The sequence below is a fragment of the Tiliqua scincoides genome, chromosome 9, assembly GCF_035046505.1.
Source record: "Tiliqua scincoides isolate rTilSci1 chromosome 9, rTilSci1.hap2, whole genome shotgun sequence".
NCBI lineage: Eukaryota > Metazoa > Chordata > Lepidosauria > Squamata > Scincidae > Tiliqua > Tiliqua scincoides.
This window is the reverse complement of record NC_089829.1, coordinates 47,265,970-47,549,887: the sequence shown is the minus strand read 5'-3', so window position 1 is coordinate 47,549,887 and position 283,918 is coordinate 47,265,970. Positions and strand designations below refer to the sequence as shown.

At 46.4% G+C, this 283,918-nt stretch overlaps 3 protein-coding genes and 2 pseudogenes across 4 annotated transcripts; 4 read left to right on the top strand and 1 right to left on the bottom strand.

The window, feature by feature from the left end:
• The first annotated feature begins 216 nt into the window (after positions 1-216).
• MBTPS1 (membrane bound transcription factor peptidase, site 1) lies at positions 217-58,187 on the top strand. 2 transcript variants are annotated; one of them, XM_066636903.1, is made up of 23 exons: positions 217-391; positions 6,929-7,429; positions 9,284-9,541; positions 12,674-12,877; positions 14,167-14,277; positions 15,424-15,533; positions 16,330-16,446; positions 18,239-18,306; positions 19,478-19,580; positions 21,484-21,635; positions 24,721-24,882; positions 26,703-26,847; positions 27,329-27,517; positions 29,498-29,670; positions 30,510-30,625; positions 31,341-31,497; positions 32,538-32,662; positions 36,766-36,843; positions 41,270-41,410; positions 53,867-53,998; positions 54,963-55,089; positions 56,056-56,186; positions 57,345-58,187. In XM_066636903.1, exons 2-23 carry the CDS (start codon positions 7,225-7,227, stop codon positions 57,536-57,538), a joined length of 3,198 nt encoding a protein of 1,065 aa, XP_066493000.1. In that variant the 5' UTR covers positions 217-391; positions 6,929-7,224; the 3' UTR covers positions 57,539-58,187. The 2 variants fall into 2 exon arrangements, with proteins under 2 accessions (XP_066493000.1, XP_066493001.1); XM_066636904.1 differs by lacking the exon at positions 217-391 and adding an exon at positions 3,327-3,352.
• Positions 58,188-73,233: 15,046 nt separating this feature from the next.
• Positions 73,234-98,511, top strand: SLC38A8 (solute carrier family 38 member 8). The gene is made up of 10 exons (XM_066637655.1): positions 73,234-73,422; positions 80,488-80,686; positions 81,825-81,978; positions 85,797-85,901; positions 87,352-87,409; positions 89,430-89,544; positions 91,820-91,967; positions 94,215-94,414; positions 97,120-97,171; positions 98,409-98,511. The coding sequence occupies exons 1-10, from the start codon at positions 73,234-73,236 to the stop codon at positions 98,509-98,511; spliced, it is 1,323 nt and encodes a 440-aa protein (XP_066493752.1).
• A 3,225-nt stretch (positions 98,512-101,736) lies between these two features.
• On the bottom strand, positions 101,737-256,904 carry NECAB2 (N-terminal EF-hand calcium binding protein 2). Its single transcript, XM_066637400.1, has 13 exons — positions 256,698-256,904; positions 245,128-245,152; positions 202,398-202,506; positions 178,216-178,241; positions 173,335-173,432; positions 130,721-130,857; positions 119,958-120,076; positions 118,107-118,186; positions 111,418-111,474; positions 108,003-108,115; positions 106,293-106,370; positions 104,956-105,047; positions 101,737-103,550 (listed from the first exon to the last, which is right to left on the bottom strand). Exons 1-13 carry the CDS (start codon positions 256,902-256,904, stop codon positions 103,522-103,524), a joined length of 1,170 nt encoding a protein of 389 aa, XP_066493497.1. The 3' UTR covers positions 101,737-103,521.
• Positions 199,857-199,975, top strand: LOC136660899 (5S ribosomal RNA; annotated as a pseudogene).
• On the top strand, positions 231,511-238,084 carry LOC136660213 (HAUS augmin-like complex subunit 8; annotated as a pseudogene).
• Positions 256,905-283,918: the final 27,014 nt, after the last annotated feature.

Genomic DNA, 283,918 nt, shown 5'->3' with positions numbered 1-283,918 from the left:
CGTACTACAAATCCCGAAGTGCACTGCGGTGGGGCGGGGAGTATCCGAAAACTCGAGTTCTTGGCTGGAGCTAACGCGGCCACCGCACTTTGGGCCCTGAACGGTGCTGGCCGGCCCGAGGCATCTTGGGAAGTGTAGTTTTGTTGCCAGGCAGCTCTCGGTAAAGGAGGCGTGGCGAAGACTACGAGACCCAGAATGCCCTGCCCTGCCGTGGTTGTTGCTCAGGGATGGTGCCTTCGCCCCGGAGGCTCGGTCCAGGTGCTCGGCGCGGCTCCGGGAGCGGAGGGCCGGCGGTTCGCCTGAGGGCTGGGGCCTGGCGTGGCGGGTCGAGGGCTGGGGCGGCAGCGGTTCGCCCGCTCCGGGCCTCGCGTGGGCCGGACTTGGACTGCAGGTGGGAGCCGCGGCCGGCGGTCCCGGCCTCCCCTGCGCGGCCCCCTCTGCCTGTGGAGGGGTTCCGGCCCGCCTCGGCCTCACTGGCTACACGTGTTCACGTCTGAACGGCCGCACCCGCGTTCGCTCCTGGGGCAGAGTCGCGGCCCGCAGTCCTCGCGGCAGTGGCGCAGCTGGAGGGGGCAGCCCCTGCCTGGCTGAGCCGTGGCAGCTGGACAGGTGGGGAGGCAGGTGAGGCAGAGCCTCCAACAGCACTGCGGCCCATGTAGGTGAGGGCATGTGAGGTGAGGCAGAGCCTCCCCACCAGCAGCTGGGTGAGGTGAGACGAGGCAAGGCAGGTGAGGCAGAGCCTCCCCACTGGGGTCCTTCGAAAAGTGCCAAGCTGAGCGCGTGGGTTGAGTGTGCTTGAGCACCTTGCATGGCAGCACTTTTCAAAGGACCTGGGTGGGGAGGCTCTGCCTTACCTACCGCGTCTCACCTCACACAGCGGCTGGTGGGAAGGCCCTGCCTCACCTGCCTCACCTCACATGGGCAGCAGTGCTTTTCCAAAGACACTGGTGGGGAGGCTCTGCCTCACCTGCCTCCCCACCCACCGCAGGTCCCTGCTTGACAGACCCTGACAGGTCAATTTGTGTGCAGTGGGAGGGGCTGTTGCACCTTCACTAGCCAGCATGTCCGTGGTGGTTGGAGTGCAGGGCGAGGACTGGGTTCAGGCCCCACTCAGCTGTTTTCTGTATTTGTCTTCCACCTGTCCTTCCTCCCTCCAAGGAGCTCAGGGTGGTTCTGTTCATGGCTCCTTTTTTTTGTCCTCACAACAACCCTGTGAAGGGGGGGGTGAGGCTGAGACACAGTGTGTCTGGCCTAAGGTCACCCAGGAAGTTGCATGGCTGAGCAGGGGGTTTGAACTGGGATCTAACAGGTCTACGTCCAACTCCAGAACCACCACACCATCCTCATTGCAATGTGTACTATAGGGTATGGCCCTTAAGCAGTGGGGTAGCTAGAGGGGGTGCAAAGCACTAAATCTTGCCGGTGCCATACATTTGTTTTTGTTTAACTCCCACTGCCCAGAATGGCTCCGAAGAGGAGGGGCTGCTTGCATGGTATGTTGAGTCTCCCTGCAAAATGTAGCTCTTTGCACCCGCTCTAGCTACACTGCCCGTAATGAGCTGTTCCTTTTTCTTTAATAATGTTAAAAGCCAGCGTGATGTTAGTGGCTAGAGTTGGCCAGCTGTGGAACTCTTTGCCTGTGCAGTAGTGAGTTTCCCTTGTTGGAGGCTTTCAAGGAGAGTCTGGACAGTTGCCTGGGTTTGCTGTGAGTGAGGGACTTGGCTAACAACCACTAAGGCCCCTTCCAGTTCTAACATTCTATGATGTGATGTGTGTGTGGCAAGGCATCACACACTGTGTGTGTTAAGGAAAAAGTAACTGGTGATCTTGAGATGCTCCTTTGATAATCATGATTCCCTGGATTAGTACTTGGAAATGTGTGATTAGTAGAGTTGTTTGAAAATTTATTTTACTCAGCTCATGGGGTTCAGTAAGAGTTAGGCTGCAATCTTGCCTTACTCACCAGAAACAGACACCTCTAGTGATAGCCTTTGTCTTGTCTGTGAACAGGTATGCTGCTGCTTTCACTTGCAAGAAGCGACTGGTGTGTAACATTTGAGTTGTGAGGAGATTTTTTGTCTGATGTTCTCTCATACATGGTGCACTATGATGGGGATTTTAAAAATGTGGAGTTGGATGATAATTTAAAAATGTGTAGGGCTGAACCAGCAAACCAGTGACCCAAAACTGAACCCAAGCCTAAAATTTGCTTCTTGCCTAGAGCCTGAATTGAAACCAGCTCCTTGAAAAATGAATTTGGAAGTACCTGTACTTTGAAATGAAAACCAGCTGTCATTTACTGTCCTCAAAATCTCCTCATTTAATTTGATGGCAGATACAAACTGCATCTCTAAGATAAAGGGAAAAAAAACCTCATCTAACTAAATTATGTGGTTTGAAATTTCTAACGTCTTTCATATTTCAGAGAATGAGCGGATGGAGTCCCACCCCCACAGTCAGAAGTGTCTGGCTAGTTCATATTATAATTTTAAATTGCAGTATTCCTTGGAGTATCTAAAATGCAATGAACCAAGGAGGTTTTTGGTCAAAGCTCATCCATCTACTATGGAGGTGGCTCCCATCAAGTGGCTGTATCCTCCCTGGGGTTGAGGGCTGTGAAAGGAAGTCAGTGTCCAGCTAAGCAGGAAGGGCTCCAATCTGGCCTCATAGCCCTTCAGTGAGGAGCAGGGTTACTTTACCCTCCTGCCTTTTCCACCAGTCCTCTGGCTTCTTCCCTGGGCTTGGCCTGGTCCCAGCTACAGGGGAGCCACTTCTGGGCAACCCTCAGGTAACATGTCCAGAGACTGCCTTATTGGTCCTGGATGCCTTATTTAAATATGAACCCTCCATGGGGAATCCATTCCTTCCTCAGCTGTCTCTTCCATAGCCCCACACCCTGCTTCACCTTGCCCCATCCTGTGATTAAAGGGGCACCATAGTCTTTCGAGACTGAAGGTTGCCAACCAATTGCCTCAGGGTGAAGAGGCCCCTGCCTAGCACTGGGCAGCCAGGGAGGAAGTCCCTGCTTACTCCTTTTTGCACATCCAGGATGTGCTCAAGGCTGTTTCCCTTTGGCTGCTGCATCTGCCACTAGCAAGGTGGCTCTGGTGGTGCAGCCTCTTCTCTGAGATTCAGTGCCTTGTGGGAGGCTAGGGAGGGCAGGAGTTGTCCTTAGCATTGGTCCCTGATGGCCCGAGGAACGGTGACTGGACTGGGTGTGTGCTTGCGATGCAGCAGCATGGTGAGATCTGCTGCTTTCCAGCCAGGGGCTTAATGACACCTCTGGAGCTCCCAGGGCTCGACAGTGAGTCCAGAAGTGGACAAACCTCAGCATGATAAAAGTGAAAAGAACGTAAGAATTACCTTGCCTGGTAGACTTAAGGTCTGTCAGTACCAGCTTTCTGCTTCTATTCTAATCAGTTGCAAGGTAAATGTCTCTGGAAGTTGGGGAACGGAATGTGGCATGATACCCACTCCCTTTTGTTCCGTGCATCTGGATGCAGATATGACATTTACCTGTCATGGCTAACAGATTTTGATAGACCTATTCTTCTTACATTTATCTAAACCTCTTAACCCCTCTCCCACACCGTCTTATATAAAGTAGTGCCTCTCAGTGCACCATAGGGTCTCATAAGTTAATTGCACACTGTTTGAAGAAGTTCTGAATCTACTGCCAATTGAATTCAGTGGGTGCTGCAAGTTGTATTGTTATGAGAGAGGGAATAAAATTTGTACTGAACTCATTAATTTATAATTCTACAGATCTGTCTCCCTACCTTATATTGCAGTCCTGCACACACTTACTTGAGAGTTAGCCTATTGAGCTTAATGTGGCTTACTCTGAGTAGAAATACTTAGGATTGCACTATTAGTCCAATTTCCTTCCAAACTAAAAAGCTTCAAATGTGTTGGGTTTCCATGTTTATAAAGCTCTCTGAGCCATGAATCATTTTAGGCTGCATTCCTGTACTTGCTTACATGGAAGTAAATCCCACTCTAAGTAAACATGCTTAAGATCTGGGTTCTGTACTTTTCTGTATCTTTTTTAAAGTTTAAACTGCATAACAAGAACTGTTCATGTTCGAAATTTAATGCATAATAGGATGACATTGACTGCTGTTGGGTACCGGTACAGATAAAATTAGAAATACCTGATGTGATCTAACATAATGTTAGCTGTTTCTGCTGTGCTAGTTAATGTAGAAAGAATATTCAGAGACTGAAATTCACTATGTCCATTTAGTGGTCAGATTTTACTGATGTCTGAGGAATGTGGTATTGTGTGCAAATTGCATGTTGAAGAATACGTACTGTATTTACTCCAGTTTAAATATTTATTGTTCTTGAATTCGTTTTATAGGGATTACACTGCCATTGTAAAAGGGTGTCCAATAACCATGCTGCATTATATGTATCTAAACTGCTTCAAAGCTGCTGAACAAGTTATCAAACCAGTTTTTAAAAGTATGAACTAGAACCAAACTTCAAACTGTTTGCTATCCCTTTGCTATAATCCTTAATATCCTGTCTCTCCTTTGGAAGGGAAGGAAAAAAGGTTAGATTGAAATGAATAAATCCCCTCTGGTCCTTCAGGAGTTTAAAACCAGTTTCTTAGCTCTGAGCTGGATTTGCCCTGAAGGAACTTTAATATTTACTATTGTTTGTTCATCAATGACAAATACTGTATGATCCCACAAAATGGAATCTGATATGTATAACGAGACGGCCCAAGCTCTTTAACCCTCTCCTTATTGCCAAGTTCATATGTTGGTGCAGAATTTAAAACACACACCACACACACACAAAAAGAACCTACAAATGAATCTAAACTGAAATGGAACTTAATTTTTAAAATTTCACCTGTTAACAAATAGTGAGGAAGGAGAGCAGTTTTCATCATGATGAGGGAAAAGGTCAGGTCATCTCCTCCCCTCTGCCATGCTGTGATCTTTATCTGGATCAGTCTCCCCATCTGCTTTTTAAAAAAAAAGAAAGAAAAATTACAGAAGTGGTGGGAAAAAAAGAAAAGAAAAAGTGTACACCAGTGTTTATCAACCAGTGGTATGGGTACCACCAGTGGTACTTGAAGTGGTGTCTGGTGGTATTCACTGGACTGCTGGACACCTGCCATCCGACGGTGACCAGGAACGTGACACAACAAACAGTGGTAGGAGGCTTGGTTCAGCGGGCAGAGCTCCAGAGCATACTTTTCTGAGCTCGAAAAAGCCCCCCTGTCCACCCTGAGCCTCTTACTGGTGTTGATCGTGTTGCATCTGGCCTCCCAACCTAGAAGTAACTGCAGTGTTGTCATCCCCAGTTACTTCCGGTGGTACTTTGAATGGGTGGACCGTGCAAAGTGGTACAGCAGAGGACAAATGTTGAGAAACACTCGTGTGCACTTTTACCATCATACACAGTTTGGCCTTGGGATAGTCCCAAGTAAGTGTGCATAAGCCTGTAGCTTAAGTTGTATGTGATAATTTTGTATATTACTACAATTCTTTATTACTGAATATATTTAATTAATTAATTAATTAATTAGATTTGTATTCCGCCTTTCTCCCAGAAGGGCACCCAAGGCAGCTAACAATCAAAACATTAAGATACAGAATAAATGCAAATAAACATTAAAAATAAAAACAAGATAAAATAAATAGTCAGCAATAAAACACATAGTAAAAAACATTAATTTGTAAAAGCAGCCCTTACAAGGCCTTGAAGGCTTTTCTAAATAAAAAAAGTCTTTAGGCCCTGCCGGAAAGTTAATAGTGAGGAAGCTGTCCTCAATTCAAAGGGGAGGAAATTCCATAATGCAGGTGCCACCACCGAATATATACACATATCATACTGTAGTCTCAAATTTGCTTTCAAATTTGAAAATTTTAAAAAAATAGCCCCAGAAACATTTTGATATGTGTGCTTAGAAATGAAAAGAGCTCATGTTTCTTTTCCCCACCTTCAAAATAAGAGCCTGTACTTTCTCATTTTTAGATTCCATTTTATGCTGTCATATTTGCTGTTGATTTCTTGATCAATAAAGGCTCAAAAATACCTCTCTTTTCAAGGGCAAATTCTGCTCAGAGCTGAAGAAAATTATTTCGCACATCTGCAGTACCAGAAGGTATTATTCATTCCATTACAGCTCAGCCATTTTTCCTTCATTTCCAAATTATCGACAGGGTGTTCGAGATTGTAACAGCAAACAGCATGACATTTCCTTTAGTGACCCTGTCTTCTAATCCATCTGTACAGGATGTGAATGGTTTGATCCTGGCTGGTGTTCAAACTGAAATTCATGCAAACCATAGTGTTCTAGATTTGGATGAAGCAGCAAATTATGGTTTACCACAAACCAGGAACAGAAGTTTCTAAAATCCCCTTTCATCATGTATGAATGAAGGGGAGAAGGGAACCCACAAACTTGAGGCTGGTCATGCTCAGAACAGTAAACTGTGATTTGCTATTAAATCTGAGTTTAACCACAGCTGTACATTGATAGTGTATTCCAGGAAGAAAGGAACCTGATCACTTCCAGTTTATAGTAGCTGATTACCTATAAACAGTTGTTAGTCACCATAAGGTTCAGATGAGTAATGGTTTACAAATATGCAGTCCAATACCTGATACACCAATGGTACTAATTACATTTTAATAGAATTTGTACTGAAGAACAACAGAATTTGTATTGTTGAAAGTGAAGTGTGTAGGTTATATAGCATTACAGAACAAAGTTAGCAACGTGTCATATTTTCATTTCTAAGTGTGGTGGTGGAGTTTTGTTTTTGGTTTTATATGGATAAGTTCCATTTACTCCAATGTGGCTTACACATGGTAACTGGGAGCAGAGTTGCAACCCAGACTTTTATCGAGGATTAAATTAGAAAATGTTTGATTTATGTAATTTTTGTTTGCTTGTTTTTTACAGGTTGGATTTTTTTTTTTAAAGCTTGGCTAATTCTGTGTTGGCCTTACCTCATCTGTCCAAAATGGAGTACAGGACTCACTGTTATATCCTGAGTGATGGAATCCTTTAATCAAAAATGGAGAAAAAACGTAGAAAGAAATGAGCCTGTTTACTAGGCTTCCTCACAAAAGACAATGAAGTCAAGACTTTTGCTTATCTTGGACAAAACCTTAAGACTATCCACATAAAAAGCACTTAAGGCACCGTTTTCTCAACCCAAAAAGAACTGATTCATGGAGAAGCAGCATGTCAATTGAATGCATGGAATTCTGGGGATGAAACCTTATACTTCAATGATCATGAGGGCTGCAAACAGCTGGTTGTTCCTAACTGCAATCTTACTCTGCGGCAAACACCACCTGGGGTCTAGACTAGGGAATTCATCTCACGAGAACCACCTGTGCGCCGAGTGCTCTCGTCTTGCTCTGAAAGTGGAATTCTCTTCAACGGTTGTAGAACATGGTAATGAATCTGATTTTTTAAAAAATACAAATTATTTATTCATGACAGATGTTCTTGTATGCTTGCAAAGTGTCAGTGTATCTGGTTCTGTTTTTAAAAATACAATGTTGATAGTCATTGTGAAGGACTAGGTTCTTAGATCTGTCCTCTCCGGAAAGGCTTTCTGCATTGTTTTATTTACTGAGGAACGTCAAAGCATTTGCCACAACTTTTGTGTCATGCTCAGTGTTCTTGCACACCAGTTTTGGACACATTGTCCATGTGAGGTGCTGGTCAGACCTGTAGAACCTTTGCGCTGACCCATGCAAACCCAGAACACTGCCTAGAACAGTGTTTCTGAAACTGTGAGTTGGGACCGACGGCTCTGAACGAAGCCACTTTGAGCACCTGATCCCTAAAGCTAATGCTGTGTCAGATTGTTGCTACTTGGTTTTCACAAGTAGGTACCCTAGTTCAGAAACTTGCTTATGCTGTCCAGTTGGGATGAAAGAGTCAGAATCCAGCTTTCCCTAGAACCATATTTGCTGTTTTTCTTTAAAAATTAGTTTCATTTATTGATAATAATTCAGAGAAAGGAAAGGAAAAGCACAGTTGAAGACCAGGAAACAGAAAGTGGGTGTCAATGGGCAATTTTCCACAATGCAGAGAGGTGAAAAGCGTGTGCCCCAAGGATCTGTCTGGGACTGGTGCTTTTCAACCTCTTCATAAATGACCTGGAGACAGGGTTGAGCAGTGAGGTGGCTAAGTTTGCAGACGACACCAAACTTTTCCGAGTGGTAAAGACCAGAAGTGATTGTGAGAAGCTCCAGAAGGATCTCTCCAAACTGGCAGAATGGGTAACAAAATGGCAGATGCGCTTCAATGTAAGTAAGTGTAAAGTCATGTACATTGGGGCAAAAAATCAAAACTTCACATATAGGCTAATGGGTTCTGAGCTGTCTGTGATGACAGATCAGGAGAGAGATCTTGGGGTGGTGGTGGACAGGTCGATGAAAGTGTTGACCCAATGTGCGGCGGCAGTGAAGAAGGCCAATTCTATGCTTGGGATCATTAGAAAAGGTATTGAGAACAAAACACCTAATATTATAATGCCGTTGTACAAATCGATGGTAAGGCCACACCTGGAGTATTGTGTCCAGTTCTGGTCGCCACATCTCAAAAAGGACGTAGTGGAAATGGAAAAGGTGCAAAAGAAAGCGACTAAGATGGCTACTGGGCTGGGGCACCTTCCTTATGAGGAAAGGCGTTTGGGCCTCTTCAGCCTAGAAAAGAGACGCCTGAGGGGGGACATGATTGAGACATACAAAATTCTGCAGGGGATGGACAGAGTGGATAGAGAGATGCTCTTTACACTCTCACATAACACCAGAATCAGGGGACATCCACTAAAATTGAGTGTTGGGCGGGTTAGGACGGACAAAAGAAAATATTTCTTTACTCAGCGTGTGGTCACTCTGTGGAACTCCTTGCCGCAGGATGTGGTGATGGCATCTGGCCTGCATGCTTTTATAAAGGGGATTGGACAAGTTTCTGGAGGAAAAATCCATTACGGGTTACAAGCCATGATGCAAATGTGCCACCTCCTGATTTTAGTAATGGGCTATGTCAGAATGCCAGATGCAAGGGAGGGCACCAGGATGCAGATCCTTTGCTGTCTTGTGTGCTCCCTGGGGCATTTGGTGGGCTGCTGTGAGATACAGGATGCTGGACTAGATGGGCCTATGGCCTGATCCAGTGGGGCTGTTCTTATGTCCTTATGTTCACAGTAAGAGACAAAATTAAGAAAAAGCAAACAACATATTTGCTGTTTTCCACTTCAGATGTCCTCCCTCATGTGTGTTGGTCTCTTTGCAGAATATATCGTGGCTTTCAATGGCTACTTCTCAGCGCATGCAAGAAGCAAATTCATTGCAAGTGCACTGAAGAGCAGCAACATTGAGAATTGGAGGATTGTGCCCCGTAACAACCCAGCCAGCGAATACCCTAGTGATTTTGAGGTCATTCAAATAGGTGAAAACCAGAAAGATGGAGTTCAAACCCTGGAAGATCATCCTAACATCAAACAAGTTACTCCCCAAAGAAAAGTGTTTCGCTCTCTGAAGTATACAGAAAGTAAGTACACTAAGAGCCCAATCCTGAGTTTTTCAATGTTGGCAGTATGAGCGTACCGTTGATACTGGGCGTTGTAAACATGCTGTAAAGCACGTTTATGGCACTCTCCATGTAGGGACCACCAGTTTCGGCCCAATGCCAGTCAGTGCTGAACCCAGCACCAGACAAATGCCACCCTGAGCAAGGGAAGAGCTCCGGGGGCGGTAAAGTTATCGGGGGGGGGGAAGCTTTCCAGGGCATGGGAAGGGCAGGGCAGGGGGAGGAACTGGGGCTGGAGGGGGGTGGGACTGACAGAGCCCTGCTCTGCTGGATCCTGCGCTGGCAAAACAATGCAGATTGAAGGAGACCCATTGCGAGGCCTATGCCCTTACCCAAATATCCTCTTCCCTCAATGAGACTCCAGGGGCTGCTGTAGGTCCCATAGAATGCAGTAGTAGCCATTTTGGTGCAGCTGCTCCTCTGAGCACCGGGCAGCTTAGGATTGGGCTATCAACAGGTGAGGTTTCAGAGGTCTGCATGCAAGTTGGAATATACAGGTGACCCCTGTATCCACAGGGGATCAATTTCAGTGCCCCCCCCCCCATACAGAAACTGTGGATAGAAAGTATAACATAGGGCAGTGGTTCTCAAACTTTGAGGGAGCTTCACTCCCCCATTAAGTCTTTGTGGGGGAGGGGCTAGGGCTGTGACTCAATCCCCAGGATCGAGCTGCTAAGGGGGGGCAAGGGGGGTGCTTGTGACTTACTTTCAGAAGGCAGGGCTGCAGCAGGCTGCAGGAGGTACGGATAGCCCTGCACAGTGGTCCCCGAGGCTTGGGATGTTCAGAGAAAGTGGGTGCAAAGCATCTGTTTTGCAGGAGGCGCTTTGCACCCACTTTCAGTGAAAGTTCCAAGCCTTTCGTGATCCTGGGGATTGCTTCCCTGCCTCTCCCCTTCCCCTGCCCCTTAAAGGGACAGGGGAACCTTTCCACAAACTGGTGGGTCGTGACCCACCAGTTTGAGAACTGACACGGGGCATTTAGATGAATGAATTATATATATGATATAGTATGTATGATATGATATGAATGATAAATGAATTTTAAGAGGTTAAAGTAGAAGAAAAATCAGATTAGGAAATATGTAATGATTTAATAGTTATAGTGACGTATGATATCCTGCAACCCCAAATGTATGTTTGTAATGTCTATTGTATTATGTATGTATGTTGTGTTTTGTTTATGGGGAAAAAAACTGGATATGGGGAAACCCTATCTGCATGGCCCCCATGCAGCCCCCACACCCATTAGATGCTTACTGCTAGGAAATGTTTCTTCCTTTTCCAGGATGCTCCAAGCATGTTGGTGTGAAGGAAATTAACTGCTTTCTGTTAAAGTTCAGCCTAATCTCTTCAAGCATTGTGGCTGCCTTCAACCTGCTTGCATGTTGTGCTATAAATGTTTCCCGATGGTAAACATCTAAAGAACGTTAATGGGCAGGGTGTGTGTGTGTGTGTGGGGCCCTCATGGATAACTGAATCTGCAGATACTGGATATGGGGAGGGGGCGGGGCGGGGAGAGGAACCGGGGCTGGAGGAGGAATAGTTGGTTCTTTCTGGTCTAGCACTGTCATGCCTGTGCGAAAGCAGCAACACGGCCATCTGTCACTTGAGGCGCTGGCTTGTGCTGATTGATCCAGTGGACTGTCCGGGGTGAGGGTTGGCTGCCTGTTATATTACTGAAAACTTCTTACTTTGCGGTTTCTCCAATTACTCAGATTTTTTTAAAGTCATAATTGCAGTTTGGATTTATTGTCAGAGGCTATGTCAGAGGCTATGTTAATTATCTGAGCCAAACAAACAAAAGATCAGCAAGTTGTGTGTGTAAGATAGAGGACAGTGCATTGAACTCACTTCCCTTCCTACCTCAAAACTTTTGAGTAGGGGTGTGTGGTGTGGTGTCTCTTTGATGCTTTGCTTCCTTTCCCACCCAGGAACTAGTTTTGCTGGGGGATTGGGTGGGGGGAGCAATAAGAATCCTGGGTTGGGTGATGGACAAAGCCTTGCAAATATATTTCCTACCCTTTCAGGAGGTGCTTCAGTTCGAGGAGATAGCTGTGGAGGCAAGGACAGTGAGCTTCTAATAGTTACTCCTCCCCCCCCCCACAAGGAGTTGGTTGATGAACTTGTTCCATAACTGTGTTCCTGAAGACTGTGTTGTTACTTCATTGAGTTTGGGACAGGGCCAGCATGGCAGAAGCAGACCTGGCTCTTTACTGTCTTTGCTCCAGATGTAGCAGCATCCTCAATGATGAATGAGAGGGAGAGGTGGTTGGTGAACTCTGTTCACCATTGCAAGACCTTATACACTTTTCTAGCGTTTGATGAGAAGTGACTGGGGTGAGGAAAGGGGAGAGTCAGAAGCAGGATAATGCACAGGGGGGGGGGAATCCTGTGGCTCAAGGCTGAATGCTGGACTCCAGAAGTACAGGAAAGCTTCCCCAGGCTTCCCAATGCCAAATAAGGCATTAAAAATGTCACTTCTGGTTTCTCTGAATGGTTCTCTGAAACCAGAAGTCATGTATTTACAGCTCCTGAGCCAAGTCTGAGCTCAGCAGAGGCCGGGGATGTATGTCCTTGGTCTCTGCTGCGCTCAGAAGCCCCTCTGGAGGCAAGGGGATGCACGCTCTGTGAGGGCTCTGACTCAGTCTTCGGATAAGTGAATCCATGGATACGGGGGATTGAAACATGCCCTAATGGATTGTAAAATCCAGGGCATGATCTCACAACAATGCTGAAGCTAAACTGGTCAGTGTCTGGAAAGGGAAACTGCAAAGGGTTCCTATCACCATCTCCATCATGGAAGAAAGGCAAGATATAAGTGTAGTCAATACTGACAAATGCCATTGAACATGGATACTCCCTGGTAACTCTGGTGTCTGGGCATGGGACTGGTTCCAACTATGTTCCATTTTACTCTGTAATTCAGTGAGAGCATGTAGATCTGAGTCTGGTCCTAAGCTGCTTCCTTTTCTTGATCACACTGCAACGTGACTGAATGTTGAACTTGTATAGAGAAAGATGATACTTGGTGTATGAACAGCATGAATTTTAAAAAAATTCAGACAGACTTTTCTCCAACTCTCTAATATGTAGTTGAACCAGCATTTCCCTGCAATGAAACCAGATGGACGCAGAAATGGCAGTCATCTCGTCCCCTGAGAAGGGCAAGCTTGTCCTTGGGGTCTGGATTTTGGCACGCGGCTGGCAGGCACTCAAGCAGGCGTTTGCTGAGAGCTATCCCTCGACAAGTTGCTCAGACGCTTCAGGCTGATGTGCTCTGGCAAATGGGTTTTACAGGTACTCTTGGCATTCGTGGGCATTGTGAATAGCATCTGGGTGTGGCTGATCACAGTGCTACTGGGTGTAATTTGCTTTTTCAACATACTGACTTTGTTATGCTTGATATCTAGGATACGTAGTCTTAATGAGCAAAAATGTATTACTGACAATCTTCAAACCATTTTGAGAATGTTTTGTTGGAAGGCAGTATATAAATTGGCTAAATAAAATATATATAAATAATATAAAGAGAGTATCAAGACTGCATTATATTTTACTGTTTCTCCTTTTATAAAAATTAGCATTCTTTTCTAGAGTATTAGCACTTACAGGAGAATGCAGGATGTTTCATTGTGTCTTCCTCATAAAACAGTACAACCCCTCCTCAACAAATTAGAACTTAGTAACTGAGCTGAATAGTGTGGGTATGTTTTTTTTTAATAGTGAAATTACATGCCTTCATTTTGTTCTGTCAGAATCAGAATAACCTTTATTGCATACACCCCAATAATGACATCCCAGCAAGAAGTATAGCTGGTAGGGTAATGGTTTCTTACAATGTTATACAACTATATCAGGTTATAAGATTAAACAAAGCCTAAAAAAGTATCCTTAATAGCTACGGAGCATAAAATAAAATAAAAATAGAAAATTTGGTCTAAAACTGGAAATATCAATCTTGCATTAGCTAACGAATTTCCACACCATCAAGAGGCTTGAAGCACTATCTATATACCATAGTTTATCACCACCATCAAAAATTTTGAAACCTCTTTCAATTCTTCAGGTGAGCAATTGTTTAAAAGAAGCTTTATTTTTGCCTTAACTGAGAGACACTCCCTGTTGACCAGGATGGGCATCAAATAGGTAGAGTGGGCACTGTTATGCCTTGGATATGGAAGAGTAATAGAAGAGTATGTGTGAAAGAGATTCAGCCCATCATTACAAGGGCAAAGATGATCTTGGTAGGGAATCTTGTAGTATCTCCCAGCTGTCACCCTTGAGGGAATAACGTTGAACGCTTGCCAGAGTTATAGCGTGTCGCTCTCTGGGGTCAGTCAATGAGGAAAGGTAGGTTGCCATTTTCCCTAACTGGTATGGGATGGAATGATTTAAGAGAGAGAGTGATTATTTTCTTACATTAATAAGCGTTATGTGACTTATTAGACTGTTCGGAAGACAAAATGTTTTAGGAAAGCACATTGTGCCTTATGCACTTCCTGATGCTCGTGTGCAGAAATAATTCTATTCAACTACTGTAAGGAAATGGATCTCCTTGTATACCATTTCATCTTCTTTGTAAATAGGTGCAGGGGTGAGAGTGGCTGTCTTTGACACTGGGCTGAGCGAGAAGCATCCGCACTTCAAAAATGTAAAAGAGAGAACCAACTGGACGAATGAGAGAACCTTGGATGATGGTGATTTCCTAACTTAGTATTCTGAAAAGAAAGTTTGCTTATATATATTCCGTGTACTGTGGAATGTACTTGAACAAGATTGATAGCTGGTTCCAGTGGGTAACTGTACTTTGATTACATTTTAGTGTATGGTTCCATTGACATAGTGCCTAAAGGAACAAGTCTGAAGTAAGCCTCTGACGTGCTTGGTCTCCCTTCTCCTTGTTGCACTACTGTTCCTTTTTTCCTGGGTTGCATCAGGCCATACTTTGCCCTTCATTCTAGCCAGCAAACTATGGTTTGTGTTTGCTCTGTAATCTAGGGTTGTAAATCATGGTTTATTCTTTCTTTGCAGGGCAAATGCAAGCCATAGTTTGGGTGTAATTGCAGATTGATGTAGTGAAATAGCGCAAAAGGGGAGGAAAGGGTATGTAAGCCTAGGAATCCTTCGTGTAACACCGCATCATGGTTTGGCATTATGTCTTAACTGAGCCTCTGTACGTGTTCCATCTTTCTGTTAGCAAGAGTTTTTCTGTCCCAGTGCGGCAAGATTTATCTGAATAGTTAAAGGGCCCAATCCTAAACCAGAGCAGCGCTGGCACGCTACCCTGGCAACTGCCATCATGCAAGTGCCATAAGGCACTTTGCTGCTGGCGATGATGCCAGTGCAAGGTAGTGCTGGGCCTCAGCACCAAGAAGCTGTTTCCGAGGAACACAGAGTGGTAAGTGTCCTCGTGGGGCAGGGGAGGGGGATGGAACTGGGCAGAGCGGGCTGGAGGAAGGGTCAGGCCTGGAAGGGTGGCAGGGACAGTGGCAGATTCTGCTGCCGAATCCAATGCCCCCTACCAAACTACTCCACCCAACATGAGCCTCCTTGGTTCTGTACCTGCTAAATAGCAGGTGCAGATCCAAGGAGACTCATAGTTGCCAGTGAAGCTTAACATAGGGTAAGGGAACGCTTGTTCCCTACCCCAAGGAGGCTCCAGTGGCTGGTCCAGCCCTGCAGGATACGGTGGCAACAATTGCGCCGCCGCTGCTGTTCCTTGCGCTGCGAATCATCTTACAGTCACAAAGGCAGGGAAGGTTTCTTACTGAAAACACATAAGATATATGTGAAAATGATAACGTAATGTTTTGAACTTTATTTAATCTTTTTATGTTCAACAGGGTTGGGCCATGGAACCTTTGTAGCAGGGGTGATAGCTAGCATGAGAGAATGCCAGGGATTTGCTCCAGACTCAGAGCTGCATATATTTAGAGTCTTCACTAATAACCAGGTAGGTGGTCTAGATGTGAATGTAAACCTTATGGAATAATGCTATAACACACGTGCTGTTAGGGAAGGGGCTGTAGCTCAGTGGAAGAGCATCTGGCTTGCATGCAGAAGGTCTCGAGGTCAGTCTCTGGCATCTGCAGGCAGAGCTGGGAAAGAGCCCCGTCTGAAATGCTGGAGAGCTGCCACCAGATGATACTAAGCTAGATGGACCAAAAGACTGGCTCAGTGGTAGGGCCTATCCTGTCCAGTTTTCCAGCGTTGATACAGCTACACTAGCAGGGTGTGTGCTACATCCTGCAGTCTGACTTCCTCAAGGAAAGGGAATGATTTTTCCCTTACTTCAGGGCTGCATTGCGGCTGCATCAGTGCTGGAAAGTTGGACAGGTTCAAGCTCAAAGCTGCTTCCTGGGCGGTTTGACCAAAGTTGATGACTTTGATTCTAGAATGTCCAGATTATTATTATAAACGCTCACAGTTCACCAACTGCGTGGCATATTTTGGACTCTCACTAATTTGAATTCTAGCCAAGTTCCCAGGAATAACAGAGACATCACCATAGGTTTCTTGTTTATTTATTTATTTTTAGAGTTAAACTTCTACTAGCGACATGAAACCGTAACCAATTCTATTTTTAAAATTAAAGCTGTGACTTTAACATTCAGCACTTAGAAATGAAATTCAGTAGTTTTTTCTTATCTGAGCATTCTGCTGGGGGACAGAAGTGGGATTTGGGTAGATCTTTTAAAACATTTTACTTTTTTGTGTTTAGTGTTTACTTGTATTTTCATTCTCATTAGGTCTCGTATACATCATGGTTTCTGGATGCCTTTAACTATGCCATCTTAAAGAAAATTGATGTCCTGAACCTTAGCATTGGAGGCCCAGACTTCATGGATCATCCTTTTGTTGACAAGGTTTGTATGAGGTCGAAAAGAGGGTGACAAGAACAATCTTTTTTGCAGAGACAGATGTGCCTTGGCATCTACCAGAGTTCTGCTCCCAGAACCCCTGCAGATGCCAAAACTCGCAGATAATCAAATCGACAGATCAGGCCACTCTCTGGTCATGTCCAGTCATCCTCTCTCTGGTCTGAGGCCTCCAGAAAACCTTCTGAGCATCGGGAAGACCTCCCAAGCCTCAGAAGGCCCTCTAGTTGTGTTTGGAGGGTACTGTGTTGGCCTCCACCTGAACCCCACAGGTTTGGAACCCATGGTTAGTTAAAACTACAGGTCCCAAATCCATGGGTAAGGAGGCGGGATCTGTACACTTCAGTTTTGGAAGACTGCTTTTACAACTGTTTGCCTTTGAAATGCTCGGCTTAATGTAGCAAAGCCTCCATCTTTGCAGAATCAGAGTGTAAAGGACCAACATTTTTGTAGGCATTCTTTTCCTACGACCCAGTTCCTACTGAGATGGTGAGCCAATGTCTGGCATGCAAGTAGGGATCCAGAATGCGGGTGGGGGTTTCACATAATTGAATCCTCTTTCATACATAGAAAACTTTCATGTCAGACAGAAGAATTCTACCTGAGCCTTCTCTTTGACATGGTAACTTTTCTATGTGCAGTGGTATTTTTTTTTTTAATACTAAGGGAAATTCAATCATATGAGCCTCCACCTGTAGCTTAAAGTGACGTGGTCCCAACCAGGGTATACCGGGGTCACTGAGGAGTATATCTGACAGACTGTTTGTTTTGCAGACCAAAAGGCAAGATTTTCCAAGCATGGTGAAAGTTGAGTTTGTAACTTGACCCTTGTCCTTGCTTCCCACTGGGCATCTGTCTCATCATCCAGAAGTGACTGCAAGCCCTCCTGTAGGAGCTACTGTGACTATAAGAGGCTGACAATGAACTGTAAGCTCTCAGTTCAAATCCTGCCTCTGCCCTGGAGGTGGTTTTTAAGCATACTGCTTTCTCACAACTTCAGCCCCCTCCCATCTATCATTTGGGGTTAGCAACACTGAGCTAACTTACAAGGCTGGTGAGGGATTACTGAGACCACGTGTGAAGTGGGCTTTAAATTCCAATTTGTTACTTTTAATATGCTTAGTACTATGGATAAATTTACTGCAAAGGCTGAGAGAAAGATTGAAAACTGTATCAGTAAAACAGTCCTCGAAATGGGTATCACACAGGTAACAAGGGGTGGGCACTTGACTTGGGTTGACTTGAATCACACTAAGCGGCTGTTTTTTACTATTTAAGTTGACTCAAGTCGTGGATGTCACTGACCCTGACTCAACTTGCAGCTCGGGGACAGTGGCTTGAAAAAAGTGTCTGGACTCAAAATGACTTGAATTCCTAACTCTTTAGTGTGTGTTTGTGTCTGTGTTCTTGCTTCCTCACACACCCCACCACCACATTCCTTTTTTTCTGTGCATTTTTGCTCAAGGACTCTGTGGTCTGGGTAGAGGACTGCATTTTTGCAACTTTGGGCGCCGCTGCTCTAAATGAATCAGACCATGACTCAAAGAACTTGAAACTTGAAATTTTTTCAAGTCAAGTCGTGACAGGTGCATGCTATGACTTGTGAATCAAGTTGCGGGGTTGGTGACTTGTGCTTAGTGACTTGGGCACATCTCTGTAGGTAACATATTCTATAATGGCAAATTGAAGAGAGTGGACAAAATATATGTGGAGAACTCCTTTTCTCTGCTTAAGATTGCAGCTTGGTGCAATATTTTCAAAACTCTGAATTAATTTTTAGGTATGGGAGCTGACAGCTAACAATGTGATAATGGTCTCTGCTATTGGAAATGATGGCCCTTTATATGGGTAAGTAATTTCACGGCACTTGTGCCATGTGTTTAACAGGGGAAGGTGGGATAAACCACATTGAAGTTAATAAGTAAGCTTTTAACCAATTATGTGTTTTTTCCAAATAATCTGTAGGAGCTTACTTAAGCTTTTTTAATTTTTTGAAAGTTTTTTTAATGTGGCTTTTTATGGCTCAAAGCAGCTTACAACATAAAACGTAATTTAAAATAGCTAAAACAAAATAAAATAGTGAAAACATTAAAAATACAATATAATAATTGGTATTTTAAAACCTACTAAAACAATAGCATAGGAGCAGTTTATTAATAAAGAATGCTAAAAGCATTATTAATCAAAGGTTAATAACTAGTGGCTATAATTCTATAGTTATATAGAAAAAATATAGTTTTTCTTTTAGACATAAAGGTAATTTTCTTTTTTTCTCCCCTGAGAGAGGACTTGGCGAGGTTGCTCTGTCTGATTTTCTCCTCTCTCCAGGACATGAAAGTTAGAGCTCACATTATGGTATTCATGTGGAATGGGTACAGCTATAGTACTGTTTTGTTATAGCACTCTTTGTCAGGGTGTAATTTTTACACACTCATACAAAAGAAAAGGGCTAAAATCCATAAAACCATTTAAAGGTTAGTTGCAGAACAGAACAGCTGCCTGCATTGTGCTTTCAGCCAGCGGAAGTTGTGTATTCTGGCTAGTCTGGGGCCAATTACTTGTAACCAGGAGATGCTTTGGGAAGGGAAACGTTGATAGGGCAGATTATCCTAAAATGCCTTCTTCCGCAAGAAACCTCTAGTTCCCAAGGATGTGTCTCAGTCTGGCTCATCCTCCCAGGGAAAGCTCTTTCCATCATCTTCCACCTCTACCTTGTAGGGGGAGTGATGGCAGCAATGATCAGTTGTGCAGCAGGCTTAAACACAACACATTGGTGACTACAGTACTGTGAACAGATCTACAATAGAACAGTGTTATAATTACCTCCTATAGCACTGTTTCACGCAGCTCTCTGTTTTCCAGGAACATATCCTCCCTGTTACTGGAAATATTGGCATGGATGGAAATAATTTGGTTTTGTAGGATATGCAAACCAACTCTCTGTGTTTCATTTGTTTTGTAAGCCTGTTCCTTTTCAAATATTCTGTTTTGTTTTTCTGTTGTTAAATGCTTGTTTCAGCACCCTCAACAATCCTGCTGACCAAATGGATGTGATTGGAGTAGGTGGCATTGACTTTGAAGATAACATTGCTCGGTTCTCATCAAGGGGAATGACCACTTGGGTAAGCATCTTCACAAATATTTATTGGAATAATTTTAAAAGTATGTGTGTTTTAAATCATAACATAATTTTTTTTACTGATTTCTACGACTGCTAAATTAAGCCTCACTCAGCTAAATCGGTTACTTCTAAGTTCTAAGCCCAAACCTGAACTGTCTGATAGAAATATGAGTTCTTACCATTTGGTGCTGTGGAACTTGGGGTTCAACCAGCAAACAAGTTGGAATAACACAATTGATTTAGATTAAATTTTGTTCTGTTTTGCTGACTTCCCTGCTTTTGAATCTCCGGGATGGGTTATTGATAAATAAATGAATGCAGCATCAAATATGTTCTAAAAATTTGAATTAAAAGCATATCATAATCATTGTATGTGGTTAAGGTCTGTATTTATGTGTGACAAAGATCTATCATTATGGGGAAAAACATTGTTACTGCAAGGACTGCTCGGGGCCCTGTGTCTGTAGACCCTCTGTGCATATGTGTAAACCAGCTGTCATGTCAGTAATTGGAATATTCAATATTGGGGAAAGATTTTCCTTAGTTGTACTACAGTTCTCAGATGCAGTACTTACTTTTCCCCATAGAGGTGAATGGCAGCCATTTGGTTCATATGAGAAACTCTAGGGGTGCATTAAGGATACTACTGGGGTGTGGACAAAAGCCACTCCTTGCCTATGGCGTTCCCAGCTTGATGATCAGAATGGGACTGTGCAGCTCCCACTGTCCCAACTAGATTCTGTTGCAGTCAAAAGGTGATGAAAAGATGAAAAATGGCCTTTAAATTTGGTCTACTGCTGATTTTTGTCATTTGGTTTTACAATATGACTGTCTGCATTTACTGCAGTTTTCAGCTCTCATGCTTTTTCTTAGCTGTATATTAATGCATTTATTTGTAAATATTTATTTATTTAAACAATTTATATCCCCACCCTGTAAGCCAGGGCAGCTGGCAATACTGATTAAAAAAAATAAAAAGTAAAGGGTAAAAGCCAGCATACAATGTCATCAAACTACAGGAAATGCAGCAGCAAGCAATAATTAGAAAGCATCTAAAAAACCAACAGCATATGCACTCCAAATAAATGAAACAAAACAAGAGCCAGAATAAGGTGGAGAGGCCAACTGAAATGTTGCTGTCGTCCCAGCAGTAATAAACTGACTCTGAGCACAGTCCTAAACTCTGCAGCTACTGCACTGGTGGAAGGTGTTGCAAATGTGCCGTAAGGCACGCTGCAACTCTGTGCGAGTGAGCAGCGACGGTAGAGCGGCCTGCACCTGCAGCGCAGCCTACGCCACCCTGCCAGTGCTGCATTTGGAGCCCTGACAGGTACGGTGTTGTGGGGGCCTTTCAGGTGGGGAAGGGCAGAATGGGTTGGATCAAGCCTGGGGAGACCAGGCTCAATGGAGCAGTCCACCTCCGTATCCTAACTCCCTTCCCAGGCCAGGCTGGAACTTCTGCCAGCTAAATAGCTGATGGAGACCCGAGTAGTCCCATAGACTTCTTGGAGTAAGGGGAGCTTTACTTGGAGTAAGGGAAAAAATATCCCCTTATCCCAAGGAGAACTCCAGCCAGCTCCCAACTAGTGCAGTGTACAGCACAGGGAAGACAGCTTGGCTCCACCAATGCTAGTTAAAATTGGACTGCCTGTAGAATAATTCCAGTCTTTTGGTGCAAGGAAAACAAGCTTCTTGCTTTTTTCTCATAGATGCATGAGGACATTTTTGGCAGTGGTCTGTCTTGTTGCCAAGTGTGCAAGGATCCAGTGGGAAGCCTCAGCTGTGGTCAGAAATTGAAAGATTGTATCCAGTGTTGGGAGTGTAAAAGGGCAAGGAGATTGTGCCTTTTTTATTAGGGGTTATTTTGGTATACTATTATTTTAGTCTTTTGCTTTCTTCCCAAGGAACTACCTGGAGGTTATGGCAGAGTCAAGCCTGACATTGTTACGTATGGCTCTGGAGTGAGAGGCTCTGGAATGAAGGGTGGTTGCCGATCCCTCTCTGGGACCAGTGTGGCCTCCCCTGTAGTGGCAGGTGCTGTCACACTGCTAGTAAGGTAAGTGCTCAGTGTGAAAGCAACTACAGGTGCAGCCTATTTATCCACGGATTTTTTATCTGCAGATTTATCTCAACAAGAATGGGGTGAGGGAACTGAAAGTCACACATACCTTTGCCCTGCGCTGGCATCTCGCTCCATTTCCAGGCAGCCCAAAACACTGCAAATAGGCTCTGCCTTGCCCAGGCAGGGAAATAGCCCTGGAGCCCTGGAAGAGGTTCCCCTTGCAAGGAACATTAACATTCCTGGAGCCCCTCAGTCAGCAAAGAGGCTGAAGAGGGGAAGGGGGGCCCAAAAATCTCTGTAGCCAGAACATGTACAGCAAGATGGAGCTCGCTCTCTCACTCACTCACACTTACACAGGGGCAGGTGTGGTAGCAACAGAGGGGATTGCTTTAAAAAACCCAGGGAGTGTTTGCCAAATTCCCCCCCCCATTGAGATGGTGCAGGCAATCACCAACACAGGCACCCCCCCCCCCCATGGTGCAAGCTGTCACGCACACAAGCAAGCCTTCCCACCAAGCAAAGCATGAGATAAGCCTACAATCCTCTCCACACTTTCCTGGGAGTAAGCCCCATTGACTACAATGGGGCTTACTTCTGAGTAGAAACGCATAGGGCTGAACTCTTAAAAGATCAGCATCCCAACTGTGAAAGAAGCCAGGCAGCTGGCAATGGGGAGAGCTGAGTATGGAGTGGAGTGGAGGGGAGGGGAGGGGATTGATAACAGCTGCTTCAGTTTCCTTCCATCTGGAAGTGTCAGGCTGCAGTGTATTTGTGTAACTCTATGGAATTTAGCACAACACAATTTTTATTAATCGCGCTGAGTCACGGAACGGAACCAACGCGGATAAATCGGCTCCACCTGTACCAGGCATCTTTAATAATGGTCTAATGCAGTGATTTTCATCCACTGTGCTATGACACATTGGTGTGCCACAGGAGTTTGGGGGAGGGATTTTTATTAGTAGGGCTATTGGGGGATGTGAGCTCCCCACCAGCAGTGCTGCGCACCTGGTCAGTGGTCAAAAAACTGATGGTGTGCCTTGACAGTTTTAGCATCCTGTCAGTGTGCCATGAGATGAAAAATTGCTATTCTGTTGGTTTATGATCAATAAGTTTCAAGAAATGGTTATGTGTGCCTGGAGAAGTTGTTTTGGAACTAGAACATACTTCAGAATTTCAAAGGAAACTTGAGTTTTGAAAGCAATAAATTATACTTAGCCCTTCTTAAGTATTCAAACTACTTTACCTACATTACAACAACAAACCTTAAACATGCCTATGAAGTAGATCAGTGCCTGTCATACAGATCTAAGGCTGCTTGTGGCTTGTTTAACGCCATACAGAGAGTTAGGCTATACACATTTACCTAGAAGTAAACCCATTGAACAAGGTTGGGCTTACTTCTGAGTAGACATGCATCATATTTTGTGGCTGAGATGAGATTTGAGCTGGGGATATCCTGGCTCATAATCATAGTTATTATTATTAAGAATATTTATATACAGCTTTTCAACAAAATATAATTTACAAAGTGGTTTACTGAGCAAAATAAATGGTTCCCTGTCCCCAAAAGGCTCACAGTCTGAAAAACTTGTTCACACTCTGCTGGTTTCAAAATACAAAATGGTGTTAGCTTTGTCAGTTTCAAGGAATTGAAACCTAAGGTATAAGAGTGCTAGATTAGACCAATGAAATCTTGCTTGTTCTGTTTTGCAGTTTGAAGTTTACTGTCTGAATTAAGCCACTCTTTTCTGGTTTGTCCCATGAAAATATCCATGTTCGTATTCTTTACTTTTACTGTATTATAGTATTTATTGCACAATCCTATGCATAGCTATTCAGAAGTAAGTTACCATTGTTCATTAAGTTACCATTGTAGAACTTACTCACAGATAAGTGCATACTGCCTAGGTTTGCAGCCTTATTCCTTCTATGACTACGATTTTTTTACTAGAACAAACTAATAAAAACATCTATTCCCTTATGTGAAGATCTCAGTTTTATTCAGATAATGGGAGATTTCTCTGTTGTCCTGGATGGCAAAATATTTCTATGCAGTGGACTTGCATTACCTGTGGGTCTGACACCTGCAGATTTCACCATCTGCAGATGCAGCAAATGTGGGGGGAGGGGTCCCCTTTTAAAAGTGAAAATCAGTAAGAAAGTAGCCCTCCCTACCTTCATGCTACAAAACTGTGCCACCTGCAGGGCAGTCTTCTGCAATCCTGTAAGCTCTTCTGGGTCACGCAGTGCATTCGGGGGGGGGGGAGCCAGAGCTAAGGGAGGAGTTTGCACAACCTCCAGAAGTGGCTTCCAAGTCTGCTCTGCAGCCCTGCAAATAGCCCAGTTTTGTGGCATGAAGGTAGGGAAGGCTGTTTTCCTACTGATTTTTACTTTTTTGAAACGTTTCTAAAAGGGCCTCCAGTATCCATGGATGTTGGTATCCTGACAGGTGGGACTGAACCCCTGTGATACTGAGGGACCACTGCAGAGGTTCCCAAACTGGGGCATCGAAATGCCCCAGCCAGAGAAACTCTGTCCTTACCTGTTTAGGTATGTTTACACTTACCTAAGCTTGCACTGGTCTTCGGGGGGCCGGGAGCTTCTGCAGGGGTCCCCAAGCCTCGTAAAATCTAAAAGTAAAGATCGAGACCCAGTTTTTGATTGGGAAATGGGAAGTGGGTCGCAGTCTTTATTTTTAGATTCTACAAGGCTTGGGGAGCCTTGAATGCTGAACGTAGTGGTATTGACTTATGTGTAAAGAAACAGTATTGTGGTGCTAAAGCAGAAATTGTCTGCCCCTCCTGTGAAAGCTACGTACAACTAGGTAGATGGAGTCTCGTTGACATCAGTGAATCTTTTCTGGGGTACTAAAGGCAGAAACTTTGACATTTCCTTTGACTGAGAGAAGATACTTTATTATGCAAATGTCTACAGCGTTAAACTCAATAAAATAATGAATTTCTGGTTGTAAAATGAATGATTTAAATAAGTGTATGTTTGTTTAACACTTTAACAGCATTGTCTCACTACAGTGCCTGTTCAGTGATATAACATTACAACACTACAACTATTTTAGCACAGTTCCAAAGCGTGAAATGGTGAATCCAGCGAGCATGAAACAGGCTCTGATTGCATCGGCTCGACGGCTTCCAGGAGTCAACATGTTTGAGCAAGGGCATGGCAAGCTGGATCTCCTCAGAGCTTATCAGATTCTCAACAGCTATAAACCACAGGCCAGGTGAGCTTTTAGTATTTTCTACATGGCCCTCTGCAGTGTTTTCAAGGTGATAACTTAAAATGGTCTCCTGCTTGATCTAACTGAATGGCTATTATTATTTTAATTTATGTATCACTTTTCAGCAAAAGTTTCCAAAGCAGTTAGCAAAGCAAAATAAATGAAAAGATGCTTCCCTTTCCCAAAAAGGATGCATAATCTAAAAAGAAGCAAAAGACATTAGCAAATAGCTGCTAGAAAAGATGCTATAGGGCAAAGAAGGGGAGTTGTGGTTGAGAGGGGAAATTTTGCTACTCTTCATAAGGACTTTGATTTCAAAAAATACATGAAAAGGTTTGTTAATACTGTATGTTATGTTAGGCGTTAATATCTTTCTTCTCAATTACAAAAGTGATAGTCAAGGCAGCTTACAACAGTTAAAAAACAAACAAAACTTCAGTTTAAAATAATAGCCATCACAGTTAAAGCATGGAAACAGAATTATTGCAGGATAACATCAACAGCATCTAGAGACTGAAAGCTCACCATCTTTAATGAGGACTGAACTAAATGTGCTTCTCCAGAGGAGGAGTCTGGGGTTCAGAGCCTGGCTGTGACTGCAGAGAAGGCTCTCTCCCTGATTCCAGCCAAACACTGTCTGATGTTGAAGGCACACAGGAGGGCCTCTCTGCTGATTGTAGCAAGTGCGCAGGTTCATATGGTCAAAGATAGTAGGTCTCCTGTGATTTTCCATTAATAATATTTTACAGTGTTTCTTAGCTGCTCAATCCTGTACATATCTTCTCAGAAATAAGTCCCATTGAGTTCAGTGGGACTTACCTTCAGGTGAGTGTTTATAGGATTGCAATATTAGCCAGCTTGGCAAAATTCTGAAACAGAGGGATTAGGGCATTTTAATAGTTTTCCATTATGCTCTAGGTTCTGTATAACTTGCCTAGCTATTGTTCGGAACGACAATAGGTACAAAAAATTTTTTTACCCAGTGTGTGATTAGGAGTGTGGAACTGCTTGCCACTGGATTTGGTGATGGCATCTGGTCTAGATGCCTTTAAAAGGAGATTGGGCAGATTCATGGAGGACTAGTCCAACACAGGTTATAAGCCATAATGGGTATGTGCAACCTCTTGGTTTAGAAGTGGGCTACTTCAGAATGCCAGATGCAGTGGAGTTGTACCAGGATGCAGGTCTCTTGTTGTCTTGTGTGCTCCCTGGGGCATCTGGTGGGCCACTGTGAGAGACAGGAAGCTGGACTGGATGGGCCTTTGGCTTGATCCAGTGGGGCCCTTGTTATGTTCTTATGACTCCAGACTGTATTCTGGGGCCAAAAGTGTATTTTACTGCACAAGCTAACTGCCTGACAAAGGATCAGATTCTGGAATCACCTTGCTGCCTTTGAGAGATAGACTTCCCAGTTACAGAGCCCATAACTGCAGGCTGTGATCCAGGGCGCTGCATGTAACACTCCAAACGAGAATTTTAGTCTTAATGTGTAATGTTTGTTCTCTCCCCCCCCCCCCCATATGTACAACTTGGAGAGCGTTCTTTTCCAAATGAAACTCTTGGCACAGGGAGGGGGCAAGAAGACCCCCCCTATCAAGTACCTATTCCTGTTCAAAAGATCTCCTTTTTTTCTACCTGTGTTAATATTCTTTCCAAGACTTTTAAAATTCAAAGTGATAAGAGCATCTTTGAGTCTTCCTGGGGTGTGTGCCAAGCTTGCTTTTTATTTCTCGAACCAGAGGTTCACTGAAGAGGAACAAAGCAGCTGTGTATATCATTGCTGTTTTTGAATACCTTTCTATGTATTCTTTTCATGTGCTTAGCTTAAGTCCCAGCTACATTGACTTGACGGAATGCCCTTATATGTGGCCCTATTGCTCCCAACCCATCTATTATGGAGGAATGCCAACCATTGTGAATGTCACCATCCTGAATGGAATGGGGGTCACAGGAAGAATAGTAGACAAGGTAGGATTTGAAAGAGCTGAGACTGAAGAGTTCTTCTTATTTTCTTCACTAGGCTGGATGTTTGGGAAGACGTGCAGACTGGTCCTAACCATGTTTATTCAAATTAGAAATCATTCCTAACAATCCCACTGAATTTGATCCATTTGTCTCTTTTCAGTTGGAAACCCAATTACATAAAGTACTAAAAACGAAAGCTTTTGTCAAATTTTGTTTGAGAAGCTTGTCCATCTGCTGCCAGTAAAAACTGTAAGAGTATAAGAAAAGCCATTCCATTGCTTTCCACAAGAGCATATGTGTCAAAATATAGTTAAGAGTTCCTGACAGAGTGACTGCATTGCTCTCTGCCCCATATCTCAACCTCCAAGTTTCTATTAAAAAGGGCTTGGAACCACCCAGTTGCATGCATAGAGGGCTGTTTTGTAATGCTGTTAGAATCCCCAGTTGCTCCGTGTTTTAATGGTGTTTGTTTTCTGCTCTGCAGCCTGACTGGCAGCCCTATTTGCCACAGAATGGAGATTACATTGAGGTGGCCTTCTCATATTCCCCTGTCTTGTGGCCTTGGTCAGGGTATCTAGCAATTTCGATCTCTGTAGCAAAGAAAGCGGCCTCTTGGGAGGGCCTTGCTCAGGGACACGTCATGATCACCATTTCCTCCCCTGCAGAAAACGAAGTATGTCCTATTTTTTTTACTGCTGTTTTGTATATGCTTGCCTGGTGCTGTGTACTGTGGAAGTCATTTGACCCGATAAAACCTGCATCAGTTTGCCTTGGTTCAGGCAGTCATTGATACTGTGGAACAAAACTACTGCTGAGAGGGGAGCCTGCCCTGCTGATACTCATCTAGTATTCTTTATTGCTATTGCTCTCAGGGAGCAGAACATGACAATTGGATTGAGAAACTTTGCAATTAAAGATCAAAAGTTTTTCTCACCAGTTCTGAAGAATAAGATTGTACAATAACAATCTGAACATCTGATTGTTGCTTCACTGCCTGGGAATCTGCTTCTTCTGCAGATACAAGCTTTGGGAAATGCTATAAGAACATATGCTGAGTTTCCAGTGTGGTTGTTTTTAAAAAAAGTTGTTTTTAACCCAGGGCAAATTAGAATTGAAATCTGAATATTATGTTCTTGCTCACCCAGCATATTGGTGTAAACCATGAACAGTAATGCTTGTTCAACCAGCATCTCTGCTTCGGATAGAGATGCCAGTTAAATGCAGGGGTTTGCTTAACAAAAAGTCAGTTAAACAATCTACCTGCCTTCTTGCCTCCTTTCACGCTGAGCTCTTTTTCACACTTACCTACCTTACTGGCTCCCTCTGTGCTACCACTTCATCTTCTACCAAGGTGCTCTAGGAATGGAGATTTCTAGAATACCTCCACCCCTGAAGTACCCTGGGGGAGGACCAAGTGGCAGCACAGAGGGAACCCTGTAAGGTAGGTGAGTGTGAGAAGGGGCTTGGAAGGGGTGGGGAAAGTGAAACTTTCATTATACACCAGATAATTTGGTTTGTACTGTATTATTTGTTTATGAATCATATGTACTTGAAAAATTAGTACCAACAGAGTTTTAAAATCTAAGCCCACATTGTTCCTTAGGTTCTTTAATTGTTCTTCCTTCAGGGTCCTTTAGGAGTCATAGATTATTCTGTGCCTGTGAAATTGATGTGACCACTCTTGAGCTCTTGTGATATGATGGGCTGGTAACTAAAGCAGCAATCTTAAGAGGAAAGCAGTTTCTGATTAAAATGGCAGTAGACAAATGCTTACATAGCAGGCCTCTAGGTATTTCAGAATCAGTTTGTTACGTAAGTAGTCATGAGACATTCACAAGAGTAGCTCTTTGATAGCACTGAGACCCCTTGATTAGGACACTGTATAACATAATTCATTCTCCATTTCTAATTAGTATATTAATTTTATTTTATTTATATCCATATCACAAGTTTCCTAGGTGTAAATTAGAATAGTAAAATCTAAATTTTTACTTCCTTGCATAAATATAATAAATCATAGAATTAGGACAACTATTTCTAGAAATTGTGAACTTTTAGTTGAAAAGTGGTATATAAATACTGTTAATAATAATAATAATAATAGGACAGTAGCATCCATCTTACATCTTACTGGGATCCAAAGAACAACATTAGCAGACACAGCTACTTAGATCCCCCCATATCCAGATTGTTGTTCAAATGTTTTTTGTAAGTTCCCTGCGTTTCAAAAGTAGTAAGCTCTGCAGTGTTTGAGAAGAAACATGCCCCCCCCCCCGGGCATTCAGAACTGATGACATGGTTCTTTGGAATACCAGCTGTATTGTTTTCTGTAATATTTTTCCTTTTGCCCAAGGAGACTGGAGTAGTATCTTAGTTTTAAAACTATCTTGTAAGGTGGATCAGATTGAGAATTTCTTGGCCAGTAAACTTCATAGCTAAGAGCAGGCTTGAACCTGGCGTTTCTGATCTTCAAGTCATTGCATCATGGTGTAATATTGGAGACTCTGAAGGAAGGGGTTGAGCGGAATGCAATGTATTTGATTGGCTTTTGAAATCCAAGTACTGTGTCAATAGTGAAGTGTGCTTGTAGATTCTGTTTTGGAAAATAATTAATGATGCTTAGAGATTTTTGTTTTGTATCCATTTCTCTCAGTCAAAAGCTGGTGCTGGACAGACTTCAACTGTGAAACTCCCAGTGAAAGTGAAAGTTATACCGACCCCTCCTCGTAGTAAGCGAGTCCTGTGGGATCAGTATCACAATCTCCGCTATCCACCAGGATATTTCCCGAGGGATAATTTGAGGATGAAAAACGATCCTTTAGATTGGTGTGTACTTTTATTTTAATGTAACCTTGGATATTTTTGCACAGCTACTTTAATAACCCAGAAAGTACAATTCTGTCCACAACATAATGTGAGATTGTGACACATTTTCTATAACCCTAGGAGAAACTATAAACTATTTGATGATGCTCCTAAGTATGTGATTCCTTCAAAAATTAAAATGCTAACCTGGCTAAGAAAGAAAAAAAGTTCGTATGGTTAGGGATCAAATACATAAATACGTAAGTCCCAAAATTTGCTGAGTAGGTTAAAAAAACACCTTTTTAAAGGTTTAAATGGTTTTCAAATTTGCATTCAATTTCCAAAGTATACTAAACATCAAATCTATTCAGAATTTTGTTCATCTCCAGGATAGATCAGAATTTAGAGCATGTAGAAAACTCTGCATTTGTCTGGTTTAGAGCAAGCTAGTTTTATTTTGTGAACTTACAAAAATGTTATTTTTTCGTGCTGTTCTTTGGCATTCTGAGCTTGGCCTCATCCATTTTTAGCTGAAGACATTGCTGAATTTTCTGTTTTTGTTGCTGGCTACTCCAGTATAGGGATAGTTCCATATTGGAGTAATATGTATTAACAAATATTTATAATTAACATGAACAAATATTTGTAATTAATATTCCTTTTACAGAGGGATTTCAAACACTTCTCCAGATCCCCCTCTTGGCTTAGTAGCACTTTTATGCTAAAATGTGCCCAGACCTCTGTACAGCTTGTTGAGTATGAAAGACAGAATGTGCAGCCTTTGCAGGAGCAAGACAGAGAACACTCCATATAAAATGCGTTATAGTTCCCTGTTTGTAAAGCAAAAATTGTCGTTTTAGGAATGGTGACCACATCCACACAAACTTCAGGGATATGTACCAACATCTGAGAAGCATGGGGTATTTCGTTGAAGTTCTTGGGTCACCATTTACATGCTTTGATGCCAGTCAGTATGGTGAGTAACTGGGCTGATGAAACATAAGGGCTAACAGTGCACTTTGGTGCACATCTACTCAGAAGTAAGTCCCATTTGGTTCAGTGGGACTTACTTCCTGGTAAGTGTGCATAGGATTGCACCTAAAATGCTGAGCTGCCAGTTGTAACTTCCCTGCTTTTAATCTCAACTTGGTTATGAAATGGTGGCCTTAGGCAGGCCTCAGGCCCTCAGTCTCCTCCATCTGCAATATAGGAACAATAATCCTTCTAGGGTTTTTGTAAGGATAACCCTCACTTTGTACATTCAGAAAAACTGTACAGCTTATGACACAATACATGGGGTGGCCTTAAAGATGTCACAGGATTTGGGGGGGAGGCGTGGTTTGCTGTGTGTGTATAACCTGGTTACTCAGCTGTATTTAATATTTGTGAACATTGTGTGTTGGGGGATCAGCAGTTGGCAGCCCTCAAGGAATATCGTGATCCCCCATGTTGCCAATACAGAAGCAAAAGGATTTGTTTGAAGGGAGTGGCAGTTGTGGCTATGGGACTGGCTGTCAGTTTATGGGACAGAAGTGTGAGGAATACCCTTTGGCTGAGGCCAAAGCAAAGCTCAAGACTTCCTCTCCCCTCCTTCCATGCATTATGTAAATATCTGATCACTTTTGTAGAAGCAAGTAGTGTCAGAATGCTCTTGGCTCATGCTTCAAAACTCTGAATTGCCTTACTCTCAGGAACCTTATTGATGGTTGACAGTGAGGAAGAGTATTTCCCAGAAGAAATCACTAAACTGAGGAGGGACATTGATAATGGGCTCTCATTGGTAGTATTCAGTGACTGGTACAACACTTCAGTGATGAGGAAAGTCAAGTTTTATGATGAAAACACAAGGTATGTGAATTTGGGAAACTCTGCAAGCCATTGGCGTGTCTAAGGCCATTGACCTTCTGGCAGTTTCTGAATTAACTAGACAAGGGGACATTGTATGGGATAATGAAGATAAATTCCTGTAGTTGTATCATAACCACTTTTAAATAAAGGCTTCTGTTAGGGTAAGTCTTGCTTCACTAACCTTTTAGAATTCTATGAAAAGGTCAGTAGGCATGTGGATGTTGGCGAACCCGTGGATATTGTATATCTGAATAATCAGAAGGCGGCTGCTGAGAAAACTCCATAGTCAGGGAATAAGAGGGCAGGTCTTCTCATGGGTTAGGAACTTGTGGAAGATAAAGAAACAAAGAATGGGTCTCAATGGTCAATACTCACAATGGAGTGAATACTTGGAATCTCTTTGTCCCTTTGGCAAATAGCATACATTGAAGAGTCCTGTGGTGTGCATTCTATTGACTGTTTTGACTTTAAAAAGTGAGTGAAAGAATAGAAAACAAAGCTTTCTAAAACTAATTTAAGCTGGAATTTTTAAAAGTGCCAAAGGGAACTATCCTTAAAGTCCAGTGATTCTCAAAGTATAGTCCATGGAGTGATTGCCCATCTGTGAGCCATCACTGGCTGCCAGTCCATGGCATTCCTCCTTGCAATTCCTTCCTCCAGCTTCTCTGAGTCTCCCAAGGCTTGCTGAGCAACTTTGACACATGCCGAGCATCACAGGAGACTGAGAAGCTGGAAAAAGGAAGCAGGAAAGACCATGTGCCACGAACTGGTACTATATAGAGTGCCAGTCTGTGGCACTTTGGGAAAAAAATTGCTGGCCCACAAATAGAGTCAACCAGTAGTAAATGTGGCTAGGTTTTTGTTAGGCCTTTGTGCAAATCTGAGACTTTGGTCTGGAGAGGATTTTCCTTCAAGATAAACTTGAGCTCGCTGGATATCTCAGCATGGGCATTAGGCATGGAGGAATTGTACTGGCCACAGAAGAAATGGTAGGGTTTTCTGGCCTGTAGTAAACCTGTGTTATGCTGCTGTTTTTGTAGGCAGTGGTGGATGCCCGATACTGGAGGAGCTAATATTCCAGCTCTGAACGATCTTCTCTCGGTCTGGGGCATGGCTTTCAGTGATGGGCTGTATGAAGGGGATTTTACCATGGCAGGCCATGAAAGTAAGTAAATGAGACACATCAGTATCAGTACTTAACTGCTGAGGCCAGTTGTACACAAGCAGGCCTTATGTGTAAAACTGCTTCTGGGATGTACCGCTGCAGGTGGGGGTGGGGGGGCGGATTGCACAATTGGTTTTTGTATTTAGTAAGTTGATTCAAGTGTGTTGTAAGAAGAGCAAGGTTTAAATGATTAAATGCTCCTCCAAGTCAAAGATGCTCTGCATGGGCAACAGTTAGCTGTTGGGGAGACAGCATCTCAGTTTAGCATCTAGGTGCAGAAGGACCCTGACGAGGAGAAAAACTCCCCCACTTGCAAGCTGAAGCAGTGTAGTCCAGGAACAGCTTTACCATGTGATCCACTGTCTAGGCTGGGATTGGCCAACTCAGTATCCAGGGGGAAGTGATGGCTTTGGTGGTGTTGCTGTCATTGCATTTTATTCTAAAGCCCCTAAATGTACTAGGCATTGTGTAATTCCTTCATCAAATGCTGTTCCCATTCAAAAGGTGGGTTCATATGGCTGCCACTTTTCTTCTGTCACTATTGCTTTTTAGTTACTATGCATTGGCATTAAGCTGCATGTCAGGGTCTTAAGCAAAGTCCTTGTGGTTTGCTGAAAGCATGACATCAAAATCATTACATTTTGGAACATCTGACACTAACAACTTAATTCTCTGCAGATGTATTTCTGTGATGGGTGGGAGAATGAAAGCAGCAGGTGGTTGTCCCTCCCCCCATATTTTTCTAAACCTGGGTGAATGGTGGGTGATCCCTGCAATACCACTGAGCATACAGTGTCAGGTCAGCAGGGGAGGATAGCCCTTGCTTTCCCGATAGCAGAATGGCACGGGAGCATAGGGAGACAGCACAAGAAGCAGGCGATCCCAAATAATAATAATAATAATAATAATAATAATAAACTTTATTTGTATCCCGCCCTTCTCCCTAAAAGGGACCCAGGGCGGCTCACGACATATAAAAACAGTTTTAAAAGCATGAATTAACAAGATAAAAACATATTAAAAACACATTAACAGAGGCCATAAAAACAGTAGTCAGAATAAAGTCAGAATAAAAAGAGCATAAAACAGCAAGTCATGGAGGAATCCAGCCTGTAAAAAACTAAAAGATGTATAAAAAAGTTAAGAAGGCCATGGAATCAGAAGGCTTGTTTAAAGAACAGGGTCTTCAGGCCTCGCCGAAAAAACTCAAGAGAGGGAGCCATTCTCAAGTCAAGGGGAAGGGAGTTCCACAACGTTGGTGCCACTACTGAGAAGGCCCTATTTCTTGCCGCCGCCCCATGAACCTCCTTGGGCGGCGGCACTTGTAAAAAGGCCTTCTCTGATGACCTGAGAGGAGTAGGTGATCTCTAAGATAGCCTGGCCCAGAGCAGTATAGGGCTTTAAAGGTCAAAACCAGCACCTTGAATTGGGCCCGGAAACGATTGGGCAGCCAGTGTAGTCCCCGGAGAAGCGGACTGACCGAGTCAAACCGCCTAGCTCCAGTGACCACACGGGCCGCCGCATTCTGCACTAATTGCAGTTTCCGAACCGTCTTCAGGGGCAGCCCCACATAAAGCATGTTACAATAATCTAACCTCGATGTCACCGTAGCATGGATCACCCAAACAGAGCCAAAGGAGCAGACACAGGCTTGTTTGTTGCAGAAGCAGGTATTGGTAAAGGGGCAGGCAGAAGAGTAGTCAGTCATACGGTCCAGAAGTCAGGGATACAGCAGGTCACAGTCACAAGAAGGCAGTCCAAATCAATACACAAACCAGCAGCACGGCACGTAGAAACTCCACCACAACAACCCACATCAGGAGTCTGTGCTTGCCCCATATATACTGGGGCCAGCCAATCAGAGTAGGGCGACCTCATAGTCACAAGACAGTCTTGTGACCCAGCCTGATTGGCTGTCCAGTGGTGCATTGCACCATTCCTCCATAGCCTGCTCAGCACTCATCTCTCCCCAAGTCACGTGACTCCAACCTGCAGCAGGTGCAGTTGATTGCATCAGCTGTGCTGTTTTGCTGATTGCTTCACACCAGGCCCAGGTATCAGGGCCTCCTGCCACATCCTGGCTAATAACAATCTCAAGCCTGGGATGCCCAAACCTGACATACAGTGTGTCTAATTATGGTAGTTTGTGTTTGATCAGGAAAGGACTATTGGCAGGAATGAAGTGGGACAAGCAAAGGAACTAGAGCAGAGGTGTCAAACATAAGGCCCAGGGTCCTGGAAGCTTTTTATCCATCCCTCAAGCTCAAGCCCTCAGCTGCTGAAAGGGCAGTCCACATGAAAATTGGGCTCTCCCTTATCTTGAAATATGATCAAGATTTGCGTATTTTCATTTGCAGCTAATGAGTTCCCAAGTAAGAAAAAGTGCTTATTTTTGGTTATGGTCTGTTTAATGACATCACTTCCAACCCTCAGCAGGCATCATGAATGCTGTTCGGCCCACTGTATGGAATGAGTTTGACACCCTTGAGCTAGAGAATCTTAGGTAGGGGCACAGGATTTCCAAGGTCTGAGAGAATTCCTTTCAAAAGAAATAAAAAAGAATTACCAATAGCAATGCTACAAAAAAAGAAAAGAAAGTGCACACAACTATATTATAAAATATGTATAGAATCCTATTATTTGACCTTGTAGCATATTGTATAGCAATGAAAAGGGGAGCAAGCAAACCATCAGATTTGATGAAAAATAAAAATTACAAACTAAACAATATATATTTTGTAGTGTCTATTATAATAAACTAGCAGTGTACAAAATTTGTAGCAATGAGAAAACACACTTATATGTCCCCTTGGGGAATACTTTGCATTCCAAAACGCTAAACAGTTTTCCAGTTCCTTGAAATGTTAAACACCGCTTGAAGCCTGCCGGGTCATTCTGTAATTAATGCAGCTATTTTATACATCATCACAACTCATGAAATTTTTTTTGCACCATTCTTCAGTTTGAAGGGGTTCTGAACTTCTCTGTTTCTTTGCCAATGTCCTTTTGTCAGCTACCAGTGAATTGGTGACCAATTATCACTGTCTTTTCTTGCACAGCCACAAACTGTTAAATGAAGTACTTATGGGATAGGGAACAAATAAACTTCTGATAGAACACTACTTACCTACAAAACTTCTGTCTAGCATTTTACTTTCTTTCACAACTCTGCACTGCCTGGATGCTGTGCTAGTAGTGGTAAATTTTGCAAGAGCTTGTCACAAAACCCACATAAGTATGCTTCATTAAGACTATAACAACAAATCAACTTTAAATTTCATTATTAGAGAATATTCTTCTACCACTTATTCTTACTTGGAAATTTGTTGTCATTTGTTTAAAAGATCTACTCATTTCATCACAGACTCTTGGAATGGGTTGCAAATGTTCAGAACAAACATATAAGAATGGAAACATGGCTTTAAAAATATCTCAAATTTAAAAATATGTATTGGAGTACTAGCCTCTGCATATGTTCTCAAAAGTAAGTCCCACTCTGTCCAGTAGGACTCACTCCCAGGTAAATTGCATAGGAATTGCAGCCTTAATGTAACATCAGCTGTATACAGAGTTCCAGGTAGCCTTTGAGAAAGATGATGGCCTAGATGTTAACATATGCCCATGGGCAAACTTCTCAGTTTGCCTTCTGCTGAGCCTGATGCTTCTTCTTGGCTAAGGGTCCCCCTTTGGAAAGGTGCATCAAAAGGTGAGTGCACCTGTTGATAACATGGCTGCATCCGCTACAGAAATAGCCCCAGAGCTCTGTAGCCCGTATTGCCCTTCAAGAATAGTTCTGGTGTTCTTTTAGACCTGGTATTCTTTTATACTGAAGAAAGAATTCTGCTGGGTGCAAATTCTGTTATCACTGTGACACTTTGATAGGAAAAGTTGGATCTAGTAAAGATCTCCCTTGCCCATTGTTAAAAGTCCAGTATTGGAACTTTCTCAGCAGTGGGGATATAGCAATTTGGAGAAGGTAGTGAAGCCATATGTAGGTGGGGTGAGACAGCTGGTTTGAAAGTACCATGTGTATTTTGACTGCATGTTTATATCTAAAATCAGGACTGGTGAATTTATTTACATCATTTTCATTGTATTTTTAGTGAACTTTGCTTCAGGGTGTAGCATTGCCAAGTTTCCAGAAGATGGCGTTGTGATTGCACAGACTTTCAAGGATCAAGGTACAGACTGCATTTCATTTTATGTTGCTCTAGGAAGGCCAGCAGGCAAGCTGTAACTCCCAGCATCCTTCCTAGGAGAGCTCCACACATTCTGACTAGCCTGCGTAGCGAAGCCAAAGTTCTCAGGACCCTGTCCCTGCCTTTCAGCACAATCCTGAGTATGTTTGCTTGCAAGTCAGATTCACTTTGTTCAGTAGGGCTACTTACGATTGTCAAGGAAAGTCCCTCCTATGCAGATTTCCTCAATCATCTCAGCAGTTCTACTGTGCTCTGGAGGAACTTTGAAGTCCATAGCATCTTCAGGGATGATTCCCCCACCCCAAATAACTTTGTAGCCAAAGGAAAGGCTGTGCCTTCAAATCCTGCTGCTGACTACCACTGAAATTGCTGTCATTGCTTTCCTCTGCTGAGTGGAGTTTGAGTGGAGGGGTAGATCTTTCTCATTTTTGTACTGCATAGGGATCGTTCTTTTTTCCCTCTCTCTCAGTTTGAAGCTGGAGAGGAAGATGGGTGCTTTTTCCTTTCTAACTCCATTGATCGTTGCTGTAAGGTTTTGTAAGAACATCGCCCAGGTTGTCCTGCTTGGTTGAATCCTTCTATATATTTGTGAGAAGAACTTCATGCTTTCAAATAAATAACATGTTATTTAAGAACATCTCTACAGGTATAACCTAATTATCCACAAGTTTTTCACCTGAAGTTTTATCTCAGCACAATGAGGAGAACTCTTTCAATTAAAGGAAAAAATTTGTTTAACAGTAGCCTTGTTAGTGCTGGAGAGGGAAACTGACAGACAATCCATCAATCATTCTCTCTCTCAATCATTCGCTTAGAACAGCTTCACTCCAAGGCAGGCAACCCCTCCCTTCCGCCTGAGCACATGGAAGAATGCAAAGTGATTATCACCTCTTTACATTCTTTCCTGTGCTGCCTTCCCAGGGAAGGGAGGGGTCTCTGCCTCCAAGTGAAGTCTTTCTAAGCTAAGTTTCTGGAGAGAGACTGATTGATGGATTGTCTGCATGTTGCCTCTGTCCTGCATTACAAAGATTAAAAAGACTGTTTGTAAATAGCCTTTAACACAGATTTTTGGCATAGTTCTGAGAATAGAACCCTCATGGATAGTGAGACTCAGCCTGTATTTGTCACTCATTTTCTCTGCCCTCATCAGCATCAACCAGTGATGTCAAGCAGTGGTGAGCAACTGAGCCATGACGTGACATGATATCCCAATGTAGAGTAGGCATTGCCAAGCATTGCTAGGGATTGGGAAGAACTCAGCAATTCCAGAAATGTGCAGTTCTGGCCAGTTAGCTGTTGGCCAGAGGAGAATGTTACATTGATGAGCAGCCTAAAATGCTGAAACTTCATTAAACTTGCTGCCTCTTCAAATGAGATTTAGATATTTTTTTATCAGTGGCGTTTAGCAGAACCACCCTGAATATGTTGTCTCCTATCAGAAGTTACAGAAGCACATGTGTGGTAAGGTGCCCCCCTATTTTGAACTGCAGCCTCCAATCCTGCCTCAGAAGCTGCTGCAGAAACTTGCTGGAGTTCAAAAAACAACTTGCACTATGTCATAAGGGGAAAAGGGAGTGACTGTTGAGAAGACAGCTGGGTCTTCTCAACAGTCCGTTTCCCCCCCCCCCCACTCCTTTACATGTGGTTCTTTTCACATGCAACTCTGGAGCAAAGCCTTTATTAGACTTCTCTTCATAATGAAGAGCGGGCGATGCAAGTCTTTTGTGTGTTTAATCTTTCTGCACAAAATGAGCCTGCTAATCTCCTTTCATTTGTACAGCACTGTTAATAAGACTGCTGGCAAAACTAGAATGTTCTAGTCCCATTGAAAAGTTTGTCTTCTTTCACTCACTGCCAGTTGTTTGCCCTTATCGCCCATTGAAACAAAAGGAATAACACTGGCAATTGGGTCACAGTTTATTAGACTTTCCAGTATCATAGAAACCTATTTCAGTTGTGAGTAGCCATTTGCAAAGTTTCTACACTATTGTTGGCATCCTTCAGTCTCGGAAGACTATGGTGTCATGCTCTGAATGGTGGTTTTGGAACAGAGTGTCCTCTCCAGTGCATGAAGCCTGGGTAAAGTAGGTATGGAGGATAGGCTGTTACCCATGCAGCAAATCCCCCCTCTCCACGTCACTGAAATGGTCCAATGGAAAGGCAGAGGCCAATACGGTTGGTTCTAGCGACGTCGCAGGAGTTGCCAGAACGTGACTGTGTTCAGCCATGAACTGTCTCAGGGACTCCGGCTCTGGATTTTGCCTGGAGGTTGACTCCTGAAGCCTTTTCCATAACTGGATGTAGCCACAAGGCAGTGGAGGTTTAGGATCAGAGTTTTCCTTCTCTCAGATGAGCTGCCTTCCCAGGCTGACGAGTCCCATCTACCCAGTGGCTGCTTAGTTGCCTCTTATGACAAGTACAGCCAAACTGAGGGCCTATTCTTATCCCCAGCCCCCAGGGGATTGTAAAATTTGCTTTTACAATAAGGTATTTTATTGTATAAGGTATTTTATAGTACTAAATAAAAGGTAATTGATTGAAAATAATTTATATACCACTTTTTTATTAAAATATTAAAGGGGTTTACAGTAAGCATAACATAAATCACTCAATTAAAACAGTTTGTGCAGCAGGTATCAGCAAGAAGCAGATTTAAATTTTGATTCTATTGCAGTAACAAACTCCAGCTGGGGCTTCCCTTAAAAGATGGTTTGAAGGTGTCCAGATGTGGACTCACCTGTACCCTCTGAAGCAGTGGGGATGGTCTGCAGCAATGTGGACAGGCTGTGGTGATCCTTGCTTCGTTGGGGGCTGTTGAGCACTGTGAATGGCTCCCCCAAGCTGCAGCAGGAATGCTCATCATTGGATGAGACCGCACTATCTGGTATGGCTTTTGCACACATGCAAGAGCCCAAATGTCATGTTCCCACTCTGATGGCCACAATGTATCGAGATCTGGGTCTACCCTGGTCCAGCTCAGCCTGAGTATGAGTGTCATTGATCCTGATTTGGGGGGGGGGGGCAGAGCCTGCTGATGGCCTTCCCATCATCAAAGGTAGCACAGGGGTGCAGATCCAACTGGAACAGGGGTTGAACACAGGGAAGTAGCAGGAAGGGAAGGAAGTGGCAGAGACTTCCATCCCTTGAAAGCTATAAAGAGCTTTCCTGAGGCCAGAGATGAGGATGGTAAGGAGTGAGATGGCAGAGGGTCACGGCAACTGTGGTGAGAAACCCTGCTCTACTTGAAGAGGCTGTGAAGGCTCAGAACCACAAGGCTGTGGAGGAGGAAGGGTGCAGCAACCCTCTCCCAGTCCTGAACTCAGGGGCCTAGGTGGGATTCGGCCAGGCAACCCAAGTCTCCAAGACAGATGGGGACGCTCCCCCCCTCCAAGCAGTGGTGCCAGTCTCGTGCCTGGGCCAAGCAGTACGTCCCATGCCAAGGCATGGACAGGAAGCTTTAACTGGTACAAAATGCAGCAACCAGGGTCAGAAGGTGTTATATTCTTGTTTCATGTTCTGCTTTGGCTTCCAGTATGCTTCTGGTTTAGGGTGCTGTTTAGAGTTTTTAGGGTGCTGGTTATTCCCTATAAAGCTCTAGGATGATTTTCATACGAACCTGCTCATGTTCTGCATTTATCATTGGAGTCCTCTTGCCATAGGAGGTTTGTTTGGCAGGGACGTGGGACAGGACCTTCTCAGTGATAGCCCCTTAGCTTTGAAATGTTCTCCTTGTTGAGCCCTGATTGGCCCTGAAATAGAATCAGAAAATAACCCACTAAAAGCAACATCATGTTGGCAACCTTCAGTCTCGAAAGACTATGGTATCGCACTCTGAAAGCAACAGGTGCCCATGAAAAGCCTTGTAAGATTAAACAAAGCTTAACCTTCCTAGTAACCATCAAGGGTGTTGGGGGCTGCTACACATGCCTGGTGAAGGACATTCCGTAAGTGGGGTTCCATCCCTGTGGGTGCCCCCTCTCTTGTCACCACCCATTTTAATCACTGAAGGCAGGAGCTCCCAGAGGAGGACCTCCAACATGGGTCTTAGACTGAGGATAGGTTCATGAGTCTTCAGTCGTACTCGGGCCCCAGCTCTTAAGGCTTTTAAGGTCAAACTTGATTGGCATTTTTGTTTTGAATGTGAGCATATTGAAGTACACTACATCACAATTAAATGAAGAATTCCATACAGTAATGGTGACATCTCTCTGCTTGGGGAAGCATAGAGAAATGTGTATGGGATAGGATTTTTCAGTCTTATTTGAAAAATAAAATAAAACGCATCGCAAATCTCTTTCCAAGAGCCTGGCCATGTTTTTTGTCCCCTAATTTTTTAATCTGTGAGTTGGGAGAAATCCACATTGGGATGCTGACAATTGACAAATTTCCTTTCTGCCTTTTCCTCCAGGTCTTGAAGTTTTGAAGCAGGAGACAGCAGTAATAGAAAACGTCCCCATTTTGGGCCTCTACCAAGTTCCTTCGGAAGGGGGAGGCAGGATTGTTTTGTATGGCGACTCAAACTGCTTGGATGACAGCCACAGGCAAAAAGGTGCGTAAAGTGAGCTGAGCAAAATCCCGCTATTTCTGTAAGTTAGCATCGGTAAATTTCTACTTTCCAGGGATACAGCCCCACTTAACCCTGTTGAATTGTGTAGGCTGCCATACTTTTGTGCAGCTCCCCTGCATTTCGATCATTAACTGTAGAGCACCTTGTAATTTTATATGATTTAGAAATGAGAGTGGCCCCATCCTCAGGCGTACAATTAAAAGGTAAAAAAGTCTTAGAGGTGAAAGGAAAGTGGAATCATTTGAGGAAAGCCAGGGTGATTAGCTGTCAGAACCAACCAGAAGGAGGGTCTCTTTCTCCCTCAGTCCCATGCAGAAGGGTACCTGGAGGTACCTGGACTCCAAGAAGGTGGGTGCTGAGTGACATTTAGCCAGTCAGGCTAATACAGGTGGGGCTTGTGCAGAAAATGTGCTGATTGTTCCCCCAGGCTTCTAGCATTACTGTTAATCACAACTTAATAACTATTTGAAAAACAAAATGTTCCTAAAACGTTCTTGCCATGTTAGCACAGCAGTGGTTAATATTCAGGGGATTCCATTTTGTGATTGTATAACTGCTAAAGTAATTATTCAATATAGGAAAGTTGTTGCCTGCTAAAATGTGCTTCAGAAGAAGCGTAAATCGAATGCTAGTGACAGGGTCTGCTAGTGGCTACACTGTTGTTGCAAAGATACACTATCACTCTGTGGTGGCGGTGGGGAAAACAGCCCAAAATGCAGCTACTTTTAGGCTGACAGAAAGGATTCTCAACCTTCAAAGCTAAGAAATTTCCTGAAAGACGCACTCTGATTTGAAGTCATTCAGTATCAATAATTGTGGAACCCCCCTGCAATGCAATTCCCATTCTCTCACTGTAATGGAAGACATGAATTTCAGATCAGATTTCTCAAGATTTTAGGAGTAAATCCATCTCCTTTAGCAGTCGACCACCCTTCTCAGTTCTTCTGCCTCAAAATAGCTTTGGTCAACCATGGAAAAAATCATTCTTTGACAGTAATTGTGAGAAAAGGAGTTCACTGAACTGAACTAGGTATCAGGAGTGTGAAAAGCTTTTGGGATCATCTTCCCTTTGATACTTTTTCCGATAATTTTGTCGACTTTGGTTCTTTAAATTCCTGTTAATTTTTATTTTTAATAATTCAGTTCTTCTTTATCCATTTGTTTGAGTAAAACTCTTGGTGATTCTATAGGCAAGAGCTCTCCAGTCTGCCCTGTCGAATTCAGCTTCTTTCAATTTGATATTTGTCTTGTATCTGTTGTGATGTTGTCAAGCCAGCATGTTCTTTGCCTACTCCTTCTTAAGAACATAAGAACAGCCCCACTGGATCAGGCCATAGGCCCATCTAGTCCAGCTTCCTGTATCTCACAGCGGCCCACCAAATGCCTCAGGGAGCACACCAGATAACCTGCATCCTGGTACCCTCCCTTGCATCTGACGTAGACCATTTCTAAAATCAGGAGGTTTCACATACACATCATGGCTTGTAACCCGTAATGGATTTTTCCTCCAGAAATTTGTCCAATCCCCTTTTAAAGGCATCTAGGCCAGATGCCATCACCATATCCTATGGCAAGGAGTTCCACAGACCAACCACATGCTGAGTAAAGAAATACTTTCTTTTGTCTGTTCTAACTCTCCCAACACTCAATTTTAGTGGATGTTCCCTGGTTCTGGTGTTACGTAAGACTGTAAAGAGCATCTCTCTATCCTTCCCATGCATAATTTTGTATGTCTCAATCATGTCCCCCCAGCCGCCTCTTTTCTAGGCTGAAGAGGCCCAAACGCCGTAGCCTTTCCTCATAAGGAAGGTGCCCCAGCCCCGTAATCATCTTAGTCGCTCTCTTTTGCACCTTTTCCATTTCCACTATGTCTTTTTTGAGATGTGGCAACCAGAACTGGACACAATACTCCAGGTGTGGCCTTACCATCGATTTGTACAACGGCATTATAATACTAGCCGTTTTGTTCTCAATACCCTTCCTAATGATCCCAAGCATAGAATTGGCCTTCTTCACTGCCGCCGCACATTGGGTCGACACTTTCATCGACCTGTCCACCACCACCCCAAGATCTCTCTCCTGATCTGTCACAGACAGCTCAGAACCCATCAGCCTATATCTAAAGTTTTGATTTTTTGCCCCAATGTGCATGACTTTACACTTACTGACACTGAAGCGCATCTGCCATTTTGCTGCCCATTCTGCCAGTCTGGAGAGATCCTTCTGGAGCTCCCCACAATCACTCCTGGTCTTTACCACTTGGAAAAGTTTGGTGTTGTCTGCAAACTTAGCCACTTCACTGCTCAACCCTGTCTCCAGGTCATTTATGAAGAGGTTGAAAAGCACCGGTCCCAGGACAGATCCTTGGGGCACACCGCTTTTCACCTCTCTCCATTGTGAAAATTGCCCATTGACACCCACTCTCTGCTTCCTGGCCTCCAACCAGTTCTCAATCCACGAGAGGACCTGTCCTCTAATTCCCTGACTGTGGAGTTTTTTCAGTAGCCTTTGGTGAGGGACTGTGTCAAACGCCTTCTGAAAGTCCAGATATATAATGTCCACGGGTTCTCCCGCATCCACATGCCTGTTGACCTTTTCAAAGAGGTACGCAGGACCTGGTTAGAGATGTAAACGTTACTGAGCCATTGGGGAACAGTGATCATGCTGCGATCCGTTTTGACGTGCACGTTGGGGGAAGAATACCAGGCAAATCTCTAACAAACACCCTTGACTTCCGACGGGCGGACTTCCCTCAAATGAGGAGGCTGGTTAGAAGGAGGTTGAAAGGGAGGGTAAAAAGAGTCCAGTCTCTCCAGAGTGCATGGAGGCTGCTTAAAACAACAGTAATAGAGGCCCAGCAGAGGTGTATACCGCAAAGAAAGAAGGGTTCCACTAAATCCAGGAGAGTGCCCGCATGGCTAACCAGCCAAGTTAGAGAGGCTGTGAAGGGCAAGGAAGCTTCCTTCCGTAAATGGCAGTCTTGCCCTAATGAAGAGAATAAAAAGGAACATAAACTGTGGCAAAAGAAATGTAAGAAGGTGATAGGGGAGGCCAAGCGAGACTATGAGGAACGCATGGCCAGCAACATTAAGGGGAATAATAAAAGCTTCTTCAAATATGTTAGAAGCAGGAAACCCGCCAGAGAAGCGGTTGGCCCTCTGGATGGTGAGGGAGGGAAAGGGGAGATAAAAGGAGACTTAGAGATGGCAGAGAAATTGAATGAGTTCTTTGCATCTGTCTTCACGGCAGAAGACCTCGGGCAGATACCGCTGCCCGAACGACCCCTCCTGACCGAGGAGTTAAGTCAGATAGAGGTTAAAAGAGAAGATGTTTCAGACCTCATTGATAAATTAAAGATCAATAAGTCACCGGGCCCTGATGGCATCCACCCAAGGGTTATTAAGGAATTGAAGAATGAAGTTGCAGATCTCTTGACTAAGGTATGCAACTTGTCCCTCAAAACGGCCACGGTACCAGAAGATTGGAGGATAGCAAATGTCACGCCTATTCTTAAAAAGGGAAAGAGGGGGGACCCGGGAAACTATAGGCCGGTCAGCCTAACATCCATACCGGGTAAGATGGTGGAATGCCTCATCAAAGATAGGATCTCAAAACACATAGACGAACAGGCCTTGCTGAGGGAGAGTCAGCATGGCTTCTGTAAGGGTAAGTCTTGCCTCACAAACCTTATAGAATACTTTGAAAAGGTCAACAGGCATGTGGATGCGGGAGAACCCGTGGACATTATATATCTGGACTTTCAGAAGGCGTTTGACACGGTCCCTCACCAAAGGCTACTGAAAAAACTCCACAGTCAGGGAATTAGAGGACAGGTCCTCTCGTGGATTGAGAACTGGTTGGAGGCCAGGAAGCAGAGAGTGGGTGTCAATGGGCAATTTTCACAATGGAGGGAGGTGAAAAGCGGTGTGCCCCAAGGATCTGTCCTGGGACCGGTGCTTTTCAACCTCTTCATAAATGACCTGGAGACAGGGTTGAGCAGTGAAGTGGCTAAGTTTGCAGACGACACCAAACTTTTCCGAGTGGTAAAGACCAGAAGTGATTGTGAGGAACTCCAGAAGGATCTCTCCAGACTGGCAGATTGGGCAGCAAAATGGCAGATGCGCTTCAATGTCAGTAAGTGTAAAGTCATGCACATTGGGGCAAAAAATCAAAACTTTAGATATAGGCTGATGGGTTCTGAGCTGTCTGTGACAGATCAGGAGAAAGATCTTGGGGTGGTGGTGGACAGGTCGATGAAAGTGTCGACCCAATGTGCGGCGGCAGTGAAGAAGGCCAATTCTATGCTTGGGATCATTAGGAAGGGTATTGAGAACAAAACGGTTAGTATTATAATGCCGTTGTACAAATCGATGGTAAGGCCACACCTGGAGTATTGTGTCCAGTTCTGGTCGCCGCATCTCAAAAAAGACATAGTGGAAATGGAAAAGGTGCAAAAGAGAGCGACTAAGCTGATTACGGGGCTGGGGCACCTTCCTTATGAGGAAAGGCTACGGCGTTTGGGCCTCTTCAGCCTAGAAAAGAGACGCTTGAGGGGGGACATGATTGAGACATACAAAATTATGCAGGGGATGGACAGAGTGGATAGGGAGATGCTCTTTACCCTCTCACATAATACCAGAACCAGGGGACATCCACTAAAATTGAGTGTTGGGCGGGTTAGGACAGACAAAAGAAAATATTTCTTTACTCAGCGCGTGGTCGGTCTGTGGAACTCCTTGCCACAGGATGTGGTGCTGGCGTCTAGCCTAGACGCCTTTAAAAGGGGATTGGACGAGTTTCTGGAGGAAAAATCCATTATGGGGTACAAGCCATGATGTGTATGTGCAACCTCCTGATTTTAGGAATGGGTTAAGTCAGAATGCCAGATGTAGGGGAGAGCACCAGGATGAGGTCTCTTGTTATCTGGTGTGCTCCCTGGGACATTTGGTGGGCCGCTGTGAGATACAGGAAGCTGGACTAGATGGGCCTATGGCCTGATCCAGTGGGGCTGTTCTTATGTTCTTATGTTCTTAAGAATTCTATAAGGTTGGTGAGGCAAGACTTACCCTTACAGAAGCCATGCTGATTCTCCCTCAGCAAGGCTTGTTCATCTATGTGTTTTGAGATTCTATCTTTGATGAGGCATTCCACCATCTTACCCTTATCTTAGTCAAGAGATCAGCAACTTCATTCTTCAATTCCTTAATAACTCTTGGGTGGATGCCATCAGGGCCCAGTGACTTATTGATCTTTAATTTATCAGTGAGGTCTGAAACATCTCTGTTAACCTCTATCTGACTTAATTCCTCGGTCAGGAGGGGCCGTTCAGGCAGCTGTATCTGCCCGAGGTCTTCTGCCATGAAGACAGATGCAAAGAACTCATTCAATTTCTCTGCCATCTCTAAGTCTCCTTTTATTTCCCCTTTCCCTCCCTCACCATCCAGAGGGCCAACCGCTTCTCTGGCGGGTTTCCTGCTTCTAACGTATTTGAAGAAGCTTTTATTATTCCCCTTAATGCTGCTGGCCATGCGTTCCTCATAGTCTCTCTTGGCCTCCCGTATCACCTTCTTGTTCCACCAACGCTTCCTCTAGTGAATTTGCAGGTATGACATGGCCTAAGTAAGTCAGCCATAATCTCAGAATCTTGGCTTCTAATGAAGTGTCTGGTTTTGTGCCGTCCAGCACTTCTCTATTGATTACTCTGGCTGTCTGTGGTACACGTAACAATTTTCACCAGCACCACAATTCAAATGCGTCAATTCTTCTTCCATCAGCCATTCTTACTGTTCATCTGTCTCACCTGTACTTCATTATAGGGTAGACTCTTGCTGTAACTGGTCTGCCTTTTGCATTTAGGGCGATATCCTTGCTTTTCTAGATCTTGTTCATGTTGACCACTGCAGTGTGGCCTAAAGTTACCCCGCGTTTGACTGTGTGTGAAATTGGTTCTAATTCATCTGCATGTAGCTTTCACATTTCCAGACCATCCTGTTATAATTTGGCTTTGTAATATACATGTAGTTTTTCTTCCTTGTACTTACAATTTGCAGTACACATTTAGCATGTGTAGAATATTCCCCTTGCTCCAGTCAATTGATTTATTTATGTTAACAAGTTATAGTAGTTCAGCACTGATACCCACAGTGCCTCTGCACAGCCTCACATTTTAGAGACGCGCAAATTAGGGCCAGAAGCCTTGATTAGTTTAGTTCTCATCAGCCTTCTCAGCAGTGTTTTTATTTCTCCCTCCCTGAGAGCTCAGGAGCTCATAGTTCTCTCCTTGCCCATTTTCTTGTGATGACAAACCTGTGAGTTGTGCTGGGTGATGGTGCCTGGCCCAGGGAGTTGTTGGTGGCTGAGGGGGAATTTGAACTTGGATCCCTCCCAGTTCCCGTCAGGCAGTCTGGCTGCTATAGCACACTAGGACTCTGGTCCAGAACATACTGTTCTGGGATAAATGGCCCAGTCCTTCCAGGGTTGACTATTGTCAGAGTGCCTCTTCTGCTGCTGCATGGCAATCAGCAGCAGTCATAAAAGGCGCTCTGACAGCCCACAAAGTCGCACTCTGCTGGAGTGCCAATGGGAAGGCCGGAGTCTCCCAGCATGTTCCGGAGCAGCATGAAGATGCTGCTGATGGAGGTGAGGTGAGAGGGGTTGGGGAGCGTGGAAAGAGACGGGGTGGTGGGAGGGCAGATCAGGTCCAGGAAGGGGGTGGGTTCAGCAACAGTGGTAGCTACAAAATTCTAACCTCCTTCCCAGACCCGATCCCATAGCATGGTTCCGCTAGACCCCCCCACCCCCATGTCACCGAGGCTTACCCCTGGGTAAGGGAATAAATGTTAAAGAACATAAGAACATAAGAACAGCCCCACTGGATCAGGCCATAGGCCCATCTAGTCCAGCTTCCTGTATCTCACAGCGGCCCACCAAATGCCCCAGGGAGCACACCAGATAACAAGAGACCTCATCCTGGTGCTCTCCCCTACATCTGGCATTCTGACTTAACCCATTCCTAAAATCAGGAGGTTGCGCATACACATCATGGCTTGTACCCCATAATGGATTTTTCCTCCAGAAACTCGTCCAATCCCCTTTTAAAGGCGTCTAGGCTAGACGCCAGCACCACATCCTGTGGCAAGGAGTTCCACAGACTGACCACGCGCTGAGTAAAGAAATATTTTCTTTTGTCTGTCCTAACCCGCCCAACACTCAATTTTAGTGGATGTCCCCTGGTTCTGGTATTATGTGAGAGTGTAAAGAGCATCTCCCTATCCACTCTGTCCATCCCCTGCATAATTTTGTATGTCTCAATCATGTCCCCCCTCAAGCGTCTCTTTTCTAGGCTGAAGAGGCCCAAACGCCGTAGCCTTTCCTCATAAGGAAGGTGCCCCAGCCCCGTAATCAGCTTAGTCGCTCTCTTTTGCACCTTTTCCATTTCCACTATGTCTTTTTTGAGATGCGGCGACCAGAACTGGACACAATACTCCAGGTGTGGCCTTACCATCGATTTGTACAACGGCATTATAATATTAGCCGTTTTGTTCTCAATACCCTTCCTAATGATCCCAAGCATAGAATTGGCCTTCTTCACTGCCGCCGCACATTGTGTCGACACTTTCATCGACTTGTCCACCACCACCCCAAGATCTCTCTCCTGATCTGTCACAGACAGCTCAGAACCCATCAGCCTATATCTAAAGTTTTGATTTTTTGCCCCAATGTGCATGACTTTACACTTACTGACATTGAAGCGCATCTGCCATTTTGCTGCCCATTCTGCCAGTCTGGAGAGATCCTTCTGGAGCTCCTCACAATCACTTCTGGTCTTTACCACTCGGAAAAGTTTGGTGTCGTCTGCAAACTTAGCCACTTCACTGCTCAACCCTGTCTCCAGGTCATTTATGAAGAGGTTGAAAAGCACCGGTCCCAGGACAGATCCTTGGGGCACACCGCTTTTCACCTCTCTCCATTGTGAAAATTGCCCATTGACACCCACTCTCTGCTTCCTGGCCTCCAACCAGTTCTCAATCCACGAGAGGACCTGTCCTCTAATTCCCTGACTGTGGAGTTTTTTCAGTAGCCTTTGGTGAGGGACTGTGTCAAACGCCTTCTGAAAGTCCAGATATATAATGTCCACGGGTTCTCCCGCATCCACATGCCTGTTGACCTTTTCAAAGAATTCTATAAGGTTTGTGAGGCAAGACTTACCCTTACAGAAGCCATGCTGACTCTCCCTCAGCAAGGCCTGTTCGTCTATGTGTTTTGAGATCCTATCTTTGATGAGGCATTCCACCATCTTACCCGGTATGGATGTTAGGCTGACCGGCCTATAGTTTCCCGGGTCCCCCCTCTTTCCCTTTTTAAAAATAGGTGTGACATTTGCTATCCTCCAATCTTCTGGTACCGTGGCTGTTTTGAGGGGCAAGTTGCATACCTTAGTCAAGAGATCTGCAACTTCATTCTTCAATTCCTTAATAACCCTTGGGTGTATGCCATCAGGGCCCGGTGACTTATTGATCTTTAATTTATCAATGAGGTCTGTTCACAGGTATAACCTAATTATCCATGGATTTTTTCACCCGTAGATCCATGGATTTTTTCTATCTCAACATGATGAGAAGGGCCCTTTAAATGAAAGGAAAGTTGTTTAACAGTCTTATTAATGTGAGAGAGGGCAGCTGGCTGATAGTACACCAATCATTCTCTCTCCAGGCACTTCACTCCAAGACCCCTCCCTTCCCCCTGACCACATGAAAGAAAAATCATCACTTTGCTCCAGGTGAAGCGAGGGGTCACTGGCTCTGAGTGAAACTTTTCTAAGCACCTGGAGAGAGACTGTTTGATGGATTGTCTGCCTAATGACTCCGTCTTATATCACAAAGTTCAGCAAGGCTGTTTTTAAATCACTGAACAAAGGGATGTATTTTAAATGGATTTGCTTTCATGCAATTTTTACCATCCAGGTGAGTTCTGGGAACGCAAATAGTGACACTCAGCCTGTGTTTTGACTCCAATGTGCTACATTAATAGGGAATGGAAAAGAATGTTAAAGTTGGTTTTTGTTTCCAGCAAAGATCAGTAACTTACAATGTAATGATCAAAAAGTCATCTTACCCTACCCCAGCATATCTCAAAGTCAATCTATAAATTTAAATCAACCCAAAATCCCTTAGCCTGTTGATATTACTGCTAGGTAGAGACACACAAGCATCCCTTGCGTATGTCACTATGCATCTTATGCCAAGAGCAGGGGCTTCAGTTTGTCAAGAGCCGGAACCCATGTCAAACCCCAACCTACAACCATGGAACTCACTGTTAAGATTTAGGGTCTTAAAGGTGCTGCTGTTTGGCATTCACTGCTATTCTGCCGTTCCCTTTCCTGCCTTCCAGGCCAGTTGGAAGGAAAGGCAGGAAGTGGCAACAGCATGCACTCAGTTCTGAAAGAAAGAGGAAGGAAGGGAAAGCAGAACAAAGAACATAATGCCACTGCAGAGGCAAGTAAAGGGGTCTACTAAAGACTGAAAGTCCTGGCCAAACCCAAGGAAACTGGTAGGATATACCTACTCAGGGAATCTAAACCTGGCTGCTGTTCCAGCTGAGATCCCGGGCCTCAAAACGAAATGGCGGCAGCACTGCCACGAACTGCTTGAGCTCAGGTTGATCCACTTCTGGATCCTGAGCCACCTGTTGACGACCTCAACTCTAGAAGATACTGCTCGATTTTGTGCAGATTCTTTGAATAATGGGCCTGGACAGACTTTAATGTTACGAATTGGAAGCTGTGCCTCCTGGTGTGACATCAGTGAGCTTAGCTGTGTTTAAAATTCCTTACATATATGATTTGTAAATCCTAAAAGTGTGTGTGTGATCTCTGCGCTAAAAAGGAAAAATCAAAGGTGAGCATTGCAGTGACATCCGGATTAGGAAGATTAATTCCATTCTCATCAAACAGCCAGGCCTGGTGGGAATGGGAAGAAAGCGCCTTTGAACTGTTTAAATGGTCTGAGGAGACTAGATGTTTGCCTCTCAGCTCGAAGCAGAGTTCTGAAGTTCATGGCCAATGGCAGTGTACTCAGTTATTTATTTAACAAGCCTTATTTCTTTATTCTCTTGGTGCATGCCTCAAAATAACCTGTGGTCATCTGAAAAGCTGCAGACAATGATAAATTCTCTTCAAAGGCTTTTGCAGTTGACTGATGTGTCAATAAACCACAACTATTAAACACAAAGCTTTGTTTCTGAGTTGACTGGAAGTCCATCCAGCACAGCAATGACAGCAGCCATTCAGTTTGCTAGCGTGCTATAGATGAGGCTCTTTTGTTCATAGTGTTAAAGTAGTGGAGGCATAGGAACGTAGGAAGGTGCTGAGGCAGGCCTTGGTCCATCAGGTTCCGTAATGTCAACACTGACTGGCACCTGCTCTCCAGGGTTTCAGAGATGGAACTTTCCGAGGCCTACCAGGGAATGAGCTTGGGACCTTCTTCATGCAGAGCAGATTTTTTTGCCCCTCCTTAGTTCACACATCATCTTGCTTCATGGAGCCTCTATGATTTAGCCTGCTGTCTGAGTTGATGAGTCCTGGTTTGCGATTGGGTGGCAAATTCAAATTAGAAACCAGTTTTTCAGATGGGTTTGTAAACCAGGGTCATGTTAACAGTGGGTTGGCATGATGTCTACATTGGTGGTCATTACTCCACTTCTGAAGACCCTCCTGTACCGTGCAAACAGGAGTGCTGAATAGATTTGAAACAAAAGCAGTCTAGCAGCTGTAGATCACGATGTGCCTGTCCATTTGATAGCTTCAGTCATGATTTATTGCAAACAATGCTTTTGCTGCCATGTGTGAACTGAGTTGAGAAGCACTTGTAAGCTGAAGAGTGAGTAACAGTTCAGTGCCTTCTCCAGAGCTCTCTGGGACAAAGTAGTAAACAGGACTGGGACACAGCTGGGGAAAAGGGTGAGCAGGCTTCTTTCTCTAGACCAGCTGTTTTCAGCCACTGTGCTGTGGCACACTGGTGTGCCGCAAGTGGTCCTCAGGTGTTGTCACAGGAATTTGAGGGAAAGTCATTTATTAATAGAGCCAATGGGAGATGTGAGCCCGCACTGGCAGCATGGTGTCAATTGCCAAAAACCTGGTGGTGTGCCTTGACCATTTTAGTGCCTTGTCAGTGTGCTGTGAGATGAAAAAGGTTGAAAATCACTGCTCTAGGCTTTGGAGTTACCAGGTGGGCAGCCCAATCCTGAGCTGCCTGGGACGCGCAGCTGCAGCGGTGCCGAGAACGGCTCCTGCCACATCCTGCGTGCCTCAGCCTGCCGCGGGCGGTGCCTTATGGGCGGCACTGTAATGGGGCTACTCACTTTACCACCCACCTAAAGGTCAGCAGCAAGGTAAAGGCGTTCATGTAGGGCGCCGAGCCCCACATGAATGCCTTGGATCTGGTGGAGTGGAGCTCCACGGGACCCACCTCCCTCCCTCTTCCCGCCCGCCCTTTCTCCGCCTCCCGCCTCCCCGTCACGCCTCCTCTCCACCCTCTGCCTGCCTCCCCCCTCCCCGGAATGTATCTTCCCCTCCCCCCTCCCTGCCCCCGCTTACCATGCCACGGCTTAGCGGTCCATGAGACCGCCGAGCAGCGGAGGACGTGCGCCCACCTGGCGCTAATCCCGTGCCACCCAGTGCTGGGCTAACACAGGCATCCGCCTGGCGGTAAACCTCGCAGTCGTGCCTTACGGCACATTTGCAACAGTGCGTTCCGGTGGAAAGTCGGAGTGCCAAGTTCAGGATTGGGCTCTGAGTCCTAACTTCCCTGGCCTACCTGGATGGCATGTTTTTCCTTTCTCTCATATAAATGAATGGATGTCACTCATTCCTACGTGGAAGCACAAAGTCTCACAAATGGAGACACCTTTGCAGAGGATCACAGAGGTATTGTGATCAATACTGTGGCCAACCACCACTAGCAGTGGCAGTGGTCTAAGCAGGTAGGAAACAAAAGAGTAGGGGAGCAGCGTTGGGGAAGATGGCTGACACTTTCCATCCATACCTGCCCTTGGCCTTTGAACTTGGTGGACATCTAGCTAGTTTTAATGATCACGCTTGTGTATTTAAGGTCAGTTTGTACTGAGCAGCATAGTGCTTTGGTTCTCCAGTTCCCAATGAAATGTGGAAGTTCATCTTGGCTGCCTTAGTTGGTCCATGGGAGAAAAGACATGAGCACTCAGCATTTTCAGTTCTCCTTTCTCTTTGCACTGCTGCTGCCTCTCACTTCAGCGGCTGATGCTCAGATCAGAGTCCAGGAGATGATAGTGAGATTCCCTCCAAAAGGAGAATTACAGCACATAGCTGAAAGTTCACAGTTGGCTCGGTTTGGCCAGGGCACAAGACGGAAATATCCAAGCAGCCACATTGTTGATTGTTAAATATATATTCTTGAATCTCAGATTGCTTTTGGCTACTTGATTCTCTTCTTCAATACACATCTTACGGAGTGATGCCACCAAGCCTCAGCCATTCAGAAAATAGACAGCGGCCGCCTACAGGTGCAGGCTATCCTCTGCCGGAGCGAATGGAAGGTATTGCGTTTTGATTGGGACTAATCAAAGGGGGTGAGAAAACGACCCCCAGTGTTCTGCTGTTGAATGTCTTGATGTCTTTGGTTGGGGATTAAGATGGAAGGGTTAGGCCATTCTGAGGCAAATAGAAGTACATAAGAACATAAGAAGAGCCTTGCTAGATCAGGCCAAGACACCATCTATTCCAGCTTAACCCATTTCTGCCCAGCCCACAGGTGTACACAATTGATCCCTGTTGCGTATATGCAGTGTTGGCAGAAATGGCTGAATATATCTTACAGTGGACCCCCAGGTTTCTTTAGGAGCACATAAGACAACAAGATACCTGTGTCCTGATGCTACTGGAAATCAAAGAGACTATCTCTAAAAGTCAGAGATTGCATATAGTTATCACTGCTAGTAACTTGTGAAATAAGAACATAAAAAGAGCTCCGCTGGATCAGGCAAAAGGCCCATCTAATCCAGCTTCCTGTATCTCACAGTGGCCCACCAAATGCTTCAGGAACCACAAAAGACAAAAAGATGGATCCTTCCTCCTTAAATCTGTCCAGTCCCCTTCTAAAGGCTTCTAGGCCGGGTGCCATCACCATAACCAGTAGAATCTGGGATAAAAAAAGATAAAAGGAGAGGGGGAGGGGACATATTCCTGGATACCTGCTCCAATCGCCTCTATTAACCAACACTGTCTTTACATTGACCTCTTTTGTGGGAGGTGTTGTTGGAACATGCAGATCCATTTCTGAACTCTAGGCTGAGGATGAGAGAGAACTTCCTCAGGTCACTTGCTTCTGGCCTGAAGTTTAGTTCACACAACCCCTCCCCCCCCCCTCCTGTCCTCCTCCATCTGTGAAATTCTCAGGGCAGGGAAGAACTCCTGCCAGTTGGTCTTAGAAAGAGTGCAGGCAGTGGACAGGGAAACCTCTGTTAGAGACTGCAGTGTAATTGTCTCTCTCTGGAATTGCAGGTAACCACCTTCATCGGTATTCCAAAGTGCTTGAGGCTCACCTTGGTGACCCCAAGCCCCGCTCTCTGCCAGCCTGTCCTCACTTGTCTTGGGCCAAGCCACAGCCTGTGAACGAAACAGCACCCAGGTTGCAATTTTTGATTTTGCCTAACAACTCACAGCAATAAAGAATCTAAGCAGGGGGGCGGGGGGGTTGTAAAAACGCTACACCGGTCACCCCCAAAATGACCAGCAGAGGAAGGGGGCTATGGGAATTGTCAGAGGTTGTCACAGCAGTTCATTCAATTTGGTTTGAGGTTTCTGTTTGTATTCTTTTAAATATTGTGAATTGCGATCAATTTCATGGAAAAATCAGTGGGTGGTTGAACTCACCTAGACCAAAGGGACAGGAACAAATGTCTTCACATACTCTCATTGTGTCCTGTGGCAGGGATTCAGCTTTCTTCTTCTGCCCCAAGACTGCTTGGTTTTTTTCCCTTCTTTAAATCTGACTTTCACAACTATGTGATAAACTTTAAAAGGCAGCTGTTTCTGAGGCCCGTATCCTAGAAGCAAAACAATGCAGAGTGCCATATTCTTGGTTCTCTGAAGGCTACTCATGATATCTAACCATGTCTGGCATTGCTCTACTCCTCTCACGCCCTTCCCTTTTCTGGCAGTGCACTGGCACTGTGACTGCTCATCCTATTCCTCCCGCGTCCTGCTGTTTCAAAAGGCAGAGGGCAAGAAACAGAATAGAAGAAAGGGTGAAGGTTTCACTCCATTCCCCGTCCTCTGCTTTTTGAAATGTCAGGGAAGGGGATTAGGAGACAAGCAGTGGCAGCATTACTTCTGGGCAAAGGGGGTGGGCATGAGGGTGCCACCTGTACCAGCCCACGGCTTCGTCTTGCCTCGTTAGCAGGCTGGCTGCGGGTACTGCAGTGGCACAAAGCTGAATCCCTGCTTGAAATCACTCACATCTTGCCCTCACCAAGAACGTGGCTGTCTGTACTCCCAACCCACTCAGCACATTTGTTTTGATTTTGTGCATTCCGAGTATTTTACCCCAATCTTGACTGAGCGTGTTCTTTTGGAATGTCTGCATTTCCTCCAGTAATCTTTGGAAACATCAGAAATTATTATCGATTGACTTGGAGAAAGTGGCTTTACCAAATTTTCGCCAGAACAGACCCCAAGTCAGGCCTTTGTCACCTGGAGAAAGTGGAGCATGGGATATTCCAGGAGGTAGGTATTGGAGGGGTGGGACACCTGTGACCTGCACGTTAGCACTATGCCCTGAACAGGGGCGAGCACATGGAGCTGTGCACAGATGTCTGAAATCTGGAAAATTTAGTTTTTTTCATCAGCTGGATTTGTCAAAATTATAATCAGTAAACATGGCTAGATATGTGAATGTCCAAGGTATCCATGCCATTGACGTATCTGGCTTTAACTTATTACCAAACTGGAGCTCAGAGAAGTATCCCTTGTCTATCCCTGTGTATCTGCCATGGAAGCCTTTGTGCTTTGCAGAGGATTTGGAGAAGTGTGGTAGGAAGCGTATCTTAGAGTGCCACCTAGTCCTGTTTCTGCACATGAACCTTGGATAAGTGGTTTTTGATCTTTTTAGATATGGAACCCACCTTTAATCCCAAACAGGAACCCCTAGCAACTTAAAACAAACAAACCCCACATATACAGTGAACCATTGATTTCAAAGAACCTCAGTTCAATGAACTTCTCTCTCTTTCTCTTTAAAAGACTCACAGATAAAAACCACAGTAGTGATGCCACTGATGCGACTCTCCTTATTCAGAGTATAACTCATGGAATTCTGGGCCACCAGTTGGCTATCAGTATTCTAAAAGACAGCCAATGCTCTCCTGCAGTTTCATAGTTTAGGGGACGATTAGTTCTCCTGGATTAGCTCCTTTTTGAGGGCCCCCAACACAGCACAGGGGCACCCCTATATCCACGAATCCCATATATGCAGATTCATTTATCCGCAAATCGAGTCCGCCCCCCACACGTATGCCCCTAGTGTGTGTCCCTTCCAGAGGCAAGGAGAGCTCTGCCCACCTCCAGAGGGTCCTCTGAGCACGACAGTAAAAAAAAAAAAAAAGTTACTTCTAGTTTCACGGAGAAACCAGAAGTGGTGTTTTTAATGCCTTATAAGGCATTAGGAGGCTTGGGGAAGCCACCCACAATACAGCTTAGGACTCACGAGGCTTTCCTTGCTTTTGGTGATGAGGGTCAAGATCTTGAGCATTGTCTAGCAATGGCCACTTAATTGAACTTAGTGACTGTGTGTAAGGTTTTATAGATAAATGTAAACTTTTGCTTCTGCATGGTTAAAAATACACTGGCTGATTGTGTTCCTGCATTCCTCCTTTTCCCATACAGGAATAATGCCTGGACGCTACAACCAGGATGTGGGAGGGACAATACCAGTCTTTGCATTCCTGGGTGCCATGGTAGTGCTGGCATTCTTTGTGGTGCAGATCAAAGCCAAGAGCAGGCCAAAGAGACGGAAACCCCGAGTCAAACGGCCGCAAATTATACAACAGAGTCATCCACCAAAGACACCGTCTGTTTGACTACCATTGCCAAAGAAGACCTTTTCTTTGTTCACAGAATTGTGATTGTTATCAACGAGGATGGATTGCACTCAATGAATGACTGATGCACGCACTCTCCTCATGTTGTCTTTGGTTACTGTCAGAAACAATAACTCATTGGATCATCCTGAGATATTCTTTTAAATAGCTGAACTTGCCAAAGGCTTGAACACTATTTAAAAATAAACAGATCAGTTGCTGTGCACCCTACAAAGGGCAAAAGGACCTCTTTTTTTCTTTTAAAACTGACCAAATCTTTGCATTGGAGGCTGTTTTCTATATTTATTTTAGAATGGACAGGCAGAGGATTCTCTACAAAAGCCCTCACTTCTCTGATGGCAGAACTATTTTTTCTGAATGGAATGCAATTTTGTAATCTCTGCAAAGTGGAATGCAGCTTGTACCCATCCTCCTGAATGGATGAGAGAGAAACCGATACTTTGAAGGAACGGGGACAAATCATTGCAGCATAATCCTTCCATTTATTTTTATAAAGCAACTTACCATGAGGTTTTGTAACTTTTCGGCATGATTTCACCACTATTGGTGGAGAAAATTTTTCAATAAATACATTATCTATATTGAAGGTGAAACAAAAATACACAATTTTTTCCCTTCCCACACATTGGAAGTCTTGACTAGATTATTGTAGACCATCTAAATAGCACTTGTGCAATTCCTTCTTTGGGGCGGAGGGGCTTTGCACTCAAGTCCTTAATGTGCGACTGCTTTCGAACTTCTGTGCACAGTCTAGCAAAAGTTAGACATCGCTAAGTTCTGTCAAAATCAGTAAGATTTCAGTTTGATATTTAGAGAATGTCCTCTTGTCCATCATCACCAACCAAATGAGGAAGAGAAGCACAGGGCCCTCTCCGACTGATATTAGTGTGAATGGGCAGTCAGTCCTACAGGGGAATCCGGATTTTCTGGGCATGACTGAAGAGCCCCTTTATGTGGCTACCACTGCTTACGACCTTTGTTCCCTCTCCATCTGGCTGCATGTAAAAACTTCTTACCCACGTGGTGTGTCTTTGTTCACTTTACCTACTACGCAAGTGAATCATTTTCTTACCAGTTTTGTGTTAAGTAAACACACAAGCTAAAACCAACTTCAGAGTTGGAAGGTTTTACATGTTCCAAGAGCAATGTGGGAAGAATTACCTAAGTTCAGCGGCAACAGCTGTGTCCATAAAAGTAGACTTAAATGAGGTTTAAGATCAACAGTCATTTGGCATAGTGGTACATACAGTCCCAGTGGTACCCAGTGGTACATACAGTCCCAGTAAAATCTTCTGTGTGTACCAAGCAGTATTCAAACATGTGACATGTGTACCAACACAGCAGCTTTTCTTAGACTATACCACTTCAGATTGCAAGCAGGGTGGAGGGTGCTGCATAGTTTCACACTTTCATTTATTGGAAAGATTGTAGCTTTCTACAAAACGCTCATTTCCAGTGAACAGAATATTTTCTACACAGGTAGCATTCCCCATGTTCATATCCCCGTTACACTGGAATTAAGTTTGAGCCACCCAGTCGCGTTTGATGCACATGTGGGTTCTGGGTGCTTGGGCACCGCACGCAACAGTGGCACTTTTCAAAGGACTCTGGTGGGAGTGCTGCCTCCCAACCCACTGCGTGTCCCTGAAACAAACTGTTTCTCGTCTGTGTGGGCCTAGAATTGTCCAAGGAAGTTATGTGGGCTGGATCACTCGCACGGATTTCTGCTGCAAGACTGAGGCTACATCCTCTGGTTCGCTTCCATGCCTATCTCATCCTGGAACATGGCTCTGAAAGAGCTAATAGCAAATGCTTTTTGCTTGCACTTGTGGCTGGTGCAGATGCATATGTGGGCCTGGGTCTGAGTGGGAGTTCTACCATAAAGTACTGGAGTTGGGTAAGAAAGTGGGTAGAAACCACCACCCCCACCCCCACACACAAACAAACAGCTGTAAGGATGATCTCATTGCTTTGATTGCTCACCCTCTTCAATATAACCTGCAGTTGCTGGGGTCCCTGGTGGCTAAGAAGAGCTGTAATGGGGGGGGGGAGGGAAAGAGACATGGGACAACAGCACAACTCTTCCAACTAGGCATGTGGGATTTGTAAAGGTAGAGGGGAATGGAGCAGAAGAGGAGAGGGAGTGGTAGGCTAGAGTGTCTCCTGGTCCATCCTTCTGCTTCCTGTCTTTCTTTTCAAATGCAGTGAGTGTGGGAGACCTAGCTCTTACTGCTGTTGCTACACTGCGACGTAAGGGGAGGGAGTCCTGGTGTTTTGCTTTAGGAACTGCAGATTCTGAGCTGGTCCTGGCATGTCAAATAGCAACCTGTGGAAAAATATCTTAATCCTCCTCTTCTCCCCCCCCCCCCCGCTTCTGAAGGTGACAACCACCTGGTTCTTTAGGGAACCTGCATAGACAGTGCATTCTAAGCTTGCACTTAAAAGTGGGGCAATGCCATTAACTTCTCCCCCACCCCAAGTTCCAGATTTTCTTCCAACAAATGTCTCCCAAGTTGGGGTTGATATAAAGATTTCTGGCAACGAACCTCAAGGTTTAAACACTCGCACAATTTTAAAACCAGCCTAGAGGTTTAGAAAAGACTTCTATGCAATTGGCAAAATAGCAATTATCTGGATTAACTAGCACCGCTCTAAGGCTGTGATCTTGTGCCTACACTGGACCTTTCCAAAAGTTCCAAGGCAGGCTGAGCTTCTACAGGTGCTTAGCTGTGCTAATGAGAGAGGCCAGGCAGAGAGTGGATTTCACCTGCTCAATATTCCCCTAATTCCAGAGCTCATAACATGCCTGAAGGCATTTTTTTCTCTTTTGGGAAGAGGGATCACCATGTTGTGAAGTCTCCCACACTGTTTGGCTGAAAACCCAATCCCTACACCCTATCTTCAGTTGCCAGGTCTGCAAGGGATGGAGCCAAGCTAATCAAGGATTAGGCTGGCAAGCAGCTAATGCTGGAGGTTCTTAAACTATAACGATACCCCAGTGTCCACAAACAGCATGAGGACAGAAAAGAGGAGTGGTTAGGAAAATGAGAGACTTTGGGTGCACTGAGCAAGAGTGAATATTATTCCTTAGAGCCTGCCTAGAGAGGCCAACCTAGTGCCCACCCCACTCCCACCATACTGTTTCAAATACATGCTGGGATTAGTGTCAAAGTACCATTCTTCTCTGTGGAGGCTGTTTCAAGGGTGCTTCTTGGCAGATCTGGAGACATTAACATGGGTATAGTTGCCGCTTTCTGTATATTGTAATAGAACTATTTGATAACTTTGTTCCTATGTGCATTTTCTTCTGTGCTGCTATGTGTTGTCTGTACCTTTTGAATGGTCATTGTGCTGAGATGGGGATTACTTTATGGGTAGCTACTCTGGAAGTGAGTTTAGCACATAGAAAAATTTGGTTTGCAAGAAGAGAGAGAACCTTATTTTTAGGGCTCTGGTTTTGCCTTCAAGTACTGTGTTGCAGCTGAATGCAACAGTGGGCTCCTGTCAAAAGTATTACATGCTGGGAAATGTGAAATCTCTGATCTTTGTGTGCGTGAGTTATCGCTTGAAGTTGTAATGACTGACTGTCTCAATGTGCATGTGTGACCTTGTTGTAGCTACAAGTCATGATGTCCAGATGGAAACTCCATGTGCAGGAACAGTATAACTCTCAACACCAGTGTGGGGAAGCAATACCAGGAGAGAGACAGAGCTGTTGTCTTCACACTTTGCTGCTGAGCTGAGTTAGACACTGTGGGAAGTGGGATGCTTGACTTAAATCAGTCCAGTCTGATCCAGCAGAACTTTGCTTCTAAAATGTAGGATTTTTGAGTTTTCCTTGATTGCTCTTTTCAATGCTTCCATCTCAGTATTGGATAGATGTCCTCTGTCCTGTAGACACAGAGATGAATATGATTTTATATGGGTTTTCATGATGGGATGATAAAATGGCCATTTTTACAAAGGTCTGTAAAGAGAGAAGGCTTATATATACAGTTATGGGAGGGGGTGGACGGACAAACAGACTGTAGTGTAGCCTGTGTGCTGTGCAGAGAGACCTTTTGTAACCTCCTGCAGAGAGGTCTGTCAGTGAGGGCAAAGCAAACCAGTGTCAGGTTGGGTAGAGATTTCCTTCACATACATTGTTTCCTGCTGTGGCACTCTGCCTTTCTGTAAAGGAGCAATAGCAACTAGTTACTCATATGGGAGTTATACCTGGCTGACTGAGGGCCTTCCTGGCCAGGCTGACCCCTGAATCCTCACTGGTGGCAGTCATAGGATCCAATGTGCCATCCTGGGGCGGGGGGGTACAGCATAAGGGGGCTCAGTGATTTGTCCTAGTACCCCAACAAACTGATGTTGGCACTGTCTGGCTGTATCAGCTCTGGAGTGTTGCATTAGGACCGTCAACTCTGACTATAGCTATTCCTGGAGATTTTAATTTTCCCAACATAATATAATGCTGAAAATCCTTGGAAGCCCTCCAGAATTGCTTTCAGTGGTCACCTGGAGGTTGACATTGAGTCCTGGAGGCTCCAGGCCAATCCTGGAGGGCTGGCAACTCAATGTGTTATGTTTTTCTTATTGTGAAAGTGGCAAGATCTTTCATGTACACATGCAGTTATCAAGCCACCATGAAACTCCCATGGAGGGTAAGCCTAATAACTGTTCATGACTAAATGAAAATTCCCATATTGTACCCTGGAGTATCAAATGCCAGGGAAACACATGGGAAGGTTGTGCCTGTCTTCCAGGCTGCTTTGTCAGCTTCCCAGAACCATTGGCTAGCTACTATGAGACTGCTGACTTTAATGGATCCCATGCCTGAGCCAAGGTGGTACAAGTTCCCTAAGAAGAGCACTGCTGGATCAAGTCCAAAACCCCACTAGCTGCCAACCAAAAGTATTTGTGGAATATTCACAACCCGGAAATGCATTGCCTCTCTCCTGCTCTTGTTCCCTGCTCTTGAAGTTGTGCAGGAGATCTGTGACTGGAGATCTGTCCTTTTAGTGAATTGCTGCCGTGAGGTGGGTGGGTGATTCAGGACTGCCAAGATCAAACTGGCAGGCCCTGATGGCATTTCATTAAAACCCTTCGCAGAACAGCAGGTCAAATTGATGTGGAGAAGTACCCTCCCCCCCCAAATCAACCTTTGATTTCAGTCTTCTCCGATTCTGAACTCCATACATTCCTTAACCAAGAGCCCTGCAGTGTCTTCCTCCCACCTACATTTATTTTTGTATATTTCAGATTGCAAGGTATACTTTGTGTTGTTTACCCCAGTTGCATTGCAGATGAAATGGAAATTAATGTGCATCTGTTCATTTTTCTGCCGACCAGAAGTTTTGCTGTTGTCGACTCTGTTGTGTGTAGCCGCTGTGTTATACTCTACTGCTAGAGGGAAATACTTCATGAGTACTTTGGCCACAATGTCAGATTATCCCAGTCCAGACAATTTCCAATATATGCCCTGTACTAATTCTATGCCGGAGGTTTGTTCAGAAGTCAGAAAGTGCGTAAATCAAAACAGCTGGCTCTTGGTGGCCCAGCGCTCCTGTACCTGTGCAAAAGCACCATAGTGGAGGAGCCAGAGCATGTCTATAACTTGGCAGTTGGTAACATGGAGAAATCTTTCCCTGAATCTGGGTATTCCAATATTCGATAAACAAATGACACAATCCTATTCATGTTTACCAAAGTAAGACCCATTATGTTAAATGGGGCTTACACCTAGGTAACTGTGGGATTGCAGCCAAAATCGATTTATGCACAAATCTGTCTGGTTTAATAATTTTTGAATGGAGTTGAACTAAAAATACAAATTCTCAGGAGCAATTAAGCAAGCTAACCTTATTGGTGAATTAGGCATCTTTCAACCACATGCATCTTAGCAGTGGCAAAGAGAGAGAGGGAGTTGCTTTCAGACCATGATTTTTATGTAGCCAAACAAGACATTTGATCCAAGAATAGTAAGATTATTACCTGTCATTTTCTTTATTTACTAACAAACCATCTTTCCAAAAATCAATAGGTATAGTTGAAAAATAAGATGACAAAACATCTCAGAAACTTGACATCTGACTCCAACAACTGTTATGACAGGATGCAGGTCTCTTGTTATCTATTGTGCTCCCTGGGACATTTGGTGGGCCACTGTGAGATACAGGAAGCTGGACTAGATGGGCCTATGGCCTGATCCAGCAGGGCTATTCTTGAGTTTTTATGACTAATAGATGGTTTTAAGTGAGAAGGTATAAGGTGCTGTACTGCATATAGATTCTGACAGTGTTTTTAATATAATCTGTATCTTTGGGATTATCTTGTTACCTATTGGCTTATATATAGAATTGCCTCCTAAATTTCTCTTCTATGAATGGAAAAGCTATGAATGACTAATAATGCTGTTGTACAAATGGATGGTAAGGCCACACCCGTATTGTGTCCAGTCCTGGTGGCCACATCTCAAAAATGATATAGTGGAAATGGAAAAGGTGTAGAAGAGAGTGACTAAAATAACTACTGGGCTGGGGCACCTTCCTTATGAGGAAAGGCTATGGCGTTTGGGCCTCTTCAGCCTAGAAAAGAGACGCCTGAGGGGGAACATGACTGAGACATACAAAATTATGCAGGGGATGGACAGAGTGGATAGGGAGATGCTCTTTACACTGTCACATAACACCAGAACCAAGGGACATCCACTAAAATTGAGTGTTGGGAGAGTTAGGATAGACAAAAGAAAATATTTCTTTACCCAGCGTGTAATTAGTCTGTGGAACCCCCTGCCACAGGAAGTGGTGATGGCATCTCACCTAGGTGCATTTAAGAGGGAACTAGACAAATTTCTGGAGAAAAAGTCTATCACAGGTTAAAGTCATGGTAGGTATGTGCAGGCTCCTGATTTTAGAAGTAGGCTACTTCAGAGTGTCAGATGCAGGGGAGGACACCAGGACACAGGTTGTGTCTGGTTGTCTTGTGTGTTCCCTGAAGCACTTGGTAGGCCAATGTGAAATACAGGAAGCTGGACTAGATGGGCCTTTGGCCTGATCCAGCAGGGCTCTTATGTTGTTATGGAAGAAATTTTTGTTCTCTGTGCCCCATACAGTCCTATTCATGGTGGGGGGGGGAGGGGGAACCTCTTGGAACAGATTATTGACAGGCACAGAGGATCCTGTGACAAAGAAGTGGCAGAGAAATGTGCTTCTGCAAGTTTTCCTTCTGCATGTTATCTAATCTAGTGTGATGCTCCTCATTCCTTCTGTCTGGTGTCGGTGCATGTACCATTAACCTCTGTGCATATTCACATTCTGAAACCCATACCTGGAGCAAGGAATCTGAATTTTTGTCTACTTACTTGATGCAGATTCAACAGCCTTTTAGATAATGACTCAGTTTCTTCTATGGTTCACGAAAGAAACCAAACTAATTAATAGTATAGTTGGCAACCTTCAGTCTCGAAAGACTATGGTATCGCGCTCTGAAAGGTGGTTCTGGAACAGCGTCTAGTGTGGCTGAAAAGGCCGATTCGGGAGTGACAATCCCTTCCACACTGGGAGCAAGTGCAGTCTGTCCCTGGTCTGTCTCCCTGGCTATGGGCCTTCCTTCTTTGCCTCTTTGCCTCAGTCTGTTGGCCAAGTGTCTCTTCAAACTGGGAAAGGCCATGCTGCACCGCCTGCCTCCAAGCGGGCCGCTCAGAGGCCAGGGTTTCCCACTTGTTGAGGTCCACTCCTAAGGCCTTCATGCCTGGTGCATCTTTTGAAGGTCAACCTATGAACCTATAGTTTATATTCTCATCACTATGTAAATTCAGAAGACCCAAACCGAGGTACATTTTACTAACATAGTCAGGGGTTTTTTGGGGGAGAGGAGCTGTGGTGGTGGAATCTCTTCTTCCACCAACAAGTGACACTGGCACGTTAACCAATTTTCCAGATAGATTGACCAAGGATCAAAGGAAGGTCAAAGGACTTGCCAAAGGTTACTCAGCAAGTCGTTGGTTCAGTCAGGATTACAATAGAGGTTAAACAGCTTAGCAGAGGCAAAAGATACCTCAGGAAATAATTTCTAATCAGGCCGACATGCCACATACCAAGTTTCCCCTTGATGCAATTATAAATAACAGATAGGGAAAGCTCATTCTCAGAGAGTTGGGTTGGAAAGGTACAATTTTAGTCTTTTTCAATCTGTCGAAAGATTTGCCTGTACTTGGAAACACATCTTTAAAAAAAACCACTATGCAAAATGTGGTCGCACAACCAGACTTCAGTCAGCTCCTTCAGATCCATTCCAAAAACAGCACCACAATTATAGAACCAAAACTAGAAAATGCCTCCTAAGGCGACTTGCTGAATTAGGAAGTTGTAAAGTGGGTCTAGTAGGCAAAGAAAATGGGGAGCATGAGTGAGGAATGCAGAGAAGATGAGGCAATGACAGGCCTTATCCTGTCTGTGATGCTTATTCCAGTGGCGGACTGGCAGGGGCTCCTTCATCTGGCTGGTGCTCCTTCCCTGCAGTGGGAGAGGAGAGAGGTCCAGTTCTCTGTATGTTCCAGTGGCCCACTAGATGTTTTAGGGAACACTCAACAAGATACCCATGTTCTGTTGCCACTCTCTTGCATCTGGTATTCAGAGTGAGTCTGCCTCTAAAACCCAGAGGTTGCATTTACCCATCATGGCTCATAGCCTGTGATGCTTTATCTCCATAAATCTGTCCGATCTCCTTTTAGAGGAATCTAGGCCAGGTGCCATCACAATATCCTAAGCTAAGAGTTCCACAGATTCAAATGCTGCCCCCCCTCTTACCAGGTGTGGTGCCAGCCTCTATTCCTTCAGCACTAGCCTGCTATTCTTCTCTGCTTTGTGCCCTTTATTGATTAAAGTGAGCAATGAAAGGACTCCCCCCCCCTTTTTTAAGGCTCTGCTAATCGGGCAGCAGATGAATCTTCTCACTGTGTCCATAATGAAAGATTAGAGACCATTCCAGATCCTTTGAAAAACCAGAACAAAATTTTATCAAAGTGCGCCAGCCGGCACTAGGCCTTGCCCATTGGCTGAGCATCTCTTTCACAGCTCAGTGGCTAATTTCTAAATCACCCAAGTCAATTATGTCTGCATTCTTTTGCAGGCAGCTAATGATGATGGGGGCCTAAAAGGACACTTTAAATGGTTAGGAACACCTTCGGTTCCAAAGATATAATTGGGATGACAGACACAATTAGCCATTCATAATTCCTTATAGCAGCTGATTAAAGTCTCTTTATCCTGCTTACCAAGATCAAAAGGTCACATAGTTGGGCATGAATTAAGACAGTCAAGCTGTTTTGTTGAGAGATCCTTGAGTAGAAGGAGCCTTTCTTGTGCAAAATCATGCCCTTTTAGTCCAGATAAAATTAATCCCGGATCACCACTGTCTCCTGGCTCTTGGTTGACAGATAACATCTGAGGTTTTCTCATACTTAACATCTCCATTTTGTAACACCCTCCCCCTTGATTTACAAACTGGAAACTTTCCAGCAAGGCCTGAAGACATTTCTTTTTAGACAAGCCTTCTGAGTTCTCGGTCTTTTTAACATCTTTTCTTTAACATCTGGTTTTTTACAGGCTTGGGGCTTTTATAAAATTGCTGCTGTTTCTCCTTATATTGTATTAATGTCTGATGTATTAATGTTTTGTATTTTTATTCATAAGCAGCCTTGGGTCCCTTTGGAGAGAAGGCGGGACAGAAAGGCAGTACATAAGTAATAAAATAAAATCCCAAGTACACATGGACAAGCAGCACAATCCTATTCCTGGTGGCACTGGTGGGTGCAGCAGCCCCAAAATGGCTATGGCAGTATTCAGTGGCACCAACAGAAGTCTCCCTGGGGGAAGGGAGCTTCCATCCACTTCCCCTGAGGAAAGCCCCAAGCCCTGCAACGGAGCTTCTCAAGTCTGCACTGCCTATTCTGCTGGTGCAGACAAGAGAAGCTCCATGGCGGACTTTGCAGCCTGACAGGGAGGACAGGATACAGCGAGGCAGGGCTCTGCCAGTCCCACCCTGGTTCCTCCTCCCACCCTGAAATGGCTCCCTGTCCTTACCACCACCTGGAGCTCTTCCCTTGCTCTAGACAGGGTCCATCCAGTGCTTGACTCAGCACTGACTGGTGCTGGGCCAGCACTCCCTACACGGAGGGTGTCGTAAACATGCTTTATGGCATGTTTATAACACCCTGTGGCAGCACTGGAGCTCAGCGCCGGCAATCAGAGCTCTTAGGATTGGACTCCTAATCTGTATGTGGGCATCACCCATAGGTGACTTCCTATATGCACCAATCATTGCTGGAGATTCTCCTCTAGGTGCTTTGGCCTTATGAGGCGCGCTGAGCATCCCCTAGGAGTGGGACCTGCTCAGGCATGTGATGAGAGGCCACACCTATGCCTGGCAGTGCCCCCTTGTCCCCAGTGAAAGCCAGGCCTGTGGTCTCACCCAGTAAATAGCCCTGTGGTTTAGATTTCAGCTGGTGATGGTGGGGGATTTCTGCCTGATCCTTTGGCCTCTGGAGTCCCTCAGAAGTCTCTCTGTACTCTTTAATATATAAAACTGGAGGTTTCAAACTCCCGGTTTGGAGTTGAAGTCATCAATATGCAGATGACAGCCAGTTCTAGCTCTCTTTCTTCGTCTATTAGGGAGACTGGGAATATTCTGAATCGGTGTTCAGAGTACTTAATAGACTGGATGAAGGCAAACAAGCTGCAGTTCAGTCCAGGCAAGATAGAGGTGCTGTGGTCAGGAGAGCTGTCCACAGGAAGGGTGGAGTGAAGGCTGGTTCTGAATGTGCTCCCTGAAGAGAGCAGGACTGCAGCTTGGGGGTTCTCCTGGTTCACCGAACCCAGTGAAGGCAGCATGGCAGTTGCCCCATGTTAAGGTTTAAGGGGGGCTTGTATAAAATTAAAAGAGGATTGGTGTAGGTTCCCAGTCTTGATCCAATATGAGCAGGTTGCAAGAACAACACTTCAACTACAGCAGAGTATTTCAGCAGTTGTATTGGTCAAGGGATATCACATATAGAGTAGTCATTTAACAGTCCAAGAGTCAGCACGGAGAGCAATCAGTTCCAGTATAACAAATCCAAATCAGTTCCAATAATACACAGTCAAAGGTTCAGTCCATAAGTCAGTAATATCACATACACACAGTAGCCAGCCTCTTCAGTCACTGGCAGCAGTCTCACAGTTACTCCATCAACTCCCCTACTGCTGCACTTGAGGCTCCTCCTGACTATCTTCATATAGTCGGCTCAGCCAATCAGTATTTGGCTTGGTCACACCCAGGGTGTGCCTGTCCCAGGTGCTTGCTGATTCTGCTGAATCATTGCTCTGCACCTGCTCCCTGAACCAACATGGAAGCTTTGGTTCTGCATCACTCAGAACTCAAGCTGACACCCCAGACTGGATGTTCGGTGGAAAGGTGTCATTCATCAGTAGGAGAGATTTCAAAACATTCACAAGTGCCTTCAGTGCGTTGCGAAATTGTTGACCAGGACATCATTCACAAGTCTGACCCAGTCGGCCTGGTACTGACTGCACAGGCATAAGCGCACAAGCTGCTGTGTGCGTCTTGTCTCAGCCACGGTACTTGTGAGCCAGTCCCACTGAACACAAGGGAACGTATCCCAAGGGGATGTGCTCAAGGGGGCAAAGCTGCATCAAAGGGGCTGTTCTGTGACATCCTGACTCACAAGCCTGGCTCTTTAAGAAATGACAAGATGGAAAACTCCACAAGGAAGGGGATGTATTTACACGAAAACTGTGGTCCTACAAATCCAAGTTGTCTGTGCCCCAACACAATGCCTGTGCCACTTCCATAAGAACAGCCCCACTGGATCAGGCCATAGGCCCATCTAGTCCAGCTTCCTGTATATCACAGCGGCCCACCAAATGCCCCAGGGAGCACACCAGATAACAAGAGACCTGCAAGGCTTCCTGGGAATTGTAGTTAAGAACATAAGAACAGCCCCACTGGATCAGGCCATAGGCCCATCTAGTCCAGCTTCCTGGATCTCACAGTTGTTGGCAACCTCCAGTCTAGAAAGACTATGGTATCGCACTCTGAAAGGTGGTTCTGGAACAGCGTCTAGTGTGGCTGAAAAGGACAATTCGGGAGTGACAATCCCTTCCACACCAGGAGCAAGTGCAGTCTGTCCCTGGTCTGTCTCCCTGGCTATGGGCCTTCCTTCTTTGCCTCTTAGCCTCAGACTGTTGGCCAAGTGTCTCTTCAAACTGGGAAAGGCCATGCTGCACAGCCTGCCTCCAAGCGGGCCGCTCAGAGGCCAGGGTTTCCCACTTGTTGAGGTCCATCCCTAAGGCCTTCAGATCCCTCTTGCAGATGTCCTTGTATCACAGCTGTGGTCTACCTGTAGGGCACTTTCCTTGCACGAGTTCTCCATAGAGGAGATCCTTTGGGATCCAGCCATCATCCATTCTCACGACATGACTGAGACAACACAGGCATCTCTGTTTCAGCAGTGCATACATGCTAGGGATTCCAGCTTGTTCCAGGACTGTGTTGTTTGGAACTTTGTCCTGCCAGGTGATGCCGAGAATGCGTCAAAGGCAGCGCATGTGGAAAGCGTTCAGTTTCCTCTGCTGTTGTGAGCAAAGAGTCCATGACTCGCTGCAGTACAGAAGCGTACTCAGGACGCAAGCTCTGTAGACCTGGATCTTGGTATGTTCCGTCGGCTTCTTGTTGGACCAGACTCTCTTTGTGAGTCTGGAAAACGTGGTAGCTGCTTTACCAATGCGTTTGTTTAGCTCGGTATAGAGAGAGAGAGTGTCGGGGATCGTTGAGCCAAGGTACACAAAGTCATGGAAACCTCCAGTTCATGCTCAGAGATTGTAATGCAGGGAGGTGAGTCCACATCCTGAACCATGACCTGGTTCTGGCAGGTATCTCACAGCAGCCCTACAATTGTCTCCATCAGCTGTTGTACTTGGTACCTGCTTCGTAATTCCCACTGGGCTGCCTCTCCAGTTACATCCCACTCCACTATTCCAGGGCTGCGTAAGGGGGGGGCAGTCCTTAGTATAGCTGTGTCACCCCAAGGAGTTTCAGCTCTCCCTGTTGGCTCAAGGCTCTGCAGCTGCAGCAAGGACCACTGGTCCCAATCCAGCACATGCTCCTTTTCTGCCCCCCCTCCCTTCATCAACTTCTCTCACAGGGCCAAATCCTAGCCAATTTTCCAGTGCAGCTGTGCCAATGGGGCATGCACTGCATTCTGTGGTGGGGGGCAGTCACAGAGGCCTCCTCAAGGTAGGGCTACATTGTGGCTACACCAGTGCTGGAAAGTTGGATAGGATTGGGCCCACTGTGTCCTCCTCTTCTCTTCCCTCCCACATTTTCCAAATGTGTCTCTCTCTCAGAATCTCTCTGCTCCTCCTCTTCCTTCCAGCCACCCCCTTTCTTTCCTCTCCCTTTTATGCCCCCAGCCCTCTTTCCTCTGCTGCGATCCGGTGGCTGCTGTCTTTGGTCCCCACTTTGATTCTTTCAGACTGCGGGTTTTGAAGTCTCCCGAGACCACAGCACAGCACTGGAGGCCTCCAAACCAAACTGCTGTGTTCTTGCACCAACTTTGTTTGGGATTTTCTTCGCTGTCCTGCTGAAGCAGGCCTTTGGAACTGCAACAGAAGGCATCTGTCTCCGGACCAGCTCAGACGGAAAGCTCTTCATGATCCATCAGCTGCTGGAGATCTTTGGCAGAGTGGGTAGTGACAGCTGCATCGTTGGCAAAGAGGAAGTCACGCAGACATTTCAGCTGGACTTTGGACTTTGCTCTCAGTCTGGAGAGGTTGAAGAGCTTTCTGTCAGATCTGGTTCGGAGATGCGTCGGTAAAGCAGCTACTACGTTTTCCAGACTCACAATGAGAGTCTGGTCCAACAAGAAGCTGACGGAACATCCCAAGATCCAGGTCTACAGAGCTTTCGTCCTGAGTACACTTCTGTACTGCAGCGAGTCATGGACTCTCTGCTCACAACAGGAGAGGAAACTGAACGCTTTCCACATGCGCTGCCTCCGACGCATTCTCGGCATCACCTGGCAGGACAAAGTTCCTAACAACACAGTCCTGGAACAAGCTGGAATCCCTAGCATGTATGCACTGCTGAAACAGAGACGCCTGCGTTGGCTCGGTCATGTTGTGAGAATGGATGATGGCCGGATCCCAAAGGATCTCCTCTATGGAGAACTCGTGCAAGGAAAGCGCCCTACAGGTAGACCACAGCTGCGATACAAGGACATCTGCAAGAGGGATCTGAAGGCCTTAGGGATGGACCTCAACAAGTGGGAAACCCTGACCTCTGAGCGGCCCGCTTGGAGGCAGGCTGTGCAGCATGGCCTTTCCCAGTTTGAAGAGACACTTGGCCAACAGTCTGAGGCTAAGAGGCAAAGAAGGAAGGCCCACAGCCAGGGAGACAGACCAGGGACAGACTGCACTTGCTCCCGGTGTGGAAGGGATTGTCACTCCCGGATTGGCCTTTTCAGCCACACTAGACGCTGTGCCAGAACCACCTTTCAGAGCGTGATACCATAGTCTTTTGAGACTGAAGGTTGCCAATATAATATATACTCTTTTTGTATAGAAAAGGCATATCCAATTTATATACCATGCATCTGCCTCATCCATTGTTCAAGTTTATCTGTTTTGTAGTTGAAGTGTCTCACCACTGTGAGAGCAGTGGTGAGACAAACGGGATGCAGGGAGGAGGGGCAAGAGAGGGGTTCCTTGATAACACCAGAACAAAAAGTACTTTTCCTCGTTGAGGGAATCACTTTTGTTTTTTCATTTCCTGTAGTTTTGGTTTTTGTTTCTTTGGAGCTCCTTTAATCTTTTGATTTTTAATGCCTGCTGACTGGGCAAAGAGGCTCCTTTTCAGTGGTCTTCCTCTTGGACTGAGCAGGGGGAGGACCAGCCCCTCTTCGCCCCAGCACAGTATCTTTTCTGGTGGCTGCGGCTGGTGTTCTGAATCTTTTCAGAGGGCGAGCCCTTTTGGGACATGAAGACATTTAACTCTTTGCTTTTCTCTGTAAACTTCTTTGTGAACATTTTTGTGGAAAGGTGGTATAACAATATTCTTAAAAAAAAATAAATCTTATTTGTGGTCATGGCTGGGGGGTGGAGAGGAACACCTTATAAATGCCCCTGACCATTGGACAGTAGAACATTTTTAGCCAAGGACGGAATGCTGCTCTCTTGCAACACTGGAGTCCCTCTTTGCAAAACACCCTTTTGCAGAATCTCCAGCGCTGGTGCTACTTTCTTGCAACTTAATTTTAACCTCTGGAGTTGAACCACTAATTACATTAAGCGGCTGCTTGTGGCAGGGAATTGCCCCCTCAAACTGGGCTTATTTTCAGCCTTTGCATTTGGATGCTGGATGGATTTTTGCATTCTTCTGGCCCTGCTGGTGAGAAATCTACCTTACAATTTCCTTCCCTGCTGGGAAAGGCCTGTGATTGGGGAGGAAAGAAAGCTCTCCTTCCCAGGTGGAATGAATCAGCCCTTTGAACTGCCTTCAGCTGCAGAGAGAAAACTGAAGTGACCCCACTAAGGCTCACAGGAGGAATCAGTTAACCTTTGAGTGCCACTTTAGTCTGCTCAGTTTCAAGACAACAGTAAAGACTTTTTCCTCCTCTCCTTTCAGACATGGAGGAGTTGGCCAGGGAAAGCATCAGCTTGTTAGCCAAGCCTGCTCTGCAGTCCGACAGCCCCAACCTCTCCTCTGCTGGGGCCATCTTCATAATGTTGAAATCTGCCCTTGGAGCTGGTCTTCTTAATTTCCCCTGGGCCTTCAGTAAGGCGGGAGGAATCACCCCAGCTGTCCTCGTGGAGCTGGTAAGTGCCAAATGAAACAAAACTTCTTTCATGTCTTTGGTGGACCAGTTGGCTTGTGGGATAAACAGATGGTGGCCTCTTAAGCCAGGCTTAGTTGGAAGTTGTCCTGGTGACTTCCATTGTTTGCTGTGTAACATGTTTGTCTCGTGCATTTCTGCTGGGGCCAATTTTGCTTTCTAACAAAGTTTTTGCAAGTTTATCCCATTTTTCAAGCTCTGTAATAGTGAATTGTCAGCCTGCTTATTCTGTTTATACATAAGCTTGTTAGTACACTTGACAAGTTTTATTTTCTTTCCAGTAGACACCCTTGTTTTCAGTATTGTTGGTTTCTCCAAAACCATGTAGCCCATAAAGGTTTATGCTGAAGTATGTTCTTCCATAGGATCTGTGTGGCTGTTAAACTGTAGTTGGCCACCTAGATTGAAGGATGGACAGATACATCTGAGAAAGTTAGAAACTTGAGGTCAGAGAAGGTGGCTTTCTCTTGTAGCCAGAGACTTTTGAGGCCATTGTGGGGAAATCTGAGTAGAACCTATAAGAGTTTGGGTTTCCACTGTTCCAACTCCCTTTAAGCAAAGCTTATTTCTAGAAGAAGAGGGTGCTGATGTTCAGTACAGTATCAGCTTCTGCTTCCAGAGGACTGACTGTGTGTGGGTTTGCTGCAGCAGAGTTGAAAGTATTGTGGGTGGTTCAAAACTAGCTTCATCAGACACAGAAAGAGATTCTCTACAGACTGGTGTGTACATGGCTTTAAAGTTTGATTACTTTTTTGTCATGGTTTGTGCAATCTTGTGTGTGTGGGGAGCAACTTTAATATATTTCTACTTTCCATGGATAACACTTCACGCATCTAATGAAATTGCCAGTAGTCCCAGATGAAAGCTTGTGCTCTGGCAAATGTGCTGAAGTTGCCGCAAGACATGTTTTCCCTTCTGGTTTGGAACCTTTTTCCTCCAAGCCTTGAGGTGAAAGGATTCTCCTGCAGTTGCTCAGTAGTGAGGAAAATGCACTCTGCACCTGCTCAGGGGAACTTGCATATATTCATATGTTTCAGGGCTGGGGCCTGGTATTGTAAACATGCTGGATCGGAACCTTGCCACAGAGTCTGTCCTGAACTGCAGTAAGGTTGAAGGGTTTATGTTGTTGTTTTGAAAATCCAAATTTAATTATTTATTACATTTTTATGCTGCCTTCCTTCAAGGAGCTCCAGGGGTGCATATGGTTCATCCCCTCGCTGTCCTCTCAATGCCCCTGTGAGGTGGGCAAGGCTGAGAGAGAGTGACTGGCCCAGCATTGCCCAGGAATCTTCACGGCTGAGCAGGGATTTGAACCTGAATCTTCCAGGTCTGGGTCCAACAGTCGTACTACTTTCCAAAGGCCTCCCCTCCCTCTGCTCTCTGTTTTTCCCACACAGACTCAGGAGTCGCTTCTTAATTTCCCCTGCTTTCAGCCATGCAATTTATGTGCTGCTCCTCTTTTCAAAGTGGCAGTGAATGCTACATGCGTGGGTTCCCTTGTTACAAGATGAGACATCAGGGTTCGGAGAGGATGGCTGGCTAAGGAGTTCAGAGCTGAGGTGGCATTGATTGCAGGACTGGCTGGGACTCTGCCCACTTGATTTGGCTAGCATTAGTTACCTTTCAGATTCCTTTAATTGCTGTGTTCTAATTACTCCCCTGTCTCATGCATTGCAGAGCCACTCTAAGGGGGCTAAATGCATCAACCCTGGGGCCAGAGGTAGTTCTTTAAAGTGACAGCGACAGGGGGATAGTGTTGAAAAGGAATTGAGAGATGTGGTGTTTTCCAAGGGCTAGACACATGTCCGCCCCTTGGGCCCAGAGAGGCTTGGCATGGGCCAGCAGCCTGGGCTGTGGCTCACTCATGGGGGTCTCAGGGTGATTGACAAAGGTCCCTTAGGAGGCCTAAGGAGGATGTTCTCAGGCAGTGGTTCCCACACATTTAGCACTGGGACCTACTTTTTAGAATGAGAAACTGTCGGGACTCATCGGAAGTGATGTCATGACTGGAAGTGGTCGTGATCAAGCAGGAACATTTTTAACCATCCTAGGCTGCAATCCTACCCACACTTACCCAGGAGTAAGCCCCATTTGCTGTCTTTGTTAAAAGAATATACATAGTAGCTTGTGAAAAGTACAGGTCTGTAACATTTCTTCAAATGCGGTCATGTACTATGATAGCATCGAGTCTAATGTATTAAAAATAAAATATTGAAACGAATGGGGACCCACCTGAAATTGGTTTGCGACCCACCTAGTGGGTCCCGACCCACAGCCTGAGAAACACTGTTCTAAGGGCCTCAGACAGCCGGGGCGGGGTTTAGTGTACCTGGGTCATCCTCCTGGACCTTGGTTCTTCAACCAGGTCACTGGCAGCTGCCCAGCTTGGACCAGCATCTGTCCACTACTGAATCTCCTTGTCGGCCAGCATCAAGTGTTTAAATACATGTAGCCCTTTGGCCTGCCCCACCTGCCCTTCCCCCGTCCCCACAGTCGGTCTCCTGCTGTTCCTGTCCATAGTGCGAGTCCCCCGTGCTCCGTAGTCTCAGCTGGCCTGTTGGTGTGGTGAGGGGCGGGCGGACCTGCTTGTGGCCCACTTGGCTCCCTTTGTAGCAGGAAGGAGGAGATGCACCCCAGCAGGCCTTGCGCTGGCGGAGCCAGCATTTGATTCAGCTCACAGAGCCAGTGTTTGGTTCAGTGTGCTGTCGCTTGGTGCAGGAAGTCGGCCTGGCTCCTGGGAGAGGACCAGGAACAGAGTGAGGCAGTGCAAGATGGCCTTGTGGACTGATACGGGTGTTCCCAGGCAACACACTTTTTCTTTCATCCCACTGTTGTCTCTGGTTGCAAAGTTTGAGTCTGCAGAGTTTGAGTTTGCAGAGTCTCTTGCAAGTTTTTGAGAGGGTGCAAAAATATGCAACATCAGTTTCCCACAGATGACCCTGCGGCCACTGCACTCCACTCCTCTCTTTCACATCACCTTCAACTCTCTGATCTGACATACTTAAATCTGAAGTAGCTGGGCATCTTTCTTGTCTTCATCCCCCATTAAAATAAATGTAATATATATGAAATCTGTCTATGGAAAGAGAACTCAAGTTCAATTTTATTTACATATTGACCATAGGCTATAGCAGATATGCAAAATGAGGTATAGAAAATGGGAACCAAATTACATATTTTCAGAAAATGTGAACACGTGGTAGGTCAACTAATTTAGTTATCGTTAACATTAATCAAAGTAGGCATTTCCAACTTGGGAGAGATGTCCAGACTCCCATGTGCCATTTAACTGTGGTGTTGTGTGGCAACAAGCTGAAGTGTCCTTGTGTGTAGCAGGTCTGTGGTTTCTTCAATTTCTGTTTTATAATTGCTTCTGTGTCTAGTCTAGTGTTATTGAAGCCTTTATCTCTATCCTGTTTTTCTGCTGAAAATTCTCCTGCTGCCCCCACAGTTTTTTAACCTCAAAAGTGCCATTGTTGCAAATGCACTTATGGAGCTAACTAACTACCTGTGTGTGTGTGTGTGTGTGTGTGTGTGTGTGTGTGTTTTAAAGGAGTGTGCCTTTGTGTCCATATGTAGACTGACCACTTATGAAATCAACATGAGCTTTTAATAATGCTGAAGGGCAAGTTGTTGACCTGAGTGATCTTTTTGGTCATGTGTTGGCTTTTTGTTAGCCAACTTTCTGAAGATCTGACCCACTTTCTTCCTGACAGCAACTGGGCAAAAAGATTTATTCCTCCCAGGTATGCAAATTGGACACGTTTAAAAAGGGCAATAGCCAAGAAATAAGGGAGGATTTTTCTTCCCCATTGTACTCGAGAAGTGAGAGGACAACAGTGGAACTGAAGGATTAAAGCATAAATAAAATCCTGGCAATATGAATTCAGTGGTGTAAAATGTTGTGGGCGGAATCCAGAGTAAACAATTCTGAATTTTGGTTTAGAGGTTTGGCGTTATTTCAGAGGAAATGAGTGAAACTGAGTTTTCTGGAGCAATCCAGTTCCTTGTCTTTACCTGCAACATTCGTGTTTCCTGCGGCCATGAAATGGAGAGATTCTGTTTGCCTTGGTTAATGGCTCCTCTGTTATCTCCTGATGAAGGTGACTCTTGATCACATGTTGCTTGTATCTGTGGCCTTGATGCTCTCATTCCAAACTGTTTTGTGTTTCCCAAAAGCCATTCCATGGGCACCGTATCAGACACTTGGAAGGCCGTTTCCTTGGACTCCAGGATTAGATTGCAGCTCTGTGTGACTCTCTGCCTGCATGCAGTGCTGCTCTGCTATCTGATCTGTATGGAGCTCTTCTCATCTTTTAGTTGGCCCAATTTGTATGTTATCAGGTTGTCAAAGTGTTTCGTGCTGCAAATAAAATCCCTTTTCTCCCATTTAGGGCACAAGCCTAACCAGGTCTACTTAGAAGTAAGTCCTATTTTGTTCAGTGGGGCTTACTCTCAGGAAAGCGCGGTTAGGATTGCAGCTTGAACCTACTGGGAGACCAGATGGGCCAATCGCCATCTTTCAGTCTAAACTATCTTGTAGGGTTAGGATGGAAAGGATAACATTTTGGGGAAATGGAGAATAGGACTACCGTTCAGTGGCATAGCTAAGGGAGTGCGGGGGGAGCAACTGCACTGGGTAATATGCTTTAGGGGGGCAACTACCTGAACTTGACACTAGCGGCCAAAATTGTGAAAACCTTGGTATTTTTGAATAATACCATCAAGTTATATACCATTTGATACGGAATTTAATGCAGAATGCAATGAAACAAACCAAAATATCTCTATTCTGTTAAAAAATATCTCTAGTCTATCAAAAGTTATAGCCAAATAAAATAAAAACACAACCGCGTTATGTAAAAAAAACCTGGATTTTTTAAACTCAGAACTGACCAATGAGACTGATTGTTCCAAGAGCCAGTCAGGTGTTTTGATACAGCCTGGAACCAATAAGGTTGTAATATTAGTCGGCTCTCATTTCCATGTATCATAATACAGTTAAACCTGCTAACTGGGCTAAGAGGCACTTTTTCAAGTGGTGGTGCCCTTACCGATGCGCCTGTTTAGCTCGGCATCGAGAGAATGAGTGTCGGAGATCGTTGAGCCAAGGTACACAAAGTCATGGACAACCTCCAGTTCATGCTCAGAGATTGTAATGCAGGGAGGTGCATTACAGGCGCATCGGTAAAGCAGCTACCACGTTTTCCAGACTCACAAAGAGAGTCTGGTCCAACAAGAAGCTGACGGAACATACCAAGATCCAGGTCTACAGAGCTTGCGTCCTGAGTACACTTCTGTACTGCAGCGAGTCATGGACTCTTCGCCCACAACAGGAGAGGAAACTGAGCGCTTTCCACATGCGCTGCCTCCGACGCATCCTCGGCATCACCTGGCAGGACAAAGTTCCAAACAACACAGTCCTGGAACGTGCTGGAATCCCTAGCATGTATTCACTGCTGAAACAGAGACGCCTGCGTTGGCTTGGTCATGTCGTGAGAATGGATGATGGCCGGATCCCAAAGGATCTCCTCTATGGAGAACTCGTGCAAGGAAAGCGCCCTACAGGTAGACCACAGCTGCGATACAAGGACATCTGCAAGAGGGATCTGAAGGCCTTAGGGATGGACCTCAACAAGTGGGAAACCCTGGCCTCTGAGCGGCCCGCTTGGAGGCAGGCTGTGCAGCATGGCCTTTCCCAGTTTGAAGAGACACTTTGCCAACAGTCTGAGGCTAAGAGGCAAAGAAGGAAGGCCCATAGCCAGGGAGACAGACCAGGGACAGACTGCACTTGCTCCTGGTGTGGAAGGGATTGTCACTCCCGGATTGGCCTTTTCAGCCACACTAGACGCTGTGCCAGAACCACCTTTCAGAGCGCGATACCATAGTCTTTCGAGACTGAAGGTTGCCAATACTAATACTTGGTGCCCTTATATTTAGCAGGTGGAGAATAACCGTCCCTCTTCACCTCAGCACAGTGTCTCTCACCAATACGGGGCACACTTTTTATTTAGTTAGTTAATTTAAATTTGATTTCTTCATGGAGGGGGACTACAAATTCTTTTCTTTGACCCCAGGTAGCAGATAGCTACACCACTGCTGCTGCCTATGCTACTCAGAGCTTCTTAGAGGAAGAACAGTATAAGAAGTTAATAACAGGCATACACTAAATGCAATCCTAGGCATGCTTCCTTGGGAGAAAGTGCCATTGGATTTAATGTGGCTTACTTCTGAGTAGACATATACAAGATTGGGTTATTGGTGGGCTTCTGGGTGCAGTTCAAGGTGCTGATTTTAACCTTTAAGACTGTGAACAGCTTGGGACCTGGACCTGAGGAATCATCTCGCACCTTATGCTCTGCTGAGAGGGCCTTCTGCGTGGGATTCTGCTTTCTGAAGTTGTGGAAGGACATTCTCTGTCACAACACTCTTGGCCACGTGAGGAAAGTTTGGACCCTCCTTGTAGGTGTTCAGGCAAAAGCTGGAGAAATTTCTTGTTTCACTGAGCGTTTGTCCATGTCTTCAGGCTGGCCTTTCCTGATGTCAGTTGACTCATTTTTCAGTGCACCTTTGCAAATGCTGCTTCTTATCTTGTGCTGTGCATTTGAATTTGTTGTCTCCTGTAATTCTGAATGTTTGCAAATCTCCTCCCACCCTCCCCATCAGCAAATTGGAAGGAATAATATATTTGTTGGCAATGGCAGCTTTTCCTCCAAGGATAGCAGGTAAAGGAGCTCACATAATGTCTTGCTCACATTGGGAACATCATCTGGAGGCCCTGCGATGGTCCAGGGTCTTCTGTGTGTGTGTGTGGGGGGCACTTATTTGAAGATGGAGGTGTAGGTGCAGGTGCAATGGTACCCAAAGCCTGTTGATAGGCATGTGCCACAGATTCTATGGAGTTTAGAGGTCAGTTCAGCTTGCTGGACCTTCAGCCAGTGACCAGCCAGATTGACCCCTGTTGCCGTCCCTTCTGCTGGAGCATTCACTATGCATCCTTATGGATTTCCTCCTTTGTGGCTTGACCTCTCTCTCTCTCTCTTTGCAGGCTTCCTTGATATTCCTGATTAGTGGCTTAGTGATTCTGGGTTATGCCGCCTCCATCAGCACCCAGACAACGTACCAGGGAGTGGTGAGAAAGATCTGTGGGGCAGCCATTGGGAAGCTCTGTGAAGTCTGCTTCATTCTGAACCTCTTCATGATCTCCGTGGCCTTTCTCAGAGTTGTGGGAGACCAGCTAGAAAAATGTGAGCCCTTGGGGGTGGGAATCTCTCTAGTTTTCTAACAATTCATAAATAACTCTTAGGTCTATAGCTGGTTCCATACTGACAGGTAACAAAAGGAGGGGAAAAAACCTTGCAAAACAGAATAAACTTATTTCAATTAAATTTAATTGAGCTTTCCTGTAGGTTTCTCCAAGCAGGGCCAATAGAAGCCCAGAGCATGCAGTAGAGTTTTGGGAACAGGCACAAAGGGAAGGAAGTTCAGCACTCCCTCCCTCCCTCTGCATTGTGGCCCTGGACTAACCGACCACTTTAGAGAATGATGGGAGTTGTTGGGTGATCTGTCTCAACTAGTTTGACCGTAAGGCACCTAAATGCACAAGTGGGGAGCCGAGGGGGGACAGTTTGGGTTCAGAAGTAATGCAAAACTATGGTTTGTTTAGCCAAGTCATGGTTTTATGATACATCTGAACCAGCCACACATTATGGTCTTGTTTGGGGCTATTAATCCAGGTTTTGAAACCATGGTTTGAAGCTGGTTTGCACACCATAGTTTGTGTTATCTGAATCCACAGAGTGATAAGACACCATTAGGATCTGCAAGTAACTTTTGCAACATGGAGACAGGAATGAAACAGAATCTTCTGAGCAGCTGGGATGCAAAAGCAGACGTTCTTCTATGAACTGGGGTTTTCTTGTTGTATGTCTGGAAGCTCAAAGCATAGTGTGGATTCTTCTGGTTAGCCCCAACCATGGTTTTGTGTTGCTGGCTTGCCTAAGGTCAAAGATCTTGTGGCAATGGTGAGGCTGAGCCAAAGATTACCTGATAACCCTACATATGCTATCCTGATCTCCTTGGGATGGTGCAGTACCAATGCTAGGTAAGATCTACCCAACCACCATGGCTTGTTCTGTGTAATGCAACAATTTTCAGCCTTTTCCATCTCACAGCACACTGTCAAAGTGCTAAAATTGTCATGGCACACCATCCATTTTTTTGAAAAGGTACAATGCACTGCCTCCCCCAAACTCCTGTGGCACACCTGAGGACCATTGGCAGCACACTAACGTGCCCTGGCACTGTGGTTGAAATTTGCTGGTGTAAAGACAACCAGTGAGAACAAGCTTCTTCATTGCTTCCCGCGACATGTTTCTCTCCCAGTGTGTGATTCATTCTACCCAAATGAAACCTTGAGCGGAGGGCTCTCTCGCCAGCACTGGTTCACCGACCACCGCTTCACCTTGTCTGCGCTGTGCATCTTGGTGATCTTCCCTCTCTCCATTCCAAGGGCAATTGAGTTCCAGAAATATACAAGGTGAGAGTTCCCTTGTTCCTGTGCTTGCTGGTTCTGGGATTGGGCTGAATGGTGACTGACCATGTGATACTGGCCTCCATCAAGGTTGGTATTGTCTGCACTGGCTGGAGACTGTTCTGTAGGGTTTCAGGCTGGTTTCTTTCTCCCTGTCGCCAATGCAGCCCAGCACTCTCCTTCCCTGCGCTCCACACTTCTGCGCCATTGTATTCATTTAAATTACTTCTATCTTGCCTTTCTCGTTGGGTGCATGGTGGCTTGCAACAATAATTAAGAACTTGCTACAAAAATTTTTTAAAGTAGTAAAAACAGCCAAGCGAGAGCAAGACAGAGGAACAAAAATAAGTTGACTGGCCTTCCCTGAGCCTCTTTGAAACAAAGGTCTCTGAAAAATGGAGAGGGATGGAGAGAGGCATGCTTCACTAGGGAGGGGATTCCAGAGGGAGGAGGTCGCCACTGAGAGGGCTATCTTGCATGTCCCTGCAAGCTGCACCGCCAGCAACAATGGGACTCACAAGTGAATTCCTCCAGAGATGGGTAGACTCCTATGAGGGAAGGCAGTCCTTCAAGTCCCTTGGCCCCAAGCCACTTAGGACTTTAAAGGTCATAACTTGCACCTTGAATTATGTCCAGAAGTGAGTTGGTAGCTATTGTAGCTGGAGAAACAAGTGTCGCATGCTCTTAATAGTTGGCATCTATCAGCATGTGCTTGGCTGCGTTTATTCCCAGTTAAAGCTTCCAGAGAGTCTTCAAGGGCAGCCCCACATAAGTCTGTTGCAATCATTCAAAGGAGAGGTAACGAAGGGCACAATCCTAACCAACTTTCCAGCACCGACATAGCTGTGCCAGTGTGGCCTGCACTGCATCCTCCAGTGGGAAGGCAAACAAGGAGGCCTCCCCAAGGTAAGGGTACATTTGTTACCTTACCTCGGGTTGCATTGCGGCTAGGCCAGTGCTGGCAAGTTGGTTAGGATTGTACCCGAAGGCATGTGTAACTGGATCTACATCTGACTGAGTCAGAAATAGGAGCAAGTGGCACACCAGATGAAGCTGGAGAATTATACTCCGAGCCATGGCCATTACCTGGAAATCCAGGAGCAGGACTGGATCCAGACTGAGAATTTGGCCTTCAAGGGGTGTGCAGCCCTGTCTAGAACAAGCTGTTGTGCTGTTGTCAATTCAGCAGATCACCTGAGCAGGAAGCTTCTATCTTCTATGAGTTTAATTTCAGCTTGTTCGCCCTCATCCAGCCCTTCAGCAGTTCAAGGCATCTGGGCAGCTTCTCTAGCTGTGGACAGCAGAATAGAACGGAGCGCCACAAGCCAAAGACTGGCGTTGAGCAGGAGCTCCTCAGCACTGCCTTCCCAAGAAGGACTGGAGCCACTGCAAAGCAGTGTCATTGTTGCCCATTCCAGGCAGGCAGTGCAGAAGGCTGCTATTGCTGATGGTATTGTGTACTCCTCAGAGGTCCAGCAGAGCTCCTGTCAAGTTCTGCTGTAGAGGGAACGAAGCTGTTTCCATTTCAAAACCCTATTGAAAACTGGACTGTAATGGTCAAGATAAAGCGGGTCATCTGTCTCCTCTCTGAAGCCAAGTTGACTCCAACCATTTGCACAGCTTGTCTGAAAAGGGTAGATTAAAGAATGGCCGGTAGTTACATACATAAGACCTTTATTGGCATAGATAATGGAAATACGAAACAACAACCAAACATTAAACATTCAGAACACACAATAAAATAAAGCACTCATAATCATCCAATACCCCCTCCATCCAATACCCCCCATTCACCATAGTATAGCGGAAGACCCAGAATTCCGTCCTGCCAGAATCCCAGAAACAAAGTTGGCAACCTTGTCAAGAGAGTCAGTTTCCTCTATGGAAAGAAGAGTCTGTAATTTAAATGAATCCTCCCAGCCCTGCATTTTGTTCAGCAGTGGAGCCAGATAGATCTTACGAAGGGTATCATGGAGTGGGCAGTAAAAAAATATATGATGTAATGTCTCCACACAATTCCTGTCACAGGTACATCCTCTTTCTGAGTAGGGAATGCCACTAAACCTGCCCGCTAGCAGAGCTGATGGAAAGGCATTGCATCTCGCAAGGGAGAATGCTCTGCGAGCCTGTGGGCACTGCAGATGATAAAGGAAAGAAGCTGACTGGGATGTGGAGATGGAGAGGGGAGCAAATGGTGTTAGCTGCACAGAGTAGCTCTTGACGCTCAATATCGAGCAGTCTTTCCTTGATAGTCCTGTAGGCTTCGCTTAAACCAATCATACCCAGGCTTGCTGTGTCTAGTCCTATCGATTTAAGCTTGGTGAGTAAATCCGCAACCTCCACAGGCAGTACTGGATCAGCCAGAAGCTGGTACATTAGCCCATATGGGGCAGCACTGAAGAGGATTGCAAGCCAAAATTTTACTGATCTCAACCAAGCCAATGTTTTAAGTCTAATAAAACCCACTTCAAGACACATCACAGAGTATGGGACACATCTGGGAAAACCCAAGATCCTCCGCAGGAAGGATGCCTGTATGCTCTCAGTTGAATGATTCAAGGCCTTATGCCAGATTGGACAGCCATAAAGAACTTGCGAAAGTACCTTAGCCTTGAATACCTCTAAAGCAGCCGGGACATATCTGTTACCTTGGCTAAAAAAAACCCGGGAAATTGCAAGGGATGAGATTTTTGATGCATTTAGGACTGCATTACGGTGAGAAACCCACGAATGCTTATAGTGGAAATTAATGCCTAAATATCTGAATGTCTTTACCTGTTCCATTTTGTTGCCCATAAATGACCATTTAAATGGTTTCCAATTGTTGGCAAACACCATGATTTTAGATTTAGAGTAGTTAATCTGTAACTTGTTGGATGTAAAATACTCTATAGATTGATTAAGTAGACGTTTTAAGCCAATTCTTGTTCGAGAAATAAGAGCTGCATCATCCGCATACAGTAATAGCGGCACTGGATGGGACCCAAGTATCGGGCAGTGACTATCCACTGTCTTCAAGGCTGGGGCTAAATCATTCAGGAACAGGTTAAATAGCATGGGAGCCAAAATGCATCCCTGCTTAACCCCTTTGTTTATAGCAATGGTATAATGGCCGGTAGTTATGCAGTGCAGTGGGGTCTAGGGAGGATTCTTCAACGGGGTGCCCAGCTTAAGGCAGGGTGGCACTGCACACGATGTAAGGAATGTATTCACCACCCTCCTGGCCTGCTTGGGCAGCTCCCGGCCCCAGCAGTTTTTATTAGCCAGACTGAGCGAGGATTGAGGGCATGAGGGTCAAGCTTCCATAGATCCTGTCCACATCATGGAGCTGAAGAGAATGCAAAGGACGGGACAAGCTGCTGGTACCTCCACTGAAGCTTCCAGTGCTTTATCCCAAGTGGTGTCAGATGCAAACAGTTTCCTCTGCAAAGGGCTTTGTGAACTGGTCGCACTGGGCCACCAAAGTATCCTCTGTCTCAGCAGGCAGGCCCAGATACAGCAAATGCTGCTCCACTCAGCTCTTCCTTTTCCAACCCAGAGAGGGTGGGGGGAGGAGATGTGTTAGCTCTTTGGTAGTTCTGCTGGGTAAGGGGGGTGGTATTTTGTACCATGCCCCACCAGGTAAAGATGTGGTGGCATTTTTTCTCATGTATCTGAAGATTTTGATAGTACGTCAACACAGCCTGCAAAGCTATGAATAGGGAGAGAGTCTGGGAATGCAGCTCCCCCCCCCAGTTGCAAAATGTGGCTGTTTGAAATGCAAGGATTTGTTGAACTTTAATGCTGCAGAAATCTTAAGCCCTCCGTGTGTGTGTGTGTTTCAGTATCCTTGGAACCTTGGCAGCTTGCTATCTGATGCTTGTCATTATAATAAAATATTACCTCCAAACGGATCATCTTGTCAAGCTAGAACGTCATGGTTCCTCTGGGTAAGGACTGGCATGCGACATTCTCTTTCCAGCAGATAATGCGATTCTCAAGTATTTCCTTGACGTGACTCTGAAACCCCAGAGGCACGGAGGAAGGAAGGTCCATGGAGACACCCCTGAGGTGCTTTTGTGTCTAACTGGCCACAGTTCCATTTGCTTACTGTTAAATGGAATTTAATGGTGGAATTTGATTTCTTCAATGCCTCTGGCTTCTCTGAGAAGAGAGGCTGCTGTCAGCTGGCAATATCTTGTAGTACAGCATTTGCTGTTGACAAATGTTCAGGCTAAGCTTTCGTTGGAGGGAGAGGGCGGAGCGCTCCTTTCAAATAATGGGTTAGATTCGTTTCCCACCTGTTTCTGCGCCCCTTCTGCTGCCTTCCAGCTCCTCCTCTTTCCGTTCTGGGATGCCTGTCTTTTTGCAGAAGAGTTTAATCCCAGGTGCATTGGAAAGGCGTTACCCACAGGCAGCCAAGCCCATTCACATGATGAAGTTCAACTGGATATCAGGACAAAATTCCTGATTGTCAGGGGGGTTCATCAGTGGATGAGACTGAGAGGGAGGTAGTGGACTCTCCTTCACTGGACACCTTCAAGCAGAGGCTTGACGAGCACCTTCTGGAGATGCTCTAGGACAATTTCCTGCTGCAGGCAGTGGGTTGGACTAGATGACCTATTGGGCCCCTTCCAGTTCTTTGAATCTTGGAGCACTGAGAAGTAGTAGGAATGGGATTTTGATACACCCTCAGAGCTGCAGTTCCTGGGATTTGGTCGTTATGGCAGAATTGGCAGGGGTAGGCTATAATCCAGTGTGCGTGTGGGAATAAATCTAATTTAAGCCCTGTTGCTATCCACGATAATAATGTGGCAAAATGTGTGAGAGAGACAGACGTGTCGGGTTGCCATGCCCCACATGCTTACTGATCGTGCCCCCAGATCTCCATGTGATTGCTGTGTGGGGTGGAATCCTTTCTGTATTCAGCAGTGCCTTTTATAAATAAGGCTGGATTTGCAGAGACCTGGGAGGAGGGGTGGTAGTAGTGGGTGCAATTCTGCTTCTCCTTACATTAATTGACTGTGTAGTAATTATGTCTAAAGAGAGCTTTAATGGTTCTTACTTCTGAGTAATCTTATATAGAAGTGCACAAAGACTGATTTTTTTTAAAAAAAAAGCAACTGAGGGGGTTTCTTTCTAACTGTATCTCCTATTGGACCGTTCAAGCTCTTGCACACTTCGGAATCAAAGAAGGTTTTCCTTAAAAGTATCTACAACACACAGTTGGAACTGTAAGGTCCCTGGCTTGAGCCAGCTGTCTTTCAAACATGTTCCATACCTGCGCCTGGCGCTTGGCTTCCCTGGCTTGTGTGGCCCACACAGTCCTGCTTGCTCTTTTACATCAGAATTTCCAGGCTGCAACACTGTCTCACATGGATCCTTTTTCAAATCTTACAGGGCTTCCTCCTGGGCTTCTGTGTTCAGCGTTATTCCAACAATCTGCTTTGGATTTCAGGTAATGAAATGAAACCTGGGATGCAGTCTTGATGAGAGGAACTGCTTAGATTAACTGATACTTTTTGCCAAACACTTTTGAGCCACTAAATAATAATAATAATAATACTACAGGTATTTATTTACTGCCTTTCTTGTTCTTTATTCAAGACTTTATTCAAGGAGGTTTACATAGGCAGGCTTATTTAAATCCCCATAGGGATTTTTACAATTTTGAAAGAATGTTCTATCTTACAAGAACCACAACATTCAGATTTTACTTTCTTGATCTGGCTTCACATTCTGGCCTCCATCCTCCCACGCTCAGAGCAGTTGAATAGCTCGGCTTCAGCTTGTCAGCCGCTTCAAGGTCTCACCATTCACGGTGCCGGTGGCCTCGAACTGGCGACCTTCGGATGTTATCTTCAGGCAGACGGAGGCTCTACCCTCTAGGCCAGACCTCCTGCCCTAAATTAACTGGGCAGCAAATTTAAAAAACAAAACAAACCCAAACCCTGAAAAGTATAATTTTAAAAATGAACTTATAAGAACTGCAAATGGCAAACACCATCTGAGAAGCTTTTCCACCCTCACCCCTTCTCTTGCACTCAGGAGGGGGAACCTCTCTGAAACGGTGTTTGCTGCGGCAGGCACTGGGAGGTCTGAGACAGATCCATTCCCTCCTCCAGGCTTTCATTTCAGAGCACCTGGGGAATCGTGGGCCAGACCGTGCCAGGCCTTGGACTAGATGGAAAGGACTGCAGTCAGCCTGCCTGCGGTATGCAGAGAAGGGCTTTGCAGTCTGCTGCACATGAAGCGCTGGATCTGTCTGCATCCTCACTCTCATTCCCGGGTCCTTGAGCCTCAGATGTGCTTAAGTGTTTTTTGTTTTTTAAATGAGAGAATTTTTTGCTTCAGAAATGTGGTTTTCACTTGCATACAAGGCAATCAATTAATTGACTAAACATCATGATTAATTAACTTGAAGTCTCCTTGTTAAATAGGAGAAATTTGGCAGGATGCAAGCCTTGTTTCTCTTTTCCCCCCATATCATCGAAAGATGCTTTAAGATATATTTCTCCACTTGAGATGGTGTGGCGCCCTACAGTTAATTGAATTACTCTGATTACAATGGAAGAATATGCAAAAACTTGTAAAGTTGGAAGGAAGCGAGACCCAAAGGCCAAGTAGTCTGACCCCATTCCATCCATGTGCCTAATGGAACTTTTGCCTGGCCAAACTATGACATTGAACTTCTTCTAGTTAGTGTTGTGGCAGATTCTCATGCCTTAGGAGAGGTTGGGGATGCTCAAGAGCTCATGCAGAATGGAGGAAAGGATGTTCCACCCAGAGAGTTGTGTTGGGGTAATCAGTTCACTGGATGAAGGACAATGGCTAGAAAGAGGGGGGCGATTGTGCTACTTCGGTCCACTTTGATCGCAGGAAAACCTGCATCTCTTGGAGGAGCTGTTAAAGGGAATGCATGGCAGCTGACAGGTTCACAGAACATGTGGCATGTTTTTCTGAAACTGGCTGGGCTGGCAGCCTGTACACAAGTCTTTCCAGTAGTGAGAACCTTGACTTTCAGTGGCATTCATTCTTTGCTGGCCCTACTCTAGTTTCCAGAGGAGGAACAGGACATTGTTTGGAAGGTTGCCCCAGGGAGGAGGAAGGACAGGTGAGGGACTCTCAGCCTTGAGAGAGAATTATTATGTATTTTAAATATTTACGCCCTCCTTTGCTATTCTTGAAGGGGACTATCTATCAAGGCAGGTGATGACTATTTTTAAAATAAACTGAAGTAATTAAAATAAATGGGAAACAGAGAGAATGCACCTGAGCTAGAAACAGTGAGCAAAAATCTATGAGATAATATGAATTTGGGTCAGAAAAAAGTTCTTCAGTACCCATTTGAAAGCTAGCAAGGACTGGGCCAGTTGTGTTTCCACGGGGAGTTCCAGAGTCTGGCTGCTGCACCGAAAAGACTCTCTTGCTGTCTGTCTAGTTCTTTTCCCCCTCCCAATGTCTGTTCTGTGTTTCAGTGCCACGAAGCCGGTGTTGCCATCTACAGCAGCATGAGCAACAAGAAGTTCTCCCACTGGGTGCTGGTGTCTGTGCTGTCGATGCTCTTCTGTTTGCTGATTTATTCCCTGACTGGTGAGCTTCTCACAGAGGAAGCCCATTGGGGCGGCCAGGAAACTCTCCCATTTCTCAGCCAGTAATTTCACCATCTTTAGCTGGGATAGGAGTTGGAGGGGTATGTTTTTTGTTCACTGGAATTACTCTTGCCAAATAGTCAGGTCTTAGCCTCCAACTGAACATAAACTTTGCTCAGGAAAGACAATAGCACTTGTGTGTATCATTCCTGTACAACTCCCAGCAAACAAAGTTGGACACTCCTGGCTTTAGGTCACACTGCATTTGCACACCTCTGTTTGTTAACTGCAACAATATGGTAAAGGAATATAATATTTATACACAGCACTATGTAATATATAGTATAGAATACTATAGTAAAGGTCAACAGGCATGTGGATGCGGGAGAACCCGTGGACATTATATATCTGGACTTTCAGAAGGCGTTTGACACGGTCCCTCACCAAAGGCTACTGAAAAAACGCCACAGTCAGGGAATTAGAGGACAGGTCCTCTCGTGGATTGAGAACTGGTTGGAGGCCAGGAAGCAGAGAGTGGGTGTCAATGGGCAATTTTCACAATGGAGAGAGGTGAAAAGCGGTGTGCCCCAAGGATCTGTCCTGGGACCGCTGCTTTTCAACCTCTTCATAAATGACCTGGAGACAAGGTTGAGCAGTGAAGTGGCTAAGTTTGCAGACGACACCAAACTTTTCCGAGTGGTGAAGACCAGAAGTGATTGTGAGGAGCTCCAGAAGGATCTCTCCAGACTGGCAGAATGGGCAGCAAAATGGCAGATGCGCTTCAATGTCAGTAAGTGTAAAGTCATGCACATTAGGGCAAAAAATCAAAACTTCACATATAGGCTGATGGGTTCTGAGCTGTCTGTGACAGATCAGGAGAGAGATCTTGGGGTGGTGGTGGACAGGTCGATGAAAGTGTCGACCCAATGTGCGGCGACAGTGAAGAAGGCCAATTCTATGCTTGGGATCATTAGGAAGGGTATTGAGAACAAAACGGCTAGTATTATAATGCCGTTGTACAAATCTATGGTAAGGCCACACCTGGAGTATTGTGTCCAGTTCTGGTTGCCGCATCTCAAAAAAAACATAGTGGAAATGGAAAAGGTGCAAAAGAGAGCGACTAAGATGATTACGGGGCTGGGGCACCTTCCTTATGAGGAAAGGCTACGGCGTTTGGGCCTCTTCAGCCTAGAAAAGAGACGCCTGAGGGGGGACATGATTGAGACATACAAAATTATGCAGGGGATGGACAGAGTGGATAGGGAGATGCTCTTTACGCTCTCACATAATACCAGAACCAGGGGACATCCACTAAAATTGAGTGTTGGGCGGGTTAGGACAGACAAAAGAAAATATTTCTTTACTCAGCATGTGGTCGGTCTGTGGAACTCCTTGCCACAGCATGTGGTGATGGCGTCTAGCCTGGACGCCTTTAAAAGGGGATTGGACAAGTTTCTGGAGGAAAAATCCATTATGGGGTACAAGCCATGATGTGTATGCGCAACCTCCTGATTTTAGAAATGGGTTATGTCAGAATGCCAGTTGCAAGGGAGGGCACCAGGATGAGGTCTCTTGTTATCTGGTGTGCTCCCTGGGGCATTTGGTGGGCCGCTGTGAGATACAGGAAGCTGGACTAGATGGGCCTATGGCCTGATCCAGTGGGGCTGTTCTTATGTAATATTTATATAAATATTTATATTATATAGCTTTTCAACAGCAAGTTCATAAAGTGGTTTCCATAGCAAAATAAATAAAAGAAGGTTTTCTCCAAAAGGAGCTTGTAACCTTTAAAAAAGGCACACCTGCAACCAGCCCCTGGAAAGACAGACTCCTGAGCTGAGAAAGGAGAGTTGCTCCTCCCCCTGCTGAATCACAATTTACAAGGTGCCTCTAAGACTAGCTTGTGGGGGCCCCTTGTGCTCTTAGCCCAGCCCTAAATTTAATAATTACTGCTTTTTTAAAAACGTTTATATATCCTTGCATTTGTGTCTAGTGCTTTGAGTGCAAAGGGCTTCACAAGTATTCCCTTAAAGTAGTCATTCCAACAACCCTATAATGTAAATCTCCATATTGCAGGTAGGACGGACTGAGGCGAGAGACAGTGACTTGCCTAAGGCCAACTAGTGAGTTGGTGGCAGAGGAGAGATTCAAACTGGGAAATTCTTTTCATCTTAGCTCAATGTTGAAAGGCTTGTAGTGCATGTTTTCCACGGTCTCTCTGCGTACAGCGTATTCCACTGTATCTCACGGGTGCAATGATCTGTCCCCCTGCATAGGGCTTTATGGCTATCTGACATTTGGTGCTGATGTTGCTGCTGACATCCTGATGTCCTACCCTGGCAATGACGTGGTGGTGATTGTAGCTCGGCTGCTGTTTGGCATCTCCATTATCACCATCTACCCGATTGTCCTTCTTCTGGGAAGGTAAGGGACAGAAGTGGTAGTTTTGCTGTGTTTTAACTCTAAGGAAAATCCATCATTTACTGAGCTGTGAATCAGAACTGCTGTGGTTGAGATCTTGCCTCTGCCATGAAATGACCAGGTGGCCTTGGGTCCTCTCGGCCTGCTTGATCTGCAATACGGGAATAATAAGACTTGCCTTACAGGGTTGTTGTAAAGATAAGAAGAAGTTAACATTTGAAGTGCTTTGAATGTTGTGAAGTGATATATGAATGCTAGGTATAAATTATTAAATAAAACTGTTGGTAAAAGCACAGCCTGATTTTCTGACTAGGGAGAACAACCTGTTTTGCTCCCAAATATTTGTCGTAAATGGAAGGGAAAAAGGGTAAGCGCTCATTTTTTAAAAGGTAGCACCTCTGCTTTGAGATCAATGTAGCATAGCATTTTGCAACTTGGAAGATTTATTAAATGTACATCCTAACTTTCAGTCATAATTGGATCCCAGAATAGTTTGTAGGGATGTGTGAGTCCAGTGCCGCGTGACTTGAGTAGAGTCATAAGTCTCCGCTCCCTGTGGCTCAACTTGAAAACGAGTCCTAATGGGGGACTTTCCAAGTTGCTCACAGCAGTTTGGTGATTTGAAAAGACTTGAGTCACGGGTTTTTCTCCTTTAAAAAGCCACCTGTGTGTCCTGGGGGGGGGGGGGACGGAGCTGCTGCTGGGGTGTGTTGGAATTCTCCTTTAAAACTCCCTTGGTGTCCCATCCCATGTGTAAACAAGGCGGGAGGGATGGGATGGACTTCATGAGAACAGGGACAGCAGCAGCAAGAGGGAGGAGGGACATGTGCAGCATCTGGGAGGCTTATAGTACGACACAATCCTTTGCAGCTCTACTCAGAAGTAGTCTCATTTGCGCCTGTCATTCAGTGAGGCTTCCTCCTCCCAAATAACAGTGGAGCCACAAGGAGCCATGTGGGTGGAAAGCATGATTGCTGAGCCGCTTCCTCCCCCTCCGTGCTTTTCCAGCCAGTCTGAAGGCGAGAACCCACTTGGCTCTTCCTTCTGCCTGCCTCATCCAAAGAAAGAAGTCCTGTGTTCAGTGATGGTCAGTTCCTCAGAGATGAACAAGAGAGCCCACTCTCACCTCCGCCCCTCCTGCTTGCTGCAAAAAGCAAAACGTTAACCCTTCCCTGCCTCCCTTTCCCTGCTGCTTGCCAGGTCTGAGTGATGGCCTCACGAGGTCTTTCTTTTTCAATTTTTAATTTTTTAAATTTTAAAGCAACAACATCAAAAACAAATACGAACTCTGAAAATTAGAAATAACAATAAGAATAGAAATAAGAGTAAAAGCAGATATTGAAAGTTGTGTGGCAAGTGTGGAGTTCTCAGTCTACATTTCTTTGTTCTTCTAGGAATCATTTAACATACTGGATATCAAATCTTAAAGAATCTATTGATTATTTCTAAGACATATTTTTCAACAAAAACCAGACAAAAAAATTTATCTTTCTATTCTTTGAATCCCTAATTCAGTGGTTTTCAAACTGGGGTGTCGCAATGCCCCAGCCTGAAGGCCCTGGCCTCTTTCCCCTTAAGGGGCGGGGGCAGGCAGGGAGGAGGCAGCGATGCAGCCCCCAGGATCACACTGCTCAGGAGGGCTGCAGGGACTGGGATGCACTCACCAGTCCCTGCAGCAGCCGTCCTGAAGTGCGGGGAGCCCCGCTCAAGTGCCTGCAGCTCATTAGAAGTGGAAGTGGGGCATGCATGGGGACCGAGTATTGAGTCAGAGGTCTCAGATTGAAGTCTGTGTCTGAGTCATTGATGCAGGTGACCTGAGTCTGCACAGAGTCAGTGGAAAACAGTGTTTTTGCAACTCTGACAAGTTCCCATCCCTGGAAGTTCATGGTGTCAGGCTGACTCTTCAGCAGACTCCTGAAGTGGTGGATTGATGGAGTGGTGGGTGCCCACCTTCTCGGCTCCTCTTCCTCCTGCTCTCTAGATTCAAATAGAGCAAAAGAGCAAAAGAGGACATGTCTCTGACATTCTAGTCCAGCCCACTGTTCTTTCTTTTGAATTCAAGGAGGAAGAGGGGAAGCGTGGAGGTGGTGGCTGCTCCAGGTTGGGGGCTGTTTGGCGCTGGTTGGAGATCTTACAGATAAAAATCGATCAGAAAATGCCGTATAAATATCTGCACGGTTGTGGGGAGAAGAGATGGGGAAGTCTTTTTTCCAGCTTCCTTGTCTTCTTGTGTTTGTGGGTGAACATTAGATCAGTCCTCCAGGACATCTGCCTGAGTTCCAAGCACAGCTACGTCCTGACAAGAGAGCCCTATGAGAAGTGGACACGAGCGATACTGACGACTGCCTGGGTCGTGGCGACGCTGGTTATTGCCCTTTGTGTGCCAGACATCAGCAAAGTCATCAGCGTCATTGGGGGCATCAGTGCTTTCTTCATCTTCATTTTTCCAGGTATGACCAGATTACAGTTTTTCTCTTGGGGTGATGGATTAGTGCCTGCCTGTTTTTATGCGTTCAAACTCTGGTTGCCAATTGCACCCTCTCCTTCTTACAGGATGTGGAGATTTTGTGTGATTCCCGTTGTGACCTTTTTTGTGGAAAAACGGAATAGAAATATAACTTTGTGCCCATATTATTATTGTTAACAGAATTTATATACCGCTTTTCAACGGAAAGTTCAAAAAGCGATTTAACTTGCAACCCGCTTCGGGGCATACCATCCTTTTGTTTTGCTATTCTTTCTCCCCCCCTTCTCTTCCTCAACTACTAAACCTGGAAAAAACTGCTTAGGTTGATCAAGGAATCTCTTTGTATTTGCCTCCACCAGACAATGTTGTCAGGAGGGAACTGATGTGTCCAATGAAAATGTCATTTTCCACTTGGAAGATGGTCTTTCATTGGTGCCTTGGTGACAACTGCAGTAGGTTATGACCAGAACTCTGCATACTATGCACTAAAAAAATGCTAACCTGAGTGTTACATCAAGGTAATGCCGATTTTGCATTCCATAAAGCAAAGGTCTCCTTCTTATACTAGATGTTTCAAATGTTGGTGTATATTTGTGCTTTGTTTGTTTCTTTGAGGAACTTTCTGGTAGTCGTGGGGACACAAAGCGTATGCAGTGATGCTCCCCTGTGCCCCCATGAAGATTGCCCCCCAGGTTTGAAGAGGCTGTTAGTAAAGCTCTCTCCTGTGTGGTGACGGGTTCCGCTAAGGTTTTTTTGTGGGGAGAAGCACCTTGGTGCGCAGGGCCTTCAGAGCTTTTTGGCAGCTATCATCTCTGTTTACCCATAATGCAATGCTAATGGTTTGTTGGGCCAGGCCACTGAATTGTGGATTTAAATAAATGGTGGGCAGTGCTGCTGCTGCTGAGAGCTCTACAACAGGTGTGCCCAAACCTCGACCTGGGGGCCACTTGCGTCCCTCAGGGACCCCCAATCCAGCCCGCAGGGAGCCCCCAGTCCCCAATGAGACTCTGGCCCTCCGGAGTCTTGCTGGGGCGCGTGCTGGCCCGATGCGATTATTCTAAGCACGAGGGCCAACTGCTTGACCTCTTGCACAAGCTGTGGGCCAAGGGCTCCCTCCACCCCTTGCTGTTTTGCATCTGTGCAGCAGCAGCAGCAAAGGAAAGGCCGGCCTTGCTTTGTGTAAAGTCTCTTATAGGACTTGAGCTATTGCAAGACTTTCATTTATTCATATAAGTTCCATCTCTAATATATTCATTAATGCAAATTTATTCAAATTTTAAACAGAAATGAATTCTTTTTTCCTGACCCCCAACACAGTATCAGAGAGATGATGTGGCCCTCTTGCCAAAAAGTTTGAACACCCCTGCTCTAGAACATGGGGGCCCAATGCTCTTTGGGGAGTGGTGAGGCTTAGCTCCCTCCCCACTCCTTCCCATCAGCGAGTATCACTTTTGGAGTCCCTTATTTGGGTACGGAGGGTACATCCTGCCGAGTCTGTCCCATTCTGTTCTGCTTTCTAATGAAATTTGGGATCCCTTTAAGGCAAGTTTGATCATTTTCTCAGCTGTATTTGTCTTGTGATATTATTGTTTGCTAATATAGGTGTGTGTCTTCTTTTAAGTCACTAGCAGGTGCTTGCAGAAAACGGCAGATAAATACAGTTTGAGAACTAGATACAAGTTGGTTAAATATACCCCCTGGAGCTGTGTATGTGTGTATAATTTATAAGCGGCTGATCAAATGGAGAAAATTGAAAATTTTAGTGTTCAACTTTTCAGCTTCTGCTTTTGTCAGCAACACAATTATGATTTAAAGACAAGTTGAGGGGCTGGTGACAGTTGGGAGGATGTTGGTGGAATTCTCAACAGAGTGACTGACTTGTGCCAGAAAATTAAGGAGAGAGCTATAGACTGTGTTGTCCTCAAGACGGAGACTATGGAGAATTAGGGCTTTTCTTTGTCTATCCGGAAACTCTCTCTTGCTTCCAAAATCCCAGGGTTTGATGGTTTATTTCTGCTGGGAAAGTCTCTTAACAGCACAGTCCCATGCATGTCTATTCAGAAATGAGTTCCATTGAGTTCAAAGGAGTTTACTTCCAGGAAAGTGTGCAAAGGATTGCAGCATAAGTCAGAGAAGAACTGAATTGCTTTGCAACAAGCTGTCTGAGCTGCCTTTTTCTTGCCAACTCATGATTTTTGAAATATGTGCGAACGTCTGTTGCGTTTGCCAAACACAGTGTGGTATTTAGGATACTTTCATTGCTCGGTGTTCAGTCAGCCGACTTAGATAATGTTGTGACTTAGCGCTTGAGAGGATCATCCAAGGATGCCATTCCTACAAGGCCTGCAGTGCCTTTTGGTTGCTGTTTTCTTTGGACGTGTACCCCCTTGTCCACCCCCTACTGAAAATCATGCATCTGCACATGATTGACATTGGGAGTTGGCCACTAACCTAGGGACTATGCCCACTGGGGGCTCACCTGATTGAGCTGACCCCTCGGTACCAGTGGTAGTGGTAGTACACAATGAGTACCATCCAGGGGTGGGTGGAAGGTGCCATGGGAGCTCATTGCAGGACTTTGCTCTAGAACTCCCAACCACTTGGTGCCAGTAATCTTTTGTAATCCTTAAGGTGCCAACTTAACCCACTTTATTTTGGTATGATAGAAATCCTCTGTCCTCGTTGTAGGGCTGTGTCTGGTGTGTGCCATGGAGACGGAACCCATCAAGCCAAGGACCAAGTAAGCTTGCGCCTCTTCTTTGTCTTGTTTCTGAGTGTCTTGTGGCCATGCATGATTGAGAGAACTGCTAGTGTAGTCCCCTAGGTTGGAGGTATCCTTTTAGCCCACATCCCAATGGTGTCCTTTTTCTGTGATGTGGCTGCATTTTGGAATAACGTGTACACTTTTGCTCGATCTCAAAAGGTATGTCATAAACCTGGAACAGGCACAGCAAAGAAACTACTGGAATGACTGACCTTTCCTACTGGGAAAGGCTAAGAATTCGGTGGGCTTCTTGGTTTAAAGGCAACTGAGTGAGGAAAGCTTGATGGAAGTCTATCAAATTATGCCACACGGGAAGGGAAAGTAGACCAAGAATTCTTTTTTTACCTCTTCCTCACAGTACCATAATTAGGATTATCTAATTGTTTTTTTGGCAGCAAATTTGAGGTAGATGAAAGGAAAGGCTTCTTTGTGGAACACCATAGTTTGGAATGTGCAGCCAGAAGATGTGGTTAAGGGAGGCAACTAACTGATGGATTGGATAAGTCCATATAGAATGAGTTGCTTAAACAGCTATTAGCTGTGATGGCTAAATAGGACTTCCATGCAGAAGGCCTCTTTACAAGAGATGCTGAAGACCAGCAGCAGCGAAGGCCATTGCCATCATGTTTCTATAGGATGCTCAGCTTATATGGACCTTTGCACTGATCCAGCAGGGTGGTGCTTATGACATTCATTGCTGTGCTGGGTGGGGTGGGGGGGCAAAGCCAACCAACATGCACCAACAGAATTCTCTTGAAGAATGCAATGGTCCTCTCATGCATTGGCACCCACACACTTCTGCTGGTGCTGGAATATGCAAGATAGTCATAAACAATACATGGTTATCGCTATACAAAGGATGCCATAAAGTAGTGGTTTTCAAACTGGGACTTTGCGATGCCCCAGTCTGAAGGCCCTGGCCTCTCCCCCCTTAAGGGGTGGATGCAGAGAGGAGGCAGCGATGCGATCCTCAGGATCGCGTTGCTAACGGCTGCAGGGACTGGGATGCACTCACCAGTCCCTGCGGCAGCCTGTGGGGGGTGCGGGGAGCCCTGCGCGAGCATCTGCAGAAGTGAAAGCGGAGCGATTGTGCGATCGTTGTCCTGGAGTGTTCATTGTCCTACGGAGTGAAACTCCTAATGAAGCTTGTTATTTCTGGGAACTTGACAAGTGAATGAAAATCCTTCTCTTGCTTTTTCTCTCCTACCTGCAGATCCTGCCTAATGATCTGGGGCATTGTAACAATTCTGTGCGGCACCTTCATCTTTGGACAAAGTACGACCATTGCAGTCATGGAACTGTTACACAAACTCTAACCTGTAGGTGGTGACATCAGCAAGGTAGTCAACTGTTGGGGAGGGGGAAAGGGGAGAAAAGCCTAAACTCCATTCTTGCACGTTGGGCAGTTTTGCAAAGGTGCTGTGGGCAAGGGCTTTGGGCAGCTTTTACCAGCAGGGCTCACCTTAACTTAATACCTACTTTTAGCCATCTTGGAACGATCAATAAAAAACACAAGCTGGTTGTATTTCTCTGTGAGATGGCTCTGTGTGTGCGTGTGCATATGTGTGTATTCTTTTTGTGTTTAAAAACCCCTGCAGGCTATTCAGAAGGTAACACTTTCATGGCTCAAACGTGGTGTTGACTGGTGCAATGGTGATGATCTTTGCCTCTTAATGGCTGAATATTTCCCCCCAAGTTGCTCAACGAACTCATCTGCTTGAATGTGTGTAGGAGGGAAGTCCCTGGAGGAAAGATTTTGGCTACCTGTTACGGATACTTCTCATTAGCTGCTGCCACCTCAGCCCTCCATCTCTCTTCCTCCACTTCCTCTTCCTGGACTCTTTAAATGGGACTTTTTGTAACAAATGAGGTTCAGGAGCCTCTTTCTGGAGGATTCAAGGGAGATGCTTTTCTCACTTGACTGAATAATGAAGCGGAATCTGGTCTTGTATTTGTGGAATGCTTTGAGTTCAAGTCTAATTTCTTCTGTTCATAGTCACCCCAAAGTTCACCCTAGTAGGGCAGTTACCTGTTCTGGAAAAAAGAAAGTCTTGACTAGTGTGTTTTGCTTTGGCTTCTGATCAGAGCTGAATTTGTGTGTGTGTGTGTGTTTAAAGTTGGGTTATTTTTTTCCTGTTTAAAGTTGAGAGAGTGCTACTTTTACATGTAGTGGGCACATTTCAAACTGTGTGGCCAGTGTATGGGCACTGAGATCAGGTTCCCAGCACCATTTCTTGTGCTGCCATGTGTGGATGCAGACTAGGAACACACGTAGGTCATTCACAGCTACACCCACCAGCTCTGTGGATTCCCGTGCTTAAATTACAGGGGGCCAGAGTGGGCCTGATCTCTTCTTTTCTGTGACTTAAGTAAAGTATTGGGGCATGTTTGATTAAAATTCATGGTGGAGAGTAATAGGAGTTCACTAGGGGACCTTCCATCTTTTTTTCCCCTGTGCCAGCCCAAGACCTCTCACTCCGAACTGGCAAAACGAAAGTCCCTCCCCCCTAAACTGGTGATGTACCAGCTGATGTCTACACCTCTCTTCATCTCACTCCTTGTACTCAAAAATGAAAGAGGGTACAGAGCAGAAGAGGAAATATGGAATAGAGAAGTGGTGGGCTAGAGTAGTAGAGATGTCCTCTACCCCAGCCTAGCCTAGCCTGCCACTGTTCTCTCTTCCACATGTCCTCTTTGGCTCTGTTCTCTCCTTCCTCCTCTTGCTCTCTGAATGCAAAAAGGGAGAAAGTTGTGGGGATGGAAGGTAGAGGCAGGTTCCCTCTAACCCTCTGTTGCCTTAGGCAGCCCCAGGGACAGGCCATCTCCTCTTGCTGCAAGGAGTGACCCAATCTAATGTGAAATGTTTTGAATGCTCTAATGCAGACTATGCATGCAAAGCAGAATGCACTTAACTGTCTCATGGATTGTGTCCCATAGAGTAGAACGTCCTGCCCCACACCCTGCCAAAGGAACAGGATGTCTAAAATTGACAACCTGACATAATTAATGGGAGCTGAATGCAAGAGTGAGCACAAGGAAAAGGAACCTTAGACAGAATGTGAATTATTCATTTCAAATTTTTATTTGGTTATTCGCGCTTAGTCATAATTGTACAGTAGCATTTGTTCTGTGTTTTTTTTAAAATTGCTTACATGTTGTCTAATACTGACATTCTGCTGCTGTGTGCTACACTGTCGTGCTATGTAATCTTGTTTCTAAAACAGTACAGGTAAACTATCAAAGATTACAGTCAGAAGTGAGGAGAAGCAGGCTTGCTCCCTAAGGAAGGAGGGCTGAGTTGATTGGTTTGGTCTGTTTGCTTCCCCCTTTTTTTACCTGCTTCAGTCTCCGCTAGACACAAATGTCAAAAAAGAAAATGTACAGAATTCGGTAGGTGACGGTGCTACTTTCTACAGCAAAAACGAAAAGGCTTCTCTAAGTACAGGTACATCAAGACTTAATTTTTTTTGCATGCACTGGCATTAAAGTGAAGGAAATTGACAGGAACCAAAAGGGGAGCTGGAAAGGCAAAGGGGAAAATGTTAATCTGGAAGGGGAAGGAACTCGGTGGCCGCGTCAGCTCTGCTTCCAGGACTGTCCCTTGTGGTACTCACTCCTGTGTCCCTGGGCTCCTGAAGAAAGCAGCAACTTCCAGAGGGGGAACCCTGCTATGTTATAGCAGAAAAAACAACAGTGTCATGAGACCCCAAAGACTCAGGCATGGATGGAAGCAGAAGTTCCTGTGGATTGCAGTCGCTTCATCGGGTGTCACTGGCTATGTGAGGGGTGTGCAGCACTGGAGGAGGCAAACTGAGGCATCTGCCTGGGGTGTTGTTAATGTCTATTTAATAATCTTTCCCAAGGGATGCCCAGGAGATGGTGCGTAACTCATGTTGTATTAAGGCTACAATCCTATGCAGATATACCTGGGAATAAGTCCTGTTGAACACAGTGGGACTAATCCCTGAGTAAAAAAGCAGAGGGAAGCATCTCATCTACCTTTTAATATTTACTTGGGATAGTATTTAATCCAGTGTTTTGATTTTGGGTCATTTGTTCTCAGCTCTTGCAACCCCACTAAGACCTTTGGGGTGAAATGAACTTTCCCACCTGGGAAATTGGGAGAGCTACCAGGAGGCAACAGCACGTAAGTGATGGTATTGGGCTCTCTGCTGTCCATGGTGCCATTTCACAATTCCTAGATGCTCCCACCCAGATGCAGTGTCAGGAGATGGGACTTTGGGGGATCGTCGAATGGCACAGCTTCCTTCCTCACAACCAAGCCTGGCTGTGAAGCCAGGATTTGGAGCAAATGTCACTCTAAGCTTGATGCCAATAAAGGTTGTTGGAGTTGGAACTCTAAGCAATGCTCTATGATCTGCTCTGAAGTGTTGCCTTTAGTTTAGTGAATGTGTTGGGAATAGTTACCTGCCTTTGCATGGAAATTCTATAGCGGGAAATGTGGCTGTCCCTCAGACCTGTTGGGCTGAAGTGCAGGTATGCCTTGCTTTAATGCAAGAACATAAGTTGGCAAGAACAAACTTCCCTTTACAGCTTGAGATTCAAGGTCTGGCTTTTCAGTTTCAGCCAAAATGAAGGCTAAATAGTTCAGTCAAAAACGAAGGCTTATAATTCTAATAACCAATGCTGATGTTGAACAAAACACCCAGGAGAGTGGCTGAGGCCCAAACCAGGCATGATCTTCATGGTGTCATTTTGTCCTTGCCTGTTCATTTTTTTCTTGTTTCAGATTCAGAAGGGGGGCAGGGGGAAAGCCTCATGGTATCTTCCCTCACGTTGCAGTCACAAACTGGTTTGGAGCCCCCCATGTCTTTACACAGGAGACGTGTGTTGATGCACAGCTCAGTGACATGATGTTACGTCTTGTTTGGCTTTGGTATGTGTAGGTTTTTTTAGTGTCCAGTTTTTGGATGTAACATTGGAGCTGCATTTCTGTGGCTGTTTCTTAGTGATATTTTTGACCATAAGGTGGGTGACCTCCTGTAATTTCTTCCTGGAGAAAGGTACAAAAGCCCCACCACCACCAAGTCTGGTCCAAGACCTCGTGACATGCCCCTTGCCACACCACATCCTCCCTGCACTTGAACATGACTACAGGAATGGCATTGAGAAATGGGGAGAAGAGAGTGGTGAGTAGGGCATTTGAGGACCAATGCAGAGGGCAGTAGTAGCACACTAATATACCTCTATTTGTGTTATTTATAAAATCCACCGTTTCAATTTTTGTCATTTGTCTAGTCCATTCCTCTCCTCCTCACTTCCTCTTCCCCAGGGAGCAGGATGAGTAGGGACAGTGTGACCTGCAACACTGCCCAATGCTGCCTCAGGTCAGCTGCCTCTACACTACCAAAAAGACACTAAAACCCTGGCCATACTCCTTACGTGCCACCATGAAACCCAGAAGTGTGGGACTCCTGGTTTCATCTACAAGGACAGCACAAACTGACCCTCCTGCAGTCCCTGTAAGTGAAACCTGAAGTCCTGCCCTTCCTGATTTCACAGTAGTGCAAGGAGCACTGATGAACGGTGAGCTCAAGTGAGTGGGAAGCAGACCAGTGCAACTTGCTTTGGTGCTAAGTTGGAAGGAGGAGGTGGCAACAGACTCTGCCCCCCCCCCACAGAACCCTTGCATTCTGCCACCTATGCAACCTGCATCAGTTGGCTGCACGGATGGACCAGCAGGGGACAGGATCGGAGGCAAAGGGAGCAAGAGAGAGGCCAACCCCACACCCAGATACCGGAGGCGATGCCTCACAGACGAACCAGTTCTGCTACAGTCCCTGGTTTGCTGGTTCTGTGGGAATGGAGCAAAATTGGATATGTCCGTTGGAAGGGGGTGCGATGAACCCATTGGAAGAATTAATTCTGTGTGTGCTGTAAAGTCACACAACTTTTTTTTCCCAGTCAGATTTTTTTTAGAAAGGAGCAGATTGGTGGTTTTTATGCTCCTCCTGGACGGAACTTGCTCTTGCGCCCCACATCTGTGCTTGAGAGCAGACCCCGCCAGAAGGGGGGGGGGCTTTTTGTTGGTTTGAACTATAGCAGAAGAGAGATTGTGGGCATGTCTGTCTGCTCAGACCAGAAGGAAGGCAGGCTAGAGGCCTGCTTTGGATGTGTGTTTCCCTTCACTTTCATAGAGCAAACAAATGACATTTCTGCCTAGAAATGTGTTCTGAAAGACAACACCTGTTACAAATTTGTTAGAAAAGACAGGAGTTATGTTCTCTGTAAAATAAAAGAACGAACTGCGAGCCCGCCTGGCCAGGAAGAGGAGACGATGCCGCTGGCCTTCCGTCTTCTGCAAGTCAGTCTCTGTTCAGGGTGCACCAGGCAGCTGCCAGGAAAAACAAATGATAGTTGTGGCATCCTCTATCTACCCACCCCATCGACACACAGAGAAGGGGCATTGTCTACCTACCCACAAATTGCTGCACAAGGAATCCGTTCTGAGGAAGAGCACTGTGCCCCTGGAAAGCTGGCTTACTGTACAGATCCCACCAGCAGAGGCAACTTTTCAACACAAACTCTGGGCTTTGCTTTTTCCAAGTCTGGAAACGAGTGACAAATTGTCTTTCTGGCTTTGTTTTGTTTGCCTTGTGCAGGGATGGCTCAAGGTACCCTGGCAGATGTGTTCAATGCCACCTGGCAATGCACCATGGGAAAGCTACTGCCCAATGCTGCTGCTACTCATCTTCCTCCCTTGATTCCTAAAGGAAAAGTGAAGAGAACTAGGCTAGAGTGCCTCCACTTTTCCTCTTCCTTGTCAGAGACTTTCTAGCCACCTCTCTCAACTCCTCCACACTTCCTGTTCCACCTCAATGCCTCTTTTTCAAATACTGGGCTGAGGAGGAGGAGTGGTGGAGACAGATGTAAGCAGGTACTTACTGCCTTGGGGGCAGGCTAGCCCTGCTGTTTTGCTTTTGCAGCCTGTCCCAAAGCGTTTAGGGCTATAACCCTAAATACCTGCAGCTAGGGCAGTGCTCTCCAACCTTTTGGAGACTGCAAACTACTGATGCAAAAATAGGAAGCCTGGTGGACCACATCTAATCCCCCTCACCCCTCCCTGGACATCTGTGTGCAGACCCCCCAGTGGTGCTGCATGGTGCGGTAGCCATCTCCACAGCCAGACAAACCCTCAAGAGCTGGCCAGCACCTGCAGGAGCATGGCCCTCTTATGAGAGCTGGGTGCCCCTAGGATTGCTGCGTAGGTGTCGCTCAGGGGGTGACAGATGCACCCGTCTCATGACACCCCTCGTCAGAAGCATTTATTAAAATTACCCAAGCCTGATTTTTGTGAGACCTGTGCACTGATTTAGGGAAAGAAAATGGGGCAAGACAATCTGTTACCATACGTTGAAAGAAGGAGTGGTGGAGTTGGAAGTCAGATCAGGCTAGCTTAAGTGGCTGCCTCAGGCTTCAGACTAGGGGGACGCACTCATCTCTGTCTTCCCAATGGCTCCCACTGCTCCTCCCCTCACATTCTGAATGGAAAAGGAAGCGGAACTGTGGGGGGGGGGAGGAGACTGCTGTGCTAGAACAGTGGACGGGGGAGCAGTGGCGGCTGGTGCTTCACGTGGCCTCAGGCAGCAGGAGGTATTCAGCTGGCCTGGCCTGTAGCTACCAAACTGCTCCCGTGCGCAAGTGACACTGAGGGACGCACTTCCGACCCCTGTGCTGCTCTTCAGAGAATCCAGACCCCCAATTCATAACCTTCTGTTCTGCAAGTCCCGGAGGCTTACCTGGCACGGACACACTGGAGACAGCTTCAGGCTGAGCTAGTGTGTCCACTTTCACATGCTGGAAACTTTTGCAAGCGGGACTCTGCAAATGCCTGGGGAGCAGAGAGGCTGAGATTTAGCTTATTCAAACTCTTTCCTTGGACAGCAGCAGTCGCAGCCCATTAGAATTAATGGCTAACATCAGGAAGGCAAAACAAAACAGGGCCTGCCTAAGGTTTCCTGGTGCCTACTCCTCATCTCCAGTTCAAGCCAAGTTTGCTGTCAAAAGAGAGGCAAAAGTTGATGGTTGTTGGCCCAGCTGATGGAAGCAGGACGGACCTAACATACTGGTCTCCACATTTCCCAACATGCTTCAGCTGTGGAGTAAGTGGCCTTATTCAACAGATGTAAAACAAACCACCAATACCATAGTCTTTCGAGACTGAAGGTTGCCAACAACAAAACAAACCAACACTGTATTTGACACAGGGCTGCAGCTGTAGGAGACACAGTGGGGGGGAGGACTGTTCCCCTCTTCCACCCCCCACCCCAAACACAAAGCTTCTAGTATCCTGTTCATCCTACTCAATAGAAAAGTATTGGCCTAACGGGCAAAGAGGCGGCCCTTATTTTTGAAATGCTAATTTTAACTATACTCTTTAGTGCTTCTCTCCTAACAGCTGCACTTGGTACCCCTGAGCTTTGCAAAATCGCCCACAGAGCCAGAGCACTTCTGCTTCTCCATGGCAGAAAGCCATTTCAGCACATTGCAGGAATGTGCTCAGGTGGGAGCTTATGATGCGCAGCAGGGCACCAAGCCAGGCAGTGCCCAGCACAGCAGATGGAAGGATCTCCAGGGAACTGAAGAGAGCCACAGGTGTCAGTTTGGGAACAAGGTCTAAAGCTGAACGCAGGTGTGGTTTTTAAAGAGAACTTAACGGGCTCACTTGGCTGCACTAGAGTCTGGCTTCCTGCTGGCACCTGAAATGCTGGCCTTTCTTACCAGGACTTTAGAAGTGGCTTCAGCTATCAGCCTTGGCCTTTGTCCCATCCTGACCTCTCCTCTATCATATAACGTTCCACTCCTGGTCCTCTCCAGGTGACAGTTTCTCATTCCTCCTGAGCTCCACCCTGGCATCTTATCATCTCTGCAGTCTCGCTTTCATTCAAGGCAGGACTGCTCCTTACTGGGTGGTTTTGTGCAGTGCGCTGGCCTCAATATATTTTTTAAAAGTCAAAAACAAAAATGTAGCAATAAGCAAGAGCGGGTGGTGCCTTCCACATGGTGGCCACAAATGACTGGCATGGCTTGTTTGTGCTCTGTGGCCAGGTTTCCCCTGATGCACTCCTCTTCATACCTCTTCCAGTCCTCTTCCGTCTCCCAGAACTCGTAGATAATGAAAGTTACGTCGTCTGGAAGCCTCACTGCGGTTACGCTGCAACGGAGATGAGAAAGGGCCAGTAATCAAAGCCAGAAGCACTGCTGCTAACAGAGCACCCTGTCAGACTCAGGGTCAGAGTCTGACAGGGTATGGACAGAGTCAGCCCGTAGGCCAAGCTGGTTTGCCTTTTCTGCTCTGCCTGATGGCCCTGCCTGTTGATGGGGACAAGCGAGGTTAAGAGAGCCATTAGCTGCAGGAGGAGTTCTGAAAATCAGTCTTGATTGCCAGGCTTGCAGAATGCACTGGGAATCCACAAAACATCCCTGCCATAATCACATCTCATTTTTTGGGTTTGTTTTGTATGCATTGCAGATCGCTTGAATGCGCATGTGTCCAGCATTTTGGATGCTGGCTAATCTAAAAGCAAAGAGGGGTCAACTGTGTTTTCTTTTATACCTGCAAAGTGCCCGTCATCACAGGGCTGCCCCAAGACTGCCTGGTGCGTAAGGCAGTGGGGCAGCCACTGCTGTTCTCCCTCCCCCCCACTTCCTGGAATCAAAAAGGAAGTGGAACGCAGTGTGGAAGAGGAGCTGAGAAGGAGAGGCTCCAATGCTGTAGCCCACCCCTCTCCTCTACCCTACCCTGTTCCCCTTTGCTTTTTGCATCCGGGAGAGGAGGAGGACTGGTGGAGGCAGGTGGATGGGCAAAAAAATGGGTCGTTCCCCCCCCCCCACACACACACACTAAGTTGCTGCCTGAGTTGACTGCCTCTGTTGGCCTCTTTCATAGCCCAGATCCAGAAACATAGCATGCCTGAGAGTAAGCGCTGGTCTTCTTAACTGCCCCCACCAGCATCTCCAAACATAGTTCTTGATTGCTCCGTATGGACGTGAATGCCAGTGACTGACTTATACATGAGAATGTAAGCTCAGCTATGCTGATCCCACATTATACTCTGCACATGGAAAGTAGCCATGTGCAAGGCAGACTCTTGCTAGCTCCCTCGCACCCTCTGTAGTTTATCTTTGCTTTTCTTATCTCTTCTTGTCTGAAGTGTGATCAGCAAGTAACATAGACAGCCAGCGTCCTGTTCTGGCTTTGGAATGCAGGAACACGTTACTTCCTTCTATGGCCAATGAAAACCCTTTCTGTAATTTGAGGTGTTTTGTTAAGCATATTTCTATGAAGGGCCAGCCCAAGAGGCCTGAAGTGGCATGCTAACTACTGCCCCACTTACCTGATGCTGTGCCAGGCTCCGCTCCTCCCACTGTCCTCTCCATCATGCTAACTCCCTCCATGCTTCCTCTTCCTCTCTGTCCCTTTTCCAATCCAGGGAGCAGTGGAGGCAACTAGGCAAAAACGATGGGCATCCTCCCTACCACTCTGCTGTCTGAGGCGGCCCTGTCAGTCAGCCTTGTGGATGGGCCAGCCCTGTTTCTGTATGTGTGAATTGGCCCATAGATCTGGATCACTGCTGCTGGATAGAGCTGGCAGCTCAACAGGATGGTACTGTGGGCCATGACAATTCGTACACATCTGGTTTTGAGGCTTTCTGCACTCATATTGACCCACAATTCCAACTGGCCTCAGACTCTCTGGAAAAGCAGTTGTGGCTCTGCATGCCAGTTGCTCTTGCCCTGCCTATTGCACCCCCATGTTCTGCATAAAAGAAGAAAGTACACTTACTGGAAGCATTCCCTTTCTCCCGCCACGGTCTTCAAGTACTGCTTAAGTGACCCACAGAACTCCCCCAGGTGCTTCTGGGAAACAGTCATCTCATTCCGTACTAAAAGAAGATACTGAAGCAGCAGGTGGGAAGAGATCAAAGAAAAGGAACCTGTTATGATAGTTGAACGCTGAACCAGTGAAAACAAGGCCAGTCCTGCTGCAAGCACCAGTATCCATTTGGTTCACTGGCTTATGTTTCTGCACATCCCTCTCCTTGCCACTCTGTGATGGGAGGATACTTTGACTAGAATGTGTCCAAGCTCAAGTCAGGTAAGAGCCCCTGTTGTCACGTCCCAGCTGAATGAAGCCTGCAAATGATCAAGTAGATCACTGCTCATTTGGAATTTGTTCAAGCCTGCTGACAGCAGGAGCTCTCCACAGTGCTGAAGTGCTCCACATACAATGAAACCTTCACTCACAGAGTGGCAAAAGGCAGGAAGCCGGCACAAATGCTCAGTTGAGCCAAAGTGACTGATTGCTCAATCTGTACATCTGCAAATAAAGTAAATATTACAAAGACACCATGCGCCTCCAGTGAACTGCGCTCCAAGGGAGCCAGAACACAGGTAATGCTGCAGCCCAGACTTGGAGAAGGGTGGTGTGGGGATCAGAGGGGGAGGGAGGCCATGGATACCAGGCTGAAGAGCTCGGACAAGATACATAAATTTGAATAAAAAATCAACCGAAGCATCGAGAACTGATGCCCTGAGGGCCATGAGCAGATACCATTCTAACCTCAACATGCTGCTTTAGACAGCTGTGTTCCCTCATCTGCAACAGGAAGGTGGATAGTCTCAGCCTTTGCTGATAAAAGCCAAATGGCCTTTTTTGCTGCATAGAAGGGAAAAGCAAAGGCAAGTTATTTTAAGGCCCCGCTTTCATACTCCAGTTGCTTTTTAATCACCAGTGACAGGATCTGATTAGAAAAGCAATCATCTCCCAGCTGAACCTTGCTCAGGTTTGAAAAGAAACAGCAGTGCTGCCCACCCCCAGAAAGAAATAGCTTTGACTAACCCAGCTAACACATCAGTTAGCAATGTGATGTGCATGTGATATGGGCTGCAAGGCGGGGCCCATAATGTATTTGTGGGGTGAGGGGCAACTGGACAAAAAACAAGGCACTGTTTAATTTGCCCTCTCTCTGTAAGTTTTTTTCTCTGTAATTCTGTAAACTTTTCCCCCAGAGGGTGAGAGGACCCTGGAGAGGCTTAGAACTCAGGCCTGTTGCCTCTCCTCAGTTTACTTCCCTTCCAGTAAACTACACAGGTGATGCCTACAGTATTTCTTTCTTTAAAACCTTTAAATCCTGCTTTTCTCCTAAGGAACCAGGGTGGCTTGTAGTCAATCAAATAAAATCTATAAAACAACAAAAAGTATAAGCAATACAAACATCAGGAATAAAAACCCAAGACCAACAAAACAAAAGCAGTTTTCAAGGAGCAAAAGTAATTTGGAACAAGAAAAAGGTCTCCGGTCCCCACTGGAATTGCTAATAGGGAGGATTCAGTTCTTGATTCAATTGGTAGGTAAGGCGTTCCATAGTTGTAGTTGGCAGTGGTCTTTGCAGAGCAGAGTCTCCAGAGAACAGAATCAGTAGGATGGATTCAGTTGATTCTACAAAGCAGAGCCTTGTAGAGACTAACCTTAGAGACTAAGACAAACCCAGAAGAGAAAATGGCGGAACTCCACAAGTTGCCAGCTATTGCTCCAAGCTAAGATTGCTCCAATGCGTAATTGATGACTCTCAGCACCTCCTGGACAATGGTACTTAGCAAACTGCTAAGGCTCCTAACACCACTTGCTGTGGTTTTGTCCATTTTTAGCAAACCCCAGCCCCACCCCTGACACATGCAAGCACTAAAAAAAAAAAATCAAGAACGCTGAGCCAAGTTGCAATTTTCACCTTTGGCTCTTATTGCATGAAATCAGTACACCCTTCAGTGTGTATTCTGAGTGACAATGTTAAGCCTCTTTGTTGCATTTCTTGCAACAGACTCGGAGCCCTCCTGAAGTTGCTATGGACAAGAGCAAACATGTCCTGCTCAATTTTAAAACTGGGTGACATGAAGCAATCAGGCGTCTGATTTCACCATAAACAGAATCAAAACGTTTGTGCTAACCAGCTGAAACATTTAAAGTAACTTCTCCACTTGCTCAGACTTTTATTTTTCTCACTGGTCGCCCTTGGCAGGGTCAGGGGCTTGTCCAATCTTTCGTCTTTGGATTCTGAAGAGCTGGCAGGCAGGCCTTTCCTGGTGTACGTTTTGGGGCGCTATTCAAGGCCCTGCTCTTTTCTGTCCCAGCTGACACATCTTTCAAGCAATGGCTGAGACGACAGCAAAATGACTACCTCAAAGTGACTTGTCAGCGCACTTGAACTCGATCAGAAGGAGGGAGTGAAAAGACACTGCAGGCAATGCCAAATTTTTCAGGCTGCTTCGTGTGTGCGATCAAGACTCTAAGCAAGTACATGATGAACAGCTCTCTGCCTGTCTTGGTCTCCACTGTAGACTTCAGCTGCATAACCCACCCACCCCCAAATATAAGGTTCTCTGTTTTACTCTTCTTGCTGATCCAACTGGGGTTTTATTGGGAAATTAAAACTTCCTGAAGCCACTGCCAAGACCAAGAATCCCAAGCAGAAGGCTGTCCCTATTCTAGTTTTTCATACTCTCCCATGAGCCTGCTTCTGGTGAGCTTGTGATGTGCCTTTCACAAAGCAGCAGCCTAGCTGCAGCTAAGCATCCTCCTGTGTGTCCTTACAAAAACCTATTCAGGATGTCAGGGGTCCAGCCAATTTGACAGTTTATCTGTCACCTGGGCACCACCTATTTGTCCCTTGAGTTGGTCAAATGTGCTGGGATGCCCAATCAACTCACATCCCACTCCCATGGGGAAAGGGGCTGGCCAGCATCTATTGTCAGGCCCAGGTGATGAAGACAGGCAACCCACAGAATGACCTGTTGCCTTTGCTCTGTGGCGTTTCTGCAATGGCACTGGCTTCGAAGATTCTCAGAAAAGCACCCTAAGGCTAGAAGGGTCTCTGAGGGGCTAGCAAACTAAAGGGAAAAATAGGCAAACCAACTCCTCTAAGGAAGTTCTTCCTCTCTTCCTTCTGTAAGGGCACAGCAAGTTGACCATATGGCTGAGACAGTGTTTCATGTTGCTAAGCGGGGCAGCAACCTAGGAAGTCACTGGAGGGGGACGCTCATTAAGCTGTTCCTCCTGGCTTACACAAAGCTGACCTTTCAGAGTCACATTTGCAGCAGATGGAGACTGAGATGAAGATGAGGAAAGCCCCTCCCTGTTCCAGCAATTTGCATATGCAAATAATCCATTTGCAAAGAGAATCAGGAGTTTTGCAAAGACCTACCGTGCAGGCCGCATTTTCGCTGTCTGACAACCGCTGATGGAGGTCAAACCAAAGAGTCTGGAGGAGGAAATAAACATAAAGTTAAAAATGACAGCAAGGAAAGACGGAGAAGGGAGAAAACCGCAGTGGCAAATGCTTCCATTAGAAGCTGCCTTGTAAAGGAACTCAAGAAGACAAAGCACATTTCTACACATGCAGGAGCCAATCAGAACTTACTAGATAGTCAAAAGGTTCTTTTGCATTACAGCCATTGCAGAAACTAGCACTGATGTCACAGGAAGGACTTCTGAGAAGAATTTTATCATGGGGTACAAAGTTTCTTTTGGGCCCCTTCTCGAAGGGGAAGGGAGGGGTATAGGGGAAAACAGAGAGGGTGGTAACAGCTGGAATAGTCTTTGGAGCCCAGGTCTACCATGCTTTCCATTGCGGAAGCCAGATCTAGCAGTCCACACAGTGTTGGCAGCTAGATACAGTAATACAGAAAACCTAAGTCTCTGTAAAACCTTTTAAATATAGAAAGTTAGCATCATCACATTTAGGCTTCCACTGGAATGGAAGGTGTCGTGTGTACCAAAATGTACTTCTGCAGAAGCTGCAGCCCAGCAACTGAGTCCCTCAACTCCTACCTTGCCCAGCAATAGCTGATCTGTTTTTAAAAAATCCCCAAACACCCCAAATGCTGCAATCCTGTCCACACTTACCTGGGACTAAGCCCCACTGATACTCATTGTTAAAAGTATATACATAGTAGACTGTTAAAAGGACAGATCTGTTAACGTTTCCCCAGATGCAGTCACATACTCACAGGAACATCAAGTTTTGTCCCTCAAAACGGCCATGGTGCCAGAAGATTGGAGGATAGCAAATGTCATGCCTATTTTTAAAAAGGGAAAGAGGGGGGACCCGGGAAACTATAGGCCGGTCAGCCTAACATCCATACCGGGTAAGATGGTGGAATGCCTCATCAAAGATAGGATCTCAAAACACATAGACGAACAGGCCTTGCTGAGGGAGAGTCAGCATGGCTTCTGTAAGGGTAAGTCTTGCCTCACAAACCTTATAGAATTCTTTGAAAAGGTCAACAGGCATGTGGATGCGGGAGAACCCGTGGACATTATATATCTGGACTTTCAGAAGGCGTTTGACACGGTCCCTCACCAAAGACTACTGAAAAAACTCCACAGTCAGGGAATTAGAGGACAGGTCCTCTCGTGGATTGAGAACTGGTTGGAGGCCAGGAAGCAGAGAGTGGGTGTCAATGGGCAATTTTCACAATGGAGAGAGGTGAAAAGTGGTGTGGTATTCATAAATGACCTGGAGACAGGGTTGAGCAGTGAAGTGGCTAAGTTTGCAGACGACACCAAACTTTTCCGAGTGGTGAAGACCAGAAGTGATTGTGGGGAGCTCCAGAAGGATCTCTCCAGACTGGCAGAATGGGCAGCAAAATGGCAGATGCGCTTCAATGTCAGTAAGTGTAAAGTCATGCACATTGGGGCAAAAAAATCAAAACTTTAGATATAGGCTGATGGGTTCTGAGCTGTCTGTGACAGATCAGGAGAGAGATCTTGGGGTGGTGGTGGACAGGTCGATGAAAGTGTCGACCCAATGTGCGGCGGCAGTGAAGAAGGCCAATTCTATGCTTGGGATCATTAGGAAGGGTATTGAGAACAAAACGGCTAGTATTATAATGCCATTGTACAAATCTATGGTAAGGCCACACCTGGAGTATTGTGTCCAGTTCTGGTTGCCGCATCTCAAAAAAGACATAGTGGAAATGGAAAGGGTGCAAAAGAGAGCGACTAAGATGATTACGGGGCTGGGGCACCTTCCTTATGAGGAAAGGCTGCTGCGTTTGTGCCTCTTCAGCCTAGAAAAGAGATGTCTGAGGGGGGACATGATTGAGACATACAAAATTATGCAGGGGATGGACAGAGTGGATAGGGAGATGCTCTTTACACTCTCACATAATACCAGAACCAGGGGACATCCACTAAAATTGAGTGTTGGGCGGGTTAGGACAGACAAAAGAAAGTATTTCTTTACTCAGTGTGTGGTCGGTCTGTGGAACTCCTTGCCACAGCATGTGGTGCTGGCGTCTAGCCTAGACGCCTTTAAAAGGGGATTGGACAAGTTTCTGGAGGAAAAATCCATTATGGGGTACAAGCCATGATGTGTATGCGGAACCTCCTGATTTTAGAAATGGGTTATGTCAGAATGCCAGATGCAGGGGAGGGCACCAGGATGAGGTCTCTTGTTATCTGGTGTGCTCCCTGGGGCATTTGGTGGGCCGCTGTGAGATCCAGGAAGCTGGACTAGATGGGCCTATGGCCTGATCCAGTGGGACTGTTCTTATGTTCTAATATACTAAAAATCACACTGAAATGAATGGGGACTCACCTGAAATTGGCTTGCAACTCACCAAGTGGGTCCTGACACACAGTTTGAGAAACGCTGCCTTAAGGTAATAATTTATAGATTTTTTTTCTGTTGCATAGTCTTAGGCGGGGTGTTGCAGCAGGGGGAGGGGTCATGACAAGCTCCTGCACTTCAAAATTTGGCACTACACCACTGACAACAATTTTGTAAAATAGGTAAAATTATTGCAGATGGGGAAGACTGAGGCTGAGAGGAAGTGGCTTCCCTAAGGCCTGATTTGACACTGTGTTGAGTGTCACGCATGCATTCCACAGTAGCATCCCCAGCGTCCCACACAGGCATTATGTCTGGGTGACATGGCAAAATGTAAGCTTTCAGGAAAATTCTGGGCCCCCTCCTTTGCCACCCAGTGAGCTCATGGCAGAAACAGGTTTTGAACCAGAGAAGTTCTATATGCACCTCAGCGCCCAAACCTATCCAACTTTCCAGTGCTGGTGCAGCCATGCCAGTGGGGCGTGACGTGTGCTGCGGTGGGAGGGTCGGTCAGGCAGCCTCCTGAAGGAAAGGGAATACTTGTTCCCTTCCCTCGGAGCTGCACTGTGGCTGCATCAGCACTGGAAAGTTGGCTAGGACTGGGCCCTTTGTCTTCTAGCCATTACACTATACCAGATCTATCATTTTGGAGAGTGCCCAAAGGTCTGATAGATGACTTCAAAATTCCAGCTTTCCCACTCATTGAATTTCATTTGCAATTACACAGGATTTTAATATCTGTGTTTATTCAGATCCTGCATCAAAAGCATAGTTATTAAGTTGCTTCTCACTGGCCAGGATTTACGTTCTTTCAGTTGTAACACAAACACCTGCTCAGCTTGCTGTCCAAAGGAACGAAGGTCTTGTCAAAAATAATTCCTAGCAACATATCCACCTTCTACAGCCCACAAATGGTGACTTAAAAAAAATAATCATCATATATTGTGTTGCCTTGGCAACCCCTTTCCAAAAATATTGTTAGGATTATAATTTGCTTTAATATAGAGGTGCCCCTAAGTTGTTATGACAACACAAAAGGAATAAATTTAAAATTAAAATTTAATATAGAGGTGCCCCTAAGTTGTTATGACAACACAAAAGGAATAAATTTAAAATGTGAATCTTCCAAAAGAGTGTCTGCAATAACAGATAATGCTTGGGGTTACTGAAACCTGGAAACCTAGCCTGGAACCAGTATGCTGAAAGCTGCCTCCCAATGCACATAAACCAGGTGATCTAGGGCAGTGGTTCCAAACTTCCCAAAGCGTTGGGACCCACTTTTTAGAATGAGAATCTATCAGGACCCACCAGAAGTGATATCATGATTGGAAGTGACATCATCAAGCAGGAAAATTTTTAACAATCCTAGGTTGGAATCCTACCTACACTTACCCAGGAGTGACTGTCGTTCAAAGCATATACATAGTAGCCTGTTAAAAGTACAGATCTGTAAGACTTCCCCAAATTCAGTCATATACTAGTCTAATATATTAAAAATAAAATATTGAAATGAATGGGGACCCACCTGAAATTGACTCATGACCCACCTAGTGGGTCCCAACCTGCAGTTTGATTAACAGTGATCTAGGGTTTTCAGCCAATATTGTAATGTGTGGGAGCGTCTCTGCAGGACCTGTATGCCTTACTCTCTGAACCACCATAGCAGCTTCCCAGAAGAAGGAGACACTGGTCTGTTCTCTGTTGCCACCACAGTGGATGGTCAGAGAGTGGCCCTGCAATTGCCAGTTCAGAAGGGGTCAAGAGACAGAAAAGTTCCATCTGGTCCTATAAAGCCTCCGATTCTGGTCAATGTGCAATTTAGGCACAGACTGGGCTGTTGTCAGATACTTTCCTTCCAAATGCAGGTTCCTAGACCACCAGCTTCGATAGGTTCACCATCTACAAGTCAGTATAAGCAGCTTGTGGTGTCAGAACACCTCAAGCAGATGTAGCAGATATTTTCCTTCTTTTGCAATGTCCACAGAAGAACTCATGAAGTTACTCAAGCTTCAAATGGAAAAACATAGCAGAGGTGGCAGAAAACACACACCAGATCCCTGCGCACGAACTTAAGGAACTAACTAGCAACACATCCCTATACTCACCTTATGCTGGTGGAGCAGCTGCTCTACCGGTGTGCATTGTGGCAAACATGCTGTAAATCACGTTGTGACAGAGTAGAAGATAGTTGCGCTGGCAGGAAGGCCTATGCTATCCCGCCGGTGCAAGTGCAGGCCTCGATGTGAGCCGTCAAGTTCTGAGCTGGGCGGAGGGGGTGGGCAGATCAGGACAGGGAGGGGGCAGCAGTACTGACGCACAACGTGTTCTATCCCACTTCCTGAGTGAGATCTGTCAACACATCCACTTGGACTTGCGCCGACACAGGTCCAAGCAGACCCATTGCTGTGGCTTTCCCTGGGACAGGGGACAAATGTTCCCTTATCTCGAGGAGACCTCCGCCCTGCAAAACTCCCCCACAGGAAGTAGCGCAAGCTGTGCTGGCACCAATGCCTCAGAACGGGAAAATCTTGTTAGGATTGGGCTGCACAGTGAAATGTCCCACAGTTCCCTGAAGGAAGGAGTGGAGCCCACCTGGCCGCTCTATCCCACCTTAGCCAGGTCTGGGTGCCCAAATCAGTCACCACACAGGAGGATTCGCTGCTCCAGACATGAAGAGTGACTCAGTACACAAAAGCAGGTGGCTATCTGATAATGGCATTCCAAGGCTGCTGGAGAAGCTCTTCAGGCTGCTGAACCCACACAGGAGTTTCTGGGAGTTAAAAATGTTCCAAAATAAGAAAATATAAGAAGGGGGAACAGGACATTCCACACAGGTGACCTTTAAGGGCCCACAAGAAACTTTGTAATGTTTTAAAATGTAAAAGTAAAAGTAGAGACGATTCAGAAGGGAGCAGAAAATAAGGATTGTTCCTTGTAAATAGGGGTATTTATGGCCAAACTGAGACCTGATGCAAAAAGCATCATTGTGCTTTTGTTGTCATTTACGTAGGTGTGGGAGCCGTGGGGGAGATTCAGATTGTGGAGGGACTTAACTCTTTTCCTCTTGCTTGAGTCCCCAAAAATGCCCCTGCCCAAACTGTTATCTGCTCAGGGGGAGTGGAGTGAAGTTGACAATATACTGAATATCAAAGACTGGTTTGCTTTCCAACTGTTAGAAGCTTTTAAAGCAACTGCCTGGAAGTCTGGTTCCATGTGCCTTTTTCTTTAATACCTTTTTTTCTTTTACTAAGCCAGCTGCAGCTGCTCCAAGGTCCTGAGAGTCACAATAAAACCAAAGTCCATTCCATTTTATCTCTTTTATGGCCTGAATTCCCAAGGCTGGAGCCTGTCCAACTGTGTGTGGGCAAACATCAGTGGCCTCTGGGCTGGACAATGGCTGAGCTATGTGGTGATTATCTGGTTCCCTTTCCCTAGTGGAAGGTATTGTAAAAGGTTGGGTCATCTCGTTATCCAAAAGAGAAACGGGGTCTCACTGTGATGATCTTTACTTCCCAAGAGAAGGGTTGCCTTCTTGTATGACGTGGTAGAGCAAAGACAGCATGACCAGAATTTATTATTATTATTATTATTATTATTATTATTATTATTATTATTATTATTATTATTGATTTATCTCCCGCCTTTTTGCCCCATGGCACACAAGACAGCCTACAACAATTAAAAATACAAAATTAACAATTAAAAAACAATAATTAAAACAGTTTTCAAATAATTAAACATCTTTAATGTTTAATTAAAGCATCAGAATGCCACCTGATGCTGTCTCGGTCAACTGCCTCTGTGCTATACCCCCCCCCCAAACTACCAGAATCCTTAACATATTCCCAGGTGAAGGCACCCAGAACATCTACGGCTCACACCTACTGCTGCTGATGGATGGGCCAGAACCGCAGGGGGCTGCATGGCCTTAAGGTGAGGCAGCCTCTCTCCACACGCCCTTCTCCAATTCTGACTTACAGCTTTCTCTACTCCCTTTGAGTTATAAAAAACTGAAATGTGGAGAAAAAGTCTCACAGAACTAACTCTGCATAACATGCAGTTTGAACCCAGCATAAAAGTCTCTGGTTGAGGGCAGACTCTCACACGGAAACCTTCTGGAGCTTTTGAGTCCAGATTCAGCAACAAGGAAAGCTGCAGAGTCTTAAAAAAGCCTTGAATTCACACTATTGTTTTGTCAAGATGACACTGTCAGAATAGAACATTTGCATTTATGCGTTTAAGAATGCATTTTGCATTTATGCGTGTTTCAAAACTCCTACCTTGTTTTCCAGTCTTCCAATCAGCTCTGCTAGCCTGTTGATCTGAGCTTCTAAGCCCTCCTCCTTTGTGTCTGAAGATGCTGCAGAAAGAAATGTAATTATGGGATAAGAAAATGACATCAAAAAAGAGGTTGCAGTCAAGATAGAGTGGCATTTGGAAGACGGAGCAACGTGACGGAGCTTCAGGGCAACTGGCAATCTTCCTCAGGGCCAGACTCAGTGTGACTTTAACTGAGCTTTGGAAGAGGTTGTATGAGGCTAATTACAAAAAGCAGCTGGGGGGGCGGGGGGCGGCTATGCCCAATTGATACCTTTCCCATTGAAAACTGGCCCCCAAAGCTAGTATTTAACCTGGAAAAAAAATCACAGCATACATCATATAAACAGACAACAGAATCCATGGATTTAGATCCATAACAGATTTTGAAAGTCTGATGTCTGGTAAAAACAATTTGTTACCAAAGGCTTATAATAAGAATATTTGGGGGGCAGTTCGAAGAGATGGAAGGTGGTCTCCATAAAGCCATATGGAATAGAGACTTTCAGCAAGCATCATGAGAGTACATTTTTGAGGAAGAGCGGAGATATATTTTTCAATATCCTTACAGCTGCAAGAGAGCTCCTACAATATAATTTTCCAGTGGTGTCCTATACCTGGAAATATATGAAGATCTGGGGGAGAGAAAAGCTGGTATTATAATGCAAACAAAAGGTGACTTCCCACACATGTGCAGGACACAAAAAGAAGGAAGTCTCATTACTCACTCTTAGAAAACGTAGGTGATAACTGCTGCAAGGCTAATATACACCCATGTAATGGAAAGCTTTAGCACTACCAACGATAAGTGAACGGGAAAGGAAGTCAAGAGATTCAGGGCCCAATCCTATGCTCAGCCAGCCTTCAAGATGCTGCAGTGCCAATGCAGACTCAGCTGTACTCACTGGCCGGCTGGGGACCAGCCAGCAGTGGAGAGGTAAGTAAAGCACGTTTTTACAGGATTTGACTTACCGCAAATGCCAACAGATACTGATGCCCAAGTGGAAATGGCTTGTAAAGCAAAAAGGCATAAAAATTAGGGGTTTCTACCTTTTCCGGGGCAAACTGTGCCATTTCCAAGGCTGAAGAGCTTTTAGCAGCGAAAGACCCACTTCCAGGTCAAATGGAGGTTCTTTGCTCCTCCCGGCATCGGCCCCAAATGCCCAGAAACTGTAGAACTCTCCCCGATTTTTGCACTTTTTTGACTTTACAAGCCATTTCGACTTGGATCCTGGTATCCGCAGAACGGAACAGAACCCCTGCGGATACCGAGGTCCCACCTGTACTTACCCACTCTACTGCTCCCTGGTCCCCAATGGACCAACTTGGATCTACATCAGCTCTTTTGCTGGCAAACTCCTCCCCATCAATCTGCTGCCTGATTGCTTCAGATGGCCTCCTGGATGGGCCAGCCTTGATTTAATATGAAATTAATTGGTACACAGAAAAAAATAGGTATCATATTGAATTATTTGGTATTATTGTTGCATAGTTATTCTTGGAATATGTGTATTTATTCATATACAACATTAATTAAAAACAGCCAAAACAAACAACTGCTATTCCTACTTGACGTCTGCAAAGAGAGCACCTTTCCCCTCCCCCACAGTACTTCGGTTTCAGCCAACTCATAGCCAGCACATCTCTGTGGTTTGGCCGAAATTCAGATTGCCAGCTGGCCCCAAACGGCTTCTTGCTCCCTGTCGCTTAACCATCTCAAACCCTGATGATTACATTCCAGAGGCAGAGAGAAATTCCTAGCTATCATCCCAGACTACTAAGCAAGCCCACAGTGTCCCAGCAACAAGACTTACCAGTTTGGAAACTTTTCCTGCGTTCTTTGGTCATCATTCTGTTGTTGGGGGAATAATTAGGCACAGGGTTGTCGTACCAGGTGTCCATGACACCGTGACTGGATTTACTGTGAAAGTGTCTGCAATTGGAGAATTGACAGGAAAGAAGAATTAATCTTGTAAAATGATACCCCAAATGACACCATTGGCTCAGTGGGTCTCTTGGCACAGGGACTGCAACTATACATACCCCACAGCAGGTTGGGAAGAGTAGCGGCCTCCTATGGGGTGGCCTGCACTAATCCCAGCTAGGGTCGCTGGCCCCTCATAAATAGTGCAGGCTGACGGAGGGCTTAACTCAGAGGTTGAGCACGGACTGCTCACAGAGCAGGTCCAAGGTGCAATCTCTGAAGTGTGCAATTCAGTGGGGAAAGACGGCCACCTCCAGTTCCAGGCAGGCACAGCCCAAGTTGAACTGGGGTCTGATGCGGCTCCAATGTTTCCAGCCCCAGCACCCCACACTCTCCCACCACTTCTCCCTCCTTGTCTGCTACCTGCCCCATGCTGTCACTGCCCTGTCCTCCTGCTGACTCTCCTTCCTTCTAAGCAGAGAAAAGGGAAGAGGGACAAATTTCACTTCTCCCCCCCAGGCTCTGCCAAGCTAACCTGCTTAGAAGCAAAGAGACCCAGGAAGAAGATTGGCCGGCAGGGAACACATCTCTGACTTCCACTCTCCTTCCCATAAGAAGAGAAGCAGGCTTGAGAGGATTTGTGATGGCGGCAGGGCCAGCAGCTGACTGGGTGGTGGGCAGGTCTGGGTGCTCCTGCCAGTTCATCATCTCCCCCTGCTTGCCACTCAGGGCAGCAGCTTCACCTGGCCTGACCTGATGGGTGTGCTGGCACCCACCCTGGACAGTCACTGCCACTCAGCTAAGTTAGCATACAGTGACCCTCTCATTTGCAGGCCCAGGAGCAGAGAGAGCGATCTCCAATGGCTCCATCCAAGGACCTGCTTCTTCACGACCATTCCTCTTCTGCGGGTCTGGCACCTGCTTGGCACAGTCAATGTACTGAGCACACATTTACTTTCAACACAAGAAGGGCTGACCAGTTTTCCTGTTGGCATCAGAACCCAGGATATACTTCATCACATTGGACCAGAAGCTGGTAGGTAAAACTAGAGATGCCGTTCCTGTTCTGCCTGTGATCAGGACTGAGGCTAACGAAGGTCAGTCTGTAAAGCCTTCAGCTTTCAGGAGTAACTGAGTCAACCACTTGCCAGCGCCCCTCACCCCAGCCACTGTCATCTTCCCATTTCCCCAGAGCAAACTGCTTACCAAGGATGGGGAAAGATACTGCCAGGGTAATGGTGGCACCTTTTCCTGGTGGGGACTGGGACTGAAATACCAGTCCCTGAATCCCTGATAGGAAACTGCTGCTATCTGCATTCTTTCTACCTGGATGAGGGTCTTTGGCAGGCAGGAAAAAGGAAGCAGACCTTTTCCACTGGGCATTCTTGGGCTGGAACTGCCAGTCCCCACAAGGAAATAATGCTGCTGGCTCTGGACGCAGCAGCTTCAGCTCCCCACCATCCGAGTTAAAAGCACTTTGCTCTAGAACAGGGGTGTCCATACTTTTGGGCAGGAGGGCCACGTCATCTCTCTGACACTCTGTCCGGGGGCCGAATTTACATTTCAAATTGGAATAAATTTACATAAATGAATATATTAGAGATGGAACTTATATGAATGAATGAAGGTTTTGCAGTAGCTCAAGGCCTATAAAAGGCCTTGCACAAAGCAAGGCTGGCCTTTCCTTCACTGCCACTGCTGCATTCCAGACATGAAACAGCAAGTAGTGGAGGAAGCCCTCGTCCCACAGCTCAGGTGAGAAGTCATCCTCTTGCTGACAGCAGTTGCGTTGGGCCAGCGTGGGCTCCAAAAAGTCTCTGGAGGGCCAGAGACTCATTGGAGACTGAGGGCCTGATTCAGAGTCGAGGGCCGCAAGTGGCCCCCAGGCCAGGGTTTGGGCACCCCTGCTCTAGAATCTATATCCTATCCATCACTTCCAATTGCCGTGTTTCACAGATGTGAAACAGCAAGCAGTGGATGGAACACTTGTCCCACAGCTCATGCAAGAGGTTAAACAGTCAACTTCACACTGAGAGCAGTTGCATCAGGCCAGTATGGGCTCCAGCAAGTCTCCGGAGGGCCAGATGCTCATTGGAGACTGGGAGCTCCCCATGGGCTGGATTGTGAGTTCCTGAGGGCCGCAAGTGGCCCCTGGGCTGGGGTTTGGCCACCCCTGCTCTAGAGGAACTGGGGTGGCAATGCCCATATAACGAGCTGCTTTGCATCTGAGACAAGGTGAATGATTTGATTGCTCAGAAAAGGAACTTATGCTACTGCTAATCATATCATTGGCATTTGAATCAGCCACTCAGAAAGACTCAAATGTTTGCTTGGAGTTTTTGCTAAAAGTTCAACTGCAGTTAGAGCTGAACACTGGGTGCTTGTGCATTCTAGGAAAATGCAGGGGTAGTTGATATGCTCCCCTTTGATTATTTAACAAAGGGGTCTACAAACCTCCTTTTAGGCAACCATATTGGAATTCCCAGGGCAAAACTCAAGAATATTCTTAAATAAAGGCAAGTTTATTTAGGGAAAACTCAGAAGACTATAAATAAAAAAATAAAAATAAATAAAATAAAATTTAAAAATAAATAAAAAGTCCAAGCAAAAGCAGATAATTAAGAAATAAAAAGAAAACCCACAAGCAGCCTCAAGCACTGTCCTGGCTTAGATGTGAAAAGTTTATGAAATGTTTGTGAAAATTAACTGAGAAGGAAAAACAGGTTGAGGGAGCAAACGAGTTTAGAGCCTACCAGACTACTTCTGTTGAGCACCAAAACTCTTCCGCCCCCCCCCCCAGCCCTTGTGGCCTAGTTCTGATGAGAACCACACTTGCTTCATGTGGCAAGACACCCAAACAAGTCTGAACACCTCATTGTTTAATGGAAATAGCCACACAAATTCCAACCAGGGTACCAGGTACAACCCCAGGAGATGAGAAGCCTCCACCCTCTGCCTGGGTAATGCATAGCTTGGTGTTAGTCCAGTGGAAAGCCATCATAGGAGCTTCTCTGTTAGGACACAAGTCGTGCCTTCATATATTATTCCCCTCCCCATAACTGGCAATAGAAGCTTCTATGTATACTGGAATTCTAGCCAGCACACCCTTCTCAGGGCACCTCCCTGACTTCAGAGCATAAGCACAGATAATGAAATGTATCTTGCTTTGTTACTGCTTGTCCAGGTTTTGTAGGCAGATTTGTCAAAGTTGTGGGTTTAACAACTGCATTTGCTAAAAAAGAAACTGCTGCATTGAAGATGCAGTCCTCAAGGAAAGTTAAGAGACGAGGGAGCCAGTGCATCTTCTTCTTCCCCTGCAATGCAGGGAGATCTATTCTGCTGCCCTGTTAAGTAATTCTCATGAATATACAATGATTGCTGGCAAATGGAGACTGATGCAAAAATCTTAAGCGACAGCAATAGAAAAGAGGGAGGCACACTTGAAACATATTTCATTTCCTTTCAACAGAGCCTTTCTTGATGCTGGAGAAGCATCACTCTGGGCACAGAAATCATATTGCTCTTTCGACTATTATATGGGCTATTACAACAGTAATAGAGGCCCAGCAGAGGTGTATACCGCAAAGAAAGAAGGGTTCCACTAAATCCAGGAGGGTGCCCGCATGGCTAACCAGCCAAGTTAGAGAGGCTGTGAAGGGCAAGGAAGCTTCCTTCCGTAAATGGAAGTCTTGCCCTAATGAAGAGAATAAAAAGGAACATAAACTGTGGCAAAAGAAATGTAAGAAGATGATACAGGAGGCCAAGACAGACTATGAGGAACGCATGGCCGGCAACATTAAGGGGAATAATAAAAGCTTCTTCAAATATGTTAGAAGCAGGAAACCCGCCAGAGAAGCGGTTGGCCCTCTGGATGGTGAGGGAGGGAAAGGGGAGATAAAAGGAGACTTGGAGATGGCAGAGAAATTAAATGAGTTCTTTGCATCTGTCTTCACGGCAGAAGACCTTGGGCAGATACCGCTGCCCGAACGGCCCCTCCTAACCGAGAAGTTAAGTCAGATAGAGGTTAAAAGAGAAGATGTTTCAGACCTCATTGATAAATTAAAGATCAGACCTCATTGATAAATTAAAGATCAATAAGTCACCGGGCCCTGATGGCATACACCCAAGGGTTATTAAGGAATTGAAGAATGAAGTTGCAGATCTCTTGACTAAGGTATGCAACTTGTCCCTCAAAACGGCCACGGTGCCAGAAGATTGGAGGATAGCAAATGTCACGCCTATTTTTAAAAAGGGAAAGAGGGGGGACCCGGGAAACTATAGGCCGGTCAGCCTAACATCCATACCGGGTAAGATGGTGGAATGCCTCATCAAAGATAGGATCTCAAAACACATAGACGAACAGGCCTTGCTGAGGGAGAGTCAGCATGGCTTCTGTAAGGGTAAGTCTTGCCTCACAAACCTTATAGAATTCTTTGAAAAGGTCAACAGGCATGTGGATGCGGGAGAACCCGTGGACATTATATATCTGGACTTTCAGAAGGCGTTTGACACGGTCCCTCACCAAAGGCTACTGAAAAAACTCCACAGTCAGGGAATTAGAGGACAGGTCCTCTCATGGATTGAGAACTGGTTGGAGGCCAGGAAGCAGAGAGTGGGTGTCAATGGGCAATTTTCACAATGGAGAGAGGTGAAAAGTGGTGTGCCCCAAGGATCTGTCCTGGGACTGGTGCTTTTCAACCTCTTCATAAATGACCTGGAGACAGGGTTGAGCAGTGAAGTGGCTAAGTTTGCAGACGACACCAAACTTTTCCGAGTGGTAAAGACCAGAAGTGATTGTGAGGAGCTCCAGAAGGATCTCTCCAGACTGGCAGAATGGGCAGCAAAATGGCAGATGCGCTTCAATGTCAGTAAGTGTAAAGTCATGCTCACTGGGGCAAAAAATCAAAACTTTAGATATAGGCTGATGGGTTCTGAGTTGTCTGTGACAGATCAGGAGAGAGATCTTGGGGTGGTGGTGGACAGGTCGATGAAAGTGTCGACCCAATGTGCGGCGGCAGTGAAGAAGGCCAATTCTATGCTTGGGATCATTAGGAAGGGTATTGAGAACAAAACGGCTAGTATTATAATGCCGTTGTACAAATCTGTGGTAAGGCCACACCTGGAGTATTGTGTCCAGTTCTGGTCGCCGCATCTCAAAAAAGACATAGTGGAAATGGAAAAGGTGCAAAAGAGAGCGACTAAGATGATTACGGGGCTGGGGCACCTTCCTTATGAGGAAAGGCTACGGCGTTTGGGCCTCTTCAGCCTAGAAAAGAGACGCTTGAGGGGGGACATGATTGAGACATACAAAATTATGCAGGGAATGGACAGAGTGGATAGGGAGATGCTCTTTACACTCTCACATAATACCAGAACCAGGGGACACCCACTGGACAGACAGAAGAAAATATTTCTTTACTCAGCGTGTGGTTGGTCTGTGGAACTCCTTGCCACAGGATGTGGTGCTGGCGTCTAGCCTAGACGCCTTTAAAAAGGGATTGGACAAGTTTCTGGAGGAAAAATCCATTATGGGGTACAAGCCATGATGTGTATGCGCAACCTCCTGATTTTAGAAATGGGTTATGTCAGAATGCCAGATGCAGGGGAGGGCACCAGGATGAGGTCTCTTGTTATCTGGTGTGCTCCCTGGGGCATTTGGTGGGCCGCTGTGGGATGCGGGAAGCTGGACTGGATGGGTCTGTGGCCTGATCCAGTGGGGCTGTTCTTATGTTCTTATGACTATGAATGCAAAGTTTCATCAATTAATCAGTTGTTTTACAAAACTTTTGCATCAATGAAAAACAGACCCAGATTAACTGGGTAGCAGATTTATTTTTTTTAATGCTATTTGTAATACAAGGACTCATTAGTTCTTAGACGCTATCTTAGAAGAAGTTTTCCTTCTCTCACACACAGGAGGGAATGCCTCATCTTCTGTGTGCATCATTTAAAAACAAAGGGTTTCGTTTGCCTCAGAACGATTGTTTTCACAAGTCTATAAATGTTAATTACAACAGAGAGCAAAACTCCTACGTGCAACTGAGCATACTTTCTAACCTGGCGATAGCCCTTGTATGCTTTGAGTTTCCATTGGGAAAGAGGTAGGTTAAAATTTAACTACACAGAGAGACCTGAGCTTCATCTCTGGTGAAAGGAGCTCACCTTCCTTTCCAGCACGGAACTGGGGAAGGGGGCAGGATCATCCCAGTGCAGTGATAAGGAAGAGCCTTGCCCCTGTTTAGGCTGGAGCACAAAGTCAGAGCTGTTTTGGGAGTGAGTGGCAGCAGTGCTTGGACTCCTTCGCCCTGTGACCAAGTTTGGAGGGATGGGGGGAATTTGGACACAGAAAGAAGCTGAGGGGCATCTCTTTTCTGGAAAACAGACCAGCTCATCCCTAGGCCAATCTGACTCCAGTTGGGAATGAGTGGGGACAGCTCGCCTATCTCTGGATGTCATCATATTTACCCCATAACTAGGGGTGGGGGAGGACAAGAGTTGTAGGGTTCTGTTCCCCACCAGATACTTCTAGTCTTCTCTTTGAATTGTCAGCTGTCATTTTTGAAATTTCCAGAAGTAGCAAAAACAACAAAGAGTTCTGTGACACCATAAAGATCACACATTTATTTCAGCAGAAGCTTTTGTGCAGTACAGTCCACTTCATCAGATGTATCACGTGAAATCCTCAGGAGGAATGGGAATTCTATTTATACATGTACACAGCTATAGGAAAACAGCGCAGTGACTTTGCATGAGGGAATGAAACAAGCCTAATTTTGTAACAACTTAAGCTTATGCAAAGTAAGCACAGTGACCATTCAAAATCAGTGATAAACTCATAGTTAGTGTACCCAGTTAATTAACTCTGTAATACAATAAGTAGTCTGTGTTGCGATCAGACCTTTCCTGCTATGGTGCCAAGTCTCACTGAATTCTGCTTCAACTTCTTTTCAATCTCACCTCCTTCTGAAATCTCCTTGTTGGAGAACTGCCACTTTAAAATCAGCAGCAGAAAGATTGTGGAGACTGAATGGTTCCCTAACTGATTTTTGGATGATGCCATTTCTCATGTCAAATTTGTGTACGTTTATTATTTTGCACAGAGAGAGGGAGCTGTTTGTCCTATGCAGACGGGGGAAGGACACTGTTGGCAAGTCTTTAATCCTTTTACTCATATCGACAGAAGGAAGAAGAGCAAACGGGGTCCTATCCAACTGCTCACTAAGAAGTGGCGCAATACAACAACTTTGAATATCCCAGGTTACCTGCATTTATGTTCTTCACTTATTCTCTCCTCCCTTAGGACCCCCACCACAAAATTCTAGTTATAGGTCTATTTACCACTATACATTACTCACAGCTGATGGCAGCATACAGGGGAACTTTCTTGCATGTGACAGGCAGAGAGGGGGAGCGCCCACCTGGTCCTGCCATGAAGGATCCTGAGGATCCTCTTTGCTCCCAAAGCTCCTCCAACATACTGAATGAAGCATCTCCACGAAACCGCTCCCTCTTTGTGACCTGCTGTTCATTCTCTTTAATTTAGAACCAGGAAAAAAGGAAGCCTCTCGATAGATGCTTTATTTCTAATTTTGCCCATTTCTATGGCAACCAGTTTGAGTCCTGGACAACATAACTTGCTACTTGTGGAGCTGGCTGACATTTTAACTCCCCTTTGATGGTCCTCCTTCCAAGTATTCCTTTTCTGTTCTTCCTCCATTTATTTGTTTGTTTCTTTGCTTGTAAAGCCTTGAGATAAGCGGGGAAAAAGGAAGCCACAGATCCTTAGGACCGCTTCCTTTCCAGTACCAAACCTTTCTCAATCTCTGGCATTTCTGTTGACTGTACAGTGGGTCCTCAGTACCCACAGGTGAACTGGCAGAATGGGCAGCAAAATGGCAGATGCGCTTCAATGTCAGTAAGTGTAAAGTCATGCACATTGGGGCAAAAAATCAAAACTTTAGATATAGGCTGATGGGTTCTGAGCTGTCTGTGACAGATCAGGAGAGAGATCTTGGGGTGGTGGTGGACAGGTCGATGAAAGTGTCGACCCAGTGTGCGGTGGCAATGAAGAAGGCCAATTCTATGCTTGGGATCATTAGAAAAGGTATTGAGAACAAAACGGCTAATATTATAATGCCGTTGTACAAATCGATGGTAAGGCCACACCTGGAGTATTGTGTCCGGTTCTGGTCGCCGCATCTCAAAAAGGACATAGTGGAAATGGAAAAGGTGCAAAAGAGAGCAACTAAGATGATTACGGGGCTGGGGCACCTTCCTTATGAGGAAAGGCTACGGCGTTTGTGCCTCTTCAGCCTAGAAAAGAGACGCTTGAGGGGGGACATGATTGAGACATACAAAATTATGCAGGGGATGGACAGAGTGGATAGGGAGATGCTCTTTACACTCTCACATAATACCAGAACCAGGGGACATCCACTAAAATTGAGTGTTGGGAGTTAGGACAGACAAAAGAAAGTATTTCTTTACTCAGCGTGTGGTTGGTCTGTGGAACTCCTTGCTACAGGATGTGGTGATGGCATCTTGCCTGGATGCCTTTAAAAGGGGATTGGACAAGTTTCTGGAGGAAAAAATCCATTATGAGTTACAAGCCATGATGTGTATGCGCAACCTCCTGATTTTAGAAATGGGTTCTTATGTTATGTCAGAATGCCAGATGCAAGGGAGGGCATCAGGATGAGGTCTCTTGTTATCTGGTGTGCTCCCTGGGGCATTTGGTGGGCCGCTGTGAGATACAGGAAGCTGGACTAGATGGGCCTATGGCCTGATCCAGCAGGGCTCTTCTTATGTTCTTAACTACAATTCCCAGGAAGCCTTGCAGGTATCTTGTTACCTGGTGTGCTCCCTGGGGCATTTGGTGGGCCGCTGTGAGATACAGGAAGCTGGACTAGATGGGCCTATGGCCTGATCTAGTGGGGCTGTTCTTATGTTCTTAACTACAATTCCCAGGAGGCCTTGCAGGTCTCTTGTTATCAGGTGTGCTCCCTGGGGCATTTGGTGGGCCGCTGTGAGATACAGGAAGCTGGACTAGATGGGCCTATGGCCTGATCCAGTGGGGCTCTTCTTATGTTCTTATAACTCCTGTGGATACCAAAATCCATGGGAAATGAAATCCATGGGGGACAGTGCGGTGCTGCAGTAACATACCTGGGGGCACATCTGGCCCTCTGGAGGTTGTGCGCAGCCTCCCACCCCCCTTGGAAGCCTCCCAGATGCAAACAGAAGTCACTTCCAACTGGTGCTGGCAACTTCTGGTTGCGTCTTCAGAACACCTTCAGACAGAACCTGCCAGCGTGGATTGGAAGTGACTTCTGGTCGCGTCCAGGAGGCAATCTGAGGAGCCCCTGCTGCATGCCTGGTATCTGTGGATTCGTGGATGCCGGACCTGTGGCTAAGGAGGGCCCACTGTACCCTTGCTTTTCTCTCTTTGCGTGCTGTCTTTGGGTGACCTCCTCAAATCCCATGGCTTTCAAAATGTGCTGACAATACCCAGCCCTGCTTCTCTTCCTCATAATGTTCTCCCTCCAGTCTCACTTACCCAGTCCCACATCTCCAACTCTCTCTCTCTGATATTTCAGCCCGGATGCTTCACTGTCATCTGAGCTCGAAAGGTCCAAGAACTTCTGAATTTGTTTTCTTTCCTCCCAAGACCTCCTCTCCTTGCCTCCTCCTCCTCACTCAAGCAACTTTGGTCTTGCTCCCTCCTTGCCCTTCAGGCTTGGAACTGCCTCCTGGAATAACTGGGTGCTTCCTTGGAAGGTTGCCCTGGAGTCTCCAGGAATCAGCCCTAATGAAAGCAAGCCCGGGGTTTTTCTACGAATGACCATCACGTTGAAAAAACATCTCCAGGAACAGCTTCAGCTAAAGCCAGCACTTCTGCTTCCTCACCGGCCTTTTTCAAATTCTTTCTTAAAACTGTCCTTTTTCAGGAAGGTTTGGCACCATGCCTCCATCCTTCCTGCAACTATGCTTAAGTACAAGGAACCCAGTCACACATGCTTCCTCTGGTTATCCCTGCCTCCACATTCTTCCCTCCTGCTGTTGTCTTGTGTCAATGTCTAGATCAGCCATTTTCAACCACTGTGCTGTGGTGCACTGGTGTGCCGCGAGTGGTCCACAGGTGTGCCACAGGAATTTGGGGGAAGGTCATTTATTAATAGGGCCAATGGGAGATGTGAGCCCCCCACTGGCAGCATGGTGTGCCTTGTCAATTTTCAAAAACCTGGTGGTGTGCCTTGACCATTTTAGTGCCTTGTCAGTGTGTCGTGAGATGAAAAAGGTTGAAAATCACTGGTCTAGATTGCAAACTGCATGGGGTAGGGATCTGTCACTGCACTCTGTGTAAAGCCACATGCACTCTGATGGCATAAGAAGACAAATAAGAACAACATCAGCACATCCTCTCCCACTGGGATTTCTACCATGCGGCCTCTCCCAGAAAGATGGCAGAATGGGTCCGGTAACATGCTGACACATAGGCATATAGATCCCAGTTGGCTCAAAGGAGACGGCACTACGAGCAGGCCTCTGGGGAAAATTCTCTAGCACTGCTGAGGCTTTCTGAAAGGATACGTAAGGGCAGCAGGCTGCTAAGAAGGGATGGCTTAAAGGCCGCACCGTCCGAAGGAAACCAACCTTATCTGACTGGTTTGCTCATCAATAGCATCAACAGCACTTTCCACAGAGCTGAGCAAGGACTGAATCTGATTGGCCGTCTCCTTCAACAGGAAGCGAGTCACAAACTGATCCACATTGGTTCCTCTTTCGTACACCTGGGGAAGGGTGAAAAAGACAGAACTCTGAAAAGCTGAACACTGTCTGCGTGAATGACACCAATGGAAAACCTCTTCTTTTCATCATGGGAGGCCAGTTGCTTTCAAGACAGATGCCAAGAGGAAATCTGCAAGGTTAGGATAGCACAAAAATTAAGGGACAATGGCTGATGACTGTGAAAATTGTGGTTTTTGTGTAGGGAATTCTCAAAAGTCAGTCATGGGGTTAGTGCCAACACTTTTGTTAATCTAAACCAGGGGTGTCCAAAGTTTTTGGCAGGAGGGCCACATCATCTCTCTGACACTGTGTCAGGGGCCGGGGGAAAAAAAAGAATGAATTTACATTTAAAATTTGAATAAATTTATATAAATGAATATACTAACGATGCTTATATGAATGCATGAAGGTCTTGCAATAGCTCAAGGTGTATAAAAGGTCTTGCACAAAGCAAGGCTGGCCTTTCCTTTGCTGCATCACAGACATGAAACAGCAAGTAGTGGAAGGAGGCCTCATCCCACAGCTGATGCGAGAGGTCAAACAGTCGCCCTCACGCTGAGAGCAGTTGCGTTGGGCCAGCATGGGCTCCAGCAAGTCTCCAGAGGGCCAGAGGCTCATTGGAGACTGGGGTCTCCCTGAGGGCTGCATTGGGAGTCCTCGAGGGCCGCAAGTGGCCCCAGGGCCGGGGTTTGGGCACCCCTGATCTAAACAGTGGAGAGATTAAGTACAATTCCATTATTATTATTATTATTAACAGTATTTATATACCGCTTTTCAACAAAAAGTTCACAAAGCGGTTTACAGAGAAAAATCAAATAACTAATGGCTCCCTGTCCCAAAAGGCTCACAATCTAAGAGATGCAAAAGAACACCACTAGTGTTCTTATGCTCCCTGGGGCAGCCACTAGAAAAGACAGTGCTGGGGTGAGGAGGGCCAGTTACTCTCCCCCTGCTAAATAGAAAAGGAGCACCCACTTGAAAAAGTGCCTCTCGGGGAACAATCCTAACCCCTTATGTCACTGCTTTCCAGCACTGACATAAGGGCAATGTAGCTCTAAGGTAAGGGAACAAACATTCCCTTATTTTGAGGAGGCCTCCGTGAGTGACACCCAACTGTAGGATGCAGCACATGTCCCATTGGCAGCGCTATGCCAGTGCTGGAAAGCACTGACATAAGGGGTTAGGACTGGGACTTCACTCAGTTAGCAGGGGTTACTATGAAAAGTAGTTTTGCCCCACTTGACTGTCTACTGTACACAGAGCTGGCTTGTGCAGAATACCGTCTCAGATGGAAGACTGATGGGTGGGTGCCTACCTCCATTTCTTCTCCTCCTCAGGATCCCTGAATTTGAAGAGATGAGTGGAGCAGAAAAGGAACTGTGGAGGAATTGAGAGTGGTGGACTAGAGCATCTTGGGGGACACTCTAGCCCACCGCAGTTCCTCTTCTGCTCTGCTCGCATCTTCCACTTTGAATTCAGGGAGTAAGAGGAGGAGCAGAGATAACTGCTGATGTGCCACTAAGCAAGGGGGCAGCATTTGATTGTCACCTCTGGTGCCATTGTGGGCTGGCCCAGATTGTACTCGAAGTAAGTAATCATTAAGGGTTCACATTGATGCTTCCTATTTTTATGCATCAATTCGGTTACCTGCAGATACAACAGTTTTTTTAAAAAATTCATCATCTTCATACAGTTCTGTACCGTATTGTCAGCCCAAACGCAGCTGCTTTCCATTCTAACCCCATTCAGAAAAACTTGTACCAAATAAAACAAAAATAAGCCCCCTCCACACAAAGCTACTGAAGAAGCCCATTTCTCCGTTCTCACTCTTGAGTGCCCCTGTGCACACGACTGGCCATTTTCAGCCTCTGCCCATTCTGCCTTGCAAGGCCAGGACATCACACAGCAAGGCTGGGGATGCTGGAGAACACGGCAAACCTCCGTTCCCCTGGCAACGCAGCCTGCCTGACAGAGCCAAGATTGTCCTAAACTCCTGCCTCCTTGGAATGCTTGCTCTCCAAGAGGCAGTGATCGTTTACACCTCCTGGCATCACTGTATACTATTTGGATGGCTGTTGAACACACGAATGGAGTTTCTGCACATGTGCAAGGGCATGGCTAGCAATGCTGCTTCTCAGCGAGACTGGAGAGGTGATGTCTTCCGTGCTCTGTGACAAAAGCAGTGTGAAATCTTGCTAAAATCAACCTTTCAAGGGCTGCAGTAGCCGAACACAATACAAACTACTGGGAGACTGGAGAGGTGATGTCTTCCGTGCTCTGTGACAAAAGCAGTGTGAAATCTTGCTAAAATCAACCTTTCAAGGGCTGCAGTAGCCGAACACAATACAAACTACTGGTTGACATTTCAGATGTGTTGGTTATTAAGCAATCAGAACTGCTGGCATCTCTTGACGGCATGATCTCTGGGGAGACAGCAGTGCCAGCCCTCCAGGAGGCCAACTGAGGCAGTCACCTAAGGCTGCAGATTGGCATGTGATGCCTACTGTTGACCATCTACTCGCCTGTCCCACCACTCCTCCTCTTGCTCCCTGGCACCAAAATGTGTGGAGCATCTTTGATGTCGTAGCCCAGTACTCTCCTCCACAGTTCTCCTCTTCCTTTGTGATGCCAGGGAGCAGAAGGGAGGCTGGTGTCCTGCCTGGTAAAGTGACCTAAGGGCCCTTCCTCATGAACCAATATGACTTGGGCTGCCCTGGAAACTGACCTGAAATCCTGTTCCCAGAGACACCTCTCCCTCCTCAAAAAACAGAGACTCCTGGCCCCCCTTTCCAAAGGGTTCTAGCCCATTCCAGCCCTAAATAGGCTGCTGATCTTCCATGTCCCTACACACAGTTCTTCCTGCCTGCTGATTTTGGTTGTGTGAAGCTCATAGCACCTTATCTTGCACTTGCTTCACTTCTGCTAGATCACTGCCTGCTCCATGACCCTGCCAGGTCAGTGAGCTTCCTTGACAGAAGCTCAGTTTTGCATTTCTGTGATGGATCCATCTTTGAATTGGACTGAGGGAGATCCAACCAGGCAGAAAAGCCAGCCCTGTTACAAACATGGAAAGCTGCCGTCTCCTGAGACACAGCCTAGTCCCATGCATGTTTACTGAGAAGTAAGTAACATTGTAGTCAATGGGACTTACTCCCAGGGAAGTGTGTATAGAATTGTTGCCTCAGACCACTGGTCTGTCCAACTCAGTACTATCAGACACTGACTGTCAGCGGACTTGCAGCCCGTTTTCTTTCTCCACTCTAACTGGAGATGCTGCCAGGGACTGAACCTGGGACCTCTGAAATGCAAAGCAGGGGCTCTCATCAGATTCAGCCCCACCCCCAAATCAGTGTCACTGCCTTCCTCCCCAGAGGTTCCAATTTTGTAGGGGACATTCAACCAGACAGACGGGACACAGAGCACCACTGCAGTAGGATCTGGAGGTGATGCATTAGGCTCTGTCCCAAGTCCGCAACCTGTGACATGAAGTGTGCCACTCCAACAGCCAAAAGAACAAATGCTAGGGGTGTAACTTCACGTGTTGCTTGGCCATGGGGCTGCCACCCAAGCCAGCAGCCTTGGGCCAAGGTCCTCCACATCAATGTCTAATATGCCTGTAATTTCTTACGCCACATGACTTGATGACCCTGGAAGGACAGGAGGACGATGCAAGTAAGCCTTACTAAATGCTATGGAGTTTGACTCAGATCTGCTATCATAAGAACATAAGAACAGCCCCACTGGATCAGGCCAAAGGTCCATCTAGTCCAGCTTCCTGGATGTTACAGTGGCTCACCAAATGCTTCAGGGAGCACAAAAGACAGCAAAACAACCTGCATCTGGCATTCCAAGGTAGTCTATTAAATCAGGAGCTTGCAAGTACCTATAATGACTTGTAACCTGTGATGGACACAAGTCATGACATGTATGTGCAAGCTTCTGATTTTAGAAGCAGCAACATGGAGGAGGAGCATGACATGGAGTTTCTGGCCTTTTTCTCCTGACCAACTTTACTGCTCAGTTTCACAAAGCCCACCGAGGTCTCGCCAATCCTCAAACTCTCATGTGATTCCCCTTCTTACCCAGTGACTTACTCAGTCCCTCTGTTAAGCCTCCGAGGGCAGGGATCTGGCTTTTCACTCCATGTAAAATGCCATCTATGCAGATGGCATTATAGTAAAACAAACAACAATAAATAGTGGACTCAGTTTCAAGGGCGGCAGCAGGGGGAGCAACTCCGGTAGGAGTTTCGAGGAGTTAAAGCATCTGGATTAAGCATCCCATTCAGCTCAAGCCTGGATTACACTGGAGTCCCTGCTGGCTGTGCCAGATAATTCATTACTAGCAGAGATCACAGCAAACGCCCAGGCTACACAACTCGCTCCCCTCTCAGATTTTCAGTGGCTTACCTGTGGCAAATTTCAGCTGGTTTATTTGTACAGCAAAACTTGCAGGCCGTATTTCTTGCAACACACTGCAATTTCCCCTTTGTGCACTGAAATGCGTAAAGTGCCCTTTCTTCAGCACAGCGGAACAAATCCCACCGACTCCTTCAGGTCTCCCCCTCCCTGCCATTAAGACTATATGACAAGATGTCACTTTACCAAACAGCCACAGGTTTGGCCACCATCTATTTGAGGCTCCAGCTACATATCGCTGTGGTCAATCAATCACAACCTGATGCCAGTTCTCTCCCCAATGCACAGGACTAGGCAAGCTTTTCTCCACAAAGCTCTGTTAGAAGGACTTGCTGTAACTTTGTCTGAGGCTGCCAAACTCATGAAAGGAAGCTGGTCAGGCAAGGCAATTGGAAGGGATTGATGGCCTATCGATTCCTGAGCAATTAAACCAAGACTGGAGGAGTGTTTTTTGAATCCACCACTGTGGCTAATTGCCTGCCTCTCCGAATCCATCTGGGATGCTGAAGGACGCTCTCCTTTTGAATGTATAGCTAAATAACAAACAAAAATCTGTTGCACTCACAAAGCAGGAACAAATCCAGACTGTATTTGTCAACTTCAATAAAACCTGTTCAAAGGAAAAGCATTTCTTGTGATCCAGATGGATGCAAAGGGGCAGGCCATTAGGCACAACTGCGTGAGGGTTCAGAAGCACTCCTCCCAATTGCTGTTCAATTGCTCTAGATTAGAATCTATATCCTATCCATCACCTCCAATTGCCCAACTCCACCTCCCTTGCATGAGACTGGAGGTCTCCTGAGACTGGAGGTCTCCTGCAAGGTTGCCTCAAGTCCTTTTTAGAAAAGTTTGTGAGAAAAGCCTTCCCTGTCCCTCAGTGCCAGAGAGACTGAAGAATGCAGCTGTCCCCTTTCCATTTTTTTTTTTTTGAACCACCAAAAAACCAATCAGGCTGCAACACTGTCAGCTCAATTCTGGGTGTGGTGATCTGAAAGTTAAGTTCCAATTGTATCCCTTTGAATTTGCTCTCAGGTAAGGATGTGAATAACTAGCTTTGGGCTGCAAATCAAAACACACTGGCAGTGAGACTTCTGAGTGCTGACTGTCGATTCAGAGGGTGGAAACTTTTCAATCAACTATAAAGTTGTCCTCAATATATCAGGCTCATTATTCTAAGATGCACTTCATCAAAGAAGAGGCATGCTCTGTGCTTTCTCATGGAGAAAGAAATGCCTTTTCTAGGAGCCATCTGTTCACCCCAGCATAGCTTCCTTCCTAGTGGTTGTTGATGTCTTTCTTCTATTTCTCTACAGGTTCTAGGCCTCTTTGGAACTGTGAACCATCTTTGTATTTTTTTTGCTAAGTTTAATAACTTCTTTTTTGGGTGGAAAAGTGATATAGATATAGTCTTAAAGAGAGTGACTAAGATGATTAAAGGGCTGGGGCACTTACCTTATGAGGAAAGGCCACGGTGTTTGGGCCTCTTCAGCCTAGAAAAGAGACGCTTGAGGGGGGACATGATTGAGATACAAAATTATGAAGGGGATGGACAGAGTGGATAGAGAGATGCTCTTTACACTCTCACACAACACCAGAACCAGGAGACTTCCACTAAAATTGAGTGTTGGGAGAGTTAGGACAGACAAGTGTGTGGTTAGTCTGTGGAACTCCTTGCCACATTATGTGGTGACGGCATCTGGCCTGGATGCCTTTAAAAGGGGATTGGACAAGTTTCTGGAGGAAAAATCCATTACAGGTTACAAGCCATGATGTGTATGTGCAACCTCCTGATTTTAGAAATGGGCTAGGTCAGAATGCCAGATGCAAGGGAGGGCACCAGGATGAGGTCTCTTGTTATCTGGTGTGCTCCCTGGGGCATTTGGTGGGCCGCTGTGAGATACAGGAAGCTGGACTAGATGGGCCTATGGCCTGATCCAGTGGGGCTGTCCTTATGTTCTTAACTACAATTCCCAGGAAGCCTTGCAGGTCCCTTGCCATGTGGTGTGCTCCCTGGGGCATTTGGTGGGCCGCTGTGAGATACAGGAAGCTGGACTAGATGGGCCTATGGCCTGATCCAGTGGGGCTGTTCTTATGTTCTTAACTACAATTCCCAGGAGGCCTTGCAGGCCTCTTGTTATCTGGTGTGCTCCCTGGGGCATTTGGTGGGCCGCTGTGAGATACAGGAAGCTGGACTAGATGGGCCTCTGGCCTGATCCAGTGGGGCTGTTCTTATGTTCTTAACTACAATTCCCAGGAGGCCTTGCAGGCCTCTTGTTATCTGGTGTGCTCCCTGGGGCATTTGGTGGGCCGCTGTGAGATACAGGAAGCTGGACTAGATGGGCCTATGGCCTGATCCAGTGGGGCTGTCCTTATGTTCTTAACTACAATTCCCAGGAAGCCTTGCAGGTCCCTTGCCATGTGGTGTGCTCCCTGGGGCATTTGGTGGGCCGCTGTGAGATACAGGAAGCTGGACTAGATGGGCCTATGGCCTGATCCAGTGGGGCTGTTCTTATGTTCTTAACTACAATTCCCAGGAGGCCTTGCAGGCCTCTTGTTATCTGGTGTGCTCCCTGGGGCATTTGGTGGGCCGCTGTGAGATACAGGAAGCTGGACTAGATGGGCCTCTGGCCTGATCCAGTGGGGCTGTCCTTATGTTCTTAACTACAATTCCCAGGAGGCCTTGCAGGTCTCTTGTTATCTGGTGTGCTCCCTGGGGCATTTGGTGGGCCGCTGTGAGATACAGGAAGCTGGACTAGATGGGCCTCTGGCCTGATCCAGTGGGGCTGTCCTTATGTTCTTAACTACAATTCCCAGGAGGCCTTGCAGGTCTCTTGTTATCTGGTGTGCTCCCTGGGGCATTTGGTGGGCCGCTGTGAGATACAGGAAGCTGGACTAGATGGGCCTATGGCCTGATCCAGTGGGGCTGTTCTTATGTTCTAATAAATAATGACATGAAGTATTCTGTGACCTACACATATTATCTAAAACAACAAAGGAGGCTCCTTTGTCTGGAAAGCAAACAAATTATCTATGCAATTATATTAATGTGTTTATTTCCTATTTGCCTCACATTTGTATACCACCTTTGTAACAAAACATGAAGTTCAAAATAATGATTTATCTAAGCGACACAATGCAAAAAGGAAAAGAAATGTGGCAGCAAGGGAAAAAATGTGTGTATGCATAAAGGCTTTTGTTTATAAAGTGTGTGTGTGTGGGGGGGGGGGAGAAATAGCACTGGCAATGGATCTGCCCACTTCAGGCAGCAGATCCACTCAGGCCACTCCTGCCCTCCTGGACGGAAACACATGTATTTTGTGCGTGAGAATTCAAATTCCTTCAATATAAAATTGTCACCCGGACACAGCTCAAGCACCATGGGTCTCCTCCAGAGTAAGGGTCTCCTTTAGAGCAGGGGAGCTGAATAAGTATGGCCAGTATCCAGCTGCCTTGCCAGGGGCCTACCTGGGAGTAGGGCCAAGGGTCACATGGCCGGAAGGGGTGGAGTCAGGGAAACCAGCTGCTGGGCTCATAAGGAGCTCAGAAGCCTGGGAGCTGGAGGTTCCCTCCTGGGCTCTGGCTTTGGAAGGAGGACCAGGGGAACCCACCCTGGCACTTACCCTAGACCTGTTCCTGTCCTGGATAGGGTCGGAAAGGCCCCAAGCTGGGGTAACCCCTGGGGGAGAGCCGGCCCCAAGGAGGAAGAAAGACCCCAGGTGTTGGGCTTGGGAAATACGTCCTGGAGAGTCTCCTGTCTGGCTCCTGACAACCTGAAGGAAGCCTGGGGAACACGAGGGAAACGGCAACCCGCATCTTGGGCCAGCAAGGCGGGCTAAAGACTAACACCGGGGTCTTGCGGAGCAACAAGACCCCGATGAGTTGTAAAACTGATAATGAGAATAAACAGGTGCGTAGACCATCTTCACCGGCTCCTCGCCTCCTTACACGCCGGGGTAAGTCAGTCGCCAGCTTGGCAGAAGTTCCACCCCTTGGCCCCGCCCAGGGGATGGATTTGACAAAAATGTAGCATGAAGACCAGTCACAAGACAAACTGCTGACAAACTGACCACTCATCCAGTCTAAAAAATGGCTCCTTCCACTGTCAGATCTTTCCCACCATAATCCTATTTATTGATTTATCACATTTATACCCAACATTTTCAGCCAACATTGGCTCCCAGTCAAAACCCATATCAGGCTATAGTACAATTAGGGGAATGATGGAGATGGGTGGGAGGGGAACCCTTCTGGCCCCTGGTATTTAATGATCAGGTGGAAATGGCCAGTTTGGCATCCTCCGAAGGCCCACCCGGCTGGACCCACCCCTGAGACCCTGGTCCCATTTCTCAATGAGGAGGAGTCTTTGCCTGCTTCTGCCCCCACTCATCACCCCTTGCTGGGAGGTGCAGGTCTTTTCCTGGCCTGGGGCTTCAGGACACCAGCAGCACTACAGTCCAGATTGCAGGCTCTTCCCTCCTGAAATAATGGAGTGGCACCCCCAACCCCCTCTCCAAATGGGGAATGGGGGGGGGGAACAACACAAATCATTCTGGTTCCCTTACTGCAAGTCAAGAGCAACAAAGAGATGTCAGTGTGGAAAGATGGTGTCCTGAGCCATCACGGGAACAGGCGCTCAGAAGCTCTGCACAAAGGAAGGCGGACTTTGTGTTTTGCTGGCAAGTTATTTTTAATAACTAAACCAAGAGATAATCACTGAATAGACATATCACTCATTATAATTTATTTGAACACAGGCAATTTAAATAATCAAAGGCCCATACATGCAAATTGCTTTGGGTTTATGACAGGAAAGATTAACCAAGGTCTGTTGCTATGACAACCCAGGGAGGCGAACAGATCTCCAGAGAATCAAGGGCGCTCCTTCCACCTTCCTATTTAACATAAAACCACAAAAAGGAAGGAAACTCTTATCAGAATACTAACAAGTACATGCACATCTGCACATGTGCCAGTCAACGCATGGAGATCCTGTTAGATCTTGCTGGAAAATGGGAAGAACCAAGAAGTCTTATTCCAGAAAGAGAGCATTTTGTCTTTCTTGGAACTGAGTCCCAAACAGCACTTGATGAATTTACATCAATCTTACATCAATCCCATGAATTTACACCCCAGATTTTCTTTCTGTGGCTGTTGAGGCTGCAAGCTCAGAGCAGAGGACCACAGGGGGTACTACAGATTGAAAAACAAAAAACGCCAGCTCGGAGCTAGTGGCGCAGCTAGAGGGGGTGCAAAGCACTTGCAGGGAGCCTCCCCTCCTGCATGCAAGCGGCCCCTCCCCCTCTTGTTTGAAATCATTCCGGGGGGGGGCAAAATGGAGGCGTACACCTGGCTCCGAAGGGGAGAAGCCCCTTGCACATCACGGAGAGGCTCCACGCAAGACCTAGTGCTCTGCACCCCCTCTAACTATGCCACCACTCTGAGCATACGCCAAGTGGGAAGACTGCTGGAGCCAAGAGTTAAGCAGCCCCTCCCCAAACAGCCGGTCAAGACTGCAACTTATGCGGCTGGCTGCTTCTGGTAAGGAAAAGAAAACCGCCGGGGGGGGGGAACCTCACAACACTGAGCCCCTTGCTGAGATGGGTGTGGGGCAGACATCTTTCTGCTCAGGGAGCCCAGGGGCTGTAGGCTGCAGCAGAACACGTGGGTCTGGCATGCAGAGGGTCCCGGGTTCAGTTCCTGGCAGCCTCTCCGGGGAGGGCAGAGGAATATTCCTGTCTTAAACTTTGGAGAGTGGCTGCTAGTCAGTGCCTGGCAATGCTGGAGGAGATGGACTAACAGCTCTATCCCACCTTCTGATTCATGGCAGTGGGACACTGTCCTGCTGCTGGAAATCAGCTGCCAACAACATATGCTATTTTTGAGCCACCACTACAAAGTGGGACCAGCTGCCCACTGGCACAGCCGGAGACCTGCTCCAGTGCAATCAAGTTGGCACTTGGGGCATTTTGTGGGCAAAGAGGGGGAGCAACAGGGAGTGTTGGGGGGAGGAACTGGATGCACGTCAGGGGAGGGAGGGGTGGATCCTGCAGCAGTTGTGCATGCCTGCCCCAAATGCCCAAATACCCAAATGGCTGGCATGTGCCCAAGCAGTGCCATAGATGTAGGGGAGAGCACCAGGATGAGGTCTCTTGTTATCTGGTGTGCTCCCTGGGGCATTTGGTGGGCCGCTGTGAGATACAGGAAGCTGGACTAGATGGGCCTATGGCCTGATCCAGTGGGGCTGTTCTTATGTTCTTATGTTCATAGGCAGCCTGTTGGCTAACATGAGACACTTAAAAACAGTTTTTATTGACCTCCTGTTTGCTTTCAGGTCACCCCCTAAACCAGCAAGACTTACATGGCAGCAACATCTAATGTAGCTTTAGCAGATTAGCCAAATTCCACATATTTCTAAAGATTCACTTCAACTCTGCTCCAGAAAGAGCAACAGATGCCAGCCAGGAACTGACTTGGACAAGCACTTTGCTGCAAGACAGTTACTTCCAAAGGCTGCTAACGTCTTGTTGTAGCTCCTGGTTTCTGACATTTGGCTTCACCGAGCGATACGTATTGGCGCCAGAGACAATATGCATCTTGCAATTTGTGTGGTCTCTCTGAGTCTTGGTCTTCACTTTGAGTTATTTTCACTGACATGAGCAGATCTCTGGCAATATGGAAAAGAGAAGGATGGTTATTTTAAAACCGTTGCCAACCAGTGAGGATAAACAAGCCATCCTTTCTCTCTTTGTAGGAGCAAGAAAGAAAATGCTGCTGCCACAGGCAATTAGACGCTTTACGTAAAACAAGGGATTGGCGAGAGAGCAAGTGTCATCCTAACGGTAGGGAAGGAATGCCTTGGTTGTCCTCTGAGAATGCTCATTTGAGATGCCAAGCATATTGGGAACCATCTGCTCCAGCGAGGCAGTAGACAGCGACTTGGGCTAGAGAGACTGGGTTCCTGCCCTTGGGGTCAGGCCTGGCTCCTGCACAGTCAAGGGTGAGGGGAAAGTAGGCAAAAGAGACATTGGTCCACTAACAAGGTGGCAGACTGGGCAGGAGTTTCCCCAGGTCTTTCCATCTCCTCCTCCAGTGACCCACTTTGCTAGCCTGCCAGTGGTGTAGTGGTCAATTTTAGAGAACAGGCACTGTGCTCCTGCAACTTATTTATACTCAGAAGCTGAATATTCTGGGTGACCCACAGTTGGGGAAATCTGGAAATCTGCCCATAGGCAAATTTCTTAGTTTGCCTCTTGCTCAACCTGATGCTTCTTCCCTTCTTCTTCTTTGAAAAAAAAGTTACAAGGACAGCCGAGAACTCCTGATGATGACATCACAGCTTCCGCTACAGGATGGGTTCTGAAGCCCCACTTCTCCTGCCCTCTCTTAGTTACATCTCTGCAGTTTCTCCTTTTGTGACTCAAGATAAAGCAGAGGGAAGCAGAAGAGAAAGTGTGTGGACAGAAAGTGGTAGCCTAGAGCGTCATCTGGACAACAATACTATATTCCTTCCAGGTCTGGGAGATCCAAGGAAATGGTTTGTTGTGTAGCCATCACAACTGCCCAGGGGATCTTCTAACAGGACTAGTGGCTCAGCTCATCACACAGGGCAGCACTGAGGAGAAGCTCCAAAGCTCATTTCCTTTGAAGCCCTTCCTGCAGCTACATCTGAGGCTCCCAGGTGATAACTAATGTTGTTACTTCCACAACTCCCAGGGCTGCAGGCTGGTGTCTATCCAGTGGTACAATCCAGATCCATTTTAAATGACAGGGACCCCAGAAAGTCTAACTAGCAGATCCCTACTCTTTTTTTTTTTTTTTTTTTTTGCCAAATTCTAGGATATTTTGTTTGCAGAGGTACATGCAAAGCTGTCTTCTTCTTAGTCAGACTTTAGTCCATCTAGGTCAGCACTGTCTACACTGGCAACGCCTCCCCTGGGTTCTGGACAGAGGTGCCAGGGGTTGAATCAGGGGTGTCCTGTTCTGTCACTGAACTGGACCCAGGTCCAGCAGGGCCAATTCAGCAGTGTCCTCTTTCAGTGTCAGTGTTGATGTCATCCATCATCCTAACAGTGGATCTTTTGACCCATTCTAAATGACCCACACATGCACGTGAAGTTCCAGAAGTCCAATGACAATCATTCAGGATGCCAGGGAAAAGAAATGCTCCACCACTCCTCAATCAGATTTCTGAGATATTTACAAGCAATCCTAGATACTTATTTCCCTCTTTTGAAGGTACATGATCAATGTTTGCAAACGAGGGCAATCTGCTGGGGAAACCCATTTGAATAAAGTCCGTAATTCCCTGAAATCACATCACTGTGGGAGAGACGATCAGGTGTGACATGAAATAATGAATCCTCTGTACCAACAATCAAGTGAGGAAATAGACTTATCTCTGTATTACAGAGAGCGCCATTCATATATACAAACAACAAGCAAACAACTGGAGACAGGGCACACTGATGATGATGATGATGATGATGATGATGATGATGATGATACTTTATTTATATCCCGCCCTTCTCCCTAAAGGGACCCACTGATCAAGGAGGCAGGCTCATCTCTAGGGGAGAAAGAGCTTTTCTGTTTTCCTTTTGGAGCTACCTGTGACAGAAGGAATGGCTAAAAAACAGAACACACCACCAACCCAACCCAACACACCTGTGGTAAAGGGGAGCTGGTGCAGCCAAGTGGCTAAAGCCTGAGCTATAAACCAGGATTCCGCCCCCCTCCCCATTTTAGATCTCCCATCTGCCATAAACTCGCCAGGTGGCCACAGGCAAGTTGCTCCTTTTCAGCCTCAGCCTGCAACACAACACAGCTGCAACACAAGGATGAGAACTTTCATCTTATAGGATTGCATCAGCACTGCGCACTGCATCAAGATAAATGTACGTGAAGCGCCTGGTGCACGAATGTCAAATATTGTTATGACAGAGGAAGCAGAGGTGCCTTCCTCACTGCCGATCCATTGCCCTCTGTAGGCAGAGATAAAGTGGCATTTTAAGAGAGATTTCTCCACTGTAAGCTGATGAGATAACCCCAACTGTCTATTGCTTGTGTGACAAGCATCCTAAAATTACCAAGATGGGGGGCACTTTAGTGGGTTCTGAAGCACAGCTAAGTTGTGAGAAAGCGCTGAAACACGAGGATGAAAAAAAACTATATAGCCAGTTGCTGCAACATCTGCCCTATGTGCACTCTGACTGTTCCCTTTGGGGGACCCTGCACCTTCAGGTGGGCAGTGAGTGCCTATGCAAGACAGAGGCTTCTCAGCAGTGGCCCCAACAGCTAACCCACTTTCCTGACCTGATGGAGCTGCAGTGCAGCCTTGAGGGAAGGGAACAAATCTTCCCTTACTTTGAGGAGGCCTCCATGACTACCCTCACCACCGCAGGATGCAGCTTGCACCCCGTTGGCATGGCTGCACTGGAAAGTTATTTAGGATTGGGCTTTAGGTTGGCAAAGCTCCCTCCTGACAGAGGCTCACTTGGCACCCTCACAACCACAGCTCAGACGGCAAATTAAGCATCTGCTATTTCCACAGGCATTTGAAAGAACAGATGCTCGGTGCTGACTCTCTCTCTACTGAACCCACTAAACGCTTCTGTTTTATTATGGTTATGCTGTGGTTTCATCCGCTTCAATTATATTGTAGCTTGTCTAGGTTCTTGTCTAGGCTTAACACAAAATTTGGTTTCACAATGGACAGTTCCCTGCCCATGGTGAACCTCCAGCCATTTTTTCATAGAGGTGAGATAAGCACAACGTTACCATGTGTATCCAGCATGTTACATTTTGCACTTCTGTATGCAACACTTCGCTAGGCAGGCAACTGTTCTTTTACACTGAAGGAGAATTGCAGGCTACAATTGCTAAATGAGCATTTGGTTTAAGCACACAACATCACGTGAGCTGATAGGTCAGCATTCCAGTTTTTCCTCTGGTCAACAAGTCACTTGCATGCTTTGCTACAAACCTGGGATATTTCAAAACTTTTGAAAACTTTCAAAACTTTTGGGAAACTACTCTGACAATCACTGCTTCACCTTGAAGATTATTTTTCTGTTAAATTAACTCCAAGTTATAGCAAGTTCTTTGCTTCTTAATCAAAGACAGATAAGAACTAACCGGTCACTAGGCTTGTATCCAAAAAGCCAACAAATCATATAATCAAGGTTCCATGGATGTAGCAGCACATCATGGTCACTGCCTGCACTCATTATTGTTTCATTCAGGATAAGAATGTGTTCAGCTGATAATGCTTGTCTGAATGGCCAACTAAACGGCATTCTTCCCTGAGATGTTTGTCTCTGGCTCAGAAAGGAAAATGAGATTCTGCACATCAACAGTGGCCATGGTGGTAAGTTTTGAAGTGCCAGAACTTGTCACAACACCTTCCCATCACCACTCCGTGAAAGAAGACCATGTTACATTTCTTCATTAGAGTTTTCTTCTCCAGCCACCTATTCCTACTTTGAAACTTCCTTGAAAAACCCAACTCTTTTCATCCCAGGCTCTTGGAGTGGATTGAAATGATTTATAAGAAATGCATGAACATGGAAAAAATGAAATTTGAAAAAAAACTCAGATGAATATGAATATTTAAATATGATAAATATGAAAGATACATGCATGCATGTCTGGCACTAGCCTCTAACTCAGCCTCTCAAGCCCAAATCCTAACGAACTTTCCAGCACTGACATAGCTGTGCCCATGGGTCATGCACTGCATCCTGCAGTTCGGTGGCAGTCACAGATGCCTCCTCAAAGTAATGGAATGTTTGCTCCCTTGCCTCAGAGCTGCATTGCCCTTAACTCAGTGCTGGAAAGTTGGTTAAGATTGTGCCCTAAGTCCCATTCTGTTCAGTAGGACATAAGCACCCAGGTATATTTTGCAAACAATTGTAATCTTTATTTATCATGAGCTAAACAATGTCTCTCAGGTAGTCCATGGGATAGAAGATGCCCTAGAAGTGAACATATGTCCCTAGGCAAATTTATCAATTTACCTCTTGCTGATATCACCATTTCTTTGTAAAAGACATCCCAGAGTTCTGTTCCTCTTTCCCACCCCATCTGCATGCTGCACATTAATAATTAGCATTCAGGTAGACCTTGCTGTGAAACCACCTGATCAGGGATGAGGGCAGACCTGGCTAAGACACTGTCTGGAGCAGAAGCTGGCTAGCCCATGAGCCAAGGCAGCCTGGGACTAGGAGAGTCCCAGATAGTGGGGAGAAGGACCTGGGTGTTGTAACCCCTTTCCCTCTCAACCCTGCTGAGGCCACTTGGGCCGGGCTGACATTGCTGAGGGCAAACCCCGGTGCCCTGCTGCTGCGTCCTGCGACCCCGGGAGTCCCCCGTGCCCCAGGCCTGACAAGTAGAAAAAGAGAAACCAGAATGTGCCTGCAGAAGGGGATCTCCATCACAGTCCTCTGTAACAAGCCCTGGAACTTCATGCCATCTGCTGGAGGTCTGCCCAGTCGCTCAGGGACTGGCTTGGTCCCCCACGGCTCCAGAACAGGCCAGGCTTGCCACTGAGTGCCCAGCCATGGCTTGCTCCCAGGAGTCTGCAGGCCAATCCCCTCTGGCCTTGCTACTGCCCTCCCAGTGGGTGTGAGGGTCCGCCTGTGGCAGCCCCACGGCTTCATTTCCCCTGCCAGCCACAGGGGCTGAGGCAGGCTCCCTCCTGCTGCTGCTGCAGCTGCCCAGCCTGGGGACTGGTTCCTGGGCGGCTCTACTCTCAGTTAAGTCAGGGGAACTCTGACGCTACTGAAATGCACTCTTCCTTTCTCCTGATTTTTCTAGAGTTGATCCAAAATGCTTCACCCATTAACTCGGTATTAAAAATACATACTTATCTAGGAGTAAGACCCATTAACTATAGTGGGACTTCCTTCTGAGTAGACATGCATAGGATTGGGCTCTAAGTCTCCCAATTCTATAATCCAAGTACAGTGGTGCCTCGCAAGACGAATGCCTCGCGCAACGAAAAACTCGCAAGACGAAAGCGTTTTGCGATTTTTTTTGGTGACTCGCAAGACGAATTTTTCTATGGCTGTGCTTCGCAAGACGAATTTTTTTCCTTTTTTTTTTTTTGGTTTGTTTTAAATCGCACTTCGCAAGACGAAAATTTCGCAAAACGAAACAACTTGCGGCACGAATTAATTTCGTCTTGCGAGGCACCACTGTATCTTTTTCTGGTGCTGCTACTGCCTTCTATTTATTTAAAGTTACCTGTGATAGCCTATCCAGCACATTTAAGATGTTCAGGTGTGAAGCAATGTTATACACTGAGAACACACAACCTATCATTAAAAAATGGATACTGATACATCCTTGCTGAACAAAGGCTGAGCTCTGGGGAAAAGGAAACTGGCAAACAAATGGAACATTGGAGGGAGGGAGGGAGAGAGATTCATTAAGCACTTGTGTCTACGAACAAAGCCAGCAGCCTGCCCACATTTTTATGGCGAATCAACTAAGGACAGCTTCAGATTTATTGCTCTGAAACCAAAGAGTGGCAGGAGGTCTGGTCTAGAGGGTAGAGCCTCCGTTAGCCCAAAGATAAAATCAGAAGGTTGCCAGTTCGAGGACACCAGCAGCTCCCTGAACGGCTGAGAATGGCGAGACCTTGAAGCAGCTGACAAGCCCAGCTGAGTGATTCCACCTGCTCTTGGTGCGAGCAAGAGCGTCTTGGCTGCCCTCCATGTGAGAGATGGAGCTGCTTGTCAGCCTGCGTGGGAGAACTGGAGGCCAGAAGGGAGACCAAACCAGGAAGATCCATTCTGAAATGTTGTTGGTTCTTGAAAGAGAGAACCTCTATGATCGTAAAAATTCCCTTGAGGGATTTAGAAATGCCTGCCTATATAAATCGCAGAGTAATCCAATGACCAGAAAGGCTGTATATAAATACCGAGTTTATTATTATTATTATTGACTTAAACTGAAATGGGCTCAAGCTGGCCCATTGGGGCTTCCCGTTGGGTGCCAGGCGTAGCCTGACACACTCCAGTTATTTGTTCCTGCAAAAGCTGACACACATGCAAATGCTTTTGGGGAACATGAGCACCCAAAGCCTGTACAGGCTTAATGCCCACCCAAAGCCTTTCCACGTTTTCCCAGCTTCCAGACAATGCAGCCAATAAAACATATAAACACTGTTTTGCTTGTCAGCTGGAGCACATATTTCCCCTTCAGCCAGGCATAACTCTAATTTCCACGGTTAACTGTGGAGATTAATAGATCATTAACATCACATTAAGGGGCAGGGAAAAAATTCCCCTATCTTAAGGAATGTAACGGAAAGATCTATTGGGTTAAACAATTTTAAAGTGGAAAAGGTTTTCTAAAATAAAATTAAGGTACTTAAAATAATGGTAATTTAAGTCAGATGTTATTGGAAAAGTGAGGTGCAACATGTGCACATGCAGAAATGGGCTGTGTGGGTGCGTGAATTGTGCCTGCATGTTTTGAATGTCCTGTGCAGGGATGGAAGCCAATACCAAAGGATATAAACCTTTCCTGTTGCAGATCCTTGTTAACAAAAACCAGTAACAAAACTTGCTGCCCATAATTAATCCAACTGCTGGCATCCCCTCTCTGTTGGTAGGGCTGGTCTACTAAGGAGGTGTAGTGAGGTGCCTGCCTCAGGTGATGTACTGCTTGGAGGTGGTAGATTGGTGGGCGCCCCATGTGCACTGACCACCTCTCTTGTTAGAATAATCTTTTAGGAATTGTCTTTAACTATCAATGGGCACAATCCTATCCTGCACTGGAACAGGCAAGCCAAGAGGCTTGCACTGTATCCAGCGCAGGATAGTGGCCATAAGTGGCTCAGCCAAAAGGGAAACTTTTCCCCATACCTCCAGGTAACTTTTCCCCATACCTCCGCTGGTCCCTATGGGTCTCCTTGAACTTGAGGTGGCACAAGTTCGAGGAGAGCAGAGCTGCTTGAAACCACTCTGTTCAAGCCAGGAACGGGGGTTGGGATCTGGCATAACTGCTGGATCCCAGCCCCGCCTCCTGCTCCCCGCCCGCCCGCCCGCCCGCTGTCAGCCCTCCTCCTGCCCAGGAATGCCTCCCTCCTGCCTACCTTTGTTGCTTGCGTTGACCCGGCCTCAATGAGGAAGCCGCCACAGAGGCTGGATTCAGCCTCCATGTGTTGATGCATCTCCATGCACTGACGCAGCTTCCTCCTGAGGAGGCGCAAACATGCTGACCCTCCTGGGCTGGAGCAGGGGACTTGCGCCGGCCCAACTCATTTCCAGGATTGCGCTCAACATGCTATAAATCCTGGTGGATCATCTACAAATATATGTGTAGGGGTTTGAGGTGGGCGTGCTCCAGCGAGAGGCCTCAGGCCTGCTTCAGGGGAAGGGGGTTAAGGCAGTCTGGTCCTCCTCCCTGGTCCGGCTGGTCTGCTCTAGTCATGGGCAGGAACTGTTGACTGCACAGCCTCCTGCCTCACCTCTCTTTCTGCTCTGCCCTGCCCCTTCCTGCCTGAGGGGTTAAAAGGAGAACCTGCTGGCAGCTGCTGGCCCTTTGGCATTCCTGGCCCCACCCGTGGTATCCACTGACCCAGTATGGGGTCCTGGCTGCTGGTCTCTGCCTCCTGGGACCTCTGTCCTGGTAAGTCGGAGGTCTGTGGAGAGCGGGGGAACTCTGACAATATGTGTTTTTGTAATATCTTGCTGAAGATGTCGTATGTTATTAATGACCTGCTCTTTTGCAAAACAACTTAAGATGATGATTGCCAAAAATGTCTCAACCTTGGGTCTTATTAACAGATTTGTCAGCCTGTCCTAGGCAGATTTAATGAGGTCTGCTCTGATTAACTCTGCACTGAACAGCTATTTCCCATTTGGTTTTCTCTCCCTCTCCTTCTCAAGAAGTTAAAATATTTATGCCAGGGGCTATGCATAAAAATCGTTGGCCAATTAAACCATTGCATAATAGAAACTTATAGAAGTATTTTTTGTTCTATCTAGTCATTAGTTCAACACGAAAAGAAAGACAGACGTTTACAGCAGCAACGGATGTCACTTAAATCTAGGCAGCCAAGCATTGCTGTATCTTGTTAATTGGTTAAAACAAACAAACTGGAGCATGTTCCTTGTTTCAAAAGATACAACTTAGCAAAAGTAAAGATAAGTAGTTTTTTGTTGACATTTCTGGCAGTGTCAGGCCTCACATGGGGACAATTCTTTTGCACACCATTGAAAAATGTTTGCTTATTCATTGATGTTGTCCTCACTCACAATTGCTTTCAGTGCCCCTTAATGACATCATCACATTGGTTGATGGTACCATGATGTCATTCTGCCCAGAATGAGATCCCCGATTGGTGGGCTAGCCCGTGTCACTAACGCAAGAGGAAGCGGTGACTCTTGGGGAAAAATACTCAGCAAAGCAGCAGCACAGCCAAAGGAAACAACGGAGCTGGAATGGAATGGGGCAGAGGGAGGGAGGTGGTGAATATGGGCTTTCTGGGGAAAATCTCCACCAAAACCACCAGTTTCTTCTCATAAAATGCAAAAAGGAAGGACTTTGACGTGACAGAAAGAGACTCTTGTCTAGTCTGTTCTGTCAAATTGGTTTTAATACAAGAAGCTTGGGTGAAGTTGAGGGAGGGCTGAGACTGTCATAGAAAAGTCAGAATTAGGGCTGCTTTACTTTGGATATCAACTGTAAAATTTCTTCTCTCTTGACCTGGGGTGATTGAGCCTAGAACTGGGAACTTGACAGCATCTGTGAGGCTAAATGGGGAAGAGGGAGTAGTACATTACTTACAAAATCTCCCCCAGCTAGTAAGGAAGATGCTGAGCTTTCCTGGGTTCTGTTGAGCCTCCTCTTAGTTGTTACTAAGAGTGTGTAGAGGAGAAAGGCCTATTTATTTATTTATTTGTACCCTGCTGGCGTTTCAGCCACTAGAAAAGACACTGCTGGGGTGAGGAGGGCCAGTTACTCTCTGCCTGCTAAATAAAAGAGGAGCACCCACTTGAAAGTGCCTCTTAACCAGTTAGCAGGTACAGAATAACAATGTGCCATACAAATACTGACAGCATAAAACACTTGAAGGGCTACTAAAGAAACACTAATTCTCATCTAATATGAGAATATGTTCTTATTAATGTGTTTTTTATCTTGTTTTAATTCATGTTTTTAACTGTGTTTCTAATGATTATTGTCAGCCACCTTGGGTCCCTTTCGGGAGAAAGGCAGGGTACAAATGAAATAAAAGGCTCACAATCTAAGAGATGCAAAAGAACACCGGCAGGCAGCCACTAGAAAAGACAGTGCTGGGGTGAGGAGGGCCAGTTACTCTCCCCTTGCTAAACAGAAGAGGAGCACCCACTTGAAAAAGTGCCTCTCAGGGAACAATCCTAACCCCTTATGTCAGTGCTTTCCAGCACTGACATAAAGGCAATGTAGCTTGTGAGCCCTTTTGGGACAGGGAGCCATTAGTTGTTTGATTTTTCTCTGTAAACAGCTTTGTGAACTTTGTTGAAAAGCGGCATTTAAATGTTGTTGTTACGATGATGATATGATGATATGAGGATGATGATGTGCTTAAAGTCATTGTATGGAAATCAATTACCCTTCTGTTACTGATATTGGAAGACTTTGTGTTCATTCAGATCCAGACTGGTTAGTATCTGGAAGCTGGAGACCCTCACAACCAGCAGAAGGGGGCAGGCCGCATGCGTGACAAGGACTTCTACAGCAGGGCGATGATGTTCTCAGGTGCTGCTTTTGGAAAATTTTTCAAAAGAGCCTTTGCAGAACCAGAGCGTCAGGCTCAGCAGGAGCCAAACTGAGATATCTGCCTGGGGATGTGTTATGTATGTGAGTATTATCACCTGTGGGAAAAGCAACAGGTTATGTGATTGGCTGTCCGATCAAGAGGGATGTAGGCTTGTTGGAGTTGTATATATATCTGGGGTCCTCAAGAAGCTGACGGAACATACCAAGATCCAGGTCTACAGAGCTTGCGTCCTGAGTACACTTCTGTACTGCAGCGAGTCATGGACTCTTCGCTCACAACAGGAGAGGAAACTGAGCGCTTTCCACATGCGCTGCCTCCGACGCATCCTCGGCATCACCTGGCAGGACAAAGTTCCAAACAACACAGTCCTGGAACGTGCTGGAATCCCTAGCATGTATTCACTGCTGAAACAGAGACGCCTGCGTTGGCTTGGTCATGTCGTGAGAATGGATGATGGCCGCATCCCAAAGGATCTCCTCTATGGAGAACTCGTGCAAGGAAAGCGCCCTACAGGTAGACCACAGCTGCGATACAAGGACATCTGCAAGAGGGATCTGAAGGCCTTAGGGATGGACCTCAACAAGTGGGAAACCCTGGCCTCTGAGCGGCCCGCTTGGAGGCAGGCTGTGCAGCATGGCCTTTCCCAGTTTGAAGAGACACTTTGCCAACAGTCTGAGGCTAAGAGGCAAAGAAGGAAGGCCCATAGCCAGGGAGACAGACCAGGGACAGACTGCACTTGCTCCCGGTGTGGAAGGGATTGTCACTCCCGGATTGGCCTTTTCAGCCACACTAGACGCTGTGCCAGAACCACCTTTCAGAGCGCGATACCATAGTCTTTCGAGACTGAAGGTTGCCAATACAATATATATCTGGGGTACTTGTGTATGTGGGAGTGTGATTTTAACTCATTTGGAGTAGGAATAAACTATGATGGAACTTTTATTCAAGTCTACTGATGCGTGAGACCCACTATATAACACTGGCGACGAAGGTGGGATTCAGTCTGAGCAACTGGAATTATTACGAGAGATAACGATGGCCGTTCAAGGACAGATGAGGTGTTTGACCCTGCATTCCCTGAACTGTGGGACAATTATGCAGAACGTTTGGAATTTTTTTTAGAAGCAAGAGGAATTACTGAGGCTGCTTTGAAAAGGGCAACTCTGCTAAGTGTTTGTGGGGCTGCCGCATTTGAAATTGCCCAAAGTTTGGTGGCACCAAATGAATTAAGGACTACTTCCTATAGAGACATTATGACTCTTTTAAAAAGTCATTTTTCACCTCTGCCCTCTCGGATTGCACGGCGTCATGCCTTCTACAAAAGAAATCAGGCAGCTGGGGAGCCCATCCCTGTGTTCGTAGCTGCTCTTCGTCAGTTGGCACGGAGGTGTGAGTTCCATAATTTGGAGGAGTCACTCCTTGATAAATTTTGTTGTGGGGTAAGAGATATAAAACTACAGCAGAAGTTATTTGCAAAGGAGGAATTGACCTTCCAAGGAGCTCTCAAAGAAGCTTTGTCCTTCGAAAAAGCTGAGGGCATTACAGAACAATTACATCCCTCCCTTAAGCCAGCTGTAAATCATTGTGAGGAGGCTGTTTCTGAAGGTGCCGATAGGGGAGAGGTGTTACAAATTCATTGAGAAGGACTGAGACGGAGTAACCATCATAGAGTACCAGCTTCCCGACTAAGGGTCCGGCAAGATTCTGAGACGCCTAGTCAGGGGTTTTGTGCAAGCTGTGGGGAAGCACATGAACGTCAGAACTGTTGTTATAGGAATTTTAAATGTAAAAATTGTTTAAAGTGGGGACATTTAGCGCGAGTTTGCCGCAGTAAGCCAGCAGGGGGAATTCCCCTGATAGCAGGGGGCAGTAGTAGAGAAATCCATCAAGGGTCCATCCTTCAGGAGGAGCTTTATACTACTTCCATTTATCCTGTGCAGAGTATTAAGTTGACCACTAGAGAAAAAATACATGTGATGGTGGAGATTCAAGGGTCCCCGTGTAAAATGGAGGTAGATTCAGGGTCCGCACTTTCCATCATCTCTATGGATACCCTTAAGCGCCTTTGCCCCCAAAATGTTCCCCGGTTGGAATCTGCAGGGTTATTGCTTACTGATTTTCAAGGAAATCATGTCCCTGTTCGGGGTGTGGGCAAATTTAGAGTCCGTTATAAAGAATTTGATGGGTTTTTGGATTTGGTTGTTGTGGAAGGACGCCGTACTAGCCTGCTGGGATTGGCCTGGTTTGGCCCATTGGGTATTCAGGTAACTGGGGTTCAGAGTATGGGCCAACAGGATCTTGAGGCAGTTTGTAAAGAGTTTGCCCAGGTCTTTGAGGAAACTCTTGGTTGTTATACAGGTCCCCCAGTGTCTTTACAGTTAAACCCAGCTATGTTGCCCATACGTATGAAGGCACGGTGAGTTCCATTCGGACTAAAGTCCAAGATAGAGGAAGAACTAGACCGTCTGGTTGAGCAGGGAGTTTTGGAACCCGTGTCTCATGCACGATGGGAGACACTTATTGTCACCCCCCTTAAACCAAACGGGGATGTAAGGATTTGTGCAGATTACAAATGTACTATTAATAAGGCCCTGCAGCAGCATGCATATCCAGTCCCAGTTGTTAGCCATCTCTTGACCTCTCTTGCAGGTTCTAAGATTTTTGGGAAATTGGATCTAGCTCAAGCTTATCAGCAGTTGCCTGTTGATGAGGATACGGCAGAAGCCCAGACCATTGTGACGCACCGGGGTGCATTTAAAGTTAAGCGCCTTCAATTTGGGGTTTCTGTGGCACCAGGAATTTTCCAAAATTTCATGGATACACTTCTGAAGGGAATTCCTGGGGTTATTCCTTTTTTTGATGATGTATTGATAGCAGCGTCATCAGATAGTGAATTTATTGGTCGTCTGCAGAAAGTTCTCCATCGTTTTCATTCAGTGGGATTAAGGGTTAAAAGAGAGAAGTGTATTTTGGGGACATCAAAGGTGGAGTTTTTGGGGTACCTTATTGATGCAAATGGGGTACACCCTGCTCCCGAGAAGGTGCGGGCTATTGTGAATGCTCCACCTCCTACATCTAAACAGGAACTACAGGCTTTTTTAGGACTTTTAAATTTTTACCATTCTTTTCTGCCTCATAAGGCGGCAGTGGCAGAGCCACTCCATCGCCTTTTGGATAGAGGGGCTCCATGGGTTTGGGGTCAATGTCAGGAGGTTGCCTTTCAAGAAGTGAAGAGAATACTTACTTCTAATTCCTTATTGGCTCATTTTGATGAGTCACTGCCTGTGGTTTTGGCATGTGATGCTTCCCCTTATGGTATTGGTGCAGTTCTTAGTCATAAACTGCAGGATGGCTGAGAGGCGCCTGTAGCTTATTATTCACGGACCTTATCCCCAACTGAGCAAAATTATGCTCAAATAGATAAAGAAGCCTTAGCAATATTGGCAGGGGTTAAAAAATTCCATGATTATTTGTATGGTCGTTGTTTTTCCATTATAACAGATCATAAGCCCCTGTTGGGCCTTTTTGCCCCTGATAAACAAACACCACAGATTTTGTTCCCTCGCATATTGCGGTGGTCTATTTTTTTGTCAACTTATCAGTATTCTTTGTATTATCGACCAGGGAAGGCTATTGGACATGCAGATGCTCTTAGTCGTCTGCCATTGCCTGTTTCCAGACCAGATCCGGCTCCAGCATATGGTATTATGCTTCTAGAATCCCTCCCAGAACCACCATTACATGCTTCTGTTGTAGCTTCGTATTCTGCTAAAGATCGTATTCTTTCCCGTGTTCTTAACTGGGTTTGGAGGGGGTGGCCAGGAGGCCATATAGATGCAGAGTTTAAAGCATATGTTACTCGCCAGACTGAGCTTTCAGCCCATAAGGGTTGTTTTCTTTGGGGTAGTCGAGTGGTTATCCCCCCAAAATTAAGAAATCAAGTTCTGGAGGCTTTACATGAAAATCACCCGGGTATTGTGCGAATGAAGGCATTGGCAAGGAGTTATGTTTGGTGGCCAGGAATAGATGCTGCCATAGAAGAATGGGTAAATCGTTGTAGAACATGCCAGGAGTCCCGGCCAGAAGCCCCGAGAGCACCAGTGCAGCAGTGGGAGACCACTCGCACTCCTTGGTCCCGGGTACATATAGATTTTGCAGGGCCATTTCAAGGCCAGAATTCCTTTTTATTAGTTGATTCATATACTAAGTGGCTGGAAGTTATACCAGTCACAGTTATGACTTCTCGGGCAGTTGTCAGGGCCCTTCGTAGGATTTTTGCTACCCATGGACTACCAGACACTATTGTATCAGATAATGCTACACAGTTCATGTCTGCAGAGTTTAAAGAGTTTATAGGCAAGTATTTGATTCGCCATGTGACATCAGCCCCTTTCCATCCATCCACGAATGGCCAGGTAGAGAGGATGGTGAGGACTACTAAGGAATCTCTGTCTCGTATTATCCAGGGTGATTGGGATCATCGGCTGGCAGCATTTCTTTTTAGCCAGCGAGTGACCCCTTGTACTACTACAGGTAGTAGTAGTCCAGCTGAACTTTTAATGGGACAGCGTTTGACAACCCGTTTGGACAGATTGCATCCTGATAGAACGACTGATAAGCTGCCAACTGCGGAGACACAAGAGCCAGTACGCAGCTTCAGTCCTGATGACTCAGTTTATATCAGGAATTATGCAAATGGCCCGGCATGGATTCCAGCAACTGTTTCTCGTGCTACGGGTCCAGTTTCATACGAGGTGGCCATTCCAGACGGGAGGATTTATCGTCGTCATCTGGATCAGATGCGTCGTCGAGTGTCTGATTCAGCGCCAGTGACATTGTCCCCTGTCCCCAGGGATCAACAACAAGATGTGCCCAGTGCAGGTGCCAGTCAGGACGTTACATCTCAGGAATTGGAGCCTTCTCCAGTTCCACCTGGACCCACTGATGTTAGGGCACCTTCTGAGAGTCCTCCTACAGTGACATTATCGGCTCCAGAGAATACTCAAGAGCTGACAAGGGAGACTGAGACTTCAGTCCCAGTGTTGCGTCGCTCTGTACGAGAGCGTACACGACCTAGATATTTGGAGGGCTATGTGTGTTGATTCTAAACAACCCTTGGGGGGGAGGGGTGTTATGTATGTGAGTATTATCACCTGTGGGAAAAGCAACAGGTTATATGTGATTGGCTGTATGTGGGAGTGTGATTTTAACTCATTTGGAGTAGGAATAAACTATGATGGAACTTTTATTCAAGTCTACTGATGCGTGAGACCCACTATATAACAGGATGTGTTTGTGCCTAACATTGCAGTACCTTCAATCAACGTGGTGATGCCACAAAGGGGAACTGAAAACAACTGCCAGGGAGGGCAACACCCCTGAACAAGCAAACATTTTTTAATAGAGTGCAAAAGAATTGTCCCCTTGAGAGGCAATTCTACACACTTTCCTGGGAGGAAACCCCACTGAATGCATGGGACTTCCTTCTGAGTAGATATGCATAGGCGTGTGCTGTCAGAACTTGAAAGCAGTCATGTCAACTCAGTACCAGAGATCCAAGCTATGCCTCACCCTACTATTCTCCCGAACCTACCAGAGGGAGTTAGTTTGCATGCACCATCTGGCAACACTGCCCATATAAAGTCATCTTGGTACAGGAGAGAAGGGAGAGTAGCTTCCTTTGCCAAACTCTCTCCAGGCACTCTGCTGAGGCAACTCTCCGCTGTCCTCTTAACTCAAGTGCAGTCATTAGGAGTTCTCTGCTAAAGACCTCCAGCGAGGCCAGGCTGCATATTGATGGCGGATCTAATGAGGACAGGGAGAGGCATGTGAAGCAGAGGTTTCACTGCTGGGAGGCCACTTAGCAGCTGACAGGCTGGGATTATTACTCTAAGATGGCCACAAAATATTTGTAATATCATTTTACTATCCAAAGATGAATACTGCACTCTGGGGAACATGAAACAGTTACATAAATACATTAAAAAAAACACAGTTGGATCAGGCCAGAGGTTAATCTTATCTAATATCCTGATTCCCTCAGCGGCTCACTGGCTGCCCCAGTGAGGAAAGAGCTGTCTCTTCTCCATCACTCCCAAGCTCTTGGAGGCCTATTTCTGCTCCATCTGGAGGCAGCACGTGGCCATCATGATTAATGACAACACTCACAGAGGGCCATTGATGGAGCATCGTTGACAGTGAAAAAACTGGTTCACCCCTCCAGTGCCCTAAAAGAGATGCAAAGGAGACCAGCAGCCAGCAAGAGACTTGCTCTCCATGACTTTACTGAAAAGCATCTGAGCGAGTGGCCACTACTGCCTCTTGTGGCAAGCAAGTTCTGATCAGGTGCCATGTGAAGAGGCCCTTCCTCTTGGCCACCCGGAATCACCTGCTGATCAGTTTCACTAGAGGACTTTGGGTTCTGGCCTCCTAAGAGAGGGAGAAAAACCTCTTTCTCTCCACACCACAAGCTGACCGAGAGCAGGCAGAGATTTTCACAATTGCCAGGCCAAAATTCAGAAGAGAACGTGGTGTGCCTGGCCCTGGACCAAGCAGACTGTGTCAAAGGGGATGCAAAGGCAATGCCCAGCTCCTCAAAGCGCCTGCCCTTGGCAGCCTGGTGGTGGTGGGGAGAGAAACAGGAAGAGGGCAGGAAACAAGTACTCTCTTCTCCCTTCCTGCCACCACTGCATCCTCCCACCAACATGATTCAGGGCTGGTTCAATACCTCCCTGCACACAAGACAGCACACCAAGCACTGCTACCCAAATGCCACCTCCATGCATGGTGCCCTCCTGGGTAAATGCTGCCCCACTGCACACCAACTACCACTGCTGCTCTTCCTACTCTCTGGATCTGAACATGGAGAGCAGGGAACAGAGTGAGAGAGCATGTGCGGAGGAGAAGAGGGTGGTGGGCTGCAGCATCCAGCACAGTTCTGCTCCCCTCAGCCACTTTCCTTCCACAATGTGTGGGAAGCCACTGAGGATGCCAGTGTTCCTGAAAGCCTTCCTTCTTGGCTCTTAATGTGCATCGTTGCCAAAACAGAGGCAAGCCTTTAGGGGCTCAGACATCGCAATCATTCCCATAGTCCTCAGATCATTTCCAAAAATAATTCCTTAGCATTTCCAGCATTCTTTATTCACCCAGACATTTTGATCAGGTTTTATCACTGCTAATACATTTTATGGCTCTGGCACTGCATTGTTCCAAATTGCTTAATTGTGTTCTACATGAGTATTGACTCCATTGTCTCCACATGTTGATGGATCAGTATAAGCACCTAGGGAAGAAAAATACTGGGTTCTTCAGCCACCTGGAGCCACTGCGTACTGGGGGACAGAGGCTTTCAGGTGTCAGCTAGGTGGGCCCTCCAATGGGTGAGGGTCCCATCTGAAGATGGGACTAGACGATGCCCCATCCCGAACCCTGACACTGCCCCTGTGCCAGCAGCTTCCTACTACGATATGAAAAGACAGGCTGTGCAGATGCATTGATCTCCACATGCACTGCAGACAAGGTCCCTCTGCCCACATATGCAGAGATCCTGCTCCAGAGATGCTGAAGACTGACAACTCTAGCAGTTCATGCTGGCAAATTTTTCAGTATAGCACCCCAAGAGGCAACCACAGGGACGATGACTGGTGAGGGATGGGTACTGAGACACTGGGACAGCACTTGATAAACAGCCGTGGGGAGAGCATGAAATAAACCCTTGGCCTCCTCACCCCACAACACTAAATGCTTCCCTGAATGTTATGCATCCTTTACATCCATTCAGGTCCTTTCCTGATAACTTTAAAAATGAACAGAAATAAGCCGCACTTGCTCTCTCTTTGGGCCCTTTCATACCCAAATCTTACCCTGGGGATGCCCTCTCACCTTTGCCTGAAGACACAGGAAAGACAGCTACCTGTCATTAAAATCCAGAGGTTTTAAGCAAGAGGCTTAAAATCCAGAGGTGTCAAGCAAGAGGCATTCATAGGATATCTGGGCTCGGCTCCTGGGTGTGTTTGCCAAGTCTTTTAGCATACAGCCTGCTGGGCAATTAAAAGTAGTTTCTGCCAGGAGTTTACAGCTTTAGAACAGAAGAGGTGGAAAATGCAAGAGTCATTTAATGAGCACTGGATCCCTAACAGGAGCACCCATCGAAAGTCCAGACATGCATTTTTGTTCCCTTGTATCCTTTTAAGCTGTTACCAGCCAAGTGTCATTTTAGGCTATTTTCTTCCTCATGGCCATTTAGAGATTAAATTAATCATAGAGGGCAATGCACTAGTAAAGAACCCCTTTGGTCAGGTCAGACCAAAATCCCCCAGGGCCTGAGGGTCAAATGCCACTAACAAGCTTCCTTCCTTCCTTGTGTGATGCCTCCTCACAACAAAAGCAGACTCTTTCTTGGCGGCAAGAAACAGGGCCTTCTCAGTAGTGGCACCAACGTTATGGAACTCCCTTCCCCTTGACTTGAGAATGGCTCCCTCCCTTGAGACCTTTCGGCAAGGCCTGAAGACCTTGTTGTTTACACAAGCCTTCTGACTCTATGGCCTTTTTAACATCTTTTATACATCTTTTAGTTTTTTACAGGCGTGATTAATAATAATAATAATAAAACTTTATTTTTATCCCGCCCTTCTCCCAAAAAGGGACCCAGGGCGTGATTCCTCCTTGAACTGCTGTTTTATACTGTTTTTAGTCTGACTTTTATCTGATTACTGTTTTTATGGTTTCTCTTAATGTGTTTTTAATATGTTTTTATCTGTTAAATTATGTTTTAATCTGTGTTTTTTTTTAATATGTTGTAAGCTGCCCTGGGTCCCTTTGGGGAGAAGGGAGGGATAAAAATAAAGTTGTTTATTATTATTATTATTATTATTATTATTATTATTATTATTATTATTATTATTATTATTATTATTATTATTATTATTAATTTATTTATTTATTTATTTATTTATTTATTTATTTATTTATTTAAAAGATTTACAGACTGCTTTTCCAAAAGCTCAAAGCGGTGTGCATCAGTGTCACTTGGCAGTCCACCTGCCGTATTTGCTGCTCTACCTCCCAGTCCCCAGATGGAGAACTGGGGATCCTGCAGCCCACCACTAGATTATCTCACCTTCTTCCTTTTTAAATCCAAGCAGCAGAAAGAGGAAGCGCTGTGGAGGTGGCACTCCACAATCTGCCACAAGGGTGGGCCAGCCCTGTCCCCCTCCCATTATTGAAAACTTGCAACAGGATAGGAAAGTTGGGAGCTCCAAGACACAAACAGCTGCTGCAGTTAAAGCTGCCCCCACTCATGGGAATCTGAACATCAACTGCTCAGCACAAGCTGATGAGAATACAATTAAACAGTAGATAAAAGAAAGATATTAACATATAAAAGAGTCTCTCTTTGCAGAAAAAGGTCTAACTGAAGCAAAATGTATGAGACTCCTGGTTCTGAAAGAAAGCCCTGCAACACTCCTCCAACACACAGAAGTCTTTTTTTGGCCAGAAACCTCCTTTACAGACTAGTCTGGGGAGTTGATCAGATGGAAGATCAATTCTTCATAAAGATATTTGAGGATTATTTTTAAATTTATGAGGCGGTTCACTCTCCTCTTTCTCACACACACACACACACACACACACACAGACACACACTTCATTTCCAAGTGTTCCAGATATATCCAGGATCAAAGAGTGATAGTTGATTGATGTTATTGGTATTTGAAATGCAGATTTGATGGCAAAAATTGTGCATCACCTTACTGGAGAGAGTGTTAAACATTATTTTCAGTACAATGCTACTGAACTTCCTGCCTAGCAATGCAGCTGTGCTGAGGTGGTCTGCTGGATCCCATAGGGAAGTTTCTGCCTGTAGAGGACTCCTTGGGGTAAGGTGGGAAGAGCTAAGAGAAGGCTGAGCATTGAGGAAGGAAGGTGGGAAGAGCTAAGAAGGGGGTACCCAGAACAGGCCTAAAGAGAAAAGGTGGAGTGGAAATTAGCCAGGGAAGAGAGGGTGGACTGGTGGTAGGTGCCTGCTAGGAATCCTGGGTGTAGGAGGATGTAGCCGGCAGAAACCCATTCGTAACCAGGGGAAAGTTAGGGGTAGGATTCCCAAGGATCTGGAGCTCATCCTATTTAGAGACTGGAACCCTGATCAGCCAACAAGTGGCCTGTGATACCCCCAAAGACCTTTCCACAGCCTTTACTATAGAAGAGCAGCCCGGCAGGCTTCCTCAGAAGCAGGGCAGACAGAGAAGAGTGAAGTCAACCCAGAAGGGAGGGACAACCCTTCCCCTGACTAAACAGAGAGATTGCATGCACATGCCTATATCAGTGGTGTTGTGTTGCTGATATTCACAAATCTCCATGAGAGAAGACAGAGGTGATAGCTCCCAGTTTGCCAAGTTTGTTTATTTATTTGAGAAATTTATATCCCACCTTTCCCATGTCAAAAACAAATGGCCAATGCAGCTTACAAAGCTCCATAGCAGAGTACAAATGACTTTTTACAATAATTGTTCTACAGGCAGGGAGGTGGGTGACAATTGCTAACCTCGACATGTTGTACTCAACTTGCTCCAAGCAATCAATCAGCCATGCAGATACTGTGAGTGTGTGTGTGTGTGTGTGTGTGTGTGTGTGAGAGAGAGAGAGAGAGAGAGAGAGAGAGAGAGAGAGACCCACCCCTACAGGCATAGACAGAGAAAAAACTGAAACAGGAGTTTCATGGGTTGGAAATGAAAGTGCTATTGTCTTATGACAAGCCTGGTGGAATGGCAGGGTCATGACTTGCAACTGGAAAGCTTAAGAAATGGGATGAAAGTTTGGACAGTGGCACTTCACAGCAGGGCCTTCAACAATACCTTCAAAAGCAGAACTAGTTTCATCAAGAGGGAACTAATGAGTCTGTCAAACATGCACTCTGCAGTAGACTGGCACAGCAATGGCACTGCCCACTCAGGCCCATGCGGTGCCCTTTCATGCACCACTTACTACCTGCAGGTTGTGTCCATAGTCAAAGCCACTAGATTCCTTTCCAATGAAAGATGGCACTTCCCAACAGAAAAAGGAAGGTGTTGATTCTGATGCTGAAATGCTGACCAAGCCATTTCTTGCCCAGCCAGCAATTGTGGCGGCAGCAGCACAACAGCAGAAATGCCTCCAAAGCACTCCTGGTTCTGGCCAACCACCTGCACAGTCTTGTCTTCTCTCAGCTGCTTCCCCTGAAATCAGCAAAGCAGGGAACGCCTGGTCTACCATCCCTGCGACTTTGAATCATTCCTGCACTTTCCAGCAGGGCCTTCAACTTGGCAAGAGCTGGGATCCACTGCAAATCCCAACATGGGGCTCACTGTCAAGCCCCAAAGGGCAGGAGCTGGGTGAGCAAGTGGCCACAATTCCTTTTTTCCTTGCTTCCAATCAGCGTGGATGGAGAGGAGGCGCAAAGAGGAGCAATGGCAACAGCACACACATTTGTGAAACACAGAAGGAGAGGAATAATACAGGTATTATTGTAGAGGAATTATTATTCCTCTATTGTATTATTGTAATTCCTCTAGGAATTATTGTATTATTGTATTGTAGAGGAGAGGAAGGAAGGCGAGGCAAGGCAGAGAGCAGAGGAAGTGCTGTGGCAAGTGAGAGCAGGAGGGTAGGTGGGAGGTTGAGGGGCACAGCGAAGACTGGGGGACTGGGTCCACGCAAACCCATCCAAAGCCAAAATCACCAGTTGGATTCACTTCATGTGGGACTCCTAGCCCGGGCTTCTGTTCCACCTGTGCAGGCCTCAGCCTCAAAAAACATGGTGGTCACAACCCACTTCTAGGTCCTGACCCACCTGTTGAACACCTCTGCTTTATACAATATTAGTCACTGGCTGCCCTTTCCCATCCCATAGCCCTGCGGATCTCAAACTCTCAGGGAGTCCTGCGCAACCCTCCACAGGGCTCCCCAGCCTCCAGAAAGTGAAAGCGGAGCAACTGCGCCCCGACTCTGCAAATTCAGAAGTGGAGCATGATCGTTCCGCTTTCACTCTTGAAAGCTGGGGAGCCCCGTGGAAGGTCGTGCAGGGCTGGCCACAACCCCGGGTGGCTGCTGCAGGAATTGGTAAGCAAATGCCAGTCCCTGCACCCCCGTTAGCGACGCGATCCTAGGGATCGCGTAGCTGCCTCCCCCCTGCCCCGCCCCTTAAGGGGGCAGAGGCCAAGCTCTCAGGCTGGGGTGTCACGACGCCCTAGTTTGAGAAGCCTTGCCATAGCCCTTTGATCCCCATTCTACAACCTTCTTTCCCTACAGAAGGATATACCAGACAACCAAGGCGGACACAATGCACCACTGATGGTCTGCTGAAATAATATGACCTTTTGGGTGCAGTCCTAACCCACTTTCCAGCACTGACATAAGGGCAATGCAGCTCCTAGGCAAGGAAACAAATATTTCCTTACTTTGAGGAGGCCTCTGTGAGTGCCCCCCAACTGCAGGACACAGAAAATGTCCCATTGGCACAGCTATGCCAGTGCTGGGAAGGGGCTAGGATTTGGGCCTTTGTTTCTTTTTCGCAAGTTGCTCCCCTGAACCGATGCTATTACAACTATTTTTAACTGCAGGCCAAGCCCAGAGCACTCATTCTCAGTTAACACATTTCTTCCTCCAAGGAGCTCACCGAATTCCCACATATTGCACAACCAAAAATTATCCTGCGGCCGAAGGGGCTTAGCTCAGTGGAAGAGCACATGCTTTGCATGCAGAAGATGCCAGTTTCAACTTCAGCACCTTCAGGTGGGGCAGAAAAAATTTCCATTCCGTTTTCTTCTCACTTTTTTGGAATACGGGGCCCCCATATTTGTAGATCCCTAATTTGAGATTTCACTTATGTGGCCCTCTGTGGTATTTGCTGGACTCAGAATGACAGCAGTAAGTGAAAAAAGTCACTTGTGGTTTTTTCAGCAAAACTGGAAGTGATGTTTTTAAAACTTCACTTCTGATTTCACTGAAAAAAAACAGGAAGTGTCTTTTTACAGTCATTCTGAGCCCAGCAGAGGCCACAGAAGGACATGCGCAGATGGCCTTGGCAGGCTCCGAAGATCCTCTGAGTCCCCTTGCGCCTGGAGCTCCCCTGGGCCCCGGCGGATGGCAGGAGGCATCCCCCAGAACCGTGGATTCATCTTACTATGGGGGGTTGAGGGTACAGGGGCATGCCTGTATAAGGAGAAGGAGGAAGAGCAGAGGAGATTGCTAAGCTGCAGCTGAGGAAAGCACTTCACTCAGGCTCATGGATGGGCTGGAGCGGCAGAAGCCCTGCAGGTGTGATTGCTCTCTCCCCCCACCCAGTCTTAAGGGTAGCAGTCATGCAATGGGGGGTCAGGAAAGGCCACATTACAGCGTAGAGGGATGTGCTGCTTCTCCACCACCCGAACAGGACACCAGCCCGGATGACTGCAAGAGTCAAGGCTATTCCACCTGCTCTTTGGTGTGAGCGAAGAAGCGTCTTGGCTGCCCTCCATGTGAGAGATGAAGGAGCTGCTTTTCAGTCTGCATGGGAGGAAACTGGAGGCCAGAATGTGATACCAGATCAGATGATGATGATGATAATAATAATACAGGTATTTCTATACCGCCTTTCTTGGTCCTCAGATTTCTCCTTGGACTTTATTCAAGGCAGTTTACATAGGCAGGCTCGTAAATTCCCGTAGGAATTTTTACAATTTGAAAGAAGGTTTCTATCTTTCAAGAACCACAACATTCAGATGTTTCTTTCTGATCTGGTATCACATCCTGGCCTCCGTCCTCCCACGCTCAGAGCAGATGGAATAACTCGGCTCAGCTTGTCAGCTGCTCCAAGGTCGCACGGTGCCGGTGGCCTTGAACTGGCGACCTGCAGATGTTATCTTCAGGCAAACGGAGGCTTTACCCTCTAGACCAGAGCTCCTGCCCGTCTGGAGATGGATCTGAAAGATCCATCTGAAATGTTGTGGTTCTTGAAAGATAGAACCTTTCTTCAATTGTAAAAATCCCTATGCAGATTTAGAATAGCCTGCCTTTGTAAACTGCCTTGGTTAAAGTCTGAGGAGAAATCTGATGACCAAGAAAGGCGGTATATAAATACCTGCATTATTATTATTATTATTATTATTATTATTATTATTATTATTATTATTATTATTATTATTATTATTATTATTTAACAGATTCCTCAAGTTCTTACAGTTTCCTGCAGCAGAAACTGCCATGGTCTGTCCCGTTCTTTTGCAGAGTTCTCAAAAGTCTGTTCATTATCAGGATGGCTCAGACTGGAACCAAGTCTAAAATTGGCTGTAGTCAAGTCTCTGACTCCTATCCAGGTTCAGCTTAAGATCATCTGGTGCCTGAAGTGGCACACCAAGTGCTGAGGGCTGAGGGTCCTCCTCTTACTTCCTGGATTCCAAAAGGAAGCTGGAAGGAGAATGTCATGGAAGAAGACAGGAGAACAAAAAAGGAGGATAGGTTAGAGTGTGGAGAGATTTTCAGAGGACCATGAAGCTGGGCATCCCTTATCTAGAATTCTGAAATATGAAATATTCCAAAAAAACTGAGCATCAACATGACTTAAAAAAAACAAACTTTTTTTCCTAACTAAATAAAATCTTAAAATGTGTTTCATGCGCAAACCATGTTTCATGCACAAAATTGTTAACCTGAATGTAATTTTATACAATATATTTTATGTGTATAAGGGGTATATGAAACATAAATGCTAACCCTACCCCTACCCCTGGTAACTGGGTAAGAGGCACTTTTTAAGTGGGTGCTCTTCTTTTATTTAGTGGGGGGAGAGTAACTGGCCCTCCTCACCCCAGCACTGCCTTTTCTAGTGGCTGCCTGGTGGTGTTCTTTTGCATCCTTAGATTGTGACCCCTTTTGGGACAGGGAGCCAGTAGTTGCTTGTTTGATTTTCTCTGCGAACAGCTTTGTGAACTTCCTGTTGAAAAGTGGTATATAAATACTGTTAGCAACAGCAACAGCAACAACAGAATTTTGTATTCGGGCTTGGGACACATCCTCAAGATCTCTCATAGGTATTGGGAAGCAAATGATTTATTCCTACAATCCATCAATCAAACGATAAGGATAAATATTGACTAGGAAAAGACAAAACTGATGGGGTCTCAGATAAAGATTCCAGTAAAAGCTAAAGTATGTGCATTTAGTCACCAAAACAGGAAACCTTGCAGCCTAATCCACAACACACAGCAAGCCTGATTCCTTCCAAAGCCTTCCTTCCACAGAATTGGTGACAAAAACCCCTCGAGGTAAGGGGGAGGGAGATAACTGACACAATGCCTCTGGCACTGAAAGGGGTCTTGGGCCAGTCTCGGTGAGAGCTAGTCCCCCCCCCCCCCACTTGCTAAAGAGTTCATTTCCCCTCAAGGATATCAAAAAAGACAATTCCTGGCTTGAAATAATTTTGCTCTGGGGGAAGACCAGCAACACCACTGCTGATTCAACAACCTGCCGTCTCAACTATGGTCTTAAGAGTAAGACTAAAAGCCACATGAAAGCCATAGGGTGGCTCCCTCCTTGGTTTTTGGGCCATCTTGTGGCAAATGCCCTTCCGATAAATCCATTACTCTTCAGTCTCCAGGAGCCTTCTTGTTCCAAAATGCCTTTGTCCATCTCCACAGCATTCTTCTCGGTGATGCTTTCCTGCCACGACTGAAGTTGCAAGATGTCAGCAGGAAAGCTCCTTTCCAGCCACTAAAGCAATTAAGGGAACTGCATGGGTTGCCATTAAGACCGCACATTTCTTCATCAATAGAGGCTTACTGTTAACATAAGTGACTTATTTTTAGGACTTTTCTCTGCAAATGAGAAGGGCACTGTAGGATGAAGCAGCCTTGAGGAATCATGGGTTGATGGCAAAACTAAGTTCTTTTTGAGAGGCTCTTGGACTCCATCAGCCTTCACAACACCAAAAGAAAACAGTCCCCCCAAATAGCAAAGCTTAACGTTTTGTTAGGAGGTACGTTTTTTCCTTTTCCAAAGCATGTGTAAGTTATAATACGATATATTCCTGGCTAATATGTATTATTGTAATGATTTTTTTGTCTTGTCTTTCCTTGTTAGAATCATGCTTGGGAGGTACTATATAAAGTAATTAAAATTTTTCCATTTAGGAAAAAAAAAAATCCAACCTAAATTCAGTCGTCCTGGCTCCAACTCTCTCCTTCCCCCCCCCCCCCCAACGTCACAGCCCAGTAGGGCTGACATACCTGGAGGAGAGGAGACAGGCTCAGGCAAAACAGGCATCATGGGGTTATGGCTGACGGCAACCCAACCCCAGTGTGACTGTGACAAAGCCCCAATGGCCACCTGTCTGGAAATCTTGCAGGAGGAACTTCTCTTGTAGGACTAAGAATGGGTCTTCTGGGTCTGTGTGGCACATGCCGCCTTATTTGAGTGCCGGAAGGTGATTATTTTTAAAACGTCTATGCCACTTTTCAGTCCCATGTAATGGAGCACCAAGGCAGCCTGCAAGAACAGAACTGCAACATCTAAAACCAGGCATTCAAACAAACACCAAACCATTAACGAAACACACACACACAACAGAGCGCGACGGAAGGGAAACAACTCGTATACGCAATGCAGAGAAATAAAACAAAGAACAAAGTTTTTTTTATTTTTTTAAGGCCACTTAAAAAGGCAGCCAAGAAGTGAGTGAAGCCTCTCAAGGGAGAGAGTTCCCAAGACAGGGACCACCAATGTCCTCTGCCCCGATGACCCTCTGATCGCAGAAGGATGTGGAGCAGTCTCCAATGATGAATGCAGAGTGAGTGCAGGGACTTGTGGGAGGAGGTCGACCATCTGACATCCTGAACCCAAGCCATGCAGAGCTTTGCAGGTAATGGCAAGCACCACGGATGTTGCTTGGAAATAGACTGGAAGCCAATGGGGACCACAGGAATCCTGTGCTTGGACTAACAACGAAGGCTACATTTGGCCCACCACTCTCCTCTCCTCTTCCTCTTCTGCTTTGTTTCCCCATCCTTTTTACCAAGCTAGGTAGTATGAGGAGCAGTGGGCCAATATAGATGGGCACCCCCTCCCACCCGCTGCATGAGTCAACTGGCTGGGCCTACCCTGCGTTGATCTAATAAGATAACAATCCAAAGTGCCAAGGGAAATAAAAAGGTTTTTAGATGCCATTTAAAGACAAAAAAGAGATCCTGATGTACCTACCTGGAGGGGGGAGAGGGAGAGCTATAAGAACATAAGAACAGCCCCACTGGATCAGGCCAAAGGCCCATCTAGTCCAGCTTCCTGTATCTCACAGCAGCCCACCAAATGCCCCAGGAAGCACACCAGATAACAAGAGACCTCATCCTGGTGCCCTCCCTTGCATCTGGCATGGTCCATTTCTCAAATCAGGAGGTTGCACATACACATCATGGTTTGTAACCCATAATGGATTTTTCCTCCAGAAACTTGTCCAATCCCCTTTTAAAGGCGTCCAGGCCAGATGCCATCAACACATCCTGTGGCAAGGAGTTTCACAGACCAACCACACACTGAGTAAATAAATATTTTCTTTTGTCTGTTCTAACTCTCCCAACACGCAATTTGAGTGGATGTCCCCTGGTTCTGGTGTTATGTGAGAGTGTAAAGAGCATCTCCCTATCCACTCTGTCCATCCCCTGCATAATTTTGTATGTCTCAATCATGTCCCCCCTCAGGCGTCTCTTTTCTAGGCTGAAGAGGCCCAAACGCCGTAGCCTTTCCTCATAAGGAAGGTGCCCCAGCCCCGTAATCATCTTAGTTGCTCTCTTTTGCACCTTTTCCATTTCCACTATGTCCTTTTTGAGATACCATACTATAAATGTGGTGCCATCCACAAAACACGCCCTGTTAAGGGTAGGCATCAAGCCTAGTCCTGGGAAAGGCAGACCAAACACAGGGCTTATGAGGTTCATCTTGGGGGCTTGGGCAGGTTCACACAAGAGTCATGAAGTCTGGCCTTGAGGGCTACACGTGCTTGGCCAAGAAAGCAGAAGGGCTGCCATGGTGCAGGTGTACAGAGACCTCTAGGAACTAAAGCCAACATGATGAGTTACATCAAGTCTGCTTTTCCCCACAGGAACGAATGGAGGCAACACACTTGCAAGGGGGTGCTCCTGTGATGCAACTGGGATGGAGACTAAATTTGTTTCTGGTTGTCATGAAAGAAATTGAAGCCTCCTTGCACTTTTTCTTGGACTTAGAATGGAACAGAATGTTGGGAGAATCTGATGGAAGGACTTTGACAGATGGTGAGGCTCCTGGGACTTAAATTGGGAGTAGACAGAAAACCCAGCCAGTCTGCACATTTATGAGACGTTATGGAGTACATGCACAAACAGTATCGAAATTACGTCCAAGAGTATGTTGGACAGCCAGCCATCAACAGTCCGGTTCACACACTGCTTGGCTGGTGCTAGCTGCATCCATTTGGAGTCAATGCAGAATTGTGGGCTAATGTATGCAGCACTTACAATATCCAACGTGACTTGGAGGTTATGCACATTGACTAGATGGGGGGGGCAGAAGGTCACTCTGGAACTACAGGTAGTTCCTATAGTGATCCAAACTTTTTCCTGAACCTTCTCCTGTCCCATCCCAATTAGTAGTTCCATTTTTTTCTTGTGTTCTTCTCAGCTGCTGGGAACTCAGGATCAAATCCAACTCTATCTTGTTTGATGCATGGGTGGAATATTGAACAGAGTGCACTACTGCACCTCCCCGAGCTGCTATTTCATGACAGTAGCGCCTAAGGCTCTAGTCCAGGGGTGTCCAAAGTTTTTGGCAGGAGGGCCACATCATCTCTCTGACACTGTGTTGGGGGCCAGGGAAAAAAAGAATAAATTAATATTTAAAATTTGAATAAATTTACATAAGTTTACATAAATTACTATACTAGAGGTCAAACTTATATGATTGAATGAAGGTCTTGCAATAGCTCAAGGCCTATAAAAGGCCTTGCACAAAGCAAGGCTGGCCTTTACTTTGCTGCCACTACTGCATCACAGATGTCAAACAGCAAGCAGTGGAGGGAGCCCTCATCCCACAGCTCATGCAAGAGGTCAAACAGTCACCCTCACGCTGAGATCAGTTGCGTCGGACCATTGTGGGCTCCAACAAATCTCCAGAGGCTCATTGGAGACTGGTGGCTCCCTGAGGGCCGCAGTGGGAGTCCTCGAGGGCCGCAAGTGGCCCCAGGGCCAGGGTTTGGGCACCCCTGCTCTAGTCAAAACAAGATGCCTAAAGTATGTCCATCCCTTGGCTAGATCATGTGCACAGTCCCTGCCCATCCTCTTGATTCAAGCACATTTTTCAAAATGGTTCAGAAATGCACACATCAGCCATCTTTGCTGTTCATTCCATATGCAACTCACTTTGATACTAACATTATATCCCTAAATTAGAAAGGTTCATTATGGCAAAGTTTGAAAATATTGCTCGGCAATTACCTTAGACTTAATCCACAGAAAGTTTTCCTTCTGGGGTTGGTTTCCATGATAAAAGGAATGTATGCAAATCAGGCTCCCCGGCAAGTCATTTCTGAAATGGAACTTGGTAAAGCCCTGAATTTTTCCACCTTCAGCCACTTTCCATTTCACCTGCCCATCACACACAGCAATAACAGATCTCACTAAATCAGTGAGTAATTACAGCTCCCCACTTTGTTTAGCTCATATACTTCACTGCCTAATTGCTGAGGCTTGTTTATGAGCTTTCCCTGGGGAAAATAATTGCCACATGTCTCCTCGTTAGAAACAAATGATTAGCATTCTTTAAAGGCACGAAAGTATAAACACCAATTAAACATGGCGATACAAACACTTCACAAAGAAAACAGCCCGGCAGTGGAAATGTTTAATAGAATCCAATACAGGTCCAACCTTGTTATACACAAATTTTTTATCCAAGGATATGACTCAACACTAATGGCCCCTGCAAATGGGAAGGAATGTGCTGACCCCTGGAGAAGGGGAAAAATGCCTCCCTTTAAAATCACAGTTCAACATTAGCCAATAATGTACCCAATATAACACTAATCATATTTCATAACCAAATAATCTTTGATAGTCTTCCTAGAGCGCCATCCTATGCATGTTTACTCAGAAATAAATCTCATTATATTCAGTGGAGCTTACTCCTAGGAAAGTGGGAAGAAGATTGCACTTCTGGAAAGCTAATAATAATATTCACACTAAATGTAGCAAGACTGATGTCCCACAAAGATACAAAGAAATCCCTTCTTGTCAAGGCCTAAAACATTTGCTATCTGGATCAATCTACAACCCCAAATGTTAAGACTGGCCTGAGAGTGCAGCAGTTTAACTTTTTGCCTTAAAAGAAATTACTTTGGGAGCAGGATCCCCCCATTTTTTATTGCTCTTTGCAATAGTTAAAATCATGTTTCCTTGTTCTGCTGCTGCTTTGATGGCAATGTTTTTGTTTTGCACTTCAGGTTTCCTTGACTGTTTCCAGACAATCAGGGATCATGAACCAGCCACACAGTCTTGACATCACAAAGGACGCGTTAAGCCTCTTCAGAGTGAGGACAGTGCTCCCATACTGCTCTCAGGGTGATTCTAGTTCAGGGATGCTCACACTTTTTTGGCTCGAGAGCTACTTTGAAACCCAGCAAGGCCCGGAGATCTACCAGAGTTTTTTTTACAATGTTCGCGCCATCATAACATATAACATTTATGTGTACAATGTATGTTGGTGTACCTTGAGCCCCACTGAGTATAACAGGACTTACTCCTGAGTAGACATGCCTAGGATTAGGCTGTGAGGCTGCAATCTTAGCCACACTTACCTGGGAGTAAGCCCCATTGAGTACAATGGGCCTTACTCCCGGCGTTTCCTCCCAGAGGCACCTGAAGGGGGGGTCGGCACTCCGCGATCTACTCATTTTGCCTCGCGATCTACTGGTAGATCGCGATCCACCTGTTGAGCACCCCTGTTCTAGTTAATCACAGAGCGCTCTAAGAACGGAACAGTTTAACACACCTTTTGCAACAACAATTGCCCAGAGCCCCTCCTTTGACACTGGTGAAGACAGCCATGAAACACTTCAACCTCATCAATGTTTTTCTTTCAATTTCAGACATAAATTTCAGAACATTTATCTCTGGATTCTTCACCAGAGGATTTTCATTCTGTTTCTACTGTCAAGGGTATAGTTACATACCTGAGAGTCACAAGTTGCAGAATTATCCTGCAAAGAGCAAACAAACTAGAGTGGACAAACAGACGGTATGCAAACAACTCACCCGCTTGGTGTAATCCATGGCTTTCAAAATGGAGAGGTTCAGCGTCTCCAGCGAAGCCAAAACATCTTCATAATCTCCCATGTGGTCAGTAAAATAATCTGGGCACCCACAACATTGCAGAGTTCCGGGACAAGGGAGGAGAACAAAGGAGAGTTTCAATAATCTGTTTGCTTCATGTTTGCTGTGAAGCACGTCTGAAATAATTGTATTGCTCAACATCTTGATGTTACCAAATGAATTTATGACTGACCAGCACAAATCTCAACCTACAAAATTCCACTGGACTCCATCTTTCATTAATTAAAAAGGATGTTAGTATTTGATACAAAATGCTTACTACTTTGGTAAATTTGGCCATTCAGAGTCCTAATTCACCTAACTCCAGTTCTAGAAATGTACCTCATATCTATTTACATATACGTATGTTTTTACTGCATATAATTCAAGGTCCTCATTTCACCTTTTAAAGCCTGATATGACTTGGCCTCATGACATCAGACAGAGTCTCTCCTCCTATATATTCCTCCCTGTGTCTTGAGGTTTGGAACTCAGGATAAGATCACTCCTCCTAGTAGCAAGGAAACATCACAAAAATGTGTACCCTTTGATTCCTCCTTCAATGGAACTCCGTTCTCTGCTCCTTCTCAGCTACACACCTTTGCTTACAAATTCCCCATCTCTGCTTGTTTGTTTATTTTAATCAACAAGTCCTGGCCTATGCTTGCAGTGGGATGCAGAGGTATAGAGTAGACTGTGATGCACCATTGCAGATGCTGGGGTGTGTGTCATTTTTCAGAGCTTCTCCAAGCAGAAAGCTTGCCACTAGGAGAAAAACCCAAGCACAGCACAGAGAAAGGTCTAAAGAAAACCTCACTTTGAAGTACATTTTCTACTCCTGATCAGGTGAGCCTTGGCTGGTGCCTCTATTGCACCGTCCTTGTTACAATACTGGCCACCTTCTGTGAAATACTGAGCCACAGTCTAAATCCGGGGCAGCCCATCTACCTGCTAAACTAAACAATGGTCCTGAACCAGAGAGACAAGGTAGTAGCAGGAGACTGCATATCCTCTGCTGTATTTGCAGTGCTCCTCCCGAACCCACACTGGCCCAAGATATGACCACTACTCAGGCCTGCTGGGTACAGTCAGGACTGGCCCATCCATGAGGCCAACTGAGCAGTAGCAGGTAGCAGGTTGGCGGCAGACATCTCTGTTCTCCTTGTGGTCTCCAATGCTCCTCCGCCCACTCCCTAGCCTGGGAGAAGAAGTGGGAGACAGAGAGGAAGAGGAAATGTGGAAGGGAGGAGACTGCTGAGCAAGAACCCCTGGAGAAAAGAAGGAGCAGAGGCTGGCACATCACCGGGCAAGGGGTGCAGCATTTGGCATGATGCCTTCTGCTAGTCCTGCCTTGAATAAACCAACAGTCATCAATAAGTGTGAGAGTCACGCTGTCTAAAAATTTTAAACCGGGTAGATTTTTCCTCTCTAAAAAAATTGCAGAGATTGATGCAACCATCATCTTAATAATAAAGGAAAAGCAGCAATTTATATCAAGCTGACATTTCTTACGGAACCTCAAGAGACAGACCATTAATTAGCTTGCTTTGGCTTAATTAAATATGTAGTATCTCACTCTGAAGAGTGGGCAGGATGGAGGGAGCGACAGAAGCCGGTGAAATGGCAGGACAGCCACTGGCCTCGCTTGCAATGTGATCTATGGAGGGAGGCAACTGATTAAAAAAAAGGCCACCAGGAACCTCATTTTCACCAGCTGCAGATATTCCCCTCACCATGAAAGGGAATGAAAAATAAATCACTGCAGAGAGTTGGTTTTTAAAGGGGAAACGGATATAATAAATCCCTTTCTGGAGAGGATACAGAAAAATCCATTGCACAGTCCATAAATCTCAAAAATTGAAACAAGATTGAAATTTTGACAAGAGATAGAGCTGAAAAGTCACGTATCTGAAAAGGGATTAAATGGTAATTCTGATTAAAAGCCTTTGAAAAACACAAGAAAATTTTTTTTTTTTCATGCACCAGCTGGAGATTTGTGCTAGCAGTAAATAAGCATTTAAGATGATTTGTATTTCAATACTGCTCATGCAGTGTTCAAAAAAATTGATACCCAGTTGCTGGCGGCTTTGGGGTTAGTCCACACATTCATGTACGCTCCACGAGTATTTGCAGCTGAATATGTGAATGGATACCATGGGGGGAGGGGAAATGGGGTTCAAAGCCACACTGGATGCTATAAAATCTCCAGTTTGTGAAGGTTCATTCATATATGCTCATCATCAAGCAATGGATAAGCACAGGTGAAGAATGGATATGCACAATCACCCTATGTTGACATTGCTGACAGATATGGTAAGTGCCTGTAAAATGTAAGAAAAAGCACATTTTAAACTCAAGAGAGTCAGGTAAAGCATCTGTCTTTATCAGTGGTGTAGCTAGAGGGGGTGCAAAGCACTACGTTTTGCAGGGAGCCTCACCATGGTGTACAAGTGGCCCCTCCCTCCGGAGCCCTTCCAGGCAGTGGAAGCAATATGGAAGTGTACACCTGGCTCCAAAGGGGAGCGGGAGGGGCTTGCATGCTGTGGTGAGGCTCGTTGGAAAACTTAGTGCTTTGCACCCCCTCTAGCTACACCACTGTTCCAAACCAAGAAGCTCAACTTCACCAGCCACCCATGAAGGATTCAGAAAGGACTTTTCTTCAGATGCGCCAAACCATTCTATCCGTCCTGACTGAATCATTGCATGTTTCTGGATTCACGGAATATATACTTGTCCTTGACCTTGCCTTTAAAGATATCTTATGTAGCTGCAGAAATTCAAGACCTTAACTCCTTAAAAGTGCCTATAACCGTGTGGGTAGTGGGTGGCCATCCAGAGCCTCCAATGGTACCATTAACATCCCTCTGCCTTCTGCCTTCTGCATATCTGTGATGTTACTGCCACTATTTTTGGTAGTATAGCATTGCTGTACTGGAGCAGTGCTAGGATCTGGAGACACCTGCATCAGAAGAAGAGAGTCTTGGGACATCAAGGATCGTTTCTCTGGATCATCTCAGGAAAAAGCCACAGAGGCAACCATTTGTGCAGAGATTTTTTCAGATGATGAGGTAGGAAAATGCAAATGAACTGTGTAGCTTCCATCTCCTGTTCCTTTAAACATCCGCAGATACTTCCCCAACCTCACATTAATTTGAACGCACTGGGAAACAGACCGACTGAAGTCTAGAAAAGTGAAGTTCAGAGTAGCTTGACCACAGCTCAGGAAGCTCAATGATCAGCTGTCCTGAAGTGGTTTTTGGAGTTTGATACCTGGGCATCCACCTCCTTCTGATCCCTGAGGCTTACACTAAGATATCCGGAGGACACAGTCTGAGCCTTGTAATGTGTGCATGGAACACAATCACATTAGGATCAGATCAGTGTTTTTCAACCAGTGGCACAAGGACCACTGGGGTACATCACAATATGGCAAGTGGTACCTGCCCCTACTGACATGGTGGCTGCCTCACTTGGTCCTACCCTGTTGAAAGTGGAGGTGGCTGGGGTGGTGGTACACCAGCTGGTAAGACGGGGCTGTACCACTGGGGCATGGCTTGGAAAAGGAGAGTGCAGGGCAAAGCCCCCATGCTGATACAAGCTGCCCACTCTTGTGCCCAGCTGGTACCTCTGGCAGCAGGGTGATACTTAACAGGTGGTGCCTGCAAAAGTTGGCACTTGGAAAAGAAATGGTTAAAATTTCCTGATCTAATTATATCAAAGAAGAAAGTCAGAGCTGCTCATGTAATAATTGCCTTTATTTTATTCTTACTTGCAGGCTCAGTTTGTGGTTTTCTGTGGAGATATTGTTAAAAGGACAATGGGCTAGTTGGTTCTTCTGACTGATCCCCAAGAACTTTTAGGTGGAACTACTATCAAGCAAACACAGTAGTGTTCACCAGATGTTCCTGCTGCAGCTTTGGGCCTGGAGTGTATTTTTAGCCACGTACACAAGCATCTGCAGAAAAGCACACTGGTGCTGCCTCTCCCCACTTGCCCCCAAGTTGAATGCCCTAGTTACAGGCCCGCCTTGCAAAATTAATGTTGTCTGTGTCTTCTGCCTGCCTCATCTGAACAGTCTGAGAAGCTTCAAGTAACCCACTTGTGGCAGCGACTTCAGACTCAACCTACACACCGCACAGAGTATGCTGAGGGGGTGGACTTCTGAACTGTTCGAGACTGCTGGTGGGAAGGGGCTTCATACTTCTGTGTGCTCACTGCATGTAGTAAATGAGCACATTGGTGGACAGGTTTTGAGCAGGTTTCCTCCCTGATCTGCTGGTTTCTGCATGCAAGTTTGCACGGGGAACCATTTCCCCACCTGGGGAAGTGGAAGCATCTAGAATTCTACTACTGCCTCAGCTCTCCACCTCCCTCTGTGCAAGGTGTTGACTTGGCTCTCTTCCATCATACCTGGGGAAATGAGGAAAAGCTCCAGCAGGAGCCTCAGGAGGAGTGGCTTTCGCTTTCTACAGTCCACTTTGTCAGATGCAGCTGCTGAAGTGGACTGCAGTCCACAAACACTTCTGCTGAAGCAGATGGGCTTGTCTTTTGGGTGCTACAAGGCTCTTTGTCTTTTCTGCAGTAGACTAACATGGGCTACCCTCCCCCAAAGCGAAACCATCAAAAACCAAAATGATGTTGTGACGCCCCAGTCTGAGAACCGCTGACTCAAACCATTACCAGCAATTAATTCTTTTGTCAAATCCCAAGCACATCAGTGGGGCTCTGTCTCCACGGTTGCCAGGTTCCTTGACAAGATCAGCTTCCAACTTTTTAACACTACAGTGTTAGGAACAAGGAAGCAGCCCAAAGACATATACTCACCACATAGCTCCTTTGTGTCCACGTTGCTTTGCAATGAGGAAAAGAAAGACAGGAGAAGGTTAGTACATAGAAAGCAGAAGAAGGAGAAGGCAAGGGTTTAACTGTAGGAAATGAGATGCTATTATGACACAACATGGTGTTAGTAAGGTGTGGGGGGGTGACACCACTAGTGACCAAAATGGCTAAAATCATGGTTTGTAGGAATAATACCATCATGTTATATACTATTCATTGTGTAATTTACAGCAGAATATAATGAAACAAATCACGTTGAAATATCTGAGTTCAATCAAAAGCTACAGCAAAAAAACCCAGCGGGGGCAGGGCGATTTTACATCACCATGTCCACCACCTGGGGCATTGCCCCACCCACTGCACGGGAGGAGGTCCATCCTGGGGGTGACACGCTGCCCTCCCATACCTGGTGACCCAAGCGCTAGTGATGCTACTGTGTTCAGTTCAGATATCCTGTTGTAATTAAATATAATGAATGACATTGCACAAAATGCAATTTGTTATTGCTTGTTAAGAAATGCATGCAAAGAAAAGGAAACCAATTACAGAGTAGAAACCTCATGTACATGGATAATCTTTGACACAGCATTGTTGGATATACAAAGCAGCCCTTTGGGGGCTCTGAGAGCACCCCTGCCATGACCTGGGTGGGCTGTAAAGAACACTACACCTTGTATAAATTGCACAGTTGAGTGGTTGGCATAATTGCTTCTATTTTGCACAAAAAATGTCATTTTTGCTATTTTATATAATGAATCCTTGTTTAGTTAATTACAGAAGCGGCAACCACTGAAATATCTTATTCAGTGACTCTGGCTTCTGAAATTTCTGCCGACACACTTCCAAGCCTATGTTTGCAGCCATAAGGACTAGATACATAACCAGTAACTGGGACAGCCGAGGGCCCAATCCTGTTGTTTCCAACTTTGCACATCACTGCACTGTGCACTTATCCTGGACTCCTCAGATCCCACAAATAAGAGCTTGGGAAGGAAACCACCTTGCAACACTTGTAGGGAATAGATGATAAGGCACAAGCCCAGAACAGAGAAAGTCAGAGATGAAGACATCCATCTCTTCAGGCATTCCTTACTAGAGATTACTAGAAGCCAAATGCCATTGCTTCTTCCTCGGCATCTGCTGTACATACCTATGTAGAGAAGAGGAGAGATGGTGGACTAGAATGTCTCCCAGAATCTCTAGCCTCCCACTTTCCTCTCCACTTTCTCTTCTGCTCTGTTACCCCTCCTTTTCAAAGATAACAGTGAGGAGGAGAACAGAGTGGCTCTTAGCACACTGCCATTGTGGTGGGGGGGGCAGGGAGAACAGGAGAGGTCGAAGGCAGAGGGATGTACGTACCTCTGCCTCCTCTGTTGCCTGAGGCAGCCACCTCCATTCTCCCCATAATGAGGTCGGTCTTGGTCAGAGGTTGTGGTTGCACTGATTCCTCCCAAGATTGTACTCCCACAATTATACTAGAGGTTGGTACACCCATTTATAGTCAATAGGGCTTACTCCCAGGTAAGTTTGGATAGGATTGCAACCTAAGGCTGGTTGAGTTCAAAATTCAAGCTGAGTTTTACCTGTGTTACTGCCATTGGTTTAAGAGTTGCATCTGAATGATCAAACACTCAGAAAGCTAAGGAAAGCTAACCAGAAAGCTGGCTGTGCAAATTATTTCAGAAAAAGTGCATGTATATGGTTAGTTCTGCTGCTTAGCACACAGACCTGTATAACCTTGTCTTTAATCTATGCATACTCTTGTACATCAGTCACAGGTTCATGTATGAAGACAGACCTCTTTTGGTTTTGCTAATCAGTCCATTTGTCATCAGCGGCCTTGCAGTCTTCTTGCAAGTGTTGCTTTACCCTTGGAAAGTAATAAAAATATTCCCATAATAGAAAGCTTCTATTACCAATTTTATTCATACGTCAGGGAGCTCTATGATTAGCTTAGACTCATTCTTGATCTGCCTGACCTGTCAGTGTAAGTGGATTACAGAGAAAGAATTATTTAAAACAGCTCATTACTCCAATTCCTAAGGCTGTTTCATAAGTGTGGAAACAGAAGGCAGGATTTTCAACCGTCAGTGTGGGATTGATTCCCAAAGGCTCACTCATGTTCAAAACTGCATGTGTATGAACAGCTTGCATAGCAGGGAACATCCAAGCAGAAAAACAGCCCTGCTGGGTCAGGCCAAAGTACTACCTAGTCTAGCATCCCATTTCCCATACCTGACTAGCTCACAAGCAGGTAGCCACAAGGCATGCCTCTCTCCTGCCACTGGCCCATCTGTAGCTGGTATTCAGAGGCACACTATCTCTGAACCTGGAGGCAGCACACATGGCTAGTAGTCACTGAAAGATTTCTGCTCCGTGAATTTGTCCAGACCCCTTGTAGAGCCATCTGTACTCCAAAAGATGGCATTATGACTAGGACAGAGAAGACTGGATGTGGGCATGATGGCCTGGGTGGCAGCCCCTATGGCAACCACAACGAGTGTTCCACATCTAAGACTGGCATTGTGAATATTTGCTCTGAATCAATGGCATAGCTAGAGGGAGTACAAAGCACCAGGTTTTGCAGGGAGCCTCACCACAGCGTGCAAGAGGCCCCTCCCCCTTCAGAGCCATTCGGGGCAGTGGGAGCAAAATGGAGGCATGCGCCTCCCTGCATTCGCCTCCATTTGCATTTGCTTCCACTGCCTGGCATGGCTCTGAAGGAGCGGGGGGGGGGGCACTTGCATGCTGAGGTGAAGCTCCCTGCAAAACTCTGAATCCCCTCTAGCTATGCCACTGCTCTGAGTGACCAGTCCTGGAGCAGACCCAGTGCCTCTTTTCCTTCTGCTTCTTCCTTGGCTACCAGGTGATTAGGCTGGTGGGTGGCTTTGGTCCGTCACACACCACACAGTAAGTGTGCTAAAACAGTACTGTTGCAAATGTGTTGCGGGTAAAAAACACACAGCTTAGATGCAACAATATTATTTGCTCCTGTACAAATGCAAATGGATGAGGACATGGGTTTGTTCCAGTTGCTTACTCTGAATCAGACAGTGATTAGTACTCAATTTAAAAAACATTATCATACACCTAAACTTGCTTAGCTGTAAATAAGAACAAGGTAAATACAATTCTCATTTCTTTAACTGGCAGAAGATGTCACAAGCAGGCTGGAGCTTGCCTGGGATGACCATATCTGAATCCAGACCCAGGCGTGGTACAGTCCAACCCAGGATCCTGGTGTCACTTGTTGGAATTGCAGCAGAGGACTTGAGCTGTAGTAGATACAACACTACAGCTTCAGGCCTGGACTGCAAAAGACACTGTTCTACTAATCAGGCAAACAGTTACAGCAGAGTTAATCTGTGTTCAGTATACTGCACTCTCTAAGCAACTCCTTTCCTCAGCAGCTGAACAGCCCACCCCAGTCCAGCATTTCTTGCAAGAATCCCACCAACTGGCAAGCACTATACTGGAAATCGGCCAATGGTTGGTGTTCTGCCCTTTGGCTAACCAGGGAACAGGAGCTTGCTGTGAATGTCCAGATACTGCTTCCAGTCAAGAGGCTGAGCTGGCCTGTGTATCTCCATCTCAAAGGGAATGCAGTATGATGTAGTAAACATTATATTTCTTTCGAGAACCAAACCAACAAGCGGCTTCACTTGGCAGTTGAATTTTGGGTAAACAGAGGCTTCTTATTAGCTAGCAAGTTCCAACTCACCTTTGGATTGCCTTGTCATATTTTTTATACAGTTTTCATTCTGATAAGGCTTCTTTCCCAGGCAGAATGTGATTGACAGGCCTTGGTTGCCGAACAGCTTTCAATTCGTGCCTGTGCGTATGGGAGCGGGGGTGTTAAACCCCTTGACTAAAAAGTGATGTTTTGTCTTAGTTTCTTGCTTGCTTTTTTAAATCTCCTGAGCCCAGACTGAGTCCCCACATCCCAAAACCTTCACAGAACTGCCAAGAGTTAATTTCTAAGAGCAAGTTTTATTCTCGGATCAAAGCCATTAAAATGCTAAACATGCAGATGCTCAGCTTCCCCACTACAATCCAGCCTCCTTTGCAGAGTACAGTTCAAAGCATTTCAGCAGCAAGTAATTGCTTAATCAGAACCCTCACACAAATTTACAAGGAGGCAGACAATGCGGGCGGAAAACAGAACTCTACTTTCTGAAGACAAGAAGTAATTCAAACTGGATGCAGAAATTACAGGCCCGCAGCAAATTCACGATGGCACCCCAAGTTAATTAATAGGATTGGAGGCCAGAGGATGCTCCCAGGCCCTTTACAGACTGCAGAATGAGGTTGCACAACAGGGCTGGACCAAGACTTCCCCATGGTGCATCAAAAGCCCCCCCCCCCGGCTGCCACCCCTCCTCTTCCTCTTGCTTACAGCATTCTAAAAAGAAGAAGAAACACAGTGGAAGAGGAAGTGGGGAAGGAAGAGTGCACTGAGCAGGAAGAAGAAAGGAGGAGCAGTAACAGGACAGTGGTGGCGAAGAAAAGTAGGGGGCATCTAAGTGTATGGTTGTAATGGAGGAACAGCAGCTCCCTGAGCCTCAGGCCCTGGGAGAACACAATATGCAGCGCCTGTCTAGAAAGAGCCACTCTGGCTGCTACAACCTTCAGGGTTCAGAAGATCAACATCCAACTGAAGTCAGGGGTGTTGCTTGCCAGGCCGTGGCAGGAGTCTGTGAGATGACAGTCAGCAGGGGTAAGAGCCTGTGAAGGGCCACTGGGCAGCCTCAAACAGCTGCAGCCCCAACGCAGAGGCCAGCACGGAAGTGAGCGCGGCGCCTGGGAGAAGGACTGAGCCCTCTGGCCTTCTGGTTGTTCCTGATGTCACTGGCACCAGGCAGAAACATCCCTGCCCACACAAGCACCAAACCTGCAAGGCCACTTGGGCAACCACAAAGCGCCGCAAAGAATGGCTGGGAGGGACAGCTCTGGGGGGGGGGAGGAAGTTTGAGGGTTGGGAAGTGGGACAAGCGGAGGGAGATGCTTTAAGAGGGGTAGGAGGCAGGAAGAGGCAGGTATGTGGGAGTATTTAAACAGCCAAAAGAGGCCAATGAGGAGGCCAGTCTCCACCGGGCTCTATAGGTCTCTGGAGATCAGCCCAGTGATAGAAGGAGTGGTCCTTGAAGAGGATACCAGGGTGGAGTGCAACCCCCTCCCCAAGGGCACTTCATTTGCTAGGTATTTGTTCCAGGGAAGATGTCCTGAAATCCCTAGTGGAAAGCAGCAAATAAGAAAGGTTGGTGCAGACGGGGAACCCCTGAAGAGCCCCACTTGACAGATTGGAAGTCTCCTGCCTGAAAAAAAACAGGGCCCACTGGAAGGGAACCAGCATAGCACTGGGAATAGGCTTTAAAAACCACGCTTTGAATTAGGAGCAAAATCCCACACTGAAGTGATCCTATCTAATAAAAAACACAGAAAAGTTTGGAGACCTCCAAATGGAAAATTAACCTTTAAAACTGATATTAGGTTAGTACTTTGCATACCAACGAACTCATTTTGATTTAAATCAGTATGCCGGGTGGAATAATTACAACGTTTATTGAAAGCTGGATCACACAAGAATGAGGAGAATTACAGAGATCTGCCAGCATTTTGCACAAACATTTTGTTTCTTACAAAAAAGCATCCAACAGCTCCTCCTCCAGGAGCATTTTAGCCTTCTGGCAAGGAACAGAAGCTGGGACAAGCCCCTTCTGTGGGTTTGCAGGAGGGGCCCATCGCTTGTATTTGTTTGATTTCCATCCTGCTGTTCCACCAAGTTGCTCAGGATGGAGCAAAGGGTTATCTCGACCTCATTTTATCTTCACAACCACCCTGCAAAGTTTAGGCTGAAAGACCAGGAGACTGACCGAGGGTCACTCAGTGACTGCGTTGCTGAGTGGGGATTTGAGTTCAAGTTTTTCCACTTCTAGTTCAACACTCTACCCAGGACACCACACCAGCATTCTCAAAATGGTGATGCTGACTCTCTTATTGCTCCCCACAGGAATTCTCTGCCATTCATAAAATGTTCTCTCAAAGTCTATAATGCTGGCAAATATCAACAATTTCTAAGTGAACTCCCAATTTATTTACACACAATTTCCATTCACAATTATAGGGAAATGTCATTCAGCATAAGCCACAATTGTTAACAGTGATCAAAACGTCAAGAGTACTCTGAAGATCAGAGCTATCCGTTTTAAAATCGAAGACACTCTAGCCCACCGCTCACCTTTACACTTCTATTTCAGCCCCCCTCTGTCTTTTTTCAATCCTCCGAGCAGGAGTCTAAATCAACAAATTATTCAAAGATGTGAAGATCCCACACTCTGTAATGACACTGACTCAAAGTAGGAACCTAATGTGGGGTTACAGGGAAGAACTTCTGGGGGAAACTGAAGGAAATGAGTGGGTCTAGTGCACTGTTCAGTCTCCTGAACTGCACCTCCACCTCCTGCCTGGGCCTCTTAGAAGGCTTGAGGCAGCAAACGTAACACACATCTTGAAGACTATCTGCCACCTTGGGTCCCTTCAGGGAGAAAGGCGAGATATAAATGGGGCAAATAAATAAAATCTGGAGGGCCAGCAGTGTGTTGAGCCCTTGGCATTTCAAAGCTCAGGAGCTTTCAACAGATTGCCTTGGCAGGAATACAGCAATGAAAGAAAGGAAAAAAAAATTGACTAGATGAGAACACATTGAAGGCCCGTCTTTAAGGCACGTGCATCTCCAGCAAATTATGCACCCAAAGGACTGTTCAAAAGGTTAATCAACACCTAATCAATTTAAGCTCATAACTTTCCTTTGCTGCAAAGATTCAGCACCCCTGCTGCAGGAAGACTTTTCCTTCTCAGAAAAGGAAGGGCTTCTCTTTGTGTTGCCCTCTGGCACACACAGGTTCATACTGACAGCCAGACTCCTTTGGGCACAGAGATGAGGGGATGCCATCGCCACCAGACGCATTTTGCCGACAGATACCAGTGGGGATGTCGTTAACCAGGAAAACCGGAAGGAGATCTGTAACCTATTCTCCAGTGTGCTCACCATATTATATGCAACAAGGCTTTGTTGTTGTTGTTTTGCACTGGTCATTCTGAAATGACTCCACACTTGCAGGCTGTTGTGGTGCAGTCCAGGAAAAGCTTGAACACATGACTGGGTCAATGTGTACATCTGAGGGCACAATCCTAACCGCTGTGGCCTATGCTGCATCCCATGCAGTTTAGGAGCAAGTTGGAGGTCACCTTGGGGTAAGAGGATATTCCCCCTTACCCCGTGTAACACCCCAGCCTAACCTATGGGACTACTTAGATCTGCTCCAGCTATTTAGCTAGTGCAATTCCATGTAGAGCAGCCCATGTCGGGTTCTGAGGCTCAGGAGTGTGCGTTAGGATACAGTTCGCACTGCTGCCCTCAGTCCTGCCTGATTCTCCCCACCCCACCTCCCCCACCCAGAAATGCCCTGTACCCACCCCAGAAACCTTCCTGCCACTCTCTCCCATCCTCTGTGCCACCCAGCACAAACCTACCTGCACTGGTTGGCACAGTTGCGGATTCTGTTCAGGCAAGCTGGCATAGGCATCCACACTAGCCCAGCCAACTCCCGAGTTAGTTCAAACATGCCTTACGGCAAGTTTGCGACACTTGGGGTAGGGGGCCTATGCCAGTGCAGTGCCTCATTAGTATTGGGCTGTAAGAGCAAGACCAGAACTGCCACTAGCTGACTTTCACATCTGCTGGAGGTCTGGTCTAGAGGGTTGAGCCTCCGTCTGCCTGAAGATAACATCCACAAGGTCGCCAGTTCGAGCCACCGGCACCGTGCGACCTTGGAGCAGCTGACAAGCTGAGCCGAGCAATTCCATCTGCTCTGAGTGTGGGAGGATGGAGGCCAGAATGTGAAGCCAGATCGGAATGAAACACCTGAATGTAGTGGTTCTTGAAAGAAAGAACCTTCTTTCAATTGTAAAAATCCCTATTTAATAAGGAATTTAAATAAAGCCTGCCTATGTAAACCGCCGTGAATAAAGTCTTGAATAAAGACCAAGAAAGGCGGTATATAAATACCTGTTGTTGTTGTTGTTGTTGTTATTATTATTATTATTATTATTATTATCTGCTGCACTAGGAATAAAAAAAGCCTCCCATCACACATTGTCTCTTTCACGCATATTGAAAGTCATACTCAAGACTCACTCACATATTTTAATATTTGCATAATTTTGGTCATATTCTTTTTTTAAAAAAAAAAAAAACCTACCTTGCTATGTTATTGGGCTATGTTGTGTATACCATTTTTTTCCTTCTTGCAAATGCCCTGTTGCAACAATTGAGCTTGGCAAAGAAGCTCAGCCCTTGCAAGGAATTCTGGTTTGATCCAGCAGCTAAGCTCTTGCAGAGTCTCTTTTGCCTGTTTTAATGTTATTAGTTTTTGCACAGGGGGCAGGATCAGGCCATATCACATGTCCGTTCTTTCCTATTGCTTTCTGAGAGGCTTCATGGCAGTTCCTGCTGGATGTTGCAGTCCTAATATCTGACCAGAATATAGTGGCGGTGCATCACCCCATTCCTGTAGGTTCAAGTCCCACACGGACAAATATTTTCTCCAACTGTGTTTCCAGTAACCAGGAGCCAAAGGTAAGACTAGTGTCAGCCATTATACTTTACTGGGACCCAGAGCTGCTGAGAGGGTCCACTATAAATTCCCACAACAACGGTTTTTACTGGTGCATCTATGTGGGCTGCAATCGTCCACCTCTGCTCATCGCAGGGCTCTTTTGGTGTAATCAGGCATAGATTGTCTGACTATGTGAAACAAGAGGACCGACTGGAACAGCTTTCTTCTAACCTCACATGTATTGGAACAAACTGTAAAGCACTTTGTACATGCTCAAGGGAAATGTTTTTGTACGTGTCTGAAGGTTAAAAGAAGACTAGAGATTAATTGATAGCATCTTGTCCATGGACTATAAGAACCCAGAACCAACACTACAACCCCCCCTTCCCAGACACCTTTTTTGTTTTCTCAAACACGGAGGGCCCTTGATGGGGCAGAGGCACACGTCCCCTAACAGGTCCCAAACTGCCTCTTTCCTTTTACCAAAACTCAACCATTTGTGAAGCAGACTGGGATGTGGCAGATTAGCCGGGGAACCACCACTCTCTGGCAGCTCCTCTGTTGCTCCTACACTCACTGGATTTGAAACAGAAGACAGGAATATAGTGGAAAAGAGGAAAAGGAAGGGTGCTGGACTAGACTAGAGGTTCTTCCACAAGACACTCTAGCCCGTCTTTCTCTTCTTGTCTCCTCTACACTTCCTCTTCCATTCCCTTCTTTCCTTTCAAATCCAGCAAACTTCAGAAGAGGAGACGTGTGGCACCTGCTTCACCAGGTAATGAGGAACAGCTTTTGATAATGGAATATCTTGGGCTGGACCCAGCAGGGATGGGCTCAATGCCGTAAGCTCTCTCTTTGTAGTCCTTCTTCCTTCACCCTTCACTTGTTTGGCAGTTGGATCTATTGAACTTGCTCCCAAGCATGCATGCATGGGATTACTACCTCAACAGTAATCCTGCAATCCCGGACAACACACTCAGGGGAGAGATTTATTTGTTTGTGTACATTTCCTCTCAATCAGGATGCAAGAAGCCCAAAGCACAGCATTATATCTCAAAGTCCTTGAATTTTTTGCTGACCACTTTCCAACTGAAATGCAGCTTCTTTAAATAAATGCCGCCTGCTCCCATACAATCCGGCTCGTCCTCTTAGGTCATCAGAGAAGGCCTTTTTACAAGTGCCGCCGCCTAAGGAGGTACGTGGGGCGGCAGCAAGAAATAGGGCCTTCTCAGTAGTGGCACCAACGCTATGGAACTCTCTTCCCCTTGACTTGAGAATGGCTTCCTCTCTTGAGACCTTTCGGCGAGGCCTGAAGACCCTTCTGTTTAAACAAGCCTTCTGAGTTCTCGGCCTTTTTAACATCTTTTAATATTTTTTACAGGCCTGATTCTTTTATGACTTGCTGCTGCTCTATGCTCTTTTTACCTTTTTTAAAATTCTGACTGCTGTTTTTATGATATGTGTTAATATGTTTTTATTTGTTTTAAATTATGGTTTTAATCTGTTGTAAGCCGCCTTGAGTCCCTTCGGGGAGAAAGGCGGGATAAAAATAAAGTTGTTGTTGTTGTTATTAAATAAGTCCAGATCACAACCAAACTATTATTCCAAACCAAAAACAGTTGTGCCCTATTCACCTGAAATTCAAAAACCAAAAAAATTTACCCTACCTGGTATTTGCACTTGAGTGGGGGAGGCCCAGAGAAAATATCGATTGTGCCTTGCAGGAGTTCTTAAGAAAAGGACTGATTCAGAGAGTAAAATGTGCCTGATCAACACTTCAAAGCATTAAAGGTGGATTTGCCAATTTAAAGTTTTAGCCAATCTTCACATCACATTTTCTGGAGAATTCCAGTCTAGCTTAGATCTCCCAGAGCCTTAATGAAGGCAATGGACTTTCCTGTTCAGGATGGAAGTATAGATTGTTTATCTTTTCGCACACCAGGGGTTCATTCCTTTGCAAGCCAGTAAAAATATTTAACTGCATTTGGTTGCTCTGCCAGCTTCGCCTTCAGGATACATTTTACCCAAGGCATAAATTCCATTTACATTCAAAGCTGAAAGCCAGATTTACACTGAATCTTTGCAAAAATGGGAAAAATTAATCAAAGGAAGTTCCACATATTTTGGGGAATGCCTTTTATTTATCCAGTATGATGTAATGGCTGAGAGACATAGATGTGAATCAGAATGTTCCCAGTCAAAATCTCACCTTTGCCATGAACTCAATTAGGAGGCCTCAGGCAAGCCTCTCTCTCAGCTTCAGTCTTCCCCATCTACAATTTGGGTATAATACCACTTAGGGCACAATCCTAGAATGGACTTGGGCCAATGCAAGTCCCTTGTGCTGACCTGGGAGTGTTGCAAAAGTGTCATAAAGCGCTTTTGCGCCACTTGTTGGGGAGATAGGCTGGCGCACGTCTGTGCACCGGCCTCGCCACACCACCGTGGGCCCTGGGGAGAAGGTGCGTTGCTTCTCACTTATCACTGAGCTTGGCCAACACCAGGGTCGGGGGGGCATGGGGAAGGAGGGGAGGAGGCGGGAGGTAGGCGTTTCAGAGCAGTGGAGGGGAGATGGCAGGTGGGACCAAGGAGAGTGAGAGGCGGAGCCAGGACCCGGAAGTTATTCCAGATCCTGATCCCACCTCTGGGCAGCCAGGGCAGTCCCGGGCTGCTCGGATTTGTGTCACCTCATCAGGTGGCACAGATCCAAGTAGAGCCATTGGGGCTGCTGCAGCACAACACAGGATAAGGGGAAATGTTTCCCCTTACCCTGGGCTGACCTGCCTGTTTCCAGCGCAAGTTAGGATTGCGCTCTTACGTGCCTTATAGGTTTGTTAGGACTCCATCAAACAATTATACATGAAGTACTTTGTGTACTAAAAATGTGCTACACAAACGTTAAGTATTATCCCACTGTGACCTCCAAAGATTTCAGTTGATATTTAACAAACTGTTTTCAAAGCAGCTTTGGGTCTATAGCAGGGGTGTCCAAAGTTTCTGGCAGGAGGGCCACATCATCTCTCTGACACTGCTTTGGGGGCCGGGGAAAGAAAGAATTAATATACATTTAAAATTTGAATAAATTTACATAAGTTTACATAAATGTATTAAAGATGAACTTATATGAATGAATGAAGGTCTTGCAATAGCTCAAGGCCTATAAAAGGCCTTGCACAAAGCAAGGCTGGCCTTTCCTTTGCTGCTGCTACTGCATCACAGATGTGAAACAGCAAGCAGTGGAGGAAGCCCTCATCCCACAGCTCACACAAAGAGGTCAAACAGTTGCCTTCACACTGAGAGCAGTTGTGTCGGGCCAGTGCGGGCTCCAACAAATCTCTGGAGGGCCAGAGGCTCACTGGAGACTGGGGGCTCCCTGAGGGCCGCATTGAGAGGCCTCGAGGGCCGCAGGTGGCCCCAGGGCCGGGGTTTAGGCACCCCTGGTCTATAGGGATGGTTCCAAAATTTTCCTCATTCAAATCTCACCTTCAACTTTGGAATTTCTAAAGTGGGTTGGCTGGCTGAAATGGGGCTTGGGGCACTGCTCTTTAGTAGTTCCACTCCTTCCTATCTGACAGGTCCCATATGGTGATGCTGTGAGACACCTGTTCGGCACCTTGGCCCTTACAGTTTGGGGTGCCACAGAGTTCTAACCTATCCCCCATGCTTTTTAACATCTCCATGAAACCTCTAGGGGAGATCATCCGGGGGTTTGGAGCGGTGTCAGCAATATGCTGATGACACCCAGTTCTATCTTTCCTTGCCATCTAGTTCTGAAGAAACTGTGGAAGTCCTGGGGTGCCATCTCAATGCAATCGGGGTCCGGATGAAGGCCAATAAGTTGAGACTGAATCCAGAAAAGACAGACATCCTCCTGGTCAGGAAATCCTCAATGCAGGTAATTTCCTTGTAAGAGAATTAAGAACTACTCCCTCATGGCTTTTCGGGAAGGGTTCAAAACATGCCGGTTTTGTCTGGTATTTGGTTGCTGGGTGGATGGGTGTCTTCTGCACCTCTGCAAAAGTGCTGTGGCTTGACTGCTTCCCTGGACTAATTTGTAGCCATGGGGGGGGGGGCAATTAGTCCAGGGAAGCAGTTAAAAATTAACAAACAGCAAGGCCCAGATGTTCTATCTGAGAACTCTTAAAAAATGGCTGATCTTTTAATAAAAAACATAACTGGACTTTTAAAACAGTCTCTGAGCAATACGACTGTATGGTAGCCAACACACCAATACTATTTTAAAAAGGTATCTGAGAGGATCCATAAATTACAGGCTGTGCAGCTCAAGATCTGCTCTGGGTAAACTGGTAGAAAGCAGAATAAAAGATAATTCATATTTTTCTTTAAAGCATGGCTTCACTTCCATTAGGAAATCCACGCAAGTGCTTAACATTCACCGGATCACATCCCAACTTACTCTCCTGCCACCCACAAAAGTATCTGAGAAGGACTGTGCTGCTTCTTGCTTGGGGGTACCAGCAGTGGCATCTCCTCCCTCTCCGCTGCCAGCATGCAAGTTGATACCCTGCAGGGGCGGCTGATGTGTTGAGTAAATGCAGCTTAGACCACACAAGGAAAGCATTTCCCTCCTTGCTCGATTTGTACTTCAGAAATTATTTCTTCAGGCTCCTCACTGATGGGGCATGAAATCCAGTGGTTAGAAAAATGCACTGTCAGGTGTGGAAAAACAGCCCAGCTCTTCTGGTGGCTGGCTCCAGACTCAGCCTTCAGTCCCTGGAGACTTAAATGCCTCCGCTCTTTGCAAAAGCAGCAAGTGAATAAGCCCTGCAAGCAGGAACAGTGGCAAAGGAAGAAACCTGAACCCTTGCCAGGAGAGAAGCGTGCAAGGCGTGGAGCTCAGGTGCTTCCTCTGACACTTTTTCAGAGAACCTAAGCTGAGAAGCATCAGCTTTAGCAGATGGCAAACTGAGAAATCTGTCTAGGGGGCATATGGACACATCCAGGTCACAGTCTTTCCCAAGGGCTGCCTGAGACACAGTATGTAGCTCAAGTTACATAAAGGCTACAGTCCTGTGCAATTTGCCTGGAAGGAAGTCCTACTGAACATAGTAAGACTTACTTCTGTATAAACATGCATAGGCTAGAATTCTAACAGTCCAATCATGGCCACATTTCCAGTGCCAATGCAGCCCTGAGGTAAAGGTAATGTTTCCTTAGCTTGAGGAGGCCTCTGTGATTACCCCCCCCCCCCCAACAAGATGCTGTGCATGCCCTGTTGGCATGGCTGCATCAGTACTGGAAGGTTAGTTAGGACTGGGCTGTAAGAAATTTTTTACATTTATCTGGGATATTTTTTTAATTCCACTTTTCAATTTCTGTACGTTTGTTTCAAACTGTTGCAGCCCACACCAAGCGTTTGGGGTGAGATGAACCAGATCTCTCAATGAAACATCATACCTGTCAAAAGAGGAGGGCTTCACTCTGAGGCCGCGACCCCTCCCTTCACCCACAGCAGAGTGATTATCTTCCTTTCACCTGATGGGGGGAAGGGAGGGGCTGCTTTTCTCAAAGTGAAGTTGTTCTCAGTGCCCAGAGTGAGAAAGATTGATGGATTGTCAGCCAGCAGCCTTCTCTCATATTAAAGAGGCTATTGTTGAATGACTGTTTTCCTTTAATTTAAAGGGCCCTTCTCATCACGCTGAGATAGTAAAATCCATGGATTTTTCCACGGGTAAGAGAAGAAAGTAAGAAAAGCAGTTTTTTAAACTGTGATTTTAAAGGGATGCATTTTTCTCCTTCTCCAGGGATCAGCACATTCAGATCATTTGCAGAGGCCATTTGTGTTGAGTCACACCCATGTATAAAAAACTCGTGTCTAACAAGGCTGGACCTGTATTTGTTCTTGCACTTCAAAATTTATTACTGCACCAATGGAGAGCATATCTGTTAGTGGCTTCCTGACATGGCTACAAATACTTCCATGTGGGGCTTAGAACTGAGTTCACTCTTCTGCTTTGCCCATTGCTTGGACAGACCAACTGGCTCCCGGATTCCTCTCTCCCCTGTGCTACTTGCTATTGTGTTCAAACTTCCTATTTGATTATAATATATAATAATAATAATCTGGACTATCTGTCTGCTTTCTGGACTGCTTATCCAGTTGCAGACCCTGCCTTGCAATTACATCTTCCTCTGCCCACATCCTCCTGCAAATCTACCCCAAGCTCCATTGGTGCCCGTCTTCCTGGGACTTGAGCTCTCCCCTGGTGAGCCAAGGTCTTGCTCCAGACTCCTCTTGCCACCGAGCAATGCAATCACCCTTTCTCTTCTTTTCACTCTTTCTTGCACTTCTGATCAGGGATAGTGACCACATGAATCATCATTATACACAGGGCACAGCACAGCAATGTTCAGTGTTTCACAATTATTATCTATGATAGCAATTATTATCCATTGTGGTAATCTATTATCTAGTGTATCACAATTATTATAAATTATTATAACAGCTCTGTAAAATAAATAATATTACCCTCATACTGCAGATGGAGAAGACTGGAGCTGAGAGCAAGCGATGTGCCTAAGGCCACTTGGTGATTTCATGGCAAAGGTGAGATTTGAAACGTGGCTCACTAGACTAACCCCAGACCTAGGCTACCCCATGGACAGACCGGCAGGTGATCAGGCAAGTCACAGCTTGATCTATGAGCAGTGATGCACACCTCATTATCCAGGATTAGAAGCTCAAATGAGAGATACAATTATTGATTTTTCACAGGCATATTCTGCCCTTCATCTAAAGGGATCGGTGCATTGTGCACAGCTCCTTCCTCAGCTCTTATTGTCATCACAGATCTGTGAGGTAGGTTAAGTTGAGAAGTAGGAACTGGCCCCAAATCACCCAGTAAGATTCACGGCTGAGCAGGGGCTTGAACCCAGGTCTGCCTGGTCCTAGTCCAACACATTAACCACTCTGCCACCTCTGCTGGGATGGTCGCTGCAGTAGCACTGTCCAGACACCTGCAGGGGAGGTGCTGCAGGGCAGAATTGCTCAGGGAAACAGTTCTCTCTGCCTGTGAGCTGCAAGGGAAGTGCATGGAGTACGTCTCTGGTTCAAGGCTCCCATCACTTTGCAACCAGGGGATAACCTTCCCATTATGGACAGACTCTTACACAACCTGCAGTGCTGCTCTCCTTTCCTTAAGCAGAAAAAAACAGAACCAAGCAACACTGAGCAAGCTATTTCTGTTTATGACTTAATCATGTTTCCTTGCAGCTTTAGTATGAAATTCATTCTCCTGCTTCTATACTCCAGCTCCGGGAGAGAACAGCAGCATAAGTTTTACTGCTAGCTAAAAGGCTGAGTCAGTGCCCTGCTACTGGGATCTATTCTCTGGCCATGAACCGCAAGTAAGAGTTCTTTCGCATCAACACAAGTTAAATGATGACAAAAGCAATCATTTAACTAGCCCCCAGTGAAAGCAACACCTGGGCTAATGTCCACTGGCTCTAGCAATTCTGCTCAAGCACCATCCCATTTATCTCCATTTAGAAGAAATTTAACACTGAACGTGTTTGATTAAGCACTCAGTGGAGAAATTCAGGACCACATTTGAGAGAAGACAGTATTCACTGCATCTTGGCAATAACAGTTTCAGGTTTTTCCTCTAATGCCATATTTATGAAATCAGCCTCTTGTATGCCCAGTTTAATTCACACAAAGAAATGATCATTGACCCAAGACTGCCTAACACCTGAAGCTGCATCTCAAATGCTTCCCCCATCCGATGATGTGCCAACCTCTGCTCCTCCCACACGCCAACAATCTTAGCCCTGAACACTTCTCCCCTCCACATTTGCTTGTCTTCTCTGTGCCTCTTTTTCTTTTCAAATCCAGGGAGTGGAAGGAGCAGCAGCAGCAACGGAGGCAAGTAGGCATCCACCACTAACCTGCTGCCTAAGGCAACCACTTCAGTTGGCCTCATGGATGGGCCAGCCCTGCCTAGTTGTATAACTCAACTAATACATGCGTCACTATAAACTGTCTCAGATAAGAGTGGGGCACCGAGAATCTCCCCAGGTGATCTCAGGGATGAGCAGGCTCTTAGGAAGGAAGGTGATCCCTGACACCTTGGCCCCAAGCCATGGAGCGCTTGAGAAGGTCATAACCAACACTTTGAATTGAGCCTCACGCACTGGCCAGCCCTGCCAGTCATCCACCTGTAACAATTTGTAATAAATTTGCACCTCATTTCTGACTTTAAACAAGATGCTACAATATCTTTACATTTCCTTTTGTCATAGGAAATGAAAATGCCTTTAACTTTGTGAGCGGCTCTCTGCTGGGATCACTGACATCACCAGCAGACACTGCTCAGATCAGAACTAGCCCTGCCCCTTCATTCTCTCCAGAGAATCAGCAGAAAATAGCTAACTGACAGTGCCTGAACAGCGTTATCAGAGCTACAGTATTAGAAAAGAAATGAAACAAGATGAGAAAGCAAACATACATTTAAGTTGCAACTGAATACCTACTGAACCTATTGAATACAGTGGCACTTCGGAGGATGCTTAGGACTGGTTAAGATAGTACTGCTAAGGTCACATCTGTTTTGACCCTGGTCAAGCAAGACTACACCTGAAAGATAGCTTCATTCCAAAAGTGTAATTTTGGCTCACACCTGGAAAAGCAATGAAAGAAAAAGGTACTAAACTTTGTTACCAAGTCCAAACCTCTGGGGGCTGGCAGGAAAGTGATTTTTGAAACAACCTCATGTAGGATGGTGGCAAGCAGTCAAGAGGATTTCATGCTTGTTTTATGAACTGACCTTGTTAAGTTGTCAAGGTGCATTCCTCTGCAGGTCACTTGCTGCTTAGTGAGTGGCAGTTGTGACTCTAACTTCTATATTAAAAAGTCTCTTATAACAGAACTCCTAAATTTACTGCTTGGAATGGGTGGGCAATTTCTCTCTCTCTCTCTCTCTCTCTCACACACACACACACACACACACACACACACACACACACACCACTACCTCTAGACTGCAATTTTAAAGCAGACTTACTATGGGGCCTTAAGTCAGTCTTCCTTGCTAGATTGGGAAAGTCACATTTCTAAGTGGAATTTCAAGGGTAAATTGCTGATTTCTTGGGCTGGGCCACGCATGCATTTAAGTGGCTACCTCAAGCAGTGATTGAGGGGCTACTGATCTGCTGCCAACAGAGCGCTGGTCATTGCGCCCCCCATGTTTTGGGGCCAGCTATCCACCCACCACTGTTGCCACAGTACCGGTGGTGTGTCATCTCAGGGACTAGGAGGTATACTGGCCTTTTCCCAAACAAAAAAAAAAAACTTACTATAGCTTTGCCAGCTACTAGCTTTTTAAGGCTGGAATCCTATGTACGGTTACCTGGCAGTAAGTTGCATTGACCTCAGTGGAACTTCTGAGTAGAAATAAGTAAGATGTTGGCATCCTTCAGTCTCGGAAGACTATGGTGTCACGCTCTGAATGGTGGCACTGGAACAGAGTGTCCTCTCCAGTGCGCGAAGTCTGGGTAAAGTAGGTATGGAGGATAGGCTGTTACCCATGCAGCAAATCCCCCCTCTCCACGTCGCTGAAATGGTCCAATGGAAAGGCAGAGGCCAATACGGTTGGTTCCAGCGGCGTCGCAAGAGTTGCCAGAACATGACTGTGTTCAGCCACGAACTGCCTCAGGGACTCCGGCTCCGGATTGTGCCTCGAGGTTGACTCCTGAAGCCTTTTCCACAACTGGATGTAGCCACAAGGCAGTGGAGGTTTGGGATCAGAGTTTTCCTTCTCTCAGATGAGCTGCCTTCCCAGGCTGACGAGTCCCATCTACCCGGTGGCTGTTTAGTCGCCTCTTATGACAAGTACAGCCAAACTGAGGGCCTATTCTTATCCCCTTATCTTACTTATCCCTAAGTAAGATAGTGCTGTCCAAATGACCCTAAGATCTAGAGGCAGATGACAGACTGCTGTTTCTGTACTTAATATATGGAGGAAGCCCTATAAATAACAAACAGGAAGTTCCTGTCTGCAGTGTCCAGCCCTTGGTTCACCTAGCTCAGCCCTGTCAGACACTGGCTGGCAGCCACTTCCCAGTGTTTCAGAGATCGTTCCCACTCCTACCTGGAGATGCTGCTGGAGAATGAACCAGAGAGCAGCTGTGGGCAGAACTGTGGGGAGTCATAGTGTTCTTCCCCCCATTAATTTATTGTAATGAAGCCATCAGCCCTGATGAAGGTAGAATTCCCATCACACCAGGAAATTCAAGCCAACCAAGTTTTGTTCTTATTCATCGCAGTCTTCTAATCCCTTATTGAAATTTGAGGAATTCTTTGAAAATGGACATATCATAAAATGTGGCTGCGTACTCTGGGTGAAGTCTCTTTGTTTTTTGCTGTTGGAGACAATCACATGCGTACAAAAGTGAAGCAATTACTGTCACCTGAGGCCTAGTTGAGATAATTAACGAGGAACGGTGGCATGTGAATGCCTCTTGCTTGATTTATTTTTTTACTAAACTTGTCTGTCCCATTTCCAAAGCTTTGCTCCAGTAAGCAGACAAAGAAATTACCCAAGGGAATTTGTCTCACCAGAATAGTATGAGATTTCTCTTCGGGTCTGAATTGGAATTGGAAATGGAAAGGGGGGCAAATGGATTTATGCAGAGCTGCCACCTTCAGCTGAATTCTTGCTCATGAGAAACTGCAGCCCAAACACCACTTTAAAAGACAAAACCTTCTGAACAGCAGTAAGGAGAAAAGCAACGCAGCGACTCTCCAAAGGACTCATACTGGGCTTATTCAAATGCTGAAGCCGAATCTGTTAAACTTTCTAGAATTGTAGGGTCTTTTCACACATTATGAAAGGGCACACTCAGGTTTGCTGCTGAAAGTAGACTCCCCATGCAGCAGTGTCAATATCTCACACTCTGAATGAATACAACACATACCTTTCCAAGCACAAACAGGTTCCCACTTGTCAGGATCCCTGGCATTGCTCATTTATTTTGTTCCCTCCTTCACTGGATTCAACTTAATACTTGACATCAGGCACTAGGCTAGCATAGCGGCAGACAGTATCTGTTTCATGTTTTTCTCCTCCAGAAATGTGGCTGAATTCCATAGCTTAATTGATATTCAAGACCCAGTTTGAACTTTTGTTTATCTAGGGCACAGTCAAATGGACCACAGCACTTCCCTGTATCAAGAAAAGGGGTGGTGTATGTGGAGACGCAGAGAAGAAAACAGGCAATTAAAAACACAAGCCTGACAGTAATAGAAGAGGGACCACTGCAAAACCCATTTAAATGTTCAGCATCATTAAAGCCACCAAGTGCAGATTAAAAAGGCATGCTTTGAATGAGATGATACAGTGGCTGAACATGGCAGTAAAAATAATTGGTTTCTCCAACAACCAGAATGCAGGCGAATAATCCTGCAACTGGCATGAGGTTGTGCATGTATGTTGCTGATCAAAACTACAGGAATCAGCCCGTCTTGCGTGTGAAAATGCTAGAAAAGCAAACTCATGGGGGAAATTTCCCCTGGGATCTGGGGATAAGAATAGGCCCTCAGTTTGGCTGTACTTGTCGTAAGAGGCGACTAAACAGCCACTGGGTGGATGGGACTCGTCAGCCTGGGAAGGCAGCTCATCTGAGAGAAGGAAAACTCTGATCCCAAACCTCCACTGCCTTGTGGCTACATCCAGTTATGGAAGAGGCTTCAGGAGTCAACCTCGAGTCCCTGAGGCAGTTCATGGCTGAACACAGTCATGTTCTGGCAACTCCTGCGACGCCGCTGGAACCAACCGTATTGGCCTCTGCCTTTCCATTGGACCATTTCAGTGACGTGGAGAGGGGGGATTTGCTGCATGGGTGACAGCCTATCCTCCATACCTAATTTACCCAGGCTTCGCGCACTGGAGAGGACACTCTGTTCCAGAGCCACCATTCAGAGAGTGACACCATAGTCTTTCGAGACTGAAGGATGCCAACAAGGGGGAAATTTATCACTGAAGGGAATCAGACACTTGGGAATTCCACTCCTGCAGCCTGTACTAGGGCAGTGTGAGAACTGACAGTGTCAAATGCCACTCCCCTTGCCCAGTACCATGGCTGCAGTCACCTCCCCCCTAGAGTGTCTCCAAGAAGACATCAAGCCCTTCACTCTCCTCTCCCCACCTCTTTCATTCTGTCCCCGCCTTCCTTTCCAAATGTCCTGAGCACAGGTGGAGGAGCAGTGGCAGCAGTGGAAGAAGCAGAGATGAATGGTGGTAGCAACAGCATCAGGAGCCCCCCCCTCCAATCTGCCATTGGGGCAACCACTTCAGGCTTCTATTTGCCACCACCATACATGGTGTTTGATATACTTTCACAAGCAAAAAGACAGGTCCCTGCCTTCAAAGAGCTTACACCTACCAAACTCACCAAGCAGTTCTGAGACTTTCATTTAAGGAGTCGAGAATCAGGCCTAAAGTCACGAGATGGCCTTAAGCCATTCAGTTGGGATATAATAAGAGGGAATGACTTGCTTAAGGCCACGGAACAAAATCATGAAAGCATGAATTCAGGCATGATTTTTACAGGGTTGTTGTAAAAAACTAAGAGTCCAATCCTGAGCTCTCACCGCTGGCCGTCTGCCAGCGCTGAGTGTGGTACAGACCACCGAGCAGCGGAGAGGTAGGTGGGGGCAGGGGGAAGGCAGAGAGGAGGCATTCTGGGGAGATGGGGGAGGGTGGGGAAAGGGCAAGGAGGAGGCGTGCCAGGGGGAGGGAGCGGGGACCATTGGAGCTCCACTCCACTGGATCCTGAGTTCTGTGTTGGCTGCAGTCCAATTCTACTGCAGAATTGAGTAGCCCCACTGTGGGGCTACTTTCCTTACCAGGGGAAGGGGATAAAAGTTCCTTTCCCCCGAGGAGCCAGCAGCGGCTGCCCTGTTCCACACAGGCAGCTGCAGCAGCTGTCTCAGCGCTACGGCAAACCTGGTGCAACGGGCAGCTCAGGATTGGGCTGTAAATAAATACAGGCTATCGAGTCCCATCCCTGCACATACCCAATCTCGTCTGATCTCGGAAGCTAAGCAGGGTCAGGCCTGGTTAGTACTTGGATGGGAGACCGCCAGGGAATACCAGGTGCTGTAGGCTTATACCATAGTCTTTCGAGACTGAAGGTTGCCAACCAAATAAAATACATCCAAAGTGGTTGGCACACTCAGAAAATGCGACAGAAGTGCTAAGTAATATTGTCTGCCTTCAACCCAAGGCAAGCATCATGGCCCTGCGAGATTTTCTCCAGCTTGGATTCTAATCCAAGTTAGAGAAGAACTCCCTTGTTCTGCACTGATCTCCTGCCTTACCTGACCAAGTGTCAGGTGTGAAAGGCAAAGTCTGACACCTGACACAAAATAGGGAGTCTGTTGGCAGTCTCTTTCCTCCCTGATGGACCACTGCTAAGGCAGCACCCCAGACACCAGGGATCCTGACAAATGCAGTTTTCCCAGGTGCCCAAGTCTTTTTGAAGACATCAAGCATCCTGGAAAGCACAAGTCCCAGAGCTTAGCCTGAGGAAAAATTCAAAGGTGCCATGTAAAACATTTTTTATTTACAAGCTGGCCTCATTCTTCTTGAGCTACAGAGTTCTTTTTCAGGGTTACTACAATAGAAAAGCAAACATACTGTAAACGTTATAATGGAGTAATTACTCCCACTGCTATTTTATACAATGCAGTTGGCACTGATCACATATAACAAAAGATCTTGTTAACAGTGTGATCGCACTCATCAGATTAACTCTGGTTATGAGAGCATTTTATCCCCAACTCTTTTTCATTCCTTTTGGCACAAATTAAGTAATGACAGACTTTAGAATGTCCTGTCCAGAAGGCAGGGCAAAGATCAGCCTGGAGTGTGCAGCAAGCAGAAGGTGCGAAGGCAGAAGGACAGACCCTGAGCAAATGAACAGGGTGGAGCAGATTCAAGCATGGACTGTCTTGCTACTAATGCTACTGAATGCAGTTGTGCAGATAGCCTTTCTTGCCACATTTTTCTGAATCATCTTTGCTGGAGCTAAAAGCTATATAGTTGTGTGATGAAGATGGAGAGGAAGCTGACTGGCTGGTCCCTGCAGGGATTCTGCCTGCTGCTTTCCATTGCTCTCTTGCTGGTGTACAACTTCAATAAAGAGTTAATAATGAGACTGTTGCTCGCAGGCATTGGAGGTTTTCTTGCGTTCAGACCAACTTCCTCTGTATTTTAGATAACAGGTGTGGTGAAAATACCCAATTTCTCTCTATTTCTTTTGCCCATTTTTTCACCTACGTTGACTCTTTGTCACCTTCTCTTCATTCCCCAACTGATGGGTGGACAAAGAAAGTGGATTTGAGCCAATGCACTGGATCGTGAAGCACACTGGAGTCCTAAAAATGGGCAAGTCAAGGACCCCAGTGAAAGCCCAGTATTCAACCCCACAGGTGAAAGTGGATCAATGTCTGTTTATGTAGAAAAGACCACGAAAGTTGGGTTGTACACACTCCCCTTCTGAAGTGGCCTGCCATTGGGAGCATCCTGGTCAGATGTGGTGCAAGGGACCATGAACCTGGACTGGACTGGCATGAGTACACAGCGTAGGAGAAGTACTCACAGTTCCATTCATGTTATGTGTTAATGTTTTGTTCTATTTTCAGTGTGCTTTTCAACCTCCATGCCAACCTTTGCCTAAGTCACTCACTACGCCATTCTCAATTCTTCATGCCTTATTTTGGACTTAAAAGGGCAAAATTTACTCCTCACTGTTTTGCTGTTTTAATGCTTAATAAACTTTCTTTATTTCATTGTTTGCCTGCCTGGTCTCCATTCACTGGGGACAGAGCTGGTTTGCCATGTCTGCCAGCCTGCCAGCTTTCACTACTGTCTGGCTTTTAAGGGACCACCAGGGATGTGCGAAGGAGGTTTTCACAAGGCAGCCTTCTTCTGAGTCCCTTTGGCCTTGGGTGGTAGCAGGAAAACTAGTCAAAATAGGCTACGGGACAAGAGAGAAATTAGTCCTCAACACTGAGCTGGCCTGAAGAGCGCCTGGGACAAGAGTCCTTCAGAGGCAGCACCCACAGAGACTAAGCCCCCAGACTTCTTGAAGAACCAACACTTCCCATACCAGAAACCTTACATTCTCCAGGTCCAGCACACACCACTGGCAACAAGCAAGGCAGAAATAGAGAGGAGACAAGTATGTGCCTTCAGGGCTAGAAGTCTGCCCTTTCAAGCCTTCCACTCTCATGGGAAGTATGGAAAGCTTCAGCTTCTCAGAGCAAATTACTCCCTTGGAGCTATCCAGGGTCTTGCAACTCTAATCTCCCTTGCCCATCCGCAGCTGCCCACTCTAGTTTTCATGGGTCTCTGCTTGTAATCTGGACACAATCTTCCTTGCTGCTGCAGTTACCATGAGTTTATAATGACTCCTCAGTCTCAGTGTTTACATGGCCACTTAGCCCAGGACGAAAACGGTAGTGAACCAAAAGTAGCTTTGCAGGACAGATTGGTGGACTGGTTAAGGAGTTCAAGGGAAACTCACTTGGTGTTGTCAGAATCAATGGTATGGAACAGCTTTTCAAGCTCCTCCTCGTTAAGAGTCCCATCAGAAAAGAAGGCCTGGAATTCCTCCAAGGACAGCTTCCCATCATCTGTAAGCAGTGAAACAGAAGGCATTACAAGCAAATTAGGGAGAAAAAAACCACACATTAATGGGGAAAACACATCCAATATAAGAAGAAATTGATCTGCTGCTAGAGAGGCATTTTCTTGGCACTGTCAAATTTTTACAAGAGCTGGAAGATTGTCAAACATTTTCCTGCACCAAGACGATGTTTTTCAATGCCTTGTATTATTTGTCTTAGTTGCCTTTAAAAGCCATTAGGACACAAGTCCCTTTAAAAAGAAAAAGGTTTGGTGGACCAGGAACGAAAAATGTTTGGAGCAAAATGTGGAGCTCAGGATGTTACACAGAGTTATTCAACATTAAAACAGTTAAAATATTAAAACAAATGTCTTTCATTTACGAATATTGTGAAAATATGATGAAACAACATGGATTATACAACTTCCCAGCAGCTCCCCAGTCTTCCTTTCAGAGCCGAATTACAATTAATTTCAACACTCAAAACCCTATCTTCAGTACAATTTGCAATAAACCAGTTAACAGCTTACATCTTATAAAGATGATCAGAGTTGGGTATTGGTTTGGTACTGGTCAGGGCCCACACAGCCAGGCCAATCCTTGAAACCCCACCCAAATGACTTACACTGCCACTGTACCCAGCTCCTCCATTTACAATGAACACACACACCCCATAGACTCAGGCACCCTGTCTCTAGGACAGGGGTGTCAAACATAAGGCCTGGGGGCTGGATGTGGCCCGTGGAAGCTTTTTATCAGGCCCTCAGGCTCTCAGCTGCTGAGCAGTGCTGTTACTGCTAAAGGGGCAACCTCCCATATCTTGAAATATGATAAAGATTTGTGTGTTTTCTCTTCTGTCATTTTCAGTTAATGAATTCCTGAGAAAAAGTGCTTATTTTTGGTTGTTTAATGACATCACTTCCTGCCTAACAACATGAATTCCAGCCCTCAGCAGGCAACACGAATGCCATTCGGCCCTCGGTATGAAACGAGTTTGACAGCCCTGCTCTAGGAGACGCTTCCATCAGAGGGTGGAAGGGGCATCACTGCCTACATGTCTAGGTGGAAACTCCTCCTCCCATTCTTGTTGTTGGGGAGGGCAAGTGCAGGACTTTGTCCCACCTCCTGGAACTGGCACTAAAGCTGATCTCATTTAAAGAGAGTTAATTTGAGTGGCTTCATTGCCTCCCAAACTTTAAACAACCATCCTCTATCAGTGGGCACAAATAAGCCTTCCAAGGTTTCCCAAATACCAATCTTGCCATCATTAACAAATGTAAAATTGCCTCCTGATATACCAGGGAACCATCTGCTGTACATAATTCAACAACACCATACTAGGATCCAGGGAAAGAGAGATTTCCAACCTTTAGTTAGCAGTCAACATGACCACAATTGCTATTTTAAAAACGCATGTGCCATTTTATCTCAATTGGAAAATGTCTAACAACCACTCTGTCCAGGCCGCAGAATATACCATGTAAAACACCATCAGTAAAACAAGCAAAGACATTGGTCTGTTTTGAGCAACAGATGCAATGTTGCTCAACAAACAAGATGCAATGACACAACGACAACAAGATGCAATGACACAACATTTTTGAGGGGGAGGAAGCATGATGGAGTTCAAAAGTTGTAACTTGGCAGAAACTTGGAAGAATCCCCTGCCTTCCACCAAGTTTTTCAGGTAGGTTTTCATCCCTGCCCCAACCACTGCTGTTCTACCTCTCAACCACAAGGTGGCACATGGACTGAGTTTCCATCCCTATTGTCAAGACAGCAGGCTTAACCCCCTCCCCCCAAGAATCTTCATCAAGAGTAATTCATTGTCCACTTTCTCACACTCCATGTCTGGAATCAGGTCTGGCCCACCAATGATGTTACTGGACGTCTGTGACGGGGACCTAAAAATCTCTTAAAAGATAAGTTGCTAAGACAGCCAATGTGGTGTAGTGGTTAGAGCACCAGAACAGGACCTGGGATCAGTTCTCCACTCAGTCATGAAACTTCCTGGTTAACCTTGGGCCAGGCACAACTTCATTATGAGAATAAAAAGGCGGGAGAAAAATGTGCGCTGCCCTAATGCTTCTCTAAGAAAGGCAGGCTGTAAATGCAATAAATTTAATCCCCCCACGGGGATGTGAGATGTGCCCCTGGGAGGAGGCACCACCCCAAGGGGGTAGGGCTGCATCAAATGGGCTGGGCTTGCTCATGGCCCTAGCTCAGGGGACCTCTCTAAAGGAAACAGACCAAGGAACTAACGTTGCTGCAGGAAGGGGGGCTCTATTTAATCCAAGGGTTGTTCCCTTCACAAGCTGCTGCACACTTGGTCCCAGCATGCTTCAGGCAGGGCTCCTGACTCCTGGATCTGCCTCCAGGCCCTGAAGAGCTGTCTCTTCCTGAGGCATGCCAGGGCCTTTGGTCCTCAGATCTTGCTTCAGCCACAAAGAACCCAGTTCAGCTACTGGGCTGGGGTTCTGCAGGGGGTGGGACCGATCTGGTCCACTGCCCTAGGCTTCCTAGCATTGGACAGCTAGCATTGGCCACCCATCAGGATGGAGGATGGAGGCCAGAATGTGAAACCAGATCAGAATGAAACATCTGAATGTTGTGGTTCTTGAAAGAAAGAACAGCCAAGCGGCAGGAGGGTCAGGCCCTGGCCAAAAGGATCATTCTTCCCCTCTAGAGGACTTCCAGGTGTCCAGCAGTCCTGCCAGCCTCTTCCCCCACCTGTGTCACTTCCCAGACTTGTCCCCAGGGGTCTAGGCTTGCTGCAGCATTGAGAGGTGCCCTCCCAACCCAGCCAGTCACCCTTTAATTCCTACAGCAGCCTCTGCTTTTAGGAGGTTGGGCACCACCATCTTAGGAGGGCTACGTTCTGGTGGGATTGCCCAAGACCTTCGTCAGGGCAATCTCAGGCAATTTCGCAGAGGTTCTCCAAAAGTGTGGTACCACTGTGACAGAATGGAAGATGGAATTCAAAATAGCTGGCTCCAGGATGACTTTTAACTGAAATATCGACACATTATCCACAGAGAGGATAGGCTGCTTTTGAAGCATGGGAATAATTCAGTGAGGCACATGGAAGCAGTTTCACTTATTGCTAAAAAGAATCCAGCCCCAAATTTGGGGATCCACAGTTCAATCAACTAAAATCAGGGCTGCGAAAATTGAGATTCAGGAAGTGAAGCCTGGGGATGCCACACAGTTGCATACTAGTGGACGGCCAAAAACATCATAAGAACATAAGAACAGCCCCACTGGATCAGGTCATAGGTCCATCTTCCTGTAGGTCCACCAATGTCCCAGGGAGCACACAAGACAATAAAAGACCTGCATCCTGGTGCCCCCCCTTGCATCTGGCCAGGGAGATCCAGTGCCAGAGAAGAGCCCTCAGCAAATGGATGGGGAAATTGGAAAGAAGAGGGGGGAATCTTTAATCTTTTGATTTCCTTTTTTTCAGTGAAAAAAATGGCTATATTTACTTTTCCAAAAAGACAGTGAAGTCTTCACTGGGAATGTTGGGATCAACTAAAATATACCAAAATAGTCAGCAAGCTGTAGAGTTCTCCAGAACTCTTTATTAGTCTGAATGTCAAGCAAAACAAAAACACAGCAGGGATGGGGATGGACAAAATAATGGATATAATAGAGAAGACCCAACCGTAGCAGTTTCATCAAGCTCTTGAGACGGAGTGCCAGAGATTTTATACAGATTTCGTTTGACTGGCCTATGCTAGGTCACTGGCACTTGATAGGAGATTTCCCTTCTACTTTTCAGAGTTGTAAGTCTTGTGACATCATCAGACCCCACCCCAGAAATCTCAGTCTTTCACTGTGCCCAGCCCGCCCACCTTATAGGAAACAGATCTCAATTTTCACTCAATGGCTACTGCGACCAGGGCTGAATTCTCTTTTTTCCCCCTGCAAATATACAATCTAGCACAGCCATTTTCAACCACTGTGCCGTGGCACACTGGTGTGCCGCAAGTGGTCCACAGGTGTGCCACAGGAATTTGAGGGAAGGTCATTTATTAGTAGGGCCAATGGGGGATGTGAGCCCCCACTGGCAGCACGGTGTGCCTTGTCAATTGTCAAAAACCTGATGGTGTGTCTTGACAATTTTAATGCCTGGTCAATGTGCTGTGTGATGAAAAAGGTTGAAAATCACTGATCTAGCAATTACTCAGCCCTGTCTCCAACACCAAGTAGAACACACAAGGGCATTTTAAAGCTGAGAGTAAAAGTAAAGAGAAACAGGATAGTTCCAATATTGCCAAATCTGGAGATGAATTTTAGTGTGCTTGATACAGAGTCAACAGAAGACCAACTGGGTAGTGATGACTGGAGGGCGTGGAGTGAAATGAAATGGAAAAAATCCTTTCAACATATGAGGGAAAAGGAGGGGGTCCTCGAGTGCTGAAAACTTTGCTTTATTATTTCCAAAAACTGAAATGCAACATTCTCAAGGAACTAAGCTGATAAACCCTTTAAAGCTTCTCCCAGAAGCTTAAAAATCTGCAATGAAGACTGATACTTATGCAAGACCTGGTGTAAAATCCGGTTCCTTTAAGCCGTGTATCTATAATTGTTTTAGCACACTCACAGCATTAAGCACAATACACAAAAGGAGCTTGCTAGAAGCAAAGCAGCAAGAAGTTTTGTAAGATAAGACAGACCACTATCCGGGCAAAAACTTGGAAGTTATAATGAACGGCTGAAGAAACTCCTTCCCCAAAGTCTGGCTGAACAGCTGTAATTTCCTGCTTATACACCCAGCACAAGTGAAGATAAAGTGATACTAATTTGGGCCACTTTGTATCCCAGGAGGCTTATCAGGAAGGACACAGAAAAGTCAATTTGAAGATACAGGAAAGTAAGGATAGGCTGTAGGAAGGATAAGAACTTAAGCTTGCCTAGATATAATTTAATGTCCAAGGGTGCTCAGATGCAGCAAATGAACTGTCAGGTGGACTCCACCAGAAGCATTAAAACCCTCGGCCTCAGCCCTATTATGGATAAACTGACATCGGGCTGGGATTCAACATGCATTTTACAACAGGAAATCTTGTCCTGCCTGAAAGGCGCAGAGGGAGAGAGGACACACTTGTAATTTTTCCTCATCATTCTCGAGCGCAGGTCAGACAGCGAGATCAACTGGGAATAGATTCAAGAAAGACACACAAATGTCTTCCTCACAATACTGGTGCTGACCCATTCGACGAGGGGTGTTTGCAAAAGAAATCGCCCTCACTGGAGTGCTTGTGAACAGCATCAAGAAAAAAAGGTCAACCTGCAGAGGCTCCACCTTCTGGCAACAACCAAATCAAGTGCTTGCAAAGTTTCAAACACAGAGCCTCAAGGACGGCTGCCCCCCCAAGTAAAGTGCTTCCCTTTTGTGACTGTGGCAGTGGGCTCTTCCAAGGCCCAAGTGGTCTTGTTCCTCAGGAAAGGAAGAGACATGATTTGTGTCCTTTCCAGCAGACACAAGGCCCTCAAAGGTCTTTCTTCAGGGCAGAAATTACAGAAACAGGATTCCACTTCCTACGGGGCATTCTTGAACTACCAGTCTCCAGCAAAACAGAATGTTGCTGGGGCACTACAAGCACCCACCACTGTCTTACCCCCCCCCCACCCAAGGTTAAGAACTCCGCTTTGAGGAAAGCACAACTGAGAGGTGTCTCCAACCCATTGGCAGTGGCCACTGTGCATTTGAGCCTTTGTGAGTGATCAGATCCCTCAAAAAATGTCAAGCTTGCATGAACATTTTCAAGTCTTTCCAAGCATCTCAATCAATCATCTGTCAGCTTTCACATGGAGTACAGGGAAATGTTTTATCCCATGTTGAACACTGGGATGCACATGCAGCCCTATTTTACACAGTGCATAACTAAGTGATGCAATTCACTCCCACAAGCTACAGTGATGACCACTAGTTCAAAAAGGGTAGACAACTTCGTGGGGAATAGTCCTATCAATAGATAATTTCCCATGACAGTTGGGTTGAATCACCATGTTGAAAGAGAGTCGATAGCTGCAACCAGTTGCTTTTTGCAGATGGCCATGATGCCCACCGAATTCAGAGGAAGCCTCTTAGAGCAAGGTCTTCCTCCACCAGCTTCCCATTTGGCCCCTTCCTTCCCAGAAAGCCCTCTCCAGTGACCAGAGGTTTTATTATATTTTATTTTTTGCCTCTCTTGCCCTTCCCCCCCCATTAGTATAGACAGGAAATTGTTGTCTTATGCCAGGAACCTCCTTGAATGCACTAGAAATACATAAATGTGGGAAGAAAATACATTCAGAGTTGGCTCCAAGTTTTAGAGGAGGGTTTGGGCAAAGTGCCCTGCATGGGCCCCATAAACAAGGAGAAAGAGGAGTGCCAGGTAATGAATGTCTCCACGGCAAGATTTGGGGGATTAATAATATGGTGGGCAATTGGAGGACATGCCACTTTTGCTGTTTTGTCCTCTCCTGCTGCCACAGCAAAAATTAGGACCGATCCACAGTCACGAGGCTGGCTGAAGTGCCTGCTTCAAGTGGTGGGCCGAAGGAGGACAGAACTGCAGCAGCCATTGGCAGACCTTTCCTCCATTAATTCTCTGTCCTGGTTTATCACCAACCAACCCCAGTAGTTTGTATGTGAAGTTGGCGTTTGTGGCCCCAATCCGTGACATGCATTTGTTACCAAAATTGCTAAAATCTTGGTTTTTAGGAATAACGCCATCATGTTATATACCATTCGATGCATAATTTACAGCAGAATGCAATGAAACAAACCAGAGTGAAACATCTTCATTCTGTCAAACGTTATGGCCAAAAAACCAGAAAACAAAATTCAACTATGTAATGAAAAAGTACATTTCTTTAATTCAAAACAGACCAATGAGACTGATTGTTCAAACAATCAATGAGATGTTATTATGGCACAGTTGTAGTTGGCAACCTTCAGTCTCGAAAGACTATGGTATCGCACTATGAAAGGTGGTTCTGGAACAGCGTCTAGTGTGGCTGAAAAGGCTGATTCGGGAGTGACAATCCCTTCCACACTGGGAGCAAGTGCAGTCTGTCCCTGGTCTGTCTCCCTGGCTATGGGCCTTCCTTCTTTGCCTCTTAGCCTCAGACTGTTGGCCAAGTGTCTCTTCAAACTGGGAAAGGCCATGTTGCACAGCCTGCCTCCAAGCGGGCCGCTCAGAGGCCAGGGTTTTCCACTTGTTGAGGTCCAATCCCAAGGCCTTCAGATCCCTCTTGCAGATGTCCTTGTATCGCAGCTGTGGTCTACCTGTAGGGCGCTTTCCTTGCACGAGTTCTCCATAGAGGAGATCCTTTGGGATCCGGCCATCATCCATTCTCACGACATGACCGAGCCAACGCAGGCGTCTCTGTTTCAGTAGTGCATACATGCTAGGGATTCCAGCACGTTCCAGGACTGTGTTGTTTGGAACTTTGTCCTGCCAGGTGATGCTGAGAATACGTCGGAAGCAGCGCATGTGGAAAGCATTCAGTTTCCTCTCCTGTTGTGAGTGAAGAGTCCATGACTCGCTGCAGTACAGAAGTGTACTCAGAACGCAAGCTCTGTAGACCTGGATCTTGGTATGTTCCGTCAGCTTCTTGTTGGACCAGACTCTGTTTGTGAGTCTGGAAAACGTGGTAGCTGCTTTACTGATGCGTTTGTTTAGCTCGGTATCGAGAGAAAGAGTGTCGGAGATCGTTGAGCCAAGGTACACAAAGTCATGGACAACCTCCAGTTCATGTGCAGAGATTGTAATGCAGGGAGGTGAGTCCACATCCTGAACCATGACCTGTGTTTTCTTCAGGCTGATTGTCAGTCCAAAATCTTGGCAGGCCTTGCTAAAACGATCCATGAGCTGCTGGAGATCTTTGGCAGAGTGGGTAGTGATAGCTGCATCGTCGGCAAAGAGGAAGTCACGCAGACATTTCAGCTGGACTTTGGACTTTGCTCTCAGTCTGGAGAGGTTGAAGAGCTTTCCATCTGATCTGGTCCGGAGATAGATGCCTTCTGTTGTAGTTCCCAAGGCCTGCTTCAGCAGGACAGCGAAGAAGATCCCAAACAAGGTTGGTGCAAGAACACAGCCCTGCTTCACGCTGCTTCGGATGTCAAAGGGGTCTGATGTGGAGCCTTCAAAGACAACAGTGCCCTTCATGTCCTTGTGGAAGGATCTGATGATGCTGAGGAGCCTGGGTGGACATCCAATCTTGGGGAGAATCTTGAAGAGGCCATCCCTGCTGACCAGGTTGAAAGCCTTCGTGAGATCTATGAAGGCTATAAAGAGTGGCTGTCGTTGTTCCCTGCATTTCTCCTGCAGTTGTCTAAGGGAGAATACCAGTGGTGGACCAGTGGTGGACCTGTTGGCTCGGAATCCGCACTGTGATTCTGGGTAAACGCTCTCTGCAAGTACCTGGAGCCTCTTTAGTGCAACTCGGGCAAACAACTTTCCTACAATGCTAAGGAGAGAGATGCCACGGTAGTTGTTGCAGTCACCCCTGTCGCCTTTGTTCTTGTACAGCGTGATGATGTTTGCATCCCTCATGTCTTGAGGTACTCCACCTTCTCTCCAGCAGAGACAAAGGATTTCATGCAGCTCAGTGACGATGATCTCTTTGCAGCACTTTAGGACTTCAGCAGGGATGCTGTCTTTTCCAGGTGCCTTGCCAAAGGCAAGGGAGTCCAGGGCCACGTGAAGTTCTTCTAGGGTTGGTTCACTGTCAAGCTCCTCCAGCACAGGCAGGCACTCAATGTTGTTCAGTGCTTCTTCGGTGACTACATTTTCTCTGGAATATAGCTCAGAGTAGTGCTGCACCCAGCGTTCCATCTGCTGCGCCCAATCCTGGATGACCTCGCCTGCGGCAGATTTCAGAGGGGCAATTTTCTTCTGTGTTGGACCTAGGGCCTGCTTGATACCATCATACATCCCCTTGATGTTGCCCGTGTCAGCTGCTATCTGTATCTGGGAACAGAGCTGGAGCCAGTAGTCGTTAGCACATCTCCTGGCAGTCTGCTGGACTTTGCTGCGAGCAGCTCGGAGGACCTGCAGGTTGCGCTCACTGGGACAGGCCTTGTATGCTGCTTGAGCTCTCCTCTTCTCCTCAATGACTGGTGTCAACTCCTCAGAGTGGGCTTCAAACCAGTCTGCCGTCTTGTTGGTCTTCTTGCCAAATATGGACAAGGCGTTGTTGTAAACGGCATTCTTGAAATGTTCCCATCTGTTGGATGCGTTTGCATCGACCGGGCCTGGAAGAGATTCCTCAAGCGCTCGTGCAAATTCCTCCACTTTTCTCTGATCCCAGGTCTTGCTGGTATCAATGCGAGGTCTTCCTTCCTTTTTCGTGTGGTGCAGTCGCTTTGTTTGCAGTTTCACTCTGCTGCACACCAGGGAATGGTCGGTGTCGCAAGCAGCACCCTGATAGCTGCGCGTGATCTTGATGCTGGGAAGGCTGGAGCGTCTGGAGAGAATCAGGTCGAGCTGGTGCCAGTGCTTTGATCTTGGGTGTCTCCAAGAGACTCTATGTTGGGGCTTCGTGTTGAAGAACGTGTTGCTGACACAGAGACTGTGATGACAGCAAAACTCTAGCAGGCGTTGGCCATTTTCGTTCATCTTCCCAGTGCCGAACTGACCTAAGCAAGTGGGCCACGAACTGTTATCAGCACCAACTCTAGCACTGAAATCGCCGAGGATGAACAATGGCTCTTTTACGGGGATCTTCTTGATAGTGGTGGCCAGGTCATCGTAGAATTTGTCTTTGGCTTCTGCTGGAGACGACAAAGTCGGTGCATAAGCACTGATGAGAGTGACAGGTCCTGCTGATGACTGGAGCTGCAGGGACAAAATTCTTTCACTTCCCACAGTAGGTGGGATGATGGATTTCAGCAGGGTATTTCTGACCGCAAAGCCAACACCATGTTCCCTGGTTTCGTTTGGTGGTTTTCCCTGCCAGAAAAATGAGAAATTTCGCTCCTTGACAGATCCGGAATCTGGCAGCCTAGTCTCTTGAAGGGCGACGATGTCCATCTGCAGTCTGCTCAGCTCCATGTCGATACCAATAAGGTGTCAGTTAGGTGACACTCGTGGGTGGGGGGTGACACCACCAAAATAGCTAAAATTGCAGTTTATAGGAATTACCATCATGTTAAATACCATTTGATGTGTAAGTTGCAGCAGAATGCAATGAAAAACACCACATTGAAATATCTGTGTTCTATCAAAAGGTACAGCTAAGAAATCAGCGGGGCAGGGAAATGGTACGTCACCATGTGCCTCACCCGGATCATTGTCCTGTCCACTGCATGGAAGGAGGTCCATTAGGAGGGTGACGCACTGGCCTCCCGCACTCGAGACACCACTGGCTCCAACGCACATGGACTTGTTGGCACTGAATTAAATTTGCCATTTGGTTGCCCCTTCGTCCACCTGGGAAAGACCTTTTGGAGAACTTTACAATCTGCTTTGACTTTTACCACCCAGAATAATTGGGTGTCATCTTCAAACTTGGTCACCTTACTCTGTACATTCTAATTGCAGATCATTCATGAACAAGTTAAAAGCACCTGGCCCAGACAGATCCTTGGGGGGTTTCACTTCTGGCTTCATTCCACTGTGAAAACTGCTCATATATTTCTACCCTCTGCTTGCTGTCCTTTAACTAAACTAGTTAGAAGACAGAAGGTTAGGTTAGAAGACAGAAACTAGTTAAAGTACCTGTGAAAGAACCTGTCCTTCTAGCACTACTATGTTTACTCAAGAGCCTTTGGTTTTTCAAAGCCCCCAACAGCTGACAAACTGCCAGTCTGCAGTGTCAGTCAATCACCTATATCTACCTGCCAGTTCACCTTCTCAAAGAACTCTAGAATAGTGGTTCTCACACATTTAGGACCGGGACCCACTTTTTAGAATGAGAATCTGTTGGGGCCCACCGGAAGTGATGTCATGACCGGAAGTGACATCATCAAGCAGGGAAATTTTTAACAATCCTAGGCTGCAATCCTACCCACACTTACCCAGGAGTAAGTCCCATTTACTATCATTGTTAAAAGAATATACATAGTAGCTTGTTAAAAGAACAGGTCTGTAACATTTCCCCAAAATGCAGTCACATACCTTGGTAGCATCAAGTCTAATATATTAAAAATAAAATATTGAAATGAATGGGGACGCACCTGAAATTGGCTCGCGACCCACCTAGTGGGTCCTGACCCACAGTTTGAGAAACACTGCTCTAGAAGTTTAATGAGGCAGGACTACTTTTGCAGAAACCATGCTGACTTTTCTTCCTCATGCTCCAGTCTTCTATATGCTTAACAACTGTTATCTTTAATGAGGGTTTTCACCAGTTTACCCAGACCAGACATGAAGCTAACCAGCTTCTAATTTCCCGGATCCCTCCAGATCCCTCCTTAAAGACTGGTGGTACTTTGGTTACCTTCCAGTCTTCTGACAGAGAGCCTGATTTTTAAGAACATGTTGCATATTTTTGTTCAAAGGTCAGCAATGCAACATTAAGAACTCTTGGGTTGAGGCCATTTGGACCCAATGATTTGTTTATTTTAAATCTATAAATGCGCTCCAGAACCTGCTCCCTTGTCACCTCTATGAGACTGGGTTCTTCAGCCGCCCTCCCTGAGAAGGTTGTTTCAGACATGAGCACCTGTCCTACATCTTCGGTGGTGAAGACAGGTGTAAAGAATTCAAACTCAGCTTCCCTGCCATCTCCACATCCTCTTGATCCTTCCCTGTTATTCCCTCGTTATTTCCTGGTCTCATCACCTCCCTCAGAGGTTTCCTGCTTTTGATGTTCACAAGGATGTTTCCTTGCTGTGCTTATCCCTGCACTCCTCACACTCTGTTCTCGCATCCCTTGTTGTCAGCTTACGTTGCTTTTGCCAGAGTTGGTGTTTCTTTGTACTCTTTATAATTGCCTCCTCTCCCTTCCACTACAAGGAGCCAGTGAAGACATCAGAGGGCAAAGAAACTTAATCTAGAGGATAAGAAAATAATAGAGGGCAGTCACACAAATACCATCCCCCCACATGCATACTGTACGAGCATATTCAACCATTTCTTCCAGAGTCAGAGTTTCAAGGAAGCCTCGTGCATTTTTAATGCCAGCACTACTTCACTTTTGCTGAACGCGCAATTTTCGCCCACATAATCTTAGCATTCTGTACAAAATAAAAAATATAACAGGATTTTATCTGCTTGCTGTAGCTATTAAACCAGAGAAGTTGGGTGAGCGCATGCCAAATAACTGACGTGACAACTGAAAATGCTTGAGAATGCCAGCAATTGTCGCAAGGTACATGCTGGATTTTGAGAAATGCACACTCAAGTCTCCTCTGAGTCCCAGAAGGCATGTTCTTTCAGGGTGCTGAACAAAGGCAGGCTTCCTTGCTAGCTTAACAGTCTAGTCCTCCAGGAACAGCAATCTGGAAACAGCAACCCAGAAGCAGGCATAACTGAATGCTTCTGGACCACTGTCAGACGATGGCAGGAAACAGAGAAGCTGCCAACAAATGTAAGTGGGAGGCAGGGGCGTAACGGAGCTTCAGGGAGCACACAAGACAACCAGACAGAACCTGAATCCTGGTGCCCTCCCCTGCATCTGGTATTCTCAGGTAGTCTACCTCTAAAATCAGGAGGTTTCACATGCATGTCACGGCTGATAACCCATGATGACTTTTCCTCCAGGAATTTGTCCAATCCCCTTTTAAAGGCATCCAGGCCAGATGTCATCACTACTTCCTGTGGCAAGGAGTTCCACAGACTAAATACATGCTGGGTAAAGAAATATTTTCTTTTGTCTGTTCTAACTCTTCCAATACTCAATTTTACTGGGTGTCCCCTGGTTCTGGAGTTATGTGAGAGGGAAAACAGCATCTTTCTTCTTTCTGAAACCTTTATTGGCATATCAAATGATTAACAATTGTACTTTACAATTGACATGACAATTTGCATAACACTCAACAATTTAAACAAGATACTAGAATTATTTAAATTCTAACAGCGTTACTTTAAGGATCTCGGATAAATAACCAGCAACAGCTGCAGTTAAGGAATCACAAACATCACTCATAAACTTGGAGAGAATAATATCAGAGGAGATAAGGTCAGAAGGGATCCAAGAACCAAGGTAATGATTCCGAATATCAAAGTGTGCTGGGCAAAGAAAGAGTATATGAAACAAAAAGTCAGGAGTCTCATGACAAAAGAGACAGAGCCTTTTCTTCCGAGGAATGTTAAAAAAACGGCCAGAATGAACTGCCGATGGGAAAATGTTGAGGCGAGCTAACATAAAGGCTCATCTATGTAACGGATTGGTTAATGTATAAAAATAATTAGATGCATGATTAAAGGATGGGGCCAAACCAAGGGAAAGAGGGGAACAAACAGAATTGAGACTATTACTTAGATAATTAAATTCAAATGCTAAGAGCTTGTCTTTTATCAATGAATAGAGCATCTCTCTATCCACTCTGTCCATCCCCTGCATAATTTTGTACATAAGAACATAAGAACAGCCCCACTGGACCAGGCCATAGGCCCATCTAGTCCAGCTTCCTGTATCTCACAGCGGCCCACCAAATGCCCCAGGGAGCACACCAGATAACAAGAGACCTGCAAAGCCTCCTGGGAATTGTAGTTTAAGAACATAAGAACAGCCCCACTGGATCAGGCCATAGGCCCATCTAGTCCAGCTTCCTGTATCTCACAGTGGCCCACCAAATGCCCAGGGAGCACACCAGATAACAAGAGACCTCATCCTGGTGCCCTCCCTTGCATCTCGCATTCTGACATAACCCATTTCTCAAACATGTCCACCCTCAGAGGCCTCTTTTCTAGAGCCCCAAAAGCTGTAGCCTTTCTTCATAAGGGAGGTGCCCAGTCTGGTTATCATTTCGATCACTCTCTTCTGCACCTTTTCTATTTCCACTATGTCTTTTTTGAGATGTGGTGACCGGAACGGGACGCAATACTCCGGGTGTGGCCTTGCCATTGATTTGTACAACGGCATTATAATATTAGCCATCTTATTCTCAATACCTTTTCTAATGATTCCCAGCATGAAAGAAATTTAAAGTTGATTTTTGTTTTGTTTGTTTAAAAGTCTTAGTTGGGTGTCACAATTAGCTTCTGCACTGAAAAGTTTACTATTACACCTTTGAGTTATTCATTCACTCACAATTACAACTTTAAATAAAAAGTGCCTAGCTACACCCAACACGAAATGCAAATGCCACCCGGGGACAAAGAAATTTTATATAAGTTCTCACACATGCGGTATACAAGAGACTTAACGCAACTCTGCGTTTAGTGGCAGTTCTGATCTAATTAGGAAAAGTTGGAAGTCTGCTTGCTATCTATGTGGTGCATTGTCGAAGGTCATTTGTTTTGGAGAACAAAACCCCTGGTGGGATCCACACGTTTTCTTGAAACATTGGCCACTTGAGTCATTACGAGAGCTTGCTTTACAGTCTGGGATTCAACTCCTCTAAGAAAAAATAAATTCATTAACAGATGCTGCGTATTTTGAAAAGGTCAATTTACTCACTCAAGAAAAAATAAATGGGCTAATTGATGAACACAGTTAGCTTCTCTGAGAGCTTTATCCTCCGTTTGCTAGTGCTGTGAAAAACTCTCACTGGCAGTGAATCCTGTAGTAAGGTGGGCTCTGCAGTCATCTGCTGTTGCAAAAGTTCTGACATTTCTATCCAAGCTAAAGCTGAGCCAAATAATTCACACTAAGCTTTTTAGGGGGGAGGGGGAAGAGACCCTTGGGGAGAGAAAATGACCTGCCACCCAGTCCTCAAGTGCACAGAGCAAATTCACAAATCAGCAGCCACTGGTTTCTTCCAAACAACATCTTCATATTTATGCGGTGCTTTCTGAGCGCACACAGTGCTTCACTAAGTCCTCTGTGTATCACATGATGGAATCCTAACATCCACCTTGTAAAGCCACCCAGTATTATTATCTCTATATTATGGATGGGGAAGACCGAGACTAAGAGGAGGGACTTGCCTAAGGCAAACAAGCGAGTCCATGGCGGAGGCAAGATTCAAACCAGGAAAAGCCTGATTTGCTGCTCACTCTCAGTCACTATGCTACCCAGCTCTCTCTCTTTTTCCAGGAACTAATGACATCATCATGCAGCTAATCCAATTTCGCTATGTGTTGACATCATTGAGAACAAACATAGCTCATTTTAAATACTACTGTAGGAGAAGTTTTGATGCAAGACAGCAGCCCAACCCCCTCAATGACACCCCTGCTCAGGCCAAAGATGTAATGACACCCCTGCTCAGGCCATGGGGAGGACAGAAATAAAAGTTCTGCTCAGAGACACCACAGCACTCCCAATAAAGGTGCTCACAAAAAAAAAAATGGCAGCCATGCAAATGTACAAATGCAAACATTTAAACAATAAGAAACAGCCACACCTTTAATCACTCAATGCCAAGGGACACAATTCTTGTTATCCAACTCTCTCCCTCTTCCTGGCTTTTACTGGAGAATGACTTTCAAAAGACAAGAAAACCTAGTCAATTAGGCAGCAGTGTGCTCCAAGATAAATGACATTGCTGGGTCTTAATGAGGAGCTGACAAGAAAGGCTGTATTGGTCAAAGATGCTTCCTCTGTGCTCCCCTTCCCCCAAAGGACCTGCTAAATGCCAAGTTCCTCATTTGGGCATCATAAGCCAATTTCAAAAGGCAAGCATCCTTCGTGATAAGGCCACAAAGGCAGCATCCAAAGCGACTTTGGACATTTTGTGTGCAATGCTTCAGCACAGAGTTCTCATTATAAAGCATAAAGACAGAATTTTTGACCAATGCAATTGCCCAATTCCACCTAGAATAGAATTTGGGTAGAAATGAGAGGTCTCCCTAATAGCCAGTTATGTTCCAGAATGGGAAGGCACCCCTATGAAATCCAGATTGCTTTCACCAGATCTGATGTGTTTGCAGCCAGGAAGGGCATTCTGTATTCTCAAAACAGTATCACAGAGTTGGGAGGGACCTATGAACATAAGAAGAGCCCTGCTGGATCAGGCCAATCTAGTCCAGCTTCCTATATCTCACAAATCGCAGACCTGACAATGAGAGACCACCTGCAACTATGACACCCCCAACATATGGCTCTCCAGCCTCTGCTTAAAGACCTCCAATGATACCAAGGAACCATTTCCTGAGAGAGACTGTCCCACTGCCGAACACTTGTTACCATCAGAAAGTTCTTATAGATGGTTATGTCACCTCGTAATTAATTATCTTGTCTCCAAAAATGCCCAGCTTCTTCAATCTCCCTTCCCCTCACCATCCTACTTGCCTCCTTCTGAACCCACACAATTTTGTCAATATAGTTTGACAAATTTGTTAAGCAGTGGGACCCTACCAAAAATCATCCTAGCAGCTCCCCAAAAATCTATCTCACGCAAAAGCAAAGAACAGAGACTTTTCAGTGATGGCACCCAGGTTTTCACAACCCGGAAAGCCTGCTAGGCAACTTCCCTCCTTGATTTCTGGTGACCTGAGAAGACATTGTTTCAGAAGACATTTGATGCAGTTGCTTTTAAACCTGAACTGTTGCCTATGAAAAGGCACTCACTTCGCTGTCTTCACAAAGGAGTCTGACTGCACAAAAAAGTACTGAAGAAACCAGTCAAGAAACTATGAATTACATCTGTAGCTGCAAGTCCTAGTTACAGGTCTAATTCTCTTGGGGTTCCTTTGGAAGCCCCAAGAGAATTTCCAGTAATTCTTTCAAAAATTCAAAATTAGCAGAAGAAATTTTGCTAGTGATGGTTTTCCCCAGGGCTATTTCTCTCCAACACTTGCAGAGAAGGTTAGGAAGGCAAAACAAACCACGTCAAATTAATTTAAACATGACAGCACGGGGAAAAAATTGGTTAAAAGCCACCAAAAATCACAGCCGCACCAGGCAGGCACACAGCAACAAGACACCTGCTTAGAATCACAGAGACATCAGCCAACATCTGCAGGGTAAGTTGCTCAGGCACAATTATACTGCCTGACATATATGTATTAATTGATTTGCACAAACAATGGGCCTCTGTGCACCCCACACTTGAAAATCCTACCCATAATGAGTAATTAGGAATCCACAACTATACAAATACTGTAATTAGACGTCTGCATGCAACTCTGAGAGGGGGGCCTACGTGAGACATCTCTCTGAGTCACAGCTAAACAAAGAAAACATCCCCTGGATTCTCGCTTGTATGAAACAATCAAAATCAAAACACAAAGGAAATCAATGGTGAGGAACCAGACAGGAAGTTGGCTGCACTATCTCTTTCTTCTGCTGTTTTAGCGGTTCAAGCGGAAGGCTTATCAGGATGGTGTCTGTATATCCCTGGCATCTCATGCCACCCAGTTCCCTTTTTGGCTATAATGTGTCACAAGCAACTCTCGCTCCATCTGGTGCTGCAACAACAGTTTGCTTAGAAGGCACTGAGCTGCAGCTATGAAAGAGGAGATCACTGAAAGGGAGCAGCGTATTTCCTTACTCAGAAGACACCAGAATAAGGGCGGGAAGCAGTTTCCCAATTAATAATAATAATAATAATAATAATAATAATAATAATAATAATAATAATAATAATAATAATAAACTTTATTTGTATCCCACCCTTCTCCCTGAAAGGGACCCAGTTCTGCCCTCACTCCAATCTAGGCATCAAGGTGGACGCTATCAGGGCAAGGGCAACTTTGGAAGCACCATTTCCTGGCTGCAGAAGAAGAGGAACAGAAGGATCATAAAACAAAACACTCACATTGTCCAAACTGAAGCCACTGCTAGTAAGTATGGCAAAAATGCAGCCCCGATTTACGTTCTCTGCCGTTGTGGAAATGCCCCCAAGCTTAGTGGCCTGTGAATATGGCAATTTTTCAGTACATCAGATGCTGAAAGTTGAATGTATTATTTTACTGTGTTCAAATACTGCATGAAGTCAAGAATGTTCTTGCTGAAGTAGCAGTCTCCCTTTTCAGTCCATTATATGGTCACTGGATTGGGCAGGAACAAGGGCCTCCTTGCTCCTCACAGGCCTCCAGGAGTGAATGTCACATACCCCATTTTCAGGAGTCCCTTTCCTGCAACTCTCTCCAAAGAATTCTGCCCTCTGCTTCCACTTAAGCCACATAGCCCAGCTCTTCCTAAAGGCCAAATGCTACAACTCATCTCTGAATAGGGTCAACAGCACAGAAGGCAGTAGGGAGTAAGCACACACACATACTCTTCACAGTGGCCAGACCACAAAGGGCCATGAATCAGAACCGGAGCTGTTTTCAAATTCTCTTGAGTTAGGCTCGGAGAGGAATTTTGGAGAGTTGTAATGAGACTTGTAATGAACTTTCAAAGTCCTCAGATTCTTCTCCTATTTATAGTCATATCCTTTTAATGTTTTGGAAGAAGTTGGATTCGGGGGATGTTTACAAAATGAGAGTTTTTTTGTAACTTGCACAGTTCTCTCTGCTCTTCATTACTGGCGATTGTTTTAAGCAGATGGCTGGTCAACTCTTGGTCAGTTTTGAGGACCAACACCTGAACAGCATATCTGCTGAACATGACTGAGAAACCACTTCCTACCAAACACCTATCCTCCTAAATCACTCCAAGGATCCAACAAGTTTAGCATCCAACTTTCTAAAATGGTATGCTGAAAGCCAAATGTTACCAAGAGGACATGAAAATTCCATATGTATTGCTGTATGGCCCCAGCAACTGGGTCTCAGATGTATACCGCTCATGAACATGGAGAATCAGCTCAGAGTCAATGAAGGATTGATTTCATGATTGACTAATGATTTATAATAAAACTTTTAATCCTTAAAATATTTTGTGTTACTTTAAATAATGGGCAAGTTATTATTTTCTTCAAAAGATAACTGACTTTATACAATAAAGCCAAATAAACGTATAACAATGGTACAATTTCAGTTATTTAACTAATCAGAAGTTGCGTAGGATTGTGTGTTCTCTCCCCTAGTGATCCTCCTTCTGGAGTGAAAATGTCCTCTGCCCCACATAAGTTTAGTGAAGTGTAACACAGCATCAATATTAATCATGAGTAAGATGAACCAGGTTTCTCTCTTGAAACCAGGGTTTGAAGCTGGTTACTGATTCTTCGAAGACAATGCAAGCCCTTTCGTCTGCACTTTCAACTTTCAGAAAGTGTCACATTTTTAAACCATTTAGACTAGAGCACAAGCCTATGCATGTCTGCTCAGTTCCACTGTGTCCAATGGGGCTTACTCCCAGGAAAGTGTGCATAGCAGTGTATAGAGTGGGACCGGACCCACCAGGTGGGTCATGAGCCAATTACAGGTGGGACCCCATTCATTTCAATGCGTGTTTTATTTGTAATGTATTAATAAACTATCACAAAATCCCATAATCAACTTAAACCCCTCAACAGGGATAAGCACAGGATAAGCCCATGTTTCTCAAACTGTGGGTTGGGACCTTCTGGGTGGGTTGCGAGCCAATTCCAGGTGGGTCTCCATTCATTTCAATATTTTATTTTTAATCTATTAGACTTGATGCTACCCTGACTGCATTAGGGCAAATACAATACATCTGTACTTTGAACAGGCTACTCTGTCTATGCTTTTATGTAATAATGAGAGTCAATGGGGCTTAGTCTTGGGTAAGTGTGGATAGATTGCAGCCTAGGATTGTTAAAAAAATCCTGTTTAGTGATGTCATTTCCAGCTATGACATCACTTCCAGGTTAACAACATCTGGTGGGTCCTGAAAAGATCATCACTAAAAAGTGGGTCCCAGTGCTAAACGGTTTGAGAACTACTGGTGTATAGGATTGCAGCCTTAATTGGAGTACGATTAAGTTTGCACCAAATATTCCCCAGTTTTCAGACCGAAAGTAACAAATATGGGTGAAAAATAGTTTCAAACTGTGTCGTTCACCACTTTCAATCCTGTTTGGCACAACCATTTCCCCTTACTACAGCTGTTGTGGTACTGTCCTTTATCCCCCCTGGTTACCATTTCTTTTACCTTCATGCATCAGTTATGTGGATGATTCTAGCCAATCAGGGATCACATAGCATAATGACATCATCCTATTAACTACCTAGCTAATTAAATTTGGCTAAGTGATTGTGGCCCAAATCCTAACCCCCTTTCGAGCACTGGCATAGCTGTGCCAATGGGACGTATGCTACATCCTGCAGTTGGGGGGGGGGCACACAAAAGGAATGTTTGTTTCCTTACCTGTGAGTTGCATTGTCCTTATGTTGGTGCTGGAAGTGGGTTAGGATTGTGCCCTTTGTCATTAACAACAACAACAACAACAACTAGGTATTTACATACCGCCTTTCTGGTCATCGGATTACTCCTCTGACTTTATTCAAGGTGGTTTACATAGGCAGGCGTTTCTAAATCCCTCAAGGGGATTCTTACAATCCTAGAGGTTCTTTCTTTCAAGAACCAACATTTCAGAATGGATCCTCCTGGTTTGGTCTCACTTCTGGCCTCCAGTTCTCCCAGCAGGCTGACAAGCAGCTCCATCTCTCACATGGAGGGCAGCCAAGACGCTTCTTGCTCACACCAAGAGCAGGCGGAATCACTCAGCTCGGCTTGTCAGCTGCTTCAAGGTCTCGCCATTCTCAGCCGTTCAGGGAGCTGCCGGTGTCCTCGAATTGGTGACCTTCTGATGTTATCTTCGGGCTAACGGAGGCTCTACCCTCTAGACCAGAACTCCTGTCCTTTATTCTGCCCATTAAGAGCAAATACATACAATTGACAGTGAGGACAAAGCTTTTTAGATTAGTTACACCAGTGATCCCAGTCAATCAGGGATTAAATAGTGAACCAAATAACGTTATCCCAAAGTCAATGTTACCACTGAGTGCCGATGAAGACAAACATATGCAGTCAGTTAATGGTTCGCAAATCATTCATAAGAGTGTTTAGAATGGAGGTGGGGGAACTTGACCACCTCAAGTGAATTCCTAAAAACTGTTACTCAGTGAGACTCTACTAGAAGCGGTCTTTTCTGTGATGGTACCAACCTCGTGAATCATCTTCTCCAAAAAAGCTGGCAGAGCCCCCAAACTCATTTCAGACCTTAGTAAAGACATGGAAAGTTCTTAGCTTTGTTTCATATCATAATTTCTGCTGCTGAATTTTCTTGTTAAGCCAACCCGACTGCCTGGAATGGGCTCTGTCACAGCAGCTTTGGCATGTGCCCTTCATTTTCCCGTGGCTTCTAGTCTGAGACCTGCTCCAATGTTATGCCATTGGCTGGCAGTACCTGAGATCTTAAATGAGGCAGCAGCTCCATAAATGTTTCACGGAACCCTTTGCAGACTGCTGTCACTCAAGGACAGCAAGGTCAGTTGGGCTACAACCAATTAAGGCTTTCAGCCATACACAGCTTTCTGACCATGTTAGAAAGATATTTCTTTAATAAGTCATATTCTGCTAATCGAACAGTTTTTCAAAGGCTGTGCGTGCGGCTGGGGAGGAGGGGAGAGGGAGCATCTCTCTTCCTGGTCCCTGGAACTCATAGAAAGGCCATTAAATTCTCCTGCTGTAACAATGTCTCATTCATTTCTGCTGCTCCTGATCTCTCTAATGAGGATTAGAAAAGAAAAGGCACATCTCCCAGCCGCGGAGAGAGAGGGCCTGTTGCCCTGAGCGAAGACTAGAGATCAAGCCTTAATTGATGCACTTCAAAGTGAGTCAGAAGAGTTTGAAAAACACGGCCTCTGAATCAAAACAGCTGCGTTTCAGTGACGCTCCTGCCTCACACTTTCTGTCTTGTTCTGCTTACAGGCACATGCTAGTGCCATCGGTCTCTTTCCAAGGGGTTTCAAACGTGGGTCATGGGGCAAAATCCAATGGGTTCTTTCCCTCTCTCTCCTTTTAATGGCATACATTCCAGGAGACTCTCCACGCAGAATGAGACCCAGATCGTTAAAATGAGCTGACTTGAGCAGTATTGCATTTTCCTACAGTTGCACTGAATAGCCAAGGTTTTTGGTAATTGTTGATTTAAAAGATTCACATGCCGCCTTTCCTTTTAAGAACTAAGCTGCCCAAGGTGGCTCACAACCAATAAAAAGGCAATTCAATAATACAGTTTTAAAATCCCAGAGATACTGCTTGATGAAGACCCTGTCTTTCCTCTACCTAACAGAGCACATTGCCACTGCCTTTTTCAGCCATGTGCACCCTTCCCTCTCCGTCTGTATTTTGATCTATAGGGAATCTCTCTATTCCTCTGTGTCAAGTTGCTGCAGCTGCTTTGTCACCCTGTCCGAAGCAGTCCCTTGATAGCAGCGGCCACTAGATCTGCCCCTTCCCTATTTACATCTCCAACAGTGACTGCTCAGCCTGGACTGTCCTGCCCCGTCCCCAGGTTTATTATCCCTTTTCCTCCTTGCCTGTCTTTTTAAAAAGGCAGAGCACAAGGAAGATGACACGTGGGGACCAAGACAATATCCCAAAGCATCTAGGAAGATATTCTGAGCCACTCCTGCCCACTCTCTTCCTCCCACCCACTTCCACTCTGCCTTTTGGAAATGGCAGGCACAGGAAGAGCAGAAAGTATCTCAGTGCTCCAGGCTGTAGGAGGTTCAGGGCAGGAGCAGGCCAGGTGGTTGCTGGCAGAGATGGAAGCCAATGAAGGCGCGGCGGGGGGAGGGGGTAGAAGCACCCCCAGCACTAAGCCGCTGCCTCCCACCAATCAGCCAAAAGGACTTGTGGAGAGGCCATCCCTGCAGCTGAATTGCTAACTGGCAAGAATTTGAGTGAGGCAGGCTTAGAAGTTGACTCAGAAAACCAAACTATTTTTTCCTCAAAACCTGGAAAACAAAGTTTGACTTATCACAATCCCAAGTCAAAGTGGATCCCAAAGTGGAACTCCTTGCCACAGGATGTGGTGATGGCATCTGGCCTGGATGCCTTTAAAAGGGGATTGGACAAGTTTCTGGAGGAAAAATCCATTACGGGTTAGAAGCCGTGATGTGCATGTGCCACCTCCTGATTTTAGAAATGGGCTATGTCAGATGCAAGGGAGGGCACCAGGATGAGGTCTCTTGTTATCTGGTGTGCTCCCTGGGGCATTTGGTGGGCCGCTGTGAGATACAGGAAGCTGGACTAGATGGGCCTATGGCCTGATCCAGTGGGGTTGTTCTTATGTTATGTTCTTATCCCACAAGGATGAAGCAGAGCAGGAGGCAAGCCAATCCCTCCCTCTACCCTAAGCAGCGACACTGTGAGCTTCCTGCTCTGATAAAGGCATGAAAAGGAAAACTGACAGCCCAAGCACATCGGCCATTTACACTGGGGGAATGTGTGTCCCACCAGTGTAAGCACTTTATGACAGTCACAAACACAACAGCACCAGCACGCCTAGCCCGACTGCCATGGCAAGTGGCCGGGTGTCCTAGCCAATTTTCCAACTCCCTTCTAATGCCCGCTTTTTTGGCTAACTAACACGTCCTTATCTCTAGAAACAACAGCTTTGGTGTGCAACGGAATGAACTCAGAACACCTTATCTATACCGATGAAGGAAATTTATTGCCACAAACACTGATGCTCCTTGCATTCCTCTTGTCCAGAGGCTTTCCCTCCCCAAAACTCCACTTAACTCAGTGGGTAAAGATCCAAAGCCTCCAGTCCAAGTCCAATCCAGTCTCCAAAGCACAGTCCAGTCCAGTCTTCTGCAGTCCAATCCTTCCTCTGTATCCTCTCCAGCAGAGTCCTGGCAGTCCCCTTCTCCTGTAGGTCCTGGCCCACCCGTGTCCCATAGGTCTGGGGTCCTGTAGGTCTAGGTCAGGTAGCTCTGGGCTCTTTCTGAAGCTGCCTTTTATCCTTGGATGTCCCATAATCCAAAATGCAGCTCAGCTGTGAGCTACCTTAAGTCCAAATTAGGCTCAGGTGAGCCACCTCTTCAGTCCATGTCCATTCAAAGTCCCATCAAGGTCAAAGGAAGCTCAGGTGTCCATCAGAGCCTCCATAGGCCTTGATTACAGCTGTGGAGCCAGCCCTGCCCTTCCCAGAGTTGTCAACCAGCTGTCAAAACATGGGATCGCTGTCAACACCACATCATCCACCTGCTGATCTTCTGATCTTCCAGTACACTGGGTCCACATGAAGACAGACACCAGATGCCTGCTGGATCAGGTAAAGCGCTGCAGGAATCAGGAGGGAGTAAGGATGGGGTGGAACGGGGAGGAGGGCAGATCAGGTCCAGGAAGAAGATGGATTCGGCAGCTGCAGAGCCTGACAAATCCTAACCCCTTTCCTGAGTCTGATATACTGTCACTGGTCAACGAGGACTTGCACCGGTGATCAAGTTGGCGCATGGTGGCTGCCAGGGCTTATTCCGGGGCAAGGCAACAAATGTTCCCTTCCATGAGGAGGCCTCAGTAGGCCAAAATTCCTCAGTAGCAGCGGTTCTCACACATTTAGCACCGGGACCCGCTTTTAAGAACGAGAAGCTGTCAGGACCCAGCAGAAGTGATGACATGACCAGAAGTGACTTCATTAAGCAGGAAAAATTTTAACAATCCTAGGCTGCAATCCTATCCGCACTTACCCTTACATTTTCTCAGATATATCTGCACCAAGCAGGGATGATTCACCAGTGTTACTCCACCTGTGTGGGTGACTGTCCTTCCCCTCCACCGTAATGCAGAAATAATTGGGAACATTATCTCTTAACTTGTCAATTCACTCAGAGGAGGAGGAAGAAGATGTGAGGAGAAACGACAGTTGGGAGTACATGCCAACAGTTGAAACAACGATGGAAGTACTTTTGTACCATTTCTGCTGGCCAACGTAGCCTACCAAACTAAAAGTAAATGAGAGAGAGAGAGAGAGAGAGAGAGAGAGAGAGAGAGAGAGAGAGAGAGAGAGCTAACACTTGGAGAAAAATGCAAAACTCACAAGTCAATTCTTCAGTTGACAAGCTGGCAGTTCTACCTGGCTGACCCACGAAACATGAATTTGTTCACCCCACACTTTTGCAGAAGGCTCCAAGACCTAAAAGTCTGTAGTCCTATCAATAATCGGTATCTCCACCACCACCCCTCCTGTTCCTTCTCCTTGACTTCCAAAAATTATGGACAAATTATGGAGGAGACAAAAGTAGCGAACACTCTAGAAACCCTCTCCTCTCTCCTGCTACTCCATTTCCCCTCTTCCTTTTCAAGTCCAGAAAATAGGGAGGAAGAGGAGGCAGAGGCAGTCAACCTGTTTCAATCCATTGCCTGAGATGAGCACCACATTTGGCCTCACGTAGACATCTTGGAGGCTAGGACTGTCTTGGAGCTAGCAGACATACGTGGGGGACCTGCCCTGTTTTGCCAACTGAAGAGTTCCCTGCGCAACCAGCAATGGTGTCATTGCCAGGCCCGTCCAGAACTGTGGCGGCCCAGATGGAACAGGCCAGCCTTCCACAGGGGTGGGGTTCAGAGAGGTAGGAGGGTTCAAAAGGAAAGGTCATCCAAAGGAATGTAAAGCCCTTGCTAATGAGCATTTAGTTATACATCTGCTAATAAGAAAAAACAACACCTATTTAAACTCAAATCTAATGAAAAATTAGTGTACTTAAATTCTAATCAAGCAAATTTTTAAACTGTACTTCTATAAAATTAGATGTGTAATCAGTCAATGGTGCCCACTGAGTTATTTTTAAACTTGGATCAGTTAGAGAACCATTTCTTTTTTGGATGATCAAGCTAAGAATGTACCAGGGTGAGAAGGTACAAGACGATGAGAAACAGATTAAGAGAGAAGTAGCAAGCAGTGCAAAGAGATCCAGGGCAGCAATATCCGTTAGGAAGTGTTTTATTACCAGCCTGCTGCAATGGAACGTGTGCAATTTCTGCTTTGGTGCCTCAGTCATGAGCCACTGGGGCCAGGAAGGTAGCCCATTCTCTCCCCACCCACCTACACATTCCTGTTCTCCGAGACCTACGCATCTGGAAAAAAAGATCAGATGGCTAGACTTGAATCCAACAAGAGTTCTTTGGGATGGTCTACTGCAAAAGTTTTCAACAACTGGATCAGGTCCTAGAAGCAGGCTGTGTTCTGACCTCAGGTGGGTTTGGCAGCATGGTCACCAGGATTTTCTCCAAGGCATGGGACTGCAGTATTTGAAAGTAGTCAGGGCTTGATCCAGCCCGAGTCTTCTGCTTTGGAGGTATTCTTCGGTCTCCCGCCCAACCACTCGCTCTCTCTTCCTGTAGCCATGATAGCTGACGCTATGGGGAGGGGGCTTAGCTGAGTGAGAAAGTCCTTGCTTTGCACATAAGAGTTCAGCCTCGACAGCATCTTCAGGCTCTGCTTGGTTCAGCACACATTATTTGTAAATACATTACGACATCCTAGGGCCCAACTAGTAATGAATGCCAAGTCCAGCTAAAGAATGGGCAGCTGTGATATGCAAGATAATAATAATATAGCCATTACAGGTAATATCCATCGACAGGCCCAGCCTCCATTTATTGATATAATCCCCCTGTAAGACCATCTAAACCACTGACTAGCAGCACATTTGAAGACCACACATTCAGTATGCGTTATGTGATAAATTACATTCCCCTGCCTCTCCTGAACCTGCAACCTGTTTATTTCACTTGGTACCCAGCGTTCAAACGTTACGTTTCCCAACTCCACCAGGAACCCAGTGCACTGCCACTTCAGGAGCCAGGGAAGGACACCGCTAGCTACCCATCAAGATGGTGTTAAAAAGGAGTTTGCAGGTTGGGGTAAACTGGGAATTCTTCTCCATTTCATGTTTTGATTTGATTGGAGAAGAATCTGGGGCTTGTAATGCTCAGCCTGTCTTATGAGACTTTGAAGCCCTGGATGAATGAATTTTGCCGGCATCTAGTAATGAATTCATCATGTTAAATTTATGCATTTTGTGAAGTACTTTGTTTTGCTGCTCCTTCCAGCCAACTTAATTAACAGTCCAATCCTGTTCATTTCACCTCCTGTCGATACAGCAATCCCAAAACGATGACTGCTGCATCCTATGGCGGGGGGGGGAGCAGTTGGGGAGGTCTCCTGTGGGTAAAGGTTACGTGGGGTGGGCCTCCACAGTGCAGGGGGATCTACTCAGACCTGTGACAGCTGTATAGCTAGAGCAGGTCTGTGTGTATCATGCCACAGGATTGGGTCCAGGAAGGGGGTTGGGATAGCGGGTCTGTGAGCATCGCTGATCCTGCCCCCTCCCAGGACGGATCCACCTGTCCATCCCTGCCCCTATTCCACCCTCCGGCCACCTCGTCCTGCCTCTCTTGCTGACTCACCTTCATCAGCAGCAGAAGCACCGGGAAGAGCAGGAGCAGGCCTTTCCACTAGCATTGCCAGCAGTGTGCCAAGTGGTGCCAATGACTAGCATTGGCTGCTTTACAGCAGGAAGTATAAGATTGGACTGCGTGTCCCCTTGAGTTCTAGCCTGAAGCGAGAGATGGCCAATAATTTCTCACTGAGCTTTTCAACACTGCTTCTACGTGCAGAAATCTCTATCATGCCTGCCCCACCACTACTTCCCCCCTAAATTAAATTCCCAATGACTTTAGCCTTTCCTGGCAAGGAAGCACTTGACCCCTTGGCAATTCCAAAAGTGACCAAATATCACGGTGGCAGGGCAGGTAGACTTGGGCTGGCAGACAGACTAATCTCCAGGCTTTTTTTATTTTTAAATTACCAAAAAAAAAAAAAAAATTCTCTTTAGCATTAAGAACACCACTATCAGAGAATTACATCATGGAGCAAAACTGGCAATTTCATCTGGGTATGAAATCAAACCCTTATCTTTTGTAACAGGTGAAGCAACCATATGCTCTGCTCAGGCCCTGATTGACAAGGTCAATTTAAATTCTCCCTCTCTCTCATAAGAACATAAGATAAGAACATAAGAACAGCCACACTGGATCAGGCCACAGGCCCATCTAGTCCTGTATCTCACAGCAGCCCACCAAAAGCCCCAGGGAGCACACCAGATAACAAGAGACCCGCATCCTGGTGCCCTCCCTTGCATCTGGCATTCTGACATAGCCCATTTCTAAAATCAGGAGGTTGTACATGCACATCATGGCTTGTAACCTGTAATGGATTTTTCCTCCAGAAACTTGTCCAATCCCCCTTTAAAGGCATCCAGGCCAGATGCCATCACCACATCTCTCTCACACACACTCCTGTTCTGCCATTTCACACTTCAATGCATCAATTGGTACTGATCTCCCAAAAGAAGGTGAATCTTATAATGTTCACAGAAGCCAAAATTTTCATCCAGTCATTCTGCGTATCTGTGTGTGCACTTGCGTGTGTGTCAAATTTAAGTCCATTCTTTTCCTCAGATACAGGAAGAAGAAAACTTTCTTTTCTTAAACCATTTTTGCCCAACGTTGCATATATGCAACAGGGATAAAATGTTTACACCTGAGTGCCAGGCAAAAATGGGTTAATGTAAAAGACTAATCAACATTTTATCTGAGATAAAACACATGTGGTCTACTTCTTTAAAAATTCATCATGTATGTTTTGCTCATGCGCACAATCATAAATGCATTCTGAGTGAATGGACTTTCAGTTTTAATGGACACCCCATGCCTGAATTGCCTGTTAAATCAAGGGTTCATGGTATGTACAATTACTTAGTTTATATAATGGGTGATTGATATAATGGGTGATTTTGTTAGACCCTCTAATCATGCTGCTGATGTTGATTCATAGGTACAAGTGTCATTTGGGTCAATAATAATTATTATTAGTGTCCTTCTTTCAAACAGTCTTTTAATACAGTTCCACTGAAATTTGTAGAACTGTGTTGTAACAGGCTGGCAGTCAGGATTGCTAGACAGTTGTCTTTTACAGCACTTTGTATAACACTAAGAATTCAGGGGCAAACTGACAGTCCTTATCTATCTCCACGGGTCCGCACGTCTATAACAGCAGGGAGGGTAGCATCTGGGGTCTTCTCTGCGAGTCTAAATGGCAGAAAAGGAGCCACAGGCGGGCAGTACAGTGGGGCTGAGGTAGTGCTGCTGTCAGGCCGAAGCAGAAGGCAGGGAGAATTGAGCCATCTCGTTGCATTCAACCTGACAAAAAAACTGCTGAGAAAGACACTACCAAGGCAAAAGGACTGCAAAAGGGAACCTCTCTAACAAAGAGGCTATTCCTTCAGGCACAGAAATGCAAGAAGCCTGTAGAAACTGTCCGTGGGAGCTTGCAATCCACTATTCTGGAGGGTCTGGAAATTGCACAGCCTGACCGAGAAACTTCTGCTACTAACGAAAAAAAGTCGCCCAAAGAGGAAGGAGCAGACCCCGGATGATGTGATAGGATTGCTTGATTCTCAGATGCTGCTGCTAATGTCTGCTTCCATACAGATGCAGAAAAACCTGACCCTACTGGAGGAGAAAGCCGAAAGGCTTGCTAACTCTGAAGAAAGGAGAAACTTCAGCAGGACAAGCACAGGAAGAAGCACAGCTGCTGCTGTGGGAAAAAGAGCAGGAACTCTGGGAAGCTCTCGACAAACAGTTTGAGACACTCTCCCCATTGCACAGCAATGTGTCAAGTTCTAAGAAGAGTACAAAGATCACCAGAGCCCTGGAGTCGCCAAGGCAACAGTTGCCTATGAAATATCTACACGGAAGAGAACAAAGGCCAGGATCTTGCCGACTTGCAGGACAGCCCAGCTATCACTCAGAAGGTGCTGAGCAAAGGCCATCAGCAGAACTCTGAAGGAAACTCCAGAGCTCTGAATGTCATGACAGAGTGGAGGAAGTTCTCTGGAGCAGGATGCAGAGCTGTCAAGGACATTTGCGAAAGTCTGGAACCCGTCAGCCTATACTAGCAAAGAAATGGCACCGTGTTGCCAAAATCAGAATGCCAGATGCAAGGGAGGGCACCAGAATGAGGTCTCTTGTTATCTGGTGTGCTCCCTGGGGCATTTGGTGGGCCGCTGTGAGATACAGGAAGCTGGACTAGATGGGCCTATGGCCTGATCCAGTGGGGCTGTCCTTATGTTCTTAACTACAATTCCCAGGAGGCCTTGCAGGTCTCTTGTTATCTGGTGTGCTCCCTGGGGCATTTGGTGAGCCACTGTGAGATACAGGAAGCTGAACTAGATGGGCCTATTTCCTGATCCAGTGGGGCTGTTCTTATGTTCTTATGTAACAGGATGAAGACACTGTGGGGCTGGAGGATGTGAAGCAGGGTACTTTGGCTAGACCCTGGCAGTTGTAATGGGATCTGCCACTGTGTAGGCTGGTCTTTTATTCCCTTGTTTTTCTCCATTTTATAAAAATTAAAATGATCTCCAATGGCCAACAGGGGTCAAGAATTTTGTTAAACATATCACAGGTGGATTATCAAAAAGCACAAGGATTCTGCAAAGGAAAGACTCAGTTGTTACTTGGAAAAAAAAAAGTCACATCAGGGATCTGAGAGGAGGGGCAGAGTGTGAGAGAAGTGAATGGAAAGAATGGAGAGAAGTGAAAAGCGGTGTGCCCCAAGGATCTGTCCTGGGACCGGTGCTTTTCAACCTCTTCATAAATGACCTGGAGACAGGGTTGAGCAGTGGGGTTGCAAAGTTTGCAGACGACACCAAACTTTTTGAAGACCAGAAGTGATTGTGAGGAGCTCCAGAAGGATCTCTCCAGACTGGCAGAATGGGCAGCAAAATGGCAGATGCGCTTCATTGTCAGTAAGTGTAAGGTCATGCACATTGGGGCAAAAAATCAAAACTTCACCTATAGGCTGATGGGTTCTGAGCTGTCTGTGAGAGATCAGGAGAGAGATCTTGGGGTGGTGGTGGACAGGTCGATGAAAGTGTTGACTCAATGTACGGCGGCAATAAAGAAGGCCAATTCTATGCTTTGGATCATTAGAAGAGGTATTGAGAACAAAACGGCTAATATTATAATGCTGTTGTACAAATCGATGGTAAGGCTACACCTGGAGTATTGTGTCCCGTTCTGGTCGCCGCATCTCAAAAAAGACATAGTGGAAATGGAAAAGGTGCAAAAGAGAGTGACTAAGATGATTACTGAGCTGGGGCACCTTCCTTACAAGGAAAGGCTATGGCGTTTGGGCCTCTTCGGCCTAGAAAAGAGGCGCCTGAGGGGGGACATGATTGAGACATACAAAATTATGCAGGGGATGAACAGAGTGGATAGAGAGATGCTCTTTACACTCTCACATAACACCAGATACAGGGGACATCCACTAAAATTGAGTGATGGGAGAGTTAGAACAGACAAAAGAAAATATTTCTTTACTCAGCGTTGGTCTGTGGAACTCCTTGCCACAGGATGTGGTGATGGCATCTGGCCTGGATGCCTTTAAAAGGCGATTGGACAAGTTTCTGGAGGAAAAATCCATTATGGGGTACAAGCCATGATGTGTATGCGCAACCTCCTGATTTTAGAAATGGGCTATGTCAGAATGCCAGATGCAGGGGAGGGCACCAGGATGCAGGTCTCTTGTTATCTGGTGTGCTCCCTGGGGCTTTTGGTGGGCTGCTGTGAGATACAGGAAGCTGGACTAGATGGGCCTATGGCCTGATCCAGTGGGGCTGTTCTTATGTTCTTAACTACAATTCCCAGGAGGCCTTGCAGGTCTCTTGTTGTCTGGTGTGCTCCCTGGGGCATTTGGTGGGCCGCTGTGAGATACAGGAAGCTGGACTAGATGGGCCTTTGGCCTGATCCGGTGGGGCTGTTCTTATGTTCTTATGAGAGTGGAAGGTGACCCATTCTCCTTGTCCTCTCAGAGGTGGTCAGGGAAACAGGCAAAGACAGCATGGCTGGCAGTTTCTGGGCAGTGTAGATTCCAAGTGAGGTGAGGGATAAGATTCAACCTGTGAGAGACTTGAGGTTGGCACAGAAAGGAGACAGCCAGCCTAAGGCCAAGGCACTTTTGGGGGTTCAAAGCTGCCAGTGGGAGATTGTACCCTACTATTGTTAGTGAGAGCACAATCTCCAGCCCAATGCTCACACCTGCGTATTTGTAAATTAAGCAAATACGACAGACAAGGGCACCACCAGCCTCCAGTGATCACTGCTTCCAAAGAAGCCAGAGGTCAGATAATGCAGCAGCTCTGGAACGTCTCTGCAGAAGCAGAGTGCAAGTATGCAATACTGTGAAACACAACCTGCAAGCAACAGCCTGTCCCCCCATTTGTGCTGGCAGTGTCTACCAATGGAAAAGATCTGAAGAGCTTTTTTTGTGGAGGATCCATGTGCCATTCTAAGGATTTCCCCGAATTTTCTCTCCTTTCACACACTTTAATCATTTACTCAATTCTTGACTAGCATGGATGTGTCTTTCAAGGAAAGCCAAATAAGTAAACGAAACCTCCACCATTCCTCCCCATTTAACTATTCTGTCCTCACTGGTCTGATCGCCCTTGCAAAGGTAGACTCTTGGGCACTGCAGTAATTTTCTTGACTTGGGAGCATCTCTGAAGTAAACCAGTTGTGCTTCCAACAGAGAAGGGACCCTCCAGTTATGACTGGCAACAAAGATACTTTTTTTTTTTTTAAGTTGCAGTTTGATGAGGGAGGCAGCCATATTTCTGACATACTCCCCCACTAACAGAGCACGGGAAACAAAAGGTGAAATGACTTCCTCTCTACTCCAGGTTTGTGGCAGAGAAACCATTTGCATCTCCCAATCAAAGTCACTTTGACTGTTCTGTAACTACAGCATCACCGGTGCAGTGTACAGGAGTAATCAGTACAGAACGTAAGAATATTCTCACTCTGGTCCAGCATGGATCTGGACTATGAAATTACAATCAGAGCAGCTAACACAAAGCAAGATCAACTATTTCCTCTGAATGCTCATCCAATATACTGAAGTTTTTTACTAGATGGGCAGCCCAACCCCCTCCAACCTCCCCAATGCCACTGGAGTTGTGCCAAGGCAGGCTTTGCTGTATCCTATGGGGGATGTCGGAATGTTGTGCGCTCCTCAAGGCAAGGGGATATTTGCCCCTTTACCCCGGGGTAAGCCCCAGCCTCAGTGCCTCAATGGGGCAATTTGGAACTGTGCCAGTTAAATTGCTGGTGCAAGTTCACACTGTGTTGGCAGATCCAGCCTGGGAAGGGGGATAGCATACACTGTGCACTGACACTTGTAGGACGGCGCAGGCCTTCCCACCAATGCTACTAGCTTCTGCATTTGTTGCAACTCAATTGAGTTTTCAACCCATTGAACTCAATGAGTTTACTTCTGAGTAGATATTGACAGAATTGCACTATAGGCCACTTTCGTTCCCTGCCATTTCCTATTTTTCATCTTCAAGGAATTCTTTCCATATCAACCTTTCTGCTGAGGAAACAGCACATGTTCTAGAGGAGACTCTGTTTACATGCCTGCCTGCCTGGCTCCTTTGCCCTCTCCCCCTTTGAGAAGGGGCCCAAAAGAAACTTTGTACCCCCGGATAAAATCCCTCTCAGAGGCCCTGGCAAGGGTTTCTCTGAGTAAACTGCATTAGTTTTTTTAAACAGAAATGCTGCCAGCTGTGAATCAAAGAGAGTGAATCATAATATTCTAGAGTTGGTTAATCATCTAGCTTTTCATCAGCTACTAAAATCTGGGTATTACAGATGTCTCTCAGAGGCTACTGATAGAAGGGTGAGACTGAACAAAATTTCAAGGAAGGGCATGGTCGTGTTTAATAAGCCATAATAATCTCTTGCCGCCGGATGGAATTGACAAGATAAAGATTTGATTTCACTGTCTACTGTAGCCACAAGAAATTGAAAACAAGAAGCAAGACTTAAATTCAGCCCATGATCAACTAATGGTTTCAACAGATTGAAGCTTAAATTCTATGTATGTACTTGCTTGGTGAGAAAAAAGTGCCAATGAATTCAACTGGGCTTATTTCCAAAGGAAAAGTCATAGGACTGGACTGCAAAGCTCATTTAAGAGCCCAGTCCTAACAAACTTTCCAGCACCCATGCAGCTGTACCAACAGCTTGTATACTGGTTGTGCACTACATTCTCTGGAGGGGGGGCAGTCATGGAGGCCTCCACAAGGGAAGGGAACACTTGTTCCCTTAGGGCTGCACTGCAGCTGCATCAGTGCTGGAAAGCTGGTTAGGTTAGGGCTATAAGTCAGTTTTTAATAACTGGCAGAGAGCACCCAGACTGGTTGTATGCAGTGCTTTGCATCCATATATTTTTCCTGTTTTCAAATAACATTAGCCACCCTGAGCTCTCTGGAAAGACAGTTATGCAACACACTCATTAAAACGGCAGTCGCATCCAGCAGGAGGAGTCCTCTTGGGATCCAAATTCCAAAGCTTACTGTACTGCATCCAAGTTCAATTAAAGTGCACACTCAGCTGGTTTATTAAAGCTGAAATCCAGGGGTTATTTAGTATCGGGATTGGGAGGAAGAGCTGAATGGGGGGAGGGGGGTTGCCAATCTGCCCCTTTGTGACAGGTGTTATCTTAAGGGCAGGTGACGGCTGGCCAAAGAGAAAAAAGAAAGTGCTCGGAGTGGTGGCACCGAACCAATCCTCTAAGGCAGTGGTTTTCAAACTCTCATGGAGAGTTTGAGCCACTGTAAGTGCTTGCGGGGGGAAGGCAGCAGGGGCGGGGGGAAGGCAGCGGCGCAATCCCAAGGATCGCACCGCTCAGGGGGCTGCAGGGGCTTGGGTGTACTTACCCAAGCCTCCTGCAGCCTCCCAGGAGTGCGGGGAGCCCAGCACGACCTTCAGCAGGGCTCCCCCCAGCAGTGAAAGTGAAAGCGGAGCAATTGCGCTCCACTTCTGCTTTAGGGCAACCCTGGGAGGCTGCAGGAGGTTTGGATAAGTGCACCCAAGCCCCTGCAGCCCCCTGAGCGGCGCGATCCTGGGGATTGCATCGCTGCCTCCTCCCTGCCTCCAGGCTGCCGGTGCCCCTTCAGGGGGCAGAGGCCAGGGCCCACAGGCTGGGGCGTTGTGACGCCCCAGTCTGAAAAGCCCTGCTCTAAGGAAACAGCAACAGTCATGAAAGGGACATGCTGTGCTGGAGCAAACATGAAAGGCAGGTGAACAGGCTTCATTCCTAGTTTACCACAGCAGGAACTGAAGTGGACAAAAAGTGCAATTTGGAAGTTTCAAAGCACTTTGCAAACAGCTACGATGCAATCCGAGTCCTTTTTGGTCGGCCAAAGACTGCCGTCTTCTCTCTGTTCTTGCTAATGGTTTGAGCCACATACAATGTATCTCCAAAGTTATCTTTTCTAAATTCTCTTGCAATGTTCTGGGCTTACTGGCCCACAGCCTCTTGACAATCATCTTCTACTCTTTCCCTCACTTGGCCGGAGATAAGAGAGATCACCTGGAACTCAAATGCTCTGCAGCCCTCTCCTCTATCCGCCTGCCTGCCTGCCTGCCTGCCTGCCTCCACTGCTCCTCTGCCTCTCTCTCCCTGGATTCCAAAAGGAAGAGAGGAACAAAGTGAAGTAGAAAGTCAGGAAGAGTCACTGTAGCCACCACTCTTATCTCCTCCCTTCTGTGCTGTTTCTCTTCTTGAATCCAGGGAGAGGAAGGAGGAGGAGCAATAGCTGAGGTAGTGCAGGGCGAGGCGGGGGGCTGGTATGTGGGGTGCTGCCTCAACACCAGGAGCTCTTGGGTTAATCCTAAGTATTGCAACCAAGCTGACAGCTGATTCCTATGTAAGGACAGAAATGAGTCACTACATCTAGAAAAAAATTAGATGAGAAGACAGAGGACAAAAAGGAAGCCCATGGTTGGTGTGTGTGTCCATCAAGGCACTAAAATGCAAGTTTAATGTCTATATTTATTCTGGAATAATAATAATAAGTAATAGTATTTGTATACTGCTTTTCAACAAATTTCAAAAGCAATTTACCCTCTGCAATATTTTTTTCCTTTGCTGTATTTCTGATTTTCATTTCTTTCTGCAGTGAAGCTTCCAGATGCCTTGTTGTCTGAAATCACCTCCCTTCTGTTTAACCCAAGCAAGAAGGATCACAGATGCCAACACTCTGTCTTCCCTAATATTATGACAATTCAGGTTTCCACAGCAGATGTCACAGCTGGCTGACAATCAACTCGAAGCTGAGGAAATACTGAGCGGGTTTTTTCCCCTTTGTTGTGTGAAATGCTCATTATCAAAACTGTCTGGCTGTGTGTGTCCAAAGTGGATTTTCAATAGACAAAAATGCATGCAGAGCTTAAGTGATTCGTCCAACGTGAAATGGCACCGGAAGGATAACAATTCAGCTCCTCGACTCTCTCCCGCTAGCAGCCCACTCACAGGCCTCTTTGGTAACGCAACAGATCAGTGAGTCTCCAGATGACTGTGGCTTTAAACCATCCATACAAAAAGCACTCAGGGATGGATGCACTAAATCTATTTGCCAAGGTAACTTGACCAAAAACCCATTTTCACAAGAGGTGCCCAGCAGTTGCAAGGAGGAACTATTAAGTAACAGCTCAGTACACTGAACCACCAACTCCCCCTCCATTTTTTTTTAACTTTACTCCAGTGGTAATCTTATGTCACCTCTACTAGTTCAACAAACACAACATGCAAAAGCTTTTAAGGGGCTGGATGCATTTTAACACTTTGCCCTTTAGCTTGTTCAGAATGCCAGAATTCGTCAACTTGAGTTATTTTGCACAGGTCACTAGTCAGAACTGCATTGAAAGGACAAAGCATCATAGAATGCAGACATCTCTACTGGGTTCCATCTGCCATTTTTCCCCACCAAGGCAGGATTAATAATCAGGCTACGTATTCTATAGAGTAGGACCACAAACAAGCCATGGACTCCATTAGGAAGCAATTTCCCCCCCATGAGCTTTGGAATAGGGAAACAGCTTCCCTCTCCCAGGCAGATAGCAACCATGGGATGTCCTCATGTGTATTGGGACTATGGCAGGCACAATGCTCCTTCCTCTCTATGCCATATGACTGGGGTTCCCACAACTGCTAGTTAGCAAATAAAAACAAGTACATCAGAACTCCATGTAGCACAGCTCATTGTACAAGGCATGGTGGTGTCTGGGCTCTGTTGGGGGTCTTCTCCCTTCCCCCTAAAACAGCTCAGTATAGGAAGGTGAAGAGGTTGCCACACAACCACAGAAACACAGAATTGGAAAGGACCTGCAAGATCATTGAGCCCAGTGCAGGCTGTCCACAACTACAGTATCTCTAATAGTTCAGTATCCAGGCTTTGCTTAAAGAGCTCCAACGGCGGTCTACCACCTTCCAAGGGAACCTGTTCCATTGTCAAACAGCATCAAGAAGTTCTTCCCATCTCCTCCTCTCTCTAGACGTCACCCTTGGTGGATGCCTCCATGTGAAACCAACTCACAGTGGCTACTCCCCCCACTGCCGCTCAAGCCCCCAAAATAGCTGTCACTGCAATCTCGGTGGCTTTCCACTTCAGCTGTTGGTGGCCTTTCCACTTTGCACCAAGTGAGGCCCCTACACTCTGGAGATTTCATTCACCTATGAGAGTCGTGTGGTATCCAAGTGTTCAGTATCCAGGGGCACTGTATTGGAATCTGGAAGAACTGGCGAGGAGGTAGATGTAGTGTCAGCAGTGGCCCCTTTAAGGATCAGGCCTGGGCATCCTGCATCCAGCTGCAGCCACTGGAAGGCAATAGGGCCCTCAGGGATATAAGGAGCACCTGAGGCAGGAAGGGTTTGTGGGTTTTGAAGGAGTGCAGGTTGGAGGTAGGAGAGGAGACTGACTTGGCTTATTGAAGTTGGAATCTGACTGTGGATTGTGACTGGACTTTGGCTTTGGACACCCTGACAGATTTGACTGACCTACCTGGAACCTGACCTTGGACTGTAACTTGGCTTATTGGCTCTGGACTCTGATTTGGCAACTCTAATTGATTGGACTGGTTTACTTGGCATCTGTGGACTAGAACTGGACTCTGACCTTTGCTTGCTGCACTGGTGAGTTGCACAAGGGGGACTGATCAGCCTTAAGCAGGCACGAGGCCCATTGGATTGGGATTTGGCAGAACAGGCACCCTGGACATGTATAGTTCAGCTGACAGTCTCTCAAGCTCATAGCCAAATTGTAGAGCACGTGCTCAGCATACAGTGAAGAACGGCTATTCAGTCCTGGAGAACGGCTGCCAATCAAATGAGATACTGCTGTATGAGATGCTTGAATGGCTCAGGTCCATACAGGGCATCTTCAGAAGTTCTAGGCACAGGCTATTGCTGCAGTTTTCAAACTCTCAGGGAGTTTGAAAGCCACAGTAAGATCTTGCGGGGGTGGGAGGCAGGCAGAGGTGTGGTCCCCAGGATTGCACCGCTCAGGGGGGCTGCAGGGGCTTGGCTGTATTTACCAGAGCCTCTTGCAGCCTCCTGGGGTGCGGGAAGCCCTGCGCAACTGTTTGCAGGGCTCCCCGATGCTTCAGAAGTAAAAGTCGAGCAATTGTGCTCCACTTCCCGTTTTGCAGAGGGGGGGCGCGATTGCCCCACTTAGACTTTGGAAGCCTCAGGAAGCCCTGCGGACAGTTGCGCAGGGCTCCCCGCACTCCCAGGAGGCTCTGGTAAGTGCAGCCAAGCTCTTGCAGCCCCCTGAGCAGCGCAATCCTGGGGACCGCGCCGCTGCCTCCTCCCTGCCCCCGCCCCTTAAGGGGAAACAGGCCAGGGCCCACAGGCTGGAAAAGCCCTGGGCTATAGGAAGGCTGCAGCGTTAGGAACAATTCCAGGATCCACCAGCAGCCTGTACTACAGCCTGCAAGCCAATGTGCATCAGGTACTGCTACATAACATGAACATCCAGATTCTCAAACTGGCAGAACTTTTCAGGGCCTGGGTTCCAATTTGGCTCTTAAAAAAAAAAAGGGAATCTCCAGCCTTCCACCCAGAAAGCGTTATCTCATTCGAGACATTGTGTGGAAGGAGATGCACAACTCTCCAGTTATGTAACCGCACATCACTTACACAGCTGCGATTTATTTTTAAATGTGAGGAAGAGAAGGAAAGTTTCCTACTTGCATATTACTCAAGTGTATGTAATGATTCCTTTGATCATCCAGACCCTTCGGCACTCCCCCTCTGTGCCATCTGGAGCAAGTTCCGGGGGCTGCTACCAAACAGCTCATTTCCAGGGTTTCCGCAGCCAGGTGCAGACAGGACTGTGCCCTCATTTTCTCGCCTACCCCCTTTCCCTTTCTACCCCACATTCTTGTCAGAAACTGGCTTGCTAGTGGTGCAGAATAAGCTCCCTGTCAGTTCTTTTCATTCTTTTTTCAAGCAAACGCAGCTGCACGCTACATAAAAGGCTCATCCTCAGGGGAGTGCGATCCATTTACTTTAAAAAATACATGAATTAATCACAACTATCCATCAAGTTTAGCTTTTCAAGGTCCAGTGCAGCACCCTCAGGAACGGAACCTCCTCGGGGTTGAAACAAGAAGAACCATAGGAGGAGACACATGGAAAAGGAAGAGGAATTCCCTCAGTGTCAACTCAGGACTTCCCCCTTCCACCTGAATTTCCCCCCCTCCAGACACAACTATCTCTGAAGACCTTCTTGTGGACCCTGCTAGAAAACCAATCCCCCATCAAGGGAAGTCAGAGCAAGCACCTGCAGAATCAGACAAGCCACAGAAAACTTCCCAGATGAAGGCAGCTGCCTTAAACTGGCTGCAGTATACATAAAATAGACTCTTACAAGGAAGGTTGGAAGGAATCTTGGACATCGAGTCCAAACTGCCCCCCCTCCCCCAGTGCTGACAGGCCCTGAGGCCTACTAGGAAGTTTGGTCAATGACATTTGCATTGATAATGTTTAAGTCAGATCAAATGTTGGCATCCTTTAGTCTCGGAAGACTATGGTATCGCGCTCTGAATGGTGGTTCTGGAACAGTGTCCTCTCCAGTATGCGAAGCCTGGGTAAAGTAGGTTTGGAGGATAGGCTGTTATCCATGCAGCAAATCCCCCCTCTCCACGTCGCTGAAATGGTCCAATGGAAAGGCAGAGGCCAATACGGTTGGTTCCAGCGGCGTCGCAGGAGTTGCCAGAACGTGACTGTGTTCAGCCATGAACTGCCTCAGGGACTCCGGCTCCTGATTTTGCCTCGAGGTTGACTCCTGAAGCCTTTTCCTTAACTGGATGTAGCCACAAGGCAGTGGAGGTTTGGGATCAGAGTTTTCCTTCTCTCAGATGAGCTGCCTTCCCAGGCTGACGAGCCCCATCTACCCGGTGCCTATTTAGTCACCTCTTACGACAAGTACAGCCAAACTGAGGGCCTATTCTTATCCCCAGCCCCCAGGGGAGATCAAATATTGTATTAGAAATGGAATTTTGCATTGCTAACAAACTGCAACCACAAAATGCTAAAAATCTCTGAACCAATATCGGTCTACAGAATATGTCTGAGCAGGAGTGGCTGCATTTATTTTTACAGAAGTCTGAAAAGATCAGCAGAGATAAAAGAGAAACTGATATCCTGAGGCATGGAGAAACTTCAGCAGGATGGATGATGGATGGCAGGAAGAGCAGACAAGTGAAGACACATGCATCAACACAAAACTTGTACAGGCTGCAAAACCACACTGGATCACAACTATATCAAAGTTCAGTCATTCTGAGGTTTATGCCGTTCCTTGCGACTCATGGAACAGGATGTCTGCTCAAAGGCAATGTCCGTATTTGGAGAGCCAGGATTACTGGGTGAGGGGTTGCAACATTACTCTCTGAGGCCAAACCCAGGACCCAGTTATCTCTGGACAACTCTGCCTTCCAACTTCCAATTCAGACTAATAATATAAAGGCAAAAGTGATCCTTTTTCACAAGGACCACTTTTTGCCTTTATAGTATTAGTCTGTCTCCCACTCTGATAGGAGATGCAGCAGGACAAGATAGAGGTAACATGTGCATATTGCCAGTTTCCCCACCTCAGATCTTCCAGCAGCCTACTGGATTGGCCACTCAATAGAGTGTGCTAGCTGTGGGTAAGACTGAATAGAGACTTAGGGCCCAATCCTATCCGACTTTCCAGTGCTGATGTAGCAGTGCCAATGCAGGTGTGCACTGCTTCCTGCAGTGGGGGGGGGGGGGGTCACATTTGTTCCCTTATTTCAGGGCTGTACTGTGGTTGCATTGGCACTGGACAGCTGGATAGGACTGGGCCCTTAGACACTTCAGAACTTTTTCCTGTTGCTATCAACACCAATAAATGTTTAAGCAATTTTAAGCAATACCAATTGTCGTGGTCTCACTTCACTCTCCTCCCAATCAGAACCCTCTCCAGGTCAGATCAACCTGTTGAATTTGGGCAAATTTTTCTACTTTCGCAGGTAGAACAAGTCAGGGTTTGTTCCAACAACTGAACCTGGCAACCTGTTTGCAGATGAGCCAGGATAGGAATGTGAGATTCAATTCCCTATGAAATGTGCTTTCACAGTGTCATTAGTAAGCCCCCTACTGATCCTTCTGCCCCAGTACTTTCTGAGGCCAATTATCAAAATGGTCCATTCACTATTACAAGCTGCTAATAGGACAATGAAAATATGGGCATGGGAGGTATTTTGACCCAGCCTTAACCAGGGTTCCATGCATGGCTACAAGCACATTTCATTCACCTTACCATGTTGTTTCACCAGAAACCACAAGTCTAACATCATTGGCTTCCAATGCAGCATTCCTACAAGTTTTTTTTAGGGGGCTGGATTAAATGACCTCCACAGTCTGTTCTAACTCAGTTGTTTTCAATGTTTTTCCTTCATGGCACACTAACCTCTACAGTCTTTGCCACTTGTGATGTCACTTCTGCCTTCCTGGAAACTCTTCTGGGTTCTGTGGCTGTTTCTAGGGCAACTGTCTGCATTAACAAATTGTCTCTCTCTCTTTTCCCACCACCAGAGGGACAGACAATTTGTGACTGCAGACAGTTGCCCTGCAAACAGCCACAGAACCCAGAAGAGCTTTTCAGCAATTTTCAGCTGCTGTGCTGCAAACTCTTACGGCACTCCTGTGGACCTCTTGTGGTGCACCAATGTGCCATGGCAAACCAGTTAAAAACAGCCGTTCTAACTCATCTGCTGATTCTATGCATAGGCCTCTTTCATCTGAGTCCTTTCTCCAGGTGATGCTCAGGATACCTAACCTGGATACATAACCACAATCTTTTACAGCGATTTTTGCAACCAGGCAGTTCTTCATTGGAGCTGAAAAGCTCCACAGTGGAGCATCTCCTTGGCACGCAGAAGCTCCTAAATCCAATCTCCAGTTAAAATTTCACATCTACTAACACTAACTTCTGCTAACCAAGTTGAAAAAGACTCATGTCCTTGACCCTGTCATTGATTGCTTGTATAAATTATACTGGGCTAAACCAGTCTGAGGCAACTTCCTAAATTCAACACAGAGATTACCTTCAAGAACATACAGAACCACAACAAATGAAGAATGTTTGCTGGAAATATCTTGATTGATAATTTATAGTCAACAACATCTGTCCTTCCTAAGAGAGAAACTGCATTGATCCCAAACACTACCAGCAATTCAGGACAGCAAAGATCAGAATGAACAACAGTATTTGCAAAATCTATTCCAATTTATACGGAAAGCAACACCCACAAATTAAATATGGAGACTCACCATTTTTGTCTGCTCGTCTGAAGATCTAGAATGAAAGAAAGAAACAATTATTTACTATGTTTTGAATAATTTGGTTACTGAAATGCAAACACCAGCAATAGCGTTTCCACTACCCAAAAAGACAAGATGGTGTTAGACTTTGCATCCAGCACTTGAACAACACAGTGGTTTTGGCAGGGGATAGGGCATCATTTTATTAATCTGTGTTAATCTCTCTCTGAAAAGGAAGGAAGGAAGGAATTTCCCCTACACGACTCAATAGCCTTTGGGCTGCAGCAATCCAATTTCCTTCAGCTTCTTTCCATCCTCAAAGGGTTGACATGGTCTGTCTCAAGGTGAGCAGGAGTGAACTGCTCACCACTTGTTTCTGGATGTGATTCAAGGTCCTGGCTACTACTCTTTGGGCGCAATCCTATCTTACTCTGAAACAGGGAAGCCAGGAGGCTTGCACTGTATGCAGCGCAAGATAGGGCACCACAGTGGTTCAGCCAAAGGTAAGGGGAAACTTTTCCCCTTCCCCCCGGGTAAGTCACTGCAGCCCTTATGGGTCTCAACTTCAAATCAAAACTTTAGATATAGGCTGATGGGTTCTGAGCTGTCTGTGACAGATCAGGAGAGAGATCTTGGGGTGGTGGTGGACAGGTCGATGAAAGTGTCGACCAATGTGCGGCGGCAGTGAAGAAGGCCAATTCTATGCTTGAGAACAAAACGGCTAATATTATAATGCCATTGTACAAATCGATGGTAAGACCACACCCGGAGTATTGTGTCCAGTTCTGGTCACCACATCTCAAAAAGGATATAGTGGAAATGGAAAAGGTGCAAAAGAGAGCGACTAAGATGATTGCTGGGCTGGGGCACCTTCCTTATGAGGAAAGGCTACAGCCTTTGGGCCTCTTTAACCTAGAAAAGAGACACCTGAGGGGGAACATGATTGAGACATACAAAATTATGCAGGGGATGGACAGAGTGGATAGAGAGATGCTCTTTACACTCTCACATAACACCAGAACCAGGGGACATCCACTAAAATTGAGTGCTGGGAGAGTTAGAACAGACAAAGGAAAATATTTCTTTACTCAGCGTGTGGTTGGTCTGTGGAACTCCTTGCCACAGGATGTGGTGATGGTGTCTGGCCTGGATGCCTTTAAAAGGGGATTAGATAAGTTTCTGGAGGAAAAATCCATTACGGGTTACAAGCCATGATGTGCATGTGCAACCTCTTGATTTTAGAAATGGGCTATGTCAGATGCAAGGGAGGGCACCAGGATGAGGTCTCTTGTTATCTGGTGTGCTCCCTGGGGCATTTGGTGGGCCACTGTGAGATACTGGAAGCTGGACTAGATGGGCCTATGGCCTGATCCAGTGGGGCTGTTCTCATGTTCTTATGTCTCCTCGGACTTGCACCACCTCCTGGGGTGGCACAAGTCCGAGGAGAGCAGAGCAGCCTGAAGTCATTCCATGCTGCCTGGGGAACGGGACTAGGATCCGGCAAAAACAGCCGGATCCCAGCCCCATCTCCCTCTCCCCACCCACCCAAATCTGGGATCTTCCCCCGCCCGCACTCCCCCCACCCCGGAACGCCTCCCCCTCACCTCCTCCCCATCCTCCACAGAGCCTCGCATTGGCAGAGCTCGGCTGACACAAGGCTTGCTCCCTCCGTCAGTACAGAGGCTGGATTCAGCCTCCGCGGGCCAGCAGACCTCTATGACTCACAAGGAGGCACAAGGGACTTGCCCCGGCCCAAGGGCGAGACAGGATTGTGCCCTTAAGGTCCTTTATGGCCTAGGAGCAGGACACCCCAAGGAGCACTTTCCTTTATACAAAACGATCTTAAAACCATTTCTGCTCAGCCCACAGGTGTACACATTCGGTCCCTGTTGTGTATATGCATCATTGGGCAGAAATGGTTTAAGAGCTGAAAGGGAGGCTCTTTTGTATGTCCTGCCGCTTCGAAGGTGGCAGGGTCTTTGCAGGGACCTTCCTGTGATGGTTCCCAAACCCCCAGTTTTTCACCAGAGACCGAAGGTCCAACTCTTTCAGTAGACACAACCTGCATTCTCTCCATCTAGTTTGCTGCTTCCTTGTTCCCCACTTCTCTGCCATGGCTGAAGTTTGCTGCTGTTTCATTGTAGGAGTTTTATGGACTGCTTTAATTTCCTGGTTCTAAGCCATTTTGAGTCCTCTCGTGCGAGAAAACGTAGGATATAATTTTTTACAAAAATAAATAAAAATGCATAATTGAGATGAGGCGAAGCATGACTAGTGGCGCACTTTGCCCACTCTCTCCATCTCTCCCACCACTGACTTGGCAGGGAAGCAAGGCTAATTCTGCTCCACTTTCCTTTGCACATAAAGCATTCACAGGGGAGGGCGAGAGAACAGGATGCTGCAAAATGTGTCATGGAGCATTCTTTGTGCAAGCTCAGGACTTCCTCTCTTCCAAAACACCTTGACGAGAGAGCATGGCTGACTGTGCTCCACCTCCCTCTCCATCTCCATACTTGGCAAAGTTCCCCTGGCCTAAGGATCCATTTGGAAGTGAAGGAGTAGCCTCCAAAAGTGGCCCCCACTTACCACCAAAACAGGCCCTTCTGCCCAACACCCCTAAGGACCCTGTGGGAGAGAAGCAGTCTTGCAGTGCAGACACAGGTTCCCCAGAGTTGATAAGAAACACCGTGGAAAGCCACTGGAATACCCCACCTCAGTCCCCAGGCAAAGCTCTGCACCCTACTCATATTTCTCATCAATCCCCATGATTGCTTTTTGGGAGGTAAAGAAGTGTTTTAACTTCTGAAGGTTTTCTGCAAGGGAAAAAGGTCTCCAAGGCAAGGGTTTGTTGTGGAAGTACGTTAACCTGAGTCGAGTGTTGATTTTGAGCTGAATAACGAAATGAGAAACTGTTTGGTACAGTCCTGTTTTGCAAGGTATATTAGAATAGTACATCCATAGGCTATGCCCCAGGATACCACGTAATTAGCACTAGCCAATTGCTTCCAATCCCAGCCCAGATGGTAGGGAGCTTGATTAGGTCTCTGGTTATGAACATAAGAATGTAAGAACATCCCTGCTGGATCAGGCCATAGGCCCATCTAGTCCAGATTCCTGTATCTTACAGCGGCCCACCAAATGCCCCAGGGAGCACACCAGATAACAAGAGACCTCATCCTGGTGCCCTCCCTTGCATCTGACGTAGTCCATTTCTAAGATCAAGAGGTTGCACATACATATCGTGGCTTGTAATCCGGAATGGATTTTTCCTCCAGAAACTTGTACAATTCCCTTTAAAAAGCATCTAGGCCAGATGCCATCACCACATCCTGTGGCAAGGAGTTCCACAGACCAACCACACGCTGAGTAAAGAAATATTTTCTTTTGTCTGTTCTAACTCTCCCAGCATTCAATTTTAGTGGATGTCCCCTGGTTCTGGTGTTATGTGAGAGTGTAAAGAGCATCACTCTATCCACTCTTTCCTTCCCGTGCATAATTTTGTATGTCTCAATCATGTCCCCCCTCAGGCGTCTCTTTTCTAGGCTGAAGAGGCCCAAACGCCGTAGCCTTTCCTCATAAGGAAGGTGCCCCAGCCCAGTAATCATCTTAGTCGCTCTCTTTTGCACCTTTTCCATTTCCGCTATGTCCTTTTTGAGATGTGGCGACCAGAACTGGACACAATACTCCAGTTCTACGAGTCTTCTTACTCCAAACCCGATACCTCATTTGAGCAACACTGAACTTTCCCACAATGTCTGTGGCAAGAACTGAACAGTCCTTGAGAGCAGCATTGCCTGTTGTGTCTTTAAGGTACGCTGCTGGACCTATGCCTGAGTAAATAAAAGAGTGTGCAGACATCCCTGCCTGCTTGATGTTTTAAATGACATGCTAGCCTATCCGTATTCCTCTGCTGCTCTTTCTGTATATGTACTGCCAACATGCAGGAGCATCACAGGAGCAAATGAGGGTCAATAAGTGAGGAGGGGAAATTGGAAGCATAAGAAATGTAACCTGAGTGCAGCAAAGGGACTCTAGCACATACACACCCCAATTTGTTGGAAAACACATTCATACGTAATGCTGAAGGAGGGCAAACCTGAACCCGGGGGAGGAAAGGAATGCAAGCTGGAAGATCAAAGCAGTACTGCAAGAGACGAACAGGGAAATGAAATTCAATCTTCTGGCAGAAAAACAGGTTGTCAGCAAGCAGATTCTCATGATCTTGCACTGCCTGTATAATTAATGTACAGTAGTAAAAGGAGAGACGGTGGTTCACTCTGTGTGGGAAGGAGATAAATTTAGATCAAAGCAAGTAAGAGCAGAGCAGGGGAGGGGGATACATAACAACAAGCCAACATCTTGCTGCCTGGAAATAATATTTGGGGATTAGAGACAGAGGAAATGGAAGTCTTTTGACCCTTATGTCTTTTTACCAGGGAATGTTTGCTTTAATGATGTTTGCTTTTTGGGAGTTTGCTCCAAAAGCCTGCTTTTTCATTAATTTTTCATTAATTCCATTAATTTTTGTTTCTTAATTACCAGGTGATGTTTGCTCTAATGAGGGTGAGCACATAATCAGCTGAAAAAACTGTATTTTAAAAAAATCTTTACACCTTTAGAGTGCAATGATTGCAGGAGCATTAGTTACTTTGTGGGTTTTTTGGAGTTTTTTTTAAAATGAAGAATTCTTATTTTATGGACAGCTTATAACTTGAAATGGGGGGGAAGGGGCCCTAAAACTGCCCCCCGGATTGACTTTTTGCCACACATCATAACAGTGGCATTCCTCCAAGTAGCTGGAGGGCACCATTTTTTTACCTTAACCCAGACCTAGATGCTGTGCATGCAAAATATTCTACTGGGGCCTATAGTTGCACTAGGAGCTGCTATCATAACTCCCGTCCTGAGCAGTAGCTCACCGTCTGATCTTGATCCAGAAGGACCAGCCCCAGGTCCTGATGCTAGGCTGGAGCCTGCCAGAGAAGAGATCCCAGAGCCAGAGATCCTGGAACCACAGACCCAAGAGCAAGCACCCATTGACTCTGAACCCAAACTCTTGAAGAACCAGTCCCTCCCACACACTCTTGATGATCTCCAAGCCTGCTCAAAAGCAGCAGATCCAGGGCAGAAGAATGAGCAGAGAGGAGCAAGACTCCAGGTCAGAGGACTAGTACCCCTCAACCCTCCAGCTTGGGGGCCTAGAGGTAATCCTCATTCCATCTCTGGTCCTTGCTGGAGCTCTCCAAGATTCTTACCTCCACTTGCACTGGCTTGCCTCCTGCCAGACCTGATGGGTTCCTGCCTGGAGGTCAGGACAACTTCAGCCAAACCCACCCTGCTAGTATGTGTGCTTGGCAACCCAGATGATGTACGCCACATGCCTGCACTACTCCCCCATGAAGGTTTCTTTTGCAATGAAGACAACCAGCCCCAGGAGACCATGGTGCAGAGTGCAGCAGGGAGGGCTGTCGCAGCCTTTCCCTACAGGCCTTTTTCCCACTCAAAATCCATTCCCCAAGCTGGCTTCCCTCTTCTGCCACAGCTGAAATCACACTCTTTGGCTCATGCATTAACTGATGCGAACATACAAAACGTTTTACTGGTACAGTCTGAAAACAAGAAGTTAGAAGCTTTTTGCTACCCCCTTTCCCTATGCAGGAATTTTTAAACAGGAAACATTCATTCTGAAGATTAAAATGAGAAGAAAAATACCTATTACCATATATTTCATTACAAAGCAAAGGGAAAACCTTGGTAATTTAAAATTATAGAAATGCTATTTATAAATAGCATTTGTACACGCACACCCCATGGCATGTTAGGAATTGGAAGGATCTTAGAGGTCATCTACTCCAACCCCCTTATCAAGCATCTCTGATAGATGGTCATCCAGCCTCTACTTGAACACTTCTCATGCAGAAGAACCCCTTGTCATTGGCATCACTATGGGGTGTGGGAAGTGCAGAACGCACCAGGACAAGAGGAGGTAGGAATCAATCAATTAAAAATTTATTTAGTTAAGCAACAAGATTTCTTTAACTGGGAGACAGCCCTAGAATTAAATACATTCATTAAATGCATTCAGTTGCTGCTTCTAAAGTTTCCGGAGTTGCATAATTCCCAAAGGTCAGGCTTTGTACACACTGTTTTGTCCTTATCCGACAGGAAGATGAACCTATGGCCAAGTGCCCTGCCTACACAGAATGTTGGATGCTTGGCAGGAAAGGCATAACAAGGAGATCAAACCATTTGTTTTAGTGCCACCAAATATCCAAATACAGTGTGACTCAAAGAAAACAGGCTGTGCAGAAGAGGAAATTGCAATACTTCCTTTTCTGCAATATGATTCCATCTATCAGAGATGCTGTAGCACTTGCCTGCACTGATAAGGGGTTGGAGTAGATGACCTCTAAGATCTTTCCAATGCCTAACAACAATTCCTAAGACCCCTCAGAAGAGAATAGTCTTTAAAAAACAAAAAAGAAAAAGTCTGCTTAATAACTCCATTTTGAAAGCTGAGTAAAACCACATCCAGCCTCTACATAATGCAAAAGACGGACAAGAGCTGGAAATAAAGCAATCCCAGATAAATTAGTGAACCATCAGAGGGAAGAATCATAATTAACTTCTACAAGATTTAAGAGGGAAACTAACCAGAAGGGGGAAATTAAGTCAGAAGGGTAAATCAATAGAACATTACTGAACAATTGCTTTATTAATGAGGGCTGGAAGGAGGCATGGAGGACAAGGCAAAACAGCTCTTGGATTTGGTGTTGCTACTTATTTGGGAGGTTGATGCACATTAAAGACAGCAGATTATTCCCCTGGGCTCTCTTTGAACACTGGTAAGGGCTGCAGGCTGCAATCTTGTAAGTGAAATGAGACCATCACTGCAGTCATCAGAAGTCCACAATATGAAAGAGGGAATACTGAAGGCCCAAAGTCATATGCAGACTGAAAAAGTACCAAGATTTGGCCCAACGTGACTCTGTTTTCAATATGCTCATACAGAGCAAGGATCACACTGAAATCTCCAGTGGAGCTCTACAATTGTTATCCCCTTTCAGGTTAGCTCCCCTCAGGCAATGGATTTTCCCATAAGTAAAACTTAGGCTGTTTCTTTTGCATTTCCTATGCAAATGAACCCTGGGAAGAATACAGATGTGCAGTTAACTCCTTTCTCTGTCTGAACACATGGTACAAGTCAGTGGCATCACTAGGGTTCGCGGCACCCAGTACGAGATGCCAGCATGTCCCCCCCATGCAGTGGGCGGGGCAATACCCCAGGTGGTGGGCGTGGTGATGTACCATCACTCCGCCCCCACTGGCTTTTCGGCTGTACCTTTTGATAGAACAAAGTCTGAACGCATTCTGCATGAAATTACCCATTTCATATATAACATGATGGTATTTCATCCAAACTGTGATTTTAGTGATTTTGGTCACTAGTAGTGTCACACAGACACACACCCCAAGGGTGTCCACTTACTAACATCTTATTGTAGCAGTTCTCAAACTTTTAGCACTGGGACCCACTTTTTAGAATGACAATCTGTCCAAGACCCACCAGAAGTGATGTCATGGTGGAAATGACATCATCAGGCAAAATAAAATAAAGATGTATAAATAATTAAAGTAAAACAAATAATTAAATAAGCAGAAGCCAGTCCTGTTCCACAAAGTGTATTTACTCTGCAGCCTGCCTGCAATAAGACCCCCCCTCCAAAACCAGTAAGGTTTTCAGCCCTACCCAGTGCCCAGTTCAAATTAAGAATTTCTGTTTAAACCAGATCACTGTCAGGATCCAGCTTTCTTTGCAAGTCTCAAAAAGGGTCACCTTATCAGCTGAAGCCTCCATTGGATCATTTTTAGTGGGGGGGAGGCTGCCTTCTGGAGCACTTGTTTAGCTCCAGGTGCATAGGATCAGGACCATTCTGGTAGCCTTGCACTCTCCTTCATCTGATCTTCCACACCAGCCAAGGCACATTTGCTTACTCATGAGTAAACTCACTTTCCATTGGGCTCTATACATTCATCTGCTTGAAGGGAAGGACTTCCTTCTCAGGTGTTTTTGTGGGCTGCATTCATTGGATTAGGACCATTGTGGTATCATTGAATTCCTAGCAGCCTGCCCTTTCTGACGGACTAAGGAACATTCACTTTCTCATGAGTAAACATGCGATACGGCTCACATTCACTTTCCATAGGGATCCATGCATTTTTTGTTCTCCGGTTTTTTAGCCATAACTTTCGATAGAAAGGAGATATTTCACTCTGGTTTTTCACATTGCATTCTGCTCAAAATTCCACATCCAATGGTGTATAATATGATGGGGTTACTCCTAACCACCAAAATTTTAGTGTGTCACCCCCATGCGCGTCACCCAGTGTGGTCCGCACCCCCTAGTAACGCCACTGGTACAAGTGGCATTCCTGATTAAACTGCTGTTCTTAATGGGGCTGTTCATGAGTAATGCAGCACCCAGGTACAGAATGCCCATTGGGTACAACTATCTGACGCCCTTTGTTAAACAGGTTCTGAAGCAGTATCAAAAGCCTACACCTCACCAGGAGCAGCAGTATCTATCATAAGCAGCAATCCCCCTTTTCAGATACCTTCAGTTCTCAGAAAGTGAAAATAAAAACACAAAAGCATTCTTTGTCACTTTCCTGAATGTGTCTTAAATTGATATGCAAGATGTTTCCAACCCAAAGTTGTTAGTAGGTCTACCCCCAAGTAAACACACCAGCTGAACATGCTGAATCACAAGTAATTCTTATGTTGCTCTTTATTGGTGAGAATTTCACATTGGAGTGGGTCAAGAAAAGAGGAGCACATGTGAGCTTCCATCTATTGGAAAGTAACTAGCGCTGGCTTTTCATATCAGCTTTCAGTTTCTAGTCCTTGCATTAAAAGTTCTCCAGTATGCCATACCAAGCTATACTCCTTTGAACTGGAGATTGGCTGCATTCAAAACAATTTCCTCCATACTGAAATCTGGCATGTCACGACCAAGGCTTTTGTCTCGTCTCTACTCTAGCATGTGACTTTTCTAGGGAGATGGGCTCTGTTTGTAGGATGAAGCACCCAGTCATGACAACCTCCACCTGCTAACCGAACAGATGCAGCCCAACACAAGATCACCACCTCAGTAAGAATGAAGTCAACACTGATATTAGTATGTATAGAAATAACGAACCATCTCAAATGCTCCTCGAATCTCCTGCTTTTCCACATATTAATTTTAAATAGATCCTAGATAGGAGGAGCCATTCTGACTGAAGCGATTCCTGGAAAGCTTTGTTCCTCTTAACATGATGCAAAGGAAACCCTGCTAAAATACCCAAGATTGCCTTCCATAGGCCCTGGAGACTGATGCTGATTCCTGGAGAATTAGATTAGCAAACTGATCTAAGGGTAGGCCTTGCTGGGATGGATCAGAAGTGTGGAGGAGAGTGATGGGCTAGAATGCTGGCTAGCACTCCGTCCCTTCCATTTTCTCTTCCACTCCATTCCTTCATTTTCAAAGTCAAGAAGAGTACAATTGGATTTCTCCTACCCAATTTAAGATCAAGCTGCCTCATCATGATCATTAGATTTAGAGTCAGATACAACCATTTTCTGCTATTTCTCATTCCAAGTAGCTGGAGAAGATATAAATATATGTCTACTAGCTCATTAGGCATGATTTAATGTAACACAGACGAATGAGTTGTGGGAGGGGTTGTTTGATGAGTGCCAGGGCTAATTAATCCAGGATGATTTACCCATCAACAACAGCAGAGTTCTGCTATTAAAGAATCAAGTATATTTGCAAATTTTAGGGGAGTGAAATTGACATGCATCATATTAAGGAACCATTTCAGGCAGTCTTGTTAATTCTTCATTTTTTGCCACCACCAATTTCTCTCAAATGATTCTGTAAGGTTCTCTTTAAAAAGAGGACTAGATACTAATTGTCAAAAATTATTGCTGCAATTTTTTTTTGAAAGTTCTGTGCAACCTCTGCTTCTTCCTGTCTAGCCCAGTGTTTCTAAACATTTGAATACCATACCTGAGATGTTCTTGGAAAAACAATCAAAGCTGAAAGCCTGCTGCTTTTGCAAGGAGCTTTGCCTTGCTGAACAGTGCCCAGAGATTTACTGGATGATCTCCACTGAGAGCAGGTAACTCATTCAGGTGCATCTTTGCATTGGGTGATTGGATCACTCAGTCATTAATGTGGAGATGACAGAATAACTTGCTTTCATAAGGTGCTGATCGGAAGGATAGGTGCTTATGCACCGGCGCTGCTTAGAACTGGGCTGTAAGTCTGCTCTTCCCAGAGCCCCAAAGTCTTGCTACGGCACACAGTGTTTAGAAGCCTCCAATCTGCAAGCACACCGTTTATCGCGCTGATCTTACTTTTCTAGAACTCAGAACTTATGGCTAAACTTCATGAGTGCCGTTTGCCAAAACTTAGAGAACTTGGACAACTGTGGCTCAGTCAGTACTTTTATGATAGCATTTTTGCTTGAAAGGTACACTGCTGTTTGAAACAGGTGTAGGATTAGCAAACTAAAATAGCACTTGGACCAAAATAGAATTAGTGCTGCGTTACTAAAGGTTTCATAAGCTGGCATCCTACAGTAGACTCGCTGAGGAATCAGTCACAGGTGCTGGGAAGGGATGACTGACACTTGTGTGATATCTGATGGCACTGACCATTGCTCCCAAAGGATACGGGGAGGTGGAGACCGAGAGTGCCCTCCAAACTGTGGCCTGGGCCAGCCCAACTCCCTTGGGACAGCCTCCAGGTGTGGGAAAAGTGCCAGAAGGCACTTCTGCACCACTGTGGGAGGAGGCAGAATGGTGCACATCAGTGTGCCAAACTGGGCCCTGCAGGTAAGTATGTGCCAGCCTGCCTCGGCTGGCCCAGGAGTTTGGGGAGGGTGGGGGCAGAATGTGGTCATTCTGGGGTGGGCTGGGGGGGCCTGGCCCAGGAGGGGGCACCTCTGCCTGATCCCAACCCCCTCCCGAGCGCCCCGGCCGGCCGAGCACTGGGCTGCTCGGATATGACCCACCTCCTTGGGGGTCCCACTTGGGCCACTGCCTTGTGCCCGGCCAGCCCACCTGCCCCGGGGCTTCCCCCCTTCGCTGCACCCACAAGCCCGCACACGGGGACTGCCGCGGGGATTCCTTCCCTCCCGACGGGGACTGAGCTGCCCCGCCACTGACTCTCGGGGACCGACTCCGAGTAGACACGCCGGGGCTCGCTGCAGCGGGTGCAGCCCGCGGGCTGCCCCCCGCGGAGGGGAGTCCGCGTCCCGGTGCCCACCCGCCACCCGCCGCGTGGGGGCTCCGCCGGGCGTCAGAGGCGGCTGGTGCTGCCCGCCGGGCAGGCTGCGCTCGGGCACTGCCGGCTCTCGCCAGCCGCACGCGGGCGGCCGGTGCCCGAGGAGCTCCTTGGGCGGCTCGAGGAGGTCGAGCGCCCCTCGCCGGGCAGGGCACTCTCGGCCGCCCCTTCGCTCGTCCCGCCGCGGAGGTAGACTGCGCCGGCCCCGGGAGGCTCCCCCCGCCCAGCCCAGCCCGGACTCACATCGAGGATGACGGAGGCGCCCTTGCGCGGCTGGCCGGGGCCGGGGGCGCTCTGCGGGAGCTCGCGGTCCGGCGGGCCGCCCTCGTCGCTCATCCTGGCCACGACCCAGCGCAGCAGCCCGTCCAGCCCGCGCTGCTGCTGCTGCTGCTGCTTGCGCAGGAGCCTCTGCACGCCGGCCCGGCAGTAGCGCGCCGCCTGCTCGCACATCTTGCGCGGCGCCGCCGGCCCGCCCCGCCCCGCCCCGCCACGCGCCAGCCCGGCCCGGCCCGAGGGGCGCGGCAGGGGCGCCCCCCGGACGGCTCCGGCGCAGACTTCGCCCGCCCGCTGGACGGAGCGGCAGCCCAGGCAGGCTGGCCCTGCAGTCCAAGCGACTGCCGGCAGCGCCCAGGCAGCCGGGAAACAGAGGCCCCGGCCCTGGCCACACTCGGCCCCCCCAAGGACCCTGCAAGCCCCCAAGGACCGCCACGCGCGAGGACGCCAAGGCGCTGCCCTCAGCTGAGCTGTCTCCAGCCCGCTGCTTCAGTTGACCAGCTGGCCACTGGAAAGTAGAGAGTTGCCTGTGACAGATCAGGAGAGAGATCTTGGGTGGTGGTGGACAGGGGGACATGAGTGAGACATACAGAATTATGCAGGGGAGGGACAGAGTGGATAGGGAGATGCTCTTTACACTCTCACATAACACCAGAACCAGGGGACATCCACTCAAATTGAGTGCTGGGACAGTTAGGACAGACAAAAGAAAACATTTCTTTACTCAGCGTGTGGTTGGCCTGTGGAACTCCTTGCCACAGGATGTGGTGCTGGCATCTACCCTAGACGCCTTTAAAAGGGGATTGGACGAGTTTCTGGAGGAAAAATCCATTACGGGGTACAAGCCATGAAGTGTATGCGCAACCTCCTGATTTTAGAAATCGGCTATGTCAAAATGCCAATGCAAGGGAGGGCACCAGGATGCAAGTCTTTTGTTATCAGGTGTGCTTCCTGGGCATTTGCTGGGCCGCTGTGAGATACAGGAAACTGGACTAGATGGGCCTATGGCCTGATCCAGTGAGGCTGTTCTTATGTTCTTATGAGTTTTAGTTGGAGGGAGCTGATCTTAGGGGGCAGCCTTGGAGGGCTGAAGTAATGGCTTTCTGGGGATATGATGAGGAGCTACAATGCTGCTGCCTGCCTAAGAACATAAGAGCAGCCCTGCTGGATCAGGCCATAGGCCCATCTAGTCCTGCTTCCTGTATCTCTCAGCAGCCCACCAAATGCCCCAGGGAGCACACCTGATAACAAGAGACCTGCATCCTGGTGCCCTCCCTTGCATCTGGCATAGCCCATTTCTAAAATCAGGAGGTTGCACATACACATGCCTCTGGGGGTCTGTTTGCTTCCCAACATCTCTTCTTGTCTGTATGTAAATGCAACTGATATTCCAAAGAGACAATAGGTTGCCAATGCTCTCCCACCCACAGGAGCGTAAATACATTGGTGTTGTCTCACCTGAGCACATGGCAGCCTATAATAGCCTCAACTAATTAGGGTTCTGCATGCAGCTAACAGGACGTGTCTCCAGCCCCAATTGTACAAATCACCAAGTGGAATCTCCGGTTTATAGACCTGCACCTCAAGGTCCTTCCTCAGTTGCAAGCCTGCTGCAACTGAGTTGCAAGCCCACCTGCTCCCAATGATGAACACGTGGAAGCTACAGCAGACCTGATCCAGGCTCTGCATGGACCATGCATGGACCAAGAAAACAGGCATAAGGACATTCTCTTCCTGACATTGCTGCCAGCCCCCTGTGCCTGTGGATGTGACATAAGCAGGGGTCTGGACCCCAAGAGGCAGTGGAGGGCTTGACACAAAATTGGTAGATCACATTTCTCTGCTCTTGTCAGCCTTCATGAGGTCATCTGGGGGGGAAGACAGACAGTAAAAGCAAAAAGCCCCTCTACGTTACAGGCTGAAAGGGGTTCAAGAATCATTTCTTCCTTCCAGGGAATGTGAGAAAAGTTCCTCTATCAAGGGAGCTGGAGGTCACTGGGGCGGGGAAATAAAACCAGGGTAGCACTGGGTGCACGGGATACTGAACATTGTCAGCCTCCAGGGAAAGATTAGAAAACAGAGTCAGTCAAATATCCTGAGGCAGGGAGTTCCACGGGTATCATGCTGCCACCAAGGATCCAGAAACCAGGTGGCAGAGGGACTGAAGTCCTCCTTAGGCCGACACCTGCAGGAGCACCTGCACCTCTTTTCTGCCTTGGTGCTATTGAACAATCCTAGATGCCCGGCCCCTGATGCTGCACTGGGGACAAGCTCTTGTGGAATTGTAAAGTGGCACCACGGGGGGGGGGGGAATGGTCTCTGCTCCTCCACAATTGGTCAGTAGGCTCCCCATGATTCCTGGGTTACTGAGTAGGGGGAGAGCAAGGAAACTTTTCTGGCCTCAGTTCGGAAGCATCTCAACATCTACAAGCAGGACCAGAGGCAGAAGGCAAAGGCAGCTGGGCTGGGGCTGAATACCAGAGAGCCAGTCATGCAGGTCACCTGGGCAGGAGAGGGACAGAATCAGATGGGGGAGGGGCGTTGCACCATAGCAGAGATAAAGCCAGCCCCCGAATGGAAGATGTCTTGGTGGCACAAGGAATGAACTCTTCAGTTCGAGATCCTGAGCAGTCCACGAGGTCAATGGATCAGGCCCACTGGAACTGGCTGTCTTGACAGCAAAGTGCATGGGTGGGAATGGAAAGAACATTTCCTGCCATCTTTTCAGAACAGGGACCTGGTCTTTCCATGTCAAGTCATTCCCTTGGCACCCAAGACAACCATCTGGCCAATGTCTGCTTAGACCACCCTACTCTAAGGGTGTGTTCGGACACCATCTTCTCCTAGAAACACTAGACTAGCTAAAGTGACTCAGAAATGTCTGCTCTCCACTCCCCGCGACAAGTAGAGAAGGCCACTTTTCATCTCCCTTTGGAATGATATTTTCCTCCCTGCTCTTACACTCAGCCGGGAGCTGAACTAATTAAAAGCTTCCAGCAGGCAGAGGCAACCATTCCTTTTGGAGCCAAAGGTCAGAGATGACTCACCAATATTTGCTAATGAAAGAAAGATAGTTCTGTATCCAAGGACAGAGGACAGCATCCGCACAGAGGCATCACATATGAAGCCAAACCAGTGGCCCATTAAATCGAGTTCCGTCTGCCAGAAGGTCAGTTGGGCACAGGCATGAGAGCAGCAGCCATGTTCGTCTGCCCCGTTTGCCAAGCTGGAGTCAATGGAGAGTGGAGCTCTCCTACAGCAGGAGCATTAATGTCATCTGCAGAGGCTCTCAGGTGCTGACTTCGAAACTCTTTTCAGAGGACCTTAGCTGAGAAGAGGCATCAGGTTCAGCAGAAGCCAAACTAAGAAATTTGCCTAGGGACGTGTTCAGGGGGGCATATGACTGTCAACCTTCTCAAGGACTGCCTGAGACACAGATCATATTTCATTTTAACAATCCTAGGCAAATTTACTTGGGAGTAAACCCAACTGAACACAGTAGGACTTCCAAATAAACATATAGAGCTTAGCACACTAAGGGCACAATTCTAACAGCTCCCTAGGCCGGTGCAAGTCGCTTGTGCTGGCCCAGGAGGGTTGCAAATGTGCCGTAAGGCATGTTGGTGCCTCCTCAGGAGTTGGCTGGGCTGGCACAGGGATGCGCGCCAGCCCATGGAGGCTGTATCCAGTCTTCGCGCTTTCTTGGGGAGGGAGGGTGTCTGGGGAGAGCAGGGAGGAGTTCTGGAGGGCGGTTCTGGGGTAAGCGGGCAGGGAGCGGGAGGTGGGGCTGGGACCCAGCTGTTATGCTGGATTCCAACCCTGTTTCCTGAGCAGCGTGGAGAGGCTCAAAGCTGCTCTGTTCTCCTTGGTTGTGCCACCTCCTGAGGTGTCACATATCTGAGAAGACCCATTGGGGTCGTGGTGGCTGACCCGGGAAGAGCTTCCCCTTGCCTCCAGCTGAGTCACTTCTGGCCCCAATTTTGACTGGATACAATACAGGCCTCCTGGCCTGGCCTGTTCCAGCGCAAGATAGGATTGTGCTGTCATATACCTTTTGTGTTTATTTTTAAATTCAGTTTTTAGACATTTGGTTTGAACTGCTGTAACCCACTCTAACAGTTTTTGATGAAATGAGCTAGCTCTTTTAAAGATGTTGTGAAGTAGAAATAAGTGGCAGGAGAGGAGAACACTGTAAAGAAGCTATTTAAAGTTGATTTGTTGTTGTTGTATTGTCTTAGGGGGGCCTGGCTCTGGTGGACTGACTCTGGGGACATCATAACCTACCACTGCACACATAGAACCCCCAGGCAAATGACGAATGGCTTCTCCATGCATCTGATGAAGTGGAATGCTAAAGGAGTCCAGGACTCGGTCTCCTTCTCACATCCATCCTCCCAGACCCCTAACCCAGGGGTCGGCAACCTTAAACACTCAAAGAGCCATTTGGACCTGTTTTCCGGAAAAAGGAAAATCTCAGGAGCCACTTATAGGTCCCACTAAAAATCAGGTCCGGACCCACAGTTGGAGAACAACTGTTTTAGATTGTGCACAGGTGAACTGCTTGTGAAGGATACTGTCATTCTTTACTGTCATTTACTTCTGTACTTCTGTAAATGCCTTTCCACACAGTACTACCTCTGAACAAGACCACTTAGTACTACTTAACACTGTTCACAAAAGTGCTCCTGAACAAACAAGCCAAGAGTTCAAAACTGCATAAAATAAAAGGCATACTAACAGTGATTACTTCCCAACCATGAAGTATGCTTTGGTGCTACATATACAGTATGTTACACATACAGTATACAAACATATACAGAATACCATCTGGTGCAGGGGTCTCCAAACCCCTTTCAAGTTTCCAAGTGAAGGAAATGGAGCAGTGAGAGTGTGAGTGAGTGACGGGGGGGGGGGTGCTGAGTGGGGAGTTTGAAGGCTGTAAACCTGTGCACACTTTCCTGGGAGCAAGCACAATGGGACTTACTGCTGAGGAGACACGCGCAGGATTGTGCTCTAAGCTTGGGAGGAGGACAGAGCAGCTGCACTCAATTGCTTGCTTTTGCCTTGGCTCCATGGGGTCAGGGTTGCTTGTGGGAAGGCGGGTCATCAGGGTGTTCAAACCCCGTTCATTTACGCACTCTCCCCTACACGGACAGGCAGCTGGCGCTGCGGCTTGAGCAGGTGGGAACGTGTGGCAGCGGCGGTGGAGGCGGTTCGCCCTCAATGGTGGTGCGGGCTATTTGGGCAGGAGCTGCTCCGCCAGCTGTTCGCGCCCTCTCCTATTGGGCGCAGCCGCAGGAGGCGTGGGAGCTGCGCGTGTGCGCTCAGGCTGGTGAGTGGCGGCTGCGTTGCAGGAGGGGCGAGCCCCTCCCGCCTGGACAGGTTAGCCCCGCACAGAGCCGCAGCAAGAGGCTGAAAGAGCTGCTTGCGGCTCCAGAATGGCAGGTTGCTGACCCCAGCCCTAACCCCATCATAGATCTGCAAAGACTAGAGTTCTTTGTGAGGATAAGGAAAATGTATAATTCCCACTGACACACACCCCTCACCTGGGATGCTGCACCAAACTGGCTTTCTTCTTTCTTCCAAAATATTTGACCATTGTGATTGAAAATGAATATTTGGAAGGAGTGGTTTTTGTATTTTAGTTGCAAAGGATGACATTCGCTCTTTGAATCAAATGCAGGAGTTGAGAGTTCCAAAGCCAAACCTATTCTCTCTCTGTCCCATGTAATAAATAAAAGAGGAAGGCCTCCCTTTGATATAGATGAGAAGTTGAGTCTATTTGGGGCTCTGATTAATTCTATAAAGCCGCATTAGGGAGCCTCAGCAGGCTTCTGTAATTGGGTATAGCAAAGCAAAAATTGAAAAAAAATAATTCTAAGATTAACTGAGGATTCTCATTGGACTGTTCACACCTGCAGCTCAGATGCCATTGGGTTCTGTTAGCACAATGTACATTTGAGGGATTTTGTGCTTTAATGGCCAGCATTTGAGGCACTGGAAATCCAGCCCCACCTGGAAAGTAACACTCTCCAGTCTGGATCCCCCATTGCAGATGCCTGCTGGCTAGTTGTGAGGGCAGATCTGTTCCCTGTCCCCAGACGAATACACTCTCCTACTGAGAGGAGATGTTTAAAATGCATTCAACTCCTTACATCTTAGGACCTGAGGGACTGCCTTCTCCTGTACATTCCAGCCTGCCTCCTGATGGCCTGATCCAGTGGGCTTTTTACGACAGCAGGACTAGTGCCACACTGTGATGGTGCAAAGATCACACGGCCAGGTCATTCAAGGTTGCAGCTGCAAGATGGCTGCAGCAGTGGATCCCCAATGTCAAGGACCCTGGATGGTGCCAGAGTAGGTAGGCTAGCTCATGGGCAGGGGAAATAATGAGGCAGGGGGGAAGGGGGGGTTGAGAGTGGGAGGGGTTGAATCCAGCTTCAGTAACTTTTGCCAGATCCTATCTTCCACTTTCCAACCTGACACACTTCACGGCCAGCAGTATGGCTGGCAGAGTCCAAGAAGACTCACAGATGTTTTGGCAGCCTACCAGGAGGTAATGCCTCCTGCAGGCTGTCCGATCACCCCCTCCCCCACAGCATGCAGCCCAAGCTCTGCTGGCACAGCCGCGTGCTATAATGGGGGGGGGGGACTTGGATTGGGCTGCGTGTCTCCAGTCATTCCCTTTAAAAATCCAGCTATGGAAAAAACCAGGGCTGCTGCCAGGGTGTGTGTCGGAGCTCTCTTTAAGCATTCCCCCGATATCCCCATCTCATCTGTAAGCAAGGTGGGAGGGCGTGAGAGGGACTACAGGAGAGCAGGGACAGAAGTGGCAGGAGGGTCCCACGCAGCAGCTGTGAGGCTCACCAGAATGACCCAATCCTTTATTGCTCTACTCAGAAGTAGTCCCATTTACACTGGTCATTCAATGAGGCTTCCTCCTCCCAAGTAACAATGGAGCCCACCAGTAGCGTAGCTAGAGGGGGTGCAAAGCACTAAGTTTTGCAGGGAGCCTCACTGCAGGCATGCAAGCGGCCCCCTCCCCTTCAGACTCAGAGGGGGCTACTTGCAGGTCTGTGGTGAGTCTCCATGCAACACACAGTGCTTTGCAAGCCAAGGTGAGGCTCCCTGCAAAACTTAGTGCTTTGCACCCCCTCTAGCTATGCTTCTGGAGCCATGCTGTTGGAAAGTGTGATTGCTACGAACCGCCTTCTCCTCCTCCCTGGGCTTCTCCAGCCAATTCTAAGGCAAGAACCCCTTTGAGCTCCTCCTTCTGCCCTACTTCAGCCAAAGTAAAAAATCAGACCACCCATCCTCCTACAATGATCATCAAAGGAAAAGAGAGCCTACTCCCACCTGCCCCCTTCCTGCTGGGTGCAAAAGCAAAACATTAACCCTTCCCTGCCTCCTGGCTGGAACTTCCCTACAGCTCACTCAGTCTGAATGATGGCCCCACAAGGTCTTTCACACCACAAAAAAAGTAAGCAAGTACACCCAGACGGACTCAAGTCTGCATGCATGGGGACCAAATGCTGACTCAGTGGCTTCAGACTCAAGTCAATGCTCGAGTCATCAGTGCACATGACTCAAGTCTCCACGAGTAACTGAAAAACACTGATTTTTAAGACTTGGACTTGAGTCACCTTATTTAGGTTCCCCTCCCTGTGCCCAGACTTCCTCTTTTGCTCCCCCAAGTCTCCCCTTTTCAACAGAAGTGGAAGGAGGAGGAGCAGTGGGCAAATAGCTCAGTGGAGAAAAGTGCCAACCACCCCAGTGATGGCTGGTGAATCCTGATCTTGCATTCTTGACTGATTGAAGCTCTGAGCCTTTTCTGAGGCTTCTGGCTGTTGGTCCAAGCCCCGCAATCACATCCCCTCCATACCAAACAGCGCCATCACTGTCAATGGCCACAGAATGAATTGCAGCTTTCAAGTCCAAGCAACGTCAGGTGACCTGAGGAGCCCAATAGGGTCCCACCTGGACACACATAACAGTTGTCTCAAGCAAAATTTCTCAGTCTGAGCAACGTCACCCCTTACAGGTTGAGCCATTATGGATTGCTAGAAGGCAGTGCCAAAAGACACAAAACTGTGTCTTGCAAGTCTAGGATAAACAGCTTATTTTTTTAGGGTGGGGGTGGAATTCTTGTCTAATTATCTGAATCACTGTCATGCTGCTAACACCAATGGCCAGCCTTGCAATGTATACCCTTGTTGGTCCTCTGCTATGTCTTTGTTGGCCCCCAAAAGAAGCCAAGTGGAACTGAATGGCTCTTCAGAGGTTTTGATTCACTGAAACTGTTGATCCAGCATTGTCATTTCTCCCTCCCTCCCTCCCTCCCTCCCTCCCACACACACACACACACACAAAACAGTTTGAATCACCATGTCATATGCAAATCAACCACAGCTGCGATACAAGGACATCTGCAAGAGGGATCTGAAGGCCTTAGGGATGGACCTCAACAAGTGGGAGACCCTGGCCTCTGAGCGGCCCGCTTGGAGGCAGGCTGTGCAGCATGGCCTTTCCCAGTTTGAAGAGACACTTTGCCAACAGTCTGAGGCTAAGAGGCAAAGAAGGAAGGCCCATAGCCAGGGAGACAGACCAGGGACAGACTGCACTTGCTCCCGGTGTGGAAGGGATTGTCGCTCCCGAATCGGCCTTTTCAGCCACACTAGACGCTGTGTCAGAACCACCTTTCAGAGCGCGATACCAGAGTCTTTTGAGACTGAAGGTTGCCAATACATATGCAAATCAACATGGGGAGGGCAGCTGTGGCCTTTAGAACAGCAGAAAGGGGTTGAAAGAGCAGAGCATGCATTGAATGGTGACTTCTGGGCATAATGGAAATGTGTTGAAAGAGTGGATCTTCAGAACTGTCAGAAAGCGGGGGATACCTGTATGTAATTTTGAAGTTTATTGGATATTTTCTTAATCCAGAAAGCAACACACAGCACCACAACCTCAGCAACTCTTCTGTCCCTGAACAACCCCAACATGGAATTGGGGAGGGGGGGGGAGAACAAAAGAAGGAAGGGAATAAACTGGAGAACGCCATTGGAATCTAAAAACAATACAGGTATTCAAGAGCTATTCAGGCAGAGCCACACAGAGTCGGCATAGAATTCTGAGGGTTGGCATAGAATTCAGAGCCTCCGTGTCAGGTGGACAGACCAACACAGAGGCTCAGGATCTGGTGGAGCAAAGCTCCACTGGTGCTGCCTCCCTCCCGCCCCGCTCCCTCCCCCAGCACACCTCCTCCCCGCCTTCTTCCCACCCTCCCTTCACCTCCTCCTGCCCCAGAACGCCTCCTCCCTGCCTCCCCCCCATGTCCCCACCTACCTCTCCACTGCCTGGCAGTTTGCACAATTGCTGAGCTCCAGTGTTCCACCAGCGCTAGCCCAGCACCAGCCAGCTCTGGGCTAGCACTGGCGCTCCACTGGTGCTAGGGCCCGCAAATGTGCCTTATGCACATTTGTAACGGTGGTTAGGATTGGGCCCCAAGTTTGTCTCATGCTGAGCCCAACATTTCTTGCTGTGGTCCTTCTGAAAATGGTTTCAGAGGCTGCACATGATCACTTCTGCTCAATCCCTGGAATTGATTCCTCCCATCTTCCTCACACATGCAGACTGCATATGTTGGAGTTGGTACAACTCCGTCTGCTTCCAGAGGTGGCAGGATACTGTCCTAAAAAGGGTTAAGGCATAGCCCAGTGACCCTACACTTTACCTGTCCCCTTTGGATGACCTATGTGGGAGTGTGGCCCAGACACTATAACCTTTCCCTTCGCTCCGAGCACACCCTCTCTTCCTCACCGACCACTGACCAGACGAGGTGGCATCCAGCAGGGCTCTGCTGGTGACGCCATCTTGGCCACATGGCACATGCAGGATAAGGCAGCTTTATGGCCTTGTTGTCTTTAAGTTAGTGTACCTCTAATCATAATCAGATGATGTAACAAAAGCTACTAAGGAACCATGAGTAAATGACTTCTTTTTGCAAACTTCAACCAGCCATTGCCGTTTGTCTTTCTTGATTAGCAGTCAGCCGGGTGTGGGAGGCTCCCTGGGTTGATTCCCAGCAAAGGGGGGGGGGGTCTGCTGCTGAAGCTACTCTGCTTCCCCCCTAAAGAGGAAACCAGTTTTAAGATTCCTCCAACAGCATATACATATGTACCATGACTGCAGCCCTCCCAGTTTCTTCCCAGCTTTAGAGATTCCAGATTACTTAATCTGATTTCCAGAGTGGTACTCATGCTCTGGTAATCCACACTATTTGAGGATAGCTGCGCATGCGCTATGTGCCAAAGTTTCCAATTTGCATCTCCTTCCCCACTTTATATATTATTGATGCACACAAGTGTGCATGCGCATTGATTCAGCCATAAACCAAAAATAAAAAAAGAATGTTCATGCAATCATTATGATTTAATCCACACACAGGTGAGCATGCATGCCTCAGTACCTCTGCAAAGGAAAAAAGACATGAGCCAAAAACTACAGAAAACCAAACACACATCAATTCCAAAATTAATTTTAGGACTTATCCAATTCAGGGAAGGCAGTTGAGGAGACGAATGCGCAAATCTGCCATTCATTCCGTGTCCCACTTTCCACCTGTTTGATCTCAGCTTTGAGAGGCTCATGACACATAAATAAGCAATAGTGCTCAGGAGGTCATCTTCAGGGGATAGCAGTATGGTTGATGATGGAGGTGGTGATTAAAAGGCTGCTAGTCACTTAGCTGCAGCCTTGACAACCCTGTTGCATCTGGAACTCTGCATAGCACACTGACATCTGGTGGCCATGCAAAATACTGCAAGATTCTTGGCAGGTGGGCAGTGAACTAAAAGAATTGGCATTTGTATAGAGACAATTTTCAAACTTTTCCATCTCATGGCACACTGGCAAGGCACTAAAATGGTCAAGGCAAACCATCGGTTTTTGGGCAATTGACAAGGCACACTGTGCTGTCAGTGGGGGGCTCACATCCCCCAATGGCCCTACTAATAAAAGACCCTCTCCCAAATTCCCACGGCACACCTGGGGACCATTCGCGGCACACCAGTGTGCCATGGCACAGTGGTTGAAAATGACTGGTATAGAGCAATGTTTCTGAAATGGTAGTACTTGTACCACCGGTGGTACTTGAGCAGGTGTCTGGTGGTCTGCGCTGGACCCCCAAACCCTTGTCTCCTGGCAGTGAGATCAACAATGCAACATGACAGGCAGCAGTAGAGGCTTGGCTCAGTGGGCAGAGCTCCAGTATGTGCTTTTTGAGTGCTCAATAAAGCCCTCCTGTGCACTGTGAGCCTCTTACCAGAGTTTGTTGCTTTGAGCCTGGCCTCCCACTCTGGAAGTAACTGGCAATGACATCCTCGCCAGTTACTTCCAGTAGCACTTCCAATAGGTCAACTGTATGAAGTGGTACACCAGGGGACAAACATTAAGAAATGCTGGTGTAGAGCTTTCTGAGTGTGCTTAACATGTATTCTCTTGATGTAATCCTTACCAGTGGTGTGGCTAGGAGGGTATGGAGTGTGTCTGGACCACACTGGGTGATACACTCAGTGGGATGGTGACACCACTAGTTGTGAAATCTTGGTGTTTTCGAATAATACTATAAAAGGTATACATTCAATGCAGAATTTCATGCAGAATTGAAATGAAATGAAACAACAGTGTCTAAATGTCTGTATTCTATAAAACGTTATGGATAAATAACCACGAAAGGAAACTGCCTTAGGTGACAAGAAGTGGATTTTCTTAACTCAAAATGGAAGAATGAGAGTGATTGTTCCAAGAGCCAATGAGGTGGTATTCTGATACAGCAGGGAACCCATGACGTGCAAGTAGGATTCAGCTCTCATTTCCATGTATCAGAGCTGATTCTAGCATTCTTATTCAGTTGTGTGAGTGCCATCAAGTTGGCCACTGGTTTTTCGTCAGTTACTGATTTGTTGGGTGAACTGTACTGTTATGTATTTAAGTAAATAGTTAACGGAGTGACACCAACTCTAGTGATGCCACTGTATTTAGGTTGAGAGCATGATATTGTAATTTATTTTGTATGGTCTGGTCTGGTAGGAGGTCCATCATGGGTGACACAATGAGCTCTCGCGCTGGGTGGCACAAACTCTAATGCACCTTTGAATGTAACAGGACCCTGTAAGATGAGTCAGCATTATTATGTCCATATTGCAGATGGGGAAGGCTGAGACTAAGAGGGAATAGCTCGCCTAAGGCCATCTATTATTATTATTATTAACAGTATTTATATACCGCTTTTCAACTAAAAGTTCACAGAGCGGTTTACAGAGAAAAATCAAATAACTAAATGGCTCCCTGTCCCAAAAGGGCTCACAATCTAAAAGATGCCAAGGAATACCAGCAGACAGCCACTAGAATAGACAGTGCTGGGGTGAGGTGGGCCAGTTACTCTCCCCCTGCTAAAAAAAGGAGCACCCACTTGAAAAGTGCCTCTTACCCAATTAGCAGGGGTTCAGTTCTAGTCAGTTCATGAGAGGGGTAAAATTCCCATCAGGGATGTCCTGATTCATAGCTGAGTATCTCAGCAACTACACTAGTTCTCAGTGAGAACATAAAAACATAAGAAGAGCCCTGCTGGATCAGGCCAAAAAGGGCCCATCTAGTCCAGCTTCCTGTATCTCACAGATGCCTCAGGGAGCAAACACCACAACACAAGACCTGCATCCTGGTTCCACTCCCCTGCACCTGGCATTCTGAGGTAGTCTATTTCTAAAACCAGGAGGTTGCACATACCCATCATGGCTTGTAACCTGTGATGGACTTTTCCTGCAGAAATCTATCCAGTCCCCTTTTAAAGGCATCCGGGCCAGATACTATCACCACATCCTGTGGCAAGGAGTTCCACAAACCAATTACACAAAGGGTAAAGAAATATTTTCTTTCATCAGTTCTAACTCTTCCAACACTCAATTTTAGTGTATGTCCCCTGGTTCTAGTATTGTGCGAGAAGGAAAAGAACATTTTTCTATCCACTCTATCCATCCCCAGGAAACCAGGGCAGGAGGAGGTTGGACTGGTGGAGCCCTACTCTGCCATATCCAACCATCTGTGTCAGGCTGCCAAGCCCTAAATGGAGACTCTCAGGTCTGTGCTGGCAAAATAGCTGGTGCAGACTTGAGTAGCCCCATTGCAGGGCTTGGGCTTGCCCCGGGGGAAGGGGATGAATGTCTACCCAATCCTATCCAACTTTCTAGCACTGATGCAGCTGAGCCAGTGAGGCTTGCATTGCATCCTGTGGTGGAGGTGCAGTCACTGAAGTCTCCTCAAGTTAAGGGAATATTTGTTCCCTTACCTGAGGGTTGCATTGCAGCTGCATCAGTACTGGAAAATAGGATAGGATTGGGCCTCATTCCTCTGAGGAGACCTCTGGCAGCCCCAGCAATGCAGCAGTAGCTGTTTTGGCACCACTGAACCCAGTGGATCCCCAGAGATAGGACTGGGCTGTGAAGCATTAAGAAAACTTGCAAAAACTATGCACACACCAGAAAGCGCCTTGCTACTGAGAGGGTGCCTGAGATCATTTTAACTGGAGATGTCAAATCCTGAACTTGGGATTTTCTGAAAGCAAAATGTGCTGAGCTGTGGCTTCTTGCAGGGGATGGAATTCAGGATAACCCTGCTCTACCTTGCGACTTCAGTCTTGGAATCTCAATAGTCAATCTTTCCCTTAGGTTAGGTTAACAAAGCTCCATAAAAATATTTAGAAAATTAAATTTCAGTGTAATTATTTTAAGTAAAATATTTGTGTACACCCAGATACACATGCACACAAATAGACTGCAACAGCCTCTGGAAGACCTCAGATTATTTTTCTCATATGTTTATCTGGTTTAGCCCTTATAGCTGCCCTGGAGCCCATGTACGCTACACCTGCCTCTAGCCAGAGTTACATCAACAAGGAGGTGCCCCTACAGCAGGATTAGTGATGTTGTCACCAAGAGATTTTTTCAAAAGATTTTAGTCATGAAGCGTCAGGCTCAGTAGGAAGTAAACTGAGACATTTTCCTAGGGACAGATATTCATGTCTAGGCCATATTCTTTCCCAAGGGCTGCCTGAGAGACAGTGTGTAGAAAGGCTGCCATCCTATCCAAGTTTACCTGAGAGTACATTGTGTTGAACACAGTGGCACTTAGTTCTGAATAAATGCATATAGGCTAGCAATCTCAGGATACAATTCTACGCACATTTCCCTGAAAGGAAGTTTCTTTGAACTTGATGGGACTTACTTCTAAATAGACATGCATAAGATTGCACTTACAGACCTTCATTTATCTGAGATCCTTTCTAAATTCTATTTTTATAGATTTGATTTAAGCCACTGCAACCCACTTCAAGAGCCTGGGATGAAATGAGCTGAATCTTTGAATGAAGCACAACTAGTTTCAAAGTGGGACTGATTCTTGGTGGTTGTTGGGTAATCCTGGAGAGGCATGAAGATCGGGGTGTGCGCCATGATGAGCTCCTGTACTTCAGAATTTATCACTGCACCACTGCCCAAGTGCTTCATGGGGGGGGGGTGTCCTACTTTCATCTGATTTTAGGTTAAATACATGATTAATGATGAGGTGCTCGTTACTTTACAATAAAAAAGGAAAAAAGCGGTGCGCGCACACACAGAGCTTCGTGTGTTAAAATCCCAGCCTGGCCCCTCTTCAAAGAGAGATACCAGAGCTCAGATTCATCACAGGCTGGCTGGACACAAATGTATGATGGCGTGACAGGCCATGACAGACTGTGACAGTGTCTTCCAAGTATGCAGCCCAAGACCTCCTGGCTCCTGAGGCATCATGCAAAATGTTCCCCCAATCTAATGATGTGCCATTCTCTGTATCTGACATTCTAGCACACCCCTCTCTTCTCCTCCACCCCAACCCCCTTCCTCTTCCAATTCAGGGAGCAGAGGGAGGAAGAGGAGCAGTGGAGGCAAACGGGTGGGCGGAGGTGGCTACCCCATCAGCCTGCAGCCTGAGGTTGCCTTGGTTGGCATCATGGAGGGGCTGGGGCTGGCGCTGGCTCCATGCCTTGGCCAAAGCTATCACTGCTGTGCAAGTACAGACCATGGGAACAAAGGAAAACAGTAACACATGAAGAGGTAGGATGGTAGATTTCCACAAGGGGACACTGTGCCTCTATACTGCAGGTTATCCTACACTTTGCAAACACAGCTAAAATGCATTTGAGAAGAGACTAACTGTACACTGCGTGCAAAAATCTAAATGGGTATATATATTTTCCTAACCCATAAACAGCCTCCCTCCATGCTGGATTCTATTGCGTTTTAGGCATAAAAGAGAAATATATAATCTCATTTGAACCAGGCAAGTAGATACAGCAATTAAACTTGACTACTTTTACACCGCTACAGAAAGTGAAACATGCAAGTTGATCATGACTGACACTAAAAAAAAGCTGTGCCTTTACCAAGAGAGTCTTCTTAAACAGACATCTGCCAGCCTAACCAGAAATTCCCTCTAGCTGTCATCCTACACTTGCAGTGGATGCTATCTCATTATATAGCCCTTGGCTTATGGAGCTGCACTGTAGAGATACAAAGTATGACAAACCAGGACTGCCAAACTTGGCAGGCACCTCAGAAACACTCCTGGGTAAAACCAGCAGCCCAAGAGGTCACAGGCACACCTCTGATACAGGGACATGTGGTGGCTGGGGAGGTAGATGAGGCAGAGCCTCCCTGCCCAAGAGCTTGTGTTGAGTGTGCGTGAGCACCTCACATGGTGGTGGCACTTTTAGAAGGACTCTGGCGAGAAGGCCATGCCTCACCTGCCTCCCCAGCCACTGCACATCCCTGCTGTATTGCTGATCTTGGCTGAAACCCCCAGAAACCCTAAAAACTGCAAGAATAGGACCTTGGCTCACAAACCCACACACTTCAGCTCAAAAGTACCAGTGAGATGCTCCTCAGCTTGGGAATACCCAAGTGACTCAAACTAGACCCAGGGCACCCAAAGAATCTACGCTGCTTGCTGCTTCATAAACTACATCTGTGGAAGTGAGCGAGACTTGATCCATTCCCTTCCGCCTTTTCAAAACTAATGAGTGGCAGAAGGAAGAGCAGTGGAGAGAAGTGAAGGCGTGTAGTGGGTATCCCCCAACACTGCCACCTGAGGCAACCATTTCAGTTGGCCTCATGAATGGGCCAACCCTGATCACATCAGTGTTTTCTTTCTTATTTCATGGTGTGCCACCAGGCGCCAGTGGTTGGAGTGCCATATCAGGCACTAGGCAAATTTCAGTGTCTCCCCCCCCCCCATGTAGTGCTAAGTCAGGCAATTCAAAAGCAGAGACTTTGACATGCTCGAGCCCTCCACTGCAAGACTCCAGTGGTACAGCCAATCTTGCACTTTATGAACATAATAAGAACCCCGCTGGATCGGGCCAAAGGGGGCGCATCTAGTCTATCTTCCTGCATCTCACAGTGGCCCACCAGATGCCTCAGGGAGCATTCAAAACAACAAGATTCCTGCATCCTGTTGCTACTCCCTTGCACCTGACATTCTGAGGCAGCCTACTTCTAAAACCAGGAGACTGTGCATATACCCTACTCTCCATGCTCACCAGGCAAACCTGCTCACCCCTCAGCAACAGAGGGGGACATGAAGACTCCAACTATACAATTTGATGCCTGAATCCGCCCAGAAAGGTACATCCCTCTGGCAGGAGCTCATGAGGCTTCTCTATAAAAAAAGTACAGGTTGCAACTCCTGCCTCCTCTGCTGCCAAATGCCTCGCAGGCCTTTTTCAGTAACACTTTTTTCATCTCATGGACAAGGCAGCACTTAGTAGGTGAAAAGGTTGGGCATGCATGTGCTGCTGGAAAGCGACGTGGACCAAAGAGGGATGGGAGATACAATGGCTTTCAAGAGTGCAGAAGGGAGGTGTGATGCAGAAACATACTGAACCACTCACAAGTTTTGGTTTCACTCCCAAGAAATATCACCTGTGTTCACCCCCTCCCAGAGCACGCAACTGCCCAGGCAAAACTCACTCCTGCCAGGAACTCACTCAGTGGCCTTAGGCAAGCCACTCCCACCCAGCCTCAGTCTCCCCATCTACCATATAGGGGTAATAGGTAGACCCTCAATATCTGTGGGCATTCGGTTCCTGAAATCTACAAATGTTCGAATCTGTTGATTTTGGGGCCACCTGGACCAGAGCTGTGCTCTGGTCCGGTCCAAAGGCCTACAGAAGGCTCACATGTTCAAATCTGCAGGTACCAAACCCCACAGATAATGAGGACCGACTTGTAATGCTTACCTTACAGGGTTGCAAGGGTTTCATCAAGATAACACACATGAAGTCCTGTGCACCCTCTGAAAGCATGAGATGTGTACTAAAGATGAAGTATTAGAAACTGGGATCATTCAATGCAGCTGACTGGCAGAAGGTTCAAGAGAGACAAGAGGGAACCCTTCATCACCCATTGAGCAATTACTTTATAGAATTTTCTGCTGCAATGTGTGGCAAATGGGGAGGGGAATAAGACAACTTAATGGGAAACAGACAGGTCTATCAGTGGGTAGTACATGATTTATGGAAGCAGTTGTAGCCAGTACGGCTCCGTTTTGCTCCCCCCACTGGGAAAGGCTGTAAAGGGAGGGGCAGCTTGCCCGCCCCGCTGAGCCTCCCCACCAGCCTGAGTACTCTGCCCCCCTCCAGCTACGCCACCGGTTGTATCTCAGTAGTGGAGCACACGGTTCAGTCTTCAATATCTCCACATAAATTGGGGAAAAACACTGGTTGAAATGCTGCAGTACCACTGCCAGACACTGCTGACTTGGATGGAGAGATGGACTGGCTCAGTATAAGACAGCCATTGGTTCCTTTGGCTATATAGAGCCTCCATGTTGAGGAGCAGGTTACCACTGAACGCCAGTTGCTGATGTGAAGGTAAACAGCAGGGACAGTTATTTGCAATATCACTAGCCTAAATCATAATAAAGTCGGTGAACCTGTGAGGCTCAAAATAGACATGAGAAATGCGTGTTTACTTCACAATCTTCTTTCTCTTTTTTTAACCTTGCTACAGCCCGATCCTATGCAAAGTTACTCAGAAGTAAGTCCCATTATAGTCAACGGGGCTTATTCCCAGGCAAGCACAGTTAGGATTACAGCCCAAGTCTTTCCTTCACCAGATATTTCAGATACACTACACTTAGTCATACCCATTCAGTATCTGGTTCTCTGCAGACCCTCCAATGGTGAATTGGCTTTCAGTTCTCAATTAAACAATTTATTTACAGCATTTAGAAGATTTTTATACTGCCTTTAGCCAGACCACAAGCAATACTCTGAAATGCAAGGAAATTGGCAGAGTAAGAGAAGCGGACTGTCATACGGTTGCTGGATCCCATAAATAGAGACATCTGGTTTGGCCCTTAGCTGGAGAACATCCCAATGACTCTTATAACATCTCCATCAAGTATGAAGAGAGTAGTCCTGCTTCCTGAAATACTTCTTTTGCAAGGCCTTGAGATTTTTAGTAAACAAGCAACTCAAGGACCAGCAGTTTTAGAACTTTCTGCAGTCAGGGAAAACTTTCCACACCAACACAAAGAGCTCACGTACATCTGTCATGGAGCTTCTGCAAGTCATAGAGGGTTATGAAGCATGTTTTAGGTTGCTTGCTTATAGCATAATCCAAAGCATGACTACTCAGAAGTAAGTGCCATTGAGTTCAATGGGACTTAGTACTGGGTAAGTGTGTGTAGGATTGCAGGCTAAGAGCCTATCCAACTTCACTGCTGGTCTGCACAAAGTGTGAGGGCACCGACTGCCTTCTCCCTCATGGCTGCACAGTCGAGGATAAGGCTGGTAAGCGAGGGGTGCTTCACTATGGCTGATCTTCCAGTTGAGGGATCGTGACAGACTTCCTAGGAACTCGGATTATTCATGCTTCCTGGCTCTATGGCTATGGCTCAGTTGCCCGGTTTGCGTGCCAAGGAACAACTTTTGTTTCTTTTGCCCTGTAACCAGTGGCATCACTAGGGTTTGCATCACCAGAACAGGAGGTCAGCATGTCATCCCCATGATGGATCTCCTCCCGTGCAGCGGGCAGGGCAATGCCCCAGGTGGTAGATGTGTTGAGGCATCACCAGCTTATTTTTGGCTATAACGTCTGATGGAATAGAGATATTTCAACACGATTTGTTTCATTGTATTCTGCATGAAATTATGCATTGAATGATCTATAGCATGATGGTATTATTTGAAAATATCACAATTTAAAATTTTTTGGCCAGCAGTGGTGTCCCCTGTGCGTGTCACCTGGCGTGGCTCACACCTCCCGCATCCCCCTAGTGACGCCACTGCCTGTGGACTCACCTGAATGTCGTTGCTGAAAAGCGGAATATAAATATTCTTAAATTTAATGAAAGGGGACAGGCAGAGACACCAATGGGGGAGGGGAGAGAAGGCATTTTCCTCCCTGATGTTGCCCTGCTTTGTGAACCAAATCTGATTGAGACATATAAAATTATGCAGGGGATGGACAGAGTGGATAGGGAGATGCTTTTTACACTCTCACATAACACCAGAACCAGGGGACATCCACTCAAATTGAGTGTTGGGAGAGTTAGAACAGACAAAAGAAAATATTTCTTTACTCAGCGTGTAGTTGGTCTGTGGAACTCCTTGCCACAGGATGTGGTGATGGCGTCTAGCCTGGACGCCTTTAAAAGGGGATTGGACAAGTTTCTGGAGGAAAAATCCATTACGGAGTACAAGCCATGATGTGTATGCGCAACCTCCTGATTTTAGAAATGGGCTATGTCAGAATGCCAGCTGCAAGGGAGGGCACCAGGATGAGGTCTCTTGTTGTCTTGTGAGCTCCCTGGGTCATTCAGTGAGCCACTGTGAGATACAGGAAGCTGGAATAGATGGCCTATGGCCTGATCCAGTGGGGCTGTTCTTATATTCTTATACTCTTCTCTGCAAAGCCTCTCCTGATTCTACTTCTTGGTCACTGTCAGTAACAGAATCCTAGGACGGAGTACTGGGAACTAATTGTATATACAATTGTCTGGGGTGGTCCTCCCCTCTGGCCAATGCAATGGTTTTGACATTTTTGGGGGCTCTCCAAGTATACTGAAGTTTGTGAAATGAGTGGAAATATGTAGCTAAAACCCCCTCAAAACAGCCTGATGCAGAACAAATGTCTTCGGGAACTATGGGATGCTGTCCATTGGAAAAAGTCAGCAGCAGAACTTGGAATGGGGGAGAAAGACAGGCACAGTAGCATAGCTAGAGGGGGTTCAAAGCACTGGGTTTTGCACGGCACCTCACCCTGGTGTGCAAGCGCCCCCTCCCCTTCAGAGCCATTCTGAGTGGTGCATGCAAAATGGAGGCGTACAAAGGGAAGGGGCCACTTGCACACCAGGGTGAGGAGCTGTACAAAACCTAGTGTTTTGCATCCCCTCTAGTTATACTACTGGGTAAGCAGGAGAGAGAGATTTGGTCTGCTTGAACCAACTGGGCATTGGGGCATCTGCTTGGTTGCAGATCCCTCTTGTATAGCTGAGTTTCAGAATGTCTTTGCCCAGCACAGAAGAAATCAGTTTAATCAGATGTCTCAGCAGAAGATTCATCTTCCATTGCAAGTCACACCGGCAGTGCCTGCGAATCGTGACCAACGGTGCCAATGGTATTTTTGCAAAGGAGCTACATGCACTGTGAGAATTACTTGGTTGTAATTACTCTGTGTGAGGCACATTCCTTATGTAATGAAAATCTACCCTAATAACTCGGATGCTGAGAAAAGGAGCTGGAGAACTGGAACGCACACTCTCTGGTTTCTTGGGCATGTTTGCTTTGGACGAGCTGCGCAAAGAAGCGGCTTGGGCTCCAGGTAATTGCAGCCTGGTTTACAGACACTTGGCTTAACATGTGTAAAGCAATTATAATAACTCTGAAGTGAATCTGCTTAAGCCCAGTCAACACTGTAAGGATTGTCCTAATTGCTGTGTACTTGTTCTCCTGAGCTCACTGAACAGGCAGTGCCATTTGCCAAAATGCCTCCGGCTGCAGAGGGGAAAAAAGTGTAGTGGGAAAGGAGGCTGAGAGTCCTTCAAGCCCAGATCCTAAAAGAGACAATGTGCTTTGGCAAACTAAGAGAAAGACATGCAAGCATCGGGGGCAGGGCAGGGCAGGGCAGGCCCATCTAGGATGCCCACTGAGGCAGTTGCAGATTGGCAGGATAACCCATCTCTGTCTGCCCACAAGCCTCTGCTGTTCCTCCTCCCTCACTCCCTGGATTGGAAAACAAAGAGGGGGATGGAGCAGAGGAGGAAGTATGGAGAGGAGTATCCTCTCTGTTCTGGTCCTTCTCCTCTCCTCCACACTTCCTGCTCAGTGTGTGGCCTGGATTCACTCCTTGGATTCAAAAGGGAACTGGGGAACAGAGCAGTTTAGGAAGTGTGGGGGAAAGGAACCTCTCAGGTGCCGTAGCCTGTCACTCTCCTTCCACCTCTGCCACCTCTACAAATTCCCCTTTCAAATCTAGGAAGCAGTGGAAGGCAGAGGAGCAGCAGTGGCTGGGCCAGCAAGCACTGCCACCGACCCACTCCCTGGGGCAACTGCTGCAGTCTACTGTATGGCAGACCAGCCATACCCAACCCAACCCCACTCCCAGCCTGGGCATGTATGAACAGGAAGTTGGCGGTGCTCCCGCATAATGTTCTACCCGGAGAGAAAGGGATGGGAGGATGAAGTGGGAGCTGCTGGGACAAACAAGAAATTCACTCTTCTGGAAAGACCCAGCAAGAAGCAGTTTGCCTGAACTCAGCGGTGTCTGTTGTCATTTTCAGGAGTCCCCTCCCCCACGTCCAGATGGATCGTGTCCATTATTTCAGTTTCCAAAGCCACACCTAAGAGTCGCATGTTCTTCCAGAAGCCTTTCACTGCTTTGTCTCTGGCTCTGGGGTTTTTGTTTAATCTGATTTGCACTGAGAAAAGAAAGAGGCGGTTTGTAAAAGAGCCAGGCTGAACACAGGGCTTGCTTTCCCTTTAGAGAATAGAAACACAGGTGGATTAGAGAATGGGCGGCACATAGTTCCCTTCAATACATTCAGGGCTTGCACAGGTGCTGATCTGGGCGGAAAGGAAATAGTCACGTAAGCCAACATCCCACACTGGGCCCCACGGCACCCTCACCAATGTGGTGCTACATTAGTACTGATGCTTCAGGAGTTGACTCAGCCAGGTCGACCCTCTAATGAAGGGTGCGAATCCTGGACCAGTCCACCTGATCAACTGCTGGTGCCACTCCTGAAGCCATGTCCAGGAGGCACTGTGTGGAGGAGATGCCGTAGCACGCTCCTCTCCTCCACACTGTCCCTTCTGCTTCATTCCCCTCTTTTCCAGGAAGCAAGAGGGGAGCAAGAGGCCAGAGGCAGCAGCTGAAGTGAGAGTGGGTTTAGTGACCCTTGAACTACATGACCTGCTGTTTTATCGACTGCCACTGCTGCTTGCTTATGTTATTTCTTTAATGCTTTATCTTTCGTTGGTGCAAATGCTCCCTTTCGTGGTTCTTCAGTAAAGCGACTAATTCTACAAATGAACAGAAACCAACTCAAGACAGTTCTGCTGTGAACCATTTTCTCCATCTTATTCCAGATTAGGATAGTCAAAGTACCTTGAGATGGGCCATCATTTGCCCAGATGCCACTCATGCTCGAGCCACAGGGAGTTGAATGGTGGGCTTTGTATTAGAGCCAGCTTCCCCCAGCTCCCTGGGCTTCCAGGAGTGTCTTGAAATTAGCGTTCATGTTTGTGCTTCTGGGGAGGACACACCCTCTATTAATATTGTGCGGTAATGTACATTATGTAGGAATTAAAGCATGTTTTCGGAGACTGGTTCATTCAGCACTCCAGGGTGTGGGCCCCCATCACCCCTAGTGAACATCCTGAAATGACTGCTAGGCAGAAATGGCACTCTCCCAAAATACCTTGAATGGAATTGCCCCAAGCAGAGTTAATCTACTGATGCTACACCCACACAGACATAAACTCCTCTAGAGTCCTCTTTGATACAGATGGGCAGGTCAATAGGACTAAGCAGCCTTTCACAAACTAGGAGGGGACCTTTGTGCTGTTCTTGTTGGGGAAGGGCTTTGGCTCAGGAACAGTGCCCATCCTTTGCATGTGGAAGATCCCGGGTTCAATCCTTGGCATGTCCAGGCAGGGCAGAGAAAAGTTCTTCTCCATACGCTGGGGAGCTGCTGTCAATCAGGATCCAACAATACTGACTCAGATTGCCCAACACTCTGACTCAGTTGGTGGCAGCCATCTAGGAAGTTCACACACACAGGTGAAAAAGTAGCAAGGGAGACAGGGATCCTGTTCTTGAAACAGAGGGGTGCAAGAGGAACCATCTTTCTCAACTGCTGAGAAAACCCTCACTTTGCACCATAGGAAGGGATGTAGAAAGCTGTCTCCTACCAAGTAGAAGGCCCATGTAGACTGGCAACAGCGCAGGAGGGGGGAAAAAAAAGAGACTTTCCCAGTTCTACCTGGAGATGCTGTCAGAGGTTGAACCTGTGATGTTCTGCTTGCAAAATGCCCTGCTCTGCAATTGAGCCCCCTCCTGAGTGAATCACCCTGAATGTCAACTGAGTGGTAACACACCTGGATAGTCAATGGGGAGTCTGTGTGCTTAGAATTGTTATTGTGTAGTACTCAATATGGTCCACATTCTTCACCATTCACTAGTGCCATTGGTAGACATGATGCGTTACAGGGTAAGCATAATAAAACAGGTTTCTGCTCCAAGGAGCTTAGAATGGGACTTTTAACTGGAAAAACATCATGTGTAAATGTTGTTGGATGGCTCTCCAAAGCTGGAAAGGCAATGGGCTGCTGCTATCTCCATTTCCAACTCTTCTGGACCTCAAGTCAAGGTGTTTTGGATGACATGGATGGTTCCTTACCAATTCTGATACCTCCATCCAGGGCTGGTATCAGAGATTGACCAGATTGGTCACTGGCACACCAGGGACTGATCCCTTGACCTCGCAAGACAGGGAGCAGTGGGAGCTCCCAATGGTAGCTCCACCAGAGGGCTGGTGGGAGTGATGTCATATACCCTCTCAGCTTTCACAGATTGTATCTATGGAAAAGAGATGACGTATCTACTCCTACAAGTTCTAGGGACTTGGAAGACTCAATGCTAACGGACCCTGAGTGCATGCTGGTCCCCCACAACACACCAAATTCTAGCCCACCAATTCTTCTGTGCTCTGCATTCTTCTACTCTCAATTAGACTGGGACATATCTGACCTACAATATTATCTACTGCTTCTTCCTTGCTTTACAGCCTTGCTGGTTAAAGCTGTATTTGGGGGGGGGGGGGAAGGTAATTGTGAGGATGCCCACAACACAGGATTTAAGCACCTCTGCAAACATACATGTGCACATGAACAGCTCATGCAAATATTCCCTGTCTATGGAGTGAATCATGTGTGGGTTCCCTTGGAAGCACACACAGTAGTCCCTCCCCTGCCAAGGATGCACCATCTAGCCTCACCCACCAACTCTCCTTGCATTGTGTCTTCAAAGCCCATTGCCAAACTCAGGGAGGGAGAGTTTCTCCTCACACCAGGAACACCCCAAGGTGTCAGTCACGCAAAGAAACCCTGCCAGCAGTCTTCACTGAGCACGAGCTGCGTTAGCTAGCGCAGCATCGCTGGGGGCAGGGCAGCTGCGCTTGTTCCCAAGGAACCCCTCACACATTCCCTCTGCACAGAAGAAGGAAGCCTGAACGAGGCTATGGATTCTATACCAATAAAGACAGCCAGAATGCTGGCCATTGGACTCTGAGTGAGTTACTGGATTTATTTAGCTCTCTGTCGGGACAGAGGATTTCAGCAGCTGCATACAGTCATCCAGCCTGGTATACAAGCAACACACCCCACTTTCCAGCATCTGTCTGTGACATTCACTGTTCCTATTATTCTGGCCTTTGAGAACCACCGAGTTAAAATTCTGTTAGTGGGTGCTGCTGCAGTTGTCACTCTTCAGGGTTGCCCTCCCTTCCCAAGGGCTGGATAACTTAAATTACCAGCATGGGCAGCAGATACACGTCTCTAGTGTAGTGTATTCACTTGAACACAAAGGCAGCCTGCTGTAGGTTGCTGGCTGGTTCATGCACTGTTGCTTTTCAGGTGCAGTTTGAACTCTTGATAACCCAGCAGTGGGTCAAAGTACATATTTTCCCAGGTGTTGGAATTTTCCATTACATTTTCCAGGCATGCAAGAGCCTGAGGCAGCACACCAAGTGCCCCTTTGTGCTGCCCCATGTCCAACAGCCCACCAGCTACAGTTTTCCCTCCCCCCACATCAGTGATGCTCTAGTCTAGTCCAACTCTGCCTTCTCCTCTACACCACACTCTAGCCCACCAGTCCTGTCTCTTCCATGCCTCCACATCAGCTCAGTTCCGCTCTTCCTTCCTGACTCCAGGTAGTGGGAGGAAGGGTGCCAGTGGGTGAATGGACAGCGGTGGATGGACGGCAGGCCAATCAGCTGCCTGAAGTGACTGGCTCAGTCAGCCTTGTGGGCGGAGCCAACCCTCCATCCTTGCCTCATAGGGTCAAGAAGCATCCACTCAGAATCTTAAATTTTGGGACCCTGGAACTGAGCAGAAGCCTGAAGAACTCTCAGTGAACATCAGCAACCTTAACAAAGGTCACTCCTAAAATTTCTTCAGCAGAAAAAAATGGAGACAGTGTTTAACAAGGAGCAAGTCCCTTTAAAAATGGGCGTACAAGTGAGCACTCTGGGCTGTTCCCACTGAGCTCTGTCACTCAGATCCTCCCCCACCCTATCCCTTTACAGTATGCCCAGGAATTAGTCCAAGTGAAGCTGTGCGTGAAGCCTGCCAGTTGATCTGTTATGTAATGCTCAGCTTGGCATCAGTTACAGCACAATAAATATTAACCAGGCACAGTCTATAATTGGTAACTCCCTGAAATGGAGTCTTGATAAGGAGGACCTGCTAAAGCTAGACCTGGTATGTTTTATGTGGTTACTGAAGTGCCGCAAAGATTACAAGTTACTACTATGAAAGCAAAACATTCACTTATTGATTCAAACTTCTTGACAATGATGAGGTCTTTTAAAAGGTCAAATCACTTTTGTTCTCTTCGAAAATGTTACTCTCCCCTCCCGGCCCGCTGTCTGCTCCCCCCAAATCTAGGAAACTGCCAGCTCAGTCCTCTGAGCCCACAGCGCTGCCAGTGCAGCCTACTTTATGGCTGCTGTAAAAGACAGCAGAAGCAGCATGCTGCCAGAGCACCTGTGGGAAGGCCAGAGAACTCTGCTAGACCCACTAAGGCAGGTAGGATGTTGAGGGAGGTGGTGGGGGAGGACAGAGCTGGGACAGAGAGGCGGCAGAACAGGAGACGCTGCAGGAGGGGGCTATCCAGTGGCAATGGCATGTACCAGATCCTTTTGCCTCCAAGGGCAGCCTTCCCAGCCCCTTTCTCTCCTTGAACTTGAGCCAGCTAAAGAGATAACAAGGAGAACCACTGCAGGTTGGGGGCCTACTTAGGTGTAAGGGGATGTAAATCTCCTCTCCCCCCCCCCGAAAGCAGTCCAATGCCCCCCCCATTGATACGTTTTTGGTGTGGTTGCATTGGTGGTGGGGGGGGGAGAGAGGAGAGGGCCAGGCCCTGAACTACACCTCAGTGTACCCCTGGGTGAAATCTGATCCCTGCCGTGAACTCACTAGAGGCCTTAGGCAAGCCACTCTTCTCAGCCTCAGCCTTCCCCATCTGCCATACGGGGATAATAATGCTGTGTAGAAGGATGACATCAAGGTAATACTTGTAATATACTGCACAATACTTGTGAAGCTCTTTAAACATGCAGGCAGTGCCACACACCCATATTAGGCTATTCAAGAAGTGCATTTTGTTATGAGATCATGAACCGTTATGTTTCAACAGCTCAGGCAAAGCAAGACACGGCTTGAAAGTGGGACAGCAGAACAGCTGTGTTGCAGGAACCAGACTCCAGCTGCCACTGGATGCCAAGAAGATGTTGAATTCCCAGACTGAAAAGCCTATCATGAGCCAGCAGATGATCATAGCTAAACTGGACAGTATCACATCACCCCCCCCCCCCAA

Coding starts and splice junctions, on each gene's coding strand:
- MBTPS1 (XM_066636903.1), top strand. CDS start 7,225: ATGCATGGAATTCTGGGGATGAAACCTTATACTTCAATGATCATGAGG. Junction 9,542..12,673: donor CTCTCTGAAGTATACAGAAA/GTAAGTACACTA, acceptor TCTAATATGTAG/TTGAACCAGCATTTCCCTGC. Junction 32,663..36,765: donor TACCATGGCAGGCCATGAAA/GTAAGTAAATGA, acceptor TTGTATTTTTAG/TGAACTTTGCTTCAGGGTGT.
- SLC38A8 (XM_066637655.1), top strand. CDS start 73,234: ATGGAGGAGTTGGCCAGGGAAAGCATCAGCTTGTTAGCCAAGCCTGCT. Junction 85,902..87,351: donor GAACGTCATGGTTCCTCTGG/GTAAGGACTGGC, acceptor CAAATCTTACAG/GGCTTCCTCCTGGGCTTCTG. Junction 97,172..98,408: donor CCCATCAAGCCAAGGACCAA/GTAAGCTTGCGC, acceptor TCCTACCTGCAG/ATCCTGCCTAATGATCTGGG.
- NECAB2 (XM_066637400.1), bottom strand. CDS start 256,904: ATGTGCGAGCAGGCGGCGCGCTACTGCCGGGCCGGCGTGCAGAGGCTC. Junction 111,475..118,106: donor TTGGAAGACTGGAAAACAAG/GTAGGAGTTTTG, acceptor TTCCTCCTCCAG/ACTCTTTGGTTTGACCTCCA. Junction 105,048..106,292: donor ACGGAAGAGGACTGGAAGAG/GTATGAAGAGGA, acceptor TCTGCTCCCCAG/GCATTTGCAGAGTCCCGCTT.